This window comes from Callospermophilus lateralis, chromosome 7 (assembly GCF_048772815.1).
Source record: "Callospermophilus lateralis isolate mCalLat2 chromosome 7, mCalLat2.hap1, whole genome shotgun sequence".
Lineage (NCBI taxonomy): Eukaryota > Metazoa > Chordata > Mammalia > Rodentia > Sciuridae > Callospermophilus > Callospermophilus lateralis.
In genome coordinates, this window is record NC_135311.1 from 62,452,833 (window position 1) to 62,714,557 (window position 261,725).

The 261,725-nt window shown below is 37.0% G+C and overlaps 2 protein-coding genes, 1 long non-coding RNA gene, 3 other non-coding genes and 5 pseudogenes across 9 annotated transcripts in view; 6 read left to right on the forward strand and 5 right to left on the reverse strand.

Moving 5' to 3' along the window:
• The window catches only part of LOC143405123 (glycogen debranching enzyme-like), a 66,331-nt pseudogene extending 39,866 nt beyond the window's left edge, over window positions 1-26,465 (forward strand). Inside the window, exons 24-33 of the transcript XR_013091975.1 lie at window positions 2,323-2,425; window positions 4,037-4,262; window positions 5,738-5,849; window positions 12,231-12,366; window positions 13,334-13,445; window positions 14,137-14,349; window positions 15,479-15,576; window positions 17,297-17,383; window positions 17,486-17,620; window positions 23,458-26,465. The product of XR_013091975.1 is annotated as a glycogen debranching enzyme-like (transcript). The remainder of the gene's footprint in view (window positions 1-2,322; window positions 2,426-4,036; window positions 4,263-5,737; window positions 5,850-12,230; window positions 12,367-13,333; window positions 13,446-14,136; window positions 14,350-15,478; window positions 15,577-17,296; window positions 17,384-17,485; window positions 17,621-23,457) is intronic.
• Window positions 26,466-29,627: 3,162 nt separating this feature from the next.
• LOC143405124 (uncharacterized) lies at window positions 29,628-35,797 on the forward strand. The gene is made up of 3 exons (XR_013091976.1): window positions 29,628-29,723; window positions 29,797-29,902; window positions 30,422-35,797. It is a non-coding gene; the product is annotated as an uncharacterized LOC143405124 (long non-coding RNA).
• A 28,610-nt stretch (window positions 35,798-64,407) lies between these two features.
• On the reverse strand, window positions 64,408-69,771 carry LOC143404345 (large ribosomal subunit protein eL19 pseudogene; annotated as a pseudogene).
• A 29,358-nt stretch (window positions 69,772-99,129) lies between these two features.
• Window positions 99,130-107,440, forward strand: Rpl5 (ribosomal protein L5). Its single transcript, XM_076863476.1, has 8 exons — window positions 99,130-99,227; window positions 100,365-100,434; window positions 100,524-100,639; window positions 101,872-102,006; window positions 103,424-103,626; window positions 104,703-104,880; window positions 106,735-106,823; window positions 107,274-107,440. The coding sequence occupies exons 1-8, from the start codon at window positions 99,225-99,227 to the stop codon at window positions 107,371-107,373; spliced, it is 894 nt and encodes a 297-aa protein (XP_076719591.1). The 5' UTR covers window positions 99,130-99,224; the 3' UTR covers window positions 107,374-107,440.
• On the forward strand, window positions 104,536-104,630 carry LOC143405321 (small nucleolar RNA SNORD21). Its single transcript, XR_013092034.1, has one exon. It is a non-coding gene; the product is annotated as a small nucleolar RNA SNORD21 (small nucleolar RNA).
• LOC143405323 (small nucleolar RNA SNORA66) lies at window positions 106,867-106,999 on the forward strand. Its single transcript, XR_013092036.1, has one exon. It is a non-coding gene; the product is annotated as a small nucleolar RNA SNORA66 (small nucleolar RNA).
• A 194-nt stretch (window positions 107,441-107,634) lies between the features above and the next one.
• On the reverse strand, window positions 107,635-214,745 carry Dipk1a (divergent protein kinase domain 1A). Of its 3 annotated transcripts, XR_013091977.1 has the most exons (6): window positions 214,637-214,745; window positions 135,603-135,737; window positions 115,756-115,863; window positions 112,306-112,482; window positions 110,467-110,771; window positions 109,590-109,667 (listed from the first exon to the last, which is right to left on the reverse strand). XR_013091977.1 is itself a non-coding variant. In XM_076863474.1 (5 exons), exons 1-5 carry the CDS (start codon window positions 214,688-214,690, stop codon window positions 108,855-108,857), a joined length of 1,287 nt encoding a protein of 428 aa, XP_076719589.1. In that variant the 5' UTR covers window positions 214,691-214,745; the 3' UTR covers window positions 107,635-108,854. The 3 variants fall into 3 exon arrangements, 2 of the variants coding, with proteins under 2 accessions (XP_076719589.1, XP_076719590.1); XM_076863474.1 differs by lacking the exon at window positions 110,467-110,771 and having other exon boundaries at window positions 107,635-109,667; XM_076863475.1 differs by lacking the exon at window positions 110,467-110,771 and having other exon boundaries at window positions 109,483-109,612.
• Trnav-cac (transfer RNA valine (anticodon CAC)) lies at window positions 116,123-116,195 on the reverse strand. The gene has a single exon. It is a non-coding gene; the product is annotated as a tRNA-Val (tRNA).
• LOC143403410 (tripartite motif-containing protein 60-like) lies at window positions 202,378-203,793 on the reverse strand (annotated as a pseudogene).
• A 7,939-nt stretch (window positions 214,746-222,684) lies between the features above and the next one.
• On the reverse strand, window positions 222,685-225,750 carry LOC143404346 (elongation factor 1-alpha 1-like; annotated as a pseudogene).
• A 34,092-nt stretch (window positions 225,751-259,842) lies between these two features.
• LOC143404347 (large ribosomal subunit protein eL43 pseudogene) lies at window positions 259,843-261,309 on the forward strand (annotated as a pseudogene).
• The last annotated feature ends 416 nt before the right edge of the window (window positions 261,310-261,725 follow it).

Below are 261,725 nucleotides of genomic sequence, written 5' to 3' on the forward strand. Positions count from 1 at the left end.
TTTACAAATTTAAAGTCACCTTTGAATCTCTCTATCTAGGTTTCATACAAAATGTTGAATGGGTTAAACTATAGGAATGCTGTCTGACACAGACTGCTACATGTATGTTAGCTGCTGTCATTGTCGTCATCATCAAAGTTAGTAGCCATCAATCATGTATATCAACCATTATTTAAAAATACACAGTGTGGGCTGGGATTGTGCCTAGTAAGAGTGACTGGGTTCAGTTCTCAGTTCTGCATATAAATAAACAAAGTCCATTGACAACTAAAAAAACATATTAAAAAAAAACACAGTGTGTTTAGGGAAACTCTGTATTATTTTGGAGATAGCATAGAATAAATGTCTAATGTTGCCCTTTGTTCCAAAATTTCTTTTTTTCTTCTTCCTCTTCTTCTTTCTCTTTTATTTTTTTTTGGGGGGGGGGTCCCCTTTGGCACTGGGGATTGAACCTAGGATGCTTAACCACTGAGCCACATCTCCACCCTTTTTTAATTTTTACTTTGAGACTGGGTCTCATTAAATTGCTTAGGGCTTCGCTAAGTTGCGGAGGCTGTCTTTGAACTTGTGATCCTTCTGCTTCTATCTCCTGAATTTCTGGGATTATAGAACTGTGCCACTGTACCTGGCTGCTTCACCATTTTTTGACTATTATTTTTTTTTAGTACAAATAACAGATAACAATCATATTTCTTCAAATGTTTTATAAAAAAAACAACTGGACTGGGAATGTAAATCAGTGATAGAGCACTTGCCTAACATGTACAAGGACCTTTCTCCAATCCCCTGAATCACAGGGAAAAAAAAAATAAAGAAACTCAAATCAGTCTAAAAGTAAAATTTTAGAATTTTTCCTATTACATATCCTATTTTTATCTTATACATAAAAGTCGTAATTACCACAAATGTTCGTTGTTTAGCATACAAAATCCCATTTTCATCTGCAAAAAAATTTTATGAAAGTATAACACTTTTTAAAAATTCATTTATTTTTACTTTTCCTTTTTTGAGGGGGCAGGTACTGAAGGTTGAAACTAGGGGTGCTTTATAACTGAGCTACATCCTAGCCCTTTTTTATTTTTTATTTTTTATTTTGAGCCAGGATCTCATTAAGTTGCTTAGGGCTTTGCTAAATTGTTGAGACTGGACTCAAACTCTCGAACTTCATGCTTCAGCATTCCAGATTGTTGGGATTACAGGCTTGTGCCACCACACCCAGACAAAATATATTTATTTTCAGTTGACAAACATTATATATATTTATTGCATACAAAGTGTAACAGTATTAATTTATCTTAAATTAATAGGAAATTTGGTAATATGTTTGACTCCAGAATAATAGAGTAATATATGTATTTAGTTGGTTATCATTCAGGTAATCATTTCATATTTAGATTCATTTATTATCCTTAAAGGCAGGGTAGAATCTTTAAAGCATGTACTTAGTATCATATTATATTACTTTATATGTTAAATATTTGATTTCTTGCTTTTAATTTATTAAAATAAAGGTTTTTGTCTTTTTAAAGATATCTTGAAATCAGTTGTCTAGCACTTGTTCTTGGGGCAGAGGATGTAGCTCAGTGTTAAAGTGCTGGCATAGCATACAGGAGTCCCTGGGTGCTATCCCCAGAATCTCAAAAAAAAAAAAAAAAAAAAATCTAGCACTGTTTTCTACTCTCCTTTGGGTCTTTAAAAAATCTGGTAAATCAGATGTGGTATTCCCAGCATCGGAAGCTGAAACTGGAGAATGCCTGCGCAACATAGAAAGAGCCTATCTCCAACAAACAAGCAAAAATAACCTGATAAGAATATAGAATTGGGGCTGGGGTTGTGGCTCAGCAGTAGAGCACTTGCCTGGCATGTGTGGGACCCTGGGTTTGATCCTCAGCAACACACATAAATCAATAAAATAAAGGTATGTGTCCAACTACAACTAAAAACTAAATATTTTTTAAAAAGAAGAAGAGTTACTCTGGGGGTGTTGGCACATGCCTATAATCCTATTGACTCAGGAGTTGGAGGCAGGAGGATCATGAGTTTAAAGCTAGCCTCAGGAATTAAGGCATGCTGACCCTAAGGAATGTAGTGAGACCCTGTCTCAAAATTAATAAAAAAGCTTGGAAATTTGGCTCAGTGGTATATATATATAAAAATTTCATTCCATAAAAGTTGACATACCAGGCATACATTTTGCAGATAATTTTAGTGTTTGCAGACACATTGTAACTTACTCTTCTACCTCATGTTTAGAGTAACTATTATTGTGTGATAATACAGTTTATTATATTTATATTTACATGTATTTATCTTTTCTGTTAGGCTTACCTCATTTTTCTTCTGGTCTTTTCCGCTGCTGGGGAAGGGATATTTTTATTGCACTTAAAGGTTTACTGCTAGTTACTGGACGATATTTAGAAGCCAGGTAAGAGATCATCTAAAAAGTTGCAATGTAAGTTTATGTCTTAGTGTTTTCTATATGTTCTTCAAACCTTTCTTCTGATCCATCTAATCTCAACATTTGAGAGGTATGTTTTCCATAAATTTTTCAATGGTATTTTTATAAATGTTCATTGAAAAATATAGGAAAAATTTAAAGGAGGGAAAACTCTTTGAATTTACCAAGATCTATTCATTCATATTATAGGTTAGGTTATTTTCAGAATTTGTAAGTTTATTTTTATAAGATAAAATTTTTGATCATTTTATGTCTTTTATAATGAAGTTACTGCTGGCTTGTTGAGTCTTACAGAAAAAAAAAAAAAAAAAAAGATAGCAGGTTTCCTTCTGTTTGTTGCAAGCTTGTAAGCTCCAGTTTCCAGATTCAAAATGATCTTTTCTTATGTCACACAATAATATAAATAAATTTATTGGAGGTTGAAAAGAAAGTTCTGCAGCTGTGTGATTCAGAATGTTCCACAAACCAGTACTAACACCATCATCTAAGAACTTGTTAGAAATGCCTATTCTTTGTGCCTATGGCAGATCCCCTGAATCTTATCCTGGGGATGAAGAGGGCAAGGTTAGTAGGAGAAACTGTATTCACATCATCTAGGTAGCAGTCACCAACTGGAAGTCTGGATAGGAAATGCGAAATGGAACAACTATTTTGACTAGCTATACCACAGGGGTGGTTTTCCTTCCTCCCTTTGTAGAGGTATTCATGGATCAGAAATCTTTTTATTCAGTTTTCATGTGTATGATATTTTTCTGGATGGTCAAGATTGCTAGTACTCTCACCTTTTATTAATTGGGGAATGTCATGTGCATACGAACCCTTTTGTATTTTAGAAAACAAAACTTTCCTATTGTACTATTGCTGGACAAACATTAAACTGAAACATAGAATTAATAAAATTTCTGAATGTTTTAGTTAGAAAGCATTAGAGTCTAGATGTTTTTAAATAACTTTTTCGAAGATCATACAGGTGGCAAAGCTAGGATTTAGACCTCAGCCATCTTATTTCTTAGTTTTATGATCTTTCCAGAACACAACTCCATCTTACAATACACCAGATACACCAAATCTTACATCTCATTTGGTATATGATAGTAGAATACTACTTTTAAATTTTAAATACCAATTTTTAAAAAATGAGTGGTTTTTTAAATGTCAGCTTTTAGCCATCGGTTTCTTATATATTTGCTTTGCTTTTGGTATGTTATAAAATAAAAGTTTATGCCTAATAATTACTTGGATTTTGAAATACTGTGGATTTCAAAAGTAGAATCTAGAGCTGTAAGGAGTTTTAAAAATCACCCAACCCAATCCCCGACTGCACAGATGAAAAAACTGTTCCAAAGAGGGAAAGTCACAAATTGTTAGAGAAAAAGCCAGGGCTGCAACCAAAATCTCTTACTTTCAATTCATTGCTTGTTTATCATATTATGACCGCTTTCTAAAAATATATACAAAAAGAAATAAGGACAAGTGAGAAAATATTTCATGACACAGTCACCAAAAGTGAACATGTTTGTCTTCAGTTTTTAACAGTATGTTTTCATTTCAAATGATGCATTCAATTCTGTTGTTTAGGAATATTATTTTAGCATTTGCTGGTACCCTGAGGCATGGTCTCATTCCTAATCTCCTCGGTGAAGGAACTTATGCCAGATACAATTGCCGGGATGCTGTGTGGTGGTGGCTCCAGTGTATTCAAGATTACTGTAAAATGGTTCCAAATGGTGTAGACATTCTCAAGTGCCCAGTTTCCAGAATGTATCCAACAGATGATTCTGCTCCTTTGCCTGCTGGCACACTGGTAAAGAGAATTTATTAAAACATTTTTCTTGAAATATGACTTATTTCCTAATACACAGTAAAAATAAAACTGCTTCTTGCCTAAAGAGCTTGTAACATTTTAGAAGAGATGATGTGTCCACATAAACATGGTCATTGCAAAGATGGACAAGTAGTACTATGCAGTGTCATACAAGGGAGAGAGGAGTAGTAGGTGGGACTCAGGGAGGAGGACTTATAAAGTAGCTAAAATTTCACCTGAATGGACTCTTAAAATGTGAGTAGGATTTTAGGAGAGTTTGTGGAGGGTATGGGAAGACTTGAAAGATGAAAGGAACAGTGAAACATATTGAGTTGAAGCACAGTTTAGGACATACTGCTCAGCCTAGTTTCAATTTCTGTGTAAAACACCTGAGGGTAGTGAGAGAATATGGAAAGGGTGAACCAGGTGTAGAGGGCTTTGTCAACCAATCCAGGTAGTTCAGAGTCTATCTTATGAACAATGTTGAACTGATAAACATTTTTGAGTGTTTTTCCCCAATAGGGAATGTGCAATAATACTACGTTTTTGTCACTTCTGATCTGCTTTTGTTATCATGTGTTCAGTATAAGACTTCAGGGGTGGTGAAAACTGCTTCAGGGCTAGCATGTTTGTGTCCCCATGATGTTTATATTTACCATGAAGTACTCAAAAAACATTTGTCAAAAAATAATTCTTTATCTATGTTCCATTGTCCTACATGGGTTAATGTTATCAAGTAGGTATTTATTTTAGATCTATTTATTTTCTCACAATTTGGTAAAAGTTGCACAGTATTTTTATGTGCTTCATACATTTTATAACTATATCAAGAATTTTTATATGATAGATTCAGATTTATTTACAGGTTTTTTAAAAAATAAAGTATAAAGTATAATCAAATATACAAGGACTCTAAATTTCATTTTTAGTTTATATGCTTCACCTTATTTTTTAAAAATACAATTATATATCTCCCTATATGTTATCCTAAGTATTACTTTATTATTAATATGGACAAAGAAAATTATCTGTGGACTCTTTACATTCACTGGGATATTTTCTGAAGTCATCATAGATTCCCATGTTTGAGAGTACCACTTTTGCACATAATTTAATTACTATTACCTATATGTGCAGAGGAGTAAGAATATTTAGGTGCTAAATGACAAGCTAAACTCATTATTGTTTATTGTTCTGATAAAAACTATTCAAGCTCATCATTTCACCTATCTGCAAAATTACAAATTATTTTGTCACAGGCCTAAATAGTTAAAACTACTAATGTTAAATATTCATATGACAGATTGTATTATTTTGTGTAGTGAGAGCTGCTGTTGCTTTTCCCTGGGCCTACTCCAATCCTTATTTCTCCCTCCAAAGAAAAGTATGTGTTTTCACATTTTTAAGTTGTGGGATTTAGGAGAAGATCAGTATGTAGTTTCTAATAGAGGTCACATCCATTCTGTCTCAAACAGGATCAACCATTGTTTGAAGTAATACAGGAAGCCATGCAAAGACACATGCAGGGCATACAGTTCCGAGAAAGGAATGCTGGACCACAGATAGATCGAAACATGAAGGACGAAGGTATGGAAATTTAACTCCATAGTGAATATTCACTGATGCAGAGAAATTAAACCTTGTAATCATTCTCTCACTTTGCAGTAATGGGTGCAAAACCTTAGGATGTAACAATGAGAAAGATAATACTGTTTCTGATCTCACCTAGTTTTTAATTTCTAGAGGAAATATGAAATTTCATATCATTCTAGTCGCCAATATTAATTGTAATATTGATGGTTACAATTTATAATGATAACATCAATATTTTTTTAAAGAGAGAGAATTTTTTAATATTTATTTTTTAGTTTTTGGTGGACATAACATTTTTATTTTTATGTGGTGCTGAGGATCAAACCCAGCACCCCGTGCATGCCAGGCGAGCGCACCTCCGCTTGAGCCACATCCCCAGCCCCAATAATATCAATATTAATTGCAATGAATTGAGTCATTATCTGGTAGGCATTGTGCTAACTACTTAACCTATGTTGTTCCAGTTTAATTCTCCCAAGAACATTTGGAACAAGTAATTTTGTTTTTCTTTTTACTAAATGAGAAAACTGAAGAGTAGCCTACCCAAAACCACAGAGCTACTAAGTGGCAAACTATGATTTTTTTCCCTGGTCTCTCTCTTTGGCTTAGGCTCCTATAAAACAGTTTTTACAAAAAGGGTATATGTTTATCAAGTTAAAATTGATAAACTTTTAACTTCTTCCTTATTTTATGGCACACAATCATTACTAGCCAATGCAAGGCTGATTGTTTCATTTTTCCCCTATTTCTCTTAGAGAATCATTCTAATGCATTTATTGTGTATTTATTTTTATAAAACATGTATTATTTTATTTATATGTCATTTTAATATTTTGTTAGTGCATTAAATTTTGGGTTCATTTTGAGATAATCACACAAACATTTGCTCCACTTCAGTCCCTACTGCTTCTTCTTTTCTTCCCCTGTTCCCTCCACCCATGTTAACCCAGCCATATTCCCTTTCCTCTGCTCTACTGGTTATTTATTTATTTATATAGTTTTAATTGGTGATTTATAGATGCACATAAAGGTGAAAATCATAATTTGGTCAATTGCATTCTACTGTTCCTCTCTTTTCCCATCCTGTCTCCCTCCCCCTCTGCTCCACTGATCTCCCTTCAATTTTCATGGGATCTGTACCCCTTTCTTTTTTCCTTGTTTCTGGCTTCTGCATATGAAAGAAAACAGTATACCCTTGACTTTCTGGATCTGTCTTATTTCACTTAGTTGCTGTTCTCCAGTTCTATCCATCTAATAGCAAATGCCATGCGTATCAATTTTTTAACTTTATAGTTTAGAGAGAATTTGAGATTCATAAAAGTTTGCAAAAAAGTGATACATGGAGAACCATGAACCATTCACACAGTTTCCCTTAGCTTCTCCCAATGGGGATGTCTTATATAACTGAAGTATCTTTAGGAAATTGACATTAGTGTGATACTGTTAACTAGGCTATTAACCGTTAACTAAACCTGATTTGGTTTCTAGTTTTTACATTTTCTCATCTGTGTGTCTGTGTGTTTGTGCATATATGCTCACACTTGCATATATGTGTGCATGTAGCTCTGTGAAATGTGACTCCATGTATAACTTCATGTAACCGTTACCACAATCAAGATACAGAACTAATCCATCACCACAAAGGTCTTTGTGTCTGCCTTTATAGTTAACACCTACCCACTCTACTGCCATACTTGAACTCTAACAACTGCTAATCAGTTCTCTCTATATATGATTTTATTAGGTTGAGAATGTTATGTAAATTGAATATACTTCTTATAACTTTTTGAGTGGTTTTATTCATTAATCATAATGCCCTTGAGATCCATCCAAGCGGTTGCATGCATTGGTAGTTTATTTCTTTTTGTTGCTGAATAGTATTCCCTCTTAGTGATGTCAGAATTTATTTAACCTTTAATCCACTGAAGGACATTTAGGTACTTCCATTTTTTTACTAATACAACTAATATGAATATTTCATATGTAAATTTTTACATGACACATATGTTTCATTTCTCAGGGAATGCCCAAGGATATGAATCAGTCATATAATGAGTGCCTGTTTTATTTTATAAGAAATTGCCAAACAATGTTCCAGAATGGTTGTACCATTCTGGTTGATTTTCATCTACACTGAATCACCATTTGTTGTTATGGAGTTTTGTTTTGTTTTGTTTTCAAAGAAGTGCTAATGGTTGTGTAGACTGCTATACAATATTTGCATTTCTCTAATGTTAAACATCTTTTCATGTACTTATTTGCCATTCATCATCCCTAATTGTGTCATTTGCTTATTTTCTAATTGGATTGCTGGTTTTTTGACTGTTAAGCATTTTAAAAATATTGTTTTAAAATTTTTGTTAGGGCTGGGGATGTGGCTCAAGCGGTAGCGTGCTCGCCTGGCATGCGTGCAGCCCAGGTTCGATCCTCAGCACCACATACAAAAACAAAAGATGTTGTGTCTGCCGAAAACTAAAAAATAAATATTAAAATTCTCTCTCTCTCTAAAAAAATAAAATAAAATAAAATTTATATTATAAAATGTCCCAGTTTAGCCATTTGTAAGTGTACAGTTCAGTGGCTTTAACTACATTCACATTGTTGTGTAGCCATCATTACTATCCATCTCCAGAACTTTTTTGTCATCCCAAACAGAAACTATCCAGTAAACAATAAGTACTCATTCCCTAGCTCCTAAAAATTGCTATTATACTTTCTGTGTCTATGTATTTAAGTATTTGAATGTATTTGTCCAGTGTCTGTTGCTATAACAAAATACTTGAGGCAGGCCACTTTATAAAGAAAAAGATTTGTTTAGCTCAAAGGTTTGGAGGCTGAAAGTATAAGCTGAAGCATCCCTGTTGAGTTTGGCCTCTGGTGAGGACCCTCTTGGTTATATCACATCACGCCAGATAACCTCATAGTGGGAGAGATTATGTGTGGGGAAGATCCCATGACAAGAAAGAAAGGCAGAGATTTACGGGTCGGGATCATTCTTATTCTTTGGAACTTAACCCACTCTGAAAGGCATCATTGATCTTTTCCAATGGTAATGTCTCCAGTGACTCAACCACCTTCTTCAGGCCACACCTCTTAAAGCTTCCAGCACATCTAAATCATAGCATCTGTGTACCTCATATAATTGAAATAATAATATATTTGCCCTTTGTTTCTGGCTTATTTCATTGAGCATAATTTTTTTACAGTTCAACCATGTTGTATGTGTATCAGAATTCCATTCCTCTTTTTTGTTGTTGTTTTTTGAGGTTTTTTTGTGATAAAAATTTCTAAAATTAAATTTTCCATCTAACATTTTAAAAACTAGAAATTACAACCAAAATAAGCTGGAAGAAAAAAAAATCCTCTTAAAACTTACAGAGATTCTCTTCCAGACTGTTTCCATGATTTTCATTAGAGAATCTCAATGGGATAAAGGGTCTTTATATGCCAAACAGAAATAAAGGACTTCCCCTGGCTGTTCCCCTTGTTGGTAAGTATTCTCCCCACATCCCTGGATTCTTAATGAAGCAGGCCAACATTCTCAAACCTGAAAGGATGCCAGTCGTTCTGTAGGCATTTGTCTTCTGGCACCACACCACTATGTGCAAAGTCTATAGCTGGGTTCCAAGAAGGCCATACATTTTTAAATTGCAAATCTGTGCTAAGTATATAAGACAATGACTGACAGGAAAAAAAATGTTTTTTGATTACAAACTCAATCCATGTAGTTTATTTATCAGTGGGAGAAGTTAGAAATTAATTCCCCTCTCCTCTTCCCCCCAAAAACCCCAGCAAATAGCAAACAAATTTCCTTGGAAGTCACAGTCACATGTAGAGTACACCCTAGAAAAGAGAAGGGGCAAAACAGTTGCCACCCACTTTCTTCAAATACTGGATCTATTCAAGGGTGAAGAGAAAAAGCAACTTTCCAAAAGGCTGTGAGGGAAAATCTGTTCCAAGCCTCTCTCTTTATTTAGTATGGGATCTTCATGTTCACATGGCATTCTTCCTATAGTTCACATCATCTTCCCTTTGGGTATGTCTGTGCCCAAATCTCCTCTTTTAAAAATACCAGTCAGATTGGATTAGGGTCCACCCTAATGACCATTGTAACTTGATTACCTTTGTGAAGTTCAGTTTCTAAATAAAGTCACATTCAGATACACTGGAGGCCAGTATTACAATTTTTAAATTTGTGGGGAGGGATCCATTCAAACAAAATCAAAAATGTTTAGTTTTGAGAAGTATTTATATACTAATGATGGCATTCCTTTTTTATTTTATTTTATTATTTTTTTATTTATATGTGACAGTGGAATGCATTGCAATTCTTATTATACATATAGAGCACAATTTTTCATATCTCTGGTTGTATACTAAGTATATTCACACCAATTTGTGATGGCATTCCTTTTTTAAAATAATTTACAGTCAGGCATGGTGTTGCATGTCTGTAATCCCATGGCTTGAGAGACTAAAGCAGGAGGATTGCCAGTTGAAAACCAGCCTCAGCAAATTAGTGAGGCCCTAAGCAACTTAGCAAGAACCTTTCAAAAAAAAAAATTTACAAATGTATTTATTGTGATATAAAATATTCCTCCCATATTCCCATTCCCTGTTCCACTCTAGATAGGGCAGAGGGGTTGGAAGGGAAGGGAGGGGGCATAGGTTATTAATGATGGTGGAATGTGATGGTCATTATTATACAAAGTACATGTATGAAGATATGAATTGGTGTGAATATACTGTGTATACAACCAGAGATATGAAAAATTGTGCTGTATATATGTAATAAGAATTGTAATGCATTCCTCTGTCATATATAAATAAAAAAGAGATATAAAATATTTATGTTTTTATTAATTTAATCTGCTCCTAGGTATCTAGCCTATGAAATAATCTAAAACACATATGATGATATTGATCATACCATCATTTATAATTATATAAAAGGAAGAAGCAGCCTTTACAATTAACAGAAAATATTTACATTGACCAGAATGAAAAAATTACAAAATGATACTTATGACACACAAATGTGAAATCTAGTAAATAAAAAATATTTGGATATAAGCCATTTATAAAAATATTACTGTATAAAAATATTAGAATGAAATATATGTCTTTTGATTTTAAAATATGATTATGGTTTTATAATTTATCATATTAAAATATAATATTACATTTAAAATATATTAATATGTTATAATGGCACCATTTTTAACATAACGTAATGAACCTTTTCTAGGTAACTCACTACACTCATTGGCAAATATTGTATGTTCAAAATTACATTTTATATATTAATTTAAAATCATTAATTTATTATTTCTAGCAGTAACATCCAAATACTAACCCTGCTAACCCAAGTTAGTTGCTGACAATCACTTATAGTTCTTTTATCCTTCAGTAAATCAATAGAAATAGATTTTATATTTAAAGAACATATTTTGTGATATCTTGGAATTAATTTCGTTTTTCATTTCAACTTACAGATAGTGGTATAAATTCTACCTCAAACTTAGTACTCAAATTAAGCAGATATTAACATTTGGTTATATTTTATTCAGATCTTTCTGTTTTTGTTTGAAAAGAAATAAGCCATATCAGGTATATTCAAAGCTTCATCTCTCCTTTTCTTCCTTTCCTCTCTAGAATTAATGACTGTCTTATAATCAGGGTTCACTATTTCCATGTATATTTTTAATGCTTTAGACTTTTGTGTGTATTTGAGTATATGCAAATTACATGTGATCTATGTTGTGTTGTATATATTCAGTGTACTATAACATATTCACTGTATAAATATTTGATGTATTTAAAAATTATACACAAATACCTGTATAATTTCATGAGTTTCATATAAACCAGATAGACATGCATAGCTGTGTACATTAGTGTTATCTATGTTTTAAGATTTTACAGAAAAAGTTTTTATTGTACATCTCCTTTTATGACTTGTTTACTCAATCATTTTGTCTTGGGTATTTTTGTTCACATAAATCTACTTTTTAAATTTTATATGGTATAGGGTGTTTCCCCATATATAAACAGCATTTAATCATTCCTCTACTGAGTGGTTTATTTTTTTTGCTGATAAAAGCAATGTAATGATGAATATTCTTATAAGTATCTCCATGTACACAGAAGTAAGGACTTCCCTAGAGTATATTTAGAAAGAAATGTAAGTACTGTTCAATTTTATGTCTCTAATTTTTAAGATATTACCAAGTTGATCTTCAGAATAGTTGTCCTGGTTTATTATATTCCTATAAATTGTATAAATATTTTAAATAAAATATTAATTTTCATTTGCTATATATAATATGTACCGGTTATAGAATATTTGTTTTATACATGTTTTGGGTTTTTTAGGTTTTAATATAACTGCAGGGGTTGATGACAAAACAGGATTTGTTTATGGAGGAAATCGCTTAAATTGTGGCACATGGATGGATAAAATGGGAGAAAGTGACAGAGCTAGAAACAGAGGAATCCCAGCCACTCCAAGGTAGTGTTTATTTTGAAGTGCTTTCGTAATTATGCCCTTTTTAAAAAAAAAATTTTAAATATATATATATATATATATAGTTGTAGGTGGACACAATACCTTTTTTTAATTTTTATGTCATGCAGAGGATTGAACCCAGTGCCTCAGGCATGCTAGGTGAGCACTCTACCACTTGAGTCACAACCCCAGCCCCTAATTATGCCCTTTAATTTACCATTTTAGTTTTTAAAAACACATACTTGTAGAATCTTTTACTCTATTAATGATGTATTCTTCATAGTAAATCAATAAAAATCTGCCTCTCTTCTATTTTCTGACTCATCCTTTCTTTCTCCTTGTCATGCAGATATGTTCCTTTTGATATATGTTATATAGCAATGCTGTCTGTTCTTTTTTTTTTTTTAGAAATTATCATGGTTTCAGCCTCTGCAAGTACTTCAAAATCAAGTCTTATGATCTATTATCCCAATGGTTAATATTTCATTGTGCATATCTTTTGTAAATATGAGCAACCATCAATTGTTCTGTCTTTTATGAAGTCTTTTCACTTCATAAAAGGGAATCTTTTTTCTTCATAATTCTTTAAACTTTTGTCCCAGAATTTGTCATTTTTCTTTTTTTATTTCAGAAGCTATCAACAAATAGCTTCTTGTACTATATTAAGCTAAGAAGCTCTTTTCTTCAAATTTTATCTTCAATCAGAATTATCTAAAAAATAATTTTAAAATAGTTGCTACTAGACTGAGGGGGTGTAGCTCCCTGGTAGAACACTTCTCTAACTTGGGTGAGGCCTGGTTTCAGTCCCCAGCAAAATTATATATTCCTTATAAAGTTAGGATTTCTTATTAGATAGTTGCTTTTATAATGAAATGGTTATACTATTTATCAGAATTGTTTATTGAATACCTTCTTAAAATAGAGCCTAAATGAATCCTACTTAGAGAATAAAATTTATTTTTAATTTTAGAGATGGGTCTGCTGTGGAAATTGTGGGCTTGTGTAAATCTGCCGTTCGTTGGTTGCTGGAATTATCCCAAAAAATATTTTTCCTTATCATGAAGTTAGAGTAAAAAGACATGGTAAGCTGTTCCTTTTATTTACAAAGAAACTTGTAATACTGTCTGTATTTTTAACTATGTACTCATCATTTGATGCAGTTAGCTAATATTAGAAAACCATAAATTTCAAGAAGAAAGGAAAATCATTAATCTACTCTATGGAAATTGTAGCAAATCTAGTTACTAACCATATTTTTGATAGCAGTTTAAACTGAGGTAAGAAAAACAACATAGTTACTGCCTTTTTGTGCTTTTCTTTTATCTTAATGTGACTGTGAACAGGTTCTACTTTCATGAACAATTTTGAAATCTTTACATCTTTTTTGAGAAAATTCTATCCAATTGAAATATTATTTGAGCCACATAAATAATTTAAAATTTTCTAATTCATTTGTTAAAAGTAAAAAGAAACAGATGAAGTTAATTATGTTTCATTTAAGATAATGTGTGTGAAATATGATTCAATATGTAGTCAATATAAAATTATTCCTGACCTATTTTATATTTTGGGAAGTACTGAGTTTTTGAAATACAGTGAATGTTTTATATCTCATCTCAATTTAGGCTAGCTACATTTTCAAAAAGTGGCCAATTTATTTTTCCCTAGTAGATAAAAAGTAATAAGTGTACTAAATACGACTTTTTGGCTCTTATTAGAGGTTTGAATTGCTTTAAATGTCTGAAACTGCCATGTCTTTTCATCATTTTCCAGGAAAAGTTGTAACAGTCTCAAATGAAGAGATGGAACAGAAAAATACAAGACAACTTTGAGAAACTGTTTCATGTTTCAGAAGATTCTTCTGATTCTAATGAGAAGCATCCAAATCTAGTTCACAAACGTGGCATATACAAAGACAGTTATGGAGCTTCAAGTCCTTGGTGTGACTACCAGCTCAGGCCTAATTTTACTATAGCAATGGTCGTGGTAAGTGAAGTGTTTGTTACTGTCCAAATTGTAACAGAATTTACTTAATTTTTTTATTTTTTACTGTTTTCATTGAACTGCAGAAAAGGATATTGCTTACTAGCTAGTTTTATATAGTCTTTTATAATTAAAAAGGTCTGCTTATCACCTTTAACATTTACCAATCAGTATCAAAAAATAGAAAACAATGGAAGATGATCAATGAAGTATTTTCCTGATGTATTTTTCACATCCTGAATACACTTAGAAAATGATATTTTTACAAGACACTGTGCTTGGATTTTGCTGTATATGCCAAATCCAGCTGCTTCCATGAGCCCCTGACCCACCCAGTTGTCCTGAAAGCTAAAGATGTCTGTATTTCCAATCATCTGTGCCACAACCAGTGCCTCAGCATGCTAGATGGGAAGTTCTGGAGTAGTGAATTACCAGGAATAGCTTAAATTCACATGCTCTTTTATTGATAATTAATAAAGTATGTATAGCCAAGGATTCTAGAGTCTCTCCTTTTTAAATTCTGCCTAAACTATGAGGGCAATAAAATAGAGGTTTATGTTTGTCCATGCCTGCCTAGCTGTTTCCATTTTGTCAAAAACATAACTAAACATGGTATTATAAATTACACTAGAATGAAAAACACACAGGCACACAGGACAGCTTTGGTTCAATGTGCATTTGATTTTATTAATCATTAACTGTAGGCCAACCACCAAAATTAATGCAGATCCTCTTCTCCTTCTCTGTATTACAAGTAACTTTACACTGTTCTACATTTTATTATGATCCTAGAAGCAGAAAGTGGGTTCAGATATACCTTAAAGGAAACTCTTGTAAATATTATAAAGAATAAATTACATGAGTTGAAGTGAGTTCTATATTCCTAATAACTATGACAACTTCCTGTTTTTGAAGAATATCCACACATTTTCCTAACTTCTAAGGCCTAGAACAGTGCTTCCAAGTTAGCCTCATGGAATTAAATCTGGTTAGGCATCTACTCTTAAATTCTGCCCACACTGTATTTTTAAATATATTCATTCTTTTTCAAGATGATGATTTGTATATGTAGGTGGAAAGTAATTCTTCTGTGATGTGAAAAAGTTGTATATTTGTTTTTGACATTCATTAGGCCCCTGAGCTGTTTACTACAGAAAAAGCATGGAGAGGATTGGAGATCGCAGAAAAAAAATTACTTGGTCCCCTTGGCATGAAAACTTTAGATCCTGAGTAAGTTGGAATCTAAGTATTAAGAATGTTGTTAGGATTATATTTAATCCAAATATATTAACACCAGCTATTAATTTTTCTTATCGATAACATTTCCAAAATTTCATTCAGATTGAGTTTTTAAAAGTGTCATCTGTACTTTCATTAAGCATCAGTACTCAGAATGCCTCTGTCTTATTCTGTATTCAATAATCAATTAGAGTTTTAGTTTATAAAACTAATGTCATGAATATTTTTGGATGTGCATTTTTCTGATTATAAAGGTGGTAAATGATTATTATAAACATTAGAAGTTACAGATATATATATATGAAAAACACAAAATTAATTTAAACCCCTTTATCTAGAAGGAAGCATCACTATCATCTATCTGTGCCTTTTTGTAGAATTTGGACCATATGGGCATATACCTAAGAGAATTTATGGAAAACATTACATGGGGTCAATCCCCAGCACCACAAAAAGAAAAAAAATTCATTCCCTTGCTTCCTTTCTTCACCTCAATTCTACTCCTCAAAGGTGGTCATTATTTTCTATATTGTTTCTACTAATAGCTGTTTCTACATTTCTAAAAGAAAGTATATGCTGCTGTTTTATGATATTTTAATTATTAGGTATATTCACATATAGTGATGACAGGTGAGGATTTAATTCTGTTCTCAATATTAGTCTTATCCATCCTTTCTTTGTAATTATACTACTCTTTTTACTTATATCCATAAGTAAATACTACTCTTTTTACTTATATCCATACTACTCTTTTTACTTATATCCATCATTTTTATTTTACACTTGTGGGTTTATGCCATCATGTATTTCTTGTCCTTTCCAACTTTGTTTTTTTCCTTGAGTTTCAAATAACTCTTCTGTTTTTCCTTTATGATTTTTCTTTAAAACTTGATATTTGTTATCAACTTGCTTTCTGTATGAATTGATGACAGAATCTCACCTTTGTAGAATTTTCCTACTTTACTATGTACTCATTTCCATCATGAGATGCAAAATTTTGTATGTTTTAACTACATTCTGAGATACTCATATTTTCAGAGTCATTCAGAAGCACTGATCAAAACTAAAACACAAAGTTTATTTTTGTGGCCACATCTATCTTACTTAAAAAAAAAACCTTTGTATTTAAATTAAATCAAGTATACATAGCCCTTGTATTATCTGTTACAATAATTTTTGTAATATTGTTTGCTGCATAAATATGTTATAAATTCTACATACTATCAGAATGTATGTTGAATTGCTATTTGTAGTCTGATGATATGCCACATATAATTTTAAAATAACTTCATGGAGAAGTTTCAAAAACAACCTTTATAATCTATAACCTGTAAAAACTTATCTATAATATTTAGTAATTCAATTTATTATATGACCATTTCAATTATTATTCATATATTAGAGACCTTTTGAAATACTTGACTTTAAACCAATGGTTAGTGTCAAGCTAACTCCTGGAAGGCAAGATATCTGAATATTTAATATTTTTTATATTAGTCAGTATTTGTTAATTATTCCTGAACACATTGCTAAAGTCCTCTGTACTCATTATATTCTTATTTAAGTTTAAATTATGTTTTAATGCTGAGCTTATTCTATGAATTGGAAGATAACATGATTATTTCTCTTAACATTGCTATTGAAATGTTTTTAATGTTTTCTATGATATCTGAGCTTCTTTTATTTAACTTAACTTCCAATCATTTTGCAGTGATATGGTTTACTGTGGAATATATGACAATGCCTTAGACAATGACAACTACAGTCTTGCTAGAGGTTTCAATTATCACCAAGAACCTGAAAGTTTTTCATTTTTCTCTGAGTTTTCAGTTATTTTTCAAATAGTATTAGATATTCACTGTTCTTTTTCTTTCCTTTACTTTTAAATTATCTTTTTTCAGGAATGGCTATGGCCTGTTGGATATTTTCTTCGTGCAAAGTTATATTTTTCCAAATTGATGGGTCTGGAGTGTAGTGCAAAGACAGTGTTTTTGGTTAAAAACGTTCTTTCTCGACATTATGTTCATCTTGAGAGGTAAGTTGTCATGGGCATGTAATGTCTATAACTGGTGTGTCCTGAGTTCTTAGATATTAGGTAAGTTGGGTTTCCTTAGGATTCATTTCTCTGTGCTCTAGGTATCCCAATGAAGCTTGAAACCTTTCTTCTTTAACATGGCAGTGTCCATCGTGGAAATTTTACCTTCCCTTCATTAATTTAGGTAGTAAGTTACTTAAAGCTAAGGATTGATATTGTATGATTTGAACATATGGAATAGTCTTTGATTTTCAAAATTTAGCTCGTATTTTTAGAATGTGGTTAGCAAAGAATAAATACAAAAAACAAAAATATTTGGATCAGGCCTTTTGAACTAGTTGATATATATAAAATTGGCATAAATTGTATCACTTCTCTTTCAAGAACATAAGGGACTTCAAACTATCATGGCAAATATTGCATGAAAATTGGTTTTCATTAGCTTAAATATACTCACAGAACACCCAACTCTGTCGTTGCCCTGTACTGTTTCTGGGGGTTTTGCATTTATTTTCTCTGTTCCCTTTTATCTGTTAAAAGTAAGACTATCTGGCATGCCTGGGGTCATTCTACTTTTACCTGTCATCTCATCACTTCAGACCTGTTGTGAGACCTTGTTCCAGTAATTAATTATCTTCTCTTGGTATTCCACTTTATCTTTCCTACTTAAGCTACAGAGATATCTGTCAGCCCATTCTAAAACAAAATCCCTTCATATAGTTATTAACTCAAACCTGGTCCTGTCTCTCTTACCAGCCCATGTCCCCTTCAGGAGTAACCTCTTTTTTCTCTCTCCATTTTGACCCACTTTGTCATTACCACCTTCATCTGGCTTTCGCCCTCACCACTCTGGCAAAGCCACTCAACAAGATCTCTCCTAGTTTCCAGACCCCATGACTTCCCTTAAGTTCTCTACTTTGAGCTGGCTATTGCTTTCCTTTTTTCATGAAAAACCTAATGGTACCATTAATATTAGGTTTCCCTTGTTTACATGGTAGAACTAATGGTAATAACAACAAATGATATTCATTGATCACTTAACCATGTTCTTGGCATTATTCTAAATGTATGTATGTAAAATGACTCATTTAATCCAAACAACTACATAAATTTGCTACTATTACCATCATCATCATCTCCATCACCACCACATATTACTGTTGTTATCCACCAGTCCACTTACTCACTGTGTGACCATGAGGAAGTTGTTTAACTTCTCTAAAGCTTGGTTTTCTCATCTGCATAGAGTGAGTTGGGATCTTTGGAGGTTGGATTGTTTCAAGGAGTGATATATTTTTTTTCCTTTTTTTTATTGGTTGTTCAAAACATTACATAGCTCTTGACATATCATATTTCATCCTTTAGATTCAAGTGGGTTATGAACTCCCATTTTTACCCCGTATACAGATTGCAGAATCACATCAGTTACACATCCACTTTGTTACATAATGCCATATTAGTAACTGTTATATTCTGCTACCTTTCCTACCCTCTACTATCCCCCTCCTCTCCCCTCCCATCTTCTCTTTCTATATCCCATCTGCTGTAATTTAATTCTCTCCCTTGTTTTTTCCCCTTTCCTCTTACAACCTCTTATATGTAATTTTGTATAACAGTGAGGGTCTCCCTCCATTTCCATACAATTTCCCTTTTCTCTCCCTTTCCCTCCCACCTCATGTCTCTGTTCAATGTTAATCTTTTCCTCCTGCTCTTCCTCCCTGCTCTGTTCTTAGTTGCTCTCGTTATATCAAAGAAGACATTTGGCATTTGTTCTTTAGGGATTGGTTTAGCATAATCTGCTCTAATGCCATCCATTTCCCTGCAAATTCCATGATTTTGTCATTTTTTAGTGCTGCGTAATACTCCATTGTGTATAAATGCCAAATTTTTTTTTTTATCCATTCATCTATTGAAGGGCATCTGGGTTGGTTCCACAGTCTAGCTATTGTGAATTGTGCTGCTATGAACATCCATGTGGCAGTATCCCTGTAGTACGCTCTTTTAAGGTCTTCAGGGAATAGTCCGAGAAGGGCAATGGCTGGGTCAAATGGTGGTTCCATTCCCAGCTTTCCCAGGAATCTCCATACTGCTTTCCAAATTGGCTGCACCAATTTGCAGTCCCACCAGCAATGTACAAGAGTACCCCTTTCCCCACATCCTCGCCAGCACTTGTTGTTGTTTGACTTCATAATGGCTGCTAATCTTACTGGAGTGAGATGGTATCTTAGGGTGGTTTTGATTTGCATTTCTCTGACTGCTAGAGATGGTGAGCATTTCATGTACTTGTTGATTGATTGTATGTCCTCCTCTGAGAAGTGTCTGTTCAGGTCTTTGGCCCATTTGTTGATTGGGTTATTTATTATCTTATTGTTTAGTTTTTTGAGTTCTTTGTATACTCTGGATATTAGGGCTCTATCTGAAGTGTGAGGAGTAAAAATTTGTTCCCAGGATGTAGGCTCCCTATTTACCTCTCTTATTGTTTCTCTTGCTGAGAAAAAACTTTTTAGTTTGAATAAGTCCCATTTGTTGATTCTAGTTATTAACTCTTGTGCTATGGGCGAAGGACTGATATATTAACATATGTTACATAGACAAGATAATAAGACAGATATGAGCTATCATTAATTATCTTCATTTTATAAACAAAGTTAAGAAGGTGAAGTAACTTAGATAAAGTCAAACAGCAAGTAATCTACTTTAGTTTTTACTAAGATCCAGGCTGTCAGGTCCTCCAGGCTGTGCTCTTAACTGCACTATTAACTCTGTTTACTCTTTCTCTGGCTTTTATTTCCAGCACCTAAATATGCTCATTCTCTAAAAATCCAAGGGATTTTGTTTGTTTGCTTATTTCTTATTAATGTTTTTGCTTTGCAATACTGATTTCTGAACTCAGGGCCACACACATGTCTCGCAAACACTCTACCGGTGAACTACGTCCCCTGCCCAGGCAGGCTTTGAACTTGTGATTTTCCTACCATAGCATCCTAAGTAGCTTGGGATACAGATGTGTACCCTGGTTGCCTCTTGTCCTTTCTAATACAGGTGTTTAGTGCTATACATTTCCCCTTACGTATCAGTTTATCATATTCCACAAATTCTGATAAGTTGTATACTTATTTAGTTGAAGTACTTCCTTTTCTTAAATTTTTTTACTGGTGTTTTTAGTTTTACTTAGCAGTAGAATGTATTTTGACATATTATACATACATGGATTATAACTTCCCATTCTTGTAGTTGTGTATGATGTGGAGTTACACTGGTTGTGTATTCATATATGAACATAGAAAAGGAATGTCTTCTGTCTTTCCTATTTCCACCCTCCTTGCCTTGCCTTGATTCCCCTTTGTCTAATCCAATGACTTTCTATTCCTCCACCCCTTATTGTGTGTTAGCTTATCAGAGAGAACATTTGGCCTTTGATTTTGGGGGATTCATTTATTTCACTTAGCATGATAAGTCTCTAGCTCAATTTATTTACCTGGCAAATGCCATAATTTCATTCTTCTTTATGGTGAGTAATATTCCATGTGTATATATACCACATTTTCTTTATATGTTCATCTGTTGAAGGGCATCTGGGTTAGTTCCATAGCTTCACTATTGTGGATTGAGCTGCTGTAAACATTGGGGTGGCTAAATCACTGTAGTATGCTGTTTTTCAAATCCCTTGGGTATATACAGAGGAGTGGGATAACTGGGTCCAATGGTGGTTCTATTCCAAGTTTAGTTGAAGTACTTTGTTTTCTCCTTTGATTTTATCTTTCACTCATAGGTTATTTAGAAATTCATTATTTAGTTTTCAAATGTTCATGAATTTTCCAGAGCTATTTCTATTATTGTTTTTAAAATTGTGACCATTGTAGTCAAGGAATATACTCTGTGTGACTCAAACCCTTATAAACTTATTAGTAGTTATGATTCAGAATTTTCTGTCTAGGTAATTAATCTGTTTTCAGTTGCAAAAAATATATATTCTGGGGCTGGGGATGTGGCTCAAGCGGTAGCGCACTTGCCTGGCATTCGTGAGGCCCGGGTTCGATCCTCAGCACCACATACAAACAAAGATGTTATGTCCGCTGAAAACTAAAAAATAAATATTAAAAAAAATTCTCTCTCTCTCTCTCTTAAAAACAAAAAGAATATATATTATGCTCCTTAGGTGGCATGTTCTAGAAATGTCAGTTGGTTCAAGTTGGTTGATGTTCAAATTCCTTAAGGGATTTCCAAACAACAGGATATTGTCTCAATTTCTGCAGTCAGTAATCTGAAATCAAGGCATGGGCAGGGCCATTCTTTCTCTGAAGTCATTAGGGTTGTGACAGCAAACCTTTAGTCTTCACTGGACATTCCTTTTGTGTGCATGTTGGTGTCCAAATTTCTCCTGTATAAGGATGCCAGTCATATTGGATTAGGGCCCACCTTACCCCAGTATAACCTCATCTTAACTAATTATATATGCTAATAAGTAATCATGAATGTGGAGAATATAGTTCAATCACTTACAGATTACCCAACTATCCACTTTCAGAGATTTGGCATTTTGCTCTGAAGTAACTTTAATACTTGGAGACATTTAAATAATTTTTCTGTATTTTACATTTCTATTTGATAGATTTTTTTTTAAGGAATATAATACCAGGCTAGGGTCATAGCTCAGTGGTAGAATGCTTGTCTAGCACATGTGAGGCACTGGGTTCATTCCTAAGCACTACATAAAAATAAATAAAGGTATATGTTCATGTATATATACCTTTATTAAAAAATAAATATAATATCAGCTTCTTTGATAATACCTATCAAAAATAACTCATATTCATCTCATGGAATTATTTTCCTATTTTAATTATGAAATATTTCCTATGTACAGAAGAATATTTGTAACACAGCTAAGTTCCAGTGAAAAATAAGGAAATTAATATATTCTCAGAACCCCACTTAAGAAAGAAACATTATGGGCTGGGTTTGTGGATTAGCTGTAAAGTGCTCACTTAACAAGTGCGAGGCCCTGGGTTCAATTCTCAGCACCACATAAAAAAACAAATAGATGTTTTCTATCTACAGCTAAGAAAAAAAAGAAATATTACAGATTTCTGTATTTTTATTTTTTTGAAATTTGCTTCATATTTAAGGATGTATTTTGAAACTAAGAATAAATTAGGTACAATAATAGTTCTGTGTTCTAGAACACATTTTTTAAGCTTTATTAATGCCTCTTAATTCTGTATAAGTAAGGAGTAATTCTAGCTCCTGTATCATAGAGTTACGGTGAGTATTAAATGAGGTAATATATATAAATTACTAAATATTATAACATAAGTTTATACTATATAAATTTGTTATTTAGTAAAATGAAAATGGTCAGTTTTTCCCAGTGTCAATTCCTAGTGTTTATTTATTATTTAGTTTTACAGTTATATCAAGATCACACATGGGGATGTACCTCAAAAGTAGAGTGCTTGCCAAGCATGTATGAGGCCATGGAGTCAATTCCCAGCACCACACACACAAATCACACATACTATCTACATAATTACAACTTGAGTCTTATAATTTATTCTAAAATAATGAAATTAAGCCTCAAAGAATATTCCTATATTGCCTGGAATGGTGAGTTTTTACTATATTTCTAAAAGATAAAAGGATCCTTTGTGTTTGAAAGTTATAAATCCTAAGGATGGAATAGGAAAAAATAACTTTAATCTAAATTCTTTATATGGACATCTTTAGGATATTCTGGTTTATTTTGCCTGTACTAAAAGGCAAAAAACATGAAGTATTACCTATATTGTTAAAATGTGTTAGATTATGTCTCATAAAAAATCCTTTCTATTTTTCAAATCCCCTTGGAAAGGACTTCTAGAACTGACCAATGAGAATGGCCAGTATTGTCCTTTCAGCTGTGAGACACAAGCCTGTTCAATTGCTGTTATTCTTGAAACACTTTATGATTTATAGTTGGTTCAGATATATTTAATAAATATACAACTCCATTATGCAATGCAAGATCATAATGCAGATGCCTATGTATACAAATTCAAGTTTTAAAAAAAAATATTTCATATAATATTGATGCCCAATTAGGTAAGATTATAAAAGCATTGATTTATCTTTTTCTTTTTTAATGTATGAAGGTAGCTTTCAGTTTGAATAAGAGAAAAATTATGATTACCAACAGAATTTTCTTTTGAGTTCATTAAGTATTCCTTGAAATCCAGAGTTAGAAAAAGAAAACTTATATAATCTTAATTTTTTACAAAAGTGAAAATGGAAAAGTATCTTTAAATTGTGGTATATATTCAGGAACAATACATACTGAACAGGCTGTGGATAATTAACGTTCCCACCATGTGCTATGACCTTCTTTTTTTTTTTTTTTTTTTTTTTGGTACTGGGGATTGAACTCAAGGGGCACTCAACCACTGAGCCAGCCCTATGTTTTGTATTTTATTTAGAGACAGGGTTTCCCGGAGGTGCTTAGCACCTCTCTTTTGCTGAAGCTGGCTTTGAACTTGCATTCCTCCTGCCTCAACATCTTGAGCTACTGGGATTACAGGCATTCACAACTGCACCCGGCCTACGACTGCCTTCTTAATACCTTATTCAATATATATTTCAGAAGTGCTTCATAAATGTAGAATTATCAACATTTCTACCATATATGTTCATAAATGAAGCACAGATGTTCAAACTGTGATATTATTTTTTCATGAGAACTTTCAAGAAGAAAAGAATGTTATATTATTTTTTAAAACTTGACAGCTCTCTCTGGTTTCTGTGCAAAAGTCTATTGACAGAGCATAATAAATACTGGTTTCTGTTAATGAAAGCCTACGTTGACAAGTTCAGTATTGAGAACAATCTTTTTTTTTTTTTTTTTTTTTTTTTGGTACTGGGAATCAAACCCAGGACCTCATACATACTAGGCAAGCACTCTACCACTGAGCCACATTCCCAAGCTGACAACAGTCTTAATATAATAAAACTATAGATACAAATTCAGTAGTTATCTTGAATCCAATAACATAATTTGAAACATATTTTAAGATACCTTAAACTTGAAAATGACATAAAACTGAAAAGGTTTTTAACATTTATAAGAATTTTCATTTTTGAATAGTACTTATTTCCTAGATGGAATTTTTTTTACTATTTTTTTTCTCAAGAGTAAATTAATTATATCATTATATTTTGTTTGGGAGAAAGTAGTTGTAAAAATCCTTTCATTACTATTTAATATTATTCAGGGATATGTATGTTTATATATAAAATAATGATACAGTAGAACTTTTCTCAAGAGATCATATACCTAACAACCTAAGAAATGAAAATAAAGATAGGCATTCAAGGCACAACTTCTAGTACCCAAATCTATAAATGCATCAAATGTCAAATGCCCATGTTGAAAGGCTCATGCAGTTTACTGCAGGATTACCTACCCACCCTTCTGCAAAGCTGACCCTGCTTTAGAAATAGTTTTCACTAGCTTAGTTTTCTGGTACCTAACCTAGAGCAGATTAAGTCCTAGAAATTCAAGGAAGCTTGTGATAGTAATCTGACCACTGTTTATAAATAAGAATTTCCAGATTTTCCTTTTTTCTTCATTCCCTCCCTTACTCAATATATAACCTCCTCTAAACTTTGGAGGTAAATGGAATGACCTTAGCCAGGCCTAGAAACCCTTATCTGTAATCCCAGCAACTCAAGAGTCTGAGGCAGGAGGATCACAAGTTCAAGTCCAGCCTAGACAACTTAGTGAGACCCTGCCTCAAAATAAAAAATGAAAAGGACTAGAGATGTAGCTTAGTGATAGAGCACCACTGGGTTCAATCCCCAGTACTGGGGATGGGGGAGACTGACCTTCCTTGAGGGAACTATTAGTTCATCCAAGGTTTATGTAGCTATGCTGCTCTACCCTAACAATACAGGAAATAAGAAAGGTAATAGAAAACCTGCATATGTAACTAAAGCAAGAACTGACAGTTAAATGTGACTAAATAAACAAATAACAAGTTGATGGTTTTTAAAAAATAGATATGCTAGTTTTTCTACTGTAGGGGAAATACCCATCTTGGTAAATCTTTTGGATATTGCATTCTAATTAGGAGTATTAATGAAAGAACATTGTCATATTATGCATGGTCTGCTTTAAAGTTTAAAAAGGCATGTTGTGAACTAGGGATGCAGCTCACTAGTAGAGTGCTTGCTTAGAATTTGCAAGGCCCCTTGGTTAGATCCCCCACATATCTCTCTCTCTCTCTCTCTCTCTCTCACACACACACACACACACACACACACACACACACACACACAAACAAACACACATACACACACACATTGGGGAAAAGACAAAGAAGAAGAAGAAGGCATGTTCTACATTATTCCATCGTGGTAGTTAAAGTAACACTTTTAGACTTAAGAAGGATAAATGCCATTTGACTGAAGAACATTTATGTAGAATGCTTCATTCCTGTGCAACACTGGATAAGCTATTATTATATTACATTTTGACAATGGTCTGTGCCTTGGTTTTTCATTAATCCAAATCAATCTGAACCCTTCAAAATAAGAATGAAACTTGCCACTTTTAGCAGTGTGCTGTGATATTTTAGTAACTTTTCAAAGGTAATTAAGGAAACATGAGACTTATCATATGTATCAATATTGTAATATGAATTGTAGTGCATTCTGGTATCAGTATTATGCTGCTGTATCTAGTGGGCAAATGTCATTTATATCTCTGTGTGCCAAGAAAATAAAATGTTTTCTAAAGGACTGTGTTTTGATTTCATTACATCATTTTCCAATTAACTTGACATTTATTACGTACTTGCTTATTTGGGTGCTTACCTTTTTGATAGGATGTGTGGGGACAGAGAAAGAAGAATTTTAAGATATTTGATAATTTAATTTGTCATGTCAAAATTTGGAGCAAATTAAACTCTTGATGTATAAATAGATCTATTAGCAACTATGCACTCCTCTTGTATGTCTTCAATACCATGAACTTTTAATTTTCCTTTCAACTTATTAAATGCAAATACTACATGCCAAATAGACATACATACATAGTTTCTACTGAAGTAACCAATAAAGATTTTGTCACTTTTATTTTACTGAATAATATATATGTGTGTATATGTATAACCTAAATTGATATATTTAACTTTTGCCTTAAGTAGTATTGCTTTATTTTTTTAATGCAGATATATACCTTTATCTTCAGATAAAAGATCTTAACCTAAAAATCTAAACCTGTAACTATCAAATGGTTTTAGGTTAACTTATCAAACTTGCTAAGTTTACTTATTTAAATCCTCAATGTGTTGATATAATAAACTCAAGGAATTTGCTTAGTGGTTTATTGTTTTTGTTTTTTCTATTTGTAAGGGCCTTGAATTATAAAGCAGTATTAAAATCTTGTCATTTCGGCTGCAACTTTTTTTTTTTTTTTGAGAGAGAGAGACAGACAGACAGAAAGGGAATTCCAATATTTATTTTTTAGTTTTTGATGGACACAACATCTTTGTTTGTATGTGGTGCTGAGGATCGAACTCGGGCCACACACATGCCAGGCGATCGCACTATCACTTAAGCCACATCCCCAGCCCCACCTTTTTTCCTAATATTTGTTTTCCTAATATATTTGGTTTTGTTATTTTGGCTAGGAGAATTTCTTGTTTAGCTCACAAAGGCTTTTAAGTTTTCTTTAATCAAATCTTTAATTTTTACTTACCTCTTCTTTCCCTTCAAATTTTAATCAGACACACACAATTTAATAAACATTCCTTCTATTTTCCTTTGGGCTTATGGGTTTTTTTAACAGTTATCTGATATGAGGTAAAAATCACTTAGGTTTTTTAAAAGTTGTTGCACTCTAAATTCATATGTTTATGGTAATGTCTTTTTTCAGTCATTGAATTTTTTTTAATAGTAGGACCTACATTTAGGGATTATTGTTGAAGTTATCTGCCTACACATTCACTTAACTATTGTAGTTTTTGTTTTAATATTTATTAGTTGTTTTTCTTATCACCTTACTTTCTAACCAATTCCCTACTCTTCATTTTTCAGAATTTTCTTATAAATTCCCAACTTGGCATTCTTATGTATTTTTCAAATCCAAAAACTATTAGTCTTTTTTCACTAAGTACATTTAATAAGAACTAACATAATTACAATATTTAATTTTATGTAAGAACATAGACTGTTTGGGATTTTTTTGTTTGTTTGATCTAGTTTTTTGTTTCTTTGCTTTTTCTTGCTGCAATTCTTCCTAATTTTTATGTTTTGGTTGTTCAAAGCTATTTTAGTTCAACTGATAGCCTATTAGTCAAAATAAGAAATTCAAATACAAGGTTGAAAAGGTACATGTGAAAGTATGTATGAGAATATGTGTATATACACACACACATACACACACATATAAATACATATATATGTGTGTGTGTGTGTATATATATATATATATATATATATATATATATATACATGTTTTGAACTAGAGAAAGTTTTAATGTGAGTCATATGAATACACTTATTAAATTTGGTGATGAATGTATATATAGGAATACATAATAATATATATGCAAATATACCATTGATAATTGTTATGACAAAATACACATAATATTTATATTACAATATATGCTCTTATGTAAAATGAAGTTTAGGTTTAGGATAAATTGTATCTAGGAATATATAATGATGTATATACCATTGGTTTGGTATATACATTGGTACTTGAACATAGAACTCAAATATACTGAATATTCATATGATTATAAATGCTGACATGTATAATTAGGTTTAGGTATAGTGGTAAGATTTAGTACTAAAGTTTGAGTTGAGTTAAGGTAGAGGGTTGGGGAACAAATCTGTATATTGAGAAACATCAATATTCATAAGAATGTATGCTTGAAAATATGTATCAAATCTTATATAAGCATGTTTTGAAATAGGAAATTGTTTTATGTGATGCTTATGAATACACTGCAAAAATCCACTGTATAGGAGTCTTCTCATACTCTCTGAGATGTTGTATTCCGTCTAGGTAAGACCTTGTGGAGAAGCTGCCTGTCTGCTTTCTTGGTTTCATGCCACAGAGCAGCCAGAAACAGGACCACCTCTATTCTGCCATCTTGGATCTGTCCAAATAATTTTATTAGGGAGAACTGAGAAGATCCTTCTAAACAGATGGTGATAATAGAAGGATTATGTACCTGTTAAATCTCTAAGGACCTATAAATTGAGAATGTGTAGCACATCTGACCCCTGTAGTTACAATAAGGGATAGCCCCTTCTACCTTGCTTAGAAGAAGATAACACCCTCCAGATGTCAATAGACTCTATATGTGTAGGTATGGGTGCCCCATGGACAACAGGGAATTCACAGACTTTCAAAATCATGTAAAGTTCCCCTAACATAGAATGTGTTATGCAGTTACTTAACTCCCCATCTCATGGTATCCCCAAACCTGGAGGTTTTATTTATTGATCCCTGTGAATAGACACCATTAACTTTTTTGTTCTTTCCATGTCTGGAGCCTCTAGAGCATGTTGTCTCTAGGGATGTCAACTACACTTAGAACAATATAGAGCTAATATTAATACTTTGCCTCTTCAACCCCTCCCCCAACCCCTGTACTCAAGAGGATGGCTTCAGGAAACATTTTTGTCTCAGCACTTGCCATCTAAGCATCCTAGACAAACACAGGAAAGTTGACATCTCCTTCAGATAGCTGATGTCTGTCTTTGTGCCTGGTCACTAGGTGGTTTCACTGACAGGTGGGGACATCAAAGTGGATGTTCTCAAAGTGCTTAGAAGAGGGAGAACTGGGATCAGTACTGGACCCTCTTTCTCTTTCAGTCCCCCCCCAGGAGGCCTGTCCCCATGGACTCTTGAAGGGAGAGGTGAGCCCCAACATGCCAGAGGTGCAAGCCTCACATGCACACATGGAGTCAAGAGCCCAAAGGAAAACTTGTCTTGGAATGCAACTGGATCCACACTTTGATGGTGACAGCAAAGTCAGCCTGAGCCTTTCCTGCACCAACTAGAGCTTTATGATCAATACTAATTCTGCAAAATAATGGATGCTCTTCCAAGGTAGGGAAGGAAAGGGGAAGAGGAAGCCCAGTGTTGGTTATCAGGGTGTTGAGGCCTCCCCATGTTCTCTTAGGGTCAGACTGAAATCTGAGATTCTCCAATGTGATGAGGTGAGCAGGATTGGGATTAGTATCAGAACTGCTCTCAGGTCCTGGACTGTCCTTGGCCACGTGGATTTTGTAAGTATTTACATCTCAATTACCTTATTTCAGAGACCTGATAAATAATATCTACATTTATACATGTGTGGTATCATTAATTAAATAATTTTCATAGTGATAATTCAGTAAACAAATTGTCCAATTAAAGCATTCACTATGTAATATCAAGTCCTTAGGTCTTTCTGACAATATAAAACAAAATGATGTCTAGGAATTTTTTTCATCTGATATAGAACATTTTTTCAGTAACAGTGTATAAATCCTAGGTCCACAACTCTGCATCATGACATATGCAGCTCCTTTTTCTCCTTTCCCACTCTCTTTGAAATAAAGTTCAACCTCAAAAAGTAAGTGCACAGATTGGTCTCCCTGATGATTCCACACTCAGTCCATCCTCTCCATCTGTCTCCATGGCCATGTCCTCAGTGTCCTTCTCAACCAGGGTCCACTTTGCTCAGATGTGAAGAGTGAGCTTTCAGCCCTGCAAGCCCACTTCGTCTGAGTCATGATCATCTTACTCTCTGGTGTTCACTTCAGGTGGCGCCCTCATCTGAGATATGAGACCCTCAGTGCAGGAGGAGGCAAGTGTCATGGCAGATAAGGAGCACCTGCCTTGCACAAGGACAGCTGTCTTGAAAGAGCTCAGTAAGCCTCAGGGGTGCATTGTTCTGGACACACGTATGATAACATATACTGGTGAACACCTTTTCTTCCCACTGGCCTTCTACTTCTCCATGGGTTCCCACAATCTCTGTCAAGACTCATCCCATGGCTCAGTTTTTGGTCCACTGCACAACTCCCACAGATACCAGAGCATGAAACCAGCTCCAGTCAAGATTTTGTAAGGATAGTTTGAAACCTCTGTTTAGTCCCACATACCTTCACACTAATTTCTTCTTGTTATCTAATAGGGCATCTGCTTTTCATGACATCTCTCTCTCATTCTTCTCATATTTCTAAAGATTTTCTATTTTCACATGAGTGTAATAATAATTATATATCATCTCTCCTGTATTCCTATATAACATCTTTGTTCAGAAAAATATCAATTCCTACATGATACCTATATGAGGGTTATTATATATAATGGGTATGTATGAAGCATATCATTCTTATGCAAGTTTTGTGAAATTCATAGGATTTCTCTTCTTTTCATTAATAGTGGTCTCCTCCTACTTTGATTTTGCTTGATTATTTATTTTCTCCTTCCTGCCCGTAGTGCAAACTATACCAAGTATGATTTCCTTGTCTTTGCCTTATACACCTGGGAGCTATTGGTTTTTAACAATCCTATTTTACTTGAATATATTTTTATAAAATGGGAGAAACTTTGCCTCCCAGCAAGCTTATCATCACCAGATATGTAAAAAGCAACAATAAAAATAGAAATATCCAACTCTTTCTAGACTTTATTTCTGAACTCCCTTATCCAAGACTGCTCTCTTGATTTGATGAACTTCTTGTGTGGAAGAGTCTATTAAAGTGAGGTCATAGATAATGAATTCTGTTTGTAAAGGAAACAAAAGGAGACAGATTCAAGGTGCAAAGGCAGAATGGCAGAATGCCCCTTGTCTAAGCTGCCAGCTTTATTAATATCAATAGATTACATTGGGTTACTGGCATCAGTTCATTATTGTTCATTGTGTCATTAGGCAGGTTACAGAGTTAGCAACATTATGCAGCTTATTCCTCAGTTACATACTATAGTTGCTGTGTGCAATGTTAGGAGCTTTGTGTAGCTCTCAAGAAAGTCTGTTGTTTAAAGTTACTGTTATGTGGACAGATTCAGGTGCAGCAGAGCTTGGTGAAATTTGCAGCTGTCTAACAAGATACTTTCTTTATTCCTAGGAGCTGTATGCCTGAGTTCAAGGTCGAGGCTAATAAGACTCTAATACAGAGCATCCTAATGCTAGGCATTTGTATAGCAGCCAGGCATTTCCTATCTGCTAGGCATTCTGTGTCTTTGCACAGAAACTTCCTTAGCCACCAAGCATGCCACAGTCATGAAGCTGTCAGAGACCCCAATCCCAAACACAGAATCCTTACACCTGTTGTCTCTGGTTTTCTTTTCAAAACTGCACTTGGACACTTGCATTGGAAAGAAGAACTCTCCCAAGCTGGAATGTGATACTCTTGAAGGTTCAGCTGCTAACAAACAGGGTCTCAAGTACATGGTCTCATTGATGTCACAACTCTCCTGAGACAGAAGATTATCAGAAGAAAGCTATGGTTTAGCAAATGGAGAATAGCATGCAAATTCCCTGGCCTTCAAGCTTTGGGCACAGTGGTGATCATATATGTGGATCTGGGATGCACTTTCTTTTTTTAACTCTTTAAGATTATAATTCCCTCTCATGCTGTGTCTTCTCTTCACCATTTTTTTATAACAGCTGATGGAGCTTCCATCTGGTCTTACCTCTATCTTCCTTGAGTTGCTGCCCTGCCATCCTCTTTAATCTGAATCTCTTGTTTGCATTGGGGTCTCTGTCACCACCAGACAGCAGCTCAGTCAGATTGGGGTCCTATACCTATGAAGAGCATCTTCTAAACACATGCTATCCTCTCTGAAATCACACACTTCCTAGACTTTCTTGGTCTTCTTTCCTTGAGTCCACTGCCTCTTTCTTCTGAGAGTGTGGCCTTCATAAGTCACTGGCACATGGCTCCTTCTCTTGGGCCTGCCTTGAGAAAAAAGACTGAGTCAACCCTGGACTGTTCTCTTGGACATGCAAATGAAAAGTGTTATAACTGATGAGAAAGAGCCCTGACTACAAACACTGAATTGCAAACTGGGCTCCAGGTGGGAGAAGCATACTTGTCTTCAGCACCACTTGCACAGCCCTGTTTAACTGTACATGGGTTTTTCAGGACTCAGTGTCTGGAGATCATGGATTCATTTCAGCTGACATTTATTAGAGGACATTAGATGACACCGTAAAAGGATATCAGTCTAATAACAGACCCCAGAGTGGTGCTTCAAACAGTTCAGATCCTGAGCTCCTTAGGCTCTGTGTTCTCCCTTTTTATTCCTGTTTCCACTTCTACCTGTCTAGTTAAGAGTCTAAAATGCAACTTTATTGAAATTAAAGTCTGAGAATATCAGAGAACATGTTATTGACTAATTTGACAAAAGTTAGTTGGGGGACCAGCTCTATCAAAACTCAATATGAGGCAGGGCATGGTGGTGCATGCCTGTAATCCCAGCAGCTCAGGAGACTGAGGCAGGAGGATCTCGAGTTCAAAGCCAGCCTCAGCTACAGCGAGGCACTAAGCAATTCATTGTGACCCTGTCTCTAAATAAAACACAAAGTAGGGCTGGGGATGTGGTTTACTGCATAGAAAAGACTGAGCATCCATTAGCCATTAAGAAAAAGTTGATTTGCCTCTCATGATGACTCGTTTTATGTCATAGAAAAAGATTTCAAAGAAAAACATGCAGATTTATGGCTTAGACCTGCAGCCTCTCTGTTGAACCACCTGTGTGCAAATTTTTTAGAATACAAGATAAAATAATAATAGCTGCATTGAAACTCAGTGCACAGAAAACAATACCTCCTACTATTACAAATAATCAAAATGAGTATTTCCTTTTTAATTTTTAAAACAAAAACTGCAGTTTACATCCAACCACATGAACTCACAGCCTTTTAATAAAATCAACACCACAACTGCGAGTTTTACATGAGGTCCATTACTTTAATTAGGTAAAATCCCCCAATATATCTCTTTAGTCTCACTCCCTTGAAGGTTACAGAATGGTAAATCACCATGGAAATGCAGAAAATGATGGTTATTTAGGCTGTATTCTGTCATTCTTGATACTAGTATGAAATACTGTCAAGAAATCTTTCTCAAAGGAGAACTTGGGGAAGGAAAAAGAGGAAGGGAGGAGAATACAGTGATACAAAATGTCATTCTTTTACCTGAGGTGTCCAGAGAGAATGTCCTCAAAATAGTTCACCTTCTGACAGGGTGCAGAGTCACCTGCAGGGAACTAGAGAAAAGGATTTGGGCTGTGGTTAATCTCATTGCTCTCCCTTGGCTCATGACACTGTGAATGACTTCTTTTTCTCTTCACTGCTGATCTGCTTTGGAAGAACTGCTAATGTTTCCCATGGATTCTTCTTTCTGTCTAGCCAAGGAGACCCAACAGTCCAGGTGCCTGGGATGCCTCCAGATTGCAGCCTTCCTCTCCCTTCCCCTGTATTTATGGAAAGGGTCTGAGGCCTACGCTTTGGATCCAGGCTTCTTAAGACAGGTCATGCGGCTTTACTTAAAACTCAAGCCCTGTGGCACCACTTTTTCCTTATTCATGAAATGTGGTAGTGGTGTTGGATGTTGTCCATGGTTCCTGCTGGCTCACCTTTCTAGAATTGGTCCCACCCACCCTCCATTGCCATTAGCGCCTGGGGCACAGAGTTCTAAGTGCTTGCACTTCTCTTCCTCCTGCATCAGTCTATGTCTAAACATGAAATACTGGTGCTGAGTCTCCTTCCCTTGGAGGTGGGAAAAGCCCTCAGTTTGGTTAAGATAAAGGGAAACAGAAGGAAGGTGATTGGTATCACTGCTGATGGGTACAGAAGAGTAGGTGCCCAATGTCCTGCAGCCCATGCTAAAGGACAGTTCAGGAGGGTGTCCTATACTTTCTAGATGTCACATTCCCACCAGTGGCCCAGCCCTTTAGCTCATCTTTTAGGGGGGCCCTGACTATTACTGCCACTGAGCCATACCTCCTGGGTAACTGTCAGCTGGCCTGACCAAGACTCTCACTTGATTTCTCTTTCCCTCTGTCAGACGCCAAGTAAGCTGGAACTAAGAAAAGATATTGCTGATTTGAACAAAACTGCATTACCAAATGTACTTTTCCTCTTGATGAAAAAGACAAGACAGTAAACCAAGTTAAAGGCCAAAGTGAACACTGGGAGGATCCTTTATGAGCACTGGATTTTACAGATAAATGCCTCTTTTTTTTTTTTTTCTCCAAATGTCCAGTTTTACTGTTATCCTACTCCCTCAGCCACTAATTGTGACAAACACCTAAGAATTTCAAAGCCTAGATCTATATATTCTATTGAGCAATCTTAATTCTGGTTAACTCCAATCTCAACCTGTATAAAAATCAAAGACATGAGCAACCGTAAGGAGACCACAAGTCTAGATGAACACACTCTGCCTCCAGATAAGCCCAGATATTATTAGCATTTTGGTGTTTTTGCTGAATGTTAGCCTGACTTTAAGGTCAGGAAATTATTAGACTGCAAAATGTAGACCACTGAAAAAGAGAGCTGACACATCTTCTTTAGTCAATTGCTGGGAGCCATCAGCCAAGTAGGTATGACAATCTCCTTGCCAGCTTACTTCCATGCTGTCTGTGGAAGGACTTCTGAAAGGTGACCTTGCTCAAGGACCAGGGCAGGATCCGTGTTTAGGGTGTTCCCCCTTTAGAATAGGGCGGTTTAGCATAATAGGAGATTAGGGTGTTCCCCCTTTAGAATAGGGAAGTTTAGCATAATAGGAGAGTAGGGTGTTCCCCCTTTAGAATAGGGCGTATCCTGCTGCTGAGTTCCTCTTGAGTGCTTAGGGTCAGACAGTATATTTTGGGAGACAGAAGCCCATGCGGAGTGGATTTAGGCAGGAGTGGATTTGAGAGAGAGTGGATTTGGGCAGAGAACGTGGATTCCCCCAGAGCGTGTTTGTAGACGGCCGGTGTGAGATCGGGAATAAAGAATTGCTGTTTGAATCTACAAGCTGTGTGGAGACTCGTAATTTGTGCCCAGCCAGAGACTGCGGCAGTCAATGTCACTAGGAATAAGATAACAAAAAGAAAAGGCATTTGGGGTTAAAAAGATATTTTAAAACACACATACACACACACACACACACATATATAGATATATATGGAGGTATGTATACACACACACACATATGCCCATATACATATATATATGCGTATATATATATATAAATAAATATAGTTAAAAGAGTGTGGTCTTCTCCTCTTTCTCTTTACATATATAAAATTTATATATATAATTTATAATACATACATATATAATAATATATTTATAATAAATATATAAATACAATACTAATAAGTATATAAATATAATAATATATAAATAATAAATATAATAATAAGTATATAAATATAATAATAAAGGAATAATTATATATAAAATATATGTGAGTATATATACATATATGCATATGTAAATATATGTATATGGGTATACACACACACAAACACTTTTGAAATCAAAGACCTCTTCATGTTTTTGCTTTCAGTTTTTGATGATTTTGACTTGTTTATTGAAGACAAATCAGTTGTTGGCCTACACTGCAGGTCTATGACAGTCTCCTTAGAATGAAATTCAGTCTGAACTTTTAGCTGAGAACACTGTGCAGTTAAAGCTGTTTTCCCACCATATCCAACCCACAGGCAGAGCATCCTGTGTGTCCATCTCTTGAGGCTAGAACTGGTCATTTGGTACCCACTGGGTCAGTCTGTGGAGTGGATACATTGTTTTCTCTGTCATTGTATAGAAATTTGGAGACTGGTACTTTGACAACATACAAATATTCTGTTCGGCAATGATCTTTCTCTAAAAATTTTACCATTGTTCAAGATCGTCACCTGTGTAAATTATATTTCTTTTTGAACACTAAAAATGTTTTAATTCAGTTCTTCCTATGTTATTTTCTTGGATGGTCTTGTGTTGTTAAAAAAAAATGAACTTTTCTCTCTGAACTTCAAATTTCTTCCATAGTTAGTGTTAACCTGAATAATTAAAATGTTTTTGTTTATCACTGTGGACTCGTGCATTTCTTAATTTCAATATTATGAACTTTTAGTACTATGGCCAGTTTTGTGTTAAGGGTATAAACATATTATTTTCCTTATATTCTAACCTCTCCTATATCATTTAGAATGTATTTACCATTTGTAGTGGGTTGCATTATTAGAGATTTTTCTCCATGTTTGTGTATATGTTATTTGGTATTTAGGAAGGGTCATATAGCTCATGTTTCACATTACCCTAACAACATTTGATATCTTTAAGTTTTCTTTATTTTAAAAATATCATAATATCTGTTTTATATGTTTTACATAATATCATTCAATTTCAGCTCTAATGACCAGTATGACATCATGCACTTATTTCATGTCTACCCACAGAACCTGTGCCTTGTATTGTTATTCCAACCTTTTAACTATTCAACTCTTTTAACTATATTTATTTATATATATATATACGCATATATATATGTATATGGGCATATGTGTGTGTGTGTATACATACCTCCATATATATCTATATATATGTGTGTGTGTGTGCGTGTTTCTGTGTGTGTGTGTTTTAAAATATCTTTTTAACCCCAACCTAATCATCTATCTCCCAGTTACATTTATTTCTCCCATCTTGTCTACACATTGGTTTTGCTTTAGATAAAAACTGAATATGTTAATTCTCACCTGATATTTAAAATTGAGTGTCATCAGTCATCACTTTTTCACGGGAATTATCCTTAACATATTCTCATGATGGGATTATGATGTTCTGAGTTTTGCATAATTGCCTTGATACATAAATATCTCAAAGGATATTTATGATTTTCTTTTAGTATTTAGAAAATATTCGCTTAGTTTTGGGGATGGGCATGTTACATGTTTGGATTGAACGTCTACATTTTTCTTATGAGATTTGAAATTTCTATGAGCTACAATGAAGCACTCTATAAAATTCAATATACCCTCATGAGTAAAAAAAAAGAAAAAAGAAAAAACCTCAACCAGTTAAGTATTGTAGGAACATACCTCAACAGAATATAGGATATATGTGAAACACACATTGTCAAAATCATGCTACTGAATTGGAAGAAAGTTGAAGCACTTCCTCTAAGAGTTCTAACAAAACAAGGATCTTTACTTTCACCACTTCTGTTCATTGTAGGATGGAAAACAGAACAATGGGCCAAAGAAAGGAATAGTGGACATGCAAATTGAAAAAAAAAGGAAATCAAATGATGTCTCTTTGTGGATCATATAGTATATGGAGAAAACAATCTGAAGACATCAGCAAGTAGCTCTTGAACCTGATAAACACACCTGATAAAGTTGCAGGATGCAAAATTAACATATAAAAACAGCATTGTTTTATATACCAATAACAGGCTAACTGGAAAAGACATTTTAAAAGCAATACCATTCACAGTATCCCCAAAGAGTGCTTGGGAATAAATTTTCCAAAGGAGATGGAAGATCTCTAATAATTAAAATTATAGAACTCTGATGAAACAAAGTATAAAGAGCACACACAAACACACACACGTTTGCAAGATAGCCCATGCTCATGGATTGAATTATTGATATTGCATACTGCCAATGCAGATTCAATAAAATATATAGCAACAAATAAATAACATTGATCACAGAACTAGAAAACCCAATGAAAAAATTTATATGGAGCCGCAAAAGACCCCAAATTACCATAAGGACCCTGAGGTGGCAGTGGAAGGGACAAAGCAGGAAGCATCAAAATACATGATTTCAAAACACACTACAAAGCTGTAATAATGAAGACAGCATATTAGTACCATAACATCAGACATATATGTCTATTAAAAATTGAGAATTTAATTTAGAATTAAATTGTTATTTTGAATTAAAAATTGAAATATTAATTAGATATTAATTCATGTATCTTTAGCCATTGAATTGTAGTTGACAATTCCAAGAACATACCTTGGAGTATTAATAAATGGTGCTGGGAAATATAGATATACACATGCAAAATAATTAATCTCTACCTATGACCGTATTAAAAAATCAATTGAAGAACTTATGATGTAGCTGAATGGTAGAATTCTAACTCAATATGTGTGCAGTCCTGGGTTTTATTCCCAGCACTGAAAAAGAAATCAACTAAAACTGTACCAAAGTCTGAAAAATAAAAAAAATGCAGAGTTTGAAATTACTGAAAGAAAACAAAATAGAAACAGTTCAGGACACTGAGACACTTTTGGAATACCCTCAAATACACAGGCAACAAAAGCAAAAACAGTCCAATGATATTATATCAAACTAAAAAGCTTTTGACCAGCAGAGTAAACATCAAATTAAACATTCAGATACAGAGACAGTATTTTTGAGCTATTCATTTACATATACAGCATATAAAAGAACTCAAAATCTCAACAGAAAATAAAAGAAATACTATGATTTAAAATGGGTAAAAGATATATTACTCAAAAGATGATATACTAATGTTCATCAAATATGTGCCAAAATGCCCAGCATCACTAATTATCAGGGAAATGCAAATCAAAATTACAATGAAGTATAATTCTCACTCCAACTAGAGTGGATTTTATTTTAAAAAATCATAAAATAATGTTGGTGAGGATGTTGCAAAAAAAAAACCAATTTTATACAGTGTCAATGGCAATGTAAACAAGTACAGTCATTATGGATAACAGTGTGGAATACCTTTACAACCTGAAAATAGCACTACTATATGATCCAGCAATCCCCCTCCTTTGTATGTGTGAAGACACTATATCCAGGAGATACCAGCAGTGTTAGAAAAATAAAAGGAGACACAGAGACAAGATGCAGAGGCAGGAAAAGAAGTGGCTGCCTCTCCACGCAGCCACATTTATTTACATCAAAAGTTACCTTAGGTTGTTAGCGCCATGACTAGATTATTATTCCTTTTAATTTAGCAGAACTCAACTGCAAATCCATCTCCCCTGTGTGATTTATCAGGTTTGATTTTAAGCTTTGGGAGGGCTAATCTAGAATAGGTCTTCTTCTAAAGCCTGGCCCAAATATCAGAACCAGGATCAATCCTGTGGAAGAAGGTTTGCATGCTTTACAGCTAAACAAACAAACAAACAAACAAAACCCTTGAATTTGAGTCTTTGTATCACTTTAGATCCCAGTTGCCAGATAACTGAGTTCAAAGTTCAGACTGGTTAAGACACAGAGCCATTTTCTCTAAGGACATTACCATAGTAACTAGCTACTGCACCTGTATAGTTATCTTACTACCTTCAAGAAGAAACTGCTGGTCATTCCAAAAGTAAAGAGCAGAGCAACTGTTACCCCCAGGGAGTTTGATCACCAGAGGAAGACTTCCCTGTACATTTCCACTGTTGGAATACCTACATAGCAGACCCATATTTATTGTGGGAGTAGTCCTGGCTGTCAAAATATGCAATCAACCTATCAATGAGTGGATTCTGAAACTGTGGTGTATGTACACAAGAGAATAACATTCAGCCATAAAAAGAATGAAATACTGTCATTTGTAGCAACAACCATGGGACTCCTGGATTTTATCCAAGGCCTTTTCTGTACCTATTAAGATGATCATGTGATTCTTGTCTTTAATTCTGTTTAAGTAGCACAATACATTTCTTGCTTTGCTTATGTTGAGCCAATCTTGTTCAATAGCCATGTGTTTCTTATTATTTTTCTTGTTGTTAATTTCTAGATTTATTCCATTACAATCTATAGAATACATGAGATGGTACTGATATTTTTGTACTTGGTAAGACTTGCATTGTGGCCTAGAATGTGATATAATTTGGAGGAAGTTCAATGTGCTTCTGATAAAAAAGTAAACTCAACTGGTTTGGAGTGAAATATCCTATAGATCTATTTGATTTATAGTGTTATTTAGTGTGGAGATATCTTTATTGATCTGCTGTTTTGATGACCTATGTATTGATGATAGGGTGTGTGGAAATCATCTAGTATAATGTTTTGGGGTCTATCTAGGATTTAATGTCTTAGAATTTTTTTTTTTATGTAATTGGGTGCATCAAAATTTGGGACATAAATGTTTACTATTGTTATACTTCTTATTAGAATTTTCCCTTTACCAAAATGTAGTGGCCTCTTTTTTTCATTCTGATTAACTGTTGCTTGAAAAAGTTTGCCTGTCTGATATGAGAATAGCTACTCCTTCTTCTTTTCAAGGAAAAGAAATATGCATGGAATAATTTATTTTAATTCTTTTACCTTCAGCTATGAGTTTCTTGTAAGCAGCCCATAGCTGTTTTCTGATCCATTTTGCTAATGTTTGCCCTAATGGAGGAATTGAGACCATTAACACAAATACAAAGTACAAAACTACTTCCTAAACTGGATAAAGAGTATTTACTACAAAACATTTAAAAGGCAACAAAACTAAATTTTGAAAAATGGGAAGAATGACTTACAATTCCAAGTACTTACTGTTTTTGTTGAGCTTTAATGAATGCAATAATAAAAACAGAATATAATATAAATATTGTTATCAAATAGAAAAATCCTTGATTTCAGCATTTATTACTTCAATAAAGAAATTTAGAGGGCTAGGGTTGTGGCTCAGCAGTAGAGTGCTTGCCTAGCACATGCAAGGTCCTGGGTTCGATCCTCAGCACCACATTAAAAAAAATGAATAAAACAAAGATATTGTGTCCAACTCCAACTAAAAAAATATTAAAAAAGGAATTTAGAAAACATTATATATTCTGTATTAATGAGAAAACTGATAAAAATGAGATTTTATAAGGGCAAGTATAATAAATGAGCAGCAACCCAGTATATATCAATAATTAGTAACAAGAAATAGAAAATGTTTTCATTAACAAAAGCCATAAAATATTAACCAAGAAAAATAAATTTAACAAAAAGCATGCAAGACTTGTAAGAAGAAAGTTTAAGCTATTAATATGTGATCTTAAATACTATACAAAGACATGTCATCTTCCTTGTAGGAAGATTAATAAATAGATTAATAAATATGGTTATATGTACAAACCACACAAGTCCAAATGGAATTACTTTGAATTTGAATTACTATTAGATAAACAACTGCAATAAGTATGAATAAATAATAGTTTATTAAAACACAGGAAAGGAATATTGTGGAAGAGTATGCCATAGAAGATTATTTTAAATACATATTAAATTATGTATTTAATTAAAATGGTGTGTCATTGATAACAGAATATTAAATAAGGCATTTTGAAGGTATAAACAATTCCAGCTTGAAATTGAAATGTATATGGGGGACCCAAAATATTATTAATTTGGCATTTTAATTCAGTGGGGAAAAGAATTAAATACATAATAATCATGATAACTAGATATCTTTTTGGAAAAACATTAAATTCTTTCCAACCAGTCAGACTCATTTTCCTCATATTCCAAAACACTGAGCATCAAACATTCTAGAAATTTCTAGATTAAAAAAGAAAATCATTTGCCCAAAAATAGATTAAAAAATGGAAAAAGAACAAAGTTGACTTCACCAGCCACACTGAATTTCAAAAAGAGATAAAGACTTTAAATTCCTTATATATCTGATAGAAAATAATGTTCAGTCCTGAGTTCTCAGTGAAAATATCTATTAAGCTCTAATCTCCTAGGATGCTGTGTTGAACATTTCCATGTACATATGTGAATAGAAATGCTAATAAATCTGTGACCATTATTTCTACCCAGGACATGCTAAACGTACTCCATTTATCATGGCAAGGGTCCTGCATAGTTGTGTGAAAGATGAAGATACAACCCTACATCTCTGGGAATCTGCTGCCTCACCCTTTGCAGCCTTTTCCTCATCATACTGCCCATAGAGATGAACCAGCTTCGTTCAAGTCCTGCATATGTTTTCTGCCCAGGCAAGGCCTAGTGCCTGTTCTCTATGGGAATAAGCCCCAGATCAGTGAGTGCAGTTGCATTGTTTTGTCCTCTATGTGTCCATCCTTAGAAAGCTTCAGTGCTCAGAACTGAACACAAATTCTGCCCTCTGTTTCCCCCATCATGTCACACCTGTCTGAGGACACGGCCATATGCACACAAGGAGTTTTCTGCTTTTAGAGGGAACACTGTGAACAATGTGGGTGTTATGTTCTGGGCATGTCCCTTAATAGAAAATAAATGAATCCCTTTAACCTCTTCCATGTCTTTCTTTTTTGTTTGGTTTGTTTTGTTTGTTTGGAGTACTGAAATTTGTGCTATAGGGTGGAGTTACTCCTAAGTTTGGGATAGACTCCAAATCATGCCATGGGTTAAAAAAAATGATTATTTTCAGATATTTGAGTGTTTTCAAAACCTTTAGAAAGTAGTGGGGCTTCATTTTGTCATCACAAGATAATAATTTATAGATATATTGGTCATGCATATTACTGATTTAGACTTTGTGATAAGAACAATCATAACTCCCTGAAATGCTTTAAATCATGTGTGGCATGATTCAATTTACATTTTTGAAAGGTATGTCCTTCACAATTGAAGCAATCCAGACTCAGAAGGTCATGAATTATAGGACTTAGATGAGATGAAAGTGTTGGCATTATAGGTGGAATCACAAGATTACTCAGAGGTAGAGTTCATGAGATATTTTGACTAAAATGAATATGGAGAACAATGGGAAGAAACAGTCGAGAGCATGTCCAAAGTTTCCCACTACAAGGGGGTGGAATGGAAAGACATATTCTAATGCAGCAACACTGGAAGAGGTTTAGAGGAATACAGAAAAGAGTTTACCTTTGGCCTGGTGCAAAGGCCAAATTTGGGGGCCAACAGAAGTGAGGCAAAGAACTTCACCCCCCCGCCACTGGTGCATAGGCCTATCCACAAGTATGGCTGTATGCTGGACCAGTAGTCAGTGACGGGTAAGATCCAATTGCAATGGTACCAACCTAAGACAGGAGGCTGACGCCTTGAGGTCAGCTCATCCGATGACGGGTAAGAACCATATGTATTATTGGACAACCTAAGACAGGCACAGTCCCTAAGCCACATTGCTTGTTGTTTAATTAAACAGAAGGGGGAGATGTTGAGGGCCACAGCCAAATTGGGATGACGCATGGCATTTTTGGCAGAAGTAGTGGTTGAGAGGTTACGCCAGCGAGCCATTAAGATGATGACTTTTGAGTTCTCGTGGAGTTCCTATTGAGTTCTGGTTGAGCTCTCGAGGGGATTCCTGAAGAGTTCGCTTTGGTTGGTGAAGTTCGGGTGGTGGGGAGTTCCAGTTGGTGTGTGGTGTGTCCTGGAGGAGTCACATGGGTGGCGTTTGGGAGAGTTCCCGGGGAGTGTGCTGGTGGAGTTTGGAAATAAAGTTTGTTCCTGCTTGAGTGGCTCGTGATTTGTGCCCAGCCAGACTGTGCCAGACGTGGTCACAGTATTGGGACTAGCCTGGAGTGCATTTGGAGGACATTATGGACATGGACCTGGAATTCCATGAACCAGAATCACAGACCTTCCCTCCCAGGGAGTCTAGAACACTATAAGGATAAGATTCATCTGGGACATAATCCACTTCAAAGTACAAAAGAGACTTCAGGGAATGAGGATGAGAGATAAAACATCTGGATCCTTTGAATATATTACACATAGTTACATTGAAAATGTTTTCTGTTTATTGGACATTTAAATTTAATTGTGTGTCTTCTATTTTATTTGCTAAAGCTGACAATCCAGAGAATATACATATGTTCCTGACTCCCTAATCTAATCTAATTTTCTGGCCTCTATACATCTCTTCCTTGGAGGAGATGTCTACTTGAGAGCTCAGGGTTGGAACATGAGCTTGTCTAGAGCGGCTAGTTGCTTTGCTGATGCTACAGTGTGTCCTGCAATAGGACCAGGTGAAGGAGATGTTGCCTATAAATCTTTATGTTCTATTCTGAGGATCCCCTCATAAGGCTTCCCCTCTTTGGTCAAAGAGAAAGTTTTTCTCCAAGTGAGAGATGTTTTCTCTCTCCACACTTGCCCCACTCTGGACAGGTCTCTTATCTGGATGATGCCTGCATTAGCAGTCCTAGCCACAAGGGGGCGATGTGTGACACCATGTCATCTTAGGAATTGATGTCTTTAACAAGACTCGTATAATGCACAAGTAAAATCAAGATCAATAATTGGGATGGACTCAAAAAGTTCTTTATAGCAAAGACACAATTAATGACATGAAAACAGAAGGCACAGAATGGGGGAAAAGTCTTCATCACACACACCTCTGATAGAGCATTGATCTCCAGGATATATTAAAAATTAGAAAAAAAACCACCAAAAAATCCAATAACTCAATCAATAGATGGTCAAAGGAACTGAACAGATACTTCAACGAAGAAGAAATGCAATCAATGAACAAATATATGAAAAAAAATGTTCAACACCTCTAGCTGAAGCCAGAATTAAAGACAGACTTTCAGTGTAGATAGGCAAGAATCAGATCTAGAGAAGGGAGTCCAGTTTAGGTCCAGGAAGTTGGAGACCACCTCTGAGGAAGTGAAATCTTAATGCCTTCAGGGCCCTTCCTCCGCCCTTATCAAGATAACCTGCCAAAGCTCCAATCTACTGCTAAGGTGACTTGTCTCAGGGATTGTCCCTCCCTTCAGGGAGTTGTAAAAATTGTTAATTGATGCACCCTGGAACCACTTCCTGCCCATGTCACTCTACCTTGGCCTCTCCAGCCCATCTGGAAGAATGAAAACAAAATGCTTCTCACCTTTTGACCATCCCACCTGGGCAATCTCCTGGGCCTAGTCACACATGCAGGAAGGAAAGAGATAAGGAGAAAAGAGCAGGAAAGCAAAGGAAGACAGAAAGCTCTCACTCTTGGGGGTACCAGGATACTAGCTATGGCCCCCTTCTCTTTCACAGGAGAAGTTTGTATTACCCCTTTATAAATAAGCCCTGTTTTATATTCTTGCCTCCACACCCTTTTTAAAGTTATACTTAAACATGTGAGGAAGCAGATCTCATCACTGATACCTGGTGGCATCATAGCCATGAGAGAAATGCAAATCGAAACTACACTGAGATTTCACCTCACTCCAGTCAGAATGGCAATCATCAAGAATACAAGCAACAATAAATGTTGGCAAGAATGTGGGGAAAATGTACACTCATACATTGCTGGTGAGACTGGAAATTGGTGCAACCACTGTGGAAAGCAATATAGAGATTTCTAAGAAAAGGTGGAATGGAACTACTATTTGACCCAGTCACCCCACCCCTCAGTTTAAATCCAAAGGACTTGCAATCAGCATACAACAGTGAAGCAGCCACCACTGTCTGTCCCTGGAGTCCAGTGCTGTTCCCTGACCCTAGTTGAAGGCTGCTTGTTAGGAGGAGGGCCTGCTGCTCCTTCTGGGCAGGATTTGGAGCTCTTTTCTCTAAGAGCAAGCACATTCTATAGGTTTCACTGGCCTCTGTTGTATGCATTAGAGGCACAATTATGGATACAACAGTGATTAAAAGAGAAATGTCCCAAATCAAAGGAAAATGTATTAGTGGAAGATTAACCAGTGTGTGCCTTTGCTACAAGACAAACTGCCAAAATCAAGGGAGATTTATTGAGATATCATCTGGGACTTAAGGACAATGGTCTATGTAGGGGACAGAGGTAGGGAACATGGTTAGCTGCCCTCATTTTATGATGCTATTTCCAAATCCAATTCTTCAAACTTGTCTTCATCCAGAGCTTCACACATGCCAAGTTTAAAGACACTTTTTTCTTTTTCTTTTTTTTTACTTTAATATAAATCTAATACACATAGCAGACACATGCTGATGGTAAAGAAATTTGAATTTTGAGAAACTACTAATATAAATACTTAGATTAATCTACATTAATCTAAATATACAAATGAAGGAATACATTTCAACTTACAGTGAGAGGAAGCAATTGCTAAGCCACAAAACCTAACTACTTAGGAGTATATCTATCAACATGTCATCATATTCTTCTCAAGACAGTTTTTTCTGACTTGCCTGAGCATAAGAAACACATCCCATGCCTTTGGAGCTGAGAAGACCTGCCCCTCTCCACTTTTAGATAAGTCCCTCAAAGGGATAAATAGATCTTTATCTATTTATAAATAGGTTCACAGGCTGGGTCTTGCTCCAGGCTGGGCCCCTGAGAAGAGAATAGCTGTATGAAAAGAAATTTGAGAGATTTACCTGCATCTTCTTGCTGCCTTTAGAATGGAGGTGCTGCTGTGGGCCTTGTTGTCATTCTAGTTTTAACAGACATGCTGGGAACCTGGGTGGGAGGTAGGTTAAGGAGGCTTTGTTTCCTGTGGGATTACATCATTATGCCAGGAGGCATCAGGTGTGTTTTCTGGGGAGGAGAAAGAGGGCTTGGTGTAAGTAGATACCACTGAGGGGCAACAGGTAGATATGAGTGGTCTGCAGCAGGCAGCTTGGAGAGGGACCCAAGGAAGGTCTCAGGGCCCTGCCAAATTCATTCCTGCAGCTGTTAGAAGAAATTAAATAAAGAAGTGCCAGCAACATAAAGAAATTTTTGTAGAATTATAGGTGATTTAGATAGTCCCTATCAATTCAAAATATACAAATTTAAATTATTCCAAACTTGACAAAGCTAACCTCCTAATTAGCACGTCCTCTTTAGTTAAGCACTGAAGCTCAAGGCTTTAGTAGAAATTGTTTCAAAGCCCAGTCCTGGAAGAAGAACATACTAATTTCAATTTCATAGACTCCTTGTGCTTTTGGAGGGTAAAATATCACAGTAGTCTCAAGAAAAGAATTTCTCAAAACCTAATGTTTGAATCACCTGCAAATTCTGAAATGTATATATTGGGCCACACCCATCACATTCTATGTGATAGGGTCTAGGCATCTTATTTAAACCAAGAACTTTAAGTGGCTAATTTGCACATTAAAGTCTAAGAAACACTGAGAGATAATGAATTGTTTTCTTAGTTTTCAGAGTTCCATAAAATTATGCAGAGAGATTATTTCCTGAGGTAGAATATATATTAATGAAACTCTAAGAATGAAAACAAAATGCTTTTATTTTTAATAAATTTAATCATTAAACTAAGTAAATATTCCATCGAATAAGTTTCCTAGTGAATTCCAATGACCATAGGTAGATCTAAAAGAGGTTGACTAACTGAAAAGTGAACTAGTGGTAAGCCAGCAGAAAGCATGTTCCAAGGTTTCTGGAAGTATACTAGCAGCAGCAGCAGCAGCAGCAGCAGCAGCAGCAGGATAAGCCATCTTTGCTGACATCTGAGGTTCTGAAGCCAGAAGTAAACAGGCAGTCAGTATAGACAGGCAAATCCTCAGATCAGATCAAGAAGGCCAATTTTGAGTGAGTCCAGGAAGTTGGAGATGTTTCCTGGGGGATTGAAATGTTAATTTATCAGAAACTGTTCCTCCACTCTTATCAAGAACCTGCCCCTGCTCCCGTCTGTTGCCAGGGTTAACTGTCCCAGGAATTGTCCCTTCCTACAGGGAGCCAAAAGTTTGTTAATTAATGTGTCCTGGCCTGCTCCATCCTGCCCTTCCCCCTTCAGCCCACCTGTTTTCCACCTTTTGGCCAGCCCACCAAGGAGCATTTCCTAGGCCTAGTCAGGAACACACTTAAAAGGTTTTGTCTCAGATGAATTCTCTGATGTCTAATGAGAGTGTGTTTGTGGCCAAGGGATCTCCCACACTCACTGCAATCATAAAGATGTTCTACACTATAGATCCTTTTATAATGAACAAATGTGGATTTGAGTATGAAGACTTTCCCACAATCATTGCATTTGTGAGGCCTTGCTCTCCTGTGTACTCTCTGGGTGTACAATTAGGTTAGAATGATGGCTAAATTCTTTTCCAATTTCACCACACTTATAAGGCAATTGTCCTGTGTGGATTCTCTTGGGCTGAATAAGGTTGCCTTTTCGACTGAAGGCTTTTCCACCTTCATTGCACTCCTAAGGCCTTTCTCCGGTGTGGATCCTCTGGAGCTGGACAGTGTAGCTTTAGGACTAAAGGCTTTCCCACATTCCCTACACTTGTGATGCATTTGTCCAACATGCAGGATCCCCCTGGTTGCAGTTCTCTGGTCTGTTTTCCTCTTCTTTTGGGTGATCTTTTGCAGCAAGGGCCCAAGCTCCTCCAAGCTCTGCAGCCCCCAGAGCTCCTGGAGCAGCAGGGAGCCCGCAACACCGGACCTCCGCCCCTCCACCCAGCCCTCCCAAGCTGTGCTGGCTCAGCGCCTGCTCACCCCGAGGTTGGTGCCCACTGCATGGGGGCCCTGCGACATGGTGGCTGGCTCCTCACCCCGGGTGGGGAGCACTGCCCGCCTTTGGGCTGCCCTCTAGGTTGGCGCTCCTTCTGCAGCGACTTGGCCTCCCACCCGCTGACCGCTGACTGGCTCCTCATGGGGTGCTCCCCAGTGGGTGCAAAGGGGTGCACAGCACCCAACTGCTAACAGCCTCCGCTCGCGACCTCCCCGTGACCATCAGCGTAGAATGGCCAGACGCTGCGGGTCCCCTGCTCCCTCATAATTATAGCAGCTTTTAAAGGACCGTCTATTTTCTGCATTAAACATAAAAGCTGCTCTAACCTTGGAGATGGAACTAAGAAGAAAAAGTTTTCGTCTTCATATATATATATATATATATATATATATATATATATATATATAATGCTTTCTTATATTTGACACACAAAAAAGACAAACTATTAAGGTTAAAAAAATGATAAACACCATTGGAATCGTAAACTTCTACGGTTTCAAAGATTCCATCAAGAAAATTAAAAGACAAGTCACATATAATATTAATAATAATGATAATAATAATAATATACTTTATAGATTAACAGTGTTCAGATATCTTATTTTAGGCTTATATCTATTATTAAAATTCATATACTTATGGCCACATAATAGTTTCTAACTTGGCAGTAGTAAGACAAGCAACTTAAAGAGGGATCAAATATTTCAACCCATACTACACAAAGAAGAAAATGTAAACATCAAAGAGCACCTGAAAAGATGCTCAAATACAGATTGCAGAATCACATCGGTTACACATCCACATTTTTACATAATGCCCTATTAGTAACTGTTGTATTCTGCTACCTTTCCTATCCTCTACTATTTGGGGTAAAAATGGGAGTTCATAATCCACTTGAGTCTAATATATGTAATATGAGATGTCAAGAGCTTTGTAATATTTTGAACAACCAATAAAAAAAAAAGAAAAGATGCTCAAAAGCATGAGTCATAGGAAAACAAAAATGAAGTCCAACTCACATCCATCACAATGTCTAAAATTCAAATGACCATGCCAAGTGTTGGAAGGATTTAGAACAAACAACTGTAGCTCCATTCACTGTTGGTGAAAGGGAGAAATGTTATAATCACTTTGAAAAACAGTTTGGTGGCTGCTCTAGGTGAGCATACATTTATCATGTGACCCATCAATGCTGTCACTAGACATAGAAGCACAAAGCTACAAAAGGACATGTAACATGAACTTCAGAAGTGCAGTACTCAAGAGCAATTCCAAATGGAAGCAATCAACATGTCCATTAGAAAGTGCATGGCTAAAACAAGTTATAGTCCTTGCAATGGAATACTACTCAGCAATAAAAAAAACACAACTGATACTAGTAATAAGAGGAAAGAATCTCAGAAATGATATGCTGAGCAAAAGAAGCCTCAGGTAGCAAAGAATGTATGACAAATCATTCCATTTATATTTAGTTGCACAGGCACTTTCCTTCCTGCAAGTTGTTCTTGTTGAGTATTTTGTTCACAGTGAGAAAAACCTAATACAATTCTATTTCATGAACTTGAATAAGATGATAATATTGGCATATAAACAAATATGCTAATGATACATCAAATCAGTGGAAAAAAGGATAGCTTTTAAAAGAAAATCATCTATTCTGGCACAATTAGGTTTCCATCTAGAAGGAAATGATGCTGGGCCACTGTCTCATCAGACTCAAAAATAATTTATGAATAGATATAAGCTAAAATGTAAAGGAAAATTAACTTAAATATTAATTTCAAGATAGTAGATGTATAACATTGGCATTGGGGAGAAGTTTTTCAACTAACACTGGAAACTCAGCACATGTAAAGAAAAAATAACTTATTTGATAACACTAAAGTCTTCCAATTCTTCTCCATGGTACATTTATTCCTTTGTTGATACTTTTGGGAGTTTGTTCATTAACCTTGAATCCTATGACCCTGTCAAAATCACAACTTAATACCAACAATTTTAAGAAGATTTCTTAGGATTTTCTACCTACTTTTTTTTGTAAATAAAAGTAGTTTAACATCTTCATTTCCACATTTTATTTCTCTCGGCTTGTCTTTATTTTTCCTTATTTTTTGGAGTAAGATATCCAGCATGAGAGTAAGTGAACATGATTCCAGAAGCTATTCCCATCTTGTCCTAGGTTACATGGGAAACATTCAGCATGTTTCTAGTACCCGTATAAGTTGTTTGTTCTTCATAGATGTATTTTGTCATTACGAATAATTTCTTTCTATTCCTAATTCACAAACAAAGAATTAAATCAGGAATGAGTTTTAATTTTGTCAAATATGTTTTTTGAATTTATTGAAATTATTACATATTCTCCTTTTTCTGTGATTGAAGTCAAATACATTCATTTTCAATTGTTGAAAAAACTTTACATTCCTAAACAAACTACACTTGGTAGGGATATATTATTCCTGTTACATGTGTCTGGATTTGGCTTGCTCATATTTGGCTTGCTTTTGTAGAGACTTTTTTGCACATGTATTTATGAGAAATAATTATGCATAATTTTTTGCTGTTATCAGATCTTTTGGTATTACGTATGTTCCTTTTGGTTTTGGTATCAGGGTTATGACTCCCTAAGAAATAAGTTGGGAGGTTTTTTTCTCCTTTTATTTTTTGAAATAATTTGTGAATATTTGTATCATTTTTTTGCTTAAATAAAGGAAAGAATTGAACCTGAAATCATTGAGAGTTAGGATTTTCTTTGTATAAAACTTTCAAATTATAAATGTGAATTTTTTCATAGAGGGATAATCTTGCAATCTATTTTTTCTTGTCAGTTTTGGAGAATTGTATTTTTCAAGAGAATTGTTCAGTTCATCGAAGTTAGGTATTCCCAACATAATGTTATTCATTATAGTCTTTGATTACCTTACTTATAATGTCTGTAGAATCTGTGGCTATCATCTGAAGATAATTTGTATTTTCTGTCATTTTTTATCAATTAGTCTTGCTTGGAATTTATCAGTTTTATTAATCTTTTCCAAAATTTGATGTTTTTTCTGTAGTTTGTCTGTTTTCTATTTTATTGATTCTTGCTGTTAATTATTTCTTTGTCCTATTTACTTTGAATTTAATTTGCTTGTCTTTTCTTAGATTCTTAAGATTGAAATTAAGATCATGGGCTTTAAACTGTCTTCTCTAATATAGACATAAATTTATATGTTTTCCTGTAAGTACCACTTTAGCTGCAAATTTTAGTATATATTTCTATATATTGTCATTAAGTTTGAAGTATTTTCCAATTTCTTTTGGGATTTTTTTCTTTGACATCCATTATTTAAGAGGGTATTAAATAATCAGACTCAAAAATAATTTATGAATAGATATAAGCCTATCTAATATATGGGAATTTCATAATTATCTATTATTAATTATAACAATGATATGATCAACAAATGTAATTAGTATTTTAAAAAGTTGTTGAGTTTATTGGGGGATGAAAATAGTAAGACCCTGATTTTGATCATTACACATTGTATAAATGTACTATATTATCATTACATGCCCCATGAATAACTATAAAATATTATCTTTTTACTTAAAAATGCAAAGGTGATGAGTCTTTTCCACTTGTTTGGTTGGTTTCTCCCTGATTATACACCAAGGGGAGAAAATCGGTTCAAGTGTTATAACAATCTGAAACTTTCTGAAACTTTCAAAGAGAAAGTCTATAAAACGGTGCGTGCCAGTTGTACCATGTTCCATGAACAAAATGTGCATGTGTGTATGCAGATTCAGAACTATTTCTCAAAGCACCAGATGGTGGGTTGTCTGGGCGTACACTTCTTTGTCCATCCTGGTAGTATTTCATGGCTGTTTTGTTTGTTTTTCTCACTGCACAGATTATAAGAAATGAAGATTTTATAAGAAATGAAGATTCAGGAAAAGAAGATGCCAGCTAATGTAAGGAAGAGGAAGATGAGATTTTTGCTGTTTGAATCAAAGATAAAAGTTGGTCACATTAAAATTTTAAACAGCTATTTGCAGAAGCATGGAGTCAGTTAATAACTCAGTTGGCAAGAGATTCAGGGCTCCACTCAATATGCGCCAGGGAAATAATTTTAAACTGCTATCGAAAGAAATGAACAAAATATTTGATTGGGTAAAGTGAGAAGCTCCTAGTTGCTAGTTAACTGTTGGTGTCTAATGATTAATCTTGGATTTCCTTTTTTTATTTTCATGGAGTTGTGGTTTATTTTGCTTCAATAGGAAGCCACAGTACTGGAGCTGTTTCAGTCTAATAACCTCCCAATTGATTTTTAAAACAGTTTGAAGAGTGAACTTTTTTTTTTCTCTAAATTCAGAACTGGACTAGAAGATTTGTTGGTGAAGGAGCCAGTAATGGAGGAAAATGCAGAATTGTAATCACAGGGCAGCCAGTATGGGATGATTGGACTTAGTTCTGGAAATGCTGCCTTTGTATTGAGGAGAAATATATATATATTCATTAGAATATATATATATTCATTAGAATATATATATATATATTTATTAGAATATATATATATATATATATGTATATATATATATATATATTCATTAGAATCATGGAAGAATCTGGAAGGGAATGGAGATCCTGGTAGATTTCCAAGGATAAGGCGCTGTCTTCCTTCCTTTGTTCCTCATCTTTTTTCTCTCTTCCTCTTTTTCTTCTTTCTTTCTTCTTCCCTCTCCTCCATTTTCCTCTTTCTCCTTCTTCTCCGCTTCATTCTACTTTTTTTCTCTCACAATTAGAAATGGAGTATGGGTCTTCAAATGGAAGATGAGGCAGAGAAAGAAGTCATGGTGATGGATCAGGCACTCTACCAGCTGCTGCTGGTTTGGGAGGTGAAGGAAGAAGCCACCAGCCAAGAAGTGGGTGGCTTCTTGAGCCAGAAAAATCAAGGAAGCAGGTTGTGCCTGAGATCCTCCACTGGGTGACAGACCTGTTACCCATTGATTTTAAGCCAGTGGGATCTTCTGTGGACTCCTAACCTACCACTCTGACATAATGGATTTGTGTTCTCCTCAGCCATAACGTTTGTGGAAATTTGTTACAGCAGCCATGGAAAATCATCCCTAGTGCCTCTGTCACTCACCTCAGCAGTGAGGAGATCTGAGGGACATGATGAATTCTCTGTAAATTCTGAAGGTCTTAGGTCAGCAGGTCAGGAGATACTATTACATATTTGAAGTGAAACAATAGGCACTTGCCCTCTGTTTTCTTTTTGTCCTCTTTTCTGGGACTTTTCATCCCCTTTTATGGGACTTTCACTGTATTTTCTAAAGTAAGCTGACTTACTAAGTATGACTATTTGAGTTGTCCTGTAATCATTGATTATTTTATTAAGGTGACCAGCCCTTGAGGCACAGAGATAAAGGAGAGAACTTTGCAGGCTGCTGCAATAACTCAGGGCCAGAGGTCCTTATCATTGGCTACTTTATCTTTAAATTCAATAATGGGTCTGAGGACTTTCCAACCATTCAGCTAATTTTGCCAGTAAATTCCTCTGTATTATACAGGCAAAAGTACTCATACAAATCCTTAAAACACCTGGTGAAGCACAGGTTGACTTCACACTCCCAATAGGAGTGGTTATGTCTCTACCCAAGGAGGTCTCTTGAAGGGTCTTTTGTTGTTGCTGCTGGTAATGGTCCTGGTTTCATTGATAATGATTACAGTTTTTGTTCTAGCTGCCATTGTTTGTGTTCATTCTTAACTATTTGTAGGACATCATTGTAGAGTAATAGCTTTATTTTAATTCTGGAAGATAAAAGGACACAGGATTTTCTGAAGGATTATTTTAAATTTTTATTTCAAAATTTATGGAATGATAAGATTTTCAATTAAGGTTCATAAATAAATTCATTGTTGTGACTCAGTGACATGCACAATCTGTGGTAAACTGTGGTCTGCAGCCCACCTGTATCAGAATCATCACCAATGTGTTAAATTGTGCCTGCATCAGAATCACCTGGGATACTTAGAAAGATGCAGATCCTAGATGAGAGTTCAACTCCCACTAAAGCACTTGGCATTGCAGCCAGGGAAGTTGCACCCACAATCCCACAGCTGATGTTGAAACAGCCTTTGAAATGAAAATCTTCAAATTCTTTTAACCTTTGATCTTCTTTATACTGAGTATGGAGGAAAACAAACTGCCTGGCCCTGATGGGCACTGCAAAGGGGACCATGCACTGAGACAGGTTTCTGGCTAACACAGCCTAGTTACATATACACTAGGGTATTTCCTGTCTTTATTCCCACTGTTCCCTCTGTTCTTATGAAAGCTTTCAATGACACTGAGTCACCAACAATAGAGACTCATGAAAGAAAATATTCTCCTCTATTTTACTCAACCCACGATGGAAAGAGACCTATATTTCATTGCCATCCTGACTCCTGAGTTTTAATGCTGCAGAACAAACAGCAAAATATGTCCTTCCCTGTGAAAACTGAAAAGGCACATCAAGTTTAAGAATCACTCCATCATATCTTAGATTGGAGATTTTTGCAAAATGGCAAAGAGAGGAAATTGTAATTTTTAAACTTAGACTTCAGAATTACTGAATATGTTTCTTCATGATGTTTTTATTTTCTATTTTTTGTTTAAATTTTTATATTCTTTTTAATTTTTTTCTAAGTAATTATTCATGACAGTAGAATTAGTTTTGACACACTGTACACAAATGGAGCGTAACTTCTCCTTCTTCTGGCTGAACATGGTACAGTCACACCAATAATGTAATCATACATGTATATAAGGTGCTGATGTCCTTTTCATTCCACTGTCCTTCCCACATCCTCTCTGCTTCCCTCACTCCCCTCTGCCCAATCCAAAGTTCCTTCATACTTCTCTACCCGCCTTCCCCTTCCCATTATGAATCACAATTCTCTTATCAGAGAAAACATTCAACCTTTGGCTTTTTGAGTTTGGCTTATTTTATTTTCTATTCTTAACACTTGTTCTAGGGACTGGTCTAGAAATGGGAAACAACGACAAAAAAATAGAAAGAAAGAAAGAAAGAAAGAAAGAAAGAAAGAAAGAAAGAAAGAAAGAAAGAAAGAAAACTATTTGTATATATAATTTTGCTTTAAAAGAAAAAATGTCACTGAAAGACTGTTATTCTGTTTCACCCTCCATGTCCATGGGTGATGTTGGCCTTCAACATATGGCTACAGCAACATAAAAAGAAATCTCTATCATACATGTATACACACCTACTCACATTCTAGGAAAACTCTGGAGACACAAAACAGACTTCAGTACAATTGGTGTGTTGCCCACACCACTAAAAAACAAGTAGAGGGCTGCCATATGCAAGACTTTGCATAGGCTTAGTGTGGACATGAGTCTCCTTCCTGAGGGAAGTCAGGTTAATAAAATGGGACAGCATACTTAATGGTATGGAGGAGGGCAGTAAATTTTGGAGAACATGTTACTAAAGAAAGCAGATTGTGATAGGCTATGAATGAGAGGTCTTCTTTGAAGTCACCAATATCCTTCCCCACATGGACTCAAAGAGGTCAGACCTGATGGTGCAGTGCAAAGTCCAGCTGGCTTGGCTCAGAGGAGCTACCTAGTGAGGTGTGGATCTGTGAAAGGTGCTTGCTGAACACCACTAACACTGTCCAGCAGTGCCCTGCTGCTCACTAGGGTGCTTCTAGGACTGCCAAGGAATGCCATGTTGGGACCATATGACTCATGTGTAGAGGGCAACTGTTGTCCCCAAGCTGATCATCTGAGGAGAGCTGCTGAGGTGAGAACCTTGCTGTGGCAGGTGTTGTGCCACAGATTCTGTTCAGAAGCAGTGTCACAAAGTTTACCACACAATCTTAGGTGCTCTTTCCTTAATGTTGAACCTGGTGGTATTTGGCTACTGGTATTCCATCACTGCCAGGAAGTCATTTTGTCTTTCTGCCTACCCTAGTAGGACACATCTCTGATCACCTCTTCAGATCTGCACCAGCTTTGAAGGAACATGGCCCAGATGCTCCTTAGCAGATAGGGTTATTCAGATGAGGGGCGGAGGTAGGCCAAGGCTTCCTTATGCTTTAGGGACCTGTGGTGGCTTTTTTTCTTGTGTGGCTCCTGGAAGGCAAGGCTCTCAAGACAGGAGCACACAGCAGGGCCCTTAAGGATTTCATGGGAAATCAAACAAAACAACACTGTTCAGATGGAACTGTCAGACCTGATGATAGTGCCCAGAGGCCAGAAAGAGGGCAAATAAAAAATAATTTAAAAAAAATAAAAAAATAATAATAAAAATAAAAAATAAATAAATAAATATTTTTAAAAATTTTTAAAAAAAGAAAGAGGGCAAATAATGCAGGAAGGTAGGAATATGGTGGGAGATGGTTAAGAGGATGAGCCAAGGGGATGCACTGGGTCTGGAGGAGATTCCAGGTTCCAGCTTAGAGGAGAAGTCTCCCTGTGCCCCCAAATCTTGCTGGCCCAGCCACCATCCCACTGCATGCTGTGTGGTCATATCCTACCACTTCCTTTTCATGAGCCAGTTCATGCTACAAGTCATGTGGTCTGAAGGGAAATAAAGGCCTTTGTCATATTCTAGGAAAAGAAGGATGGAGGATGAAAAACACACATGTAGAAACACCCTGTGGTGATTGGAGAGGACATGTTGGGGGCAAGTTCTCTGTTAAATGTGTGCATCAGTTTTCTTAAGGAGAAGTCAAATTGACAGGGACCTCGGACATCATCTAAGTCTAGGTGCACCTTTTACAGATAAGGGGCATCAGCTCACAGAGACAAAGAGGACAGATAAAGGCATACCACCAGGTAGTGACAAGCCTGAAGTTACAGACCAGACATCAGGAAGAAGAGAGGGTAATCTGCACACAGGAGGGAGCCAGTGGGAACTGGAGGCTTCTGGGTTAACTTGGCAGGGACAGGATAAGGCTGTACAGAGGCAATCTTGTAAGTGTTGTGCTAAATTGGCTCAGGAAAGAAAGCAATCCTCAGAGAAGAACCAAAGGGAAGTAAAAAACAAGAGCTAGTTAAATCATGGCCCTTGATCCTTGATCATGCTATAGGGGTCAAAGCTCTCAGGGTACAATTTAGGAACATTCCTAGGAGAATGCTCAGCTCCTCTGATATTTATCATCTAAGTGTAAAGGTTTTATTTCTGATTTTTAAATCAGTTATATATCAATTTTTTCTTCAAAGTAAAGAATCAGTTACATATCATTTTTTTCTTCAAAGTATTTCTAGGGAATTATAAGCACAGAATTTAATTAAATGTAGACAATATCTGATACACATATTTTAAAAACTTTTCCCTTAAAGTTCAGTGTTTTTTATTATCAATTTTTCTTTTATGACAATGAGACCACATGGATCTTCCTTCATTTAAAAAAAAAACTGATATGTCAAAATCAAATTGCTGTTCTTAACCTAATTTTGTGCACTCAAGTCAATTTATAAGATTAAGCCTTATTTGATTTTTCATAAAGTAGTTGAGGAAAGCCCAGAATGTAAAGATGACCTCAAGATCTCCTTGTAGACAACTAATTTACAGACTTTAAAAGTTTCTTCATTCAAGGACCACCTTAACTGCATTTCTCCCACCTCCTTGCTTGACTGACATCAAGGAGGCAAAATTGGGGTAAAGAAGAGAGCAAGGGCAGGGCAGGGAGCTGAGGGGGCATGAGGGCAAAAGGATGGAACCCTAGCAAGAGGCTATCTAGGAGCTAAGATCTGTCTAATGGACCATATTATATGCTTCTGGAAGGTCAAAGGAGGTCAGAGTCACTTACAGATCTGTTGATAGATGGTGATGTGTTTGAAGCAGGCTCTGTGACTGTGAAAGGTGCAACCAATACTTTAGCTCGAAGTTAGTCCTTGCCTTCTTCAAAACATCATGTGTCCTGGTCACTGAACAATAAAAGAGCCCCACAAAGCAGGAATTACCAGCTGGGCCATACTTGCTGGGTGTGTATTTTCTAAAGCATTTTCCTCTCACCCCTCAATCATGGGTCTCTTGCTCATCCTTCTTCCCCTCTCTCTGCACCCACAATTATTTTTAGCACAGCAGGGTTAGGCCCAGAGCATTAGGCACTCCCCTCCCAACATTTCTGTGCCTCTCTGGTGACTGTTCCTCTGCAGCACAAGTGGGGCATGTGAAAGGCCACCCCTTTCCTTTGTAGCACCAGAGCTCAGTGACACCTATGCTGGCTGATGATGAACTGCTCCATGTTCTCCTTCTGCTTGTTTGCAGTCTTCAGACATTCAGCTGTGCTCTGTTTGGATACTTGGGCTTGCAGATCCAGGAGCTCCCTTTTCATTTACTCATCCTGGGGAAGAGGGACAGGCTCTCAAACAACAGTTTGGAGATTGGATGCATCCAGTGCTTTGTGGTTCCTACCAATCAGAAGCACAAGTCCACAATCTTCTCAACACTACCAAGACTGAGTTCTCTCCATTGCAGCCTCTCAATCCTCCAGCTCAGAACAGCTGAGGAAGAGACCACAGGTAGGAATGTTGAGAACCTTAAAGCCCCCAATCAGACTAGCACAGACCTACATTTCTGTGGTCAAGGAGACCCTGACTCCACACCTGCAGGAAACTACCAACTGCAAACAAGACCTCCATATCAGTCCCTGTAAAAGTTTTCTCTCACCCTTCCCCCATACATGCAGGACTTGGAATTTCAAAGATATTATTTCTGGGACACAGGAATGCCCTGATGACAGTGTTCAGGTTTCAAAATGTCTGTACCAATCTGAAGAAGGTGAAGTACATCCCTGGGATCAACATAGTTTCATCCTAAAACATACCAGCAACATTAATGTAGAACTGGAAACTGGAGAGGGGATCAAGAATCTAGCCCACCTCGGGACTGGCAATAAGAAACAGCCTGATATATGAAGAATTCTTTGGTAGTGGGGGAGGGATGGTGGTGGTGGTTGACTACCTTTCCCTAAGACTGGCACAGAGAGAAAAATTTTAAAAGTATATTGGAATTCTAGGAGCATGACCAAAAGAAGTTGCAGGATCATGGTGACATCCTCTGATCTTTTGACCAAGAAGACCCAAGGAGTGAAGAATTTTAAAAGGCCCCCGAATTTCTGCTCAAACTTCAGAATTATTGGAAGTGAACATTTATGGATTACCAGGGTCTGTGCTCCTCCATTTCCTTTTCTTCTCTTTGAATTATTATCTTGGGGCTGGGTGTGAGGAGAAGTTAAGGTAATCAGAACTTCAATGAAAGCAGCCACGATAGACCAGGGGTCTTCCTCCAGAATCCTCCACTAAGGTCTAGCACATTCTAACAGCCCATGTAGCTCCTGACCCTCAGAAAGCCCTGAAACTGAGAATACAGAATCTTATAAGGCAGAAGAGCTAGGCTTTTACCAGAAAATGACAAACTGAATGTTATAACGTAATTTGAGAAGAATGCAGATATACCTATTAGCCATGGTGGCAAAACACTAAGGATTTGTTCAAGAAATGCTGAAGAACTATAGGATTTTAGTGAACTATTGTGAATATGGAGTTGAGGACAGTGAAGCTAGACTTGGACAAGATTTTTTTAAAAAAGGCCATAATCTGGAAACCAGTGTAAAACTACAATGCAAAGAAAAGACCACCAAAAAAGAAAGAAAGGAAGGAAGGAAGGAAGGAAGGAAGGAAGGAAGGAAGGAAGGAAGGAAGGAAGAAAGAAAGTTTAAACCAAGTACCTTGGTTTTCCAGGAATGAATAGCAGAATTTCCCTATAAATAAAGTCTGACAATCGATGTAAATTTTAAATTAAAACTAAAATTGTGCAACTTGTATTACTTCAAAATTGTTTTTTCCCTTTTCTAAAATTATTTTCCTCTCCTTGATATCGGTGAGTGAACCCTGGGGAGCTTTACCACTGAGCCACATTCAGAGCCCTTATTTTTTGAGACAGGATCTCACTAATTTGTTGAGACTGGCTTTGAGCTTATGATCCTCCTGTCTCAGTCTCCTGAGCCACTGGGATTAAAGGCATGGACCTCCCATTTCTAAAATTGTAATTATCATATTTGTGCACCCAGCTTTCTTTCAGGAGACTTTAATTGAAAACTCCCCTGAAGGCTGGGATGTTTCAGTGGTAGAGCACTTTCCTTGCATGCTGAGGCCCTGCGTTTGAGCTCCAGTGCTAGAGAGAAGGAAGGAAGTTAGGAAGCAATGGGGGAAGGAGAGAAAGGGAGAAAGAGAAAGGGAAAGAGGGAGGGAGAGAGGGAGGAAAAAGGAATGGAAGGAAGGAAAATACGAAGAAAGGAAGGGAGGTAAGGAAAAAGATCAGGAAAAGAAAATTATAATGAACACCAATTAAAATGTCTTCTGCTAACCTACATATTAATCATCCAATACAGAAACCAAAGCCCTTGTATGACTATTTAAATTAATTAAAATTTTACAAGATCAAATTTCAGTATCTCAGTCCCACCACTCATTTCAAGAGCTCAGTAACCACATGGGCTCATGGGCTGGTGGCTATCATACCTGACAGTGCAGTGCAGATACTGTACATTTCTGTCATGGAAGAAAGGTCTATTGGACAACACTGATAAAGAGGAAGTATCACATCAAGGTACTGGTATTGTGGATATGTTAAAGAATATTCAATAAAATTCAACACCATACATGTTAAAAAAAAAAACACTTAGCAAATTGTGACCTACAAGAGGACATCCTGAAAGCAAAAGATGACCTTCTTACCAAACCAGTCAAATTGGCAGCATCTCATTCATGATTTTGACAAAATAGCATCATTTGGAAAATAGCCTCTTTGCTGTGTATATACAAAAAAGCATTGTAATAATTTTAAAAGTCCCAACTCTTGTGTACAAATCTGGGTTGATTATCAATTGAATGTTACAAATAGAAAACCAACCAGGAAAACTAGTTTATCTAATACATAATAGCACAACACTAAAATAACAGACTGGAAATTCTTCCATGAAACAAAGCCAAGTGAGGGGTGTGTTACCACAGTGAAAGTTCTTTCCTGACTAACTGCTCAACAGGGGTCAAAATAGACTTCTGAAATTCATTAGGAATTTTCTAAATTTTTTGACTGTGGTCTGCCTTTATCTCATTATGCACACATGTCAATATACTTTTTCAATTTAACTATTTTGTTCACTTTTTTTCTAAATTTTTTTGTTGCAAGAGTTCATAAAAAGTGATTAAAAAAACTATTACTACTGCAGTTCTAGATACTAGTAGAGCTAAATTTCCATGTATATATAAGAATAGAGCCCTATATGATAACTTTGATCTGCAATCTGGTATCAGTAACCATAAGGTCTAAAAACCACTGCACTGAAGTTTAGTAACTCCTATTTATTCCATGCAGGGCATTATGCAAAGTGCTTAATTCCATTTATCTTATTTACTTCATGTAACAACTATGTGATATGAAGTAGGTAGTATTAATCCCATAGCCTAACAGACTGATCTTAGTTCAATAATGTGCTCCAAATTGTGCTCCCAATGAGTCATTCTGTCAGAATTTGCACCCAGCTAGCTTCCATTTATTTTACTATCCCAAGATCTAAGGCTCCTAATAAGGAATATTAAAAAAAAGATAAGTTAAAATTTTTAATTTTGACTGCTTATTAATATCAGGTAATTTTAAGTTTTTTTTCCTTAGTAGATTATTAAGACCACATGCCAACAGAGCACCATATAGGAGTCTGCCATGACAGAGGAAGGCAGGAAGGGCTAGTGCAATGGACTTGCCCAGGGCAGAACTGGAGCAGGAGCTGAGCCAGCACCCAGGCAGCTGGCTGCAGAGCCTGCACTCTTCATGGTGCTAGAAGTTCTGCAGGACTGTAAATATGTTCTGGTGTTTTCCATCCAACCACAGTGGCTCAGCTCCCTTCATCAATGTGGAGAAGGGCCCAGGACCGTAAATCACAGGAGCAGTGCCTGGGAACCAGGGAACAGAGGCCAGCAGCCCCAAGTGAAGAAGGAAGTCAGATGAGATGATGAACCTGCAAGTGATGCTGGTGTGCACTTGTCTGCAAACCACTGCCCAAGGATGTGGGAGAAGGACCAGGTGGGAGGGAAGAGGATTGTGGGCTGTGAACATGGCCAGTGGCAAAACTGTCAGACAAGTGTCAAGGTGCACAGTTCCACTATCCCATGATATATAGTACTCAATAAGAAATGTTAATCTTAACAAGGTGATGGAAAAGTGTACTGAGAATTTATTAGGTCAGGTACTGTTCTGAGCACTTTTCATCTCACTCAACAAACTCAAATGAACTCCTAGTTGATCTACAAGGTTATGCATCTATGAACTCAAACTTGGCCATTTAATTAAATGTGAATCAAGTTTGGTTTTTTAAAAAAAATGACATACACCAGGTACAGTGACACACATTTGTAATCCCAGTGAAGTAGGAGAATCTCAAGTTCAAGGGCAGCATGGACAATTTAAAACAGGTCTGGGGATGTAGGTCTGTGGTAAAGCACCGTTGGGTTCAGTTCCCAGTACCAAAAAAAAAAAAAAAAAAAAAAAGTAAGAAAGAAAGGCACTTGTCTAAGTTCTTGTCCATGACCCAAGGTGCTCTTGAAAAAAAAGAATTCAGAAGATGTCTAGATCTTGCTCATCTTCAAATTCTTGAACTGCTTTCTGAGTGCAGAAAATATTGTGGCCCAAACAGGCCATGATGTTCTCTAAGCCTCCTGAGCTCATTATGCACATCATTACATTTTGTGTTTTGGAACTTATAAAGACAGTGTGATGATTTAAATTTCCATTGATTTTTCATCCTCATAATGAAAAATCAGCCTCTTTTAGTTCATCTTCAACAAATTCCAGTTGTCAAACTAATAGAATTAGCCAGAAGCAACTTCATTTTCTAGACTGGAGCTAATTGCTTAAGTATAGAAATAATATTTCTAACTACAATGGTTAAAATAAAATTTTTACCACATAAACTATATGGGTGAAAAAAAGAGCTTGACTTAAAACAAAACAGTTGTCCTCTGTTAAGCATAGTTGTTTTTTTTTCCAAATGATAATTGACAGCTCATTTTCTAATATTTTCTATATCAGCCAAAGTTCTTTCTGAATAATATGGTTTCATCACATTTCAGTATTTAGCTTTTTAAATATGTCCATAATCTTTCAGGACATGGGCTTCAATAAGAAAATTATACATTTCCAATAAAATTCAATGCTTATCATTTGAACATTGTATGTAATGGTGAAAGAAGTTCAGAATGGTGTTAAAGATTAAAAAAATTAAAGTATGTACAACAGAGCAAAAATATTTGAAGAGTGATGAACTATTACTGGTTTTAAAACAAGTAACATGGCTTCTTCAAGCCTCACAATTCAAAGAGCAGACTAACTGTGTTTCTTTTATTGTGAAAATGATGATTTATAAAACTTTTAATTTCTAAAATTGTGGTACAATATAGTTTTTTTTAACAGATAAAGCTTGTTTTGTTTCAAGGAATATCTATGTAATCATCAAGGCCACTATGTACAGACACAAGTGGGGAGCCTAATTTCTTGGTCTCTTCCTCCTTGGACAGAATCTTGATGTCCTCCTCTTTGGCCTGGAATGCTCCTCACAGAGCTTGTGTTCCTCCTTGGTCTCAGACTGGTCAGCCAGAAGCTTCTTGTTGGCATTATCTGCCTTCAGTTTGAGAATATGTTCCATGAGGATCCACTTGTTTTTGAAAACATTGCCCTTTACCTTCAGGTAGAGGCTGTGATACATGTGGTGGTCAATCTTAAATTCATGGTATCTCTGAGCAGCCTACACAGAATTCACATCCTCTGCACCCAGGTGACCTTCTCCTGCTTGGAGCATTAGCTGTACTCTTCTGCTTACCTATGCTCACATGCCTGTGTCTCTGGGGAGCCAAGGAATTTTTCTGGCATGGAGCCCCAGAATGGACAATCACTGGTTTTGTGGATGATCAGCTATCTTTGATCAGCTTCCAGATCTGCTGATGAGAGTTGGTATTGGAGATTTCATTGGTTTCATTGGGATCCAACCAAAGCTTCTTTTGCCACAGCAAAATTCCTTGGCTCCTCCTGTAGCTGTGAAAGAAAAGAGCCCAATATAGTTTGAAATTTTTCATAATATATCTAAGATTTAAGCATTAAATACTTGTAACATGTTATATATACATATATGTGTACATTATATATATGTGTGTGTGTGTGTGTGTGTGTGTGTATTTAAATAAAATGTGATACAAATTACATAGGCGAAATCTGGTCTGCCATTTGTTTTTGTTTGTTTGTTTGTTTGTTTTATACTAAAAAATGTTTTGAGGATTGTTTCGGTTTGAGTCAGGGTCTCTTCATATTGCCCAGGCTAGTCTTGAACTTGTGGATTCAAACAATCTTCCATCCTCAGGCTCCAAGAAGCTGAGACTACTGGTGCTACCATGCCTGACTTTTTTTTTTTTTTTTTTTTTTTAATATTGGGATCTCGCTAAGTTGCCCAGGCTGCCCTTGAACTCGATTCTCCACCCACAGCCTCCTGAGTAGCTGGGATTACAGATGTGCACCACCTAAAAATTATTACTTTAGGGAGAAATATTGGGCAAGATAAGTGTGGCCCTTAACAAATCAAGTCTTTGAGATCAGATGTCAAAACCAATGGTTCTCAAAGTTTAGTGAGTATAGGAGACCCCTGAAAGATCTGCTTAAAAAGTGGATTTCTAATCTCCATGCTTCAAAACTAAGATAACTCACCTGTGCATACCCAGCTGTCAGTCTTAAATTCCTGCTATACAAATTGTGTTTGATGATTCAACATCAGAGGTAGATAATAGGCAAATATGACTATCTCAACTCAATACCTTCTAACAGAAAAAAATAGTATCTCTAAATATTATAATACTGTATTTTGTTTCTGAATTTCAACACTTACAATAATAAGCTTTTCACAACTTCATTTTCACAGTTGTCAATTATTTAGAAAAGTCCCTCTTTTTGGCAGATGAGCCAGCCATGAGGAGACAGTACCTCCCAGTCTAGTTCCCTCACTCCACAAGAGAGACTTCAACATCAGGGAATGTTCATGGCTTACCTGAGGTGCTTCTGCTCTTCATTACTTCAGCCTCATTAGGACTCTTAGCTCATGATTTCCTAGCAGTGTGGGGTTCTCTCTAAAAGAAAGATGTTAATTCTTCATTTAATGGCAAATTTGTTTTCTGTCATAAGTTTGTGTGCATGTTGGGATGAAACTATGTCTGGGGACAGTCAGATGGAACCCAAATCTGCACATTCTATTGTGCACTAATAGATTAGACTTGGTTTTAATTTTCTCTGCCTCAAACCAACATTAGGAATTTAAGAAAATCCTAAAGTTGGTTTAATACTAGTCATATATTAAACACAACTTGTACAGAATTAGCAAGTATCAGCAAATTTCAAATACAATTTGATGGTAATTTCTGTCATCATCTAGTATTAGATGAATCTTTGAGGAAGACATTTACTCACAACTAAAAGCATAAGACATACAATTTTCTTGAGGCACCATAGGAAAAATATTATTAAGGGAAAGATGAAAGAATAGTTTAAAGTTAAAAAAATTTCAAAGCCAATTTCTTATGCACATTGAATAATGAATTAACTAGAATAAATTTACAGGGAGAACTTCAGCTATGAACACTGAACACTGAACAAGGTATTTGTGGGCAATTATCAGAACAAATACATCTTTGAAGCAATGCAGTGAGACCCCTGAATAAAAGTGACAAACTAGTCCTGTATGGTGATATCTAGTTATCCAGAATAGAATTGAAGTTCCACTTTAAACTGACCTAAAGGAATTTTAATCTTTTTTTTTTTTTTTTTTTTTTTTTTTTGAGATAGGGTCTTTCTATGTTGCCCAGTTTGGCTTTGAAATCACATTCCTCTAGCTCGGTCTCCCAAGTTGCTAGGATCACAGGTAGCGTCACAAGTACCCCAACAAAAATTTTTATAATGATATCAATTTAAATGTTAATCCAAAGAGTGACAGCTTTTTAAAAATGGAAAACAGTCCTTCATAGAGTAAGTTATTAAATTTTCATTGTTGGCTTAAAAACAGTCCACCAATTAAGAAAGCATTCAAGTGCAACAAATTCTAATAGTTTCCCATTATTTCCATAAACATCTAACATTTTTCTAGATTAATCTATGTATAAGTAGAAGAAATCATGTTAATATAAGTAACAAGAAATAAATTGTCCTGTCATAAAATTACACAAGAATGGCTATATATTAATAGCTAGATCTAAATAAAAACAGATTAATCTGTTGACTGTTTATTCAAATAATCACTAACCTAACACAGGAATGTTCCTAAGAAAAGATTCTAAAGAGTAAAAGGATCTGACAAACACAAATCCCTCCTGTTTACCAAAATCATCACCTATAGCATACTTTGCATCAGTCATGACTTCTCAGTGACATATTATTAACAACTACAGTATCCTGATGGTGCAAAGTTCACACAATCATTTGTTCTTTAAATATTGACTTGTATGACCATACTGTCTTAATTTCAGTGAAATTGACCTCTCCATGAAAAGATAGGGATATAAAAATAAGATGAGAAGACCCTCATGGTACTTAATTTAAGTCCACTTAAACAAATCTTAACCTAATTATAAGGAATAATGCTTAACCTATTGAAAAATTTCAGTTGGGGTGACATTTGAGCAGAATACAACCTCTGATGATTAAAACTTAGATCATACCAGCTGAAGTAGCACAATCATTAGTTGATCCAAACATTTGATTGAAAAAATAAGTTTCTCTAGAGTCAATAGTGCAATACTATTCTAGAGTCCATATTGGCAATAGGATTTACAACCTGGATGTTGGATGGCGTAACCATCATTAATGATCCATTTGTTCAATGAGTAAAGTCCTACATAATCTGAGGTTAGATCAGAATAACCCATGTTGGTTTATATGAATCCAATATTTCTCCTAGTACAACAGAACAAGAGACATAAGGCCTGCTTGTAAGAGCACCCTGAATTTAACGGCTGGTATAATCTACAATCTAATACATAACTATATGCCCTGACTCCAAAAAGGGCTTGTTAAAATGACTGAGCCAGGTAACGGCCTAACATTTTATAATCCAGTGTTCAACTTCTCTTCCTAACAGCAGGTTCATAGTTAATCTACTTATTATCCCTATTTTTCTTATCATAGTGTTATTAGCAATACTTGAATAAAATGCTTTGGATTATATGCAACTTCCTAAAGGTTCAAACTATGTTAAAAAGCATAATATTATCATTGTTTATTCTAGGAACTCTCATAATTTTATTTATATATTTATTCATTTTTGGTACTGGGAATGAGACCCAGTGGTGCTCTACCACAGAGTTACATCCCCAAGACCTTATAATTTTTTATTTTGAGACAGTCTTACTAAATTGCTTAGGACTTGCTAAATTGCTGAGTCTGGCCTTAAATTTTTGCTTCTCCATCCTCAGCTTCCTGATTTGCTAGGATTATAGGCATGAGCCACTATACCCAGTAGGACTCTCATAATTTTATCCCTTATCTTTAGCCACCTTTATACCAATCATTTCATCAACACTTGCATTCTGTGAAGCTGCTGTGGGCCTAGCATTACTGAACAGTGTGTAACACATACAGCATAGACCACATGTAAACTTAAGCTTCCTCCAATGCTGAAAATTATCATACCCATAATTACATTTGAATCAGTAAGATGATATTCTAAAAATTCTATAAACTGAATCACTATATAGGCTACCAATTAGTTTCAACAACTTATTTCTCTTAAACCAATTTGGCAAAAATAGCCTAAATTTTTCATTTTTTTTTCTAACTCACTATGAGCACCACTTTTAAAATTAACAACCCAACTCTTTCTCCAAGCAATTACAGTAAGTACCATCTTTCCAAAACAACAGATATAGAAAAAAAATACATATCTACATATTAATTTTCTACAAATATGCTTAGTCATGTCATTTACTGTCAGAAAACTAGTTCTAGTCTATATTCTTTTTGAGGTGACTCTAATTTCAACTCTAATTATTATCACCCAGTGAGGAAACCAAGCTGAATAATTAAGTGCAATATTTTATTTCCTGTTCTATATGATGATTGTCTCTTTACCTGTACTGATAGCATTATTCTATGTTCAACAATCTACAGTTTCATTCAATTTTTTTTCAATAACCTACTACCGAATTACCAATCTCCTTATATAAAGGCCTTCTATGATTGGCAAATATAATAGCATTCACAGTAAAAATATCCCTTTAAAGACCCTGCTTCTGGTAACCAAAAGCACACATAGAAGCCACAGTTCCTGGATCTACAGACCTTGAAGCTGTGTTACCAAGACTAGGAGGCTATAGTAGAATAAGCACTACTATAATTTCAAATCCACTAATACAATGTATACCCTATCCATTTCTAATATAACTCATATGGAGAATCACCAAATACTACAAATAACAAACTCTATTTACTTGAAAGAGCCTTAAAAATTGCTCATCACAAATTTATCCACATCATATAGCACTAGTAATTGTGGCCACTCTTATCCAAAACCACAACATTTTACTGGAGTCATAGTCCTAATCATCCCACAGCCTCACATCATTAATGTTATTTTGCCTCACAAACTCAGACTACGAATCCATAGTAGAATTACTCTTGGTTTGTGGAATACAGATATTAACTCCTTTAATAGTAACATGATGAGTAATGGTAAGTCTAACTAACCTATCTGCATCACCATGTATCAGTTCAGCTGGAGAATTATTTGTAGTTATAGCATCATTTTCATGACTTAGTTTTACCATTCTCCTAAGAGGACTCAAAATACTAATTATGGCCTTATATTCCCTCCACACATTAATCACAATGCGTGGAGAATTCACATACCACCTTAATAACATGAAAACGTCCTTCACACTAGAAAACAATATTTACACATCACCTACTTATATAACTTCTGTCACTTAACCCACAAATATTTTAGGACCCACTTAAACAAAACATTGGATGGTGAATCTTACACTAGAAGGTTAAAACTCTGTATTTACCAGAAACTGTACAAGAATTGCTAACTCATGCCTCCTTTGAACTCATGTTATAAATTTCTAGCTCATTTATAACAAAATGACTCTCAATTTTTACAGAATAGAAATAAATAATCTGTTGATTTTAGGAGCCAAATAAAAGTAAAAAAAAAAAAAAAAAGAAAAAAAAGCTAAATAAAAGTAACACATTTAAGGGCTGGGGCTGGGGCTGGGGCTCACCTGTAGAGTGCTTACCTTGCACATGTGTGGCATAGAGGCACTGGGTTCAATCATCAGTAGCACATTAAAAAAAAATTAATAAAGGTATTTTGTCCATGTACAACTAAAATATATTCTTAACTATATATTTAATAATATATAAATTAATAAATATAAATTTAAATATATTAAATATTTATTAAATTATTAATTCATTAATTCTCCCACTTGATATACTCCTTGTAGAACCTTTCCATTTAATGAGTGGCAGAATACAATAACCAAAAACTAGAGCCAAAGGAATGATTATTTTCAATGGAGGGAGTGAAGTGATATTTTTGTGTGAGCTTGAAAGTAAAGGGTAATTTTAATAAGCACAGAAGTGGGGGGGGGGGTTCCTGCACAAAATTACTGGTTATCTCTAATGTCTACCAGGATCTCACTGCTTTGACAGTGCAGCCATTTGCTCAGAGCCACTGAGGAATCTGAAAGAGAGCTCTGTAGGTGGCCAGAATGTGCAGGTTCTCAAATCAAGCCAGAACCACTTGATCTGAGACAACAAGTCACAGACAATAGCTCTGCTTTGAAGCTTTGAGAGTAGTTGGTTTGCTTTTTCTTTTAAATTTCCATTCACTTGCATCATGGTGATGAGCTACACACATAAAAATAATTCATATGTGTAAAGAATACAGGGGATTGATAAAGGTTGGGAACACATTCTGGTCTTTTCTGTGGAAAGTGGTATGTGTTTTATTAATTGTCTTTATGATTACATGATAAGGAATTGAGCCACCTTGTTCATAGAGCAGATTTTCGGCAATAATGCCTCCCTTGATAAGAGTTTTATTTTTCTTGAAGAGAGTTTAGGGGTGTATTGCTGAAAAAGTTTTCAAATGTCACAGTCTTCCTTTTATTTTATTTGTTGTGGTGTTACATATTGAACCAGGGCTTCAGCCATGCTAGGCAAGCACTCTACCACTGAACTACACTCTAGCCCCAAAGTCTTCCTGTGAAAGGAAGAGGTAGGAGCTAATTAACATGTTTATAGAAGTGTTAGGGAAGGGTAAGTTCAGTTTCAACTTCAGGGTGTATGCAGACAGAACCTTCCATAATTTTACTTATAATATATATTTTCTAATATTCATTGAGTACCACCATGGTGTCACATTTGTGCTTAGCATGTTAGAATGAATGGCTGGCTGCCACAGGACATTCAGGGGACTTTAGGATTGGTTGAGCCTTGCTGGAGAGAAATGGGAAGGAGAGTGATGGAGCTTATGGGGATGATCTTGAGATAGCCCAGAGTAGATCTGAAGGTAGACTAAAAAAACAAAAACAAGTTTTCATTATGGGAAATTTCAAACAGGCATCAAAGTAGGTCAAACAGTATACTCTGTGTATACAACCTCAGTTTCAAAAATTATCAACACCTGAACAGTCTTTTATCTCTACTACCATTATAATTAAAAATCCTTAAAAGCAATTATACACAATACATCAACATGGCTGTGTTCCCAAAATATCCTTTATTTATAAAAATAGGCAGCTGCCCTTCATAACCCTGAATTCAAAGACGGATAGTTAGGTTGTATGTTTAGGTGTGTGGTTCCTGTTCATTTTATAGTTGGCTGAAATAAGGTTTGATGTTCATCCCTCACATTATAGATATCTGTTATTTCAGCACCATTTATTGAAAGACCACGGAATTACTTTGGCATCTCTGACAGAAATCGGTTGACTGGGATCCAAGGTGGCAGAGTAGAGGAGATCCTGCTTCAAGCTGCTCTGTGCCTGAATCAGAGAAAGCTATCAGGTGGCTTCTCCTGCTTGGGGTCTTGCCTTGAGGGAACACAACATCTCAGTGCATGTGACAGGACCCCATCCAGCGGATTTTCTCAGAATCCACCAGAGCTGCGAACACCAAGAAGAACTCAGAGCCTCTGTGCCCTCACATTTTTCGCCCTTAACAGACTCCAGGCTTCAGTCCCAAAGCCCACAGTTTGAGCACAGGGGCGACTCTCAAGTGGGGGAGCAGAGAAAGTGGGGGAGCAGAGACACCAACTCAGCACCTGGGCAGAGTGGCAGAACTCCAGAGGATGCTCTGCTCCCACGCAGGTCCCCAGACCATATTCTAGGCATAGCACAAGGACATCCCAGCTCCCCCACCTCACCAGACACCCTGACTGGGAAAAGGACTGACTTGACCTTTCTCACCATCTTTGGGGGGTGTGGTTACCAGCTGGATCTGTGACTGAACAGGTACCTGGGTTCCAAATCCACTCCCCCAGCTGTAATAACTCGGTATAGAAACTATCAGCACAAAATCAGCTCTCAGTTGAACAGGAGTGTAGTGCCACCAGGATGTTGCCCACTTGGTGCAATCCTAAGGTGGAGGGCGTGAGGTCCCCCAGATGAGACCTGATAAGCAAGAGAGGGGAGGGGGCTAAAACCTAGGAGCAACTCAGAGAGACCAAGATTAGGGAAGGCCAGACAAGAGAGGGAAAGCTTTAGTCTTCTCAAAAAAAAGGGAACTCTGAGAGTATTTTGTTGTTATTTGTTTGTTTTGTTTTTTGTTTTTTTCTCTTCCATTTTATCCTCTTTCTTTCTCCTCTACCCCTCCTCCTCTGGTCCTCACAACCCCAACATATGTGAAACCAAGAACTTTGCATAAAATACAACTGAGTCACCAGAATAATATAATATAAAGGAATTGCATAAGCCACCCCTCTTTTTTTACTTCTCTCTCTCTCTTTTTTCTCTTTTTTGCTTCCTTTTTATTTTTCTTCCTCCCTCTCTTTCTCTTTCAACCTTCTAATTTTTACTATTTTTACTCCTTGTAATTTTCTAAACACATATATGTGTTTGTTTTTATGCTTTCTACTGTCTTCCCACATACTTGTCTCCCCTAAATTACCTCCTTTCTATTCCCCTGCTACTAACCCTCTTGATTAGAGTTCTCCTCCAAATTTCCTAAGTTTTATTAATCCATTGCCCTCACATTTTTCACCCTTAACATAACATCAGATACCTGACCTCCAGTTCTCTGTCCACCACCAGCAGAAAGTGTACATCTTCTATGAAACTACTGATTATATTTTAAATTATAATTGAATCTAGAATTACTAGACATTGAGACTAACTATAAATGCCTTAATAGCAGTAATTTACACATAGGTGATGTATTGTTTATATTGGGAATGTCAACATTGTCTTTCCCCACAAAGAAGGGATCTTGGAATATACAAGAGCACTACAAATCTATAGGGTAAAAAGAATAACACACCAGTCCCACAGAGCAGGAAAGAAATACCAGCAACATGAAAAGACAAGGGAAGAAAATACCACAAACAATTGAAGACAATGCATCATTAGAAGAATAATTAGAAACAGCAGAAAAAATGACAGTGAAAGATTTCAGGATTTATAATATTCAGATGTTTTGGAATCTCAAAAAAGACATTAGACAACAAATACAGATAGTGAAAGATCACTTTGACAATGAGCTACATAAACAAATCCAAGAGGCAAAAGGTGACCTCTACAGGGAGATTGAAGATATATATATATATATATATATATATATAACAGAAATCCTTGAAATGAAAGAAATAATGACCCAAATTAAAAACACAAATGAGAGCATCACCAGCAGAGTATACAACTTAGAAGATAGGACATCACGAAGACAAAGTATATCATCTTGAAAAGAATGTAGACAGCACTGCAAAATGATAAGAAACCATGAGCAGAAAACCCAAGAAATATGGTATAGCATAAAAAGACCAAATTTAAGAGTCATTGGGATAGAGGAAGGCACAGAGGTCAAAACCAAAGGAATGTGCAATCTATTCAATGAAATAATATCAGAAATACTTCCAGACATGAAGGATGAAATGGAAATCCAAATCCAAGAAGCCTACAGGAAACTGAATGTGCAAAATCACAACAGACCCATACCAAGACACATTATAATGAAAATGCTCAATATACAGAAATAGGAGAGAATTTTAAAAGCCACAAGAGAATGGAATCAGATTACATATAGGGGTAAACCAATTAGGATAACGGCAGATTTTTCAACACATTCCCTGAGAGCTAGAAGATCCTGGAACAACATATTTCAAACCGGAAAGATAATGGGTTCCAACCAAGAAGCTTGTATCAGGGAGAGAAATGAATTACAGTAGATGGGGTAGAGAGAGAAGATGGGAGGGGAGGGGGAGGGGGGATAGTAGAGGATAGGAAAGATAGCACAATACAACAGTTACTAGTATGGCAATATGTAAAAATGTGGATGTGTAACCAATGTGATTCTGCAATCTGTATACGGGGTAAAAGTGGGAGTTCATAACCCACTTAAATCAAATGTATGAAATATGATATGTCAAGAGCTTTGAAATGTTTTGAACAACCAATAAAAAAACAGAATCTTGTATCCAGCCAAACTAAGCTTCAGATTTCAAGATGAAATAAAACTTTCCATGATAAACAAAAGTTAAAAGAATTTACAGCTAGAAAATTGACACTAAAACACAGCCTTGGCAAAATATTTCATGACGAGGAAATAAAAAACAACAACAATAACTGGCAGAAGGAGGTAGTACACTAAAAGAAAAACTAATCAAAGAGGAAATGAAGTCACGTTAAGTAACAAAAATAAACAAATATGACTGGAAATACAAACAATATCTCAATAGTCACCCTAAATGTTAATGGCTGAAACTCACCAATCAAAAGACATAGGCTAGCAGATTGGATTTTTAAAAAAGATCCAAGAATGTGATGCCTACAGGATACTCATTTGATAGGAAAAGGCATACACAGAGTGAAGGTGAAAGGTTGGGAAAATCATACCACTCACATAGAGTGAGGAAGCAAGCAGAGGTCTCCATACTCATATCAAATAAAGTAGACTTCAGCCAAAGCTAATCAAAAGGGATAAAGTTGGACACTACATACTGTTCAAGAGAACCATACACCAACAATACATAACAATCATAAATATATATGCCACAAAAAATGGTGCAGCTATGTTTATCAAACTCTTCTCAAGTTCAAGAGTCACACTGACCTCCCAGCACAATAATCTTTGGTGACTGTAACCCACGTCTCTCACCATTAGACAGATCTTCCAAACAGAAGTTAAATAAAGAAACTATAGAGATCAATAACACAATATCTTAAACTTAACTGACATAAATAGAATATATCAGCCAGCATCAAGCAGATAAGATTCCTTCTCAGCAGCACATGGATTTTCTTCAAAAAATAGACCATATACTAAGCCACAGGGCAATGCTTAGCAAATACAAAGGAGTAGAGGTACTTCCATGCATTTTATCAGATCATAATGCAATGAAATTGGCAATAAACAACAAACTAAAGATTAAAAAATTCTGCATTACATGGAGACTGAACAATATATTGCTGAATGAACATATAAGACAACAAGGTGGAGTTTAAAATATCCTTAATGGTAAATGAGAACACAGACATAACATATCAAAATCTCTGGGACACTATGAAAGCAGTACTAAGAGGAAAATTCATTGCATGGATTTCATTCCTTAAAAGAAGAAAAAGTCAACAAATAAATGACCTCACACTACACCTCAAAGCCCTTGAAAAAAAAAGAACAAATCAGCAACAAAAGCAGTAGGAGGCAACAAATAATTAAAATCAGAGCTGAAATCAATGAAATAAAAAAAGAAACAATTGAAACAATTGACAAAACTAAAAGTTGGTTCTTTGAAAAAAAAAATAAAATTGACATACCCTTAGCCATGCTAAGGAAGAGAAGGAGAGAAAGAACTCAAATTACTAGCATATGTGATGAAAAAGGCAATAAAACAACAGACCCTACAGAAATACAGAAGATAATTAGAAATTATCTTGAAACCTTATCCTCTAATAAAATAGAAGATAGTGAAGGCATTGATAAATTCCTTCTGTCATATGATCTGCCCAGATTGACTCAGGAAGGTATACACAACTTAAACAGACCAATATCCAGTGAGGAAATAGAAGAAGCCATCGAAAGACTACTAATCAAGAAAAGCCCAAGACTGGATGGCTACACAGCTGAGTTCTACGATACCTTTAAAGAAGAACTAATACCAACACTCTTCAATGTATTCAGGAAATAGAAAAAAGAGAGAGTACTTCCAAATTCATTCTATGGGACCAATATCACCCTGATTCCAAAACCGGACAAAGACATTTCAAAGAAAGAAACCTTCAGACCAATATCTCTAATGAACATAGATGCAAAAATCTTCAATAAAATTCTGGCAAATCCAATGCAAAAACATATCCTAAAGATTGTGCACCATGATCAAGTGGGATTGATCCCAGGGATGTAAGGTTGTTTCATCAAACAGAAATCAATAAATGTAATTCATCATATCAATCGACTTACAGATAAGAATCATATGATCATCTTGATGGATACAGAAAAGCATTTGATAAAAGACAGTACCCCTTTATGTTCAAAACACTAGAAAAACTAGGGATAACAGGAACATATCTCAACATTATAAAGGCTATCTATGCTAAGCCTCAGGCCAATATCATTCCAAAGGGAGAACAATTAAAAGCATTTCCTCTAAAGTCTGCAACAAATCAGGGATGCCCTCTATAACCAGTTCTATTCAAGATAATTCTTGAAACACTGGCCAGATCAAGTAGACAGATGAAAGAAATTACAGGAATAAATATAGGAAAGGAAGAACTGAATCTAGCACTAATTGTTGATGATATGATTCTATAATTGGAAGACCAAAAAACTCCACCAAACAACTTCAAGAAATAGTAAATTAATTCAACAAAGTACCAGGATATAAAGTCAATACCCATAAATCAAAAGCATTTCTGTATATCAGCCACAAATCCTCTTAGCAGGAAATGAGGAAAACTCTCCATTCACAATATCCTAAAAAAAAAAAAAAGATACTTGAGAATCAACAAAAGAGGTGAAATAACTATACAATGAAATCAACAGAACCCTAAAGAGAGAAATGAAAAGAAGACCTTAGAAGATGGAAATATCTACCTTGCTTATGCATAGGCAGAATTAATATTATCAAAATGACCATATTACTAAAAGCATAATACAGGTTTTACACAATTCTGATCAAAATCCCAATGGCATTCCTCATTGAAATAGAAAAAAAGCAATCATGAAATTCATCTGGAAAAATAAGGGATCCAGAATAGATAAAGCAATTCTAAGCAGGAAGAACAAAGCAGGTGATATCACTATACCAGACCTTAACCTATACTACAGAGCAATAGTAACAAAAACAGCATGGTATTGGCACCAAAACAGGCTGGTAAAGCAATGGAACAGAATAGAGGACACAGAGACTAACCCACAAAATTTCAATTACCTTATAGTAGACAAAGGAGACAAATACATGCACTGGAGACAAGAGAGCATCTTTAACAAATGGTGCTAAGAAAACTGGAAATACATATGCAACAAAATAAAATTGAACCCCTATCTCTCACCATGCAACAAAATTTAACTCAAAATAGATCAAGGACCTAGGAATTAAACCAGAAACTCTGCATCTAATAGATGAAAAAGAAGGCCCTAATCTTTATCATGTGGGATTAGGCCCCAACTTCCTTAATAAGACCCCTATAGCACAAGAATTAAAAACAAGAATCAAGAAATAGGATGGACTCAATAAATGGGATGGATTCAAAATAAAAATTTTGTTCTCAGCAAAAGAAACAATTTGTGAGGTGAACAGAGAGCCTACATCCTGGGAGCAAATTTTTACCTCTCACACATCAGATAGAGCACAAATCTCTAGGGTATATAAACAACTCAAGAACCTAAGCACCAAAAAAACAAATAATCAATAAATGGGCCAAGGACCTGACCTGACACTTCTCAGAAGAGAATATAAAATCAATCAACAAATATATGAAAACATGCTCATCACCTCTAGCAAGCAGAGAAATGAAAATCAAAACACTCTAAGATATCATCTTACTCCAGTCAGAATGGCAGCTATTATGAAGACAAACAAAAACAAGTGTTGGCGAGGATGTGGGGGAAAAGGTACACTCATACATTGCTGGTAGGACTGCAAATTGGTGGAGCCAGTTGGGAAAGCAGGATGGAGATTCCTTGGAAATCAGGGAATGGAACCACCATTTGATCCAGCTATTCCTCTTCTCTCACTTTAACCAAAGGACTTAAAAACAGCATACTACAGGGACACAGCCACATCAATGTTTATAGCAGCACAATTCACAATAGCTAAACTGTGGAGCCAACCTAGATGTTCTTCAGTGGATGAATGGATAAACAAAAAATGTGGCATTTATACACAATGGAATACTACTCAGCATGATAAAAGAACAAAATCATGGCATTTGCAGGTAAATGGATGGTGTTGGAGAAGATAATGCTAAATGAAGTCAGCCAACTCCAAAAAAACAATGCCAAATGTTTTCTCTGCTATAAGTGGGGTGACTTATAGTTGAGTTGGGAAGATCAGCATGGGAGGATGAGATTAATTCTAGGGAGGGGTGGGAGGGAAAGAGAGGAGGAAGGGGATTAGCAAGGATGGTGGAATGTGATGGACATCATTATACAAAGTACATATATGAAGACTTGAAATGGGTGTCAACATACCTTATATACAAACAGAGATATGAAAAATTGTGGTATATATGTGTATTAAGAATTATAATGCAAAAAAATAGAACATATATACTGGCATAAACTGACATGAACATGCTTTATATCCAGAGATACAAAAAATTGTGCTCTGTATGTGTAATAAGAATTGAAATGCATTCCAGTGTTGTCATGTATTTTAAAAAAATTAAAATGAATTTTAAAAAAAGAAATAGCTTCACTAAATACAAGAGAGTCTACTTTGGATTCTATTTTATTCTGTTGATTTGCATGTCTCTTCCTAGGCCAAAAGCACACTGGCTTGAATCCTGTAGCTCTACAGTGAATTATAAAGTCAAGCAGTCTAGATTCTCTAAAATTTCTTTGGCTCTCCTATATCTTTAACATTTTCATATAAACTTTAGAATCAACTTGTTAATTTCTGCATAAAAACGTGCAGGGTTCTTCCAAAATCCTATGTACTCAGCAATAAAAGAGAATAAAATCATGGCATTTTCAGATAAACGCATGGTGTGGGAGAAGATAATGCTCTGTGAATCTAAGCAAGCCCAAAGAAACAAATGCCAAATGTTCTCTCTGATATAAGGAGGCTGATTCATAGTGGGGTAGGGAGGGGGAACAAGGGAGGACTCTGGAGCAGAGGGGTGGGAGGGGAAGGGAGAGAACATGGGGTTAGAAATGATGGTGGAATGAGAAGGTCATCATCATGCAAAATACATGTATGAAGACACGAATTGGTATGAATATACTTTGTATATGACCAGAGATGTGAACTATTGTGCTCTCTATATGTAATATGAATTGTAATGCATTCCACTGTCATAAGTAAATAAAAAAAGAAAAAAAATGTGTGTTTTACAAGAGATCCAATAAATGAGATGCTTTTTTATGTTAGAAATGCAAAATAATAGCTTTTTGTAATATATAAGTAATCTCAAAGTCTAAAAATTATTCCAAGTACAATATCATGTGGTATATGTTTTTGTCATTTTACCCTTCTTACATACTAACATTTCTGTTGTAAGGACCCAGATCCCTTGGAACATTTCAGCAATCATTAATGGCAAAAGCAGCTGCCACCCATAAGTTCAAAAAATGGAGATATCCAGCAAGATGTAGATACTGTGAACACATTGTCATATTTCAAGGTCTTAAATGCCAAGAGGTAAGATCTTTTTGGAATCACAATTTTTTCTTTTGCTATATGCTTTTTTGTTATGATTTTACTTATTTAGAGATGTGTGTGTCCACACACAAACACACACTTAAATATATATAAATTTGTTGTTTGTACTCCTGGGAACTAAATTTAGGGTCTTGCACATGCCATATTTTTAGAGAGAGAGAAGAGAAAAAGGGGGGGGAGAGAGAGAGAGATTTTTTAATATTTATTTTTCAGTTTTTGGTGGACACAATATCTTTTTTTAAATTTTATTTTTATGTAGTGCTGAGGATCGAACGCAGCGCCCCGCGCACACCAGGCGAGCGCATTACTGCTTGAGCCACATCCCCAGCCCATCTACCCTTTTTTTAAAAAAGAGAGAATGAGAGAGAGAGGGAGAGAGACAGAGAGAATTTTAGTATTTATTTATTTTTAGTTTTCCGCGGACACAACATCTTTGCTTGTATGTGGTCCTGAGGATCAAACCTGGGCCGCACTGAGCGAACTACCGCTTGAGCCACATCCCCAGCCCCATCTACCCTTTCTTAAAATTGTGTTTTGAAATGGGTTTTTGCTAGATTGGTCTGGCCTTCAACTTGTGAAATTCCTGTTTCAACCCCTCAAGTAGCTGGAATCTTGGGCATATGCCATCACACCTAGCTTGCCAGTACATGTTTAATAAAGTCCCACAGTTTGTTTTTATAGTTTTCTTATTTGTTTTCCTGTTAAATGTAATTCACAAACCACAAATAGTACTTTTTAACTTATTTTTGTCATTATTTGTTGGCCTGTATTTTGCTTAGTTGTGAATAATTTTAAGGTGAGTCAATCAGTTTTCAAATATCATTTTCTTATAGTGTCTTCTTATCTGCCATAAAAAATGCATGGCAAACTTAACCATCATTTGCAGACATCGTAAACTTTGGGGGAAAATACACTTATTTGGAGCAGAATTGTCCTGTGTTGCCAAAGAGGAGCCAGATGGCATTCCTTTCATAATCAAAATGTGTACTTCAGAAATTGAAAAGACTGCCTTGTGTTTACAAGTATGTTGTTTACTCTTAAAACTCTAAAAACATAAATGCCTTTTGATTTGTTTTAATGAAAAAGAGATTTTAAGAAAATCAGCACTCTCCATTTGTAATAACTAAATTTATTCATATTTATTTTGAAAATGTTAATTTATTTGACTTCAACTTGTATTTTTTAAATACTAATAAAAATAGATACATCAACTCTGTCTAGATGTCTGCATTTAGCCCTTTGTACTAAAGTAAAATATTGCATTCTGTTTTTCTTTTCTCTTCAAGGGAATCTATAGAGTCAGTGGCAACAAGGCAAAAATCGCAATCATGTGTCAAGCTCTGGAAAACGGAAGGCATTTAGTAGATCTGTCCAAATTTTCTTCACACGATATCTGTGAAGTGTTGAAATTTTACCTTCAACAGGTTAAAGTTTTATCCTAAACCTACCATCAAATGCAAAGAGCAAAAATATTTTATATTGAATATTTTTCATTGGTATAGACTATGTCATCACCCCCCTCATTATTCTAAGATTTTATAATGATGTACTTTGATGTGGATATATTTCCATTCAGTATTCTGGCCACTCCACGAGCTCTGTCAGTTGTGAACATGCTAGTTCTTTGCACTTTTCTTGATTTTTATTGCCATTCTCCCACCCTGTACTTGAAGCTCTTCTTTGGAGATGTGTGTGTGTACACATACACAAACACACATATAAATATTTATAAATTTGTTATTTGTACTCGTGGGGATTAAAAATTCAGGGTCTTGCACTTGCTTGGCGAGCATACTTGTTCTCCAGTTCCCTTACCTTTTCTTTATTGTTCTTTTTTTCTTCAAAAACATTCTAAGACATTTCCTTGTCTTTTTCTTCTTGAATAAGTAAATTACTCCATTTGTGAGATCATGTTGTAATATTCAAGAAGTCTGATTTTCTATTTTTTTTTATTGGTTGTTCAAAACATTACAAAGCTCTTGACATTCTTTTGATAACATTTTTTAAATGATTGTATGATACTCTTTTATTGCGGATATTCATAGATTTTTCTCATTAAGGGTTCTTTTCTCTATTTGAGAACAAAATCATGGCATTTGCAGGTAAATGGATGGTGTTGGAGACGATAATGCTAAATGAAGTCAGCCAATTCCTAAAAAACAATGCCAAATATTTTCTCTGCTATAAGTGGGGTGACTTATAGTTGAGTTGGGAGGAACAGCATGGAGGATGAGATTAATTCTAGGGAGGGGTGGGAGGGAAAGAGAGGAGGAAGGGGATTAGCAAGGATGGTGGAATGTGTTGGACATCATTTTACAAAGTACATATATGAAGATTTGAAATGGGTGTCAACATACCTTATATACAAACAGAGATATGAAAAATTGTGGTATATATGTGTATTAAGAATTGTAATGCAAAAAAATAGAACATATATACTGGTATAAACTGAAGTGAACATACTTTATATCCAGAGATAAAAGAAATTGTGCTCTGTATGTGTAATAAGAATTGAAATGCATTCCAGTGTTGTCATGTATTTTAAAAAAATTAAATGAATTTTAAAAAAAGAAATAGCTTCACTAAATACAAGAGAGTCTACTTTGGATTCTATTTTATTCTGTTGATTTGCATGTGTCTTCCTAGGCCAAAATCCTATGTACTCAGCAATAAAAGAGAATAAAATCATGGCATTTTCAGATAAATGCATGGTGTGGAGAAGATAATGCTCTGTGAATCTAGGCAAGCCCAAAGAAACAAATGCCAAATGTTCTCTCTGATATAAGGAGGCTGACTCATAGTGGGGTAGGGAGGGGGAACAAGGGAGGACTCTGAAACAGAGGGATGCGAGGGGAAGGGAGAGAACATGGGGTTAGAAATGATGGTGGAATGAGAAGGTCATCATTATGCCAAATACATGTATGAAGACACGAATTGGTATGAATATACTTTGTATATGACCAGAGATGTGAACTATTGTGCTCTACATGTGTAATATGAATTGTAATACATTCCACTGTCATAAGTAAATAAAAAAAGAAAAAAAATGTGTGTTTTACAAGAGATCCAATAAATGAGATGCTTTTTTCTGTTAGAAATTCAAAATAATAGCTTTTTGTAATATATAAGTAATCTCAAAGTCTAAAAATTATTCCATGTACAATATCATGTGGTATATGTTTTTGTCATTTTACCCTTCTTACACACTAACATTTCTGTTGTAAGGGCCCAGCTCCCTTGGAACATTTCAGCAATCATTAATGGCAAAAGCAGCTGCCACCCATAAGTTCAGAAAATGGAGATATCCAGCAAGATGTAGATACTGTGAACACATTGTCATATTTCAAGGTCTTAAATGCCAAGAGGTAAGATCTTTTTGGAATCACAATTTTTTCTTTTGCTATATACTTTTTTTGTTATGATTTTACTTATTTAGAGATGTGTGTGTCCACACACAAACACACATTTAAATACATATAAATTTGTTGTTTGTACTCCTGGGAACTAAATTTAGGGTCTTGCACATGCCATATTTTTAGAGAGAGAAAAGAGAAAGAGAGAAGGAGAGAGAGAGAGAGACACACACACACACACACACACACATACAGAGAGAGAGAGAGAGAGAGAGAGTTTTAATATTTATTTTTCAGTTTTCGGTGGACACAATATCTTTTCTTAAATTTTATTTTTATGTAGTGCTGAGGATCCAACCCAGCACCCTGCGCACACCAGGGGAGCGCATTACCACTTGAGCCACATCCCCAGCCCATACACTCTTTCTTAAAATTGTGCTTTGAAATGGGCTCTTGCTAGATTGGTCTGGCCTTTAACTTGTGAAATTCCTGTTTTAACCCCTCAAGTAGCTGGAATCATGGGCATATGCCATCACACCTAGCTTGCCAGTACATGTTTAATAAAGTCCCACAGTTTATTTTTATAGTTTTCTTATTTGTTTTCCTGTTAAATGTAATTCACAAACCACAAATAGTACTTTTTAACTTATTTTTGTCGTTATTAATCGGCCTGTATTTTGCTTAGTTGTGAATAATTTTAATGTGAGTCAATCAGTTTTCAAATATCATTTTCTTATAGTGTCTTCTTGTCTGCCATAAAAAATGCATGGCAAACTTAACCATCGTTTGCGGACATCATAAACTTCGTGGGAAAATACACCTATTTGGAGCAGAATTGTCCTGTGTTGCCAAAAAGGAGCCAGATGGCATTCCTTTCATAATCAAAATGTGTACTTCAGAAGTTGAAAAGACTGCCTTGTGTTTACAAGTATGTTGTTTATTCTTAAAACTCTAAAAACATAAATGCCTTTGTGATTTGATTTAATGAAAAAGAGATTTTAAGAAAATCAGCACTCTCCATTTGTAATAACTAAATTTATTCACATTTATTTGGAAAATGTTAATTTATTTGACTTCAACTTGTATTTTTTAAATACTAATAAAAATTGAAGTAGATACATCAACTCTGTCTAGATGTCTGCATTTAGCCCTTTGTACTAAAGTAAAATATTGCATTCTGTTTTTCTTTTCTCTTCAAGGGAATCTATAGAGTCAGTGGCAACAAGGCAAAAATCGCAATCCTGTGTCGAGCTCTGGAAAACGGAAGGCATTTAGTAGATCTGTCCGAATTTTCTTCACACGATATCTGTGAAGTGTTGAAATTTTACCTTCAACAGGTTAAAGTTTTATTCTAAACCTACCATCAAATGCAAAGAGCAAAAATATTTTATATTGAATATTTTTCATTGGTATAGACTATGTCATCACCCCCCTCATTATTCTAAGATTTTATAATGATGTACTTGGGTGTGGATATATTTCCATCCAGTATTCTGGCCACTCCATGAGCTCCATCAGTTTTGAGCACTTTAGTTCTTGGAACTTTTCCTGATTTTTATTGCCATTCTCCCACCCTTGTACTTGAAGCTCTTCTTTGGAGATGTGTGTGTGTACCATACAGAAATACACATACAAATATTTATAAATTTGTTATTTGTACTCGTGGGGATTAAAAATTCAGGGTCTTGCACTTGCTTGGCAAGCATACTTGTTCTCCAGTTCCCTTACCTTTTCTTTATTGTTCTTTTTTTCTTCAAAAACTTTCTAAGACATTTCCTTGTCTTTTTCTTCTTGAATAAGTAAATTACTCCATTTGTGAGATGATGTTTTAATATTCAAGAAGTCTGATTTTCTATTCTTTTGATCACATTTTTTAAATGATTATATGATGCTCTTTTATTGTGGATGTTCATAGATTTTTCTCATTAAGGGTTCTTTTCTCTATTTGGCCTCTAACCTCTGAATACAATGTGACCCTCATATATAACATTAAATTTTCTATAGCAACATAAAAATTAAAAATAAAGTGAAGTGAATTTTAACATATCATTTAACATTTGAATATCTAGTTTTTCAAATTATGAGGTATTTTGTTTATTTATGTATTTGTATTGCAGCTTTTTCTTTGAAATCTGGTATCTATTTTTCATTTAGAACACATCTCAATTTAGATCAGTTGCATTTCCAGTACTCTTTCACCATATCTGACTAGTTGCCAGCATATTGACAGCATCATTTTAGACCTTCATTTTGTTCTTTTTCCACCCATTTTGATTTTTGTCTTTCATGGTGGCTAGTTACATGAGTTTGGACTTGAAATCACTTTGGAAGCACTTGAACACATCAAGGCTTTTTAAAAACTTGGAACTTTACTATAAAGTGGTCTAGGTGGACTGTTTGGTATATGCCTAACTACATGTCTCTAGTTCCCTGTTCTGGCACTGGTGTGATCCTCCTGGGAAGGCATTTTTTCTAATTGTAGATGAACACAATACTTTTAATTAATTTATTTATTTTTATGTGGTGCTGAGGATCCAACCTAGTGCCTCACACATGCCAGATGAGTGCCCTACCATGAGGCACAACCCCAGTCCCCCAGGAAAGGGTTTTTTCCTTGCCTAGAGATGCAGTACCAATACTGTGGAAGCCAGGGTTACTAAGACTGTAGGATCTGGGCTTTCAGTGTGCATATAGCCAACATATCCCCGTTTGAAAACAGTTACCTCTGTGGTCCTTATGTTTGGCATTGCCTCGATTCAGAGAGCCTCTGTATCCCATTGCCCAGAGAAAATTTTTCCAGAGTTTTAGAAAGGAGATTGCCCTAGTACATGGAGTGGAGACAGGATTCTATAGAGAGCTAAGCTTTCTCAGCTGGCCCACCTGCAACCTAAGCCAAGATCAGAGGACCTGGTAGTGATTGTCCACATCCCTTTAGGATTCTGAAAATCATGTTGAGTGACAAAGAGTCAGTTCTCTTGGAAATGCTGCATCAGGACTTATTCATCTGCTCTTCTACTTGTGAATTGTTGCTTTTTGTTTTCTCTATTTTCCTAGTCCTTATGAGCCTACTGTATTTTAGTGGAATTGCAGGAGGGAAAGAAATTAATTATAAATTGCTGGGTCTACAATGTTAGCCCAGGAAAGCATTGATAACCCTTTAATCACATTCTACAGATCCCTCAACTGAGAAATGGAGGTTGATACCTTTGAATGACTGGAAGTCTCATAATGTGTCATCCTTAACCTTGTTTAGTCAGTCAGGGAGAGGAGATGAATTGGGTCCAATACAATAAACTTGCATTCTGTTGAGGAATTTTGTATGTCTAAGACTTTCATTTGGCAAAGTGTGCTCAATTCTTGCAATAGTGTTAGACAGTAGCCTTTATCTGACTCATTGACCTAAAGCTCCAACAGGTGATGTGACTTGCTTCAGATCCCAGAGTGGTGAAGATAGAAACTGATCACAGGGCAACACCTTAACTTCCCACAGATATTATAGGACATCAGGTAGCCAACGATTCACTGAATTTTTTATTGTAGGTCAGTAGAAACATTGAAATTCATTATGGCAGTGGATATTTGTTGTAAGAACTTCTTTTGACCTATTCATGGCAAATCAGCCTGTTTGAAAGTTTCATGAGATGTTGACAGTATGTTTTTGAAGGTCATATTATCTTGTGCTGATCTTCATTCTTGCCTAAGTAAAATCTGTGCCCTTTAGCACTTTGATATTTTTACCCCTTACTTATAAAATCCATGGGTTTCTGATTCATTTTATAGATTCTGTTCACTATTCTATGTTTGTTCCAGTAAACCAGCTGAAGATTATATATTTGGGGGGAAGATGTGAATAGAAGAGTTTTAAAATCCCATAATGAAGCTTAAAGCTTTAACTTCATTTAAAGTTTAGAATTTCACTCATTATCCATTAATTTGTTATTAACAAATATAATTTATAGTCAAGATTTTGATTTGCTTTCTAAGTCACTTCTCTACCAAACATATATATTATATTTTATGGGCAGGGATGAAGCTCAGTACTAGAGTGCTTGCATAGCATGCTTGAGGTCCTAGGTTCAATCCCCAATACTGAAAATGATATCAATAAATACAGATTGACTTTAGAAAATTTTGTTAATCTAAAGGGACATGCTAAATTATTTGAGTAATTCTCACTTATAGTTGACTTTAACAAAGAAAACAGGCAGAAGATTTTTTCAAAATATTTATTTTTTGGTTGTAGCGGGATGCAATACCTTTATTTTATTTATTATTTTTTATGTGGTGCTGAGGATCAAACCCAGGCCCCTGCATGTGCTAGGCAAACACTCTACCTCTGAGCCACAACCTCAGCCCAAAGGTATTTTTAATATAATTTTGTTTCTTTAGCTACCAGAACCATTGGTTTTATTCCAATGGTACCAGGAATTTATGCAGCTTGCAAATGTCATCCAACAAATTAACCAAGAACAGGACACCAAAAGGGACAACTCTGAAGACAACACATCTCCAAATATGTGTACAGATATCAACCAAATTTTTCTCAAAACCAAGGACCTTCTAAGAAAATTGCCACCGTTCAATTTTAACACTCTACATTACCTTATCATCCATCTTAAGAGGTAAGAATTTTTATACCATCTTAGCCATTTTTAATTCAACAGGGCAATAGTATTCAGTACATTTATATTGTTATGTTATGATTTTCAAAATGATTTTTAGGATGTTTTTATTATGTGTTGGGAGAGGGAGACATTGAATACATGTTCATGCAGCAAACATGGTTCCCTCAGATGCTTCCTGTGTGCCAGGCTCTGGCTGGGCAAACTAGGGTGGAAATATAGGGTTTCTGCTATTTGTGGGCTTATCCTCTTGGGGTACAGGTCTGTATATAACCACAGTTCACCATCATCCTTTTTCTAGTAGCTGTGCACAGCTTGTAGGCATGCAGAGGAAGTTTTGGGGGTAGGAATAGAGCAGAAGAGGCAAAAGGCCTTGTGTCTGATTTTAAGAACTGAGTGGTGATTTGGTATTGATTGTGCAGAAGAGCATACGAGGCAGAGAGAAATGACATGGAGACACAAGAAAGCATTTTGCATTTAGAAAATTTGATTTCATTAGGCTACAATATAGCAAGCAGTAGCAGGAACTGTGCTACCCTTCCTAGAGACTTGATAAAAAATCTTACCTACCTGGCAGATTAGTTGACCATGTTGTTTCTATGCCCACTAAAGAACTTGGAATCAGGAATTTCACATATTCAGATTTGCCTGCTAGACCTTTCTGACAGTAATTAAGATCTCCTTTTTAAATTTTTTTTAAATTTATGTTTTGTGGCTGGAATTGTGGCTCAGCAGTAGAGATTGTGCAAGGCCCTGGGTTCGAACCTCAGTCCCACATACAAATAAATAAATAAAATAAAAATTTTAAAAAATTTATTAGTTCAAATCAGTTATACATGACAGCAGAATGCTTTTCAATCCATTGTACACATATGGAGCACAAATTTTCATTTCTCTGTACATGATGTAGAGTCATACCACATGTGCTGTCATACATGTACTTAGGGTAATGATGTTTGTCTCATTCCACCATCTTTCCTACCCCATACCCCTCCTCTTCCTTCCCTCTCCTGAGCCCAATCAATGTTCCTCCATCCCCAGGAACCCAATTGTGTATCAACATTTATTTATCAGAGAGAATTTTGGCCTTTGATTTTGGGGGATTGGCTTACTTCATGATATTCACCAACTTCATCCAGTTACCTATAAATGCCATTATTTTATTCTCTTGTAATGCTGAGTAATAGTCCATTGTGTATATATACCACAGTTTTTTTAACTATTCAGATCTTGAAGGGCTTCAAATTATTCCATGAAATAAAAAATGAGGAAACCCTTCCAAACTCATTCTGTGAAGCTAGTATCATCCTGATACCCAAACCAGCCAGAGACACATCAAGGAAAGAAAATTTCAGACCCATATCTACACGATGAACATAGATGCAAAAATTCTCAATAAAATTCTGGCAAATCACATACAAAAACATATGAAAAAAAAATGCACCATGATCAAGTTGTGTATTCCAGGGATGCAAGGTTGGTTCAACATACAGAAATCAATAAATGTAATTCATCACATCAATAAACCTAAAGAGAAGAAACCTATGATTATATCAATTGATGCAGAGAAAGCATTTGACAAAATACAGTACCTTTTCATGTTCAAAATATAAGAAAAACTAGGGGTAGTAGGAATATACCTCAACATAGTAAAAGCTCTCTATGCTAAACCTAAGGCTAACATCATTCTAAATGAAGAAAAATTGGAAGCATTCCATCTAAAAAGTGTTCAACATAATCCTTGCCACTCTAGCCAGAGCAATTAGGTGAAAGAAATTCAAGGGAATACAAATAGGAAAAGAAGAACTTAAATTACCATTTTTTGCCAACGACATAATTTTATACTTGGAGGATCCAAAAAACTCCACCAGAAAACTTCTAGAATAATAAATGAATTTAGCAAAGTAGCAGGATATAAAATTAATACCCATAAATCAAATGCATTTCTATACATCAGTGATGAATCCTCTGAAAGACAAATAGCAAAACTACCCCATTCGCTACATATATCTCACAGCTTTTTTACCCATAGATGAATCTAGTATCATCCTGATAGCTAAACTAGGCAGAGACAGATTTCTTTGGATAGTCATAGAAATAACAAGCTGAGAGTGTTTGAAGTAAAACCAGAACATTGATAGTCGCAATAGAACAGAGAGATGTTCAGGAGAGAGAATCATCCAGGCTAGAAAACTAGCTGTGGGCAGCTGGGAGTGTGGCTAGTGATAGAACACTTGCCTAGCACATGTGAGACACTGGGTTTGATACTCAGCACTGCTTAAAAATAAATAAATAAAATAAAGGTATTGTGTTCATCTCTAGGTAAAAATTATTTTTTTAAAAAAGAAAACTAACTGGACAGTGAGAGAGAAATTGACAGTGCTGTTTCAGTTTCCAGTATAAGAAACGGGGAGTATATCCCACATACAATGATGGAGCAATTTTTAGAGGTGTTTTTCTTCCTTCTGCTACTGAGTTCAGTAGTTCCTTCTACTTACATGCATTTTATCCTAATATAGTACTCTGAAACTCAGTTTGGTGTGTGGTAAGTATCATAATGAAACAAAGGATTCTTTCCCTAGACCCACCAAACTTGACCCTTGACAGACCCTTTGTAGTCTTCTATAGCCCGAGTTTTCTCTAACCTTCTCAAGTCATAGTAAACTACCATTAAGAACATCTATTAGGCAAATCTCATACACTTTATGTGTTCTTCTTTTCAGGGTTGTAGACCATTCTGAAGAAAACCTGATGAATTCAAAAAACTTGGGGGTGGTATTTGGACCCTGTGTCATGAGGCCCAGGCCTACAACCACTCCTGGTACCATCTCCTCCTCTCTTGTTGCATATGCCAATCAGGCCCTGTTGGTAGAGTTCCTCATTACCAATGCAGAGATGATCTTCGATGGGTCCCTAGAGCCACAAAATGTTTCATCTAGTACTGACGTTGTTGCACCTCGGGTGGATAAAAGCCCTCTTTCCAAACCCGTAAAATCAACAGAACATTCCACAAAGTCACAATATTTTTCTATGAAGCAAGTGAGTTTTGACCATTACAGAATTGCATTAAATTTGTGATGTTTATGTTAACAAGTTAATAGTCTTTGAACTGTTTGTTTTGAGATGTGTTTTGCTTTTAGTTTAAAACTTTTCTTGTATCAATAGGATATTCACACTGCAGATATTGAAATTAAAAATTATGAATTGGCTACATCATTTGAGGAATCAGAATGCAAGCAAAATGCATTGGAAAAATGGGATGCATGTCTCATTGGTGAGTGGTCATGTAACATATATCTTTGCATATTTCAAACCTTGCCAAGAAGTCGTGATTAAAAACCAAGGTGAGGGCTGGGCTTGTAGATCAGTGGTAAAACACTTGCCTCGGCATGTGTGCGGCCATGAGTTGGATCCTCAGTACCATATAAAACAAATAAATAAAGATAAAAATATTGTGTCCATCTACAATACTCATCCTTTAAAAAAAAAAAGGTGTATTAAGTTGAGGTAAGTTCCAACTTCAAGGTTTTATTAGTTAACTTTTCTAGCCATTGAGAAAGTTTAATGAATGTCATTTAAATGAATATCATGCTTTGTTTCTTTCTTGTAAAAAGATATCTTGAAATTCATAAATTATTTTTGTTCTCTGAGATTTGTTTTCACCTTTACTTCTTTGTCATCAATTAAAGTCAAAACAGAAAAAAAAGCTGGACTCCTGAAACTCAAAAAAAAAAAAAAAAAATAGACTCCTAAAGTTTTTTGATGTCCCTTTACCTGTGGCCTAACTTTAGCACATTAAGCACACATGTCTTCCATTTTCTTGGCTCCAGTCTTTTTGTTCACTGTTTTTAATCGTTTTATTTCAGTGTATCATTTCTGGTAAGGGGGTTGAAAACCTTCCATTCCTTACTGCTTTAGTAGAGCTTAATCCGAATTTTTCAATATATAGTCATAAATGTTAAATTTTATATACAAAATTAATGAAATATCAATAAGTGTAGCCTGAGAAAGTCTGAAAACAAAGAGTCCATTTCCTCTCTGCAAAGAACTGGACTCACTGATTCCATTTATCTCATTTGATCTTATTAGCACTTCTGTGCTATGAACCTTGGCCTCATTTAAGCCATAGTTAACAGTCTCAGGAAGGTAAATAATGCCAAGGGTCATGTCCTTAAATTATTGTTGATTCAGGATTTGAACCTCATCCTGTCTCATTCCTAAATGTAACCTTGTTTCGCTGTCCAATGACATTGGATTCCCAGGTAGATATATTAATAACAATAAATAATTTTAAAATATTTGAAATTTTCATTACATACCAGGTAATTCTGAGCCTTTTATTTAGAAGATCATTAACAATTAGACTTGGTCTCTTAAAAAACAAAAAACAAACAAACAAAAACCTATTTTGGAGTAGATTAAGACAGACCAACTGGCAAATGGAATAACTAGAAACAATGCTCAGAGATCATAGTGTGCTTGCCAAAGTATCATAGACATTTCATTTATTCATTAAATGTATTTTATACCAAATTCTGGTTTGCATGCTGGAAATACAGCAGTGATTGATTGCAACAGATGATGTCCCCTTTCTGTCTTCACAGAGTGTTTGTGTCTGGGAAGGCAGGCAGACTAGAAACAAATTAACAAGAGAATGTATACTTGCTAAGTGGTAATAGATATTATGGAGAAAAAACAGAATATTGGGAATAGACAGTGATGGGTGTTCTATTTTAGATGCAGTAGTTAAGGAAGGCCTTTATGAAAAGGGGATCATTGAAGAGACACCTGAAAGAGGTAAGGCAGCACACCAATGAATATCTGGTAGTCAAGAAGTCAGAGCAGGGGGCTGGGTTTGTGGCTCAGTAGAAGAGTGCTCGCCTAGCACGTGCAAGGCCCTGGGTTCAATCCTCAGCACCACATAAAAATAAGTAAATAAAATAAAGGTATTGTGTCCAACTACAACTAAAAATTAAATATTAAAAAAAGGAAGTCAGAACAGAGGGAACAGCTAGTGCGACGATTCTGTCCTTGGAGACCCTATGCTGAAGCAGAATGAGGGAGGGGTGAATGAGAGGAGATGAAGACAGAGAAACATGCTGGAGGCCAAAGCACATAAGGTTTTGTAAGCTATGATGAGGGATTCCGGCAGGAGGGTTTTCGGCACAGGTGTGGCATGATCTGACTTTTATTTTATTTTTGAGGTGCTGGGGATTTAACCTAGGGCCTCATGCAGTCTTGGCAAGCTTTCTACCACTGAGCTCTATCCCTAACCTTTTTTAAATTTTGAGACAGAATCTTGCTGAATTGTCCAGACTGCTGATTCTCAAACATATGTGTGTGTGTGTGTGTGTGTGTGTGTGTGTGTGTATGTGTGTGTGTGTGTGTGATTTTTTTAAGTATAGCTACCAGGATACAGATGTGGAACTGGAGAAAGAGACATCAAAATGTGACTCTAAGATGTTTGGTGTTGTTTGCTCCATACCAAGAACATTTTTGTACTTGTCTCCTTCATCAGAGTTCCTGGAGTCATTCTGTGTATTCAAACACTCAAACATTCATCTGTAGCCATGATGCAAATACTGAATGCCATTCAGATGACTCCTTTAAGCACAGACTCTTCAAGACGCTGACTCCACACAGAAATGTGGGAATGACTCAGAGTATTATGACCATCACTCTGAGGCTGTTTGTAACAAATATAATTACACGTTTATGTTTGCAATATTTTCTTGAAGAAGTTGGCTTTATTATAATGTACTAAGAGGAGAATCAATAATTTATGTTGTTTTTCTCAAAGTATTTGGTGAGCCTGCATGTGTACATCTTAGATTTTCTCTATACGTCCAAGTAACTGAAGAGGGAGACAGATATTACTAGTGCAATTAAACAAGTGGCTTCTCCAAAAAACTTATGGAGTTTGCCATTATTCATTCTTGTTTCTCCCAGGTTGGAACTACAGACATGTGCTACTGTGCCCAACAATTTCACCTTTATTTTTTAAAATATCTTTATTTATTTTATTTATTTTTTGTGGGGGACTAGGGATTGAACCCAGTGCCTCACACGGGCGGGAAAGTGCTCTACCACTGAGCTATGACCCCAGCCCCTCAGCTTTATTTATAAACAAAATGAATTGTAGTTAATCAAGCCAAAGAATGTTCATATTTCATCAACCAAAATTGATCATGGAGGATCTTCCAAAGTTAAATATACACACTTATGAAATTTTCAGAGTAACAGGTCTTTCTTTTAGCACAAAAGGCAGGCTCAGATCCAAAAATTATAGTGATGATGGCATCCACATTCCATTGTTATAGGCTGCAGCATCCACTTCTTCATCTAAAATAAAGTGGCAATAATGATCCTATTACAGTGTTTTTTAAGGATAAATGAGAAAAATGTAATAAATGCTTGGTACATACCAGACCATGGCTCTACCACTGAGTTATATTCCCAGCCTATACTTTTTTTTTTCTTGGTACGGGAGATAGACCTACATCCCCAGCCCTTTTTCATATTTTTTTAGAGACAGGGTCTCCCTGAGTTGCTTAGGGCCTTGCTAAGTTGCTGAGGCTGGTTTTGAACTGCAATGCTCCTGACTCAGGCTCCCGAGCTGCTGGGATTACAGGCACTATTTTTAATATACAGAAATCCAGAAGCTCCTTTTTCCTGTTCCATTCACTCTCCCCCACCCTTCCCCATCAAGTCTGAGTCCAGTATCAGTGGAAGACCATGAAAGTCACTGCAGAGCCATCCAGCAGGGGGCAGTGCAGACATTTCAGGCCCTGTTGTCTTTAGCAGGAGTGAAGTTCACCAGAAGTACCTTCCTTTGACTCAGGCAAGAGGAAACCTTGCTCTGACTCTGTACTTTATAAAGCCTTGCACAGAAACAAACAGAAAAAGTAAGCTTATTAAAGAACACATGGCTACAATACAAAAATGCACTTGGCTTCAGGCACCTCTGTCACTTAGGACTTGACACTCACTCTGACCAGATGTAATAAGCATCTGACCTGGTCATCAATACCTTCTAGGCCCCAGGGAAATGCTGCTCCACATTTTCTGTACTGTGCCCCCCAGACAAAAGGCAGTTGTGCCCGAGGATCGTGAAGATTTTTGGTTTCTGATGCTGTTGACATTTGAAATGGACATTGCTTCAGAGTATAGGACTTGAGTAATGGAATTTTTTTTTTTTAACATAAGAGAAGTAAAACTAAATTAACTTATTAAATTCTTTCTTTCTGATAATATGAAGGCAAACGATTCTTGAATCATAAAGCATTATGTCTAAGAATAGCTAAGTATCCATTTTCTTGCTTGTCTTCATAGTCTAATTTGACATTCTAATTCATCATATTGAAACAGATAGATTTTATTGAGACCAGATATGAAATGCTTCAGATGAATAAATCAAGACAACAAAGGTGCTTATATGAAGAGCAAATCAGTCTGACAGAAAAATGAATTTTGAGTTGGTACTTCCTAGTTATTTGGTGTGTAGTGTTGCTTGCTGTTAAGAAGGTTAATACAAGCCTTAAAACTTGAAAGAATCTAAAATATATAAAGATTAAAACTTTAGAGAAAAAAATATTTTTAATACTAGGGATTAAACCCAGGGGTGCTTTACCACTGAGCTGTAACCCAGTCCTTTTTATTTTTATTTTATTGTATTTATTTTTCTAGTTGTAGATGGACATAGTCTTTATTTATTTTTTTATGTGGTACTGAGGATTGAACCCAGTGCCACAAACTTGCAAGTCAAGCATTCTACAACTGAGCTACAACCCCAAACCCCCTTTTTTATTTTTTGAGGCAGAGTCTTGCTAAATTCCTGAGGGTCTTGCTAAATTCTGAGGCTGGCCTCAAACTTGAGATCCTCCTGCCTCAGCCTCCTAGGTTGCTGGGATTACAGGTCTGTGCCACTGTGACCAGCTAGAGAATTTTTTTTTCTAAATTGAATGAAACTATAAAAGAAATGTTCAGTGAAAGTGACATTCTAATTAAATACCAGAAAATTTAGAACAAGGAAATAAGTTTGTGTGACTGTAGAGAAGAAAATACAAATAAATATAAAATGAATTTCTATAGTTAAAAAAACTTTTTAAGGGACACAGTCTTATTATGTACCCCAGGTTGACCTCAAACTCCTGGGTTCATCTGGATGTGAGGACACACTGTAATCCCAGAGGCTGGGGAGGCAAAGGCAGGAGGATTGCTAGTTCAAAGCTAGCCTCAGCAACTTAGTGAGGCTCTAAGCAATTTAGCTCCCTAAGTTGAAACTCTGTTTCAAAATAAAAAATAAAAAGGGCTGAGGAAGTAGCTCAATGGTTAACAGCTCCTGGGGTAAATCCCTAGTACCAAAACAAAAACTAACTCCTGGTTTCAAGTGATCCTCCTGCTTCAGCCTCTAGAGTAACTGGGAGTGTAGGCCTGTACCACCTTGCATTGCTTGAGATTATTTTCTGATCCTAATAAATCAGTGCATGAAGGCCCATTGAAAAGACATTTGAACAAACAGAGCAACATACTGCTATTCTGTTTTTCTTTATCATATTCTAGCACTGAAATATTAGAAGAATTTACCAAAACCTGTACAGATGTAATACTACTGCTCTTACTAATAATGTTATACAAGAGACTATGCAAACTGTAATAAAAATGCCAGTGATTTGTACATAGTAGCATTAATATCTCTAGTAATATTTTCTGTGAAAAAATAATTTATCCATGATTCTTATCACATTGTTTAAATATAATATATAAAAATCATGGTTCATTTCCAAATGAAAGTATAGCTTTAAGGGCTTTAAGGATTTTATTTAAAATTCCAATTTCTCTTGTTTCAGTGGAACAAAATTTCTCCAAACTGAAATTAAATAAGTTTATTTAAGGGATGGGGTTGTGACTCAATGGTAGAGTGCTTGCCTAGCATGTGTGAGGAACTGGGTTTGATTCTCAGCACCATATATAAATGAATAAATAAAATAATGGTCCATCAACAACTTAAAAGAGTTTAAAAAAAAGAAGAAAACTATTTAAAAAAGTAATGATGTACAAAAGGTTGTCTAACTTGGCTTTACTATCTGTGGAACCCAAATGATGTGATATCTTAATGATAATGTAAACATTTTGCTGAAATGAAGACATGAAATGGAAATTTTATGGAATAAATGAACTATATTATAATTTATGAATTGTGTACATCTTTATTTTACCGGTCATCAAAACATTAATAGCCTAACTGGGTGCAGTGGTACAGACCTGTAATCCCAGCAATTTTCAAGACTGAAGCAGGAGGACTGCAAGTGAGGGCAGCCTAGGCAACTTAATAAGACCCTGTCCCAAAATAAAAAATACAAAGGATTGTGTGGCTTCATGGGTTTAATTACCAATAAGGCTCCCCCCACCAAAAGAAAAAAAAAAAGTAAAAAGAAAGAAACCTCAAAAATCATGAAAACTCTCAGACACGCTCAATCATTTTAATTTTGATATTTTGTTGAATTTCAGTTGCATGAAAAGCCATAGCTTGGGGTTGGAGTTGGGAGTGTAGCTTGGTGGTAGAGTATGTACTTATTATGTGTGAAGCCCTAGGTTTATTCACCAACCAACCAACAAACAAAACAACCATAGCTTTATACACTTAAATAAAACAAACAAACAAACAAACAGGGGCTGGAGTTGTGGCTCAGTGGTAGAGCCCTCACCTAGCATGCATGAGGCACTGAGTTTGATCTCAGCATCACATAAAAATAAAATAAAGATACTGTGTCCACCTAAAACTAAAAAATAAATATTAAAAAAAAAAACAAAGTTTATTCTTTATTTGGCTAATATTTTTCCCCTAGATCAAAGTACAGGTTTAAAAAACTTAAAATTTTTCCAAGGGCTCAAGGTGTAATAGTGGTAGAGCACTTCAGATTCCCAGCCCCAAACCTCCAGAGTCTGATTCAGTAGAGGTGGAAGATATTTAAATATCTGCATTTTAACTAGTACTTAAATGATTCCCATGCAAAAATCCCAAAGACCATTCTGAAATACTGTTAGTGAGAAATACTTGTCCTTGATAATTGGTTTTTCTCAATCTTGGTGTTGAAAACAAGAAAAGAAAATGGCCCATTGCCACAGTCACAATTAGTTGTTTTTTTTTTTTGTTTTTTGGTACCGGGGATTGAACTCAGCGGCATTCGATTACTGAGCCACATCCCCAGCCCTATTTTGTATTTTATTTAGAGACAGGGTCTCACTGAATTGCTTAGAGTCTTGTTTTTTGCTAAGGCTGGTTTTGAACTCACGATCCTCCTGCCTCAGCCTCCAGAACTGCTGGGATTACAGGCGTTTGCCACCGCACCCAGATACAATTAGTTTTAAAAGAAAGTAAAAAGGAATTTTAAAAAGTTTAGTTGACTAGCTTAGAGTGATAGAAAAGGAATGGGGTTTTCAGGAATCATGGAAAACAATGTAGGTATAGGGATATAGAAAAAAGAGAGAGAGAGAGAGAGAGAGAGAGAGAGAGAGAGAGAGAGAGAGAGAGAGCCCTAAGAAATTGTTTTACCAGGAACAAATAAATAACAGAGCACTTACTAAATGTTAAGCGCTGGAGATTTAAAGATGCGCCTGACAGCAGGGCCCACCTTCAGGGTTTACAGTTTGCAGTGGGCTGAAGCATGTACGATGGTGCTGAAAAGGCAGAGAAAAGTCCCCTATCCCAGGTTTGAGGCTTCCAGGGAAGGCTTCCTGGGAGGATCTTGTAGGCTCTGAATCACCAGGTAGAGTCCTAGAGAGGGTAAGAGAGCTTCAGGAAAAATTCATTTTATTTAACTTAATTTTTTTCCTTCTTAGAAATGTAATGTATTTGTTTTAATAAAATGCTCTAGAAAAGAAAAAAAAAAAAAAAAGGCGAAAGCCTCATGTAATCCTCCCAAGTTCATACTCACCTCCATCCCTAAGCATAGAGTTGGGAGCCGGCGGCACTCAGGGGTTTGACAAGGGAATGTCCAGCACAGATCCTCCAGCCAGCAGGGGGCGGCATACCACACACCTTGTAGCTGGAAGCCCTCTCTCTTCCACACGTCTCACGCATACTCATCAGCGCTACATACTGCGCTTGCGCAGGAGCTTCGGCCTTTTCTCCCCTGTAGCGCTGTTGGGCCTGCAGGTCTGTGTGGATCCGCGGACCTGTGTCTCTGTCCCGCAGGATGGTGAGTGGGTACCTCAATCTCAGGACTCCGGATGAATGGGGGCTCCATTTTCTCGCTGGAACGCCAGCCTAGGGCGCGTCTTGCGCGGCGTAGGGGACGGATGGCATTAGATTCTCGGCACTACAGTGCTCATACTGTGGCTCCCAGCGTGGCCTTAATGGCTGCCGCCCAGAGCGCGTACTGGGGGGAGGGGTTGGTGAAGAGGGTTTACCGCGTTGGAGCCCCGGATTGGGAGTGGGGTAAATTTGGTAGACTTCTGGGAGAGTGTCGGCTAGTCTCAAGGGGCACCAGCAGCCTGCAGTGGGGGAATTGGCATGCACTGGGCTCCAGGCTAGCTGGGCGATGCCGGAGCGGAGGCGGGCTGCAAGTCGTTGCACCCTCGCTTGGCCATCAGCTGAGTCGTAGGTTTTTCAGGAAAGCGTCGTATTTGGTCTGTCTTTTAGAAAGCTTCTGCTCCTGGACCGGGGAAGTAACTTTTAAGCCAGAACTGTCAGTGGAGCTTGGAGGCCGTGGTGGCCCTTGGATCCCGGAAGGGAGCTCATTTAGTTTGGAACACTCCTTTCCTTGCTAGTCCTAGTTTTCAGGGACAGGGCCCTGTCCACAAAGGTGGGGTGGAGTGTTGTTCTAAGGGGACACCTGTGCTGTTACCGGGTTAAGTATCATGGCAGCCGGTTTAGGCTTTTCAAGAAGGCACAGATGAAGTGAGAGAGTTGTAATTATTTGAGATTAGGTTTTCGAAGTGAGATGCTCAGTATTCAGGCATTGCTGATTGTTGTGGAGCAGTGCTTCCCAAAAGTGGGGTGCGGTGATTGGATGGTATTAGGATGTGAGGGAACAAGTGCAGAAATTGTGATAGGCATTTTAAAACTTTTAAAAGTAATGTTACAAGATCTTGTACCTGTTGAATCTAATTGAAGCTTGCATTTTTGTGTAATGGTTTATTTTCTATCAGTTTGTGACAGATGGAAAGCAGAAGAAAAAGTGTTACTTCAATTGGTTTGAAAAGTGTGAGATGCTATGAAAGTTGACAGTTGTATGGATTTGCTTTTGAAGTACATGGTTAATTCGTGTTTAAAGTGTCATAGTCTAAAACATTTAAGTTTTAAAAACATTCTTTTTTGTTTGTTTTTCTTTAAGGGGTTTGTTAAAGTTGTGAAGAATAAGGCCTACTTTAAGAGATACCAAGTGAAATTTAGAAGACGACGAGGTATGGGCAGTTTTTCATGTTTTCAGTATTAAAAGAATCTGCTTTGTAATGGAATATTCCTTCTTAAGTTATTATGGTTTTTCTTTCAGAGGGCAAAACTGATTACTATGCTCGGAAACGCTTGGTGATCCAGGACAAAAATAAGTACAACACACCCAAATACAGAATGATAGTTCGTGTAACTAACAGAGATATCATTTGCCAGGTAAGTTGTAACTTAGGATCAGGCTGCGGGTGATAAATCTTTTTTCACTGTGCTAGAGAAATTGTCCTTGGGAAGCAAAGCACATAGGTTAAAGGGCCATTTTTGTGCCTCCAGAAACACTGAATAGTTTGATTCCTTTTAATAGTAATAGAGTGAGATAGTAGGAAACTGATACTAAAACACACATACACACGCAAATTTGGGAGTCTTTGGAAAACTTGACCCGGTTTAATTGTATTTCCATTTTCTAATTTGGGAAAAAGACTTAGAGAAACCTGTTGTATGGGGTGGGGAAATACATGATACAAGTAGAAGTTTCTTGCCATCCCAGTTCCAGACTAAATCCTGACTCATGTTATATGACCTTACATGCTGTTTAACTCATTGTAAGAGTTAAGTGAAACCCAAGATTGTTTTTATTTCTGCTTATTGTTTGAAATAGGTTTTAATAAAATGTACCAAAATGTCTTGCTTAAAAGATCTTTAAAATGTAGTTCCTGGAGTCCAGTGTTCAGGACTTTTACAACTAGGGAACATTTATATGTGGGGGGATACTTGGGATAGAATACAGGGCCTTGTACATACTGGGCAAGTGCTGTATCACTGAGATGTATCCCTAAATCTTTATAAGAAATTTATTTTGAGACAACAGGCTGTCATTAAGTTGCCCAGGTGTGCCTTGAACTCCTGGCTGGACTCAGGTGATCCTCCTGCCTCAGCCTTCCAAGTTGTTGGGGATTGCAGGCATGCACCACTGCACCTGGCTTCTCATTGACTTTTTTTTTTAAGTACCTCTAATTAACCAGCTAGGATTCTTTTTAATCGGTAAAAGTAGGGAACTATAGTATGACTTATTCCAAAAATATTCTAATATTTGGATAGTTATAGTCTTAACATACTGTGACAGTAGTACACATATACTATGACAGCTGCTTGCCACTTACATAGTTGAACAAGTCATAAATTGTAGAGGTGAGTAGGTTTAACCTTTTTTAAATATTTTTTTAGTTGTAGATAGACACTATCTTTATTTATTTTTATGTGGTGCTAAGGAACAAACTCAGGGTCTCACTTGTGGGGCAAGTGCTTTACCACTGAGCTACGACCCTTAACAAACTTTTTTAAAGGTGCAGATCTATGTCCATTGAATTTCTTTTGAAAAAGAAGGCATTTAGGACAACAATGAAAAGTCAAAGTAGCAAAATACTAACCTGATTTTTCTCTTACTGTAGATTGCTTATGCCCGTATAGAAGGGGATATGATAGTCTGCGCGGCATATGCACATGAACTACCAAAATATGGTGTGAAAGTTGGCCTAACAAATTATGCTGCAGCATATTGTACTGGCCTGCTGCTGGCCCGCAGGGTATGTACAAGATGACTTTAATAGATGTTCTTTGGGGTTGGTTTGTTTTGATTGTATTCAGTGTTTGCACATGAGTAAAAGACTCTGAGCTATGGCTTCAGGACAGTGCTGGCTGTTCTGTGGTTTACAAGGTTGTCAGTAGGGAAGATGATTTTATAAATACAAAGTTTGATTGAAATAACTGCATTTCTGATAATCGCGAGGTGGTTATTCTGTTTTCAGCCTCATTGTGGGTATAGCTAGATGAGCTCTGTTCAGAATTGTCTGTAATGGTGGGACATCTATAATTTGCTGTCTTGTGATGTATGTAGTCACTAGCCTGTGGTTGTTGAACACTTGATATGTGGCTAGTGCTACCGAGGAACTGAATTTTTTTTTGAGAGAGAATTTTTAATATTTAGTTTTTAGTTTTTCGGCAGACACAACATCTTTGTATGTGGTGCTGAGGAACGAACCCAGGCCACACGCATGCCAGGCGAGCAGTGCTACTGCTTGAGCCACATCCCCAGCACAGAGGAACTGAATTTTTAATTTGAATTTGAAAAGCTACTTGTGGCTAGTGGCTACTTAAATTATCTACCAAAGATCCTCATTACTCAAGTATACGTCTTTGGACCATCAGCATACATTAAAAATAAGACTTGTGGGGGTTCCTCTCTAGACTCTCAGAATCTTTATTTTGACAGGATCATTTGATGGGTGTACCTTAAAATTTGAGAGATGGTATCTTTAGCGTTTTTAGCATTCACTATATATTAGTGGTAGTAGGCAATACAAATGTTATTTTGCTTTTTTTTATTATTTCAGTTACTGACTTTGTTTTGCAATGTAGTTGAGACCCCATATCTTCACTGGTTATATACATGTTTAGTAGGCGTCACATGGTCATTATATATGAGAGCAACTTGGTGCAAAAGCCACTGTTTATGGTGAAAATGTAGCTAGATGACCACCAGCAGAAGAGTGGCCCAAATTAAAATAATGTAGTTGGACAGTAAAGCCACAAAACATGTTCCCTTTAGCCCAGTATCCTACCCCTAAAAATTTTATTTCAATTAAGTTAAAAGTGATAACTTTTGATGTTGACTTTTTTTAAAAAAAAAATTAGTTGTTAATGTACCTTTAGTTGTTATGTACCTTTTTTAGTTGTTAATGTACCTTTATTTTTTATTATATGTGGTGCTGAGGATCAAACCCAGTGCCTCACACATGCTAGGCAAATGCTTTGCCACTGAGCCACAATCCCAGCCCCTAATGTTGACTTCTTATAGCCAGGCATGTCTGAAGAAATTGGGGGTCAGTTCCTCATGTAAGGATCAAATTAAGTATTATGTAGTTGGGATATGAAATATTTTTAGAATGATTTGACTCTATTAAAAACAGTCATATATTTTTACAATAACTTCTTTGTTAATAGCTTCTCAATAGGTTTGGTATGGACAAGATTTATGAAGGCCAAGTGGAGGTGACTGGAGATGAATACAATGTGGAAAGCATTGATGGTCAACCTGGTGCCTTCACCTGCTATTTGGATGCAGGCCTTGCTAGAACTACAACTGGCAATAAAGTTTTTGGGGCCCTGAAGGGAGCTGTGGATGGAGGCTTGTCTATCCCCCATAGGTAATAATAGTATTCAAGACCTCACGTATAAGTAATACTTTCCTGTGTTTAACTGGGTGGTGGAGATTATCAGATCAATAAAGTTGCTATCATTGAATGCCTGCTCTATGCTAGGTACTCTGCAGGAAGGATTCCTAACATTTTATAAATGATGAGACCGAGACTCAGAAACAGTGATTTGTCCAGGGCTTTGAGGCTAATAAGTGGTATGGAAATCACTAATCTTATCTTTTGCATGACTTGATTTGATTAGAAATGAGCAACTCCATTTATTTTCCTCCTCCTCCTCCCCCCCCCCCCCCGAAATTTGTTTCACTTTTATTTTATACATTTTATTTATTTTGGGGGATAAGCCTAAATTAAAATTGAACTAAAACTGGGTGTGTGTGGTAGTACATATCTGTAAGCCCAGCTCTTAGTAGAATTTGCAGGTTCAGGGCCAGCCTGGGAAACCTAGACCCTGTCTCAGAATTAAATAGGGCTGTGGATATAGCTGAGTGCATAAGGTCCTGCATTCATTCTGTCTACAATAGTCAAGCCTCACTATTAAAAAGAAGCTAGTGAAGTGCAAGTGTACCAGTTGTATTCTCATTAGATGATTTCATTAATTGTGATCCTGGACAAGTCACCTATTCCTCCCTTATCCTGAGGTACCTTGAAATTATAGGATTTGGTGGATACGTTTTGAAATTGCTTTCCATGGTAATATGTAGGAGAACAACTATTAACAGAAAGCCTTGATACAGTTTAAAGGCATTTGTCACTGAGTAGGGTGGGGCACTTAGTCCAGGCTACTTGGGATACAGGCAGGGGAGTACTTGAGCCCAGGAGTTTTAAGACCAGTCTGGGCAGTGTCTCCCAAAAAAAGGTGTTTGTGGTATGAATTTCTTTGGAATTCACAGATGAGCTGCTGAATGATGATATCCCACTAACTGAGCAGTCAGTAGTTGGTCCTTTGGTTGCATATGATGCAATAATTGTTTCAAGACGGGACTGATGGCAGCTACTGAAATGAATTCCTGTGGGTGAACAAATTTCAGTTAATCTATACTAAAATATAAAAAACTTTATTTTAGTACCAAACGATTCCCTGGTTATGATTCTGAAAGCAAGGAGTTCAATGCAGAAGTACATCGGAAGCACATTATGGGTCAGAATGTTGCAGATTACATGCGCTATCTAATGGAAGAAGATGAAGATGCTTACAAGAAACAGTTTTCTCAGTATATAAAGAACAACGTTACCCCTGACATGGTAAGAAATTTACCGAAGTTTGGCCTTTCTTGGTTAATTTATAGAACAAAGTTTACTACTTGTTTTTGGTTTAGGTTCTTAATATAGGTATATTTCAGGCTAGTGATTTTATAGGTGTAGATAGATTCCAATTAGCTTTTCTTAAAATGGAATTAGAATATTAATGAGAGTAGATTAACAGGTGAGATTGAATAATACATGTAATGAGCTGAACTTGACATATCTTGGGAATCTTTTAGACGTTTAAGTGTAGTAGGCTTGAAGTATCTAAAACTTGTGTTGCCTTTTTTTGACCTTGACTGTTCGATTAAATACTGTAGTCCCAGTTTTGAAATTAAGTGAAAATGTAGAATATGAATCATGTTACTCTAAAGCTGTTATAACTAAAATTATTTACAAGTATATTGGGCCAAGTAATTTGTGTTAGTACCTTATTCTGTTTTGGTGCTGCTTTGGGCATGAAAATTTTTAAAAAGTCATTATTGAGGAAAAGATCACTTCCTATTTATATGCTTTGGACCACAGTCTAAGGCATAATAAACACATAGCTTGAGTTTTTGAGGGGGGTAAAAAAAGGATCAGGAGGGGCTGGGGATGTGGCTCAAGCGGTAGCGCACTCGCCTGGCATGGGTGCGGCCCGGGTTCGATCCTCAGCACCACATACAAACAAAGATGTTGTGTCTGCCAAAAACTAAAATGTAAATAAAATATTAAAAAAAAAAGAATCAGGAATAGTTTTACTTTGAGACTGGTTTAAAACTATTTAGACCCCTCCCCATCTGTTCTTTGATATTTATTTTTTAATGCTATTCTATGCCATACTTAATGGCAGACAGCTCTTTGGCTAGTGTACCTTTTCAGCTACCTCCTTTTGGGTGTGTGTGGTACTGGGGATTAGACCCCAGGTCCTTGTCATTGCTAAGCATGGGCTCTAAACAGTGAACAGTTGTAATAGTGCTTAAAAGAGGTAGAGAAATTAAATTTTGAAATAGATTTAGGTAGTTGAGCAGTCTCACATGCAGTGTGCATTTTTTTTTCTCTTGCCAAATTTTCTACAAGTGCATATATAATCATTTTCTCTGCCTTAGTAAGACCTGGATTACCTTGACTGTTTTTTTAATGTGGTACTAAGGATGTCCATGTTCTCATTCATGCTAAATACATGGAATCATCATCACCATTCTTTAGGAAACCATGATTGTTATTAGATGTTCAGAGAGTTGTAGTATTGGAGCATTTTCATTAGTTTCATCCAATAAGAAACCTAACTAGTTTTTCAGTGTATTCTAGAGAATTTCAAGCCTCTTTGAAAGTTCTAGAGACTTTATATTACTGCCAGATACTAGTGATTGGTAATAGTGAATACATAAGTCTGAGAATTCTTTGAAAGACCTATCAGGTAATGATGGAAATTGTAAATCTGGGAAATGTGGGGTGACAGAAGAATATGGTAGTTGTTTTTTAGTCCCCGGTGTCCAGTCCAAGAATTTAGGGCAAATATATTGAATGAGGAGTATAGTGTGGGTGCTACCCCCCCCCCTTCGAAAACAACAACAACAACACTGTTCTATTGTGATTCCGAAAGTATGACTGAATTACTTAGGAATAAATGCAGATTGTGTTTTGTGAATATGTCCATATATGGTGCATAGGGTAAACACAAAGGATTTGTTACGATTACATTTAGGAATTGAAGCAGGAATCAACATTGACTTAGGTGTTTTTTTTTTTTTTTTTTTTTTTGGAATCTGACTTAAAAGGACAAAGTAGAGCAAATAGTGGAGTGCTACTGTACATTAATATAGTAGGGCATATGAAATGAAACCAAGTACTGTTTGCTTTCCTTTGTTTCAGATGGAGGAAATGTATAAGAAAGCTCATTCTGCTATACGAGAGAATCCAGTCTATGAGAAAAAGCCCAAGAGAGAAGTTAAAAAGAAGAGGTATGTCTTGTTTTGTCTTGTGGATCAGACTTTCAGTGAAGTTGTGCAAACTCGATCACTAGCTCTGCGTGATATGGCAGAAGCTAAGGGAACCAGGTTTGCTAAAGTAATTGTGGTGATAGGAATGTATTAGCCTCAGAAGCTACTGAGGTGGCCCATTCTATCTTCGTACAGTTGTAAATACCAGTTATTGTATTTATTATTGACTACCTAAAGAGTCCCTTTTTGATATTTAAATAGAATGAGAAATAGTCCCTAATGATCACCTAGCCATTGTTCAATTTTTTTTGATACCACAATAATAGGATCATATCATAAAAGTTGTCATTTGGGAAAGTTAGCTAAAGAACATATATAAGTACATGCATTAGAAATTGGATTATTCAGCCTCCATCTGATCACAAAGTGTTTGGTTTTAAAAATTTATATTCCTATTTCACTTTTTTGCAGGTGGAACCGTCCTAAAATGTCCCTTGCCCAGAAGAAAGATCGGGTAGCTCAAAAGAAGGCAAGCTTCCTCAGAGCTCAGGAACGGGCTGCTGAGAGCTAAACCAAACAACAGTTTTTCTATGAAGTTTTTTCAGATACAGATAATAAACTTATTGAACCAGCAGTTATTTCTGTGTTGAGCTCTTGTTATGAAACTATAGGAAATAACCTGAAATACAAAAGCAAAGGATTTTACAGTTTTTTGAAAAAACCACTTGTATGTAGCTTTTTCCGGAAAAAGTTATCTTGTGTGTGGACTCCCAACAAGAGTTCATACCACCGCCTTCTCAAGCAACAGACCAACAATAATCAGTAAAAAATATTTCTTCTGTCCATTTATTATAACCAGATAATTAGTGGGACGAAAACATACTTTAAGTATACAATCTTAAAGCCAACAAAACTGGTGCTAATCCATGGTTTTAAATTTTGAGAATGCCAATAAAGTCACAGATCTGACACATTAACCAACTTAAACCTTTGAGCAGAAAACACTGGGTCTCTTCACCAAAATGAGGTGCTTCACTTTTGGTTGGTTGAAGGGTACATGCCAGATTTGAATGTACATATGAAAAAGAGAGGATCAGATATTAGGCCTTGCATATCAAGTTTACATGGGGAAAAAAACATTGGGTAGATCAATATACATGCGTCTTAAAGAAATAGCCCTGTGGCCCACAGGAAATACTATTTGAAAATAGAAAAACTATTATTAAACTGTCTTTCATCATCTCTTGCTCATAATGGTCCTGTTTTCACCACACATTATTTACCTTTACCGTGAGATTTCTTTTTAGTTTTGTTTTCTGGAACTGGGGCCTCATGCAATGCTGGGAAAGTGCTCAAACACAGCTACATCCCCACCCCAGTTTTAAAGGGCTTAGTTGGCTGGTTGATAATAAGATGGACCCATCAAAAATCTTTAGGATAATGAAATTCAGTTTCGGCCATTAAAAGTACCTGCATGTTGTCAAGTAGTATACTTCCTGAAGTTAAAAGCCACTTCAGCTATACATTTGATGTTTTGAGGTTAAAGAGTGTCTACAATACAACAAACCATGCTACTAACCCAACATTTTTTTTAAAAGGAATAATCTTATTTTTGCAATCTTAATTTGTGTTAGTGTGCAAACTTTACCATGCTAAGACATTAGTAAATTCACGTATAAATTTTTTAAACAGCTTCAACGCAAACAATGTTTTAGCAATGGTATTTTGGCTAACATAAATCTACAAAACACCCACTGTTGATGTTTATGGAATGAGGCTTTTCACAGCATTTTTTTTTTTTTAAGTCATTAGTCAAAATAGTTATACAGTGAATGTACTGGGGAAATGTAAAAGGGCTTCTAAAAGGGCAGGAATGAAATCTTTTTTGAGTATGTTGATCCTATACCTCCTGCCATTACTGTAATAATCACATATTTTGATGATGGCACTCTGGCCCAGGAAAGGGGATCTCTGAATCAGAAGCCATTCTTAAAATGCTCAAAATTGTTCTTGAGACAGTGTTTCCTACAATGGTAACAATGTCCAAATGAACTAAGAGTCATTTGTGTACGAAATTTTCTTCCACAATAATGTTTTTAGATTATTTAGTATCAAAGAATGTTCCATTTCCATTTGATTTGCTGTGACTTTGAGAGCGATACAAGAATAAAGCTGTTTTTCTAATTCTTCACGAATTTCACTTGGAGCACCACGCAATAGGTAGTCTTTGAGTAACTGACAGGCTTTTGCCAAGTTTGGTTGTATTACTTCTGAAGTACATTTCATTGTATTCTGATCACAGCTAGTTCTACAATCCGTGCCATAGACACAGTCCAGATCAGATTCACAGTGACGATCCTTAATAAGTTCTTTCAGGTTTGTCTCTGGCACAATTTTTCTCATATCCACCATTTTCAAATCATACTTTTCATTATATCCTAGATTTTTGGCACTAGTATCACACATGAGGAAGTTTCCATAGGGGCCATGGAAAACATCTTCCACAAATTCTAGAAGTCCTATGGCTATTTTAGCCTTTCTCGGCCATGATGGTGTGAACAATTGATCCATACTTCTTCTGAACCCAGATGGAATAAAAAGTTCAATGACCCATGGAAGGCTTACTCCATAAAGAGAGGTATATTCAACACTTTCCATCACATAAAGGTCACCACAGAATCCCATTAGTTTGGGGGTATGTTCTTTATCTTGAAGTATCACCATGAGAAGAAATTCATTTAACTGAAGAAGTGCCCATGCTGACTTTGCTTCTCCTAAGGAAACCTGGCCATCTTTGTCTCCATCAGCCACTGTTAGGATGAGATTAACCAGTTCAGAAAGGTTTCCTTGGTCACCCAATTTTGCCTGTTAAGACAAGAATTTGGCAAATTATACAGAAGGAAAGAAAAATATAACCTTATGCAACATAATAATTTTCTCTATGGGCATTATTACTATGCTCGTAATAATCTTACTATTGAATCCCCATAAAGGACCTTAATATGTTACATCTCCAAATACTTATGATAATTTATGTAACATGTTTTATGTAACTACAGTAAAAGCATTTTAAGGATATCTTTGTTAAGAAATGGCCACCCTAACTCCCCGGGCCTTAGAACCTTCAGATAGTTGAACCAAGACACGAAGTAATTATCCCTTGTCTTATTCATACATTAACTTTCCAAATTACATTGTAATGAACTCAGATCAAAGTTATAAGAGTGAAAATTATTTTCATCTATTTTGTATTTATCATATTAACAGAATCATTTTGTTCTAACTATAATTGTTCTAATAATAGAGGTTTAAAAGTTTTTGTTAAGGTTCTCTGGGATAAAATAATCTGAAATGCATATAAATAGCCAAAGAAAAGAAAGCTTCTGAGTGAAAAGAGCAATAGAGATGAGAAAAATAAATTATTTCCAATACTGCAAATATTTTCATTATTATATTGTCTTGTATTAATGTTTCTTTAAATTTAAAAAGGAATTGTAAAATGGCCACATAGAGTAAAGAATTAGTAATTTGAGTTCCATTTCTAAAAAAAAAAAAAAATATTGTATGGGTATCCTCAGCGGTACTCAAGGAGGCCGACCTCTGTTCTCTGAACCCCAGCAGTCAGACCTGCTCATGTGCTAGCATTTCCCCAGGACCAACCTACCTCAAGTTGGAGTAGAACACACACATTCACCTGTTACCAAACTGCCATTTTCTTCATTGAACTAGTGAGAGGGCTGTCAAGTGTCTGGGTCTTGGGCCTGCTTCCAGCTGCATATTTGAATTCTTGCTCCACAGTGGACTACGCCTTGGCTGCAGTCCTCACTCTCCACAGTCACAGGGGCCTTGGACAAGTTGTTACTATGTTCATGGGGATGAATCCCGGAAAGCTGCCAAGGCAGGCCTTTTGGCACTCTCAGCTTTAGCCTTTGCGGAGCTTTATTATTTCAGCTATCAAGATGTGGGCATCTGCAAAGTTGTTGCCATGCTGTAGAAACTCTGATTATACTTAATTTTATGACTTGATAATATGCCTTGTTTATATGACTTAATTTTATGAACTGATTATATGCCCCATTTGCCTCTGCTTTGTTATGCCATTCAGCTCACAATAAGGAAGAAATAACAGACAAATCCACTAGAGGACAAAGCTAATCACATAGCTATTTTAGAATTTAGTTGCTGAGGAAAAGGTTTGAGAGGAATTATATCCAAGAAATTTTGAGACCCAATTCTGGATTCTAGTGAGTTAATGGGGTTGTCTCCAAGTTCACAAGACTCACAGTATAACTAAATTTTACATTTGAGCTTTTGCCTTTGTCTCTCTTTGTGTGTGTGTGTGGGGGGGGGTGCAGTGGGATGTACCAGAGATTGAATTTAGGGGCACTTGGCCACTGAGCCACATCCCCAGCCCTATTTTGTATTTTATTTAGAGACAGGGTCTCACTGAGTTGCTTAGTGCCTTTCTTTTGCTGAGGCTGGCTTTGAACTTGCAATCCTCCTGCCTCAGCCTCCTAAGCCATTGGGATTATAGGCATGTACCACTGCATTCAGCTTAATATGTCAATCTCTTAAAGAGAATTCAGCTTTATTATTATCAATATGTGATCATATTTCTGCATTTGGGAAATAAAGAATGAAGGCAAAGACTATTAATTCATGAGTAAACACTTTGCAAAAAATTAGATAGTGGTTCAATTTTTGGAAACTTCCCTGTTGATATCAGCTACTGATGGTTTATGTTGTAGGGAAACTTTAAATTAGGAGATGCTAAAGTCTCAGATTACAGATTTCTAAATCCTAGGTAAGAAAGCTTGGAGAGCTTCTAAAATTAGAGAAATTCCAGTTAGAGGAGAGGCCTTCCTTGCAGATGAGTCAGAATATTACAGATTCTAAACAGACTTAATCCTCAAATGTGTTTTACTTGTCCTAAAATAATCTGTACACAAATATAAAATTATAAATAATGAATTGTTTTTCTAACCATAGGGGTTGCTAGTGAAAAATGTATTCCATGAAAAGAAAAAAAATTTTAAATTAAATATTATTATAATAATAATAAAAGATTGTAAGCAGAGTGTACTCATTTTATTTATTTATTTTTGAGACAATCTTGTTATGTTGTCCAGGCAGGCCTTGAACCCCTGTGCTTAAGCAATCCTCCTACCTCAGCCTCTCAAGTAGCTGGGACTATGTCACCAAGCCCACCTAGAGTATGCTAATTTTACTATACTTTTTCTGGTATTAGTTTCAGTGGCAAAATGTATAATACTACAACTAGTTAATGAACTCCCCCCTCACACCTGGACACTTTAAACTATTACAAGAATGTTAAATTAAAGATCTTCCAACGTGTATTTTTTTCTTTCTCTGAATTTTTTCCTCAGGATGGAGTTCCCGATAGAGGTCAAATATCAACATTTTAATGATTTAGGGTGGGTTCTGCCAATTCTTCTGGAAGAATATTTCTTTACACTAGCAATGTGTGAATAGATAAACTTACCTTAAATAGACTGTAGACCATTTCTTTGAATTTCTGTACAGTAGTTCCCCTAGTTGGCTTATCAAATAGAACTATTTCTTTTCTTGGCTCCAACTCAGTTCCAAAATCAAGATGAAGAGCTTGTTCCATCTGACATTTCACAACACCTGGTAGATTATCCCAAATCCCTAAATACATCTTTGTGAAAAAAGAATGACAAGAGATGTATCACACTAAGTAGAAAACTCTAAAACATATACCATTATATTTAAAAAAATTTTTTTTAGTTGTTGGTGGACACAATGCTTTTATTTTTATTTATAGGCTTGAACCCAGTGCCTCAACCATGCTAGGCGAGTGATCTGCTGAGCCACAACCCCAGCCCTATACCAGTATATTTTTAAGGTCCTCTTCCTCTACAAAACACAAACAAGCATCAAAACAAACTGAGCTACAAATCTGAAATAATCAAAGACATTTTTCCTTACATGAATTAAAAAAATAAAATGAATGTAATGCATGCCTAAAAATAGCTTTTGAAAAGTCAAAAAAGACAGAAGGAAAAAACAAAATTCTTCCATATTCTATTTCCCTAGTTCCACTCCCCAGAATTAACCACTATTAAGTATCTATTTATTAAACTAACATTATATAGCATTTACTACATCTTATGTTGTGCTGGAGTCCCTGAGTCCCTATGAGCAGTCCCTGTGGAAAATGCATGCAGCTCTGAGTGAAGCTGAAGCTGCAAGGGAGACCCCAGACAGAGATGCCAGGAAGGCGAATGTGTGCTGAGGGAGGCTGCAGGCAACATGGCCACGTGGGTTGCAACCAGCAAGGCCGTGGGGTGGGGCTTCCCAAGCTTTTGGGAGCCCACATTCTGCCAGTGTGTTCTGAATCCTATAGTTGTAGGATTTAATGTTTGCCCTGCTGGGTTTGGGTCTTGCTTTGGTCCAGTCTCTCCTTTTACTCCCCTATTCTTCCATTTTGGAATGGGAACATTTACCCTGTGCCATTGTATTGTGGGAGTGTGCAACTTTTTATTTTGACAGGGGCTCACAACTGAATTTGTTTATGTCCTGGAAGAAACTGTGGAGTGACGCTGAGGCAGTGAAGACTTTGGGACTCGGGATGGTCTGAATGTGTTCTGCGTTGGGAGATGGATATGAACGTTTGGGGAGCCAGGAGCAAAATGCTATGGTTTAAATGTGTCCTCAAAGGCCCACGTGTTAAAGGCTTAGTCCCCAATCTGGAGCTGTTGGGAGGTGGTAGAATCTTGACTCAGGAGGCTGAAGCAGAAGGATTGCAAGTTTGAGGCCAGCCTTGGCAACTCAGGAAGATCCTGTCTCAAAATTTAAAAAATTTAATTTAATTTAAAAAGGACTGGGAAAGTAGCTCAGTGGTACAGCATCCCTGGGTTCAATCCCTACTATCACAAAAAGATGGGGTGGGGGAGATAGGGCCTAATAGGTGGTATTAAGTCATTGGGGATATACTCTCAATGGGACACCAGTCTCTTCTGCTTTTCCATTCCTTGGTCATGAAGTGAATGAATTCTGTTGTGATGTGCTCTCAAAAGGATGTACTGCCTTGCCACAATCCCAAAAGCAGGGAGGCCAATTTACCATGGACTGAAACCTCTAAAACTGAGCCAAAAATAATCCTTTCTTTATTTCAAGTTGAGTATCTGAGGTATTTTGTTGCAGAAATGGAAAGCAGACTAACAGTCTACTAATTTATAGTATTATTTTAATACTTATACTAACCCTATGAGGTAGGTAATATAATTACCATTTCATTGATGGGGAAACTGAAGCAGATAGGTAAAATAACATCTGGAGGTAAAAAGTAGTGGCAATGCCAGTATTTGAACCCAGAAGTCAGGACTCACAGCTTATGGTCTTAACCACTAGGAAGCCTGCCTCTCTTATTTCTACATAAAAAAAATAAAAATAAATGAGAACCATATTAATTAATAACAAAACAAAACAAAAATCCAAACAAAGCAGATTATATCATGCCCCTTCTTCAAACCCTCTATTAAACTCCCAATTCAATTATAATGAAGTCCAAAGTCCTTTCCTTTGCTTGTTAAGCCCCTTTGGAGATGGCCTGGTCTACTTCTCCATCCTAGTCTTTACCACTTGCTCTCTGGTTCTTTATTTTTTGAGCTATGCTGTCTTTCTCTTCTCTAAACCAACCAAGCTTCTTCCTGCTTCACATCTGTTTCACGTGTGTTGGTTCCACTTGCAGCGTATTCTCTGAGTTCTTCATAGGGACAGTTCCTTCATTTCATTCAATTATTAGGGCCAATGTCACCTTAGGAAGGCCTTTTCTAACCCCCAATCTATAATAAGAGTCCTCTCCCATCCCCCATTGGGAGATGGATATGAACGTTTAGGGAGCCAGGAGCAAAATGCTATGGTTTGAATGTGTCCCCAAAGGCCCACGTGTTAAAGGCACTAGAACTCATTCTCTTTTGCTTTCCTTCTATTTTTTAAATTATCTATTTATTCATTTATGATATCTTCTCTCACATTAAAACATAAGGCACACAAAGCCAGAGGCTTTGTCTGTCTTGTTCCCGATGGTCTCACCCAATACATCAAAAAGTGCCTGGCACACAACTGACACTCAAATGCTGGAGATTCATTCAGAAATCCTCTTATACATGATTAGTAGTGTCAACTTGAAAATTATTCAAAATTTCTAACAAATAATATATACTCATACTGGGAAATTTAGAAGTAGGATGAACATAAAAATGTAATTTTTCCCTGCCCAAGTTTTGTTGTATCTTATTCCAGTCCAATGGCATCCTATTTTTATTTACATTTCTTTGATGGGGAGGTAGAAATTTTTTTCATTATGTTTATCAGCTGCTTATGGTTCTTTTGTGATTTAGCTCAGCCTATGCCTATAATTTAATTCTTTGTTCAAGCATGAGCTCATATGTTATCTCTGAAAGGTCTTCCCTGATCATCTCCTCTAAAGCATCTCTACCATCCCTCTTCCACATTCTCTGCCAACTCACCTGTGTGCCTCCTATATATAGGACACACCATAGCCGATAATTATTTTGTTTGTTTATCTATCAACTGCTTGTGTCTCCCATCTCTCTGGAGAAAATGTAAGGTTCATAAGAGAAGTAATCTTTTTTCTTTTTTTTTTTTCCAGTATTGGGGATTGAGCCCAGGGGTTTCACATATGCTAGACAAGCATTCTACCACTGAGCTACACTCCCAGCCCTTCTTATTTTTACTTTAAAATAACTAAAACAGTATCTGGGGATACACAGGGAATAGGGAAGAAATATAAGTATCTGTTGAATGAATGAATTAAAGCCTACAAAACTGAAATACATGTAATATTCTAAAACTCTGGTTCAAAAATTATTTTAATAATGCCTTTAGTTTAAGGTAGAATTAAAGCTTACTGACATTCTGGAATCTTTATTCATAATGTCCATACCTGATTGTTGGGCTTGGTGGATAAGCATTTTCCAAAATAAAGCGTTTCCGTAACACAAAGGCTATTACATGCGGGCCCATCAATAACTCCAGTCTTGTACTTGTCACACTAAAAACCAGGAGATAAAAAAAAAAAAAAAAAAAAAAAAAAAAACTAGTTAATAAAAAAAGGTTCATGGGAAGAAACATCTAAAAGATATCAATAAAAGGTATTTTTATCCTTTAAGAGAAAGTTTTCTGATGAAAAGAATGTGGGCTTTGGATTTAGACAGAAGTGCATTTGAATCCATCTGCTCTATTACTTTCTTGCTCTATGATGATGAGAGGGAGCTTAGTTTTTTTTGTTTTTTGTTTTTCATTTTTTTTTGGGGGGGTGCTGGGGATTGAACCCAGGGCCTTGTGCTTGTGAAACAAGCACTCTACTAACTGAGCTACACCCCCATCCCCGGGGGCTTCTTGTGTGCACAGAAGTTTGAAACTATTTTTCCCACATAGAGTGGTCTAAGATGGTAGAATCCCTACTTCCTTCAACAATAGAAACATTCCATTTGAAAATTTTTAAATAACAAAGTTATGTCTGCCATTGTGTCATCCTTGAGATCATACAAAAACAAAAAGAAAATGAGAAAAACACAAACTCCATATTTGATAAAATAAGGTACCAATGTAATCCTAGACACAATACAATAATTGAGGGTGATCTACTAAACTCAAGATTATACCAGAGCCCCAAAATAGGCTGAGATTAAATACCTGCTGAGGCCTGGGTTCTCAAAGTGGGCAGGGCACCAGGCAGGAGGTGCATCTGAGGAGCAGAACTGTTTTACAAGGAAGGTTTGAGGGGCACAAGCTTCCGGGACTTCCCAGAACACCACCAGACACCATGAAGTAGTGGAACAAGGTGGGGTTGTATGATAAAATCCTTAAACATGTTAAATTTGTTGGAGGCAGTCTGGTGATGGACTACAGCTGGGAGTGAACGAAGAGCCCTGTAGCTCCTGCGGAGATACACAGGCTAATACATCTGTGTGAGGGCTCGGTCTCTGTCTCACCTCTTGCCTGTTCCTCAACACACACACACACACACACACACACACACACACACACACACACACACGCAGAACCAACAATCAGCTTCACTGCTAGCTCAGTTCACTGCCCAGTTGCTGTCTGTAAATAGTTGACTGAAAAAAACAATTCATACAGGAATGAGTAATAACTAAAAGAAAATAAGCAAGAGATCTATACAGCAAACTTAAAAGAATAAGAATTAGGAGGAAAGAAATAGGAAAAGCAAAAATCAGATAAATAAAATTTCCAGAAAAAACATTATCATGAAGTAGAACAAATATGTTGCTATGAATTCAAAGGATTTACTGAAACAGTTTAAAATAAATTGTGGTATATTTAGAAAATAAACTACTTAGTAATTAAAATGAAAGAAATAAGCTCATATACATCTACATGGAAAATATTTATAATGTTAAGAGGCAGAAGTTGCAGATTGACACGTGGGATCTAGTACCACTTATTGAAGTTTAGAAGCATACAAAGACTCTGGGAATGCAGCTTAGTGGTAGAATATTGCTTACCCTGCATGAGACCCTGGGTCTGATCCCCAGCACAGATACTGTTTTAGTTATTTTAAAGTAAAAATAAGAAGGGCTGGGAGTGTAGCTCAGTGGTAGAATGCTTGTCTAGCATATGTGAAACCCCTGGGCTCAATCCCCAATACTGGAAAAAAAAAAAGTAATACCATGTGTTGTTTATGTGCCTACAAGTAGGTAAGGAAAGTATGAAAGCATAATGGCAGGACACCCACCATACTCAAGAATGGATACTCTGGAGGAGGAAGACTATCTAGGAAGATACAGAGAACTTCAACTGTACCTGTAATGTTTTATTTCTTTGGGAAAATGGAGCAAATATGGTAAAAGCTTAAGATTTGTTAAGAAGGTGGTAGATACATAAGTGTTTGTCAAATTGTTTTCTTTATGCCAACATTGTCCTAAGCAGTTTGCATGTATATCTCTTTAATCCTCAAAATCTCCTTATGGAATAGGGTTAGCACTTTCTCTTCATTGATAAGAAAACAGACAAGCCAGGTGCAATGGTGTAAGCTTGTAATCCCAGCAGCTTGGAAGGCTGAGGAAGGAGGATGGTAAATTCAAGCAATTTAATGAGACCCTGACTTAATAATAATAATAATAATAATAATAATAATAATAATAATAGTAATAGGGCTGGGGATGTGGCTCATTGTTAAAGTGCCTGTGGATTCAATCCCCAGTACCAAAAAAAAAAAAAAAAAAAAAAAGGAAAAAGAAAACGAGACAAGGGAAGTTAAGAAGAGGTTAAGAGGGCTATGGTTGTGGCTCAGTGGTAGAGCACTAGCATGTGGGAGGCACTGGGTTTGATCCTCAGCACCACATAAAAATGAATAAATAAAATAAAGGTCCATTGACAACTAAAAAGTTAGTTAAAAAAAGAAAAAAAGAGAAGAGGTTAAGAACCAGGCACCAGGCACACCTGTAATCCCAACAAGTCAAGAGGCACAGGCAGGAGGATTACAGGTTTGAGACCAGCCTGGACAACTTAGCTAGATCCTGGCTAAAATTTAAAAATAATTTTTTAAAAAAATGGCTGGGTGTGGTCCTGGGCTTATTCCCTAATTGGGGTGGAAGGAGTTAAGAAACATGTAGAACAGGTTCATGGTAGAGCTAGAATCTGAGCCTATACAGTTTGCCTCCAGAGCTTTTAACCAGTTAGGTTAGGTACAAGAACTATAATTACCTATGTTGGAGAGGAACTAGCAGAGCAGGGTTAGTACTGACTAGGTCAAATGCCCCTCCCAAGCGTTCCCATTAAAAATTTGTAGGCACACTCATTCCTTGATAGTCTTCCTCCTCCACACAAGCAACTCAAAACAGGGCCAGGATATTAATCTTTGTTTCCTCAGGGTTTTGAACAATGCCTGACATAATCAATCACAGATATGAGTGTAAATATAATATATGTAACACATATAACGCACCTGTCAATTGGATGAGTGAGTGAAGTACATGCTGGGTTTTTACATGGGAGTAACAAATAGCTCTCTTCTTCCTCCTCCTCTTCCTCCTTCTCCTCCCCTTCCTCTTCCTACCCCTCCCTTTTTTGTACTGGAGATTGAACCCAGGGGTGCTCTACCACTAAGCTACATCCCCAGCCCTATTTATTGATTCATTTTTATTTTGAGACATATCTCACTAAGTTGCTGCAGCTGGCCTTGCACTTGCAATCTTCCTGCCTCAGCCCCACAAATTGGTGAGATTAGAGGCCTTCACCACTGTGCCCAGCTCAGAAGTAGCACATTCTATCATGAAGAACTTCTGGGATAGGATTCAAAGAGCTGTCACCTTCCAGCGTCCTGATCTTAGACTCCTGAATCCTGAGGAACACTTTGTCTTTTATTCTGCCCAAAGTCAAGATTTAAAAGTACCTCGCTGCCACATACATCTTCCAGATGAACAAGCTTGAAGCTGTGCATTTCTTTCCTGAGCTTATATTCTTCCTCCATTCTTTCTTTATATTCCCAAATCTAACATTATTTTCCCTGCTAGACAATAATTTGATCTGAAGGCACAGAGTTGGTCACATCCATCTTTGAACTTCCTCTGTAGCACATAGCACAGTTTGCTATTTAAGTGTTCAATAAATGTTTATTAACTAACCAACACAGTGGTTTTGGGTTTAAAATCTCATTGGAAGCCAGGTGTGGTGGTCCCAGCCACAAGGAAGACTGAGGCAGGAGCAGGAGGCTTGTTTGAGCCTAAGGGGTTCGGGGCCAGCCTAGGCAACACATCAAGACCATATCTCTTAAGAAAAAAAAAACTGGGGAAAAATTATTACTTTTCCACGACACCTAAAATGTATTGTTTTACTTTAAAGCACAAACTAAGTTTCTTAGTAAACTGCTAAGCAGTGAAGTATTTAGCTACTAGAATCAAATTTCTTGTTTTGAGCAAAGGCCTCAAGCCAACCCGCATCAAAGAGGTAGTCACAAAGTCACATAGAACAGTCTCTTCAACTTGTGGTTTCTATCACAAACCAAAAGCAAATTTCCCACATACTTTTATGAAAAGGAGAGTTAGTTGCGTTTTGTTTTATTTTTCAGGCATACTCATACACACAAACTTTAATCACAGAAAGTAATATGATAGTCAAATAAAAAGACACAGAAATTATAATGCATGTTCAATGTTACAATAATCAGCAAAAAATATCAAAGGTTTATCCATTCCTGAGATTTTTATTATCCTGATTCTACCACCACTTCTTTGCTTGCACTTGTCTCACACTACCAGAAGATGACACTCTTGAGCTTCATTTTAAAAAACCCACCCAGGTTGAAGGAATAATTTCATGAACTACAGGAATTGTACCACAAGGGGGCAATAACAATAAACACATGTATAGCAGTAGGTTTTAAATAACTTTATAAGATGCACATTCTAAAAATGTATTTCAGGCATCAATTTCAGACTTCAGCTTCTCTTAGTAAGGGGAAATAAAGGTAGAGTTGGGTTTTTCACAGTGCCTGAAAACCCTCCACGTCTAGTCCACCCCCTTTCCCATTCCCTGTATCAACTCTTGTTATATCTTCATCATCTTCTGCACTCACATTACCTTCCAACTTCTCATTCTCTGCTTCTGACTTCTCTGTATTAGCCATTAAAGGTGTTCTTTCCCTGTACACAACACACACCTTCTCTATTCTTTCCTTTCCTACTGTATAATGACCATAATTTTTAAATTTATTTTTTACAATATTTTTTTAGTTGTAGATGGACATGATATCTTTATTTAATTTATTTATTTTTATGTGGTGCTGAGGATTGAACCTAGTGCTTCACACATGCGAGGCAAGCACTTTACCACTGAGTCGTAACCCCAGCCCCATAATTTATTTTAAAATTCCCCAATACACACAATACAGTATTTACCTTGTTGTTGTTGTTGTTATTTGCAGGTTATAGTCCAGGTATCTTTAATATCATAACAAAGGATACACAGGTGTGTTCTGCTGGAGCTCTAATCAGGAAGCCAATGTTTCAGAGGTAACTAACTATTCAAAGTACTTCTATATTCCTTATATCAAGTTTGATCTATTTCTTAGTTGTTTTTTTTTTTTTTTTTTTAACTGTGCTGGGGATGGAACCTAGGGCTTCACACATGCTAAGCATTCTAACAAGCTATACTAGTCCCATTTAGAAACATGATTTTATTGGTAAAATCTGTGGCTTATCAGAGAGCATGATGAAAGTTAGAAATGAACTATCATTGATGAAATTAAAAATATTTAAGATTTAAGATATTTATTGGCTAAAATATAAGATATTCTATACACTTTCATTAAGAGGGAGTAGGAACCAGTTGGAGCTATAATCTTTCTCTTTAAATAGGTTCTATGAACTAATCCTTATATAATAGATGTTTCTCAAACCTGAAGGAAATTCAGATCACCTGTAGGCTTCTTAAACTACAGACTGCTGAACCCTAGTCTCAGAGTTTCTGACTCACTAGATCTTGGGTGAGACTGAAAATGTGCACTTATAGATGATGCTGATGCTGGTGGTCAATGTAGACATTTTGGGAATTGTTGGTTCAGAATTTCTAGCTGCCCTGATGGTAATTATAAGTTAACAAAACCTGTCTTGGGAGTATCATTGCTTCTGCCTTGAGTAAATATTTCATGCTAGTTGACAGTGCACTTAAAAGGACAAAATTAGGACTTTAATGAGTGTACAGACAGGTTATAGGAAATGTTTTAGGACTGTTTGCAAATAGATATATGTGTTGCAGATATTTTGTGTATGGGTGAGTGTGTGTGCGTGTGTGTGTGTGTGTGTGTGTGTGTGTGTGTGTGTGTGTGTTACTGGAAATTCAGCCCAGGACAGCAAGCATGCTAGGCAAGCACTGTACCACTGAAGTACATCCCAAGCCCGTTTTTAATTTTATTTTGCCAAGGCTGGTCTCAAACTTGTGATCCTCCTGCCTCAGCCTCCTGAGTAGCTAGGATTATAGGCATATTCCACCATGCTCAGCCAAATAAATGTTTTATAATAAATGCCTATTTGTATACCAGAAAATATTTTCATTATAATCTAGTAATAAGTTGCATGGAAGTAGTTAGTCTTCACCTGTGTCAAATATTTTCAGTGGTTCAATTTTCTTTTCAATTTCTATGCCTTTTATTTATTTTTCTTATTATAGTGGCTAGGATATTCAGTAAAATATAGAAGTGAGGAAAATGTACATCCTTGCCTTGATCCTGATCACAGACATTATATATTCAGACTTTTACCATTACACCTGATGTTGGATATAGGAGTTTTTGTAGTCAGGTTGAAAAATTTCCTTTTTATTCTATTTTTTTGGGGGTACTGGGTATTGAACTCAGGGGTACTTGACCACTGAGCCACATCTCCAGCCCTATTTCATATTTTATTTAGAAACAGGGTCTCACTGAGTTGCTTAGTTAGCGCTTCACATTTTGTTGAGGCTGGCTTTGAACTCACGATCCTCCTGTCTCAGCCTCCAGTCTTTTGTATTCTTAGTTACTAAGAATTTACTGATTTTTGTCAAATGTATCAATTTAAATAATCCTATCATTTTTCTCTTCTATTCCTTCTCCATGGTAAAAGATTTTCAAATACTGAATCAATCTTGCATTACAGGAATATACTTACTTTGTCAGGCTCCACTATCTTTCAAATAGAATTTAAGGACTCTGATAGATCAAACTGGATTAACTCAATTTAAAATAATTTCCAGTCAGGTATGGTAGCACACACCTAAAATCCCAGCTACCCAGAAGTCTAAGGACGGAGGATCTTAAATTTGAGGCTGACCTGAGCAATTTAGCAAGACCCTGTTTCAAAGTAAAATTTAGAAAAAGGGATAGGGATAGTTCAGTAGTAAAGGACTTATCTTGCATGCTCGAGGCCCTGGGTTCAATCCCCCATACACACACACACACACACACACAAAAGGAAAACAGAAAAATCCCAGCTGAAAGGTGGAAGCAACCTAAATGTCCATCAATGGATGAACAGTAAATAAAATGTGGTATTTCCATATAATGGAATATTATTCAAACTTTAAAAGGAAGGAAGTTGTGACATATGCTGCAATATGGATGATCCTTAGGGACATAATGCTAAATGAAATAAGCTAGTCATTAAAAAGACAAATCCTGTATTATTTCACTTGTATGAGGTATCTAAAGTAAACTTTAGAAACGGAAAGTAGAATTGTGGTTGCCAAGGAATGGAAGGAGGAGAAAGGGAAGTTGTTCAACATGTATAGTTTCAGTTTTACGAAATAAAAAAATCACGAAGACACAATAATGTGAATATACTTAACACTATTGAATCGTACATTTAAAAATAGTTGAGATGGTAAATGTTATATTTTTTTACAACTTATTTTTCAGCAGCTTCTAGAAACAGCAGTCTGTAGTCACGGTCACTTATCTCCCTCATCCCAACTTGATCCAACAGTTTGGCTTTTAACTCTATTACATTTTACAAATACTACCAACCCATTTAACAATGAACTCTGAATTGTGGATTTCAATTCTTACATTATTTAACTTCCTTCAGCATTTGTCTTTGTTGGCTTCCACTGCTTAAAAACTATTTCCTAATGACGTCTCTTCTCATGTTTTTCTCTTCTTTCTTGGTAACTCCTTACCAGTCTTCTTCGTGGAGTTCTCGTCCTTTCTCACAATTTAAAATATTATTTTCCAGGGGTTTATTCCACTTCCTCTAGGTTCTCTGTACACTGTCACGAGTGAGACGTTTATTCCTATGGCACTGATGAGCCTTGGCTCTGTCTCCGCCCACGGCCTGCTCTTGAGCTAAATACTGAAGGGCTCCCTGGGCATCTCTTGTCTCCATCTGGATAGCCTACAAGCACTTCACACTTAAGCTGCCCTCAACTGAACTCACCCTCTCCTGGCCCTCTCTCCCAGGTTTATCTTTCTTTATTCCCATTATCCATCCTCTACCCGGCTCCTCTATGATTGAGAGTTCAAAGTTCTACCTGGGTTCTGCACCACTTCTAGCTAATCTTTGTGGCTACTAAAGAAGTGAGCACAGACTTCAGTTGTCTGGAAGTGTAAATTTATTCTTCTTCCTCATGCCGCCAAATCTCTTTTTGTTTGTTCGTCTAAGTTTTTGGTGCTGGAGATCAGATCCATGTGCTAGGCAAATGCTCTACCTCTGAGCTACATCTTTAGCCCCACATCTCCAAATTCAGTTGGTCACCAAGTGCTGTCAATCCAATCACTTCCTTAGCGTCTTTGTTTCTTGCCCTCCATTCCTGCTGCCAGGGGCATAGTTTCAGCTCCCCCACTTTGCCTCTGTATTACTTCAGATGCCATGAAACTCATCTTCCTGCTTGTGATGTCTCCAATTCATCCATTATACTGCATCTGGTGACATTTAGGGTGGGGATTACTGGGGATTGAGCCCAGGGGTGTTCTACCACTGAGCTATATCCCCAACCCTTTTTATTTTTTGAGACAGGATCTCACAAAGTTGCTCAGGCTGGTCTTGAACTTTCGATTCTCCTGCCTCAGCCTCCTGAGTCACTCGGATTACAGGTGTGTGCCATTATGTCTCACTAGTCATTCTATTCCTGAAATGCAGCAATAGTCATATCTTTATAGTCTTGTACATGCCAATTTTTCAAAATTCAGCTCAAATACAATGTTTTCCGGAAAGCCTTATAGACCTTGTTCACTAGGGTTGCCCATACCAATACTGCATAAGACATAATTATATAAATATTATATATAAATGTTATATATATATATATGTATATATATAATATTGTATTTTTCATTTATTGTCAATATTTAGAACATGCGTATACTCCAAAAAGTATTTATGGCTTATTTTAAATTCAAATTTATCTGAGCATCTTGTATTTTTATTTGCTACCTCTAGCAACCCTATTCTCAGTGATGTATTCTTCCTTTTCATTTTTCCATATCTCCTACTAGCCTGTAAGCATCTCCAGGACAGGGACATGTCTCATCTCCACCTCCCCAGGAACTAGCATAACACAAGGAATCATATACTAAATGTTTGACTAAAAGAATATAGAATTTTAGGGCTGGGGCTGTAGCTTAGTGGCAGAGCATGTGCCTAGCACGTGTGAGTCACTGGGTTCCATCCTCAGCACCACATAAAAAATTAAATAAATAAAATAAAGGCATGCTATCCATCTACAACTATATAATTAAAAAAACAAAAGAATATAGTATTTTATTGTTTGTTTCTTTCTTCTAAGTTGTTTTCAATCTTTAGTCTCTTTATTGCTTCATAGGAATGATATTAAGGATAACAATGATACCACCTATTTCAGGATTATAGTGACTCTTACATGATATAAAAGAGCAGCATAATACATCAAAAGTCACCAGAAATACTACCATAATTTAGCCACTAAGATTACCTGGATTTGGGTTGTAGTTCAGTGATAGAACACTTGTCAAGTATGCTCAAGGCTCTGGGTTTGATTTTCAGTACCACAAAAAATAATAAATGAATTAATTAAAAACCAAAATGATTATTCTTTGGATAGGGCTTATATTTCTTAATATTTGAAATAAATTTCTTTAGTAAATGTAAATTCATAAAGGGATCGGTAACCTAACCTAAGTTTGCATAAAGGGAGCAGGACTGTACTTTTCATAAAAGGAAAAAAATTAAGCTTGTTCTTTAAAAATGGTATGTCCCAAGTAGTATTGGTTCAGTACACTTAATGGCATAAAATGAACTGTCAAGTCAAATAATAATTGATCCTAAGCAAAGGCAAAACTAATTGATATGGTTATATATTACTATCTAATTGGAAACATGGCTCTAAATATCTTAAATTTAGTATATCTTAAGCTAGTTGCTTTAAGCAATAAGCCATTAGCTCTAGAAATTGAATCTCAAAAGAGACTTAATAACATTTAGGGGCCCTTTTATCTTTTAATGCTTCCATTTTAAAAGGTGTACTCTCAAAAAAAAATATATATATATATATATATTTATATGGAAGAAGCTCCTAAAGGGGGGGGGGGGAAGCATGTTGCTTTAGTAGCCACCAAGTCAGCTAGAAGTAATACAGGGCCTCACATGACTCAGGTGGGACTCTGAACTTTCAGTCAGAGATAGTCAGCTGATCTCAGTATGAAACCATGTGGTCCTAAGAAAAGCATAGAAAGGAAATATTTCTCCTGGCTTCTGGTTTTTCCTTTTTTTATGGAAAAAACAAAATAGGCTGTGTCAAGGGAATCTTACCTAGAGAGTCAAACTGTGCAAGATTTCTTCATTGTTAGGTACCAAATAGGATTTGTTGAAATAATGAATGAATTAGGGATTTCTATAATCAGAGAAAATCTGCAATGAATCACCTAACACATTATGCAATCAGCTTGTTAGAAAAAGAAATGAAGGGGGAAAAAAAGGGTATTTCCAAGCACATCTGACTAGGGTTACTGGTCGCTGTCATTTTTAGAAAGCGGCTTCTAAACAAAGAGCCAAACAGTTCTCATTCCTTACAACTTACCTGCAAGTTGACCTTGCTTTTTTGGGGGGTATATCATTCTACTCCACTTCCCTTCTACAAGTTTTAAAAGCTTATTATTCATTTCACTTGAATCAAGCCCTAAATAATAGGTATGACTGTGGAATGTTTCATACTTTCTCTTCTTTTCAAACCAGGGTCACACTATGTTGTGTAGGCTGTTCTTAATCTTGGTGAACTCAAGAGATCCTCCTGTCTCAGCCTCCTGAATAGCTGAGATTACAGCTCCATGCTTTTATTACAATTGAAAACAAAAGCCAAGGACAGTGGCGTGGTCCTGTAATCTCATCTACTTGGGAGACTGACATAGGGCATTGTTCGAGCTCACTGGGTTTAAGACCAGCCTGGGCAACAGAGTGAGGCCTTGGAAGGAAGGAAGGAAGGAAGGAAGGAAGGAAGGAAGGAAGGAAGGAAGGAAGGAAATCTAAAACTGAAAACAATAAACTTGAATTCAATTTCAGATCAATGTACAATGTGAAAATTTTATCTCAGTTTTTGTTGCTAGCTTCCTAGAAGCTTAAAATTAAGATTGAGCATTACCTAGATCTTTTAACAAAATTTACCCATTGGTTAAAGATGGTTCTCAGGGATATAATATTAATATTCTATACTGATTTTAAATGCTGAATAGAAGATACTTTTTCCCCCCAATACTGGGGACTGAACCCTTATAGTGTTCTCCTTACAGTGCATAAGCACTCTACACTGAGCTACATCACCAGCCCTCCACACTTTTTTTAAAATTTATTTTTTAGTTGTAGTTGAACACAATATCTTTATTTATTTATTTTTATGTGGTGCTGGGGATCGAACCCAGGGCCTCGCATGTGCTAGACAAGCACTCTACCACTGAGCCACAACCCCAGTCCCCCTCTACCCTTTTTAAAATTAAATTTTTGGACAGGGTCTTACTAAATTGTCTCAGGCTGGCTTTAAATTTACAATCCTCCTGACTCAACCTCCCAAGTAGTTGGATGACAGGTATGCAGCACCACATCCAGCTAGAAATATACTTGATTACTAAATTAGACTGATTCACACAGTACGTATTCACGAGTACATGAAATACATGCTCGATTTGTTTGATGTTCTCAGTTTGTTTTAAAATTTTACCATAAAGAGACAAAAGAGAAAAATATATTAATTTATAGACAACCAGAAGTTTCAACTAAGTCTAAGATTCAGAGGCTACTACATGTTCTAAGTGTTGCTGGCCCAGTGTTCATTAGCATTTAGCTCTTTGTGATAAAAATGCCAAGTAAGCCTGGTTTATAATTAGAAGGAGAAAGAGTCTCCTTAGTGCCCTTCCAAATTCTTTTTATTCTTTAAGGCCCTACAACTGTATCTTCTCTACCAAGCCTTTCTCTACTATGCTACCTACAATGATCTCTCTATTCACTATTCATTTAGTACAAACCTTTAAAGAAAGTCTTTCTTTAAAGGTTTGTACTAAAATTACCCATAGTATAAATTAGATCATTTTATCTTTATGTGATATGCTTTTGATATGTCAACGTGGCTAGACTATAGTTCCCAGTTATTGAAGCAAACAATCTAGGTGTTGCTGTGAAGGTAATCTGTAGATGTGACTAAAGTCTATAATCACTTGATTTTAGGAGAGATTATCCTAGATAATCTGAATAGTTCTAATTCAGGCAGTTGAAGGGCCTTAAAAGCAATGCTGCAGCTTCTCTGGAACAAATTCTGCTTATAGTCAGTATCTTCAGTGGCGCCACAGAGTTCCAGCCTGCTTTTCCTCACAGTCAACTATGTGGCTTTTGTATGTGACAAGCCAATTCCTCGCAATGAACTTCTTTCTATTGATTTTGCTTCTTAGTAGAACTCTGACTGACATACCTGACCATATAGTGTTGTGTGGTGCGCAGATATCTTCCCAGCTATACTCAAGGGCAAGGAACTGGAGAAAATGCTAAGTGCTAGGCACAGTAAATGAACTCATTCTACCCTCACAGTACCTGTGAGATATTATTAATCGCCATTTTACAAAAGTTAAGTAACTTGCCCAAGCTTGTATAGCTCAGAGGGCAAAGCTGGAATTCAAACCTGAGGTTCTTTTATTCTAATGCTTATACCTTTAAGCAGAAAAGCACTAGATAGGACCTAGAAATGGAAAAAGGGGGAAAAAGACACACACAGAGAAGAAAGCCATGTAAGGTCAAGATAGACCACGATTCCTAAGCAGACTTAAACTGCTTCTTACACTCTGTTGGTAACATTTGCTTCCTAACTCCTAAACAATGATCTCAGCATGGAGTCAAAACTCTAGTTGGGACAGCTAATGATATTCTAGGAAAATCTCTGAATCACAATGTTATGGTTACAGCAATAGTAAATACTAGGGTATGTGCCCTGGGCCAATGAAAATAAATCAAGAACTTGAAAACTTTTTTTTTTTTTTTTTTTTTAATCTAGTAGGTATGTTGGAGCATCATTCAGTGTTAGAGGACCAGGTTAATTTGTTCAATTTCACTTTATCTTCATAAAACCTGTGATACAGGTAAGACAGAGATACTTTTCCTCACCTGTAAAATGGAGTTGAAGCGAGCCAATGAAACAAAGTCACTTACTCAATCACAAGGTACGTCACAAAAAAGGGAGAGGCTGGTGCTTTGACTGTAGGTATTTTCTCCAATAAACTGGCATGAATGGGTTGAGCTACTGGTAATTTAGAATTTCCTCATATTCAGTGAATTGCATCACTAATATCCAACATTTTAAAATGTGATGTTACAATTGCAATAAAATAGAGCCATACACATGGAACCAATCACATTCCTCAAGCTTGCTCCACTCTCTGGGCATTTGTACTTACTGTCCTTACATGCTCAGTTTCCAGATTTTCACACAATTGCTTTCTTCTCATCAGGGTCCAATTCAAAATGCCATCTTACAGGAAGGCTTTTCCCAATCACTCTGGTAGCACACCCTAGCCATTCTCCACTATATATTTCTGTTTCATCTTTTCTCGTTGCACTTGTAAATGTAAACTGAATTATTTATTTACTTGTTTTTTTTTAATTTTATTACGTACACTACACTGTAAGAATGTAAGCAGCTTCTTCTTCTTTTTTGGTACCGTGGATTGAACTCAGAGAGACTCAACCACTGAGCCACATCTCAGCCCTATTTTGTATTTTATTTAGAGACAGGGTCTCACTGAGTTGCTTAGCACCTTACTTTTGCTGAGACTGGCTTTGAACTCGAGATCCTCCTGCCTCAGCTTCCCGGGTTGCTGGGATACAGGTGTGAGCCACTGTACCTGGCAAATGTAAACCTCTTAAGGCATGAATTCTGTATATCTCGCTTCCCACTGTATTCTTGGAATAATGCCTAAGAAGTAGTAGGTCTTCAAGAAAATATTTGTTGACTGACTGATACTGCCTCTAAAATAGATAACAATTTTTTAAATCATTGCTATATGGTAGTAGTTACTTTGAAAATAAATATTAAATTATTAAAAATAGGAAAAAGAAACTGGAGGAAAGTTAAAAGCAACAATGCCTACTCTTCAAGGGAAGAAAATAATCTACACTTTAAATTTTAGTAAATAATGTTTGTGGATCTTAATTTGGGTCTTCTGTGTCTCTTTATAATCTTCCCAAGTTCACAAAGATGAAATCAACTAAGAATTTTGAATGAAATCTGCTCACAGCTTATACATAGACTACTATGATCCTTTGCCAAACATGCTTTTGCTAAATATGGTTTTGAGATAATGTGGTTTTATATTTGTATATCTAAAATTTAAAATTAGCAATCTGGATCTGGTTCAGTTCAGTCCACTTAAACAAAAGAACAGTTTATGTAGTAATATAAGGAAGAGAGATAATTGGCTTAGGCTATTCATTTCAAACAAGGACCAGAAGAAGGTATAGTTATTACTATAATTTATGAAAAGGCCAGGCAATTACTTAGGCAGATACTGCACAACTAAAAAAAAGAAAAACAAAACAAAACAAAAACAGGCATAAGCTGTATAAAATAACACATACCATTAGACTTTGAATATTTTTTACATTTTTTTTAGTTGTTGATGGACCTTTACTTAATTTACTTATTTGTATATGGTGCTGAGAATTGAACCCAGTGCCTCACACATGCTAGGCAAGCGCTCTACCACTGAGCTACAACTCCAGCCCTAAACTTTGAATATTTACATGAATGTTTTCCTGTTCTTTTACTTTCAATATCTTTATATTTTAGATATATCTCCTGTAAATATATTTTAATTTTTTAAAATATATCCTGACAAGTCTTTGTCTTTCAACCGAAACATCTGGCCCACTTATATTTAATTTAATTACCAACATATTTGGGTTTAAATGTATTATAGTTGGTGCCATGGTAAACCACCCAAATCCCCTCCAGACCTGAAGCACTCAAACCCTTACCAGCTGGGGGTAGAGGCAGTAACCAGCTGTCAGTTAAGTTCCTTTTGGGGCTGGCCCTCAGAGTACAGCCTTCCCTGTCATGCCCCTTTCTTTGGATATTCATTTTTTTTTCTATTTCCCCTACTATTTTTCCTATTTAATTGAACATGAACATGCAGTCCTTTTGGGGGGCTCTAATATCCAAGTCTTCTGTGGATCTGCATTTAGTGTCTTTGTTAATTTCTTGATTTGGGGGTCATATGATCTTGTCTTTTGGCATTGCCTGTAAATTTCTTTTTTTTAATAATGGATCTACACAAGGTTTCCCTTCCCTCTAAAGGCAGATGTACTGATAGCTGATAATCTTTACAAAATTATGTGCTGTGTTGAGTTGAGGCTGAGTTGTCGCTCTGTTAAAGCTCAAGCTACTTTTGGCTCATTTCCATTCCAAGGACATAGCCATTTGGGGTTTTTACCTGAGAGCCTGGCATTCACTGGGGCTTCTTCCTCCAGCAGGTTTCATAGCTCTAATCTCTGAGATCGTCAAAACATATACTCTGCTTTTCAATGAAATTTTAGCCTCTATTTCTGAAGAAGCCCGGAAATTGGCAAATATCCCAATGTGATAACTAGTTTTATGCAGTGAGGTGCCCCAGTTTTCTACAAAGGCTCTACCAGTTTCTTGTCCCCGCAGTGGTTCTTTGGTAGTATGTACAGTTGTGCATCACTTAACAACTGGGATATTTCTGAGAAGTGCATGATTAGGTGATTTTATCATTATGTTTACATCATGAAATGTACTTACACAAACATAGATGTTATTGCTACTACACACTTAGGTTCTATGGCATATAACATTACATATGTGGTCTGTCATTGATGAAAATGTCCTTATGTCGTGCATGACTCTGAGTTCTGCTTCTCAGACCACTGCCCATGCCCAGAATTAGCAAATTCCTCCAGGGTAAAAGAGGTTACAAAAGCCAGCTCACCATTCTGAAATTCTTTCAGTTCCCCTTTATTCCTGGTGCTTGGCCCTTCAGGGTCTCAGCCTAAAGTACAGTGAACCAGGTTTCCCACTCTTGGTTAGATTGGAAGTAGATTTTTATTTTCTAGCCTCAGAAGGGTGTGTATTTCAGGGCATACATCTCCAGGAAAATCAGTGACAGAAACTAAACTTACCTTTCTCAAATCTTATCCTCTTCCAGATCTTGATGTAATTCCTCACTAACATGTTAGTTCTTTGCAGCTTTAAAATATACTTTATTTTTTTAATTTTTTAATTTTTTTTAATATTTATTTTTTAGTTTTCGGCAGACACAACATCTTTGTTTGTATGTGGTGCTGAGGATCAAACACGGGCCACATGCATGCCAGGCGAGCGCACTACGGCTTGAGCCACATCCCCAGCCCTTTAAAATATACTTTAAAAATATTTTTTTCTGCTTGCTTTTTAGTTCTAAACCCATAGTTTCTATGTAATATTAGGATTATTTTAGGTTATTATTATTGTCCTTAGTTTAATACCAGTTATGGTAGATTTTAAAGACATAATCCCAAATGCAGAGTAACTACCAATATTTTTAAAGTCAGTCTTAGGAAAATAAAGTACTTTAGACTCAGAAAGCTTTTTCATTAGCTTCAAGTTTCAATAAGACAACCATCCAATTATGGTCGAATTAGGCTCTGTTTCCATTTCTTATAAATTAAAGGGAAATTAAATTAAAGTAAAAAATGGGGCACGTCAACTACAATTCATTCATGATAGAATATGTGCCTTACATTTTACAAAATGTTGTATCAACACAATCATATTCATTTAATTTTGGCTTAATCTCTTGGATTAAGTATTGGAATAGTATTTTTTTTTCTTTTTTCTTTTCTTAGAATAGTATTTCTAACATCAGCAGATGACGTTAACAGGCTTTCCTGGAAAGGTGGTGGTGGGGATATTTTTTTTTTTTTTTCTAATCAAGTACATTTGCTTTCTCTTGGAGAAGCCTAACACACATTACTATATTAAAGACCCTGAGAAGTAAGTCAGTAAAGCCAACTATTTATTTTTGTTTAGCCCTATGTTTCTAAATATATCTGACTAGGAAATATTTTATCCATGGAATACCTTTTTGTTGTTGTTGTTGCTCTAGGCATGGAACCCAGGGCCTTATGAGTATCAGGTAAGTGCTCTACACTGAAACTCACACCCAACCCTGGAATACTTATTAATGTGCCCAAAGGTACCTGGTACGAGAAAGGTGGCCTACCTAGAAAAAGGGAAATACACATTTCAAATAAGCAAAAGAAAACAATACGTGTGTGTGTGTGTGTGTGTGTGTGTGTGTATGTGTGTTATGTATACACACACATAAAATTCTGAGATGAAGTGTTTTAATTTTATTTATATTAGAATTTTGGTAATTTGCATGTTATTATAAATGATGGCATAATCCCTGCTTCCTCCTTCACTGAAGGTGGGAAGATGAGTTTTGTGTTAGCTTAACTAGACTACAGCTTCCTTTGTCAGTCTTTCCTGACACAGGGTAGGAGAAAGAGTGAGAACTTTATATAGAAACAGAATTGGATCAAATTCTGGCTCCATCATTTTGGGAAAATTATTTTCTCTCTCTCTGGATCATATTATTTTTAAAATGGACTTGGAGGTTTTTCATAGTCTTATTTTAAGGATTAATGAACATATGAAATTCCTGGTACATCAGCTGGCTCCAGAGGTTCTTCCTATCTTAAAATTCCTCAAGGATCCAGAATGGCCAATTGAAACAGACATAGGCCTGATGTCTTTGAACCTTGATTTGGAACTCTTTACTAATTCATTCCCCTGCTTCTTATATTAGTAATTCCTGACTTGCCTACTTAAAAAATTTATAATATTCCTGAATAATAGTTTTTTAATCCTGACTGATAGAGTACCTGGTGTTAAACTAATTTTTTTTTTTTTTTAGAACCTTGGCAAGTGTCATGTCTCCCTGACTTATGTTGCCATAACACTTGCTATCATAACATTTCTCACCTTACTGTGATCACTCATTTTCTTTCCAGGTCAACTACAAGTTCTGTAAGGTCAAAGACATTTTAGGTTCCCTGATATATGCACACACATAGCACCACTGGCCTGGGCAAAGAGTCACATTCAATAACTACAGAATCTAATAATCTAATCATTGGAATCCCCCATATCACTATTATTAGAAATATAATTCTATGGGATGGGGGTGTGGCTCAAAGGTATAGCACCTGCTCAGCATGCATAAAGCACTGGGTTTGAGCCCCAGCGTTAGAAAAGCAAAAAACTCCACACACAAAAATTTACACACACACACACACACACACACATATATAAATTTATATACACACATATTATATATTTACACACATATAGAAAATTCTGAGGGCTGGGGTTTAGCTCAGTGGTAGAGTGTTTGCCGTGAGGCCCTGGGTTCGATCTTCAGCACCACATGAAAAATAAATAAGTAAAAATAAAGGTATTATGTCCATCTACAACTAAAATTTTTTTAAAAAAAAATTCTGAGATGAGGTGTTTTAATATTATTATATTAGAAGCTATTGGTGGAAGGCAAGGAATTAAATTTACTTGAAATCCTCAAACATTTAAAATGTAAATGTGGGCTAGGGATATAGCTCAGTTGGAGTGCTTGCCTTGCATGCACAAGGCCTTTGGTTCAATCCCCAGCACCACACACCACACACCACACACACACACACACACACACACACACACACACAATTTATATATATGAATGCTATGGAAGCAATAATCACTAATAGACATTGTAGACTGACAGTGATTTTCCTGAGATATATAAAATCACTAGGGTAGAAATTAAATAACAAACATATATGTTTTAGATAAATTTTGGAACTTGAGAATAACTTCATTTATTTAAAAGATATGTTCCGGGGCTGGGGAAGTGGCTCAAGCGGTAGTGCGCTCGCCTGGCATGCGTGCGGTCCGGGTTCGATCCTCAGCACCACATATAAACAAAGATGTTGCGTCTGCCGAAAAAACTAAAAAATAAATATTAAAAAAAAATTCTCTCTCTCTCTCTCTCTCTCTTAAAAAAAAAAAAAAAGATACGTTCCAGGAAGACTGCATGTAAATAATAATTTTATAAACATTAAAAAAAAAGAAGAAAACATCTGGATGGGCATGGTGGCACATGCTTGTAATTCTAACTTCTTGGGAGGCTCAGGCAGGAGGATCACAACTTTGAGGCCAGCCTGGGCAACTTAGTAAGACTTTGTCTTAGATTTTTTAAAAAAGGGCTGGGGATATATATAGATCAGTGATAAAGGGTTTGCTCAGCATGCACAAGTCCCTGGGTTTCACTCCCAGTAAAAAAGAAAGGAAAACTCCATCAGATTAAACTAAATTTCCAATATGCCTAAAAGCAAACATACTTTTTTGTAAATTAGGATGCTCCCATGCTAACTTATCTACATTATGTATTTAGATTTCTGAATACTGCATTTAAAATATATATATATATATATTTAATTAATTTAATTTATTTATTTTTATGTGGTGCTGAGGATTGAACCCAGGGCTTCACACAATCGAGGCGAGCGTTTGAGCCACAACCCCACCCCTGAATACTGCATTTTTCAAAGTGGGGAATATTCCTGGCTTGGTCATATTAATAAGCTAGGAAATTGAGCACAACTCTAATGTCAAATTAACTTTTATTTTTGAAAACAACTGTTAGTATATAAGTAATATAAATAATGTAAGTAATAAATCTAGTGTGTTATTAAGAGGCTTTCAGAAAGCTCAAAAATTAAAAATACTTACTATTATTTTCTTACAATCCTTTCCTCTGCATAGTTCTGTATAGGTAGAATACTGCACATATATAATCCAGCTTCCAACAAAAACCACCAACCAGGAAAAGAAAAGATATTTCATCCGCACATATGAGAAGCGAGCCTGTGAGTAAAAGAATACATAATGATCATTCATTCGGCACCAACTCAGCATTCACTGTCCTAGGATGTGATTTCCCCCCTTGGAATCACACAGTATATATTCTAAGGCTTTCATATGGCAATCTTAGAACAAAGTGCACTTTCACCCTGTCCGAACAGCACTGGTCTTAGAAAAGGAAGCTCCTTGGTTTTGCCAAGGAAAAAGGGAACAAAATATCCCTTAAGAAGTATAACCTTTCAAATTCCACCATCATTAAAAGCTACTTATTAAGCACAATCACGTGTGCCAGGTTCCAATGTAAGATCAGGTAAAAAGTTCAATCCCCAGTTATGCTTCTTCCCTACTCCCCACCCCCCCAAAAAGATACAATTCCCATTACTAGGAGCATACAAAAGACTGCTTCAGATAAGGATTTTTTTTTTAATATTTATTTTTTAGTTGCAGATGGACACAATACCTTTATTTTATTAAATTTTATCCCAGGGTCTTGGACGTGTTAGGTGAGCACTCTACCCCTGAGCCACAACCCCAGCCCCTTGGATAAGGATTTTTAAAAGTGTGAATAATCACGATAAAAATATCTTTACAAGAAATAAGAACCAAGAATGGTTATTTGTCTAATGTCTCATAGTGACAACCAGAATAAGAAATCAAAATCCACAGGCTTTCCTATTTCTCTATTGCATTCACCAGGGCTTTTGGGCCCTTTTATTCAACCAATCAAATGTTTCTTTTCAGTAGATATTCTGAAAACTGAGGAGAATGTTTTAGCCATGAAAATAGAAATAAATGGAGAAGAAGGATCAAGATATATCAAGAGTAAATCACTCCTTGTATGTCAACTTGTAAAGCCACACAATGGGATCTTCTTTGCATTGTTTGGCTTCCAGTGCACTGATATCTAACTGCAGCTTGGGCCAGTTGGTGCCTTTTCTCCATCAACCACCCATCAAACAGTTTAATCTTCAAAAGCGATAGTTGGTCAACAATTTGGCATTAGTTTTGGAGCCTGGAGCTCCAATAGTCTGATTTTATAAACAGTAGAACTAAGGATTATGGAGAGAGTTTGAGCAGAATGAATTAAAGATACGTAAACAAACAATGAAAAGCTAGTTTTGCTTTTACAATCACGAGCCAGTTTCTCACACTAGAAAACAGTAGGACACTGTGAGCACTGTGAGCTCGCAAAGAAAGCAAAGAGATGAAAGAGCCATAAGTGCACCTGCAGAAGACAATGGCTGCAAAAGAAAAATCGACTCAGGAAATACCGAATTCTGTGGGCCCCTATTTGTGGTTTAGCTATCTGCCTTTGTGAGGTTAACAGATGGCGAATCACAGTCCCCAGAGCTTGAGTATAATGAATTCAGTTACATGGTGGGTCTTTGGACTTCATCATTAAAAATTTAAAGGGCCTTTAATGCAAAACATTTTTATATAACTCCAAGTGAATCCAGTTTTTTAAAAAATAAACAATTTAGATAGAATTTCACATTAAGTCACATAAATAACAATGGGCTATGTAAAAGACATCTGAAGACCAGATGTGGTAGTGCATGCCTGTAATCCCAGCTACTCCAGAGCCTGAGGCAGGAGGATTATAAGTTTGAGGCTAGCCTTGGCAACTAAGTGATACCCTGTCTAAAATATAAAATAAAAAGGACTGAATGGGCTGGGGTTGTGGCTCAGAGATAGAGCACTCGCCTAGCATGTGGGAGGCACTGGGTTTGAACCTCAGCACCACATAAAATAAAATAAAGACATTGTGTCCACTGATAACTAAAAAATAAATATTAAAAAAAAAAAGGACTGGGAATTTAGCTCAGGGTAGAGCACCCCTGGGTTCAATTTGCAGTATCACTCACACACACACAAACACACACACACACACACACACACACACACACACACGATTACTTGGCTCTAAGAAGAGGTCTATTCATAAGACAAAAATTGGCATGGTATTATGATTAAATAAGTTTTATGATTAAATAAGATTAAATAATGCCCAGAGAACATAAGCACCTTGTTGGGTACACAGTAAAAACTCAGTGAATGTCACCTAAATCAATTTTCAAGTCACTAAGCAAGAGACCAACAATGCTGCCATTGGCGACTGCCTTGTTTTTAGACTTGCCAAAAAGAAAACCGAATCTTGAATCTGATCAAGCCTTTCTTTAGCTGCAACTGCCAGTGTACAGGAAACAGTGGAGGCAGACAGAGGAACACAAGTGACACTACCAGGCAAACACCAGGCTGTGGGAAATGCTATAATATAAACAACACAGTTTCTTCAACAAATAAATTATAAGGGGTAGGAGGGATAGGGAGGGAAGGAGGAGAAGCCTAAAGATTAGAAAATATTTAAGATATATATCAAATAATCACAAAGTGTGACTCTTTTTGGAGTCCTGATTCAAATGAAAACTGAGAATCAATTTCCCAGCACCCCAGGGGAGGGGGGATAACTGTTTAAAAAAGAAAATGAGGGGCTGGGGTTGTGTCTCAGAGGTAGAGAGCTCGCCTTGCATTTGTGAGGCACTGGGTTTGATCCTCAGCACCACATAAAAATAAAATAAAGTTATTAAAAAAAAAAGAAAATGACATTTGTGAAACAATTGAAATTTGAAGAATGACAAGATACTTGATGCTAGAAAGAGATTTTTTTCTTTCCTATGTATTTATTGATTTGTTCTAATTAGGTATATATGAAGCAGAATGCACTTTGATTCATTGTACACAAATGGAGGACAACTTTTCATTTCTCTGGTTGTAAGAGATTAATTTGTTAGGTGTGATAATGGTTCTGTGTTCCTATTTAAATATTTTGCTTCTCTCTCATCAAGCTGTATTTCTCTACTTCCTCTGGCACATGTTTAAACTGAAGGACACCCATGAGCTGACTTGCCTGAGGAGTGCCTGTCATGATACAAATGCCAAAAATTTTGTAGAGGAAGTTAGATTAATGATATTCCCAGCAGGGCACAGTGGGGCATCGCCTGTTGTAGACAAAATGACAAAAGTAGTCAAACACATTTTTATTTCAGCATGCCATGGAAAACTGCTGTGATTTGGGGGTAGCACAAAATAGTATAAAAGACCTTCATGTGTCCTTAAATATCTGCAGATCCTTATGTTTTAAAATAATGATTAATGAAACAGCTGTAAATTACATCTGTAATCATTAAGTAATTTTATTTTCCCTGTGTGGCACCTGCTAAAATGTTTCTAGTGATCTGTTCTATACCGATTTCCTAGACAATCTAGTCTTTGATTAAGATATGCAGTCTGATATTTTTGTTTGTGCTGATCTATCCAAATTTATTGCCTAGAAGCTTTTTTATTCTGATTTTGTGCCTAGTTACTAATATTCCTTTTTCCAAATTATGCTCCTAAAAAAGCATGATAACAATTTCAGTAAATACACTAGAGCTATGAATCTCAAGTGGAGTCAATTTTGCCTCCTGGAGAGAGGGGCACTTGGCAATGTCTAAAGACATTTTTGTTTCATAACTGGGGATTACTACTGGAAACTTGTGGTAAAGGCCAGAGATGTTTCTAAAAATCCTGCAATGCAAAGTACAGCCCCCAACAACAAACAGTACTCAGCCCAAAATGTCAGTAGTGTTGTGTTTGAGAAACTATTATGGTTACACAATGAAATGAGAACAAAAATTATCAAATTTGTATGACACTATCATTTTATTTCGAATTAGTCTTTAATGCATAAACTATTACCAATTTTAAAAATCTTGTAACTCTGGAAATAAAAGATCTAGTTCTTTATGACTAGAATTATTACCAATCTTTTATTCTAAATAAAGTGTAATCACTGGAGATGGAAATATGTACATGATGAAACAAAATTTCTTAATTCCACTCTAAAGAACAGTGGGCACTTTTCTTCTTTTCAAATATTGCCTGGTTCCATTGTGATAACTTTTTTTCCCAGACAAATCTGAAAACTCTTGATTTTGTTTATATAATTTTACATTGTTTTAAAAATAGGCAGAAAGAGAGCTCTCCAAAATTTAGCCATTTAAGACTATTTCTCTTATCTATTTTTTGTATGCAACATCTTTCATAAACATGTAAGGCACAAAGTCCTGTTTACCACTAGTACTCACTACACAAATGTTCTTAATTTTGAGAACTGGGAAAGAAAAAATATTTACCATATCATTTGCTTTTGTCCACAAATTTTGCTTAACAAATTTAGTGGACTTGAACACTCAGAAAACAGCAAATTGATAAGGTTATCCTTTGCAAAAGCTCAAATACACTTGTTATATCATTTCATTTAAAAAAAAAAAAAGCAGGAATGTGGCTCCTTGTAGTCCTGCATGCCTGTAATCCCAGCTACTTGCATGGCTGAGACAGGAAGATCACAAGTTCAAGGTCAGCCCTGGGTAATTTAGTGAGACCTTGTCTCAAAATTTAAAAAAAGAGCTGGGGATGTTGCCCAGTGGTCTAGTGCTTGCCAAATATGTTAGAGGCCTTGAGTTCAACCCCCAGCATTACAAAAACAAAACTTAGAAATGTGTTTATCCCTTTTATTCAAGTTTTTCAATCACCAGTATGCTGAAACTATCTTCAAATTTTTTTTCTTATTGTTATATTGAGAACATTATAGACCAGCCGACCACATACCCCTGCTATGGATTGAACCACTGCCTCAGGAATGCTAGGTAAGCACCCTGCCCCTCAGCTATACTCCAGCCCTAGTTAGCTGAATTTTGAGACATATTTGGGAGTAACCTTGTCGGGAAAAAATAGAATTAAAATTATTTATATATATAATAACTTTTCCCAAATAACTTTTACCATTCTCTTTAAATATATTAGATATGAATAGTTAGTAATACTTTTGAAAAATATGCTAGCTGTAAAAAGAACAGATTGAAGGAAAACTCTCAATAAGGCATATATTTTCTACATGTCATAATGAATGCAGATAAACTTTATTGGGCATAAGGTACTCTTATTCTAAAGGGTGCCTCACTGGCAGTGGAGGGTGATTGGAAAATCATTAAGAAAATTTAAATGTATCAAATTAAAAAATATTAATCTTTTGTTACTGGGGATTGAACCCAGGGGCACTTTACCACTGAGTCACATATGCAGCCCTTTTTATTTTTTATTTTGAGACAGGGTCTCACTAAGTTGCTGAGGCTAACTGAACTTGAGATTCTCCTGCCTCAGCCTCCTGAGTTGCTGGCATTACAGGTATGCACCAGAACTCCAGAAATAAAATTTCAACAAGGAGTCAAGGAGCAAATAATTTTCACCTAATGCTAATTCATATTATGCTTCGAGGTTGACAGCATAAAAAAAATGCAAGAACACCTGGGGAATTCATTGCACAGGGTGATTCTCAGGCCTGTGGTTAGGCTTAAGAGTAAAACAGTTTTTCAAAGAAGTGTTACAACATGTGAAATGTTCATGATATATTAAGTGAAAAGATCAGCTTTCAAAACAGCAAGTATAGTACGTTCCCAATTTTGCTCTTAAAAAGAGAAGAAAATCACCAACAAACTTTAGAAACTTCAAGGAAATAAGCCAAAATGTCAAAGATGGTTATCCCAAAAGGTCTAAAATGGGGCCTGGGGTTGTGACTCAGTGGTAGAGCACCTGCCTAGAACATGTGAGGCACTGGGTTCGATCCTCAGCACCACATAAAAATAAATAAATAAAATAAAAGTATTGTGTCCATCCACAACTAAAAAAAATTTTTTTTAAAAAGTCTAGAGTGGGAGGACTATGGGTTTTAATTTTTCTTCTCTATTCCATAAATTCTGTATAATGAATATGTATTACTTTCCTAATCAGAAAAAAAAATATTTGTATGTGTTTAGCATACATATTCAAAAATATATCTCTAGATCTACAAGTCTCTTGATCGATTTAAATTTTTATGTGAAATATTCATACAGAATTGTTTAATGTATATAAATATAGCTCAAATGATAACTAAAAAGGCAAATACTCATGTATCTATCAATTGAGTTAAAAAATAGAATTTCTTAGTATATTCACCTACTCCATCTGCCCCTCCCCTATAAAAGGTTAGTTAACTTGTTCCTGACTTCCATGATAATTGTGTATATGCTTCTCTAAGTAGTTTAAACACTGATCATGTTTCCCTAAAATGTGGAGTTTGATGTTGATTGCTCTTGAATTTTACATAAACAGATGCACATGATATATACTCTACTCTGACTTGCATCCTTCTCTCAGCATTATATGATTCATCAGTGCTGATACATAGAGCCAGTCTGTTCATTTTCTTTGCTCTACAGTGTTCATTTAGGTTTTCAGCAAACGAAATACATAATCAATATGTAAGTTTTAAAGGGTATGCTTTTCTTTTCAAGCTGTCAAAATGACAACACACACACACACACACACACACACACACACTCACACAAAAAATAGGAAGCTGCACTCTATGTACCATGCAATACATAAGATCCTCTGTGTATCTCATACATTCCATGCAAGGTTCCTGAAAACTATGGACATAGGTTTGGGAAAAACTATGAGAATGTATTGTTCAACCACATGCTGATTTGATATTAGGCTTAGAATGACTGAAGAGTTTTGGCTCTATATCAGTTTGCCAGGAGGCAGTCTAAAGACATTACAAAGGAAGTGTCATGAAACTGTCCAGGAGTGGGTGCAATTTTAGTTCTTAGCCAATGAGGAAGTGACTTTTCCCAGCAAAAGTTGAAAACTCTCAAATCCTGTCTTTGCTGCTACTTAGAGAACAAAGACCAACCACATGTTAAAGAGAGGTGCAAAGTCAAAAAAACAGAACAGCTGTGTGTGGTGTCACATGCTTGTAATCTGAATTACCCAGGAAGCTGAGACAGGAGGATTACAAGTTTGAGGCCAGCCTCAGCAACTTAGTGAGATCCTATCTGAAAGTAAAATTGAAAAAAGGGCTGGGGATGTAGCTTGGTGGTAAAGTATCCTGGGTTCAACCCCAGTATCAAAATAAAAAACAACAAACCAACAAAAACAAAAAAAAACTGGTCAAAGCTATCCCCAGTGTTTAAAAGAAAGCATACAGAAGGCTTGTATGTACAAGTAGATAGCAGCATCTTACACGGAATATGGAGGGGTGGGGAGGCATAGCAACCATTAGCAATCTATATCAAAAGAATGCTAGCGTTTGCAATTTCAGACAAAAAGAACTTGGTCACAGGGTTTCCAACATCCTAGGGCAAAAAGACAAGGCGTAAGAAAGCTAAGAGTTCTGATTTTCTATTGCTGTATAGCAATCATCCCCAAAATTACAGACTTACAGCAACAATTTATCTCCCATGGTTCTGAGGAAGACTTGAATAAGGCAGTTCTCTCTTTGTTTCTAGGGCTGGGGTCCCCTGAAGAAGGACTGGCTGTGTTGGGTATTCTAACCTTGGCTGGGGTGGCTGGAACAGCTTCATGTGTACTTCAGAGCACAGTGGTCTTAAGATGGACAGACTTCTTACATGATAGCTGACTTTCCATAGAGAAGAATTCCAAGACAACAAGGTGAAGCTGCATTGTCTATTTCTGCAGCATTCTTTTGGTTAGACAGAACCAGTGAAGAATGAATACAGAAAACGACAACATGAGGGTGTAACTCCCAGGAGGCCATGAACTGATAGAGTCCATCAATAACACTTGTAATTCTATATATATTTATGCTTAAGCCAACTGAATATTGTTCTCATTCCATGTCATGGACTCGATAACTATCAATAATAAACCCTTTGCCTATATACATAAATTCCCAATTTAAATGTTGATGTTACTTTTATTTTTTAAGATTCTAGCAACCAGAATGGGCAAGTTGAGCATCTATTTCCCCTCTTTCATAGATTCAGACACTACTGGATTTAAAACTTTTTTTTTTTTGAGAGAGAGAATTTCAATATTTATTTTTCAGTTTTCCGCGGACACAACATCTTTGTTTGTATGTGGTGCTGAGGATCGAACCCAGGCCACACGCATGCCAGGCAAGCGCGCTACCGCTTGAGCCACATCCCCAGCCCTAATATAACAATTTTCAACACAGCTTAGACTCTTAGAATATCCAGAGGCTAACTGATCACAATTTATATAAAACTTGATTATTATAAAGGGTTTTTAAAAATAAATTAACTTTAATTGCCAATAATCTGTGAGATTGATTAAGGAGGTTGTGAGAAGTTCCTTTATGCCTTTTATTTATGTGATTTCTTGACCCATGGCAATTAAATTCTGAAACCGAATCTCCCTTTGCTAGATGAGAGAAGCAGGTGTTTAAGTGTAAGACAGGGGGCCAAAGAGGGAGCAGAGGAGTCGTCCACCTCTGTGTATCAGCATTTTGCCTTTGTATCACTGTAGGGACTGTTAGTTGCTCAGTGGAATGTAGTTCCAAAAGAGCTACTGTTCACGTAACCCAAGAGTCAGGGATGCTATTCCCATTGGTTATAACCAATGGTATCCTAGCATAGAACAACTATTCTTTTATGTAAAAACAACAACAACAACAGGTTGGAAAGTGTCCATCTAGTACATTCTCATCAGCCAGTCCTTTAGGTAAATCCTAAATCTGTTAAGCAATTGAAATATATGTGATATATAGAATGATAACAACATCAGAGCTAGAAAAGTCCTCAGTGCACTTTTGATTTAAGTACTTTAAATAACAGTGTATGCCCAATGGAGAAAAGATGGACCATAAGGAAATACAATAGCTGGGCACGATGGTGAATGCATGTAATCCCAGCAACTCAGAAGGGTGAAGCAGGAGGATCCCAAGTTAAAGACCAGCCTCAGCAACTTAGTGAGGCCCTAAACAACTTAGCAAGACCCTGTCTCAAAATAAAAAATATAAAAGGGCTGGAGATGTGACTTAGTGGTTAAGCACCCCTGGGTTCAATCCCCATTAAAACACACACACACACACACACACACACAATACAAAAGGTTCAGTCCAAAATAAAAATACAATAAAAAAGTTCAGAATGATTCAGTTTGATACATTTCTTTCCTAGTTGCTTTCCATGAATGTGAATATATAAAACAAATTGGAATCCTATGATAAATATAATTTATTTCTTTACTTAACATAAACTTATTCTTTTGTCATTGGTCTTGATATTTAAAAATATATTTAAATAGATGCATAACATTTTACAGTATGGATATACCGTAACTTACTTAACCCTATCTCTACTGTTGGTCATTTTTATTATTTCCAATATTATGTTTTAATAATAATGGCAAACACCATTAATGAGAAACAATATTTATTAGTGCTACTCTGTACCTGGAACTGTTATAGGTACTTTTTGTATATTAATTTACTTAATCCTCATTAAAATTCTATGAGCTGCTCTGGTAAATAAGTCTGGAGTTGGAAAACTATGGCCCACAAGCCAAATACAGTGTGCCACCTGGTTTTGTATGCACAGTTTTATTCAAACATAGTCACCCATTCGTTGATATATTATCTAAGGCTGCTCTCACGCTACAACAGCAGGACTGAGTTGTTAGAACAGTGACCATATGACCAACAAAGCCATAAGTATTTATTATCTGGCTCTTTATAGAAATAGCATGCAGAGCCCTGAATTGTTTAATAAATACTCATTCTTTGCTCATCTTCCCTGCCTCATTGTTTTGGGCTTAACCAGGTGCCTTGCTTTGGCCAATATTTGTTAGTAAATGCAACGCAAAGAAAAATGCTCCATTGGACTTGCCCTCTTCACTTCAGATGCTCCCTGTAGAATAGGTTCTTGATAGTCTGTTGTTCCCAGGAAGCCCACCTGAACCAAACCAATGTCCCAGAGCCATGCTCATCTCAGCTGATGTAAATATAGAAGTAATAAGTAAATGCTAATTGTGTGCTCCTGAGTTTGGGGGAAATGTGTTTTGTAGCATTGCTGTGATAAGTGATACTGGAGAGGATTACTATTATCCCCATACAAAAACTCTGAGGGGGGACTATTCCTCACATGGAGAAATTATCTTATAGACAAAGAAACTGAGAAACACACACAGTTAAGTAAGACTGTATTAGTCATTACTATGAAAACCAGGATTTGAATTGAGGCAACCTATCTTCAGAGCCTGTAATCACTTGACTGCTTACTGTATTCAATACATAAATATGTACTTGAGTATTTTATTATTTCTTCAGGAGAGATTTCAGTAAGTGAAATTTCTAAGTCAAAATCTATGCAGTTTTGCTGGGCATGATAGCGCATGCCTATAATCCCAGTGGCGCAGGAGGCTGAGGCGGGAGGATCTTGAGTTCAAAGCCAGACTCAGCAATAGCAAGGCAATAAGCAACTCAGTGAGACCCTGTCCCTAAATAAAATACAAAATAGGGCTGGAGATGTGGCTCAGTAATCTAGTGCCCCTGAGTTCAATCCCTAGTATCAAAAAAACAAAAACAACAACTAAAAACTAGCAGGTTTAAGAGGTTTATGATAACATATTATTTCCCCAAAACTTGTTACAATTGACATTCAGCATCCAATTATATAGGTAATAATAGTTTTAGTTTCATTTTTTTGACAATGGTCTTGACATTTTAAAATATGCTCTCCGAATTTTTAACACCAGACCTGACAAAAGACAAAGATATCTAGACAAATAGGGCACTGAACAGAACTAGTGAATGATCTCAGGACTTCTTAAATGCAAAATGTCAGACACATATCTAGGAAATTTATTTCAAAGTGATTATAAAAGGCAGGAGAGCTAGTCAAATTTTAAAGTACTGGGCTGGGTTTGTAGTTCAGAGGTAGAGCACTTGCCTAGTATATATGAGGCACTGGAGTCGATCCTCAGCACCACATAAAAATAAAGGTATTGTGTCCTTCTACAACTGAAAAAAAAAATATTTAAAAAACATTTTTAAAGTACCTCCAAGGTAGGGATGATCTAGGTCAACTTCAGATATCTTAAAATCTACCAAGGCTGAATTATCTGGACTTGACCAGGAATAATGAAAACACAGAGAAATCTAAGATAGGTCAAGTTATGTGAGTCTGCTGAATACGAAATACGGCCTTAAATTGCCCATATTCAGAATCTCAGAGAACAGAGGGGTTCCTGCTTAGAGTGAGCATCACTATTATCTATCTTTTTTTGAGTTTGATAGTAAAATGTTAATAGTTGCAGCAGTTTTTAAAAAAGCCTATAAACTCTGTTTGGAATGGTAAAGTTCTATTTTGAAAATATTACAAATCATTTAAACCAGATGGCCATCTCTAATTTTGGAATTTCTCAGACAGGTGTTAATCTAAAATTACCTTCCGTTTCTTTCTTAAATTCCAAAGAAAGCTAAAAACAAAACAAACCTATAGAAAAGCTTCAGAGACAAATGACAGCTGTTTCGATCATAGCAATGTTTACTTAGAAGGAAAGGAGCTGATTTATAAAGAAAATGCACTGAGACACTGCAGGGAGTTGAGGCACTTTCCACAGTTTTAGTTTCATTTCTTTGACAATGGTCTTGACATTTTAAAATACGCTCTCTGAATCTTTAACACTAGATCTGACAAAAGATAAGGATACCTGGGTTATTTACTGCAACACAAATACTTAGGAAAATAACAGGCTTCATTTGCCAGATTGGAGAATGATGAGAAGAAAAAAAAAACTGTCCAAAAATCTTCATGAAAATACATTGATAGAATTCCCTATGGCATGTATAGTAATGGATATCTTATTATGGTTTGGATATGAGGTGTCCCCCCAAAAGCTTATACATAAAGCAATGCAGGAATGTTCAGAGGTGAAGTCATTAGATTATAAGAGCTGTAACCTAACTGATGGATTAACTCATTTAGTGGATTAATAAATTGAAACACTACTGTATTGGGTTGTAACTGTAGGTAGGTAGGGTGTGGCTGGAGGAGGTGGGTCACTGGGAGCATGCCTTAGGGGCTTATATTTTGTCCCTGATGAGTAGAGTACTCTCTCCCTGCTTCCTGGAGGCCATGTCCTGAGCTGCTTTCCTCCTCCATACCTTCCTGCCATGATATTTTGCCTCACCTTGGATCCAGAGCACTGGAGCCAGCTGACCATGGACTGAGCCTCTGAGCCCAAGATAAACTTCTCCCCCTCTAAGTTGTTCTTGTTAGTTATTTTGGTCACAGCAATGGAAAGCTAACATACTTGAAAAATTACATTTCAAGAGACTACTGCTACATATCTCTTAAATATGCAACATATATATGATAAAAAAAAAAAGACATCAGTGAATTATAAAAATTGTAGCAAAGGGCTGGGGTTGTGGCTCAGTGGTAGAGTGCTTGCCTCAAATGTGTTGGGCATTGGGTTCAATACTCAGCACCACATGAATAAATAAAAAAATAAAGGTATATAAAAAAAACTGTGCTGAAAATGAATTTTTAAAAAATTGTACCAAAGATTAAGATAATTTGACACTATTTTAAATGGAAGTTTCTCTTCTACTACCCACTATTACCTAAAATTACTAGCTATTAATATATGGATCATCATATGGCCTTATATACAAAGATTATCTAAAGCAGAATTAGAACAGTGTTGAAATTATAAATTAACCTAAATGGTGAGTCTAAGTATTTTCTCATAATTAATGGGTATCTTAAATAGAAAAATCAGCAAATATTTTTCAATCAATTTATAATGAACTTAATAGCAAAAATTTTATAGTTTAAGGGCTGGGGATATAGCTCAATGGTAGAACACTTGCCCAGCATGTGTGGAGGCCATGAGTTCGATCCCTAGAACTGTCAAAAAAAAAAAAAAAAAAAAAAAAAGCCAAAGTTAATCACCACATACCACAAGTCTTGTGATAGAGTGCACTTCTGAGTAAGATTTGAGGTGAATGAGAAGGTAGATTTGCAGAGGTTTCTCTACAGAGATTCACTGCATGATTGTGACTACTCTTTTTTTGTGGGGGGGGGGGTGGGGAGAAGCGGTACTAGGGATTGAACCCAGGTGTGTTTGGCCACTGAGCCACATTCCCAGCCCTTTTTTCATTTGGAACAGGGCCTTGCTAACTTGCTGAAGCTGGCCTTGAACTTGTGATCCTCCTATCTCAGCCTCCTGAGTTGCTGGAATTACTGGTGTGCTTGACTTGACTATGACTACTGTTGAGAAGAAGGAGTAGGGTGATCCTTCCTGGCCCAACTCTGGAGAGAGTGATGTGCACAGTACAACTCAGGAGCTCAAGCATATTCCCAGAAATTTTGGAAATGGTTGTGTCTTACTCAGATATAAACCCCCAAAATTTCCAAGTGAAGATTATGTGCTTGAGATAGCAGAGCAAAGATAGGGTCACCTAGATTTCAACAAGCTGCAACCTAAGCATTCCAAAAGGGACAAGAGACTGCTTTTCTTTTTCTTTCTTTCTTTTTTTTTAAATATTTTTTTAGTTTTAGATAGATGCAATAACTTTATTTTATTTATTTGTTCATTTATTTATTTGTTTTTATGTGGTGCTAAGGATTGAACCCAGTGCTTCACACATGCCAGACGAGTGCACTACCACTGAGCCACAACCTCTGCCCTTGAACCTGCTTTTCAATAACAGCAACTGCTAGGGGTTAGAGAACCCAGTGGCAGGCACCTGCAGCCCCTGCTACTCTAGAGGCTCAGGCTAGGGGATCACTTGGTCCCAGAGGTTTGAGGCCAGCCTGGGTAACATAATGAGACTCTGTCTCAAAAACAAAAGAAAAAACTAGGGTTTTAGTTTTTTAAAAAAGAGGAAGAAAAGGAGGAGGAGGAGGAAAAGATGAACAAAATCGTTGCAACTTCACTTCCAAAACAATAAGGAATGAAATAATACATTATTTTCAGAGCTTATACATGCTTTGGCTTTCCTACTCTAGCAGAGCATTCCTTTATACCATCTACAAAACTAAAATAAGAATCTTTGCCTTCTTTGTACCAAACAAATCACAAGGGGTATGGCAGGCCAAATAGTTAAGAGATGGGGCAGGGCTCCTTCAACATGAATAAGAATCAAAGGCAAGCTCTTTTCTGTTCAAAGTTCTTGTTGATTCAGAGCAAGCACACACTCAGTTTGGTCAAACATTCTTTTTTAACATGTGGGTGTTTGGAAAATTTTATCAGTACTTTTCTCTTACAATCCTTACCTAACCATACACAAACCCTCTATCCCACCAAAGCATTTAAAGAGCTCTTATTTGCTCACCATAACAATTATTTGCTCACCATAACAATCATAACTGATTGATCTCTTGAATCAGAATTAGCTGATATAATTCTTTAAACTTAGGTTGCTAGGATTGAGCCTCATACCTACAAAATCTAGAATCCTTAGGGATGAAGCCTGGCAATACACATCTCAAATGTTTCCCAGGATTAGGAGAAAATGGCTACAAACAAACGCTAAATAAATGCCAGCATGATAGCCTATGCCTATAATCCCAGCAGTTGGGGAGGCTGAGGCAGGAGAATTGCAAGCCAGCTTCAGCAACTTAGTGAGGCCTTAAAGCAGTTAGCCAGACCCTATCTCTAAATAAAAAATAAAAAGGGCTGAGGGTGTGGTTAAGTGTCCCTGGGTTCAATTCCTGGTACCCCCCTCCCCCCAAAAAAACTAAATAAACAATGAAATCCCCTCAGGGAACACTGTCTAGTATATTAAAGAGACTAAGAGACTACTTTATACTTACTGGCAATAGTGCCAGGACTAGAGTGCATCATTCAAAGTCCCATCTATGCTTTCATTTAATATTAAATTACTTATGAACAATAAATAATTATTAATGATAATAATAAAAGGAACATGCTTACAGATTTGAACCAATGATGTAATTATTTAAGATTGTCCATTCCCCTATCCAAGAGATCTTCCCCCATCTCTTGCCAACCATTAATCGGTTCTCCAACTGTACAATTTCAAAAATATCCAATAAATGGATTCATACAGTGTGTGAATTTTTGAGATTGGCTTTTCTGACTCAGCATAATTCCCTGGAGATTTATCAGGTAGTTGTCTGATTTGGTGTGAATGTTTACGTCCCCCTCAAAATTCATCTAATACCAATGTGATGGTATTACAAGGTGGAGCTTTTGGAAGGTAACTAGGTTAGCAGAGGAGAGTCCTCATTAATAGGATTAATGACCTTTAAAAGAGTCCTCTTCATCCCTCCACCATGTGGAGTCACACATGGAAGGCACCATTCTATAGACCACAAAATGGACCTCTCCATACACTGAATTTGAAGGTATTTTGATCTTGGGCTTTCCAGCCTCCAAAACCATGAGAAATAAATTTCTGTCATTTATAAAGCACATAATTTATGGTATCTTAATATAATAGCCTGAATGGACTAAGATATTGTATATATCAATACTTCCTTCCACTTTATTGCTAAGTAGCATTCCAGTTTAACCATTCACTTCCTGAAGGACATTGGGCTAGTTCCAGTTTTGGGGTATTACGAATGAAGCTGCTATAAACATTCATATATAAGTTTTTGTGTAAAACTAAGTTCTTATTTCTCTGTAATAAATGCCCAAGTGTGTAATTCCTAAGTCATATGATAGTTACGTGCTTAGTTTTTAAAGAAAATACCAAACTATTTTCCAGACTGGTTACACCACTTCATATTCCCACCTCAATGTATGAGTGATTGAGTCTCCCTACATCCTCACCAATCTTTGGTGTTGTCACTGATTTTAATTTGTTTGAATCATATTAGACTTTTTTGGGGAGGAGGTACTAGGGATTGAACTCAGGGGCACTCAATGACTGAGTCACATCCGCAGCCCTATTTTTGTATTTTATTTAGAGACAGTGTTTACTGAGTTGCTTAGTACCTTGATATTGCTGAGGCTGGCTATGAACTTGTGATCCTCCTGTCTCAGTCTCCTGAGCTGCTGGGATTACAGGTGTGTACCACCATACCCAGCATTAGACATTTTAAAACAAGGAATAATATGACACAAACTTTAACTTAAAACTCTGAAGATGTGATAGATTCAGGGTATTAATTTTTAATTATGATTTATTCCTTTAGAATATATAACACATATAATATATAATGCTAAACATTACTGAAAGTTTTTTTTCATATTTTTTAGTTGTCAATGGACCTTTATTTTATTTGTTTATTTCTGGTAGTGAGAATCAAACTTACATGAGCTAGGCAAGCACTCTACCACTGAGCAAAAAAAAACAACACCAGCCCCTACTAAAAGTTTTTAAAAGAAAATATATCTCTTGGGGCTGGGTTTGTAACTCAGTGACAGAGCACTTGCTTTGCACATGTGAGGCTCTGGGTTCGGTCCTCAGCATCACATAATAAACAAACAAACAAACAAATAAAGATTAAAAAAAGAAAGAAAGAAAATATACCTCTTGTTATAGATCTAAATAATTCCTTTAGACTTAAAGGGAGACAAGCAAAGTACAATGTATTATATGAAATTATAAAGTATTTTTAAAATATTATAGAACATTAAATATCTGCAAAATATTTTCACCTGCTTGAACCTTCAAGCCCTGCATATCCCCTTCCCTGAGTCTTAGTGAATCCAAAGATCTAAAGCTTAGAGTCCAACATCTTTATGCAAATTTCCTCCAAAACCCAAGTGATCAGGAAATATGCATTATCTCTTCTGTTACTCTTCTGATGCAAGCCTGTCTAGTACAGTATGTTACTAGCCTAAACATCATGTATATACACATGTAGGAAGCCTCAGTTAATTAAGCCATTATTTCTAACCATCTTATTCAGACCTAAGCATGTTGGCTTTCTTACTAAGGGTAAAATTCAATACTGACTCACTGAACTGTACAGAATTTATTCCTGAGCTCATCAACTCGTGTGTGAGATAGAATTAAAGGTGAGCACCTCAACCTCAGGTCTATAACCTCCAGTTCACAGCAGTTCAGTTTGCTCTGATGCTTTACAAATTATCATTTTTTTTTATGCCATGATGTGAATAAATGGGGAAATAGTGATCTTTTCATTTGTCTCCCTATTTTGGGGAACATCTATGTTTTGAGAATAGTATATAGACAAATTCTCAGACATTAAAAAAGGCAAGCAAAAATTCAACTTATTTTCCCCCTTATCAGGAAAAATTTTTGTATCAATTGGGGTGAAAATAAAAGAATGTTCCATGACATACCCTATGTAAGTGAATTCAATAATCTATGAAATTCTTTCAAATTCCATTATCTGTAACTAAATAATTTTGTTTGAATTGACACACTAGCAACAATGATAAGATATTGTATAGAGTATATTATAGTATGTACCTAGAGGCCTCAATCACTTCTCTGCCTCAGAGCCCAACTCTGGCACAGGCTTTTATTTTAACCCATCTCTGCTTATTTCGTCTGATCTATATTCTTCTTTCTCCTCCTGTCAGGGCCTCCTTCCCATTTTGTCAGATCCACAGAACAAAAAATAGATCATAATTGCCATTCTCCCAACTCTTAAAAGGTTCTGCCACCTCATTACAACTAATGTTGGTGACCAAGCTTCCAGTACATGAACCTTTGGAGGATAAACCATACCCAAACTATAGTGCTAAACTTAGTCTGATATGGTGTTCATCAGCTTTCCATCTCAGTGACCAAAATACCTGACAAGAACAACTTGTCACAGGTGGAAAAAATTATTCTGGCTCTTGGTTTCAGAGGATTCTGTCCACGGTTGGCCAGTTCTATTCCTTTGGGCCTGGGGCAAAGCAGAACATCCTGGTGGAAGGGTATCGTGGAGGAAAGCTGCTTGGTTTAAGGCAGCTGGAAAGTGAGGAGAGAGAGAGAAAGAGAAAGAGAAAACAGAGAGAAGGATAGGAAGGGGCCAGGGACTACCCAAGGCCACACCCTCAGTGACCTACTTCTTCTAGTGATGTCCTATCTGCCTAGAGTTACCACCTAGCAGTCCATTCAGCTATCAGTGAAATAATCCATTTGCTGGATTAGGCTTTGACTGATAGAGGTCAGAGCCCTAATCATTACCTAAAATCCCCACCACTAAATCTTACTGCTTTGGGGATCATGCCTTCAACACATGAGCTTTTGGGGGGACATGCCAGATACAATTCATAACAGATACCATCCATGACTTTAGGCATTCACTGAGGGGTCTTGCTTTGGAAACCGATTTGGTGGTTCCTCAAAAACATTAAACAGAGATTTACCATGGGACCCCAGTAATTCCATTTCTAGTTATATATACTCTAAAGAACTGAAACATATGTCCACACAAAAATGTGGACATGTTCCAAATATTCATAGGAGAAGTGGAAACAATCCAAATATCTACCAATTAATGAGGAGATGAACAAAATTTGGTATAGCATACAATAGAAAAAGATTTGACCATAAAAAGAGTGAAGTTGGGCTGGGGTTGTGGCTCAGGGGTAGAGTGCTCACCTAGCATGTGCGAGGCCCTGGGTTCAATCCTCAGCATCACATAAAAAAATAAATAAATAAAATATAGCTATTGTGTCCAACTACAACTAAAAAATGAATATTTTTTTAAAGGAGTAAAGTACTAATACATACTGTGACACAGGTGATCCTTGAAAGTGTCACACTTTTGCATCTGGTGAAAGAAAACAGATGCAAAAAGCCATACGTTGTGTGATTTCCATTTATATAAAATGTCTATAACAGATAAATCTATGAAGCCAGAAGATAGATTAATGGTCAGGGGCTGGGCAGAGGGAAGAATGGGAATATGGATTTTTCTTAAAGCTTTTTGGGAATGGAGTCTGAGATCTCCCTGAGGGGGCCATCTAGTATCATTTGCCTGGAGAATGTTCATTTTTACAATGTGGTAAGAAAGTGGAATTTTCCTTCTCTCCTAGGGCAGAATTATTTTGGCCAATGAGAGAAAAAGGCTCAGATTCCAGAGTCCTTCCTTTTTGCTGCAAAAGTCCCAGGACTACAATAATCTGAATTAACTAATGGTCTGAAACTCTATATTTTTCCTTTTTGGAGGGGCTGGTATTGGGGATTGAATCCAGGAACACTCTACCACTGAGCTATACCCTCAGCCCTTTTCATTTTTTATTTTGAGACAGTGTTTTTGCTACATCGTTCAGGCTGTCCTTGAACTTGCAATCTTCCTGCCTTACCCTCTGGAGTAGCCAGGATTACAGGAGTGTACTACAGTGCCCAGACTTTTTCCAATTTTATTTATTGAAAGAACATTCAATAAAATTAAAAAATTTTCCATAATCCCACTACACTAGAATAACAGCTGTTTTCATTATCCATTTTCCTTTCTAGTTGTCCCTATGAAATTCATTTTATACACAACTGTAATCAGTGAGTATATAATTTTGTGTTCTTTTTCTCTTTATATTGTAAACAATCCATATTGTCAACATAGTTTCTACAGCAATCATTTTCAATGTTGCAATAATATTCCATCCAGTTGATATGTCATTTTTTACTTAAGTTTTCCTCTTATATTGACTTTAAAGTTTTCTCTCTTCAACTATTCTGTGTTTATACAAGGCTGTATATAGGTTTTTTAGACTTTCTTTTGGACTATTTTCTTAGTTTCTTTTTCAACAATAGACTTTACAAGTCATGTCATATGAACATTTTTATGATTCTTGCTTTCCAAACTATTATGAGCTTTTTAAAAAGATTTTTAAAATACCTTTATTTTATCAATTTATTTTATGCGGTGCTAAGGATGGAACCCAGTGCCTCACATGTTCTAGGCAAGCGTTCTGCAACTGTTATGAGTTTTATAAAACACTATTTTGCACTGTGTTGCTGTTGTGGGGGGTAGTAGTAGTGGGGTGTGTGTGTGTATAGTGTAGTGTATGTGTGTAAAGATACAGATAAATTAATTTAATAGACCTGAAATTGTACTAAAGTCTCTATTATTTTTTTTTAATATTTATTTTTTAGTTTTCGGCAGACACAACATCTTTGTTTGTATGTGGTGCTGAGGATCGAACCCGGGCCGCACGCATGCCAGGTGAGCGCGCTACCCTTGAGCCACATCCCCAGCCCAAAAAGTCTCTATTATTGAATGTCATTTTTCCAAATTGAACCACCTTTACTTTTTTTTAATTGGTGGACATTCAGACATTCAGGCTTTTTTTTTTTTTTTTTAATTGTAGATGGACACGATACCTTTATTTATTTTCATGTGATGTGGAGGATCAAACCCAGGGCTTCACACACGTAAGGCAAGTGTCTACCACTGAGCCAAAACCCCAGCCTCCATCTTTACCTTTTAATGATGGAACAGCAAAGGTTCATTGTCAAAGATAAATAATTTATGACGATACAAACAGAAAGTGAAAGTTTCCTCCATCCTTCTTTTGAAAGGTTGATTAAAGTATGCCATCTCTTAAAATTGAGTCCAGGTGTGAAAAGTATTTGGTGATCAACAGTTCCAGGAAAGTCTATATAGAAACCCTCATGGCCTGCCAAAAGTGGACGCTGGCTCAGCTGGAGGGAAAAATACTCAAACAGAGGGTGGTGGGGTAAAGACTCAGGGGCCCGGGAAAGATGTTGGATTAGCATACTCCACAGGAAGAGGGCAGAGACTGATGTATTTTGAGAATAAAGAGATGAAAGGAGGGGCTAAGAGAGTCCCAGTATAGTCTGAACTGAGAGCTACTTGGCAGAAACCACAGAAACCCAATTTATATAAACAATTAAAAAAATAAATCTCCAAGACACACTAAAAATCTAAACATACATGAAAATAAAATCAGTGGAAAGTAACTGTTACCACAGCTCACATCCTTAAGTAGAGAACAGAAAATAAATATATTATAAAGAAAAAATAAATTTGTGTTCTTTCAATACAAAACTCAAAGGTGATTACTTATTGATCATGCAGGACATCATTTCTTACCTGTGGACAATACAACACTATACAGTTTCTAATTTTCAAATGCATTTCTTAATTTGGCATTTCCAATGATCAGCTTACCTCTGACAGAAATTGTTTTTCTTAAGGCAAAATTCAGGTTGTTTTTTTTTAACCCACACATTTCTAGTCCTTCCCATATAACTCTTGATATATCAAAACTGTGTTTATAGACCATCCTTACAGTTTCAGTTTGCATTGACCTGTAGACTGCTCGGTAAGTGCTCTAAACTCTTTGTGGGGATATATTCTTACAGCCTCAACAAGAGTGTACACTCCAGGGAGCATCTTCTTTTTCATTCTTAAACCACCCAGATAACAAACACTAAAATGCAGCTAGATGAAAACAGAACCACAAAGTCCATGAAGGGAAAACTGCAATACCCAGCTTCACATATGGATTGTTAACTAAAAAGTTGCCCAAAGCATGGAAGATCTTAGCACTTAAAATATTGCCTAATACCCCAGCTTCACCTCTCACCACCACCTCCACCTTCTTTCTACTAAACTTCATGCTGCAGAAATATCAAAGTACTTATAGTTTCTGAAACACATAATGCTGCTTCACATTTTTAGGCCTTTGCATGTGCTCGCTCTTCTCCCAGAATACCTTTCACTAATCGGCCTCTGGAGTCTGTTCACCCTTTATTACTTACTCAGAAGTCACCTCCTCCAGGTCCCCCTCACCCACCCTAGGAATTCTATCATGCATGCCTCTGCTATTTTTATACTTGGCACAAACTTCTGTTGTTATACTGAGTGTACTGTAATGTAATTAAATTCTTTAATTACATTATGTATTTATTCCATTAGATACAATTCCAATCTTGGTAAAAATCTATCCAGACAAGAAAGAATGGGAGAAAATAATGGAGGAATGAAGGGAGGGAGACTTGAGGAAGTTTCTGGCACCTCCTCTGGAGAGGAACTACATTGTATTCATCTCTGTATATTTGGAGGATAGAACCGGACTTAGGACACATGGGTGCTCACCAAACACATCGGTTTGACATAAATCTTAAAGCAAAAATATGAACCAACTCAGCATGAAATTCTCAAGTGAAATAAGATGGAATATACAGGCTTGCAGGCTTATTAACCAGAGAGGAGAGTTTGGTGGTAAGGAGAAAAAAATAAGGGAAAACTGCCATTAATCAAAATGAAGTATTATTTAAGCCAAATCTATTGTGGTACACACAAGTACATCAAGGGTATAGTCTGAGCCTCTATGCAACCTCCTAATTATCAAGAATTAAGCTTAACACTCAGAATTCAAAGATGCATTAGACATGATTCTTTCCCTCAGAGCTCATAGTTTAGATGGGGAATCAAGTATGCAAAAAGACAATTACCATCCAATAAAAAGTATATCCAGGATATGTTCAGAGTACCAGTATAGAAAGAAAAGACATCATTTAGCTGGAGGTGACAGTGTGTGTTGGGAAGGGAGTGATTTCAAGAGTGACTTCTTGGAGGAGACAGTTCCTAGATTCAACCTTAGATAATAAAGACAGATTGATTAGTGGGTTAGTCCATAAAGAAGACTACTTGTGATATGGCTCAACTATCCCAAATCTATTGTGGGAAAGAGCTCATTCTAAGGAAAGTGAATCCTAGTCCAAGAGCTAGGGTAGAGACAATGGGTTAGTGTTGGAATGACAAGGCAATACTGATGCTTAAACTAGACCCGTGAAAAATTAAACAGAAAAAACAGGTCTGAGGGAACTGTGTATCAGAGTGTGAGGGAGGCAAAAGAATTTACCACAGTGGCTGGAGCTTAAGGAGGAGGTAAAAAGTATGAGACATGGTGGCTCAGAGAAAAAGAGTCATGGAAACAGGCTGGGGGAAATATCACCCACAGAGCAGCCCAGAGAACTGTACTGGAAGGCAGATTTGAGATGTCCCTGGGAAATCCCTGAACTACTTGGGGAAGCATTTGGAGGAAGTTATGGTTTCCACAAATGGGAGGCTAATGATTACTTGCTGCTGTTATTGACTTTTTTTTTTCCTTTAAAGTCTCAGGTTGCATAAAAAGAAGTATGAGAAAATATTCCACTCCTCAAGGAGTTGACAATTGTGTTGAGAATTGTGAAACTTTCTAGAGAAGGAGAACATGAAAGTAGAACACAAAGATAAAAAAATAAGACCAAATATAGGGAATATATGTGGAAAAACAAAGCAAAAAAACTTGAAGTGAAATAAGATGAAATATACAGGCTTACAGGCTTATTAACCAGAGAGGAGAGTTTGGTGGTAATGAGAAAAAAATAAGACATTTTACTATATTCTAAGTTCAGAGGAAATGGACTTAGTGGGAGGGGCCTGTGGACAAGGTGTTGGGTAGGATATCTCAGCTATGAAACCACAGTCTGGAGAAAAACCAATTAATTCCTCAGGGCAGGGCACAGGTAAGATGGGGATCCAGAGTAAAGGGTCTACCAGAATCTGACATCCACTCTGTCAGGGTAGGAGTCTGGAAAGATTTCCTCAGTCAGAAGTAGCATAGACAGAGAACTCTAAGAAATCATTAAACTGGTGAATGGTTAAATGTCCCCAGTTTGAGCGGATGGGAGGCTCCCACAGAAGGCACTTTAGCTCAAGCTAATCACCTTCCTGTCTCCCAGGATTGTCAGGAAGGGAATGAGAATGAGAAGCGAGCCAGCAAGCTAAGTAAATTTCTGCTTTTCTCCTCAGATATCTGTAAAGAAAGGGTGATCAGATAGGTGACCAACTGCTAGCTTTTGGGCCTAGGTAGGTGCAGTGGCTAAAAAGTTTGATCCCACCGCTAATTTTTTTTTTTTAATATTTATTTTTTAGTTCTCGGCGGACACAACATCTTTGTTGGTATGTGGTGCTGAGGATTGAACCCGGGCCGCACGCAAGCCAGGCGAGCGCGCTACCACTTGAGCCACATTCCCAGCCCCCCACCGCTATTTTTAAGAATTGAGGGGCTGGGGATGTGGCTCAAGGGTAGCGCGCTCGCCTGGCTTGCATGCGGCCCGGGTTCAATCCTCAGCACCACATACAAACAAAGATGTTGTGTCCGCTGAAAACTAAAAAATAAAGATTAAAATTCTTTAAAAAAAAGAATTGAATTAGAGTAGTTACTTATAAGTGCAAACAAGTCATCTACAAAATGCACAAGGCAGGACAGGAGTTTATCCTTGGCCCCTTGGCTTCTCATGCAGAGAACAATTACTTAGAAAACCATTAGGCTTTGAAGGTCATCAGAATGCAGGTGTTTGCCTCGGGTGGCTACTGCACCTGGAATTAAGACTTCACATTGATCTTGTCTGTTTGTAAAATTTAAGAATTTTAAATTGGGTGAGGTGTGAGGTTGGGGTTGGAGTATAACTCAGTGGTACAGTTGAACAGTGCTGGCCCAACATGCAGGAGGCCCTAAGTTCAATCCTCAGAATCAACATCAATAAAATAAAATAAATCTAAAAAAAACTAGTGTTTTTTAAAAAATGTTGTTTTAGTTGTAGATGGACATAATACCTTTATTTTATTTACTTATTTTTATGTGGCACTGAGGATCGAACCCAGTGCCTCACATGTCCAAAGCATTACCACTGAGTGCTCTATCAGCTATGCTGAGCTACCACTGAGCTACAACCCCAGCCCAAAGTTAGTATTGTTTTTTATTTTTTTTGTAGTTAGAGATGCCAGTATATCTTTATTTTGTTTCATTTTTATATGGTGCTAATGATGAAACCCAGTGCCTCGCACATGCTAAGCAAGCGCTCTGCCACTAAGCTACAGTCCCAGCCCCCTAGTGTTTTATTAAAAAAATATATGTTTTAGTTGTCAATAGACCTTTATTTTATTTATTTATATGTAGTGCTGAGAATTAAACCTAGAGCCTCACACATGCTAGGCAAGAGCTCTACCATTGAGCCACAACCCCAGCACCAAGTTAGTGTTTTTTATGTTCCCCTTTAAATTGTTTCAGTTAATACTATCCTTTGAAAAATAGTTGTGTTTTCTAGTTTGCTTAAGAAGCTGAATTTTGGGGGTGACTGAGTCTATAGCTCAGTGGTAGAGCGCCCACCTCGCATGTGTGAGCACTGGGTTCAATCCTCAGCACCACATAAAAATAAAGATACTGTGTCCATCAACAACTAAAAAAATATTTAAAAAAAAAAAGAAACTCAATTTTTTCCATTTTTTGTTTTTCTTCTTTCACTGCTTCCTAGGCCCTTTTTGCTTAGTAATCTAATCGCATTTACCTAGATTTGGTCTTATTATCTTTGTGTTCTACTTTCACGTTCACCTTTTCTTTCACAATTTGTGTATCTTCAGTGTGTTGCTGTAGCACTTAGAAACTAAAACACAGCATTGCTTTCTCAGCACAACTGTAATAGCATTTTCCTCTATCTGTAGTTTTCTCATTGACAAATAATACATGCTCATTTCAAAAGCAGAAACATACCAGAAAGTGGAAGATTTAAAATTCACCTGGGTTCTGAGTATTCAATTAATTTCTTTAACATTTGAATTATTTCCTTTCAGTGTTTTTTTTCCCCCTCTGAGTTTTTCTTCTTCTTTAACATTACTGTATTGTCATCTTATTTAATTGAACTTCTGGATCTTGTGGTAAACAATGCCTGAGGGAAAGGATTTTCCAGATGAATTGTTTGTGCCCAATTACACAATTTTGTCCCACAGGAATAACAACTCATGAGGAAACTGTTTGCTTTTCAGTTTAATCCAGATGCCACAGATACACATTCTTGCAGATTCATCAGCGTACTCAGTGTGATCAGTGTGGTTTGTGAAGATGAGGATTTACTAAGAATTTGGGATGGCCTCATGCTTTTTTTGGCAGTCCTTTAGAAGTTTGTAGGTCTTTCATAACATATATCCTTTTTTCATTGTTATTTTTCTTTTTTTGACCATGGGTTGAACCCGGGGTGCTCAACCACTAAGCCATAAACCCAGCCTTTTTGTATATTTTATTTAGAGACAGGACCTACCTAAATTGGTTAGGGCCCCACTAAATTGCTGAGGCTGACTTTGAACTCATGTTCCTCCTGCCTCAGCCTCCAGAGTGGCTGGGATTACAGTCATGCACTACTGCACCTAGCTTAAGAATATTCTATTCTTAAATTCATTTAGTTGTCTTTCAGTCAACTAAATGTTTGTTGTCCAAGAAAACTGATGAGCATTTTTGAACTGTGGCATATGTGAACGTTACCTTCAAGAAGGAAACAAAATGCAGCTCTAGATACAATACTCTCTAGTCACAGTTTTTTCCCCTGTAAATGCTGGCTCACTTTCTGAAACTGGTGTTCTAGAATCGTCTATCATCCATAGCTACTGTCTCTCCCACAGTTTTTTTTTTTTCCCCTCTGCATTCCAACATGATTCCTCAGGTGGGTTTTCTACATCTTTTTTTTTGGAGCGGGGGCAGGGATACCAGGGATTGAACTCAGGAGCACTTGGCCACTGAGCCACATCCACAGCCTTATTTTGTATTTTATTTAGAGACAGGGTCTCACTGAGTTGCTTAGTGCTGTGCTTCTGCCGAAGCTGGATTTGAATCCTCTTGTCTCAGCCTCTGGAGCTGCTGGGGTTACAATCATGTGCCAACGCACCTGGTGGTTTTCCACATCTTTGAATTAGTACTCCTCAGCGTGAATCCACTTTTTACTGTTTCTAATTTGAATTTTAATTCTGCTATTGCATGTCCAGGTTACCTCTAACTACATGCACTTACTACTCCTTTTTCATCTATTTGTTCCTTTTACTTGCATGCTTCAATCCACAGACACCACATCCTTCTGAATTAGCTAAGGATACCAGAAAAAAATTTAAATTTCTTATAGTTCTTATAATAAATAACTATATTTGCTCTTCCTCTAAGTCTTCATAATGATGTTCCCTTTCCCTTGTTCTGAAAGTTCTGAAAGTCCCATACTACTGTATGATCTCTCATTTGACAAGAAAAACATCTAGGCTTGGCTTTTGACAGCAAACAGGTTATGTGGACAGCCACTGGCCGGGCTCTGTTGATGTCTGTGCTGGTGGAATTCCCCGCTCTGATCCACAGCTGTATAACTGAGCACAACTTCTGATCTAAGTCCTGGTGTCTAACAAGCTTCCATCTGGTGTGGGTCTGCTAAACTAAAATCCAACTATCAGGCTGTTACACAGAAATGATGGAATATTGAAAAAACAAAACAAACAAACAAACAAAAAAACTACAATCTCCAGTGTATTTTACTTGAGACATTTTGGATTATAAGTCACAGAAAAATCCATATCTAATTGGCATCAATAAAAACAGAATTTATGCGCTCAACTAACTGGAAAATTCTGTAAAAAGGTGTTTTTTTTTTTTTTTTTCCCATTATGGAATATTTCAGGCTTATACAATGTAACCAGAATGGCAACCTGTGTGCCCATCACTCGACTCAATAATTTATTCAGATTCGGCCATTCTTGTGTCATCCATGCCTCTACCTTTTCCTACCCTTACTTTTTTTTAAAAAGATATATTTTTTAAAATTTTTAGTTGTAGATGCACATAATACCTTTATGTTATTTATTCATTTTTATAAGGTGCTAAGAATTGAACCAGTGCCTCACACATGCTAAACAAGCATTCTACCACCCATCTACATCCCCAGCCCTTAAAAGATAGTTTTAGGTTAACATTTACATTATTGAAAAGTAAAATCTAAACTGTACAACTTCAACAAGTGACTATGTCTGTATAATCCACACTCCATTAAGATACAAAACACTTTCATTTCCCCAGAAAGTTCTCTCATGTCCCTCACCAGTTAACCCATACTGCCCCCACCCCCACCCCCTCACCCCTACCCCCACAACTGCTGTTCTAATTTTTTTCACCAGAGATTAGCTTTGCCTGTTCTATAATTTCACATAAATGAAACATTCCGTATAGTTTTTTTTTAATGTTCAGTTTCTTTCACACAGCATTATGTCTATGAGATTCAAAAAAGTCCCATGTATGAATAGTTCATTCCTTTTCGTTGGTGAACAGAATTCCACTGTACGCATATAATCACAATTTATTTATTCTTATGTTGATGAACATGTGAGTTGTTAATAGTTTTCTACACTATGTCTAAAGCTGCTATGAATATTCTTGTACAAGTCTTTTTGTGGAATATTTTCACTTCTCTTATATGATTTATATTACTGAGATAAAGGATAAGAGTATGCTAAACTTTATAAGAAACTGCACATAGTTTTTCCAAAAGGATTGTTTTACTTTATATTTATACCCACAATATATGATAGTTTCAGTTGTTCCATGTCCTTGCCAACATTTGGTATTTTCAATCTTATTCATTTTGGGTATTCTAGGGAATAGAAAGTATCTTATTCTGTTTTAAATTTGCGTTTACTGATGAATAATGATGTTGTGTATTTTTATGCTTGGTAGATATGTATATATTTTCTTGGATAAAATGTTTAGGTCCCTATTTATTTATTTATTTATTTAGGAACTGCATATTAAACCCAGGGTGCTTTACCACTTAGCTACATCTCCAGTCGTTTTTATTTTGAGACAGGGTCTTGCTAGATTTCTGAGACTGGCCTCAAACTTGGGGTCCTCCTGCCTCAGCCTCCCAAGTAGGTAGGATTACAGGCATGTACTACCACACCAGGTTCTGTGGCTGTTAAGTCTTTTAAATCTTATAGGATAGGTGCCATTTTCTGAGTTGTAGGTATTCTTTTTTTTTTTTTTAAGAAAAGTTTGAGTTGTCAGTATTCTTAATACAAATTTTGTCAGGTACATTTTTTTTTGTGACTCCCCCTGCCCCTGCACCCCACCCCTGGTCTGTGAGTTCAATATTCACTTCCTTAACCACATTTTTTTGATGAAAAGAAACTTTTATTTCTGATGAGATTTAGTGTAATCTCTTTATGGTTACTGCTTTCTGTGCCTAAGAAAATTTTACCTGACTCACAGATTAAAGATATTCTCCATATTTTCTTCTAAAAGCTTTATAATTTTAACTTTTATGCTTAGGTCTCTGATCCATCTTGAATTAATTTTTGTGTATGGTATAGTATAAGAATTGAAATTGATTTTTTCCCAGATAGCCAGTTGTTTCAACATGATTTTTTGAAAAGTTTGTTTCCTTTCTCCATTAAATTGCTTTAATTCACTTTTGCCAGTAAATGATGTATTTGAAGTCTATCATGCTAAGTGAAATAGGCCAATCCCCCAAAACCAAAGATTGAATGTTGTCTCTGATATGTGGATGATAACATAAAATGGGGGTTGGGGGGAATAGAAGTCCATTGGATTAGACAAAGGGGAATGAAGGGAAGGGGGTATGGAAATAGGAAAGGCAGTAGAATGAATTGGACATAACTTTTCTGATTTCATATATGAATGAATACATCACCAGTGAAACTCTACATCATGTTCAACCACAGAATGGGATCCTAATTAGAATAAGTTACATTCCAAGTATGTATGATTGTCAAAATATATTCTACCATCATGTATATCTAAAAGAACAAATAAAATTTTTAAAAAATTTTTAATTGCATTAGTGGGCTGGGGTTGTGGCTCAGTGGTAGAGCACTTGCCTAGCATACGTAAGGCACTGGATTCAATCCTTACCCCATAAAAATAAATAAATAAAATAAAGACATTTTTAACAAAAGAACAAAACAGAGCTGTCTCTATTTTAAAAAAAAAAAAAAAAGATTACTTTAGTCCTTTCAGGAGAAATCAACCAACTATATGAAAATGAATATATTTTTTGGAACTCTATTTCTACTTTTCTTTGTGTCTATCATTATGCCAATACCATACTATGTTAATTATTACCTATTTATAACTAAGCCTTGAAGACAGACAGAATAAATCCTCTAGCTTTGTTCTTCTTTTCAACATTGTTTTATATTTATTTATTTTATACCTTTATTTTTTTATTTATTCATTTTTATTTGGTGCTGAGGATCGAACCCAGGACCTCTCCTGTGCTAGACAAGCGCTCTACTGCTGAGCCACATCCCCAGCCCTCAACATTGTTTTAGATCTTTTAGGTCCTTGCCATTTCCATAAATTTTAGAATCAACGGTCTATTTTAAAAACAAGTTGAGGGGCCTGAGGTTGTAGCTCAGTGGTTGAGCACTTACCTGGCGTGGGTGAGGCACTGGATTCCATCCTCAGCACCACATAAAAAAAATAAAGATATTGTGTCCATCTACAACTAAAAAAATTTTTTAAAAACAAGTTGGGATTATGATTGGCATTGCATTGAGTCTACAGATTAATTAGAAGAGGTGATATCTTAAAAATACCAAGTGAAGGGGCTGGGGATGTGGTTCAAGTGGTAGCGCGCTCGCCTGGCATGCGTGCGGCCCGGGTTCGATTCTCAGCACCACGTACAAAGAAAGATGTTGTGTCTGCCGATAACTAAAAAATAAATATTAAAAAATTCTCTCTCTCTCCTCTCTCTCTCTCTCTCTCTCTCCTCTCTCACTCTCTCTTTAAAAAAAAAAAAATACCAAGTGAACATCATATATCTGTGAATTTATATCTTCTTTAATTTCTCTCAGCAGTATCTTGGGCTTTTCAGTGTAGAGCTATGTATGTTTGTTACATTAATTCTTAAGTGTTTTTTTAATGCAACTGAAATGAAATTGTTTTTATTTTATTTATTCACTTATTTTGGTGCTAGGGATCAGACCCAAAGCCTTGGGCATACTAAGTACATGCTCTCCCACTGAGCTAAACTCTCATCCCCCTTTTAAAAATCTCATTTGTTTAAAAATACAATTAACCTTTTTCATGACTTTGCATCTTAAGACTTCACTGAGTTCTTTTCGTTACTGATTTTTATTTTCAGTGCTGAGAATCAAACCTATGACTCTGCGCATGCTAGGAAAGTGCTTTCCCACTGAGCTACATCCCTAGTCCTGATTTCTAATTTAATTCAATTGTAATCAGACAACATACCTTGTTAGATTTCAGTCTTTTGAAACTTACTAAGACTTAGCTCATGGCCCTTTATATGGCCTATCCTGAGAAAAGTTCCAGGACACCTAAAAATACTATATTTCCTATTTGTTGGGCTCTATAAATATTAATTGGGGCAAGCTCTATTCAGACCTTCTATATCTGTATTTTTGTTTGGCTTAGTTATTCTATTACATACTGTGAAAGGAATATGAAAATCTACAACTATGATTGTGGATGTGAATCTTTTTCTCCTTTATTTCTTTCAGTTTTATGCTTCATGTTTTTTGAAGCTACAGTAGAAACATACATATTTGTAAGTATGTCTTTCTGATACATTAAGTTTTTAATTATTATAAAATGTCCCCTGTGGGCTAGGGTTGTAGCTCAGTGGTAGAACACTTGCCTACCATATGTGAGGCACTGTGTTCGATCCTCAGCACCACATGTAAATAAATAAAATAAGGGTATTGTGTCCATCTACAACTAAAAATGTATTTTTTAAATGTCCCTCTTAATCTCTGGTAATACTCCTTGTTTTGAAGTCTGCTTTCCCATTGTTAAACATCTATTCTAACTATGATTCATATCTATACCATATATCTTTCCATCCTTTTCCATCTTTTACTCTGTGGTATGGTTGGACCATGCTTTTTATCCAGTGGACACTCTGTCCTTTTAACTGCAAAGTTAAGTCCTTTTACTCTCAATTTAGAGTTGTCGTTATGGTGTGTTCTATTTGTCTCATCTGTTTGCTTGTTACTCTGTTTCTTCTTTGGGCTTAATCGGAAAAAAAAAAGATTTATAGATATCATTTTTATTTCTTCATTGGCTTTTAAAAATGTATTTATTAAAACATAATTTACATACAATTCGCTCATTTAATGTGTACAAGTGTTTTTAAGTATATATTCACAGGGTTTTACAACAATCACTACAATCAAATATTATAACATTTTCATCCCCTTAAGAGAAACCCCATACCCATTAGCTGTCCTTCCCCTCCTAAGCAACTAGTACTCAACTCTCTGTCTCTATAGATTTGCCTATTCTGGACACTTCATTTAAACAATACACAATATGTGGTTTTCTGTGCCTGGTTTCTTTTATGCAACACTTTCAAGATGCAACAACTTGAAATGTAAATCAGTCCTTCACTTACTTTTATTGTTGAATAATATCCCATTGTCTGGATATATCACATTTTGTTTTTTCCATTCATCAGTTGATGGACATTTGCATTTTTTCTACCTTTCAATTATTATGATAATGTTCCTAGGAACCTCACATGTACTGTGTGGAGGTATAACCTCACTGCTCATGGGTGTATACCTAGGAGTGGAATTCCTGTCTTATGTAACCCGACATTGCATTTGTTAAAGAACTGCCAAAGAGTTTTCCATTGCAGCTACACCTCTTTACATTTCCACCAGCAAGGTATGAGTTCGTACTTTTCCACATCCCTTGAACACTTGCTATTGCTCCACCTTCTTGATTATAACCATCCCAGTGGTGTAAAGTGGTCCTCTAATGGCTTTTTAGCTGTAAATCTTTGTTTTTTTCTTTTACTTGTTGCTTTATAAATTAAAATATCCATCTTTAACCTAACACAATCAATCTACTGTGTTTATAGTTTACCACAAAACAGTTAAGTGTAGGTATCTTGTAACAGCATAATTTTATTCACTCTAATCCTTTATACTATTGCTATAAACCTCACAGTAAATTTTTCTTTCACTACTAATGTGTTGTTAAGGAAATTAAGAGAAGAAAATAAATAATGTAGAGTGTTTTATATTTACCAACCTTTTTACCATTTCTATTGCTCTCCATTCATTTCTAAAGTTCTGAATTACATCTAGATTTCCCTTTAGCTTGAAGAACTTATTTTAGCTTCTTCTTATTGTTCTTTCTTTTTCTTTGTGGTTCTAGCAATTGAACCCAGGGCACCTATGCATGCTTGGTAAATAATCTACCACCAATCTTCATCCCCATCCCCCAGCATTCTTATAGTATAGGTTTACTGGTAATAAAATCTTTGATTTTATCTGAAAATGTCTTTATTTCATCTTGATTCATGAAAGATGATTTTTCTGGACATAAAATTTGAAAGTGACGTTATTTCTTAAAGAAATTTAATGACAAAATTCCATTGTTTTTGGTCTCTTCTGTTTCTAATGTTAAATCAACTAAACATCTGTATTATTGGTCCCCTTCATTGTTGTTTTCTGGTACTGGGGATTGAAACCAGGGGCACTCTACTACTGAGCTACAGCCCCAGCCCTTTTTTATTTTTTATTTTGAGACAAGGTCTCACAAATTTGCCCAGGCTGGCCCTGAATCTGAGCTCCTCTTCCCTCTACTGCCTGAGTTGAAGAGATTACAGGTGTACACCACTGCATTCGGCTTATTGGTCTCTTTTGTGTAAAGTATATTTCTCTGATGCAGTCACAATTTCAGCAGTTTGATTAAAATGTTATCTAATGTGATTATTTTTCCATTTATTTTTCTTGGGATTTATTGAACTTCTTGGATTTGTGAGTTGATTATTTTCACCAAAATTTACTACTGTTTCTCCAAAAAAAAAGTTTACCCCATCTTCTCTCTCCTCTCCTTTATGAACTCCAGTTACATGTACATTAGATCACTTACTAGTGTCCCAGAAGTACCTGAAACTCTGTATAGTTTTCATGAACCGTTTTTTCTCTCTTCTCTTCAATTTGAATATTTCTTTTTTCTTTTGTGGTGCTATAGATAAAACCCAGGGCTTCAAGCATGCTAGGCAAGTGTTTTACCACTGAGCCCCAATTTGATGTCTTCATCACTCTGTGGCCCCAAATCTGTTACGTGCATTCTTCATTTCAGTTATTATACTTTTCTGCTCTATAACTTTTTTAATATTTATTTTTTAGTTGTAGCTGGACACAATACCTATATTTATTTATTTATTTTTATGTGGTGCTGAGAATCAGACCCAGGGCCTACCACGTGCTGGGTGAGTGCTCTACCACTGAGCCACAAACCCTAGCCCCATCTGCTCTATAACTTTTATTTTTAAAAATTTCTCTTTCTCTTCTGAGATTTCTCATCTGTTCAACCATTATATGTATAATTTCTTTTTTAGTTCTTAAGCAAATTATAATGGTTATTTTAAAGTCCCTGACTTATAATTTGAATATATAAGGTCATCTTGGTGGAGGTTTGTTACTGATTGCTTTTTTTCTTGAATATGGTCACATTTTTCTGTTTCTTTGCATGTCTAGTGATTTTTTATTGGCTATTATACATTATGTATAACATGATGACAAGACTCTGGATTCTACTGTATTCCTCCAAAGACTAATCTTTGTTCTAGTAGGCAGTAAGTTTGGCTACACTTAATTTCCAAAATTTTGTCTCCCGTGCCATTAGCAACTGCCAAACCTCTTAGATCTTTTAGCTTCCAGACTACTTTTTCAATGCATTCCTTGGGATCTCCTCATATGTGTGCAGGAGTTGGTTAGATTTTAAATTCAGGCTTTGGGATTAGTCTTTCTGTAATTCTTCCCCTCCAAGATGTTCTCCCTGTTTCTGATTGCTCTGCTAGTCCTAAACACTTTCCAAGACCTTTGCCTCTGTAATAAGACACAGACTGGGGAGTACCCTCAGGGGCAGTTTCTTTCTTTTGGGTTTCTTTGAGGTTTTTTATCAAATTATTTATTTATTCTAATTTGTTATACACAATGGCAGAATGCAATTCATTTCATATTATGCATATAGAGCACAATTTTTCAAGTCACTGATTACACACAAAGTATTTTCACACCATTTGTGTCTTCATACATGTATTTAGGGTAATGATGTCTAACTCATTCCACCATCATTCCTATCCCCTTGCCCCCTCCTTTCCCCTCCCTCCCCTTTGCCCTAAAGTTCTTCTTTTCCTCCCATGTTTCCCCCACCAGACCCCATCACCATTATGAGTCAGCATCCTCATATCAAAGAAAACATTCAGCCTTTGGTTTTTGGGGATTGGTTTACTTCTCTTAGCATTATATTCTCCATGAGTTTGTTTTCTTTTGGTTTCTTTCTAGTATCTTCAAATAGTTGTTTTAAAACACGCACGCGCGCGCGCGTGCACACATACACACACACACACACACTTTAAAAACCCAGATTTCAGTAATTTTTGTCTATGTGAGTAATCTATCATGTTATTTTCAGAAGCTAACATATTTTCAGCATTGTTTTGTATCTCAATACTGTTACTCAAGAGTCAGTTTCTTTGATTCTCCACCCACCTTCTAGAGGTTCATCTTCTAAAGATTGACTTTCCAAGTTGTTACCAGGTGGAATCATCAGTTTTCAGAGCTACCTGTTTCCATCTCCAAATCCAGAGAAGGAGAAAGATATTATTAATAGCCAAACCATCAAACATGGTCCTAGGCTTCACTTCAATTGAACAAGGTTTTGGGAAATATAGCCACCCATGAACCAAGCACTGTGGCCAGTAGATTGTCATGAAGTAACTGGCTTGGGCCTGAGTCACTGGTCATCTCCTTCTTCCACCCCATTCCTCGTTTCTAATTCCTTGAAAACCTAAAAGCCCAGTTCCAAGTCCCTTGTTGCTTTGTTAGACCAGTGCTTCTTGTGGCTCCCAACTTTAAAGACACAAATCAGTTCTCTTCTCTGACTCTCATAGGCCTAAAACCTTCAGAACAACAGCTTTTACTCCTCATCATCCACTTAAGCTTCAGCTCCCTTTCATATCTGGGTTTTAGTTTGCTCATTCCTATTATCTGAAGATTTTCTTTTCTTGCTCAGTTATGTGGAAAACAACTGGGAAAAAGGTCTTATATTTTACCCAGCATTTCCATGAATCTAAAGAATAACGCAAGAGAGATCTTCTTGAATCAGCTAATTCTACCTTCAGTAACTTTCCTAAGCCTTCAGGATACAGTACAAACCCCAACACATTTAATATACAGGGTCCTCCATGGTATTATCCACCCGCTTGGTTTCATGACCCACATACACCCAAATTCAGTGTTTCCTTCTGCTAAGGGAAAATGTCTTATAATTCTTTGCTTCTGCCATGCTTTTCCTTGCCTCTGGGCTTTTCAGATACTGTTTTCTCTATACAGAATATCCACTTAAGGTGCCCATTCCCTCACCACAAATCTCCACCTGGTCAACTGCTACTCACTCTAAAATCTCAGAGCATGACCTCTCAGAAGCATGTTCTGTCATTCCTTCACCATCCAAACCCAAACTGAGATGGTCTCTTCCTGGGGTCCTGTAACACTCTAAACATACTTCAAACACAGCAAACATCATTCCAAGTGATTTATTTTCTCCACTAGACTATGTACTGGTTTGAGGTACCCAAGGTCAACTAGGGCCTAAAAGTATTAAATAGAAAATTTAAAAAAAAAAAAAAAGCAATTTGTAAGGTTTTTTGTTTGTTTTGTACCAGGAATTGAACCCCGGGGGGCACTTAACCACTAAACCACATCCCCAGTCCTTTTTTCTATTTTATTTAGAGACAGGGTCTTGCTGAGTTGCTTAAGGGCTTGATAAATTGCTGAGGCTGGCTTTGAACTTACGATCTTGAGTCCTGGGATTACAGGCATACACCATCAAGCCTGGCCTGTAAATTTCAAATCATGTGCTGTTCTGAGTAGTATTGCTCTGTCCTGCCCAAGACATGAATCATTCCTTCGTCCAGCACATCCAGAATGTATGTGCCATCTGCCTACTAGTCACCTGGTAGTCGTCCTGATCACTGGGCTGACTTTGCCGTGTCACAATGTTTATATCCAGTATTCAGTACTTTCTGCTGTCTCACATATCCACTGGGGGGTCTTGGAACATATCCCTTGAGAAAACAGGGATTTAGTTCCCATACTTCACTCTTTGCTTGGCACATAGCAAGCATTTTACAAATGTTTGTTGAATAAAGGAATTGGGAGACAGCCACTTGTTTTAATCAGATTTTTCACTGCTGCAACCAAAAGACCTGACAAGGAGGAAATGTTTATTCGGCACTCATGGTTTCAACAGTCTCAGTCCATAGATGGCTGACTCTTGCTCTGGGTCAGCATGAGGCAGCACATCATAACAGAAAGGTATAGAGGAGGGAAGCAGCTTAGAACATAGCTACTGGGAAGCAGAGAGAACTCCATTCACCAGGGATAAAAGGCACATTCTCAGTGATCTACCTCCTCCAGCCACACCCCACCTGCCTACAGCTATCACCCTGTTAATCCCCATCAATGGATTAATGCACTGATCAGGTTAAAGCTCTTGAACCCAATCATTTCACCTCTAAACTTGCTTGCATTGCCTCACACATGAGCTTTTTGGGGACACCTAATATCTGAACCATAACACTAATTTTTCTTATTTTCAAAAATTTACTTTAGAGCAATTTTAAGTTTACAGAAAAAAAATGAGCACAAAGCTCAGAAATCTCCAATTAATTGTCAAAGCCTAGAAGCAACTAAGACATCCTTTAGTAAATGAGTGAGCAAACTAACTCGGGTATATCTAGGCAATGGAATATTATTCAGCACTTAAAAGAAATGAGCTGTCAAGCCACAAAAGAAAACAAAAAACTTACAGAGGAATCTTAAATACATATTACTGTGTGAAAGAAGCCAATTTGAAAAAGTCACATACTGTATCATTCCAGTTAATATGATATTCTGGTAAAAGTAAAACTTTGGAAACAGTAAAAAGATCAGTGGTTGCTAGGGTTGGGGAGAGAGAAAGGGATGAATAAGCATAGCACAGATGATTTTTAGGGCAGTAAAACTATTCTATATGATACCAGAATGATGCATACATGTCATTAGACATTTCTCAAAATCACAGAATGTACAACATCCAGAGTGAACCCTAATGTAGATTATGCACTTTGGATGATAATGACATATTGATGTAGGTTCCTTGATTGTAACAAATGTACCACTCTGGTGCTGGAGTTGACAGTGAGGGAGGCTGTACACTTGTGGGGAGGGAGGGCATACAGAAATTCTGCACTGCTCAATTTTGCTATCCACCTTAAACTGCTTTAAAAAGTAAAGTCTATTTTTAAAACATTAAAGAGCTAAACATACAACTAAGGAAGTTAGAAAAGGAAGTTAGAAAAACTCAAGTCAGTAGAAGGAAAGGAAAAAATAATAATAAAACTCATAAATAGAAAATAACCTTAAATAAAGATTAACCAAACCAAAACTTGGTTCCTTAAAAAAAAAAAAATCTAAGAAGTAGAAAACAGAAGTATCTATACCTACAAACTAAAGAAGGAAAAAATATAAAAGAGGAAGCCATGGTCTATAGTATATAAAGTCATAAAAATAATAAAGTAAAAGTACTATTAGGATTGAAAATTGATCAACCTGGCAATAAGGAGAACATGGATAAAATTAGCAAGATCAATTTCAGTAGAATGGAATGGAGTAGAACAAATTTCTAAATGGAAAAAAAATCCTTGGATGTGTTAACATCCATGCTGATATACATTGACAAACAACTAGACTTATTTTTATCCTTACAGTAATTCAAGTGTAGTTGGACACAACAATATTTGCTAATTAATTCAGTTGGATGGAAAAGGAAGGTTCTGCTCTATATGTGTACTATGAACTGAAATGCAGTCTGCTGTCATGTACAACAAATTAGAATAAATAAATAAATTTAAAATTAAAAAAAAAGTCCACATGTTCATGGTGTTAAATGCTTGGCAATACCAACATTTGAATGAAAAAGTTGTAAGATTTCTAAACAAATGTATAGCCACAAAACTAATGTCTAAAGAATATTGATCTGGATGTTAGTGTAATAGTTTTCAAGGGGGGGGGGGTGCTGGGAATGTGGCTCGCCTGGCATGCGTGCGGCCCGGGTTCGATCCTCAGCACCACATACAAACAAAGATGTTGTGTCTGCCAAAAACTAAAAAAAAAAAAAATATTAAAAAATTCTCTCTCTCTCTCTCTTTTAAAAAAATAGTTTTCAAGGGGAATTCTGAGAGCAAGGACACTAGTTAGGAAGTTGTTGCAGCATTCTAGACCCCACCTGGACTCCAATGGGTCAGCCACAGTCAAGGATAAAATCTGAGAGGTATTATGAAAATAAAATGATTATGATTTGTCAATAAATGGATAAGGAAGTTAGAAGAAAAGGATGTAAAAATATTTGAAAGACTGAAAGAATTAAGATAAAGAATGAAGATCAGTGGTAAAACACAATGATATTTTAATTAAATGCAACTTCAGTTGAATCTGTCTCTATAGTTTAAGAAATTCAGGTATTTAATTTTCAACACAAAGCTTTGGGTACCCAAGTAAACTTTCTCAAACAAATTAATTTTAAATTGAGATCTTTATGAATGCATTAAAAACACTAAAGAACTTATTCAGTAAAATACTTGATATTATTTCTAGAATATAAGACAATGGGATAGTTTTGAAATTTCTAGTACTGTGTGCCAATTTTTTCATAAAAGTTTTTATAACAGTTGTAAAGCTACAAGACTGGTTTAAAATTTAAAAAAAAAACACAAACAAGAAAGTCTAAAATGACAAATCTGGCTAGATATTTAATGTAACATATCAGAAGTGTTCAATTTGTGTAAACATCCACACACTGTTCAAATTCATTTCCACAATTAGCTTAAACTGTAGAAGATTTCTCACCTTCTTCTTTTCATTTCATTTTGGCTCTCTTCCACTCTCAAAACATCTTGAAACACAGATAGTATGGAAACAAATGAACACAAGCTATCTCCGAGAACATTCAGAATCAAATAGCTCAGCATTCCTCTTCTTTTTCGCTAAAGCATTCACTGCACCACAAAATTAAACAGACATCTCTAGGGATACAGATTTGCCAAGAGAGTTTTTGGCAAAAACAAAATCTGGCACTTCTCCAGACTGCTATACATGGACTGTTCTACAGATGGAGATTGATGGCTGGCTGGCTGGTCTGTGGTTATTTAGTAGTGTCAAAATGAAGGCTATTAGGCACAGATCATTTCATGTCCAAAGACTTCTGACAATAAACTTGCTCTGCCTAACTTCCCATATTCAGCAATAATGAGAATTATTTACTGAAGAGACAGTAATAATTTCAAGCCTATTTCTTTATGTTACAAATAAGCAAACTGAAGCCCAGAAAAGGTAGGTCATTTGTCCAAAATTACATAGCTAGTTAACAGGGCAAAATTCAGGTCTTGAGACTCTCCATAATCTCAACCTTTCAACCTCTCTGCTAAACAATAGTTCCTTCTAAGTAATTAAAAGGAACATATTGCTCATGTTTAAACTCTTTATCAAAGTCATCTTAAAACTTCAAAGTCAGGGCAAGGGTTGTGGTTCAGTAGTAGAATGCCTGCCTAGCATGTATGAGGCATTGGGTTTGATCCTCAGCACCAGGTACAATAAATAAAATAAAGGTCTATCAACAACTAATATAAAAACAAAAAACCTCCCCACCCCACACTCCAAAAAAAGAGCATTTAAAAAAAAACCTTCAAAGTCATATTCTTTTCCATTCAGTATTTTGCTCTTAATGACAATATACTTTATTTTGCAAGATCCTTTACATAATAGTTAAAAAAAAGAAAAAAGACTATGCATTTGAAGTCCCAGAGTCACCAAAGCAAAATGAGATTAGAACTGGTTTAGAAACCATCAAAACATAATTAGGTGCAAGACCTTTGGTTTGATCCAGTACCACAAAACAAAAAACACCACAGTTAAGAAGTTCTAAATCTTTTTTTTTTTTTTTTTTTTTGTGTGTGTGTGTGTGTGTGTGTGTGGTGTTGGGGATTGAACCCAGGGCCTTGGGCATGCAGCAAACACTCTACCAACTGAGCTATATCCCCAGCCAAGAAATTCTGAATCTTTAAACTTTGAAACATTCTTTAAAAATTGTAGTCCAATATATTGAAAAGTAGTCCAAAGCCTTGGAATCAAAGTCACAAGATCAAGATTTAAGTCTTTGTTCTGACACTAACTAGTTATGTGACTTGAGTCTCTTTCCACCTCCTTTGTAAAACAAGCTGAAACCAGATCACTAAAATTAATCTCATTATTTAAAATATAATTACAGAAAACTCAAGGATAAGATCTTTGGGCTGGGGCTATAGCTCAGTGGCAGAGCGCTTGCCTAGCATATGGGAGGCACTGGGTTCGATCCTCAGCACCACATAAAAATAAACCTAAAATGAAGGCCTGCTGTCCATACACAACCACCAAAAAAATTTTTTTTAAAGGATAAGATCTTTATTTCATCCTTATTATTTTATAACTTTGTCCCAATACCCAATTAATGAAAGAAGTTAAAACACAGAAAAAATCATCTCTACTATAAAAAAAAGTTGCACATTTGGCTCTGCGTAGTCAGAGAGAAAAACAGTATTGTCCAGAGAATGTAGTACACAGTTGAAGTTAGAGAGATTTGGATCACACATCTTTCTGAGTTCATTTATCTAAATAGATGGTTTTGAAAACCTAAGTATAGTTTTCCTGAAGAGGGGACAGAGAAGGCTCTGAATAGCTGTTTTTGTCCAGTTCTGCCAGAACCTTCCTAGCAAGTACCATCTACTTCTATGAGATGCCAAGAACTCTGTCTACTGATTTATGTACACAGAATAATTTGGTCCATTTCATTCGGCAGGTCATTCCTTTTCCTGTTCCTCCTTCTTGGGGCTGGGGATGTGGCTCAAGCGGTAGCGCGCTCGCCTGGCATGCATGCGACCCAGGTTCGATCCTCAGCACCACATACAAACAAAGATGTTGTGTCCGCCGAAAACTAAAAAATAAATATTAAAAAAAATTCTCTCTCTCCCTCCCTCTCTCTCTTTAAAAAAAAAAAAAAAAAAAATCCTGTTCCTTCTTCTTCTCCCTCAATCTACTGCTCTCCCTTCTATTTTCATTCACCTACTAGTTTTAGCATTGATTCTTAATCAGTTTTTACTATGATGGTTTCTAAATGTGATTTTCTAATTACATATTTCCCTTTACAGATGTGTGTGTGTGTGTGTGTGTGTTTTGTTTTGTTTTTGGAGTTAGGGATGAAACCCAGGGTCTTGCATATGCTAATCAAGCTCTCTACGACTGAGCTATATCTCTGGCCCCTTATCTACTCTTTTATTGAGTGCCATTATATATGGCCCTGGATGATTTGAGCCTGTTAAATGAACAGATCATTTCGAGAATTTTGGAGGAAAAAGGAATTTATCATTAGTAGAAACAATGTCTACCTTCACTTTTCTAATACTTGAGACATCAATTAGTTAAAACAGACTATAAATGTCCATTGCTTGCAATTCACTGTTAGTTTCTCTTTGGAAAAGCAAAAATACAAACTCAGTCCCTGTAACCACCAGCTGCCAATAGTTTGCAATTGAGTAGGATCATGCAAAACTGATGACCTTTAAGTCCTACTATGAAGTTCTTACCAGTTTTTATGTCTACTTTAATTGTATTTAGGCTCTTTGTCTTTTAGCTAACAGACAAAAAAGAGAAAAATTAATTTGTAAGGTACCAGAAAAAGGGATTGAGGCATTATAAAGAGATAATCCAATGATGGTCACAAGAGTAAGAAAACAGGAGAATGTGAGATATCCAGCTCTATTAGCCAAAACAACCACAAGTTCCAGCTAATTTGTCAGACCTAAAAATATATATATATATATATATACTAAATATTAAAGCTTGATATCCTTTTAACAGAATAAATCATATTTGGGAGGGCATCCTGTTTCTCTGGGTCAGTTTGTCTAGAACTGTTTGGTAAAGATGGTTGGATCAGGGCAATAACACAACTGGCTATTAGTTTTACCAAATTATTTATAAACCTAATTAACTGATCTGACTAGTATTTTCCTCTGTTAAACTGGGACAATAATACCTGTCTTGAAAACTTTACAATGCTAGTTAGCATAAAGATCAAAATGAAATAATATAAATTAAAGTACTTTTTATGTAAGGCATTATTATTATTAATCTTAATTTTTTAGCCTTTTCATATAAAGTCCCAAACTGGATATTGTCAGATCTCTTTTGAATCATTTTGACTTCTTCTTAGAACATTAATAGGTGACAAACCCACCATAAATCATTCGCAAGTACTGCTTCACAGTTGCTGCATATTATACCTCTACCTAACTCTAGCAGAGTGTGAGAAATGAAATCCCTACCTGCTTTATTTGGTAGAGACTACCTAACAAATCAGGGAAGAAAAAGAGGCCTCAAGACTGTCTTTCAGCCTCCCTGTGGGCCAGAATTAAAATTGATTTTAGTGGTGAATGACCATTACCAAATAAAAAATTTCAGCACTAGGTTATTTGAATATCCAACTGAGGAAAAAGAGTATCTTAAAATCTAATTACAAGGGGCTAGGGTTGTGGCTCAGTGGTAGAACACTTGCCTAGCATGTTCAAAGCCCTGGGTTGGATCCTCAGCACCACATATAAATAAAGGTATTGTGTGCAACTACAACTAAAAAATAAATAAATATATTTTTTAAAAAATCTAATTACAAGCCAGGCGTGTTTGCATGCCTATAATCCTAGTGGGGCTTGGGAGGCTGAGGCAAGCAGGATTGAGAGTTCAAAACCTGGTTGGACCCTGTCTCAAAACAAAATACAAAATAGGGCTGGGGATGTGGTTCAGTGGTCCAGTGCCCCTAAGTTCTATCTCTAGTTACCCACGCCCCGACAAAATCTAATTACATGATATTAAAAATCAGTTCCTGATAGACTGCAGTTCTAAATGTGAAAGGTAAGGCAAGTTTTCAGAGAAAAACCATAAAATGTCTTTGTGACCTTATGGTATTTAAAGTATTTGTGTTCTCTGAAACAGAACATAAAAACTCTGACCATAAAAGAAAAAAATAAAAAATTTGATTATATCAAGAATTCATGTTCACCAAAAGATAATGTACAAAATACAATCCACAAAATTGGAAGATAGGACAATAATATATCTGACAAATGATTTACATACAAGTTACATATAATTTCTATGTTAATAATAAAAATACATAAGTTTATATAAAAGGCAAATCCATTTATATAAAAAACAAAAACAAGCAAGATGAGATTTCTGTTAAAAATTGGGGTTGTAGTGATGGACAAGAGAATAAGAGGGACTTGTAGAGCACTGTTGTAATGATTTATTTCTTAAGTGTATATGTACTTCTCTTTAAAAAAAAATTCCTAATTGCAGATGGACACAATACCTTTATTTTATTTGTTTATTTTTATGTGGTTCTGAGGATCGAACCCAGTGCCTTACACATGCAAGGCAAGTGCTCGACCACTGAGCCACAACCCCAGAACCATATATGTACTTTTCTTTTTTCTTTTTTTTTTTTTTTTTTTTTTTTTTTGCTATTTCATGTTATGGTTCTGGCTTTTCACATAAAACCCATCCCTCCTTGGTAAATTCCAAAGTGTACTACAAAGGCTAGTCATGAAACTGATTTTAAACTAACTGCAGATTAACCTTTCCTGAAGCTCATTGCTCACAGAATTGGAAATCTGGTAATAGTCTGATAGAAGAAATTTGCTCTTTTCTGATTTAATAAAAACTAAAAAGAGGACTGGGGTGGTGGCTCAGTGGTAGAGCACTTGCCTAGAATGTGTAAAGCACTGGGTTTGATTCCTAGCACTGCATATAAATAAATAAAATAAAGGTCCATTGACAACTAAAAAAAAAGAAAAAAAAGGCATTAGAAAGGAATGATTCCATCCCAACTTATCATTGAGTTATACACAGAGAAAAGTATATTGTATATATGCATATATACATGTATTACTTCATTTAGTCTTCATAATAATTCATGAAATAATACTCTCATTACTTTCACAGCTTTACAGTTAAGGGGATTAAGGCTGAGCACATTGTCTAAAAACAGGCTACACACATGGTAGAGTCAGGATCTGAATCCTGCTGACTCCCAGGCTCATGTTCTTCACTGTTTATACTGCTTCCCTGTCACACAGGCTTTTCTAGCGTGGAGTGATGATAATATTCTTTGGCTTTTGTCCAGTTACTTTAGAAGGCCAGATCTGAACAGAACATGCCCCACTGTTTGTAGAGGACCTGGTCTCTTAAGGAATGAAAACTGGGCATCCAAACCCAAACGGAGAGCCCATACCATCATAGGCTTATTATAAAAATGTCTTGAATTTTAGCAGTTGGCCATGTGGTCTCAAAGGAGTCAACATTCAGTGTCTTACTTAGGCCATAATGGAAGAATGAGGGCTAGATTAAGCAATACTGTCAAAAATCAGGATTAGTGAGAAGGTTCTTGATTGTGTACAGGTGTCTGCAATTCTTTAAATTTCCCAAAAAGTACATTTTTTTTCAAGAGTTATGCTAACCAGTATTGATTATTTAATATAGTTACTAATAAAGCTTTAATACAGTTCAGGCTGGTAGGAAAAAATTTGATTGACTAGACTACTGATCTTTAATTAGCTTTTGATCTTATAAAAAGATACTTCTCTATTCAGTAAGTAGCAGACACTTCACCATGTTGAAGATAGGGTACCTATGAGAAAATCAGCACTCAACTCATTCTACTCAGAAAATCCTAAACTTAAAAAAGTAATGCTGGTTTGTGTCAAAGGTCAATGCCAAGGGTTCCCCAAGGGTTCTGTGTTGGAAGTTTGGTCCCCAGGGTGGAGATGTGAGAGGTCATGAAACCTTTAATAGGTGGGGCCCAGTGGAAAGTGAACAGGCTACTAAGGTCAATGCCCTCAAGAGGGATTAATAAATTCTTGAGAGAGTAAATTATAAAAGGCAAGGCTGACCCCTTCCCACTCTAGTTTCCTGTCTTGCCATATAATCATTCCCTCTTGTGTACACTCCCACCACGATGTCATCAGCTACACTGTAATCCAGAGAAAGGGGCCCTCAGCAAAGTCTGAACCAATGGAACTGCCTGATCTTGGATTTGCAGCCTTTAAAACTGAACTACATAAACCTCTCTTCTTTATAAAGTATACCAGCTTTGGGTATTTTATTATAGCAACATAAAATGGACATATATTTGATTGTATTATCAATTTCATAGATAAAAATCACACCTGAGGGGCTGGGGTTGTGGCTCAGCAGTGGAGCACTCGTCTGGCACATACACAACACTGGGTTCGATCCTCAGCACCACATAAAAATAAATAAAATAAAAGCATTGTGTCCAACTACAATTTAAAAAATGTTTTTTAAAAAAATCACACCTGAGGGGCTGGGGTTGTGGCTCAGCGGTGGAGTGTGCGCCTAGCATGTGTGAGGCCGTGGGTTCAATCCTAAGCACCACATAAAAATAAATAAAATAAAGGTTCTGTGTCCAACTACAACTAAAAAATAAATATTGAAAAAAATTTTTTGGGCTGGGGATGTGGCTCAAGCGGTAGTGCGCTCGCCTGGCATGCGTGCGGCCCGGGTTCAATCCTCAGCACCACATACAAACAAAGATGTTGTGTCCGCCGATAACTAAAAAATAAATATTAAAATTCTCTCTCTCTCTCCCTCTCTCACTCTCTCTTTAAAAAAAAAGAAAAAAAGAAAAGAAAAAAATTTTTTTAGATCACACCTGATAAGTAGTTCCATCATCCTTCATTTCAGGAATTTCTAAGTTTATGTTTTAAACTACTGAACATGAAAGTCATTTGAAATTTAAATGTCATTCTTTATATGAGAGAAAAAACATTTGCCAATATTTGAAGAGTTTTTAACACAAAGTCACAATCCTAAATTCTGAATGAGGGCTACTTCCCACTTCTGCATGTGTAATAAAGTAGCTTCCTGATGGTGTTATGATCACAACCTCCCCAGCAGAAAAGGAATGTTTGAACCGACTATATCTCCACCTGCTATATGGCATAGATTAAAGACATCCCACCTAGATATATTATTTACTAACATCTCTCTGTAAAGTGTTTATAGATGCAGGGGTAAAAATCATATGTGGACCTGTTTAATAAATATACATAATATACATTTATATCTCCACTGTGTTATTCCCTATAAGCCCTTTCCTAAATTATTAAAATAAACTGTTCTCTTATGCAAAGTTTTATAAAAATTTTAGAAGCTTTTTTATATAACATGCATCTATTTATCAAAATTAAAGAAATTGTGTGATTCTGTAATTTGTTATAGCAGCTATTACATACAATAAAAATTTCTCTACTCAATATAAGAATTTTAAAAAACTAGCACATATATTTTTAGAAATCCTCACATAATGTGTATGTTAAAAGTTCTTAATAGCAACGACAACAGCCAAAAAAAAAAAATATTGATTTTTCCAAGGTAATCCTAAACATACACCAAAGACAAAGAAACAGTCAACTTGAAAGGGGATGTTGGCCATTACACTAATCAGACTTTAAAGAGTTCTAAAAATAGGAAAGAGTTCAACATAGAAAGCCATACAAAAATTTCTATGTTGTTTATTTATTTAGGTATTTAGGATTGAACTCAGCAGTGCTTAATCACTTAGCCACATCCCATCCTTTTTATTTTGAGACAGGGTCTCACTAAGTTGCTAAGGACTTTGCTAAATTGCTGAAGCTATCCTTGAACTTGTGATTCTCCTGTCTCAGCCTCCTAAGCTGTGCCATTATGTCCAGCATACAAAAAATTTATAAGGTCATGCAGAAAACTTATAAATTTTAGATATCATATTATTTAACGAGGAAACAAAAGTATAAGCATTACTTCTCCAACTCCTCACCCCCAGTACCCAGGGGCTCTCTACCACTGAACTACCTTCCCAGTCCTCTTTTAATTTTTTGAGACAGGGTTTCATTAAGTTTCCCAGGCTGGCCTTGGATTTGTGATCTTCATATCTCAGCCTCCCACATACCTGAGATTACACGTGGGGACCACCATGCCCTGCAAAAGCATTCCTCTCTAAATAGTAAATTAATTCTCTCAGGATAGTTATTAGGGAGTTAAGAAAAAAAAATGTTCCATCAATCATCATCATCATCATCATCATCATCTCCTCAATAAATGAATATATAAGGCTCAAAATGAAAAAAGAACTTGATACAGGTCAAATTACATATATAAAATCTCATGCTAAAGCATATTACTCATCTTAAAATCATATAACCTTAGATTTCTTTCCTTTTTCTTTAAATAAAAATTACTTTAATAAAAAACACTTGTTATATAAGACATCAGTAACTCAATACTATCATTTTGTCTGGTTAATTTCCTTAGGGAAGTCTACATAACATAATGACTTCCACATTTTCTAGGTAGATCTAGCTATGGGCCATTTTTACATTGATCTAATTGAATAGCATCTATTTTAGGTTAATTAACCTTCAGAAATACAAATTTCTTACTAGTCAACAATATTTTTGAAAATTATACAATTTATAAATCACTAGAAGCACTACATTAGCAAGACCAAAATATCTCATTTCTGCTTCTATTTGTAGCCTTTACTTTCCCACCTTCCCAAATGTCATCTTTTCCCCTATGATACTTCTTTCTTTCATATTCTTCTCCTCTGCCAACTAGAAAGTAATCATACATGATTTATATTTACCAAATGACTAAAATTCATTTACACTACAATATAATCCCACAAGTACTTGTATCTTAAGCCACATAATGGTGAAATGGAAGTCTAACCTCCCACTTAAGAAGATTGGAGAGTGGTTAGGGGTATAATTCGGTGGTAGAGCACTTGCCTAGAATTAGCCTCAGCGCTACAAAGAAAAGGAGGAGGAGGAAGAACATCATCAAGCACATAGATTTTCTTTCTTTCTTTTTCTTTTTTTCTTTTTTTTTTTTTTTTTTTTTTGTGATGGTACGAGGATAGAACCATATATTACCTAAAGGTAAACCTATTAGAGTCCTTCAAAGGTGGTTGCTGGGTATGGAAAAGAATGTCCTTTGTCTCCCTACCTTACCTAACACAGATTGCTAAAAACCCAGCTCTTCTCTCTCCGTCCCCTCCTTTCTTTTTTGTCCTTAGCCTATTAGAGCATGGCTACTAAACACACCTGTTTAAACATAACCCCTGGGCTGGGGTTGTGGCTCAGTGGTAGAGCACTTGCCTAGCATGTGTGAGTCACTGGGTTCAATTCTCAGCACCACATATAAATAAATGAATAAAATAAAGGTCCATCAACACTAAAAAAAAATTAAAATAAATAAATAAATAAACATAACCCCTATCCTTGATTTTAAAAACACAGGCATTTAATAACATCACCTTAAGATAGTACAACACAACTTTTGCCTTTTTTTAATCTTTCTAGTGACATATTTTGTATTCTCATTTATTTACTGGATTTTTGGTACTACAATCCTACCCCCTAACAGACAAATCCCAAATTTTTTAATATTTCAATTATCTTTAGTAATTAAGATTTTGATTTGTTTTTTTTATTTTTTAGGTTTAAGTGGACACAATATCTTTATTTTACATTTATGTGGTGCTGAGGATCGAACCCAGTGCCTCATGCATGCTAAGCGAGTGCTCTACCACTGAGCCACAATCCCAGCCCCTTGATTTCTTGGGAAAAAAAAAAAAAAAGTATCCTTTTGGAATGTAGCCCTTTTATCAGTGGAAATATTATGCTATTAAAATAATTTTTGTTTGTGGATCTCTCCAAAGAATTTGCAAATTATTTGCCCCTTGCTTTTATTTATTTATTTATGTGTTTATGGCTCCCAGCATTTATCCAGTACTGGGGGACTGAACCCACCAGGGACACTTGACTACTGAGCTATATCCCAGCTCCTTTTAATTTTTGAGACAGGATTTTACTAAATTGCACAGGCTGGCCTGGAATTTATAATCCTCCTGCATCAGCCTCCGGTGTAGTTGGGATTAGAGGTGTGTGCCAACCCACCTGGCTACAAGTTTTGTTTTTAAAAATTCTTACAGGTAAGAAGAAAAACTTCATTGCATACACCATGTCTTAAACAGATGGGGCTGGGTACAGTGTTGTAATCCCAGTTGCTCGTAGGCCGAGGTAGGAGGATCACAAATTCAAGGTCAGCCTCAGCAACTTAGTGAGAGCCCTGTCTCAAAATAAAAAATATAATGTGCTAGAGATGTGGCTCAGTGACTAAGGGCCCACATTGGTTGTTCAATCCCTGGTACAAAAACAACAACAAAACAAAACAATAAAACCAAATACCAACAACAACAACAAAAGATGGGTAAAAATTTCACATCTTTGATTAGCTCACATTTTCATTGCTAGAATGAAAGAGGTTTTAGCTTCATTTCTATTTTAATTTTTTGTTCTTATAACTTTAAGTAGTAAGAAACCTTTTCACATTAATGTAAAACTGAGAATGCAAGTCTTATTATAACAATTCTCAACTTTTTGAAATCTTTTTTATTTGACAAAAGCAACAGTTATCTACCATCAAAAATACATTAATGATCTATTAGTGACTTAGAAGATAGCTCAATCAAGTCTTCTTTCTGTTTTGTTTACAGCAAAATATTAGAAATTATTTGAATTGCAAACGAAACTGTTATCCGTCATCCTCCCAGATAGTGTTATTCAGTCATTCTCTCTCTTAACACAGACACCAGTTGTCCTGTTTTTTTGGCTCTGGTGGATTTTTCATCCAGGGCAATGAACCTTTGTAAGATCTGAGATGGATGAGCAGTCTGCCTTTCTTTTACAAATGTGGGAGAGGGGCAACTGTGCAAGATAAGGTGGGAAAACAGAGCTGCGATGCTATCACAGACACATTCTCAGACCAGGCAATGTTAGGAAAAAGCATGTGAGGAATAAAAAAATCTCAAAATTCCCTTAAACTATTCATGTTCCATACTCTGAAAAGTGCACCCAAATTTGAAGATGAAAGTCAGTGTGCATCTTCAGCCCATAATATCAACACCACACAGGGACTACATGGAGGTGAAGAGTGAATACTTTTTGATGAGGAAAAGTGTAACAGCAAAATGACAGACACCAAAATAGCAACACAATGTATCAAAGGAAGAACTCTGCTTGAAAGCTAAGAAGCAGATGAAGTTGTTGCTTAAAGCATAATAATTAAGGATTTTAAACTCACCAAACCATTCTGCCATCACAGACTAAAAAGCCTTGTTTATCCCTTCTCTGTCCTAGAAGAATAAACTCTCTCATGAGTCTTTCTGTTTCACTAAGACTATTTAAAAGCTGATGAAATGTTTAAGCAAGTCATTATATTAATATAAAAATATTTTATAGGAAAGAAGTATGATCAAAACCAAAGTGTGGGTAGCATTATGAATAAAGTAGAAAAGATATTTTTGACTTATAAACCATAGAAAGAAGGCACAAAATTGCTAATTAGTTTTTTTCTTTTTTTACTAAAACAAACTGTTGCTATTAAACAAGATTTTCTTAAAAAAAAAAAAAAAAAGTGACACCGTATCTTTTTGTTTTGTTTTATTTAAAGCAAATTTATAGCTGGATGCTGTGGCACATGCCTGTAATCCCAGTGACTCGGGAGGCTGAGGCAGGAGGATCATGAGTTCAAACCCACCCTCAGCAACACAGCAAGTACCTAAGCAATTCAGTGAAACCCTGACCCTTAAAAAACATAAAAAAGAGCTAGGGATGTGGCTTGGTGGTTAAGTGCCCCTGGGTTCAATCCCTGGTAGAAAGAAAGGAAGGAAGGAAACTTATTTTTTAACTAATATTCATGTTAATGGGATACCATGTGATATTTCAATACCTGTATATATTGTGTAATGTTTAAATCAGGTTAAATATATCTCTATCCTCAAATATTTGTCATTTATTTACAGCAAAAACAGTCAAAATCCTTGCTTTGTGAAATGTATCGAACATTATTGTTATCTATAGTCACCCTGTTGTGCAATATCACATCATAGCTTATTATTCCTAATTGTAACCCTGTATTCATTGATCAAACTTTGATCATTCCTTCTTCCCTCCTACTCTCCTCAGCCTCTGGTAACCACTGTTTTATTCTCAACCTCTATAAGAATATAAAACATTTTTATATTCCACATATGAGTGAGATTGTATGGTGCTTGTCTTTCCATGTCTGGCTTATTTCACTTAACATAATGATATTCTAGTTCCATTCATGTTGTTGCAAATGACAGAATTTCATTCTTTTTGTGGATGAACGGTATTCCACGGTGCATATGTACCACATTTTCTTTATCCATTCATGTATTGACGAACACTGGCTGTTTCCATTCCTTGTCTGTTGTGAATAGTGCTGCAAGGAACACAGGAGTGCAGATATCTCTTCAACATACTGATTTCATTTCCTTTAGACATATACCCAGTAGTGAGACTACTAGATCACCTGGTGATCCTATTATTTTTTAATTTTTAGAAGAACCTCCATATTATTTTCCATAATGGCCCTACTAATTTACAATCCCCCAACAGTGCATAAGGATTCCTTTTTCTTCATTTCCTCTCCAGCAGTTGTTATCTTTAGTCCTTTCAATAAGAGTCACTCTGTGGTGAAATAATATCTTATTATGGTTTAATGCATTTTCCTGATTAGTGATGTTAAGCAGTTTTTCATGTATCTGCTGGCCAGTTGTGTGTCTTCTTTTGAAAAATGTCTGTTTAGGACTGTTGTCCATTTTTTAAAAGATAAGAGTTTTTTGTTTGTTTTCTTTGATATTGAATTTTTTGGAGTTCCAAATGTATACTGAATATTAATCCTTTGTCAGATGTACTTTGCAAAAATTTTCTCCCATTCTGTAGGTTGTCTCTTCACTTGGTTGAGTGTTTCCTTTTCTGTGCAGAAACTTTTGGGTTTGGTATAATCCCATTTGTCTATTTTTTTTTGTTTGTTTTTGTTTCCATGTCTTCATAACTTTATTACTTTGAAGTTATTTACTTTAATTATCTTGTCTTATTTTACTGAAATAATTTATTAAGTATGCAATGCTTAAATAGTACAGTCACAAAGATAAGCAAGGTAGGTCACTATTCAGAAAAACAGATTAAAATTCACATGAGGACTGTTAATTCAAAATTGTAGATTGAATATATGTGTTTTATTTATGGCCTGAAACACTAAACTCAAAAAGAGAGGCAAATGAAACAGTAAACCTCTAACATCAGAAAGAGAGTAGGGGATTGACTAGTAGGTAAAAGATTCAACAAATTTCTAGAATTCAAAAGCAAATGGAATTGTGTTGATGGATGAGGCAAGCATAGAAAGCCACAGCCCAGAACACTCTGCCAGGCAACCAGAAAGGAGCTTGAAGCCAAACTGCTTCTTGGAACACTAGAGGGAACTTAGAGAGCCAATCTGCCCCTTAGAACACCTGTGGGTTCTGGGCTCTGAGCCAACATGTACAAGGGAGGGCAGGAGTGAGGAATGGGACTGAAGACAGCAGGGGTAACGGAAGATCTGTACCTGGAGCTGCACTGGTTGGCACCCCATCCACGTCCCCCACCCACAGCTCACAGGCAGCCTGGCATTAACCCTCAGCCAAAAAACAGACAGATGAAGGAACAAACAGCCTAAGAAGACCAAGGGGTCTCTAGTGCAGGTATGGTCTGGCCAGAGTAAAGTACTACACTGACAAAAGTCCACCAAGGCTCACCACAAGCTCATGACTAGAGACACTGCCCAAAGAGGCTATTACCAAGTGGTGCTATTACCTTTCAGCAGAAAAGGCTTGTTTACAACTGCTTATTGTTCCACAAATAGTCCTAGACAAATTAGTAGGGAAATAGGTTTTATTCAAAGCAAGCTTCGAAAGATGAAAATTCTGAAACAAAAACTTTCTCTTCTATCTTCCTTCAAAACTAATTTTGAATAAAATCTATTTTCTTCCAATTTGACTCCAAATGTTTGTGGAACAATGAGCAACTGCTTTCCCCCAGTTTGATCAAACAGAATAAAATTCATTTTTCCCTTTTCCAGCTTTTGCCTATTTCTTATGAATGTGGGTGGCCAAATCTAGCCAGCCAGGATATAGGCAAGGTCCCTGGGCAAGGCTGCCGGTAACAAGGCCAGCCAATGCATCCCACCCTACAAAAGGCCTCAGTCAGCCATGCACACAGGTCAGGGGTCTAATGGGTAAACGGATCAGAGAAAATCCACACCAGTTACCCCATCCTTCCTTCTAAAATATGAAGACAACCAAGGGTCATAAGGCACATAAAGAAATCCAGCAGCATGAAAAAGAACATTAAAAAAAAAAAAAAAAAAAAAAAAAAACAACCTCTAAAGGGAATGAAAATAAAGGGATATAAGAAAACTTTAAGAAAAACTACTATAGGGGCTGGTGATGTAGCTCAGTGGTAGAGCCTTGTCTATCATGCACAAACCCCTGGGTTCAATCCACAGTACCCCGCCACACACACACACACACACACACACACACATACACAAAGTCTACTAAAAACAAAATATTTAAAAGGATAATGCATCCTATACAATAGGAATAGGAAACCATGAAAAAGAAGCAAGGACAGTTTTTTTGAAGCTCCATGGTAGAGCACTTGCTTATCATATTTGAGTCCCTGGGTTCCACACTCAATACAGGAAGAGAAACAAAGAAACTTGGAAGAATTCTTTCAAATCAAATTTAAAATCCTTGAAATTAAATTAAAAATCATTAGAAAAATAAAATTAACAGATGTTCTGGGAAACAAAATTAATGAGAGTAAAGGTTATAAAAAAGATGAAAATAATAGAGAAAATATGGAAGACATAAAAAGTCAACCCAAGAGGAACACCATGTGGCTAACAAGAGTCCTTAGAAAGAAGAAACAGAGAAAAGTGTAGGGAGAACTATTAAATGAATTATAGAACTTTCCAGAGTTGAGGAAAGAAAACCCACCAAGATTCAAAGGGTTCAGGGAGTGCCCCACACAACTGATGAAAGACCCACATCTACCATTCCTCAGGGAATTTCAAAACAACAAGTATAAACAAAGAGATGGCGAACAGGAAAAACAGGTCACCCACCAAGGACTGATAATCAAACTGGCTGCTTGTCAGCAACAAGGGATATTAGAAGACAATAGAGCCATGTCTTCAAATTTTCTAAAGACAACTATTTTCAGCCCTACATCAGGACTAACAACAAACAAATACTGGAGTAAAATAAAATCAATTTTAGACACAAAAGCACTCAAAATTTACTTCCCACACATCCTTATTTCAGGATATACTTTAGTAAGATGGAATAAATCAGGAGAGAGGAAGACTCGGGATCCTGAGAACAATGATTCCAGTCCAGAAGAGAGAAGGGAAATCCTAGGAAGACAGTTGTGCTTTAGGCCCATTAAAAGCATGCTGGTCACCATGGGAACTGGAGAATAGAAGAGGGAGGTTTCTGATTTAAAGGGGTACAGGAAAAAATGAGATTGTAATAAAGGCATAGTGTGCCAGAAAAAGAATAAAGGCAATCAGAAACTACTTGACGATTAAAAGAGAGGGGAGGGGTGCTGTAGCTCAGTGAGGCCTTGGGTCCAATCCCCAGCACCACAAAAAAGAAAGAAAAAAAAAAAAAAAAGAAAAAGAGAAAGAGGTGGGAGGGAGAGGAAGAAAGGGCACAGTACAGCACGCATACACACACACACAGTGACATTTCAAATATGAAGCAAACTTATATGTATCATGATGATGAAGAACTGATGGAGTATGAGAAAAGAGGATCCAGTTGCTATTAATGTTTGGAATCCTGAGAGCCCAGAGGTCATTACCCTGGCTCCAGAGAGAAGAAAATGTAATTCTAGCATACAAATTGGCTCTGCACTAGATAATATTTATAGAATCATATTTTAGAGGGTACTAAAATTAGAGATGTCCTTCATCTTAGGCCTGAGTAACTTTGATATGTTTGGTCTCAAGACATACATTTCAGAACCCTAACAGAAAGATTGACCAAAGTGTTTCACTCTCTTTTATATACATAGCATCAAATGATACCCAGTTCCTATCTGCCATGCCCTTCCTAAAGATGAGAGCCATTTTCAATATGGCAAGCTCAAAAGCTATATGTATAGCTTCAATATGAATTAGCTTAATTCACTTGGGTTTGAGGACCATATGACAGAAGAAATGTCTGCTTCCTGCAGCTAAGCATAACAGGTAACCATTCCAAGAGAAGTCAATTGAGTGGCCAGGGGAGAACTTATGGTCCATGATGATCTCAAATGTAACTCTGGCCCTTTATTAGGGATCCTGAAGGCTAGGTTTTAAATTATTTTTGTTTAACAGAAACATCCAAAAGCAAGCAAGCATGGTTTCTAAATAAAAAGGGACTCCTTTTTTTTTTTTTTCTTTTGAACCCGGGGGTACTTAACCACTGCATTACATCCCCAACCCTTTTAATTTTTTATTTTTGAGATGGGATCTCACTAAGTTGCTGAGGCTGGCTCTAAACTCATGATCCTTCTGCCTCAGTCCCCAAGCCACTGAGATTACAGATGTGTACCACTGCACCCAGCAAAAAAGGGACTTTTAAAAGGGAATTTGCAAATATCGTTTGTTCTTTTCCTTCCTGGTAGATATATGGTGAAGTTTCTGGAAAGGGACAAGGCCTTGCAGTGATGCGCTTAATAACAAGAGGCAATTGTCAAGGTCTGTTAATGCTACTTGCTTCCTATGACAAAAGAGAAAATAACTACAAGCTGCAGTCGGTAGTTTTTAGGTTCATAAGGGAGATTTTCTTTTATGGAAGAATTGACAAACTATAATAATATAACACTGTTTATAGTGTTCATATTTTAGATTCAATTTATATGGAGACTTGGTTGTGGTGACAGGACAAAATATAAATATTAGTTTGACTATGTAAAAGTGTAACTGACAGAAAGAAGGAAGTAGAAGAGAGGGAAAACAGGTAGGAAAAAGAGCACATATGCCCCTTCATAAAAAGGTGGGATTTAAGAAAGACTGTCCAAAGTGGATGAAATGAGAAATAGAGTTGCTATTATCTGAAGATATCAAGTTAAGCCAGAGCAGAGGTAAAATTTTAAATGCAACTATCAAACACTGGAAGAAAGATATAGCGTAAGAAAGCGAAATACTCATTTTCAAAAATGCAAAGTCAGTGGATATCTAAATTTTATAAACCAGGAAACAAAGGTAAAGCATCTACTATTTTGAGCAATGGTCTTCAAATATTTGGGGGGAAGGGGGCAGTGCTAGAGATACAACCCAGAGTCTTGAGCATACTATCACTGAGTGAATCCTCAGCTCCTAATTTTTTTTTTTTTTAGTTGTAGGTGGACACAAAATCTTTATTTTTATTCACTTATTTTTATGTGATGCTGAGGATTGAACCCAGGGCCTCATGCATATAAGGCAAGTGCTCTATTACTGAGCTACAATCCCAGCCCCAGCTCCTAATTTTTTTAATGGTACAACCCTCTCAAGGAAAATATTTCTAGGCCTAAATCTCCAACAATATAGACACACATCTTGAATCTCGAATATATTGATTTATATTCCACATAATTGTATGTCTATAATAATCTATTATATGTATATTGTAACTTGTATAAAAATAGAAATTAAAAATATATAATAATAATTTTGAATGAATTCTTCAAGGAGAAGAGACACAGTTCTACAATTAAGACACAGTTCTACAATTTAGTGGTGTAGCCAGCAGAAAATCCCAAAATAAAAGTGGTTACAAAAGGCTACCTTTGGGTAGTAAAGCAAGGCAGGGAGAGGCAGAAGGCGGGAATGATGGTTGCATCATGTGCTCATCTATGCTATTTTACTTATTGTGTACATGTATAATTTCAGGTAAGGAGTTAGTTTATCTAATCAGCTCCATAAAACTCAACATCTATACATGTGTTTAAGCCAATTCATTTATTCAACAAACATTTGTTGACCATCCATTTTGGGTAAGGCATAGGAGACCAAAAGAGGGAACATGACATTTCAGCTCTTAAGAAGATCACAGCCTGGGGCAGAAGAAAAACAGGAAAAAACACTGATGGCATTTCAGTATCCAAAGTGCTGTAAGAGGAGAGAGTATGTGTATGCTGGCGGGGGTGGGGAGGATGTCATTTGGTCTCAGTCTGGGACACAGAGGAGGTACAGATAAAGTATACTAATACCTATGGGATGTTATGGAGGGATTGTGGAAAGGTAATTTCCTCTCTGAGTTGAAATTTAAAGGACAAGTTGAAAAGTGAGAATAAAACAGGTATGCAGGGCGAATGGAGGGAAGGTGTTCCCAGGGCAAAAAGGAAAAGTGAGGTGGAGAGTTTGACAGAAGAGAAAGCATGTGTTATGTTTGGGAAACTCAAGTTTTTCAGGATCCCTAGGGCAAATGGTATCTGAAGTAGGCAAATGGTGTCTGAAGTGGTAATGGCAGGAATGAGAAGGCAAGGGTCAGAAATGAAGGGTCCACACTCAGCACCATGAGGGGTCTCCTGAAGGCAATGGGAAGCCTCTGAAAGATGTCACCAGCAGGGAGGGAGACCTGATGAGATCTGCCCTTTGGGGAAGATTACTCTGAAGAAAGGTAGAAGGAGGATTGATCTGAAAGGGGTAGATTAGGCTATTTCAGTAGGCCTCATAAGACAAAGGAAAAGTATGAATTATACCACCAGAGGAAAAAAGAGAAGAGATGACACACTGACATGTTATTTTGGAGGTGCACTCTCTAGGAACTGCTAAGGGATTAAATATGAGATTAAGAAAAGAAGGAGTGTCTAAAGGATGTGGACATCTTCCTCTCTGTGTAACTGGAGACTGCCACTAACTGAAATGAGGAAAGATGCAACTTTGACAGGCAGAAGTTTAGGTTTGCATGTGTTGACTATCCTGGAGGGTTATCCAGAGGTAGATAACAAGCTATTGGAAATGTAGAACTGAAGTGCTGGGGAGAGGTTTGGTCTGGTAACACCCAGTTGATACCTCTTAGTATTTGGATTATAGTAGAAGCCATGTGAAAAAGACATAATTACCTAAAAAGACTACATAAAATGAGAAGTAGGAAGTTAGAATCCCAGGAAAAGCAGTGGGCAAAGGAAGATAAGATTGCAAACAAAAGTATAAAAGCATCAGGGCAGAATGATGGGAGGTCAGAGAAGCCAGGAGGTTCTGCATGAAAAAAGAGTGGCTGAAAGGACAGATCTTAAGATCCAGGCTGAATAGGGAAAGGAGGAAGGCCACAAAGGGACTGATAGACTGGAAGGAATGGGAGTGGCAAGGGCCCCTAATCCTGATATATGCCTATAATAATCTATTATATGTATATTGTAACTTGTATTGTGAGGCACTGGGTTTGATCCTCAGCACCACATAAAAATAAATTAAAAAAATAAATATATTGTGTCCACTTACAACTAAAAAAAAATTAAAGAATAATAAATAAATAAAATTAAGCAAAACTTCTGAAAGGGGTAAAGAATGACAACTTTAATTAATTATAATAGAAAGAGATAACATTTTAAAGGACCTTATTGTTCATAAAGTGATATTTTCCCACTCTTAATTTCAGTCTATATAAGAGTACAAACGATTCAAGCATAGTATCTATTGCAAAAACAAATATTTCCAAAGACAACTATTTGCATTTTCCTTCCTAAGATTCTACGGTAATTGCCAGAATGATAAACACAATAATAGCACTCATTCAAAATTTCTTCTTTGGTACCACCTTTAAGCCTATAAGGTTTAAAACCTAAAAGCAATGGGAAAGAAACAAAATATCTTAGGAAATTATTGACTTAACTGTTAAGATTCAGTTTTATCTTTCTATGGTAGGCAGAATTCTAAAGATGTCCCCCAAGATTCCTATACCTTAGTTATTCAATCAGATACTGCTCTAGGAATTGTTGTGAAGGAACTTTGCAGGTGGAATTAAGGTTACTAATTAGATGACTGAAACAGATTATCCTGGAGGGTCCAATCTCATTGAAGAAGGCTTTTGAAACAGAAGAAGTAGGCAGAACAGTTAGCAAGATACTCAGAGGAAGGAAGAGAGGAGATGAGGTAGAAGGGGAAGTTGGAGAGACTGACACTAAGGACTCCACCCACTGTTGCTGGATGTGACAATGGAAAGAGGGTCAAGAACCAAGGAATGCTGGTGACCTCCAGAGGCTGAGAATAACCCCCAGTTAATATGGAATTGAATTCTGACAACATCGTGAAAGAGTCTGGAAGCCAATTCACTTCTAGAACTCTAGAATGAACCTCAGTCTTGGAGACACTGTGATATCATCCCTGTGAAAGCTGGAGCAGAGAGCCAGCCAGGTCACACTTTCCAGACTTATGACCTACAGAACTGTGAGATCAGGGTACAAATAATTGGACCTTGTTTTAAGTTGGTAAATTTGCAGTAATTTGTTATAGGAACATTGGAAAACTAACACATTTTTTCATAAATCACTGACTTCAAATGTGCTCTGTCAAGTCATTTTTCTGTCCATTAAAGTAACTTTGAACAGAGTTTAACATTTCCAATCATACTCAGTTATTATGAAATCCAGTCTATTTTCCTTTAACTTATTTTGAAAATATTTAAACCTACAGAAAAATTTTTTAACAATAGTACAGTTGTTATTCCTGTACCTATAATCATCAATCCTAAATAGTACAGTTGTTATTCCTGTATCTATATTCATCAATCCCCTAAATGATATTTGACAATATTTGGAAATGTCGCTACTAGGTATGCTATTGGTATCTAATGGTTACAGCCCAAAGATGATGCTAAATATTCTACAATGCAGAACCCCACACAACAAAGAATTATCCAGTCCAAAATCAATAATGCTAAGGTTGAGAAACCCTGCTCTCTGAATATGTATACACAAACATTTTTTTTTCCTGAACTACTTGAAAGTAATTTATGGACATTATGATACTTTTTACATAAATACTTCAGTTTATATTTATAAAAACAATGACACTATCTCATATAACATAAGCTAACATTGATATAATACTACCAAAAAAAGTCCATTTTTAAATTTCCCCATAATCTTAAAAAATGTCCTTTTTGGCTTAAAAAATACAGGATACAATCAAGGGTATATAGATCTACATGCTGATCAATGTTTTTTATTTATTTATTTATTTTTTAGTTTTTGGCGGACATAACATCTTTGTTTTTATGTGATGCTGAGGATCGAACCTGGGCTGCACACATGCCAGACAAGCGCGCTACCGCTTGAGCCACATCCCCAGCCCTGATCAATGTTTTAAATGTAAAATAAATAAGCAGCTCTGACTTTCAAGCACTGGGGAGTGCCAAGACCTAATAGTCTATAACTCTGACACCATATTATTTCTAGAATGGTCTACTAATTTGTAGATCCACACCTCACACCCATAGAATGGTCACCCCCCACACACCAAAAACAAAAAAACACAGACACTAACAAGTGTTGGAGGGGGATATAGAAAAAGTGGAACCCTTGTGCATTGTTGGTAGGAATGTAAAAAGGGGCAACCACTATGGAAAACTGTATGAAGGTTCTTCCAAAAATTAAAAATAGAATTACCATGATCAAATAATCCCACTCTAGGTACAGAAAAGAACTGAAAGCAAGATCTCCAAAGAGATATTTGCACTTCTATGTTCACTGCAGCATTATTGACAATAGCCAAGAAGTAGAAGCTATTTAAACATTCATCAACTGATGAATGAATAAAGAAAACGTGTTATACACACAGAGTAGAATACTACCTAGCCTTTAAAAAAGAAGAACATTAGGGGTTGGGGCTGTGGTTCAGCAGTAGCACACTTGCCTGGCATGTGTGAGGCACTGCGTTCGATTCTCAGCACTACATATAAATAAATAAAATAAAGATCTATCAAGAACTAAAAAAGAAATCTTAAAAAAAAAGAAGAAAAAGAAGAAGAAAATTAGTTGAGTATAGTGGCACATGCCTGTACCCCAGCTACTTGGGAGGTGGAGGCAGGAGGATTGCAAGTTCAAGGCCAGCCTCAGCAACTTAGCAAGATCCTCAGGTACTTAGTGAAAGCTTATCTCAAAATGAAAAATAAAAAGGATTGTGTTTGGAGCTCAGTGATAAAGCACTCCTGGATTCAATCCATCCCTAGTACCATTAGAAGAAAGGAGGCGGGGAGGGAGAGAGAGAGGGGAAGGAAGCAAGGAAGGAATTCTGCCAACTCAATAACATGGATGAATCTTGAGGACATTGTGCTAAATGAAAAAAGGCAGTCACAAATAGACAAATATTACATGGTTCCATTTACATGAGGCATCTAAAGTAGTCACTAATAGAAACAGAAAGTAGGATGTGGTTACCAAGAACCAGAGGGTAAGAAGGAAACAAGGAGTTATTCAACGGGTGGAGTTCCAATTTTGCAACATGAAAAAGTTCTAGAGATCTGCAGCACACAAGGTACATATGTTAAAACTACTGTATTGTATGCTTAAAATAGTTAGAATGAGGAATTTAATGTTGTTTTTGATCACAATTTTAAAAAAGTGGGCTGGGGTGCTGGGGTTGTAGCTTAGTGGTAGAGATTTGCCTACCATGCATGAAACACTGGGTTCAATCCTCAGCATCACATAAAAATAAATAAATAAAATAAAGATACTGTGTCCAACTAAAAAAAAAAAAAAAGTAACTAAAATACCATGACCAAAGCTAAAGAAATATTTAAATTCATTTAATACCTACCTGACAAAATAAATAAATAAAACAGAAAAACAAAAAACCACCAAGAACTACTAAAGACAAAGATAAATTCATCTAGTAATATTGTTGAAAACATTCATAGTTCAAAGCTGAGCATGATGACATGTGCCTTAAATTCTAGCTAAATTAGAGCTGAAGTATGAGGATCACTTGAGCCCAAGAGCTGGAGGTCAGCCTGAGCAACACTGTAAGATGTCTAAAAATGTATGTGTTAAAAATGTTAAAAATTCGACTTTTCAGTCCAACAATGTAAAAATATGGTATTTAACAGAATGATACAGTATTTTTTAAATATTTATTTTTTAGTTTTTAGGTGGACACAATACCTTTATTTTACTTTTATATGGTGGAGGTCATGGGTATGTGAGGGTAGGAGTTATATGGGAAACTCTTTGTATTCTCTCATTTTTCTGAGAAACTAATACTGCTCTAATTTTTTTTAAGTCTTTTATTTAAAAAATAAAAAAGTCCTGGTGCACTTTCACTCTATGCTGCAGCCTCAAGAAGTGTAGTAAGGATGCAATCTGCCCGAGGATTCACCATTTCTTTGAGTTTCCAACAGGGGCAGAAATACAACTAATGGTGGGGGCTTCGGTTGTGGCTCAGTGCTAGAGCACTAGCATATGTAAGTCACTGGGTTTATTCCTTCAGCACCGCATTAAAAAAAAAAAGAAAAGAAAAGAAAAGAAACACAACTAATGGTAACATCAAATGGCTACATTATAATTCTGTGCTTAAATTAATACATGGCATGTACATGCTCTCTAGACACACAGTCTCAGAAACCTAGTCACAGCTCTGGAGATTTTGTTTTAGGCACAGGCAAGACCTTGTGCCTTTTCCCTCTGTAGTCTTTTGGGACAGAGAACAATCACCAGCTCTAATTATCTTTAGATTTAAAATAATCACAGAGACTGAAAATGGGCAAGAAACCACATTACTTTTACTACAGCATTTGTCAACATTGTCACTATTACCAGTTAATCCATATCAGTAACCCCATCTGGCACTAAATCCCACAAAATATAAACATTAGGTCATAAAAAAACCCAAACTATTTGAAAAATAATGCTTATATAAGCCAAAGAGGCAAGTAGCAGAAATATTCAACAAGCACAAACTGCTTAATTAGAACATACCATCTACCCATTCATTCATGACAACCCTTCTGAATACATACTGAAATTTCCAGTGCAGTCATTTTGAGGATGCCTTAAGAAAACTTAAATGTTTGCAATCTCAAGAGCTTGAAAATCTTCAAAGGACCCTAGGACCTCAGACATCAAATTCCATTAGAATCTGCCATCTTTTCATATGCAACAGGGCGTGGGAAGAATGACTGGAATGAAAAATGTATATTTTCTAAGTATAGTGAATCACCCTAAATTGTCTTTTCTTACATTCTTTCAGGATTTAATGATAGTGTGAAAGAAGCAGGTATTCTAACCTAAAAACAACAAATTAATTATTGGGCTGCTGTGTTAGCAGCCTCATTCAGACCGAGTAAACCCTAAACAAAGATCCCCATTTGTAGAAAACACACTGCTAAAAACTCTCAAATGCAGGTACTATTTTGGGTTACCACGCTTACAGTGCACAAGTAGTATGTGCCACAATGGTGAATGGAAGAAAAACGCTGCCTAAAAATGATTTAAACTGGTTACATGCCCATAGTTTCTGATCTCAGGGGCAAGATTGCTCTCTTCAAATATGCTACAACATTTGGCCAGTCCAGGAAGTACTACTTCCCAGGCAAGTTTCTAACAAAGCAGTGAGAAAGGATGGAAGTGTAAATTAGCTTGCTCTGGGAATGGTGCATTGCTGTGAGAGGCTTGTTGCTCAGGTACACATTTGTTGGCTACCTATTTTTGAGAGACCCCAAGCCCTCCTGGGTCTCAGAAAGGATGTGCATGGCAAAGAATGCCTGCACTGCTCCCCAGGAAGGAGGTGTTCCCTGAACCAAAAACCTGGCATTGGTGGGATCTGCAAGCAGTAGAAACACATCCATGGGATAAACTCATTTCCTTTCTCTTCCTTCCTCCCTTCTTTTTCAGCTTTCTTAAGATATAATTCACATACCATACTTGTTTAATGTATACAATTCAGAGTTGTGCAACTGTCACCACTATCAATTTTAAAACATTTCCATCTCCTCTCCTCAAAAACCTCCTACTCGCCAAGCTTGGTGGTGCACACCCATAATCCCAGCAGCTTGCAGGCTGAAGCAGGAGGATCATGAGTTCAAAGCCAATCTTAGTAAAAGCAACATGCTAAGCAACTCAGTAAGACCCTATCTCTAAATAAAATACAAAATAGGACTGGGATGTGGCTCAATGGTCAAGTGCCCCAGAGTTCAATCCCTGGTACCAAACAAAAAACAAAAAACAAAACGAAACAAACAAACAAAAAAACCTCCTACCCATCAGTACTTAACTTTTTAAAAAAAAATGTGTGCGAGTGTATACACACACACACATACACACACACACACACACACACACACACACACACATATATATAGAGAGAGAGTTGTAGATGAACACAATACTTTTATTTATTTATTTTATGTGGTGCTAAAGATAGAACCCAGTGCCTCACATGTGCAAGGTAAGCACTCTACCACTGAGCCACAACCCCAGCCCTCAGTACTCACTCTTCATTTTCCCCCAGCTCCAGGTTATTAATAATCTATTTCCTATCTGAATAGATTTGCCTGCTTGAAACACTTTGTGTGAATGGAATCACAGAAAAAAATATATATATTGGGGTTTTTTTGGGTAGTTGTAGATGGATATTACGTCTTTTTTATTTTTATGTGGTGCTGAGGATTGAACCCAGTGCCTCACTGGTGCTAGGCAAGTACTCTGCCACTGAGCTACAGCCCCAGCCCCAGATTATATTTTTTTGTAACTATCTTGTTTCATATATTCAATTTTCATCCATGTTCATATATGTATCAGTATTTCATTTGACTTTATTGATGAATAGTATTCTACTGCATGGATATTCCACAAAGTTCTTTTCTTCACAAGCAGTAAAATCATTTTTTCTATATGAACAAGGGTATACACAGTAATTAGGTGTCCACAATAGTCCATGAATGCCTATTACAGCTGAAATTATATCATTAATTACAAAAGGCTAAATGCTTTAAGTGTCATAAACTAATGCAGTGATATCTGGATTAATAAAAACACTAAGAATGAAGCTCCTTTATATGTATGCTTAAAAGTTTTCTCCTGTAAATAACAGGAAAAGAAGGAAATTTGCAAGCCTAAGGTCTGAACACTTCAGGACATAACCGATATTTGAGTTCATTTGGCCAAAAACAAATAGAAAAACTGCAAGATAGAAATCTGGTCTCCCAAACCTCCGTCTCTTCTTTCCAGGCTCTTATTCCCTTCCTCCTTTTTGAAATCAATCCATTCCTTCCTGTACTCTTTACCCCTTCTCCTACCCAAAAGCAAAACAACACCTCTGATACCTGTTGAATAGCTTTAGCTTTGTTCCAAATTAAAATACATTCATGCAGCTGGGCACTATGGCACACACCTGTAATCCCAGCGGCTCAGAAGGCTAAGGCAAGAGGATCACAAGTTCAAAGCCAGCCTCAGCAAAACCGAGACACTAAAGGAACTCAGTGAGACCATGTCTCTAAATAAAATACAAAACAGGGGCTGGAGATATGGCTCAGTGGTTGAGTGCCTGAGTTCAATCCCCAGTACTCACTCATGCACTCCCACCCCACCCCCCGCCAAAAAAAGAAAAAAATAAACACATTTTTGCAGAAATGTTACTTAAACCAAACATTTGTATTTCATTTTTTATTTTTTTGCATTTCATAAAGGCTTTATTTTTCTTATAGGGAAAATATATAGGCAAATACCAGAAAAAAAAATCTAATTCACTTTTATTAACAATCATTGAAGTTATACTTTCCAAAGTAATACATTTTTCCCAAATATTTTATCTAAGAATTTCTAAAGCATTTCCTAATTAGACCCCATAGTATGCCTATAAATCAGGAACTACATTTTTATGAACTTGCTTAAAATTTTATATGAAATAATAGTCACTGTTTTTTATAGTAAAAACATTTTTTGAAAATGCAACTGTCAACAAGATTCACTGGCTCAGTTATATCCACTAACTGAAAGAAAAAGAAATCTTCGAATACATCACCAATCAGAATCTGTTACTGTACAGATTTTAAGAGGTTTTGAGTCAGTTCCAGTGCAGAAATAAGGCCAAAGCTTTTCTGTAAAATCATTATCAAAAGTATAGAGAAGAGCTCTATCATCCATATTACAAAAGGAAACCTCACCCATTTCAGAGTCTAAAAAACTCCAATCTTACTAGGTGTTACTTTTGGGAGAATACTAATTTCCTCAGAACCCAATACAACATAATTAGTCTGACTACAATGCCCAATTCCCCATAATCCATCCTGTACTACAACTGTTTGTCTTTGAATCTTCCTTCTTCTATAAAGAGTCTGTTTACAGACACCCACAATCCATTCAGGCTTGTCTTTCACTTCTACCTGCCAGTACTGTCTGCCAGAATGAAATCCCTCAGAACCTAGAACAGCCAGGCAGAGATAAAATCTTCTGGAATGATTAGGTCTTATTTTCATACTTCTATATTGCACACTTTTTCTGTCTTCAGAGATAATAAGGTTCCGATGGGCTGTTTCAGGATCTAGAACTATATCTACATGAAATTGCTTGATAATTCTACTTAGGCCAGAATATTGTGGAGGAAGCTGGTAAACATAATCTTTTAATTTGAATGAAAAAGTTTCAGGGCATTTTGAGGTTTCATATCTGTGGTAGATACTCATTTTCCAGTAATTTCACTTCTGATTTTACATATTTGCTCTCTATCTCCTTCAACAGATATTTTAATGAGGAGGCATGATCTGAAAGCTGTATCAAGTTGTCCTGCAGTTTCTCTGAAATATCCATCTCTTCATCTTGTAGTTGTCTAAGAGCACTCTCATGCTCATTTTGGAGAAACAATGCAATTTGTTCAAATTCAGATTTGAGTTCTTCTCTCCTATGTTCTACCTTTTTCTTCACTTCCAGGGATTTTCTACTTTGCATACTAATCGTTTTTTCAATTTGTTCCACTCTCTCCTTCCATGGGTCAATGTAGCACTCCAATTTTTTCCTGTGATAGAGGGCAGCCTTCTTTACGGGCCAAATAGTGTGATGCTGGTGATCAATGGAGAAACGGCACTGCGGACATAAAACCTCTAGGTCTTTCTGACAGAAAAAAGTCAGAGCTTGTTTGTGCTTCTCACATATAAACTTTCCTTCCTGTCTTTTTCTCTTGCTTCTTAGTAATGGGAGTAGCTTAGCAATTTCAGTCAAGTTACTCAGCTGGTAATTGTTCCTGAACTTCCTTTCTGGACACTGAAAGTGGCAAAAAGGGCAGGGGAAACTATTCTTTAGATCCTTCCAGGACAGACTGATGCAGGACAGGCAGAAGTTATGCCCATAATGGATCGTCACTGGGTTTTTCAAGCGCTTCAGACAGATGGGACAGTTAGCCTCCTTGTGGAGGTCTGCCAGGACAGTTGTAAACCCCATAAGCCTTGGATAAACAAAGGTGGTGGACAAAGTAATATTTCCTTCAGGAGGGCCTGGCTCTATAGGGCTCAAGACCTGGTAAGCAGTAGAAATCTTCCCTTAGAACTTCAAAACTGACTAGCTTTTGGTTCTATTGGCTCAGCTTGCTGATGGCAGCCTTTAAAAACGTGTTTAGCCTTCTGTGACTTACCCCCCAGAATCTACTACCAATTATGCTCCTGAGCCTACAACCTATTGCATATTAGCACATATTAGCTGGTTGGCTGCTCTTCCCACTCAATGATCTGAAGTCAAGCTTAAGACTTTTCTTGCTCAAAAGAAGTAACCTTGGTTCACAATGAGGAATCCTTCCTATCATTCCAGCATCTTGGGAGACTGAGGCAGGAGAATCACAAGTTCAAGGGCAGCTTCAACAACTTAGTAAGACCCTATCTTCAGGAAAATCTATGTATCTTTTTTGAATCTTCTTTCTTTAAACTGGAGCAAACGGCTCCACAGCTCCGCAGCTCTGGTGAGACCCCAAACATTTGTATTTTAAAACATCTCCTAAAACATGAAATGAGAATTAGTTTCCCCTCATGTAAAAATTTCTGACATAAACTAGCTGGTAAGGAAAGAGCTTTTTATTTTGTTTTTGCCAAAGAGACCCTTTCAAATCATAACAGACCCTCTCCATAGCAAATCAAAGTTAGCAAGTAGTCTCAAGATATGATGCACAACTAGTAAGAAGGTGGGGGGGAAATAAGAAAAACTGTTATTAATTTTGTTAGGCATAACAGAGGTATTATGATTATGGCTGAAAATATTCTTATCTTTTAGATATGTATATGAAAGCATTTGGATAAAATAATGTGATGTCTGAGATAGATTTTAAAATACTTTGGCTAAAGGCTGGGGATGTAGCTCAGCGGTAAAGCACTTGCCTAACATGAACAAGGACCTGGGTTTGATTCCCAGCACAGTAAAAAAGAAAAGGAGAATGAACACAAAATAGTTTTTCAGTAAGCCTTTGCTCTTTTCCTTTATAACACTTACTGTTACCATAAATTCCTGAGATTATGTGATTAATTTCCTTGACTAGAAATTAAACTGCATGAGGACCACAAAAATGTTTGCTTAGCTCCCTCAGAATTTCCATTACCTCATGTAGTTTCTGACATGACAGGCATCTAATAAATATGTACAAAGTAACTGACTGAATCAATGGAGTCATAGCACCTAGGTAAAAAATGTTCAATAAGTCAAAGGCAGGGCTAGAAAACCTGGAATCTCTAGTTGAAGGGATTCAATGTATTTCTCTATTTGTATTTATCATTTAACTTCACATGCTTCTCTTAAAAATGTAGTAAAGGTGTCACAAAACAGATTCAGCTTCATCTAGCTCACCCAATGATACTGATGTCATGTTCTCTGATAAGAATGCCAATCTCCATTTTGTGATATGGAAACAGAAGAACCAAAAAGTAAGTAACTTTTCAAGGTCATAATAAACTAGATGCACAAATGTAAACAGAACTCAGCTTTGTTCTCATGCCTCACATTGTTCCTCAAGGAACATGATTTTATTCTCAAGAAAAATACAAAAGAAGTGGGGAGACTGGGAGGGAGCACTGAATCCCCGTTTCAAATGCAAGCACTTTCTGCAGGTGAAAAACAAGCTTTTTTGTTGTTGTCTTCTTTGTTCCCCTCATAATGAACTCAGCCATGTTCAGTAATAGGACATAACATTTAATGGCTGTAGTCTCTCCGGTAGAGCCCCACCTCATCTGCCAATGAAACCTATTGCCTCTAAAAATTGATTATCACTCCATTCCTTCAATTTTAGGAAACTGAGGCCAAGAAATAGCAAACAGCTTGCCTCAAATAACACAGCTTTCCAGTGCAGAGCAGGGAGTTCAAAGCCAGCCTCAAAGCCAGTCACGCAAGAAAGACTCAGACGGTTGTTCAAAATGCAAATTCCCCATTTGCACACTTATCATGCCTGACTCAGTAGATCCTGGATGGGGCCCAGGAATTCATATTTTTAACAAGTTCCTGTTGATTATAATGGGCAGCCTGAACAAATAGCCTCTAAAGGAAATAGAACTCTCCAAGCAGGCTAGTGGCTATGGGCAGACACGTCCATTTCATAAGTGTGAGCTGATGGATGTTTGGAAGCTTTGCTTATGACAGAAGGGATATTGAAGGAGGCAGATTTGTGCAATTCATCCCCTTTGTCTGGGACTGTTATCGGTGAGTGATATTTGTCAAATGAACCTGGAAGTGGCTCAGTTACCAATGTTGTCCTAGTAGGAACCCAGGCGTGTAAGCAAAAGCAATGGATCAGATCCATTTTTCTGTAAACATCTCCCTCTCCACACTAAGGCGAAACAGAATTTCCAATTAACTTGGCCTTTTTGCCCCAAAGCTCATTGAGAACATACACTTTATTTTGTTAGCAAGGAGGTAACAAAAATGCTGAACATGGCAGGCAAAGGCAGGACTGTTTGTCATCCTGGGTAAACAGAGCAGGAAACTCAGCCCCTAGGATAGAACAGAAAGGCTCAGAGATAGGGCCTGGGGCCTTCTTCTACAGCCTTGTCCTGTAGGGCCTGACAGAGTTGAGCCAATGGCCTCAGCAGTATTGGTCAGCTTTCTATCACTCTGACAAAATAGCTCAGAAAAAACAACTTAAAAAAAGGAAAGAGGGCTGAGGTTATAGATCAGTGGTAAAGAGCTTGCCTTGCATGCATGTGGCCCTGGGTTCAATCCTCAGCACCACATAAAAATAAATAAATAAAAATAAAGACATTGTGTCCATCTACAACTAAAATATATATATATATCAGAAATTTCAGTCCACAGATTGGTTTTCTTGCTTAGTAATTGACTCAAGTCAAATTGAAGAAGGGCAAAACACTCATCTGGCTAGATGCTTTAGAAAATCCCTTGGTGACTATTAAGAAGATGGGCCAGATATATTTTGAGGAGCAGAGCCTCTACTGATTTATTCAGTGAAGAGCTGGAAAAAATAAATTACTAAATGTATTTAACCTGCATATCTGAATATCTATGTCTTTTGCAACAATATCTTAAATAGACACCTAGAAGGTGGTGATTCAACATGTGAGGGTCTGACCCAGATACAGTATTTGGGGAAGTGACGACTCTGGAACCATGATGCAAAAGAGCACCTCAACAGAATGGCTCAACTTCCCTGAGCCTTGGTTTTCTCATCTGCCAAGTGGAAGCAAGAACACTCAGCTCCCCTTATGACTTTACTCTGCTACTGTTTAGCTCTCCACTTGGTCCCACTCCATCCATTGCTGGGGTTACACACTAAGGCCTTCTTGTATTTCCATCCCTCTATGTGCAGGACCTTTGTCCTTGCTATCTTTGTCTATCTACTCAGAACATGCTTCCCTAGATCCTACCAGCGTTGGACGCTCTTCCTCAGAGTGAAAGTTGCATCCTGTTTTCTGACCATTCTACCACTCCCTGTCTTGATTTTTGTTGCATTTTCACTTAAAGGAATTCCTGATAAGGGAGGATTGGTTTATGCCATTGTTTCCTATATGTCTTATTGCTTTTTTTGGTCCCTCCTTGTGTGATTATTATCCTCTTTAGTTTATTTATTTGGTACTGGGAATTGAACCCAGGGGTGCTTTACCACTGAGTTAAGTCCCCAGCCCTTTTTTATTTTGAGACAGGGTCTCATTAAGTTGCTTAGGGCCTTTGTAAGGTGTTCAGACTGGCCTTAAAATTGAGATCCTCATGCCTCAGCTTCCTGAGTCACTGGAATTATAGGCATATAACACTACACCCAGCTCAGTTGTTTGTTTTTATAGTAAAATATTTTAATTCTTATACTCTTCAGTTTAGGTATGACCTATAACTATTTCTTTGTAGAAGTTCCATTTAACATGAGAAAAAGATGCTACTCTGATGTGAATCTATAGCAGCCTAACTTCAATAACATACAAAATGTTCCTTCTATATATACATCTATCCCCTCTCCCCTTAGCTACTGATATCACAAAACTGCATGTGTATGCACTGTTATTCAGTAACATAGACTAATAATTGGGGTTTTTGCAACATTGGTTTGTTTATTTTTTGTTTTGTTTTTGTTTTAGTTGTCAATGGATCTGTTTATTTTATTTATTTATATGTAATGCTGAGGATTGAACCCAGGGCCTCATGCATGCCAGGCAAACGCTCTACCAATGAGCCACAACTCCAGCCCAACAATATTGGTTTCTTAAATCACGTGGAAAACAAAAGTGGCACTACTAATTATGACCCTCACAAATTTGTCTTTACCAGAGATCTGTCTTCATACAGCTCTGAGTTCCTGTCTAAGTCCTTCTATTCAACCTGAAGAACTCCCTTCACGGAGGGGCACATCCTAGTGTTGATCAACTCCCTCTGTTCTTGTTTATCTAGTGCTGTGGTTTGAATATGTACATCCCTCCAAAATTCTTATTGAAACTTCAACAGCATTGCAACAATATTTAGAGGTAGGGCCTTCAGGAAGTGCTTAGGCCATGAGGGTCCAAACCTCACGGACAGAAAGTATACCTTTATAAAAGAGCACCTGTCTAGCATGTACAAGGTCCTGGTTCAATCCCCAGCACTGCACACATATAAAAAAGTACATTCATTAAATTGGTGTGGTGCATACATTTGTAATCCCAGCTACTTAGGACACCGGGGCAGGAGGTCATCTTTGAGGCCAGTCTGAAAAACTTAGCAATACCCTTTCTCAAAATAAAGTGAAGAGGTTTGGGGATATAGCTCAGTGGTAGAGCACTTGCATAGCATGTGCAAAGCACTAGATTCAATTGCCAGTACACCAGATAAATAAAAAGAAAGAAAAAGAGCTTGAGTTGGTGAGTTGAACCCTTCTGGCCTTTCTACCATATGAGGACACAGCAACAAGGTGCCACATTAGAAGGAGAAAGCCATCCCTCTCCATACACAGAGTCCCCTGTTGCCTAGACCTCAGACGTGCTACCCTCCTGAACTGTGAGTGTATTTGTTAATAAATTATGCAGTCTAAAGTATTTTCTTACATCAGCACAAAAGAACCAAAGAATCTAGAAATTCCTCCATTTCTCCCCCTTATGGAAAGGACAATTTTGCTGACCAAAGAATCCTTGGCCAACAGGTTTTGTCTTTCATCTCTTCGAATATCAACCCACTGCCTCCTAGGCTTCAGGGTTTCTAATGAGAAATCTGATGAGGACCTTATGGAAATTATGACGCATAGTCCCTTCCTCTCAGCCCCATAGATGTTAACAACATCCTTACAGTGTCTTAGGGAACACAAGGTGAATAAAGTGCTACTATCCTTTTGACACCAATCAGTCCAAGTTAAAAGAAAACGGAATTGAATACCTTGAGTGTAGTATGATGAGGTATTTAAAAGCCACACATTATAACAGATTTTTGGGCTCAAAATGAAAAAGTCATTAAAACGTCCTACAGGTTTTTAATTTCTAAGCAAGGGGAATGTCAGTTCCCATAACTCATTGAAGTAAAAAAGCTTTGGAAGTCCTTTCTTATTTTTATTAATGAAGTGTAAAAGGTCCTGGAGGCCAAAAAGTGAGACAACTACTGTGGATTATGCCTGGCTGTGACTGGGCCATTTCAGGATCTGACCTCACAAAGTACAAGTGTAAAGGAATTTCAACAACCACCTATAAGAACCCTGTCTGTGGATGATTTTTTTTTGTCCATAAGCATGGAGAGCTCTTGGTTGATGACCTGTTGAACTCAGATAGTGAGCTTATTTGGTTTGGGGGTTTCTTTGATTTGAGGGTTTTTTTAAATATTTTTTTTCTAGTTCTTGATGGACCTTTATTTTACCTATTTATATGCGGTGCTGAGAATTGAACCCAGTGCCTCACACATGCTAGGTAAGTGCTCTATCACTGAGCTACAACCCTAGCCTGGTTTGAGTTTTTAATTTTGTTTTCTTTTAGGTTTTGTTTTTTTCCCTCTTTTTTTATATTTTCTTTTTAAAATTTTTTTTTAGTTGTAGATGAACACAATACCTTTATTTATTTTTGTGTAGTACTGAGGATCAAACCCAGTGCCTCACACATGTTAAGCAAGCGCTCTTATCACTAGGCTACAACTTTAACCCCTTTTTGTTTTCTTTTTAGCTAGCATCATTGGTGTTTCTTATTATGATTGGTAGTGAGAATAGTGACTCTACTGAAGGAATAAGTGTGACAGTTCAGCTCCTCCTTTAAGGATAGTGTCCTGAAGGACATGGGACAGAGGCAGCTTTGCCCAAGTGAAATTGGCTTGCCATATCCTAATAGGTACAGAGGTGGCTATGAAAGTACTGTCACGGGCAAAGGAGAACTTCCCCTTTATTATATCCAAAGTGTATATAATAGAGACTGTGAAACACCCAAATGTGATCCAGCTATTTCAAGCGAAACCAGTGAAAACATCTACATCAGGATGGAACATGTGAGTGGGGGACAGCTATTGCTCCCCATCCTGGAGGCTGCTGGCATAGAGAAGCAGGAGGCTCAGGGAGTGTTCAGTCAGATCACATGCACAGTGCACTACTGCCATGAGAAGTGCATCGTGCACAGAGACCCAAAGCCAGAGAACATCCTGGTGAATGCCAGAGCAAACATCCAACTCTGTGACTTTGACCTGAGTCACAGGTTCACAGCTGAGCAGAAACTGAACATGTTTTGCAGCACTCTCCCATACTGTGCCCCAGAACTCTACCAGCAAGTAAAATGATGACTCTGCAACAGATATCTGGAACCTGGGTGTCCTCCTATATTTCATGGTCACAGGTTGCCTCCCATTCAAAGCAAACATCTGTGTGCAGCTGAAGGAACAGATTCTGCACACAGGATACAATATCCTCCTCCCATTTGCTCCTCAGTGTTAAGTGTCATCTGTCATTTACTGTCAATTCCACACAGAGGCCCATTGGTAGGCCAAATCATGGGGCACCTGTGGCTAAGCCTGGATAAGGCTTATTCAACTTAGCCAGCTATTTCCTGATGACCTACACCCCACAATAATGATGATTATGTTTGGCATGGGATACAGCCCATACAAAACCTGGGTACTTTTATTAAAAAGAAAATTTAATGATGCTATGGCTACATATGTTATGCGCTAACCTCAGAGAACCCCAGTTAGGCCTGTGCATCTGGAGGTTGGGCCTTGCTTTCCTCCTGCAGATCCTTCCACTTTCCCTCACCTCTTGAAGAGGAGTGTTAGTAAGCCTCCTCTCCACACCTTCCTCTTCTTGCTGTCTGAACATCAGTGGCCTGAGGAGGGTAAGCAATCAGGACAGATGGGCAGGCCAAGACCCAGCCTGCCTGCCATTCCTTACTGCAGACTGCCTGTGAGGACCCTCCCACCCCACTCTCAGAATAGCACCCCCAACATTTCCCTGTGCACCCCCCTACTCAGTTCCTAGTTGAGCTTCAGTAGGTAGGAGGTAAGGACAGCAAGTCCTCCAAGGAAACATCATCTAAAGAAAATTCTCTTTCCACCAGACAAGCCCATGGTAGGACCAAAGCCTGTGCCCGTGACAACAGAAGGGCTGGAAGGGAGGCCTAGGACTGCCACCTGTAGTTTATGAATATCTTGATGTGTGCCATGTTGTACAGCTCAGAAGACAGGCCCTGGATTCAGAAACAATGGCTCCAATGAATGGAGGGCAAATGGGCCCTGGATTCAGGAACAAAGTGGCTTAATAAAAGTGGACAGCTAAGACACAGATAAAATGAATGGATGGCCATAGGTCCCTGAGCTTTATGGATCTTGACATCACCACATAAGCATTAGTCAGGCATAGACTTAAACAGGTACAGGAAGGAGGTGAGTGAATTGCCTTGGGCTTCTGAGCATGATTCCAGTCACCAGTACATCTAGAGCCACCTGGAGATAGGAGGGTTCTTCTGCCCCCAGCTTGGGAGAGACATCAGAGACGGTTTTTCCTGGGACACTTCCCCTTGACCTGCTCTTCTCTGTCCTGTCTCCCATGTTTCTGTGATAGCAAAGATGGTTCTTAGTACATGTGTTTCTCACAAGTCTTACAAAATTGATGCTCCAAAGATTAAAAAAAAAAAAAAAGGAAAAGGAAGTACCATGTAAATTAAACTTCAGTGGCTGAAAAATTAACTACAACAGTCTCAGTTGAAAATATTTTATTTTGACTTTGCCCAAACGATTTTTGAGGTTGAAGCACCTAGTAGTAAAGAAAGTATAAAAAGCACTTATTTGTCAACAGGAAATAGAAGAAGGTATGGCAACTAAGTAATTTTTTTTTAATTTGAAGTTGTAGATGGAAAGCATGCCTTTATTTTATTTATTTACTTTTATGTGGTGCTGAGGGTTGAACCCAGTGCTTTATGCATGCTAGGCAAGCTCTCTGCCACTGAGCTACAACCCCAGCCCTGGCAGCTAAGTAATTTGAATGCCTATTTTAAAAATTAGTTAAATTGAAACTATGGTGAGGAATAACTAACAAGAAAATTAATAGAATAAATGCTAAGATAATGTTTAAAACACTAGTTGCCTGGAATTCCAGTTCCCAAGTTTTGAAATTTTTTTTATTTAAATTTTTTATTTACATTTTAGTTTTCGGCAGAAACAATATCTTTGTTTGTATGTGGTGTTGAGGATCGAACCTGGGCCGCACCCATGCCAGGGGAGCGTGCTACCGCGCTACGGCTTGAGCCACATCCCAGCCCCAAGTTTTGAATTTTTAAAGATCTATAATGCTATATACCATAATACTATTAAGCCTATAATTTTTGTTGTTGTTGTCAATGGACACAACATCTTTATTTATTTATTTTTTATGCGGTGCTGATGATCAAACCCAGTACCTCACACTTGCAAGGCAAGCACTCTGCCACTGAGCTACAGCCCCAGCCCCTAACTTATAAAATTTTAAAAAATTATTTTATATCGAAATAAATTACTAAAATAGTATATACTCCCAATCCTTTTACCATTATTTGTTGTTTGTTTGTTTGTTTGTTTTCAGTTTGGTTTGGTACTAGGGATTGAACCCAGAAGTACTTAATGACTGAGCCATATCCCCAGCCTGTTTTGTATTTTTTATTTTGAGACAAGGTCTTCCTAAGTTGCTGAGGCTGGCTTTGAACTTGCAATACTCCTGCCTCAGCCTCCCCAGCAGCTGGAATTATAGGTGTGAGTCACCACACCAGGCTAGTTTACCTTATTTTGGCAATAATGATGTACTAATTCAGAAAGTCAGAAATGCCAAATATTTGTCATCAGTGGAAGCATAACTATTTGTAAAAACTAATCTGAAAGCTCTTGTGCTATTCGGTATCAAAGAATGTCACAGTCACATCTCTGGAAAGTGTTCATAACCAAAAAGTCTAAATCTACCACCAAATCTAAAAATTAAACATAGATAGTTAGGTATTTTTACTTAAAAAAAACATTTAAAATATATCAAGAATCATATGTTGGGGATAGTATGGAAAGCTTTTTCTTTTTTTTTTTTTAACTCACATAAAAGATTACATGCCCAAAAACGGAATTTTAGACTGGGTTATACATACTGTTACTTGAGGAACAATTGCTACTGGTGGTGCTGATACAAAGATTCAGAACATTCCGTTTTATTCTTAGCCCTTAGTATCATGAATTGTCATATCATGCTTCCAATCTGCACTTACATCACTCATCTCAGGGTCATGATTAACACATAAAATTTTCAAACAAAAACATAAGGTTTACTTGTCTCATGACGGTTCCTTCTCAACTTTTTTCATAATTTTTAAAAGCACCAGCAGACCCAAACTACCCTACCAATACCTTTAAGTCTTTTAATGCAAACGGTAAAGGAATAGTGCCCTCTGAATGTACAGAACACTGCTGACCCACATGAGGCATTGATTTGTAGTTGTTTTTCCATCGAAGTGATGGATTTGTGTTCAGCTACTCGCGATGTCTGCTAGGTCCCCCTGGTGACCAAACAGTACATGAAGGCAGTAGTAGGGTTCGAAAGCATAGACTGGTAGCGGAACAGAGGGTGGAAGGAGAAATCATGAAAAATTAACACGCGAACAGTACACACGACATGACTGAGAATTACGTTTGCATTGCTGTGGTACTGGAGATCCGCACACCAGTCACTGTCCCCTTTCCTTTTCAAAAGCAAACACACATCGCCTAGAGCTTCTCATCCCTACCTCCCATTTAAATCACGGGTGTGATGGAAAGACCAAGCCAAGGGGCTCAGCACGAGGCACACGCCGCTTTGGGGGGTTTGGGGAAGCATGGATGTGACAAATTGTCATAATTGTCTAAAATATGGAGGAATGACACACCACCTTTCCTACCACTGGCTCAAGACCCGAGACAGAGTGAGGAATAGCTAGCCAGGGAATGGGGGGGGGGGGGGCGGCAAGGGAGAGGGGGAACACTGAAACCAGGGAAAAGGCGACGGCACGTCCCAAGCTCCGACTGAAAGGGCGCAAGGCAGGGGGCAGTGCCCGGGGCGCAGGGTCGCACCCGGGTCACGTCTCGGGGCTCTCAGGGTGCACCCGGCGCGAGGGCTAGCCCGGGCGGGACGAGCCCGGCTGCGACCAGCGGCTGAGGGCGGGAGGCACAGGGGCAGCAATGGGGGGCGCAGGCGGCGCCGCCGCCGAGGGGCTGCGGCGCCCGGACGACCGGAGAGGGCGCGCCGCCAGGTGCTGGACGGCAGGGGGCAGCGGGGTTCGGGCGGGCGCCGACCCTGGGAGGAAGGAGGGGGACGGGCGAGTCCCGCGGGACGCGGAGGGCGCGCGGCCCGGTGCGCCCGAGGAGGGTGGCGGGGCAGCCACTGGCCTACCTGGAGGTAACAAGGTTTCCTTAGCCAGGCCCCCGGACAGAGACTCCTCGCCATGGTAATCACACATCGCCCCGCCGCGCCGCAGTCAGAGGCGGACCAGCGCGCTGGCGGCCGGGCTCCCCGCCTCCCCGCCCCCTGCCCGGTCGGGCCCGCCCACTCTCCCGCCCCCGCCGGGCGCGCGGCGCGCTACCCCCGGCCCCACTGCAGTGACGGCGGCGGACGGCCCGAGGCCCGGCCTCCTGTTCTGTTCGCCCAGCCGCCTTGGCTGTCAGAGCGGCTGCCGCCGACTCCGCCATAAAGGGGAGTCGCACCTCGCCTCCGCCGACACAAATCCAATTGCTCCTCGCGCTTAAAGGGGAGGTGCGCGGAGGAAGGAGGAGGCGCCGCGGAAGCGCAAGTGTAGCAAGCTCAGCTCGCCAAGGGAGGATGGTAGCCAGCAAGGGGTGTGCGCCGCTGGAGCTGGAGCGCCGACCCCTCAGTAAAAGCCGACCTCGTCACTTGCTGGGGCTCTCCGCTCCCAGCACTGCGCCTGGCCAAGCATCCCATCACCCTGCTTCGGCGGGACGGATCCTCGCTCTGGACTCTGCCCTTTGAGTCAAAACGTGTCTGAGCTTGTTGTATCAAAATTCAAAGGAAGCTTTGGGCTTCTTCCTTGGGGACAGGCTTGTTCTACCTCGAGCGCGAGCGCGGCGTTCAGTCGGGTGGGGAAAAGGGGTGTCTGCCGCATCCAGAGACTGGACCCGCGCGTCTTGGGAGAACTGTGTTCTGTGCCCACCGAGGACTGGGCTCCCCTCTGTTAAACTCAGTGTGTCCCTGGTGGACTACTTCAACTTTTTTTTTTTTTAATGTACTTTTTGTTTTTTACAATTTCGACTCTTTTTTGGTTTGTTGTTTTCAAGACAGCTTCGGAGTTTTTCTGGCCCCACCCAAGAACCCTGATCCAAAAGGCGGGGGGGGGGGGCTAAATTAAATACAGTCGTGAAGGCAAGAGACCTGGGACGTGGCATAGCTTCTCAGTTAAGGCTACATAACACAGGGTGTGGTGTCTTTCTTTTGACAGGTCCAAATAAGGGAAAAAGGAGCCACCCTAGCAGGAGAACAGCTGTTGATTCCAGTGACTTTTATGGAGGAAGATGCGGGTTTAACATCACTTTACCCCACATACCACGTTTTCACGTGGTGCCAACGTTTGGTCATTCAGAGCTCACAGGCTCGTTGCTTTGAGAAGTGGTTTCCCCAGAAGCAATCCTTTACGCATTCTCAGTTGAGTTTTTACATAAGCTTTGTTCTGGTGTTTCCAGTTTCAGTAAGATAAAGAAGGATCATACTGGTTTTACTCATTCATTCATCAAATATTTATTGAGTACCCAGACACAGTTCAAGTTGTTTTGGTTATACACACAAATAGATAAAAATCCCTATCCTCAAAGATATTACATTTTGGGGTGGAGGGGAGGCAATAAGCAATAAAAGTAATAAATACATAAAATCAAATAGGCTGGGCAGCTGGTGACACATGACTGTAATCCAGTGACTTGGGAAGTTAAGATAGGAGGATCACAAGTTTGAGGTCAGCCTGGGCAACTTAGCAAGACCCTGTCTCAAAAAGAAAATAAAAAGAGCTGGGGATGTAGCTCAAGTTCACTGGAAGAGCACTCACCTATCATGTGTGAAGCCCTGAATTCAATCTTCAGGAGCCTGGCCACTAAAAATAATAATAAAGAATGTGAGGAGAATGATTGGAGATGACTATTATAGACAATTCTTTTAATAAATTCTCCTAGGGGGAGGAGTAAAATGAGAGTGATTTTTTTAATAGGAAGAAATATTTAGTTGTGATGGACATGATACAAAAGAAATAATATCAGAACAAGAAGAGAGAATTACTAGTGTGGTGTCCTTGAGGGATTTGGGGTTTGGAATCTAGCACAGAAGGATCATAATTTATAGTTTGAGATTCTTTGGGGACAGTAGGACAGGCTCCCCAACTGCTCCATAAATGACTTAATGTAGTCAGAAATCTTATTACACACCTCCTATCTTTCCAGATCATTCCCTCTTTCTCTTGACTCCTATGATGTCCCAGACCCTCCCCCCATGGACTTCTAATTCATTGATCCTACCACCCTTTCACTGTCTTTAACCTCTCCATATTTACTTTTCCCCCCTTAACTCATCTAAAATTATATGGTGAAATCATAATCACTCCTTTGCTTACATCCTCTGTTCCTTGATCCTCTCTTTTTTCCTATTCCCTTGGCAAAATTTGATTAAATAGGATTCTCAGCCTAGTCTGAGCCTGTATCCTGGCAGCTGATTATTGCTAAGGAAAGAAGAGCAGTGGCACTGACTTGTCCCACTTAAATTCATGTCCATGAATTCAAGTAAGCCCTTAATGACACTCAGTAAGCATACAATTTTTCCTAACCCATCTTCCCATTATCCTAGATAAATACTTCACACCTTCTCTCTTCCAACTTCTACTCATTTTTCCCACTTCCTCTTAGCTAATAACATTAATTCCAGTGGTTTTTTTTTAATTTTTCAGTTGTCAATGGATCTTTATTTTATTTATTTATATGCAGTGGTGAGAATCGAACCCAATGCTTCACACGTGCTAGGCAAGTGCTCTACCACTGAGCAACAACCCCAGCTCCTCTAAGGTTTTTTAAAGAAAATTGAAACCGAACAGAACTTACAGAACTCCTCAGACAGGAGCACAGACTTACAAAGGTCAAGAAAAAAAATAATCTGTAAAGACAGGAAATGTGTAATAAAAATTTGGACTCCATTTATTACATTTGATATATTATAGTTTTCAAGCCCTACTACCCTTTGTGCCCCACATCTGAGCAACTGATAAGAAAACCCAGGGCCTTTCATGCCAGCAGGAAGTCTTCCCATCCCCAACCACCATAAAACCCTGAGTCTCCTTTCTCTGCTCCCTTAAGTCATTTATGGACCAGTTGAGAAGCCTGCCCTACTGTCAGTGTCTCACTGTGTAGTAAACCTTTTTATTCTCCTGATGCATGTGTAGCATCATCCACTTCAACATCCAAACCAAATTTGGGGTGGAGGAGTCCATCCCACTTCTGCAAAATGACCACAGTGAGATGCACGAAATTTTCTCAGCAAAAGAAACAATCTGTGAGGTGAATAGAGAGCCTACATCTTGGGAGCAAATTTTTATCCATCATTCATCACATAAGGCACTAATCTCTAGGGTATATAAAGAACTCAAAAAGCTAAACATCAAAATAATAATAATAATAATAATAACCTAATCAGTAAATGGGCCAAGGACATGAACAGACACTTCTCAGAAGAGGTTATACAATCAATCAACAAATATATGAAAAAATATTCATCATCTCTAACAATTAGAGAAATGCAAATCAAAACTACTCTAAGATATCATCTTGCTCCAGTCAGAATGGTAGCTATTATGAATACAAACAACAATAAGTGTTGGCGAGGATATGGGGAAAAAGGCACACTTATACATTGCTGGTGGAACTGCAAATTGGTGCAGCCAATATGGAAAGCAGTATGGAGATTCCTTGGAAATCTGGGAATGAAACCACAATTTGACCCAGCTATTCCTCTCCTAGGTCTGTACCCAAAGGACTTTTAAAAAGCATACTGTAGGAACACAGCCACATTAATGTTTATAGCAGCACAACTCACAATAGCTAAACTGTGGAATAAACCTATATGCCCTTCAGTAGTTGAATGGATTAAAAAATATGGCATATATACACAATGGTACTACTCAGCAATAAGAGAGAATAAAATCATGGCATTTGCAGGTAAATGGATGGCGTTGGAGAAGAAAATGCAAAGTGAAGTTAGCCAATCCCCAAAAAACAAATGCCGAATGTTTTCTTGAATATAAGGAGTCTGACTCATAGTGGGGTAGGGAGGGGGAGTAGATGAAGCCAAGATAGGGTAGAGGGGTGGGAGGAGAAGGGAGGGGGCAGGGGATTAGCAATGATGGTGGAATGTGATGGACATCATTTTCCAAAGTATATGTATGAAGACACGAATTGGTGTGAACATACTTTATAAACAAACAGAGATATGAAAAATTGTGCTCTATATGTGTAATAAGAATTGTAATGCATTCCACTGTCAAGTACTTAAAAGATAAAATCAATTAAAAAAAGAAAAAAAGTGAAAAATATTTTAATTGAATATGTATTTCATTCTCCCTTACATAAAAAATGGATTATTTTATTAGCTTTTTTAAACTGCACAATGAAGATCTAATTAGACTGATAAAAAAGAGCAGTATCAAATTACACTCCTTTCCTTTTCACCTTGACAGTAGTGTTGGATCACAGAATTCAACTCACATTCTTCAAGGATATTTTAGAAACCTATCATACTTTTAGTCTGTGATTTAGTGGACATTTACAAATGGGAACATTTTACACAAACATCCAGATTTTTGGCTTTTGTGAAAACTCCAAGATGGTTAACCAAACCTTTCATTCACACACCAATGGTGGGCTGGCCAGCCTCTCAGGTTTGTGGTTTGCCACCATCCCTACTTCTCCTGCTCCAGCCCCCAGCATTTATTTATCTTTCTTGTCTGACCCCTGTCAGCATTTGACTTTGTGACCTCTGAGTTAAAGTCATAGTAAGTGGTTTGGGAAAGTATATTCAAACAGGAGCTTCTTGGAATGGGAAGCAAGGAAGGGACCAAGTGAAGAGGATGGAAGGGAGGGAATTAAACTGGGGAGTAATGACTCCATTAAAGGTGAACCCAAGGGCTGAGAGTGTAGGTCAGTGCCATTCTTGAGGCACTGGGTGTGATCCCCAGCACTGGAAAAAGAGAGAGAAAAAGAGAGGGAATTCATCTTTTACCTGAAATTCCATAGACAACAGAACCAACAAATTAATATATCCATCTTCTTATGACAATAGATAGTGCAGGGTATTGGTAAGGCAAGGTGATGGCTGAATTTGCACCCTTGGAAAAGTGCAATCTGTTATGATTTAGTCATGAGAACCCAGACTGAAATGAGAAACAGGGCTTGCTTTTTTTTTTTTTTTTTTAATCTCCATGAAAAAGCACATTAGAGATTGGAATAAGGAAACACAATGGTTCTATTTTTCCACTAACACTACCATCAAATATTAAGAATCTCTTGTGTCCAAAATGTTATAAAATGCTGTTCACAGTATGGAATACAAGAAAGTTATTACAAAGTAGGCCTAGTATTTTGTGTCGATACGGAATGAAAAGCTTAAAATGATTAGATTAGAATTTGAAGGTAAATTCTAATTCATTGTTATGTTCCTAATACATAACATAGCACCTGGCATATGCAAGGCAATCCATAAACATTTGTTGAAAGAATGAATCAGCAAACAAGGCTTCCAAGAGAAGAAAACTTATAAAAATAGTTTAGGTTTAAAAAATATTTCAGGCTGGTGTGATGATGCACACCTATAATCCCAGTGACTCAGGAGGTAGAGGTAGGAGGAATAAAAGTTGAAGCCAGCCTCAGCAACTTAGTGAGACCCTGTCTCAAAATAAAATAAAATAAAATAACAAAGACTGGGAATATAGCTCAGTGCCAGTACCCACCCACCCCCCAAAAAAGATCTTTTAAACTTGAAAGCAACCTTCAAAATCTGAAACAGAATCATGAATGCCAGTCTTTATTTTGTTCATTATTCTTACTGATACATTCCTTTAGGAAATGTTGTTTTGATATTTCTTCAAGAAAATAAGCCTAAAATAATTTGATGCTAGGATTTTGTCTAACTTAAAGTACAGCAATATATTTCTTGAAACTAGAATTCTCCCTAATGAAAATGCTGCACTAAAAGACTTAAACTGAGAATTCACAATGGCTGTGATGAGTGTATCCGAAATGAGTATCATGGAAGTTATTGAAGAGATCACTTTATCATGGCGGGTTAGTATCTCCTGAAGGATATGAACTTATTCTGAGACTGGCAGTAGTCTGAGGATTTGTTTGTTTATTTGTTTTGGTACAGGGATTGAACCCAGGGGCGTTTAACTACTAAGCCCCGTCCCTAGTGGCTTTTTTGTATTTTATTTAGAGACAGGATCTTGCTGTTTCTTAGGGCCTCACTAAGTTGCTGAGGCTGGCAACTTGTGATTCTCCTGCCCTAGTCTCCTGCCACCACACCCAGCTCAGGGTTTTTGTGTAGACTTTCAATGTCATACTATTAAAACAGCATTTCACAATATGATTTCATTTATTTTATTATTTTAATTTTTCATGATATGCCATGTTCTCCACAGAAGAAGAAAACTACATAGAAACTCTTACAGTAAGAGATGAACTGGTAGCTTTCTAGAGCACTATTTGGTAGGTGATTTGTAGTGTTTTCTTCCTTCTGGTGACCAGCCCTAAACACTTCCCAATTCTCTTGCACACAGGAATCCCAAGCCAGGAAACATCCAATTCTCTCAGATGACAACAGAGATCTTAGAGGACCCAGATGTTTCCTTGTTGATCCTTCCAGTAAAATCTAGTCAGAACCAACAATTCAGAAAATATAATAAAGCTTCTAAATTTCTTATGGAGCACATTTCTCATCTTTTCCTGAATATTTTCTACATTTTTCCTGCACGTGGTGATTAGAACTCTAGATGAGCAACTGGAATTTAGTTCTGCCATATTTTAGCTATGTGACCTTGGACAAGTTATTTAATATATCTATGCCTCAGTTTTATATTTAGTAATTGGTTAATTAATCTGTCTGAGGATTAAATGAGGTTATGTGTTATAAAGTGCTTAGCTAAGCTGGGCACAGTGGTGTATACCTGTAATCCCAGTGATTTGGGAGGCTGAGGCAGGAGGATTGCAGGAGGCCAACTCAGTAACTTAGTGAGACCCTGTCTCAAAATAAAAAATTAAAAGAACTGAGGATGTAGCTCTGTGGTAAAGCACCTCTGTGTTCATCCCAGTTAATAATAATAAAAATGAATAAAGTGCTTAGTATAATGGTTGGCACAGACTTAGCACTAAACATACATAGAAGTTCTAAAACAAAGAGATGTCTAAAAACACCATGCTTTAAGGCCCTGTGTGATTACTATTGTCATTAAAAAAAAAAAATTATGGAGAGTCAGCATCTTCAACAAATCTTTCCCAAAAAGCTTTAGGCAAAAACTTATTCTCAAGGGGCTGGGGTTGTGGCTCCGTGGTAGAGTGTTGACCTATCACATGCAAGGCCCTGGGTTTGATCCTTAGCACCACATATAAATAAATAAATAAAATAAAGGTATTGTGTCTACAACTAAAAAATAAATATTAAAGAACTACAACTAAAAAATAAATATAAAAAATACTTTGTTTAAAACAAACAAACAAAAAACCCTTATTTTTAAGTTTAGGGGAATGAGCTTTTCCACACAAATTAATTTTCCTTTCTTCTTTTTAAAATGTTTATTTATGTATTGATTTTTCTTATTAAGCTTTGTTTTAATGGGCCTCAAAATTCTGTGACAGACTTGATCAAGTTGTTTCCATTAAAAAGTCCTAAGTCTGGGTTGGGGATGTGGCTCAAGCAGTATGACGCTCGCCTGGCATGCCTGGGGCCCGGGTTCCATCCTCAGCACCACATACAAACAAAGATGTTGTGTCCGCCGAAAACTAAAAAATAAATATTAAAATTCTCTCTCTCTCTCTCTTTAAAATAAATAAATAAAAATAAATAAATAAAAAGTCCTAACTAGGCACTGTGGCATACACTTGTAATCCCAGGAACCTAAAAAGAAGCATCAGTTGAATCCACAAGTTCAAAACCAGCCTAGGCAACATAACAAGACCAAATCTCAACTGAATAAATAAAAGATGATTTTTAAAAAACTAATAATTTAAATTGCTGCACACTCAAAAAAACAAATAAATGGTAGACAAAATATTTTCCTTCTGCAAATTTTATGATGCATTGTTAGTCATTAACCAGACTTTTACTAATCTTTAGCCAATTGAGACAAACTGTTTGGAGACTATTTTTCACCACTGATTTTAGACTGGGGTGATAGATAGGGATAATATTCATTCAGCCTTCTGAGCTTTCTGGGCATACTTGGTACCTAGCTAGCCCCAGCAGCTTTCTTGTCCACTGCTTTTATGACACCCGGAACAACTATCTGTCTTGTCACAACAGCAAGATGATCCAAAGGAGGATACAGAGAAAATCAAAACAGGAATCAGGAACCAGGAACCATATCAGTGGCAGCATCACCAAATTTCAATTATTCAGGACCATCTTCCATCTTTTTACCAGAATGGCAATCAATCTTTTCTTTTGGTTTTGCAAACTTGCCAGAAATGCAAGCTCTGTGATCATCTAGTACAGAGGGGTAGCCAGCACAGATTTGTCCTGGATGGCTCAGGATCATCAGCTGAGCGGTACAATCAGCTGCTTCCTCTGGTGTGTCAGTTTTGCTGTCATCAGCCACATTGTTACTAAACACAAATTTTAAATATATATAACTAATTATTTATATATATATATATATATATATATATATATATATATATATATATATATATATATATTATTAGTTATAGATGGACACAATACCTTTATTTTATTTGTTTATTTTTTTATGTGGTACTGAGGGTCAAACCCAGAGCCTCACTCCCCAGTGCCTCACACATGCTAGGCAAGCACTCTACCACTGAGCCACAACCCCAGCCCACTACACACATCTTTGACAAACACATTCTTCACATTAAAGCCCACATTGTCCCTGGGAAGAGCTTCACTCCAAGCCTCATGTTGCATTTCAACAGACTGTACTTCAGCTGTGAGAATGACTAGAACCAACATGACCACCATGCCAGGTTTGAGCATACCAGTCCTCACTTGGCCCATAAGGGACAGTTTCAACACCATTAATTTTGAAGATATCCTGGAGGGAGAAATGCAAGGGCTTGTCAGTTGGATGAGTTGATGGTATGATGAAATACAGAGTTTCATGCAGCATGATTCCACTAGCATTGCTCTCTTTATGGATGACCTTCCATCTGTTGAACCAAGAGATATTGGTTTACTTGACTCCACCATGTTGTTACCATTCTAACCAGAAACTGGCACAAATGCTACTGTGTTAGGGTTATAGCCGAATTTCTTAATGACTATAACCTTAATGATTTCCTGGTATCTTCTGGCTGTGTGTGGTTCAGTGGAATCCATCTTGTGAACATAAAAATTGAATGGTTTTAGCCAGGTGTGAGGGCACACATCTATGATCCCAGCTACTCAGGAGGCGAAAGTAGGAGAACCCCACAAGTTTGAAGTCAGCCTAGGTAACTTAGTGAGAACCTGTCTCAAAATAAAAAATACAAAGAGGGAGCTCAGTGGCAGAGACACTTGCCTAGCACATGTGAGGTCCTGGGTTCAATCCTCAGTGCCACATAAAAATAAATAAATAAAATAAAGATATTGTGTCCATCTACAGCTAAAGAAAAAAATACAATAACAGGTGGATATGTAGTTCAGTGTGTGAACCATGGGTTCAACCCCCAGTACTATATAAAAAAAAAAAAAAAAGTTGTTTCACACCTAGTGTGTAAACCAGAAGTTCATGCACATATGCCTGCTATTCTTGGAGAGACCAGCTTCAGATTCACTAACACCAGCAGCAACAATCAGGACAGCATAGTCAGTTTGAGATATGCCTGTAATCATGTGTTCAATAAAGTCTGTGTCCTAGACATTAATGTTAGTCACATAATACTTGCTGATCTCACATTTCCACAAGGAGATATCATTGGTGACACAATCTCATGCACTGCTTTCAGTTTAATCAAGACCCAAGCTACTTGAAGGGAGTCATTTCCTGACATAGCAGCCTTCTCAAAATTTTCCTTTTTTTTTTTTTCCTGTGGATACCTTTATGTTTAAAGACCAAATGGCCAATGATGGCAGACTTGCCCAAATCTCCATGTTCAACTGAAATAGGATAAAAGAAATAAAAAATAGGTAAAAAGGAGACAAAAGAAAAGACAAAGAAACCATGATTTTAATCTAAAAACCTTAGCTAAAGATTTACAGACCTTTGCTCCCCAAGCCAGTTCTCTCTGCCAGTCCTGTCACTCCCTGATTTCTGGGAAATCTACAGATCTTCACTTACAATCTTAAAGTTACTGGAAATTTAACTACTTTAAAAATTTTTCTGTACCCTATTAATTAGTCCATTAATGCATGAATTTTTAGAATAAACTGAACAAAGGAAGACACAAGACCTAGGACATAGGTTATTTTTCCAGAAATCTATAATATAGGGTACTTTCCCAATGTGATCTATTGATCAGATAATACAGAAGACATCAACCTAAGTATCTTGAAAATTGCCAGACTGCCATTTTGTGTATTGAACCCATAGCCTTATGCATGTCAGGCAAACACTGTACCACTGAGCCACATACCTGGCCCCACCATAAACTGTCTTGTAATCACCAGCCTGAGGTCATTCCCACAAACCTTCCCATCTACACCTTTCACCAAGTTTTCTTTAAAAGAAAAGCATGTGACCCAAAAGTGCACCTTCTCTTAAGGTAGCCCACATTATCCCTTGAACATGCCTCTACTTTTCTAAATAAATCTCTATTTGTGTCTTTAACTAATACATCCTTAAATTCATTTCTGCAATATTTGTCGAGAACCCCATTCGTATCACTGGGCATGGTGGCACATGACTGTAATCCCAGTGACTCTTGAGGCTGAGGGCAGGAGGATCCTCAAGTTCAAAGCCAGCCTCAGCAACTCAGTGAGGCCCTAACAACTTCGTGAGACCCCGTCTTAAAATAAAACATGTAAAGGGCTAGGTATATGGCTCAGTGGTTAAGTGCACCTCTTGTGGGGGAAAAAAAAAAAAAAACAATTTACACTTCACTTGCCCTGAGTTGAGGTCCTCCTCTCTGGGAACTCCCCAACCTCCTCCTCCAACACAATGATCTTGATGTCTTTGTTTATCCATCTGACTTTGGTGTAGTGGTGGTTTTCATGACTCCTATGTTTTGGCAGCAAGCTCCTTCTGAAAAGGGAGTTAATTTTCTTAATTAACAATAATAGTCCCTTTAGGTACCAACTCTTGTAAACTTTGCAACCATTGTTAAACTAACAGAAATCTTTTGTTTTGCTTGTCTTTACAGTCCTGGGGATGGAACCCATAGCCTCACACATACCACACAAGCACTCTACTTGAGCTAAACCCCTAATTCCAAATAGAGATCTTTTTGGACTATGTCACCCATGTCCCTGTCCTATTAAGCAGAATACAATAAAAATAACCTAAAATTTTCTTGATGCTATAGAATCAAGAATCAGACATCTGTCATCTCGGGTGTCTAAGTATGGCCTGCTAATACCCCAGAGGGAAGGAGAACCTGTCCTGAACACATCCAGTAGGATGGGACTGGAACTTAAGAACACTGGCATTGTTCATAGGTATATTCAAAATTTTTCAGGGTATCAAACTATAGTTCATGAAGCAGTTGTCAATGGATTTCATAAGGGGAACAACTGGACAGAGTCAAGTTGAAACAGAATCAAGTAGTTTAGAGGGAGATGCAACTCTAGAATTCAGACCAGCAGGCTGGAAATGGTAATTGGGACATCTCTTGGAACAATCTCAGGGTCTATAACTACCACCTGTGTGCAGGGCAGGGCTCCAAACTTAGAGATCAACTGTGCTGTGCAGGAAACTGGAAGTTAAATTTTGGAATAAGGACCAAGACAAAAGCCTAGTTATAAAAAATAAGAGCTAATCAGGAGCTCTGACCTGTAATCCCAGCTACTTGGGAGACTGAGGCAGGAGGATCTCGAGTTTGGAACCAGTCTGGGAAAATTAATGATACTTGTCTCAAACTTGAAAAAGGAGTGGGAATGTAGCTCAGTGGTAGAGCACTTGCCTAATGTATGCAAAGCACTGGGTTCAATCCCCAGCATTGTGAACAAAAACCTGAATTCATATGTTTAAAACTTGATAGGAAACTAAGGCATTTAGTTCAAAGGAATTAAATTTTCATGATATGAAAAAATAGGATATTAGCTAGGTATAGTGGTGCATACCTGTAATCCCAGTTACTTGGGAGGTTGAGGCAGGATTGCAAGTTCAAGGCCAGCAACTTAGTAAGAATCTGTCTCAAAATAAGAACTTTAAAAGGGCTTGGAATGTAGATCAGAGGTAAAGTGTCTCTGGATTCAATCCCGTGTGTGTGTGTGTGTGTGTGTGTGTGCGCGCGCGCGCTCACATAGCATATTTTTAAATTTACTGTATGGTGGTGCAGGCTTATAGTTCCAGCTACTTCAGAAGATGAGGCAGGAGGATCATGAATCTGAGACCAGCCTGGGCATCTTAATGAGACTCCATCTTTTACAAAATACATAAATAAATAAATAAATCAGTAATCTCTAAAGGTTCTAATTTTAAATTCTACTCGATGATGATTATTTTATTACTTGTATTACCAACAATTTTAAAAGGCTATCTATTTGACTCTGGATCTTTTTCACTTTTCGTATTCTCTATTATTGTCTTCCTGAGACTCAGTTCTAAAGAAAGCTAAAATTCTAACTCTGCATTCCCTCTTTCCAAAAAGGCATTTCCTCTTAATGTTCCACCTCAAAATCTAAATATACGTCAGTTCTTAGATTGTGAACAATGGTGATGCTTTGCAAAATCAGGCCCCCAAAAAAGTAAATAAAAAAAGAGGAAGGGAGATGGAAGCAAGGTATTTGTTAGGCAGTGGGCCAACATGGAAAAACAGGAGCCAAGAGGTACACAGAAGGGCTGGGGAGGTGACTCAGTGATAGAACATGTACCTAGTATGCATGAGGCCCTGGGTCCAATCTCAGTACTGCTGCTGAAGGAGAAGGAGAGGAAAAGGAGAAGGAGGAATAAAACGAAGCAAAGCAGCAGCAGCAGCCCCAGTACGTAAGAACCAAAGGACAGGTAAAATTGATTCAAAAGCCAAAGACAAGAAGAATTCAGAATGTGCCAGAAACTAGGCATGTAGATAGCAACCAGAGATATCAGGAATCCCAAAATCTAGGCAGGTGCTAAAGAGCCCCGTGAGCAAAAGGGTGGGCAGTCACTCCTCTGCCCAGTCACTACAGGGTCTGACAGGTAACAACACATCCAGTCTCATTGACATCTCTCTAGTGAGTGTTTTTTGTGTGTATTTGGATCAGACTACCTGAATTGAATAACAGCTCTGTAATTTCTTTGGTGTCGAGAGGGGGCAAAAGTAGATATTGATACCTAGTCTTTTTGCCCAGGAAATATGGAGTTGGCCTGACCAGAGTGGGCCTTCCCTTTTCCTACTGTTCACAAATGGTTTTGCTCCATAACTAGATACTTGGCCAATTTTTTCTCACTTCCAGACACTTTCTGCTGCTCTCTTCCTAGGTAATGTAGAGTTCTTAATCGGTATCCACAGATGCCGTGCTGATTCAATTTGGCAAAAGACTTAGAGCATCTGGGGACAAGTCAAGAACTGAAAATAGATTCTGCCCATTGACTCAGCAGGATTGAAGGGCTTGCTTCTGAACAATCCCACACCGAGTTAGAACTTGTCATGTCTAGGACATCCTATTCTATCCCAGCATGAGTCTGATTTTGTTCCAAAGGTGGTTTTCATGTTAAAACAGAAGTATTGGCAGCTGGTACCATGTTATATTCTCACTTCCTACAGACTTTAAGGAAGTTCTACAGATATGCAAATCTGGTGACATTTTTCTTTACAGATTTCACAGAACTCAACCCCTATCAAGGCCATCTGGGGAGAAAAAAAATCAATTATCTCTCTTTGGTTTTTGCTTCCTTCTTTTAACCTTTCATTGTACCCATTGAAAAAGTTTATAGTTATTTGACAGGTAAATCACTTTCTGTCCCTGCCCTACTAGACTGGGTTGAGACACAAATGAGGGGCATTTCCTTAGAAGATTCCTTTTACACTGGGTTCATAAGTGAGGATTAGTGGACTGGGGTTGTAGCTCAGTGGTACAGAGCTTACCTGGCTCATGTGAGGCACTGGGTTTGATTCTCAGCATCACATAAAAATAAACAAACAAAATAAAGGTATTGTATCCATCTACAACTAATATATATATATTTAAAAATGAGTATTAGAGGATCCAGTTTTCCCTCTCCTCCTCCTCTGCCCAATCACTACAGGGTCTGACAGGTAACAACACATCCAGTCTCATTGACATCTCTCTGGTGAGTGTTCTTTGTGTGGATTTGGATCAGGCTACCTGAATTGAATACCAAATCTGAAATTTCTTTGGTGTCGCAAGGGGGCAAAATTGCAACATATGCAGCCAAGGGGAGAAATAAAGAATGTCCACATGCTTCTGCCCATTCAATACTTTATTCACTCAAATTACTCAATACAATTTCATTCTATAGGTTCTTTTTTTTTTTTTTTTTAAAGAAAGAGTGAGAGAGAGAGGGAGAGAGAGAGAGAGAATTTTTTAACATTTATTTTTTTTTTAGCACTTGGCGGACACAACATCTTTGTTTGTACGTGGTGCTGAGGATCGAACCCGGGCTGCACACATGCCAGGCAAGCGCGCTACCGCTTGAGCCAATCCCCAGCCCCTTCTATAGGTTCTTAATCAAGAAAATGACAATCCTTCATGGGAGGCACTGCAATAGACATAATCAATTCACAGCAAACAATTCTAGATCAATTCTAAGCACTGAAAACACACTTAATCGTGACAGGCTAATGACAGACATTCCCTCTGCATGCTAAATTCAGAAGTTTCAAGCCTTAGGCTTTACGTCCAGCTGATGCACACTCAGACTGCAGTGATGAGGTCCAGAACCAAGACAGGTTTTTCTGGTGTGAAGTGGATGACCCAGTTGAAAGATGGCCTATGGAGAAGTTGTGGCTCTCACCAAGGTCCAGACGAGGTGGTAGAGTTTGAGAGTTTGAGGATCACTCAGAAGATCAAGAAATGATGACAAGTGATGGGATGTCAGGTCCTCATCAGGCTCTCCAGCTTGAGTGCATTCTTGTTTCAGCTGGCTGAATCCCTGTTCATTAGCTCTTTTATTTATACTAAATTTGAGGGCTTTTGACCCCGCCCCTTTCAATCCTTATCAGCTACCAACGGATTTCTCCCTGACATCATTTACCCTGAGGTCAGAAACATCTGGTCTGGTGGTCTCCACCCTGACCTTCTTGCCTTTCCCTCTTATCAGATGAGGACAGCCTGCCAGAGGCTTCGCTCTCTTTATCAGTATAAGGGGAAGTAACTTGTTTGAGGCCATACTGGAGGGATCTGTGGATGTGCCTGGTGAGACTGCAGGTTTCAAACTGGAGTTTTTAAAATGGAGTTGCTTAGGCTCAGGCCTAAGGCCATCCTCACATTTGGCTATATGACCTAGGGTGTTAGATAATTTCTCTAGTCTCTAGCTTTCTCCTGTCTAAAATAGATGGGGGAAAGAAAAAAAAGATACTGTACTTATGTCCTAAGCTGCTGTGTGGATTAAATAGAATAATATACAGTATCTGAAAATATCTTTTTTTGTTGTTGTTACCAGGTATTGAAGCCAGGGATACTTTACCACTGAGTTCCATCTCCAGACCTTTTTATTTATTTATTTTTAAATTGAGGCAGGGTTTTAACTAAGTTGCATAGGGCCTCAGTAAGTTGCTGAGGCTGACCATGAACTTTTGATCCTTCTGCCTCAGCCTCCTGAGTCACTGGCATTATAGGTATGTGCCACTGTGCCCAATTGTAAGTGTCTTATAGGCTGGGCATATAGCTCAGTGAGAGCACTTGCCTAGCCTGTGCAAGGCATTGGATTTGATTCCTAGCACCAAAGGGGCAGGTGGGGTGGGCAAGGAATGAACATATCTTACATACTGTAAGTATTCTGTGGATGTTAACAAAACCGTTGAGGGATGAGGCAGACAGTGTTTTCCTGTAGGTTATTGATCACAGGTTTTTTTACACCCGAGACTATCACAGTACATAATTTGATTTTTCTTTTTCTTTTTTGTGGTGCTGGGGATCAAACCCAGGGTCTCACATATGGTAGGTAAGTGCTCTACTACTAAACTATAGCCCCAAACCTGATTTTTAAAAAAACTCCCTAAGGGCCCTTTTTCTATAGGTGGCTTTCCTTTTGAATACATGGAAAATTCCAATACACTGGTCCCACAGAAAACGTAGCTTAACTTTATAACTTTAATGGTAGTTTGGCAGGTAGTTCAGCATCACCACGTGCCTAAGGATCCGAATTTTGCATCCTAGAAAACAAGCTTAAAAAGGTTGGGTCATTTATTATAGTTCATGTGGTTATTCATTGCTTAAAATGGTTCAGTGGTGTACCACCTGCCTACTGCCTAACCAGGTGCCACTGACCCTCAAAGCTTTTACATTTAGCCATGAAACTCTTGTTTTCTTCCTTTACTACACAGTGCTCCCTTCTGCCACTTGGCTTTTGCACAGCCTGTTCTCACTCTCCCAAATTCTTCTTGTCTCTCCCCATCCTCCTAATTATCCTGCAGATCTCAATTCAGAGAAGTCTTCCTTGACTTTCAAGAAAAGTTTTGATCCCTCATCATATGATCCCAGAGCCATACCCACCCATCACCATTTACAATTACCTGTAATTAGATGCGTGTGATTATTGGATTAATGTTTGTCTTTACTTCTAGATCATAAACTCTGTGAGAGCACCTTTTTTGTTGTTGTTGTTTACTATTTTAGCTACAGAACCTAACTAGATGCCTATTACATAAAGAACTGGTAATAAATACGTAAATGAATGAATTAAGCAGGTCTAATATTCAAGTCCCCCCCCCCCCCAAATGCCTACTTGGGTTATTTTAGGAAACTTCCCAAGGGCAAATGTGCATAGTAATAAATAGTTACAATACTTACTACCAGTTACTTAGCACTTCTTGATGTCAGATACTATACTAAATGTTTGCTACATATTATCTCACTCAACCCTCAAAATAGCATCTTTTTTTTTCTGGCCAATAAGAATGTGTGCATTTTAAAAATTTGTTCTAATAAGTTATACACGACAGTATAATGCATCTTGACATGTTGCACACAAATGCAGCATAGTTTCTCATTCCTCTGACTGTACGTGATGTAGTCACTCCAGTAGTGTAATCATACATTTATATATGTCTGTCTCATTTTACTGTCCTTCCTATCCCCACAGCCCCACTTTATTTTAAATTTTTTAAAATTTTATTTAATAATAGATGCCACATTCATGAAAATACTATAAGTACTTAATTAAAATCTAAAAAGAGAAATGCCTAATAATTTAAATGTAAATAATTGACTAATGTTAATGATTTAGGATTTATAGTATTCTTTAAAAAATAGTTGTAAATGGAGAGCATGCCTTTATCTTATTTATTTATTTTTATGTGGTGCTGAGGATTGAACCCAGTGCCTTACATGTGCTAGGCAAATGCTCTACCACTGAGCCACAACCCCAACCCCTTATAGTATATATTTTTAAAGCTTTTAAAGCTAATATTTTAGAGAAAGTCTTTTCTCTGCTATGAGATCTAGTAATTCTCTTTATTTTTATTTATTTATTTTTATGTGGTGCTGAGACTCGAACCCAGGACCTCACACATGCTAGGCAAGTGCTCTACCACTGAGCCACAACCCCAGCCCCTTATTAATTCTCAATGGACATTTAGTTGGCAGTTTAACTCAGTCCCCTTCTGGTTTTTTTATTTGTTCTTCTTATATATATAGGACAGTAGAGTATTTTGAAATATTATACATATGTGTCATATAACTTATTCTAACTAGTATCCATTCTTTAAAAAAATTTTTTTGTAGTTATAGATGGACAGAATGCCTTTACTTTGTTTATTTTTATGTGGGGCTAAGGATCAAACCCAGTGCCTCATACATGCTAGGCAAGCGCTCTGCCGCTGAACTACTATCCCAGCCCAGGATCCCATTCTTGTGGTTGTACATGATATGGAGTTACATTGGTCGTGTATTCATATGTGTAAAATTCAAGTCTTAACAGTTTTTTTTTTCACCAACCCAAACATAATAGATTGATCTAGATCATGTTGATCTTTTAGCTGTCTGTGACTCTGATGGTTTTTCCTAGAATTGTGACAATAGAGTTTGCTGTTAATATTGAGGATTCTGGTATTAATGTGCTTTTTAATTAGAAACTTCATAGAAGACTTGAGAATCCTGGTGTGAATCAGGTAAGATTTAGTAAATCATATGTTTCAAAAGTAAAGTGGATCCCTTAATACCTTTTGTTCCAAAAAGAAAAACAATAGGATTTGAAATAATTTACAAGAAATATACAAAACACAGGAATTTTAAAATGTACCAATATGGGCCAAGGGTGTGGTAGAGTGCCTGCCTAGCATATGTGAAGCCCTGGGTTCAAGCCTCCGTATCACAAAATAAATAAGTAAATTAAAAATCTATTGATATAAATGAATAAATGAGACAAAGGGAAAGTAGGGAAAGATGATACCTAGGGTATAGTACCCAGGCACCAAAAATTCACCCCTAAAATCCTAAGATGCACTAAGATGCACACAATTAACTTAGAGTTTCCTAGTGGTCAGGGAAAAACAATTACAAGATTCACAGTGCCTATATGAAAAAAGAGGAGTAGATGCTTACAAAAACTTTTTTTATGTTCTTTTAACTTTTTTTTAATGTTCTGGTATATAAACAAAGTTCTTGAAGGGGAGGAAAATATCTTTCTTTTCCTGCATTTTAGTTAAAAACTTCATAGAAGTTTTGTTATGGGACCACCATAACAAAAGACAGATGAACAAGAGAAAAGCATACACATTTATTTAGTGTAAGTTTTAGGTGACAAGGTTGCCTTCATAAATGAAGATTTGAAGACATAATAGGCAAGAGTTCTGCCACTGAGCTACAACCCCAGCCCTTATTTATTTATTTTTATGCAGTGCTGAGGATTGAACGCAGTGCTAAGCAAGCACTCTACCACTGAGCTACAACTCAGCCCCATTGCACTAAGTTTGATGAGAAGTAGAAGCATGCTAGGACAAAGCAAAAGTCTGAGCTCAGTGTAATAAACTGGGGAAACAGCAAGGCCTGTTCATCCAGATTTATTTTGGCATCTCTGAGTCTATGGAGATACAGTGTTCCTTTCCTGGGATAAAGGAAGCACCTCTCACATAGTATCTTACCAGTTGCTTCAAGAGTTCAGAAGAGCCATCCCATACAGCTCTTTCTCAAATTTCTTCATCTTTTTAAATTTTATTTATTTATTTTTTATTTTTTTAGTTGTAGATGAACACAATACCTTTATTTTATTTATTTATTTTTATGTGGTGCTGAGGATCAAACCCAGTGCCTCATACTTGGTAGGCAAGCTCTCTACCATTGGGCCACAACCCCAGCCCCGAATTTCTTCATCTTAAAATATTTACATGCTATATTTGTGGGTAGCATGTTCTGAACCCCATCATTCTCAACAATGAACCACCAGTGTATACAACAGTGAACGTAATGTGGTTATTTCTTCACATTCTTCAGTATAAGATTCATAGCAAAAAAAGCCAAATGTCAGGGGAAGAGGGTATGGAGACAATATGGTCCAGAAATCTCTCCAAGGATCTGTTTCCAAAACTGACAAACTTTAGGATGACTAGAGAATACATCTATTCCCATTGGTCAGCTTTTTGTTTTCCTGAATATAAATTTTTACAACTAAACTTTTGCTAATAATTCAAAAAACACAGAATTCAAAATAATATTTGCTGGGGACTTAAAGTGTGGAAGTTCTTGGGTATAATTAAACATAATTAACCCAGAATTGAGACCCTTTCTAAAAAGGAAGCTCCTCACCCATACCCATATTTAACTGGAAAACCACCCAACTCTTCCATGGAGGTGAGCTAGAAAATGCAGGGCCAAGATTTTCATTAGGTTATATAATTGGTTCTATTTCAAAATACATACAATGGGCATACAGCATACATCCTCAGTGGAAAAAAAATTGTAATTTTAAAAAATAATAAATATTTTCAAACCATACACAGGTCTCCTACCGCCATCTTTCCTATTCTTGCTGTCTCTGAGTAACCACCAAGCGTGACTTCTTGTTTTTCCTTTCAAACTTTGTGTATGTACATCTTTAAGGTAATTCCCCTGGTGAGGGGACTGATATTCCCAGCACTGTAATGATTCTCTTTTCTCATGGGAAGTAGATAAGATGAATAAGCTGTCACTGTTGCCTATTAATTTTAAACAGGTGTATCAAGATATTTGGTCCTTCTGAGGAGACAGGACTCATATCTGCAATAAAGGAGAATTTCTGAAGCATCCACAAATATCCTACTTTAAGCTTCTTGGTATAGAAAGTAATGTTTGCTTTTTATGTTTTCACAAAAGACTGAGGAAAAAAATCTGTGTGTCCTTCAGGGTTCCAAATGAAATAAGAGGCTGATGTTGACCATCACTATGAGGTCACAACTTAATTTCTGAGGAAATTAATAGGAAGTTCCTGCTTTGGGACTTTCACTTGCTCAGATTGGCAGAGGTTAGGTAGAAGTAGGGAATAATGACCTGTTGTTAGCACTCATTGTCTATTGAGTAGGCAGAAAGCAATTCCATTGACATCATTGAACAAGATTACCTTCAGGTAGAGAGACAGAGGCTTTGTGGACAGTGTAGACATTGCCTGATCTAACTACACAATAATTTGTCTTTTACTTTGGAAAGGTTATTCTGGTAAACCTCTGACCACTGGACTGAAAACCACAACAAAGTGGCTATATCCTCAATCTGCATGGAGTTTATTTCCCAATTCTGAAATATATGTGTTTTACCAATGGGCCTTACACAAGACATCCAGACACATCTACCTGACCAATATTGATATGAGTTGCCCACCTTACCTGAGAGTTGTCTGAGCCACTACACCACAAATCTGATGAGCCTGGAGCATTTCATCATCAAGGGGAGATGGCATACATAAGATCAGGTTTAATGTCAGTCGCAGAGGCACACACTTGTAATACCAGCCATTTGGGAGGCTGAGTCAAGAGGATCGCTAGTTCAAAGCCAGCCTCAGCAAAAGTGAGGCACTAAGCAACTCAGTGAGACCCTGTCTGTAAATAAAATACAAAATAGGGTTGAGGATGTGACTCAGTAGCTGAGTGCTCCTGAGTCCAATCAGCGGTACCCACCCCCTCAAAAACATCGGGTTTAAAACACTTCCTAATGTTGGAGGGTGGAACATGCCTGTAATCCCAGCAACTGAGGAGGTTGAGGCAGGAGGATAGTGAGTTCAAAGCCAGCCTCAGCAATTTAGCGAAGCCCTAAGCAAGTCAGCAAGATCTTGTTTCTAAATAAAAAATTTAAAAGGACTGGGGATGTGGTTCAGTGGTTATACCCCCCTGGGTTTAATCCCTAGTACCAAAAAGACAGGGAGGGGAGGGAGGGAGGAGAGGAGAGGTGTAGAAAGGAAGGAAGAAAGAGAGAGAGAGAAAAAGGGAAAGAAACTTCCTAATCACTAGGTGTACACCTGTAATCCCAACCACTCAGGAGGCTGAGGTAGGATAATCAGAAGTTAAAGGCCAGTGGGGCAATTTAATGAGACCATGTTTCAAAATAAAATTTTAAAAATAGCGGCTAGTGGTGTAGCTTAGTGGTAAAGTTCTTTTTATTTATTTATTTATTTTTCTTTTTCTCTCTGCAAAATGTTATTACCAGTAAAAATCGAACTATAACAGCAGATGTGTCCTCAAAAGACAATGAAGATGGAAATCTGTCTAATGCATATAACTTTGATCAGTATATCTCATTGTCCATGTGCCAAAAAAGAGATAGACTGAGATTTGGATCTATACAAATTCAAGGTCATGGCTGTATGTTCAAAACTTGGAAGGAAGAACAGAACACCAAGAAATTGGTAGCTGGAAATTCAGGGAAAAGGTGTGTCAATGAATACCTTGGAATGATACCAGAATGTGAGAATATTTGTATCCCGTGTGAATTATAAAAGAGCCTTCGCAATTGAAATGTTTTGGATCAGTGGACAATATTACCCATCTTGTAAATCCCTGTTTCTTTTCCCAAACACTTCAGTACTTGAACAATATTCATGGACTTAATAAGGGCTTTCTCTTAACAAAGTTGACCTGTCACTGTCACTGCTGAATGTCAGCCTGACCTTGAGCCCTCAATTCAGTACTAAACTCAACAAGAAAAGACTGCCACCTCGTGTCAGATTAATTACATTGCCCCCTTCTTTTACTCTTCTGAAGGCATAGTAATTTGGTAATTTGTCTTTATTGGAATAGAAATTGGTTTTCCTTGGTACTGGGGATTGAAGCCAGGGACACTTTACCACTGAGCCAAATCCCCAGCCCTTTTATTTTTTATTTTGAGACAGCCTTTGCTAAGTTGCTGAAGTTTACCTTAAATTTGTGATCCTACTGCCTTAGCCCTCTGAGTCACTGGGATTACAGCAGGTGCCACTGCACCCGACTGGTATAGAAATTTGCTCTAGATAATCTTTCATTCTTTTTTAACTTTGTTTTTTAATTCTAATTTGTGGATGATCTTTCATTCTTGACTCTGTGCATCTGCCAGAAATATTATCTGTGAATTTACTTAATCCCTCATTTGCCAGCATGATATGCCATACAACATTGTTTCTGATCAAGGAACTTATTTTATAATAGAAGAAGTAAGCCTGTATTAATGAGATTCTCTGGTCCCCCCAGGAATTCTAAGCAGAATAGAGTTATTCAAGAAGATTTACTCAAAATTCAGGGCCCCGGAAAAAATGGAGCCCCACCTCTTAGGAAATGGGATGGCAGGAATGAGGTGGAAAAGCAGGACCTTATCTTCTTTGAGGAGGGCTCAAGATTGAGCCCTCTCCAGCAGTGAGACCTGCAAAAAGAAAAGCAGAAGAGAACCTGGTTTCTTTATACCAGGTCCTTTAAGGGGCTCATGTTCAGAGTAGCATTGTAGCATTTAGGGTTGCTCTGAGCTGGGAGCATCTAAACCCTGTCATATCCCTGATCTGTGAGCATAACTTTAAAAAAAATAAAATTTAATTGTTAATGGACCTTTTATTTTATTTGTTTATATGTGGTTCTGAAAATTGAACCCAGTGCCTCACACATGATATAGGCAAGTCCTCTACCACCCAGCCACAACCTCAGCCCCTCAACATGCCTTTTAAATGCAGGTCTTTGTGCCTATTCTTATACATTTTTTGTAGGCTCTCCTCCATTTATCGACTATTTCTCATGCCCAGCGTGTCCAGGAAGTCCTTCTTTACTGGCTGCATTAAACCACAGCGATCTCCTCCTGAACTACAACACTTTCTGTCTGTTTGGCATTTATCATTCATTCTTCAATGATAAGTGAATATGTCTTTTCTTCTCAAGTGGATTCACAGGAGCAATTTCATAGACCTCATAGCAGGAATCACAGTAACTGACACACATATCTACAAATGCATGTTGAATGGTTGATAATCTGATAACAACCAAGTATGATAAGGAGAAAGTGCCATAGGCATTCATGGAGGGAAATCATAACGGAGCATAGCAGGCACTTGATAACTAAATTGAAGAATGGGTGGACATGATGGGGGAGGTTACATGGAGACAGGGCCTAAATTTGACTTAAGGAATGGAAAAGATATGTTGGGAAGAGAGGAGTAAGGAACAAAGAATTCAGTGGATATAGCATCTCTTCTCAATTGTCTTCTGCAGCAGTCTTCTCACATATAATCTCCACATCCTCACTCCTGGCCCCACCATTAATATTGTTTAATAAAGAAACAGAATTATTGAGCAAACAAGTCTCAGAATAGACAGGAAAATAAACTTCATTTGTTACTGACATGATCACATAATCTTTCCCACTTTTGGTCTCCAGTACCATGACAAAGCAAAACACTTTGGGGAATGGTGCCCAAAATGGATGTGGTTTTAGGCCAGTCCTAATGGCACAGGCTCAAATTGGGCAACCTGTGGCCTCTGCCATCATCTGGAACATGCCAAGTGTAACTCCTTCCCTAACCATGTAGTATTCTGAGAGGTTAGGGCCAGCTCCTTGGAGATTTATACTGTGGATTAAAATCAGTACAGATAGAATGAAAGCTTGAGACAAACCAAAATCCATGACCCTCTGTGAGGCTATCATAGGTAAATGTAAATTTTCCATAATTTATTGACCCTGCTATATCAGGAGCTAGCTAAAGTTCTGTGTTTTTTACTTAGTCATTTTTTATGTCCCAGGGATGGGGGGTTGGGATTTCCATGGAAGGTAGAAAGTACATATTGGCCTAATTATTCCAAGTCTCAGATACTCTGGAAGGATCTAGATGAGTACAGGATTTTAGCAAGCTTAGCCCACTGGCTCCTAGATCCTGTGTCTGTAATAAGATCTTTACATAGGAGACCTAGAGGGATGCCAAGCCACAGAGGCCTGTTCTATAGCCCACACTTCCTTGCCTATAATCCAGCAGATCTATCTATATATCATAAGATCATCTCCATTCTTTCTAAATCATTGTTTTTTCTGAGTCATGACTCTCTAAAAACTAAAAATGGAACCACCATAGGACCTGGCTATACTATTCCAGGGTATATACCCAGAGGAATTAAAGTCAGTGTACTATAGAGATAACTGCATACTCATGATATCTGGCACAATTCACAGTAGCCAAGTTATGGAATCAGCCTAGATGACCATGAACAGATGAATGGAAATAGAAAATGTGATATGGCCAGGCATGGTGGCACACATCTATAATCCTAGCAACTTAGGAGACTGAGTCAGGAAGATCACAACTTTGAGGATAGCCTTAGCAAATTAGTGAGGCTTAAAAAAGAGCTGGGGACTTAGCTCAGTAATAAAGCCCCCCTAGGTTCAACCCCTAGTACCCTTCCCCCCAAAAAGAAAATGTGGTATATATACACAATGGGATATTATTCAGCCATAAAGAAGAATGAAATCACATCATTTTCAAGAAAATCATTATGTTATGTGAAATAAGCCAGATTCAAATAGACAAGTATGGCATGTTTCCCCTCATATGTGGAATCTTAGGCTGGGGAGATGAACCAAAAATAACAAGGAGGCCATTAGAGAAGAGAAAGGTGACAGGGGAAGAGGAATGGAGGGAAAGGTGGATGTAATGAAAGTATGTTATTTGCATGAAACAATGAAACCCATTATCCTATAATTAAAAAGTACTAATAAAAAACCTAAAATAAATAAATAAATTCTGAAGATGTTCAAACACCAAGAAAAATCAATCTATTAATAATTTTTATTATTTATTACTAATTCCTTGCCTAACTTTTTCTTTACTTGTTGGTTTTTACTTTTGCTTTTTAACTAGATTTATTCTAATTAATTGTCCATCACCTTCTTGCTTACACACACACACAAAAAAAAAATTATTATTATTATTATTTTAAGAGACAAGATCTTGCTATGTCACCAAGATTGGTCTCGAACTCCTGGTCTCAAGTAATCCTTATGTGATCCTCTTAGCCTCCCAAATAGCTGGCACTATAAGCATGCGCTCCTGGGCCCAACTAAAAATTATTTCTTTAGAGGTACATTATGCCAAAGTTTTTTTTTTTTTATTGTTGTTGCCCTTTTAGAATTCTTTTGGCTCTTATGAAAGAAGTTTTTCATGAATTAATTTTATCAGGGAGTTTTAATTCTGCTTACTATTTATAAACTTGGGAGCTGATTAATATTCAGGGTTTTCCTTCTTTTATGTAAGATCCTTTCTAAAAATTAGGCCATGACAATTTGCCAACCAAAAAAAGAAAAGGGCTACTGCGAAAAGCATCACAACTGAGATTTGACTGAAAAGTTCCAGTAGTGTTGAATAGTGCCATGGACACTGCAGATACCATTGCTTCCCTTAAGATTCTCAATCTGGGACTGAGATACTAGAAGACTCATTTGTTGCCAGGAGCTGTAGTTATTAAGTGGTTCATAAACCCAGAGAATCCAATTTCTTTTCTTGGTGAGATATTAAACAGAACTTTAGATACCTACAAAACCACAGCAGCTTCCCTTACTTTCTACTACAGGACAGATCGAAAAGAAAGGGGAATGAAAATGATCTACTCTGCCAGGTCTTATGCTATTTGTTTTGTGTATGAAAGTCTCAGATAATCCTCAAAATGACCTCATTGCCGACATTTGACAAATGGGAAAACTGAGGATCAGGGTAGTTAAGTAACAACCAAAATCATTGGTAAACTGATTAGTTGGTGGATTGGCAGACTGGGATCCAATCTCACCTGACTGCCTTTAAGGCCTGGGCTATTCTAATGAGTACATTGCTCAGGGAAAAATCAGGGTCCCTTATCTAAGACAGAACGAGTCAGCAATAAATGATTTATCCAGGTGCCCACAGAATTAGAGTCCAAGGCAAAGCAAGAATTATATAAACTAGACCAATAGGGGTCAAGGTGATGTAGAGCTCTTAGGTCAGGTCAGAAACTAGGCAAACTTTGGAGACATATAGATAGAGTTTATAGTGGGCTAGAGGAGTGTGTGGGCAAAGAGTGAGGTCCTATCAGGATTCAATCAGAAAACAACAGCTGTCTGCCCCACACAGCTGCCTCTATATGGGTGGTGCCTGCCTCTGCAAAACCTTGAAAGGAAAGTGTGAGAACATCTCCCAGATAACCATTCTGTGAAATTCATCCTGCCACCTTTGATGGTTCCACCCAATCATGCTACTCTGGCTCTCCCTTCCCTCATTCCATCTAACTTGGCCAATATTGAGCCCCTTTGCCCCCATGACCTGTTTGGATACACATTGCTGGTTCAGACTGTTTCTTGGTTTTGAACACAGTTCTAGAATTACCCCTCTACCCTCTTGCTTCCAGTCCTGTGAAGAAATACCTGTGCCTCTGCCATCTTCTTGCCTGTGGGAGTCTGGCCAATCTCCCCGCATGGAAGGGCAGTGTGACCCAGGTCAGACATAGGTATCAAAGTGTGTTAGTGAGCTTTCTATGTCTGTGACAAAATACCTGAGATAACTCAAAAGAGGAAAAGATTTTTGTTAGCTGACAGCATTGAAGGTTTCCATCCATAACCACCTGGCTCCATTGCTTCAGGCCTTTGGTGAGGCAGAGCATATTGGCAAGAGCATGTGGTAAAACAAAATGGTTCACATCATGGTGGACAGGTGGAAAAGAGAAAGAAAAAGAGGGAGGGGGACATAAGGAGGAAGTGGGGAGGGGAAGGAAAGGAGCTGGGGAAAGGTACATCATTCAAGAACATGCTCCTAATGACCTGCTTCCTCTAATTAGGCCCCATCTCTTAAAGTTTCCATGATCTTCCAATAACACCACCAGTTGGTGACCAAGCCTTCAACACATGAGCCTTTAGGGGACATTCCAGATCCAAACTATATAACACAGAGTGAGGTCAGAAATAAATGAAAGCTGGAAAAGCATGTTGCAAAACCAAGAAGTGAGGCAGGCAAACAGTCGGAAAACCATCCTGGAGCCCCCAGAACTGAGAATTATCCTGGGGAAAACTTTTTGAGGGACTATGTAGACTTTGGAACCTTATAGTTTTACTGTCAATGATGAACAGGAATTAGTTTTAATAAAAAAATAGTTTTAATACAATTTCTTTTTATATATCTTGGCTGATTTGTTCTGTGACGAGACGATTTAATGCCAATGTGTTGAGTTGTCCAGAGAGAGATTTTTCTGAGGTTTCTAGTGGAAGTTTAAGGCAAAACAAAGGAAACAAGGTACTCAAGCCCTTTCTGCTCTGGGCATCTCTGACACAAGACACAAGTCAGCTGTGTTGTATATAATTAGTGGGACCACTGTCCAGCTACATCCATGGCATCTGAAGTCCTTGAGACCCTTATACCCAAGGGATGAAACCAGCTAAAAACCATGGGCTTTGGTCCAGAATTTAATCCCAAATGTTCTTTTTTTTTTTCTTTTTCTTTTTTTCTTTTTTCTCCCTACTCTGGTAAGCTGTGTTAGAAATCAAGTAAACTTTTTCCTTTATCCTCCTGCCATAATAGGAGAACCAGGTCTAAGCCCTCCCCCTAGAGCTCAATTCCCTGAACTTCACCCCAGTCATCAGCCCTTTCTGTAACCCTCATCTTACTCCTGAAAGACAACCCCCAGGCAAACTGCACACGTGGCTCCCCAGAATCCTAGGAGAAGGGGTAGTGTGAACCCATCTACAAGGTAACCAAGATCAGAATGAGTCCCTTTGCTCTTCCAAATGACATAGAGATACACAAAGAAGTCTGGTGTGGACTTAGCCCTGAGTTCACATGAGACATTTCCTGAAGAAACACTGCCAGAAACACTGGTGTGGAGTTGGGTGGGTGAACATTGTATGAGGGTGAAGTCATGAACAAACAGGGATTGTAAGCTCACAAGATATGCATAAAAATGTCTATATTACCTCATTTGTACTTGCAGACTAGAGGCTTGGGGATATTCACATTTCATGATAGAAACTGAAGAGAATCTCTAAAGTTGATGTGAAGAAAGGACAGGGGAACTCTATTTCAGTCTCATTTTGTCAGTCCCACAGAGTAATTCCATGTATGAATTTTTTTTTAAAGCAAAATCCTTCACTCATTTACATTTCATGTAGCAATATTCCAACTGATCTTGAAATGAGTATGTTAAACCATGTAACTTGACTCATTTTTCTATAACATATGATACAACACTTCCTGCTTTTCATAACAAGAACTAAGAGTTTTTCTAGTTTAAAGTAGGGATAGAGAAATTTAAAACTGCTTAGACATCCAAATTCTAGGTAGAAATGTTTTCACCTAAAAAACTAAAAAATAAGTATAAAAAAAAATAAATAAGGGGACATAGTTCAGTAGAAGAACAGGTAATTGGTATATATGAGGCTCTGGATTCAATTCCCAGCACTGAAACAACAAATATATGAACAGTTCTCCTGGTATTTACACTATTTTTTAATCTAAAAGGTTGTACTTTTAAAAGAATGGTATTGGGCTAGGGATGTAGTGGTGGAGCACTTGCCTAGCATATATAAGACTCCCAGTTTGGTGCTGCTTGAGACTTTGACAATAACTGAGGTCATTTTAAAAATCTCTCCCTCCATGTCTTCATCTTCCTTTCTTTTGCCATCATCTGTCTTGCCCTTGAATGATTATAATTTAGAACAAGATTTTTTAAGTTAATTTTAATTTTGTTCAACAGAACTTTCAGTTCTCTACTTCCCTCATCCCCCATCCAGTGCTGGGGATTGAACCCAGGGCCTTATTCATGCTAGGCAAGCAGCTCTGTCACTGAGCCACATTCCCAATAAATTGTTCTTTATTCTTAATTTTTAAAACTAAAAGGCTTAATTAAGATGCTTTTGGCTTCTAAGACTTTTGATTGAAACTTATTTGTTGCTATTGAAACTTGACAGTTTAAGGGTTTGGAAAGCAATCTTCTAATGTTTTTCATACAGTTTCCCTCCCCCTCCTCTTTCCTTTCCAAGGGGAGGACTGTTACAGGTGGTTCTAGGGTGGCAGGGACCAAGCAGGAGGGCAAGGAGTAAAGGAAAGCAGGGATGACAGCATTCCACTTTCTTTGTATCCACCTGACACCCTGTTGTTGTGCTGTCTACATTACAAATCTCAGACTGCAGTACTGCCCCAAGATACCATTTGATAATCAACTTTCTAAATAGAGAAAAAGTACTTGATTTTTTTTTAAACTTGGAGACAAATATTCTACTTAAGAAAACAGATTGACATTTATACCGATTTGAAAATGCTGTGACATTTTTGGGAATTGCTGGGCTCAAATGGCTTTCTGGAGTTAGGGAACCAAAGAACCTGCCAGATGACATTTTTTGCTCAAGGGAGGGAGGAGGTATAGAAGAGAAGGCAATTTGGATTCTCAGCTGAATGTCTGGCTTAGATGTTAAGCCTCTCTGGCAGAGAATGTGCTTTCTTGCTCCTGTTTTTGGTACAGTGCCAAGGGAACTGTCAGACCACAAGTAATCATTGTTAACTTGCAGTGGAAACCAGAGCCATTAAGAAAAATTTTAAAAGTCTTTTCCAGGACCATAACATTTTAGAGGGGATAGAAATAAGATACCTGTCCAACCTGTTTTGAAAGTCATAGATGAAAAATGTACTGAGCAGTTGAATTTTTAAGCAAGAATGACAAATTTTACATATAGTTTGTCATGGATTTAAAAAGACAATGTGCTTAGAATAACAAAGTTGCTGTAACTTGAATAACACAAAAAAAAAACAGAGGCAGAAAGTCTAGGTAATTTAGAGTCATGATGCAGCAAAATAATAGTGTTAATGACTCAGAATTCCCTGACCTGATGCATTTAAACTCCAGAGAGTTGCCTTGGTTGTCTTCGCAGAAAACAACCCCTGTTTGTGCAGGCTGCCAACTGAATGTCTTTGAACTTCAATGTAAAATCTTTACTTCTCAAAAATGCATTTTAGAAGACTTTGCTAAAAGTTTGGCAAAATCTGCAGATCCCCAAAGGTTACTTTCATCACAACTAAAATTCCTGAGTAACATATAAAGATGAGTGAAAGTCTCATAACAAAAAATGATAAGTATTTGAGGTGATAAATATGTTAATTAACTTGATGTAACCGCTTTTAAAAATATACATGTATCAAAACATCACAAATATACACAATTTTTTATATGTCAGCTTTGCCTAATTTAAAAAACAAACAAACAAACAAAAACACTGATGGGTGGAAGCAATTCCTTCAACAGCTGAGAACATTTTCCTTTGCCTGTGTTTGTTTCCCAAGTAAATTAAAATGCTTGAAATTCTACCCTCTTGCGTGCCAAGAGGTAAGAATTTTTACTACCTTGGTTTCTTCCCTGTGAGTCCCTTGACCAAAAATTACAGCTTTTCTAAGTGACCTCGCCATGTGACTATTTCCTGCTGGGTTATGGTAACTTCTCTCTCCCCTCATCCATTCTCACTGAGGCCTAGGGTTATCCTTCATGGTTCCCCAAAGTTCTCTCCACAACTTTATAAGTGACCTTTAATAAATAAGCCCATTTAGAATGATTCTAGTCATTCTGCAAATTTTATCCCAGTCCTCTAAATGCATTCTAAGGTACTACAGGTTAAGAAGCAAGAGACATACTAGGTACACCTTGGAATCAAATGCACCATCCCAGCCTTTTGTTGAACTCCATCTGCCAATGCATACTATGCAGTGACCAGTCTCAAGCTCTTTCTCTGCTCCACCAGCCTGCCAATCACCACATCATACACCTCCCTCTATTCCCACTGCCACCTCTGTGGTCCAAACCACTACCGTCTCTCATAGTCTCCTCCACACCAGGCTGATTAGTCCTCTGCACTAGTCTTGCTCCTTATCTCAGTTCCACATGGCAAAGAACCCTTCCTTTTTAAACTGTGAATCTGATCTTGTCATGTAGATACTGCTTATTAACTATAAGTTAAATGAGAAAACAAGGAAGGTTCATCTCAGGAGGAGTGTTCTTCCCTCTGTGGTTTCCTACAGTGCCTAGGCTCAAACCCAACAGTCTTATAAGGCTCAGAAATCTCCCAAGAACCCATGAGATGTGGTTCCCGCTGAATCCACCAGCTTCATCTCTCATAACTTCTCCTCTTACTTTCTGCTCCACCACTTGTCCTCCTTTCAGTTCCTGGAGAAAGCTAAGCTCTTCCTGGCCTCAAAACTTCCTACCTGTATCCTGTGTGTTAGAAATTTTCCTTCTCCTCTTCCTCCTCTCTTATCCAGCTTAAATCTCATTTACTCAGAGAAACCTTACCTGACTGCTCTGTCAACCCCAATCCCAGACCAGACACTGTTAACCTATTTCTTTTGTAGCAAGTATCCTAATTAAAATGAATTATTTATGTAAACAGTCACTTAAAGTCCAATTAACATGTCTTGCTACCTTGTCTACTCCTTCCCAGTCTTGGTTGCCAGCACCGCATACCTCAATAGCTGAAGAAACCTGCTAATTGGTTTCCAGGCCTTCACTCTTGCTACCTCCCATGTCTGGTTCTCTACAAGGCTACCAGAATGATCTTTTGAAAACTTCAATGGATCGTGTGACTTCCCAGCTCAAGAGTTTTCCATCACACTGAGAAGAAAATCCTAGGTCCAGCCCCTATCGTTCTGTGACTGGCCTGCTACTTGGTCCCTCAGTCTTCATCCTGGCTACTCTCCACCTCACTCAGTCTGAACATGTTCCTCCAACTTCTGCCCCTCACCATAATACCCACCATTTCCTCCTCTTTCTCATTTCATCTTATCTCCAAATTTTCCAGTGTAATTGAATACTTCACAATGTGCTCATGTGTACATAGATGAGGCTTTTGTTTCCTAATTCTCCTGTGTTCAATTCTTTTAGTAATTGCTCTCCTCTTCCTCAGCAGATTCTCTTCCACTCTGGGTTTTCTATAAAAATTTGAGGTATGATTGATGTAGAAGGAGTACATATTTAATTAATACATCTTCACAAATTCAAAAATAAGCATTCATGTGAAATTGTCACCATAAAGAATGCCATAATACCTTATCTACAAATAAAGATATGAAAAATTGTAGTATATATGTGTATTAAGAATTGTAATGCAAAAAAAAAGTACATGTATAATGGCATAAATTGACATGAACATACTTTATATACAGAAATATGAAAAATTTGTGCTCTATATGTGTAATAAGGATTGTAATGCATTCCACTGTTGTCATGTATTTAAAAAATAATAAAATCAATAAATTTTTTTAAATAAATAAAAGATCTATTAACAAAAAAAAATATGTGTGTGTGTGTGTGTGTATATATATATATATATATATATATAGAGAGAGAGAGAGAGAGAGAGAGAGAGAGAGAAGAGAGAGAGAGAGAGAGAGAGAAAGAAAGAACAGAGAGGTGGAGACAGCTAAAGTATGTATATATATATATATATTTTTAAATAACTCAAAAGGAAAGACAGTAAAACTTAGATGATATTGGGAAGACTGAGCACCCCACAGTACTCAGCCAATGTGGAAGGTGCAGAGGGATCTTGTGCTCTAGGGGATAAACACTGTTGTACTCAGTCTGTGGGTCCTTGACCACCAGGCACCCAATCTTGCAAGACCATCATTAAAGTGAAACCCCTCTTTTTGCTGGAAAAAAAAAAAAGAATGCCATAAACATAACCATCATCTCAAAGTTTCCTTTTCTCTCTCTCTCTCAAAACATTTAACATAAGATCTACCCTTTTAACAAAATTTAAGTATACACTAGAGTATTGTTAACTATATTCTCTTCACTGTACTTTAGATCTCTAGGACTTAGTTATCTTGTGTAACTGAAACTATGTAGCCTTTGATCAACATTTCTGATGCCTGGCAACCACCATTCTGTTCTCTGCTTCTGTGAGTTTGACCACTTTTTCAATTCCTGATGAGATTCTCACTCCAAACAATATGCCTCTCATCCCCTCAGTGGGCATGTGACCTAAGTCTGATCAGTATAGTCTCCCATCCCCTTGTGATTTTTTTTTCTAATTGTTCTTTTTAGATATATATGACAGTAGAGTGTATTTTGACATGTATACATGGAGTATAACTTGTTCTAATTAGGATCCCATTCTTGTGGTTGTACATGATGTGGAGTTTTACTAATGGTGTATTACTAGATGAACACAGGAGAGTTATGTCCAATTCATTCTACTGTCTTTCCTGTGCTTTATTATGCATATTGCTAGACTCACCCAGAGAAAAGTAGACCAAGTCTCTTTTTTTTAAAATTTTTGTTTTATTTTTATGTGGTGCTGAGGATTGAACCCAGTGCCTCTCACATGCTAGGCGAGCACTCTACCTCTTGAGTCACAACCCCAGTCCCCCAAGTCTCTTAAATGAAACAATACACAATAATTTCTTTTCTCTTTCTTTTTCTTTTGTAGTGCTGGGAATTGAACCTGAGGCCTTGCACCTACTAGGCAAGTGTTCTACCATAAAGTTATACCCTGGGGGCTGGGCTTGTGTCTTAGCAATGAAGAGCTCACCCGGCACATGTGAGGCCCTGGATTCAATCCTCAGTACCACATAAAAAATAAATAAATAAAATAAAGATATATATATTTTAAGTTACACCCTGGCAGAAGTATTTCTTAAATGTTTCAAATCCATTTATTTATTCAACAAACATTTATTGGGCACTTTCTGTGCTACCTACCTATTGTGCTAGGAACTGAGGAAACCTATGGTAATAGACAAAGTAGACAAAATCCCTGTCCTGGGTAATTCTGTAGCTCAGACACTAATTTAGTCATGTGATTGCTAAAATTCTGAGTCTAAGGAAGGATGTACAGGTTGAGGGTGTAGTTTAGTGGTGGAGTACATGTTTTGCTTGCACAAGGCCCTGGCTTTCATCCTCAGCACCATAAAACAAAAACAAACTCTAAATAGAGGTGCAGAGCTTTTACTGGATCCATCAAAGACTTTTGTGATCAAATAAGTGTTACCGGGGCTGGAGTTGTGGCTCAGTGGTACAGTGCTCACCTAGCATGCACGAGGTACTGAGTTCAATCCTCAGCACCACATAAATGTAAAATAAAGATATTGTGTCCACCTAAAACTTAAAAATAAATATTAAAAAAAACAAATAAGTGTTACCATAGATTTTGTGGATTCTAAGATTAATCTACTCTACAAAGCATATTAAAATGCAAGATGTTAATAGAAAAGAGATATTAAAATTCTATTCTTTCAAAGAGCTGAATCACTCTGCTGGTTAGAGATTATATGTAAATCACTTCTGAATCTAAAATGACTCTGGAAAGTAGAGACATGGCACAAGGTCATATGTCTTCCCAGAGATTTTCAGAATATCAGCACTGTGTTAAAAAGAAAATCTGAGAGAGAGAAATTCTAGACTTAGGAATTGAAAAGTGCAAGAATATAAATTTGGTATTGCAGAAAACAAAAATGGTTAAGCTATTCCATTAGTTTAGACCAGCAAAAGCATTCTTTTTTTTTTTTTTTTTTAATTAATTTTTATTGTAGGTTGTTCAAAACATTACATAGTTCTTGATATATCATATTTCACACTTTGATTCAAGTGGGATATGCGCTCCCATTTTTACCCCATATACAGATTGCAGAATCACATCATTTGCTCAACAATTGATTTACATATTGCCATTCTGGTGTCTGTTGTATTCTGCTGCCTTTCCTATCCTCTACTATCCCCCCTCCCCCCTCCCCTCCCCTCTTCTCTCTCTACCCCCTCTACTGTAATTCATTTCTCCCCCTTATATTTTTCCTCCTTTCCCCTCACTTCCTCTTGTATGTAATTTTGTATACCCCTCAGCAAAAGCATTCTTAGCAATAGTTTAAATCTTCCATTTTGTGACTAATTTTGGTTTCCTATCATGTTTCATTTAGAGAGGGAGAGTTAAAAAATAAATAAGAGAAAAAAGAGGAAAATAATCAGTCATACTCCTACCACTCAAAATTAGTTTCTGATAATATTTTGACATATTTATTTTCAGTCTTTTTTTTAATATTCATCTATTTTAAAAAACATTTCTTGGGTCTGGGGCTGTGGCTCAGCAGTAGAGCGCTTGCCTAGCACATGCAAGGTACTGGGTTCGATCCTCACCACCACATAAAAATAATAAATTAATAAAATAAAGATATTTTTAAAAAGAAAGAAAGAAACTATTTTTTTAAAGAGAGAGAGAGAATTTTTTAATATTTATTTTTTAGTTTTTGGTGACACAACATCTTTATTTTATTTTTATGTGGTGCTGAGGATCAAACCCAGCGCCCCAGGAGAGCGCACTACCGCTTGAGCCACATCCCCAGCCCAAGAAAGAAACTATTTTTAAAAATACTTCTTTATCTTTCTCACTGTCTGTGTGTCTCTGTCTCTGTTTATCTATCCTTCTTTTAAAAATATTAAAGCATTAAACTAATGTTTCATACACTGACCCTTTTGAACCTTATCCCTCTTGTTTCCTAGACAAATTGCTATTTGAAATTTGATGAATATGGTTCTATTGCATTTTCTATGTTTTTATTATATATATACAAATAAAATCTATCCTAAGTCACTTACCCACTGCTAATATGGGATCATGGTGGGGCAGTCGCAGGATTCACACATCCAGCTTGATGTCTGAATTACAATTTCGATCAGACTGGCAGAGCCACAAAAATTATAGTGTATATGATTTTTTTCTGCAAGAAAATTGTTTCTATTCCATAAGATGAAATTAAATACATTTTTATCCCACAAAGAACATCATGATTTCCCAGTATTTTGGCCTGAATGAGTATGAAGACCACTGTTCTTTGAGGGGTTGAGAAATCTTTATTGTGTCTGATAATGTGACAGGTGCTGCTCCAGCTGTGAGGCTCAGGAGTAATTTCCTTGCCCTCATGGAGCCTATATTCTATCAGGACATAGATAACAAAAGGAGACCAATAGGCATCATGTAATGATAAATGTGATAAAGGAAAAGGAAATCATGTATGAGAATGGAGGCGAGGATGTCTGAGTGGGTGCAGGAGATCTCTTTGAAGAGATGATCTTTGATGTTATTGCAATGAATATTGTGAATACAGTGCAGGATGGAGCCAGAAAAGATCACGAGAACAAAGCAAATCCATGCAATGTGATATTTAAAATGATCTGCCACTTTAGGGCCCCGTGGTTCATGTCACAACCTAATATTCTGGGAGGAAATATTGATAGATAGAATTAGGTACATTTCTTCCCCAACTACCTGAAGAGTGCAAAGTAAGAAGCCTCTGAAGAATGCAGCTCAGTAAGTACATGTTTTGTGATGTTATCAGAAGCATAAACCACAGAAAATTTGGCAGGGGTATATAAAGCTGTTAGGGCTTCAAGGGCCTAGGAAACAGTTTCGAGTACTAGGAGTTTGTCTTTGCTCTCTCTGAGCCTTCCATCCCTCCCCATCTGCAGTGCTCTCACACCACCCAAGGCCATTCCAACCCACAAGCTGTTCTGGTGGATACCTAGCATGTGTTGGCCCAGCTCTCCTCCTCCATTCTTCAGCACTCCCTTTTTTTCCAGAGCATGTTCTTCCTACTACAACCATGTGGTTCAAAATGAACTGCCAAGTTATTAGAAATCCTGCTCCTTGTTGACAAGTCTTTGGGTGCAAAAGTGACCCACACTGGGCTAATCTGAGTGTTTCATACACTGACCACAGTGCATTTCACAACCTGGTCAAGGTTGAATGAAATCACAAGACAAGCATCCATCCCTGGGATTTTTTTTTTTGATGTGGAACATAGGAAGAAACTTCAGTCTCTTTCTAGTGGCAAAGCTGCAAGAACTGAGGCAGGGGAGTCGTTGACAGTTCTGCTCCTTGCTGTGAAGGAAGCTATGCTGAGAGAAGCTCAGAGGTGAGAAAGAGAGTTAGTAGTACTGGCTCTTCTCGTTGAAGACATCCTTGGATTTCAGCCTTATTCCTGCTGCGATTACGAGCAGCTGCTAAAAATTCCCCCTCTTGCCCAATCTAGTGGTGGTGCTTCCTTTAGATAAGAGTCCTAGTAAAAATATCTTTCTCTACATTGCCCTGAGCTCTAAAATTATGTTCCCCATCCCTCACGCTTGCCAAATAAAATTCCTCTCCAAGGTGATAGGAGAAAATAATCCAATTGGCTATTTGAAGCAATTCAAACTGAGATACGGACAATTCGAAATTTTCCCTATGTTGATAGTGGGGGAAGCTATGCTTGTGCAGGGTAGCAAGTATATGGGAAATCTCTATAGCTTCCAAATTTTGCTGTGAACTTGAAACTACTCTGAAAATAAAATGTCTGAGGGTATAGACCAGGGGTAAAGCACTTGCCTAGCATGCATAAAGCCTTGGGTTAAGTCTCCAGCACCACACAAAAAATAAATAAATAAAAATTTAAAACTGGTCCAAAAAAATAGTTTATTTAAAAAAAAATTTTCCCTGCAGACTTGGCCTTAAGATCAATCTATCTTATGACCCAGCAATTCTATTCCTGGTTATATAACCAATAAAATTGTGGGGCTGAGGAGATAGCTCAGTTGGTAGAGTGCTTGCCACACATGCCCAAGGCCCTGGGTTTAATCCCCAGCACTACCACTAAAAGAAAAAAAGAAAAAGAAAATTTGAATAAAATATGTCCCCACTAAAACCTGTACACAAATATTCCTATGGTTTGAGTGTGTCCCCCGGGGTTTCCTGCTTTGGAAGCTTGGTCAACCATGTGGTGATGACATGTCCAGTTCGGGTCCAGGTCCTTGATGTCCTGAACAAAGAAGTAAGTAAAACACAGAGAAGTAACAGGCAAAGTACAGATTTATTGAAGGTGAAGGTGACAGTAGCACTTCATAGGGTAGAAAAGAGTTGGCCAGGAAAGAGAGAGGCTCAATGTCTGGAATTTAGTGTTTTATATGCTAAGCTGTGGGGCGTTTTCTTCCCTGTATGAATCTGATTGAAGACCTTACCCCATTTGCTCCCACTGGTTACCTTATAATACCAAATTAGAATAGTGTTCAATTTTGTCTCATTGGTTACTTTAGAAAACTCAATTAGCACACTGTCCTGTTTACCTCCATTGGTTATTTTAGAACACAGAAACTGTGGCAGGAGTTATTATGGGTAATAAGTTCTCAGAGGTGGGAGTTGTCATGGTAATGGAACTTATCATAAACAGGGACATGATAGCACATGATGACACATTGTCTTCCAGCAGCATTTTTCTTGTATCCTGCCTCCGCCATCTTGGAGTCCCTGAACTCCGACATAACAAGGTGATATGGAAGGTTTAAGAAGTGAAGCCTGGGCTGGGGATGTGGCTCAAGCGGTAGCGCGCTCGCTTGGAATGCGTGCGGCCCAGGTTCGATCCTCAGCACCACAAAGATGTTGTGCCTGCCGATAACTAAAAATAAATATTAAAATTCTCTCTCTCTACCCCTTTCTCTTTAAAAAAAAAAAAAAAAAAAAGCGAAGCCTAATGGAAGGTGTTATTAACATTGGGGACACTGCCTTCAGAAGGGATTAAGTGGTTCTGTGAGACTCTGTTTGGTTCAGTCAAGACGGTTCTTATAAAAGAGTGAGCCTGGGCTGGGGTTGTAGCTCAGTGGTAGAGCGCTTGTCTCGTATGTGTGAGTCACTAGGTTCGAACCGATCCTCAGACCACATAAATAAATAAAATAAAGTGTTGTGCCCATCTACAACTTAAAAAAAAAACGTCTTAAAAAAGAAAAAGAGTGAGCCTGACCTCTCTCACCATGTGATCTCTCGTTCTCCCATGTGTTCCCTCCATGATGTCATTCACCATGATGTGATACAGCTAAATGTGCCCTCACCAGAGTAAAGCAATATTGACACCATGTTCTGGAACTTCTAGAACTGTGAGTTAAATAAACCTCTCTTCTATGATACATTACCTAGCTTCAGGTATTCTGTTGTAGCAATAGGAAATGGAGTAATACATTTATCAACTGATGAATGTATTTTAAAATATGGCATATTAGGGGTTGGGAATGAAACATTATTCAGCCATAAAAAAGGAATGAAATGTTGATACATGCTATGATGTGGAAAAATCTTGAAAATGTCATATTAATTGAAAAAGATCATTCACAGAAGACCACAAATTGTATGATTACACTTATGCAGGATGTCCAGGATAGGCAAATTCATATAGACTGAAAGTAGAGAAATAGCTATGGGGAGGAAAGATGGAATAGAATTGCCAATGGATATGAGGAGGTGACAAGAATTTAGGAGGTGACAAGAATTTCTTGAATTAGACAATAAAGATGGCTGGAAATCCCATGAATGCACTAAAAAACACTAAACTTTACTTTTTGGGGGGTGGGGGTGGATACCAGGCCTTTATCTCAGGGGCCCTTGACCACTGAGCCACATCCCCAGTCCTATTTTTTATTTTATTTACAGACAGGGTCTCACTGAGTTGCTAAGTGCCTCACATTTTCTGAGACTGGTTTTGAACTCGCGATCCTCCTGCCTCAGCCTCCCAAGCCATAAACCATATATGTTTAAAATTTTTTTAAATATATATATTTTTAGTTGTTGATGGACACAATACCTTTATTTTATTTACTTTTTTTTTTTTAGAGAGAGAGAGAGAGAGAATTTTTTAATATTTATTTTTTAGTTCTCAGCGGACACAACATCTTTGTTTGTAAGTGGTGCTGAGGATCGAACCCGGACTGCACGCATGCCAGGCGAGCGCACTACCACTTGAGCCACATCCCCAGCCCTTTATTTACTTTTATGTGGTGCTGAGGATCAAACCCAGTGCCTCACACATACTAGGTGAGCACTCTATCACTGAGCCACAACCTCAGCCCTAAACCTTACATTTTTAAAAGGTGAATTTAGTGGCATGTAAATTACATCTGATTTTTTTTTAATTAAAAAAAAAAAGACTTTGTTGACTCTCAGGTAGGATTTAAGCGGGGATATTGTTTTGCAGGGATGGCTTCCTTGGGCTCTTTCTCGATCCATACTCACACCCTCCCTGCACCCTTCAAACCAGAACAAAAGTAACACTATCCACACAGGGTTTTGACACCTGCATCAGGGTTCTCAAAGCACCTACAAGAGCTAAAAGCCCATCTTTTACAAACACAGAGCCCATCTTTTTCAAACACAAATAAATAGTTAATGGGTACATTTTTCCTAAAGTTAGGATTTTGTCCCATAAAATATCTTCAAAATTGTGCAACATGCCCCTTCCACTTGTCTGTTGGTAAGTGCTAGCACAATGCTTGGTACACCATGTACAAATGAGTCTCGAGGCAGGCTCTAGAAGTGCATGTTTCCTCCAAAACTCAGGTTGAGATTTAATTGTGACATTTAAGAGGTGATTAAGTCAGAAGGGCTCTACCTTCATGAATGGCTTAATGCCCTTATCTAAGGAGTCTGTTATTATTATGAATGAATTCAACTGCTTTTATAACAGTGCCTGTACTCATAGAGACTTAGGAGACTGAGGCGGGATGATCACCAGTTTAAGGCCAAACTTAGCAAAGTAGGGAGACCCTCAGCAACTTAGTGAGATCCTGTCTCAAAGTAAAACATAAAAAGGACTGGGGATGTAGCTCAGTGGTAGAGCAACCCTGGGTTCAATCATCTGTACACACACACACACAAAAAAAATTAAAATTAAAATTGAAAAGGTGACTTCAGCTCTTTCATGCTTCCACTCCCTCTCTCACATGGTGTTCTCTTACCGTACAATGGCCTGTGCAATGTCAGGGTGCAGCAAGAAAACCCTCATCAGCTGCCAGCACCATGTTCTCAAACTTTCCAGCCTCCAGAACCATGAGCCAGAATAAGTTTCTTTCCTTTTAAATTACTCAGTCTGTGGTAATCTGTTTTAGCAACATAAAACGTCTGAAGACACCCAGTTAATTTTTTAGATTTGTTTAATTTGTTCTGTTTAGATATGCATGACAGTAGAGTGCATTTTGACACATTACACATACATGAAGTATAACTTCCCATTCTTGTGGTTGTGCATGATGTGGAGTTGCACTGGTGGTGTGTTCATATATGAGCATAGGAAAGTTATGTCTAATTCATTCTACTGTCTTTATCATTCCCTTCCCTCCATTCCTCTTTGTCTAATCCAATGACCTTCTATTCTCCCTCACTCCTCATTGTGTATTAGTATCTGCATATCAGAGAGAACATTTAGCCTTTGGCTTTTTGGGATTTGTTTATTTCACTTAGCATGATAGTCTCCAGTTCCATCCAATTTACCAGCAAATGCCATAATTTCATTCTTCTTTAAGGCTGGTATTCCTCTGTGTAAATATACCACATTTTCTTTATCCATTCATCTGTTGAAGGGCACCTAGATTGGTTCCATAGCTTAGCTATTGTGATTTGAGCAGCTATAAACATTGATGTGGCCACGTAAAACACCCAGTTTTTTTTTTTTTTTTTTTTAGTTATTGATGGACCTTTATTTTATTTATTTATATGTGGTGCTGAGGACCTAATCCAGTGCTTCACACATGCTAGGCAAACGCTCCACCACTGAGCCGCAACCCCAGCCCAAGACACTCAGTTTTGAGGTTTTAGGTAGAGCTGCCATTAGATAGTTAGGAAGCCAGTGAAGGTTGTCTTCAGAGACTTCCAATTTTTTCATGCTTTTTTCTCTTGAGGTCATTATCTTCTCATATATCCCTATCTCCTTAGGAATCAGGGATCCCTATCCATTTGTGGGTCATTCTTGAAATTTTTAAAATTTAGCTTTAGAAATAGTTGCATGAGTAACCAAAGACATATGTATACGGATGTTCATTATATAATTTTAATAATTTCTAATCAGACAAAAAAAAACCCCTAGATCATCACTACTTGGAGAAATATTGTGCATCTATTAAACACACACACACACACACAACTCTCCTCTTGGAGCACTCTCAGGGAGAAGCCCACTCTTTAATGTCTAATGGGAGTGGGTGGGATTGGGATTTGGGTAGTGGGGAACATCATGTGGAAGCTGAGGAGCTACAAGCTGATTTGGCATCCAGAGCCTTTGCTCCTGCTTTTCCTTTGCCTGGGATTCCCACCACCACCTGCACCCCATTCCTGTATATGACCTGTTTAGTGACTTTGTTTAACTTCAGTATTATGTAACTTTGATGTTTCCTCTCAATATGCATTTCTATCCCCCATTCAGCTAACTCTTTGGTCAATCTTTGGGGGGGGGGGGGCGGGTGGTGCTGGGAATCAAATCTAGGGGCTCATGAGGTCTCATTCACTTTTGAATCTCCATCATTTAGTATATTGTCTGGCACATAGAAACGTTGCAATAAGTATTTTTAAAACTACCTCTCACAATTAATTAATTAATTGTTCCATTCCCTGTGAATCAGTAGCACTGTTATGTCTCTTTTATTATGTTACAGCTTTCTACCTTGTATCATGATTTGTTTGTGTGGTTGTCTGCTCCTCACTGGAATGAAAGCCTTTTGTGGGCAGGAACCCATATGACACCAAGCATGGCGTTTTGTGTATAACAGCATGCAATTTGTATTTCATGCAGTTGGACAACATTTAAAAAAAAAAAACAAAAAAAACAAAAGTATCTATTATGATCTAATTAATATGAGAAATAAACATGTGTAGAAATACAATACAAATGCAGAAATATAAATAGGTCTTTATTTGCACAGAACTGTCATCCAAGAACTGACAGAGATATTCTGAAGCTTAAGCTTGCTGTTGCTGATTTGTGCACAGAAGGCCCAGCAGGCAGAGCTGCTCAATCAACTTGCTCTTCCTCTCTTTCCCTCAGGCCTCCCCTCCAGCTAATGGTAATTTTGACTTTCACACTATAAGAAAAAAATGATGCCTGGGAAAGTCAGAGGGTTACTCCAGTTCAAACAGCATCTCAACTGCAGAACTGAAAATAGACCTGCCCTCCTAGGCTGCTGTAGCATAGGACTTCTCCTGTACAACCCCAGCCCTGGGAATGTGGAATGATGTTCATATTTAGGACTCAAATGACACATTGAAAGAGAAGCTGCAGGTCAGTTTCACTCTCTTCCCCATATTCAGAATTGGGAGAGCTTCTCTGACACCTTGAAATCCCAAGGTGCTTGTTTTATAAGTCTGTTTTATATAGGTCTCACCTTGCTGGCTTGAGAGAATGTCACAGTCCCACTTAGCCTTGAGTAGGGCACAATTAATTTTGCTTTGTGGGAGGAACTCTGGGGTATAAACTATTTAATATTCACAGAGCAATTTGCAGGTACTCAGCTTAGTCACAAAATCTGCTTAATGATGCTGAACACAAAAGTCTGGATTGTCTATTTCCAAGCTGTTATCCAAGCTGGCTAAATGATCCACTTTTCCTCTGGCCTAAGCTCCAAGAGCAGTTGGAGTTTGGAGTTCAAACATTATGGCTATGGACAGCTAAGACCAGAGTTTCTTCACCTTAGCACTATGGACATTTTGGACCAGATAATTCTTTTGTTATGGAGACTGCCCCATATGTGATAGGATTTTTAATATGACCTCTAGCTTCTACACACTAGCTGCTCATAGCACTGCTCCTCTCCAAACCAGCTGCGAGAACCAAAAATGTCTCCAGATGTTGCCAATGTCTCCTGAGATACAAAATTGCTCCAGTTAAGAACCAATGAACCAGAACTGGGGTTATGGTTCAGCGGTAGATCGCTTGCCTAGCTTGTGTGAGGCACTGGGTTCCATCCTCAGCAGCACATAAAAAAAATAAAATAAAGTTTATTGTGTCCACCTACAACCAAAAAAAATTTAAAAAATAAAAAATAACCAATGACATAGGCCCTGAGACAATTGCTCAGGAACATCTGGGTCAAAGATGGATGTTTTCAAAATCCTCTTATTGGAGCATCCCCCACTTCATTCTTTCAGTCTTACCTTTGACTATTTATTCCTATGTGCCTGAAAACTAACTACTTAACCCATTTAAGTACTGGGGATTCTAAGTTTTGAGTTCTCAGTTGCTTGAGCAGCTTGAAATCATTTATCTCTGGCCCTGGATGACCTCACTGATGTCCTGCTTTAGTCCATGAACTTCTGTATCAATAAAAACAATGTACATCCCCAAAGCCCAAATTTGCAACCTTCATTCAATAAACAACTATGACTATGTGTTCTGCTCTGGTGATATGCTAGGGTAAGTTACAGATTGTGTGGTTTATTAGATAGAATTATGTTCCATTGCAAGTGACAGTGGCTTGAACAAGATAAAAGTTCATACCATATAAAAGTCCAGAGTGAGGCAGGCCAGAATTAATGTGGTGGTTTTATGCCATGAGGTTGGTCTGCCAAGCCTAGCCTCTCTTTTAAGATCAGTTCATGGGGGCTGGGGATGTGGCTCAAGTGGTAGCGCGCTCGCCTGGCATGCGTGCGGCCCGGGTTCGATCCTCAGCACCACGTACAAACAAAGATATTGTGTCCGCCGATAACTAAAAAATAAATATTAAAAAAATTCTCTCTCTCTCTCTCTCTCTCTCTCTCTCTCTCTCTCTCTCTCCCTCCTCTCTCCTCTCTCTCTCTCTCTTCTCTCACTCTGTCTTTAAAAAAAAAAAAAAAAAAGATCAGTTCATGGGCCAAGATAGTTGCTCACCTCTAGCCATCAAATGTACCAGCCAGCCAGCAGGAAGAAGGAAGGAATGGAGAAGAAAGCTAAATTAAGGAAGGTTTCTAAAGCCTGCCATGTAACACTAGTGCTTACACCTCATTTGCCTGAACTTAGTTACCAGACTACATCTGTCTGTAAGGCAGGCTGGAGAAATGTGGTCTTTATTCCAAATGGCTGTGTAACCCACTTAAGAACTGGGGATTATAAGGGAATAGAATAGAGACCACAGAGACAAACCTACACAGATACAGTCATCTGGTCCTTGACAAAGGCATCAAAAACATGGTGGAGAGGCTGACGCTGGGGCTCAGCGATAGCATACTTGTCTATATGCTTGAGGCACTGGATTTGAATTTAGCACCACATATAACTTAAAAGAAATAAAGGTCTATCAATGACTAAAAAATAAAAAAAGAAAAACATGGTGGAAAAAAGACTTTTTAATAAATGGTGCTGGGAAAACTGGTTGTACAAGAATGAAAATAGACTCCCATCTCTCACTTTGCATCAAAGCCAACTGAAAATGAATCAAAGACCTAGGAATTAAGCCAGAAACCTTGCAATTCCTAGAAGAAACTGTGGGGTCAACACTTCAACATATGCTCACAGGCAAAAACTTTTTCAATAGAACTTTGAAAGCTCAGGAAATAATATCAAGAGTACATGGGGTGGTATCAAATTAAAAATCTTCTGCACAGCAAAGGAAACAAGAGTATGAAGAGAAAGCCCACAGAATGGGAGAAAGTCTTTTCCAGCTATTTTTCTGAAAGGATTAATGTCCAGAGTATATAAAGAACTTAAAAAACTTACCACAAAAACAAACGAACAAACAAAACAAACTCAGTTAATAAATGAACTAAATAGACAGCTATCAAGAGAATAAATACAAATGGCCAACAAATATATGAAAAAATATTCAACAATTTAACAATCAGGAAATACAAATCAAAACTACACTGAGGGCCAGGGCTGGGGCTCCGTGCTAGAGCACTTGCCTAGCATGTGTGAGGCACTGGGCTTGATCCTGGCATCACATAAAAATAAATAATATAAAGGTAGTGTGTCTATCCACAACTGAAAAAAACAAAAAAACCAAAAACCCTACACTGAGATTCCATCTCACTTCACTCCAGTTAGAATTGCAGTCATCAAGAATACAACTAATAATAAATGAATATGTTTGGAAAAAGAAATGCTTACACTCGCCTAAGTCGCGGCAACATGGCTAAACACTAAGAAAGTCGGAATCCTCAGTAAATATGGGACCCACTACGGTGCCTCCCTCCAGAAAATGGTGAAGAAAATTGAAATCAGCCAGCACGCCAAGTATACTTGTTCCTTCTGTGACAAACCCAAGATGAAGAGACGGGCTGTGGGAATCTGGCACTTTGGTTCCTACACGAAAACCTTGGCTGATGGTGCCTGGACCTACAACACCACTTCTGCCTCACAAACAAGTCTGCAATCAGAAGGCTGAAGGAATTGAAAGACCAGTAGAAAGTTCTACCATATAACAAAATTGTGGTTTGTTGTTAATTGTATTAACTGGATGTTCTGATGTGGATTGCATTAATGTTGCCCTTTCAAAAGAGATTTGTAAATTGAAGCCCTTCTAATTTGAATTGGAAAATTTTGCTGAGATAGGTTATTGTAATTCAGGTCTTTTTTCCCCAGTAGTCAGATGATAATGGCATGAAACTAAGTCTTACAGCTTAGGTATATGCTTAGCTTTTTTTTTTTTTTTTAAAAAAAACCACTGTTCAACTTCTCAGAGATACATTGACATATTGTACAAAAATTGTTTTAAAGGTAAAATGTGCTAAAATACACAAAGGATATACATTTTAAAAAGAAATGCTTACACACTGTTGGTGGGATTGTAAACTAGGGCAACCACAATGGAAATCACTATGG

What these genes read in the sequence shown, in the direction of transcription:
- Rpl5 (XM_076863476.1), top strand. An exon ending in GGCTTGTCTATCCCCCATAG is followed by an intron (nt 103,627 to 104,702) that starts GTAATAATAGTA and finishes ACTTTATTTTAG; the next exon opens with TACCAAACGATTCCCTGGTT. An exon ending in ACAACGTTACCCCTGACATG is followed by an intron (nt 104,881 to 106,734) that starts GTAAGAAATTTA and finishes CCTTTGTTTCAG; the next exon opens with ATGGAGGAAATGTATAAGAA.
- Dipk1a (XM_076863474.1), bottom strand. Translation starts at nt 214,690, where the DNA reads ATGGCGAGGAGTCTCTGTCCGGGGGCCTGGCTAAGGAAACCTTGTTAC. An exon ending in AGGATTGTAAGAAAATAATA is followed by an intron (nt 115,864 to 135,602) that starts GTAAGTATTTTT and finishes CCTGGTTTTTAG; the next exon opens with TGTGACAAGTACAAGACTGG. An exon ending in TGGTCTACAGTCTATTTAAG is followed by an intron (nt 109,668 to 112,305) that starts GTAAGTTTATCT and finishes TTGTCTTAACAG; the next exon opens with GCAAAATTGGGTGACCAAGG.